General features: G+C 43.6%; 11 protein-coding genes across 24 annotated transcripts; 5 read left to right on the top strand and 6 right to left on the bottom strand.

Moving 5' to 3' along the window:
* Positions 1-41,588: 41,588 nt before the first annotated feature.
* On the top strand, positions 41,589-42,488 carry SPRY4 (sprouty RTK signaling antagonist 4; the record flags this gene model as incomplete). The annotated part of the gene is made up of 1 exon (XM_082324213.1): positions 41,589-42,488. The coding sequence occupies one exon, from the start codon at positions 41,589-41,591 to the stop codon at positions 42,486-42,488; it is 900 nt and encodes a 299-aa protein (XP_082180339.1).
* Positions 42,489-73,101: 30,613 nt separating this feature from the next.
* On the bottom strand, positions 73,102-92,695 carry NDFIP1 (Nedd4 family interacting protein 1). Its single transcript, XM_082323939.1, has 8 exons — positions 92,541-92,695; positions 81,696-81,783; positions 80,370-80,500; positions 79,301-79,388; positions 78,993-79,117; positions 77,048-77,114; positions 76,338-76,443; positions 73,102-74,067 (listed from the first exon to the last, which is right to left on the bottom strand). Exons 1-7 carry the CDS (start codon positions 92,583-92,585, stop codon positions 76,340-76,342), a joined length of 648 nt encoding a protein of 215 aa, XP_082180065.1. The 5' UTR covers positions 92,586-92,695; the 3' UTR covers positions 73,102-74,067; positions 76,338-76,339.
* Positions 92,696-99,709: 7,014 nt separating this feature from the next.
* On the top strand, positions 99,710-104,909 carry GNPDA1 (glucosamine-6-phosphate deaminase 1). The gene is made up of 6 exons (XM_082324361.1): positions 99,710-99,962; positions 100,031-100,132; positions 101,228-101,410; positions 102,046-102,230; positions 102,914-103,088; positions 103,376-104,909. The coding sequence occupies exons 1-6, from the start codon at positions 99,839-99,841 to the stop codon at positions 103,471-103,473; spliced, it is 867 nt and encodes a 288-aa protein (XP_082180487.1). The 5' UTR covers positions 99,710-99,838; the 3' UTR covers positions 103,474-104,909.
* Positions 104,910-106,194: 1,285 nt separating this feature from the next.
* Positions 106,195-114,588, bottom strand: RNF14 (ring finger protein 14). Of its 4 annotated transcripts, none has more exons than XM_082324360.1 (9): positions 114,505-114,588; positions 113,525-113,728; positions 112,840-113,021; positions 112,165-112,316; positions 111,302-111,829; positions 110,649-110,877; positions 109,780-109,952; positions 109,065-109,195; positions 106,195-107,821 (listed from the first exon to the last, which is right to left on the bottom strand). In XM_082324360.1, exons 3-9 carry the CDS (start codon positions 112,991-112,993, stop codon positions 107,764-107,766), a joined length of 1,425 nt encoding a protein of 474 aa, XP_082180486.1. In that variant the 5' UTR covers positions 112,994-113,021; positions 113,525-113,728; positions 114,505-114,588; the 3' UTR covers positions 106,195-107,763. The 4 variants fall into 4 exon arrangements, with proteins under 4 accessions (XP_082180486.1, XP_082180483.1, XP_082180485.1 ...); XM_082324357.1 differs by having other exon boundaries at positions 112,840-113,002; XM_082324359.1 differs by having other exon boundaries at positions 112,840-113,002; positions 114,498-114,525.
* Positions 114,589-116,091: 1,503 nt separating this feature from the next.
* Positions 116,092-134,247, bottom strand: HSPA4 (heat shock protein family A (Hsp70) member 4). Of its 3 annotated transcripts, none has more exons than XM_082324392.1 (19): positions 133,994-134,247; positions 129,721-129,778; positions 127,901-128,041; positions 127,066-127,188; positions 126,498-126,597; positions 125,949-126,082; positions 123,766-124,010; positions 123,232-123,308; positions 122,778-122,929; positions 121,635-121,741; positions 121,169-121,302; positions 120,512-120,693; positions 120,023-120,112; positions 119,354-119,506; positions 118,737-118,862; positions 117,618-117,725; positions 117,182-117,301; positions 116,615-116,776; positions 116,092-116,352 (listed from the first exon to the last, which is right to left on the bottom strand). In XM_082324392.1, the coding sequence occupies exons 1-19, from the start codon at positions 134,098-134,100 to the stop codon at positions 116,146-116,148; spliced, it is 2,526 nt and encodes an 841-aa protein (XP_082180518.1). In that variant the 5' UTR covers positions 134,101-134,247; the 3' UTR covers positions 116,092-116,145. The 3 variants fall into 3 exon arrangements, with proteins under 3 accessions (XP_082180518.1, XP_082180519.1, XP_082180520.1); XM_082324393.1 differs by lacking the exon at positions 133,994-134,247 and adding an exon at positions 128,845-129,066; XM_082324394.1 differs by lacking the exon at positions 133,994-134,247 and adding an exon at positions 128,845-129,023.
* A 14,055-nt stretch (positions 134,248-148,302) lies between these two features.
* Positions 148,303-161,156, top strand: ZCCHC10 (zinc finger CCHC-type containing 10). Of its 3 annotated transcripts, XM_082324536.1 has the most exons (4): positions 148,604-148,663; positions 151,850-152,011; positions 155,676-155,717; positions 159,259-161,156. In XM_082324536.1, the coding sequence occupies exons 1-4, from the start codon at positions 148,623-148,625 to the stop codon at positions 159,524-159,526; spliced, it is 513 nt and encodes a 170-aa protein (XP_082180662.1). In that variant the 5' UTR covers positions 148,604-148,622; the 3' UTR covers positions 159,527-161,156. The 3 variants fall into 3 exon arrangements, with proteins under 3 accessions (XP_082180661.1, XP_082180660.1, XP_082180662.1); XM_082324535.1 differs by lacking the exon at positions 151,850-152,011 and having other exon boundaries at positions 148,303-148,663; XM_082324534.1 differs by lacking the exon at positions 155,676-155,717 and having other exon boundaries at positions 148,303-148,663.
* A 3,642-nt stretch (positions 161,157-164,798) lies between these two features.
* AFF4 (ALF transcription elongation factor 4) lies at positions 164,799-218,834 on the top strand. 7 transcript variants are annotated; one of them, XM_082323825.1, is made up of 23 exons: positions 164,991-165,170; positions 180,432-180,586; positions 183,609-183,735; positions 185,915-186,706; positions 188,068-188,112; positions 189,095-189,181; positions 194,399-194,435; positions 195,994-196,042; positions 197,395-197,415; positions 197,976-198,030; positions 199,054-199,091; positions 199,460-199,622; positions 200,159-201,076; positions 203,383-203,471; positions 205,068-205,305; positions 207,457-207,554; positions 208,445-208,508; positions 208,659-208,795; positions 209,205-209,276; positions 210,008-210,101; positions 211,254-211,297; positions 212,153-212,376; positions 212,964-217,695. In XM_082323825.1, exons 3-23 carry the CDS (start codon positions 183,613-183,615, stop codon positions 213,080-213,082), a joined length of 3,507 nt encoding a protein of 1,168 aa, XP_082179951.1. In that variant the 5' UTR covers positions 164,991-165,170; positions 180,432-180,586; positions 183,609-183,612; the 3' UTR covers positions 213,083-217,695. The 7 variants fall into 7 exon arrangements, with proteins under 7 accessions (XP_082179953.1, XP_082179948.1, XP_082179949.1 ...); XM_082323827.1 differs by lacking the exons at positions 164,991-165,170; positions 180,432-180,586; positions 212,964-217,695 and adding exons at positions 164,799-164,973; positions 218,703-218,834; XM_082323822.1 differs by lacking the exons at positions 164,991-165,170; positions 180,432-180,586 and adding an exon at positions 164,799-164,973.
* Positions 218,835-218,969: 135 nt separating this feature from the next.
* On the bottom strand, positions 218,970-220,936 carry LEAP2 (liver enriched antimicrobial peptide 2). Its single transcript, XM_082324366.1, has 3 exons — positions 220,817-220,936; positions 220,254-220,393; positions 218,970-219,255 (listed from the first exon to the last, which is right to left on the bottom strand). Exons 1-3 carry the CDS (start codon positions 220,871-220,873, stop codon positions 219,219-219,221), a joined length of 234 nt encoding a protein of 77 aa, XP_082180492.1. The 5' UTR covers positions 220,874-220,936; the 3' UTR covers positions 218,970-219,218.
* Positions 220,937-225,057: 4,121 nt separating this feature from the next.
* Positions 225,058-225,684, bottom strand: UQCRQ (ubiquinol-cytochrome c reductase complex III subunit VII). The gene is made up of 2 exons (XM_082324365.1): positions 225,478-225,684; positions 225,058-225,280 (listed from the first exon to the last, which is right to left on the bottom strand). Exons 1-2 carry the CDS (start codon positions 225,629-225,631, stop codon positions 225,186-225,188), a joined length of 249 nt encoding a protein of 82 aa, XP_082180491.1. The 5' UTR covers positions 225,632-225,684; the 3' UTR covers positions 225,058-225,185.
* Positions 225,685-228,004: 2,320 nt separating this feature from the next.
* GDF9 (growth differentiation factor 9) lies at positions 228,005-231,354 on the bottom strand (the record flags this gene model as incomplete). The annotated part of the gene is given in 2 exon segments (XM_082323684.1): positions 228,005-228,955; positions 230,926-231,354. Coding segments are annotated over 2 exon segments (1,380 nt in total).
* A 34,438-nt stretch (positions 231,355-265,792) lies between these two features.
* Positions 265,793-278,081, top strand: SHROOM1 (shroom family member 1). The gene is made up of 7 exons (XM_082323869.1): positions 265,793-268,641; positions 269,810-269,880; positions 273,408-273,989; positions 274,374-274,528; positions 275,505-275,554; positions 275,763-276,035; positions 277,749-278,081. Exons 1-7 carry the CDS (start codon positions 265,864-265,866, stop codon positions 278,001-278,003), a joined length of 4,164 nt encoding a protein of 1,387 aa, XP_082179995.1. The 5' UTR covers positions 265,793-265,863; the 3' UTR covers positions 278,004-278,081.
* The last annotated feature ends 6,593 nt before the right edge of the window (positions 278,082-284,674 follow it).

Here is a 284,674-nt window from a genome sequence, read left to right as displayed (position 1 = left end):
AACCTGCTCCTCCGAGGGGACTGCGGGCCGGCAAACCCCAAGGGGGGAAGCGATGGGGATGAAGGAGAGGAGCAGCTGGCTGGGAAGTCCTTAATCCCAAAGGCCATCCCCATCTCCCACGTATTCCCAAGACCTGAGATTTAGGAATAAAATGCCAGAAGACGCAGCCTACCCTGGGGAAGAAGAAGGGATGAGCAGCCCTTGCCCAGGTCCTGTCCCTCCTGACTACCTGCCTCCGATCTGTGCGTTTTAATTTAGCCTCTCGGCATCCAAAACCACAACACAGCCAGTTTGTCTGCATTGGTCAAAGACAACTGCCCGGCCCAAATCAGTCCTGTTGCAAGAACTGGTCTTTGGCAGATAACGCAATTATCCTACAGAGGACACATGGCTATTTTGAAGAAATCGCCAGATGCAAGGTTTACTGTATTAACTCTATTCACTGGTTCTTCTGTTTCAAGTCTGCATCACTTGCATTTAAATAAATCCTGGTACGCTCTTTCATAATTTTATTTTGAATCTCAGGAGATGGAGATGTTCTTAAAGTACCAAAAGCTGGGATCCTATGGTATGGGCAAAATCTTAATTTAAGTTTTAAAAAGGTTTCTAACCGCAATGGTTAGGGCAGAATGACTGGAAATAAACAAGCCCAAAAAACCAAAAACAATTAAAAAATAATAATAATGAATTAATGCAAGTAAATAGAAACATATTGCAAATTTAAGTACTATGAACTCTAACCCAACCCTCTGATATGGAGATATGTCCCAACTCACAGTATTTGGGCATTTTGACACTGAAATGCCACCACAAGCTGCACTGGAAGCCCATGCCAGTCCCTCCCCGCTCTCAAAGCACCGAGCTGAGCCCCAACGGTCCCCACCATGGGGTTTCTCTTACAGAAAACCGAGTCCCCAGCCACCAGCAGCCAGGCAGGACAGGGCCAGGCAGGCTTTTCTCATGAAACCCCCACTCCAACATGCAAGGAAGAGACTTTTTCTTCCGAAGTGGGATGGTTCAAACATGATGCCGTTTGCCACAATAGGTAGCATCTGTGCCACGTGCTTTGGGATTGCCACTGGATGTTATTGGATCTGCCTGTCAGAGAAAGATAGAAAGACCAAAGAAAGGATTACATACAACCATATAATTCTGTTTTTACAGCTACTTAAATATTGAATCAGCGCTACAGTATTATATACATTTGATATTTCCTGGATCAAGCAGACTGTGTAATCCACCGTGATCAAAGTTACAAGGAGGGTTTTTTTCTTTAAAAAAAAACCCAACAAACTCCACCTTCAAAACATCTCTGCCAGCAAGCAGGTTTCTTTTCACCAAATCACACTCACTTTACCTCTCCCAGCATCAAGCAGTCTCCCTTCATGACTTAGAAGCCAAAGTCACGGTCTCACCACCCACCATTACTATCAACACTCAATGCGCCCATCCAAAGGGCTGTTTCTGTGCAGCACATGGGACGCGCAGGTTCAGACCCCAGGCGTGAATGGGAAAGCAGAGTAACCCCAGCTGTACCATCTGCTAACACATCCCTGCCCGGGTCCTGTCAGAGGCAGCTCCTCTCACAGGGCTAATTCACACTCCAGTGGAAAGCAAAATTTAAACAGGAGATCATGGCACTTGTCACTGAAGCCGAAGGCAGCAGAGCTGGGATCTGCCTGCAATAAGAGCCCTGCCTGCTGCTCACCAAGACCTGGCAGGCGCTGGGGAGTGGAAACAGGGCACTGGCTTAATAAATGGGAGGAACACCACAAAAGCAGGAGAGGTTAAAAGCTGGTTCGCGACTCCCTCAAAAGACAGGGGAAAGGTAGGACAATGCTGTCACAGGTGCCCTCCTGCCTTGCTGTTTCTTCAAGGACAGGAGAGGCCCCATCATCTCCGAATGCTGTTGGACGCACGACGGTTTCTGCACCACGCCTCGGCACATCCCGTGCTGCAGCGCACGGCAGAGCAGAGCCAGCCCGGCCCCTGCGCCCCTGCCGCTGGGCTGCCCCGACCCTGCTCCCAGCACGGCGCTTGTCCTGGCAGCACCCAGCGCGATTTCAGCCCATGTCGTGGCAATAACATCACAGACTCTGGGGAGCTACGACACCAAACAATTGCAGCTTTCTAGCCAAAAAACTGAATTGCCAGAGCTCCCCTGCTTGCTGGAATAGATAAGGCACTACAGGCACATGCCATCACAGGATCACAAGGCAATACAGGGGTTTTGTTTGTCCGTATCAGGACTCTACCTTTATGCAAGATCATCACATGCTGCAAATTACCATGAGCTTGCATCTAAGTGCATCACAGTGGTGTTGCCCTGTGACATGGAGACTGAGAAACGGGAGAGGGGACACAAGGAATAAGAAACAGGGAGGAGCTGAAAAGACACATATCACCTTAATTTATGCAACATTTTGTAGCAGAACTATAAGTTTCTGATCAGAACTAATCTTAAGGAAAGGGTCTTCACTCAAGCTCCCCACATACAGCGGTCCTGCACCACCACAAGGTTACAGACGTACGACATTCCCTCACATGCATGTGTGGTATCCCCGTGGGGAACAGCACTGTCTCTGTCACACTGAGCATCTCTGCCACCCAACACCCACGGATCAGCCCATCAGCTCCAGGACTCAGTGGTCATGGGATCACCCCACATCCTTTCCCAGCTCCGGCTGATCCAGTCATAAAAGGCCCTGCTGTCAAACATGCAAAACAGTATTAAATACTCAAAACGGTATTAAATAATCCTGTGCACACATACTACACATTCACCAAAAATGGGTAGCCAGCTTCCAAGTCCAACCTGCAGGAAGATGATGAAGCTGCCAGCAGCAGAAGGAAGCGGATGCAGAGCTCACCACCAGCACCAGCTCTTCAGACCCAGGAGAAGTGCATGGTTCAAAGCACCCTTTCTATACTGGAATATCTTCCCCTCAAACTAGAAAGCTCAGAGCTGCAGCCTAGGCTTAGGCTAGGTGACTTTTTTCCCCCTCCTGAGTTTCTTTCTGAATTAGAATTGGACATTTCCACAGCAAAGCTGTTTTTGCAACACGGGCCCCCGTGGCACAATGCCACCGGTCGGAGCCTCTCAACTTTATTTAACCTTTGCGTAGGGAATTGCATTAACTCATCGCAAGAGAACCTCTCAGCAAGGGAGAAACAGATGTTCAGGCATTAGATAAGCTACAAGCAAGTCTGCGGTGTTTATCAGCAGGGATGTGGGGCTGGTTTTAGTTTTGTTATTTTTAAAGGCTGAGCAGTGGCAGAAGTTATTCGGAAATAAGTGAAAATTATCCTGAAAACTGCTTGAGGGGCTTTTGAAAGAATGTCCTCAGTTTCTCCTTTTTACCTGCAATACCAATTTGTTTCTTTCTTTCTTTCTTTCTATTAAATTACAGCCAAGTATCTGCTCCTGAGACTGAATGCAGATGCAGCTGGAACAGGAAATTTTAACTTGCTTCCAACCTGGGAATTTTGCACTTTAAACTTGAGATAAGGAGAGAACTTCATTTTAAAGACACATGTCCCTTAACAAAAGACAAATATCTTTCCAGAGGGGCCACCCCACAGTGCTCCTGAGAAACCAGTACTGCAGAAAATAGCAAAATCTAAAGAGCTATTATGATTCTAGTGGGCATTTATTAAATTATCCCCATTTAATATACTCCTCCCTGCTTGCTCTTTAAAAAAAACACTAAAATATCCACGTTAAAATTATTTCTCTTGATTTTGTCTGCTTTGTCAGGCATCTGTTGGTTACGTGAGGAGCTCAAACTCTCTGCTCTGCAGTTTAAGCCAAAGCAGGTCTCTGGAGGTAAAATCTGGCCATCACTTCTTCATTAACTGTGTACAAGCAGACACAGACACACTTGCACCCAGGCAAAACCTTGCATTTGAGTTTTTCAAAGTGCTTCATGTGTGGCAATTAATTTCACTACAGGCCAGCCTGCACTGCTCAAAGACGTGTTTTTAAGCCAACTTACTTAAACTCTGCATAAACCACTGCAAAACTGTTTGCATTTATATAAATAACTGGCCAACTTTCTACGTAGCTGAAAACTGAACTACTGCCTTATATTGCATTGACTCCAGCCATTGACAGGTGAGTTCTGGTGAATCTTCACACAGCATTTTAGAAGTTACTGTCCCAACCAACATTAGTGGGACCAAATTTTCAATCCACAGAGAGAAATAACTTGTCCAAAGCCATGCAGCCACACAACTTCACAGATTTCATGAGAAGTCTTGGATAAAGAAATTGTAATTGCGACTCAGCAACACAGTTAAGCTTCAATTTAAATATATAGAGAATCATAGAATCATCAAGGTCGGAAAAGACCCTTAAGATCATCGAGTCCAACCATTAACCCAGCACTGCCAAGTCCACCACTATACTATGTCCTCAAGCACCATGTCTATCTGTCCTTTGAATACCTGCAGGGATGGAGACTCAACCACTGCCCTGGGCAGCCTGTGCCAGGGCCTGACAGCCCTTTTGGTGAAGAAGTTTTTCCTAATATCCAACCTAAACCTCCCCTGGCGCAGCTTGAGGCCATTTCCTCTCGTCCTATCGCTTGTTACTTGGGAGAAGAGACTGACCCTCACCTCGCTACAGCCTCCTTTCAGGCAGTTGTAGAGAGCAATGAGCTCTCCCCTCAGCCTCCTCTTCTCCAGACTGAACACCCCCAGCTCCCTCAGCCGCTCCTCATAAGACTTGTGCTCTAAATATATATATACACACACAAACACACACTCTCAAAGGAGAATGAGATTTGGGGGGTGACAGCCCCTCTATGCTTAGGACTGTCCTCTTGAAGCGTTCAAAAGAAAGGCCAGGCCCTTTGTGGTGCCATGCATTATCAACACCCAAGCAAAGCAATAGCTATCCTGCCCAGAAGACCTTACAGAGGATGAGCGGGATCTGGCAAAGTGGCTGTGGCTCTTCTTGGTGCAACCAAGTAATCTTGGGAAGCACCAAGGCAGCCTGGTTCCTCCCGCAGCAGTTACCTTCACATAAGCAGGCTTAAGGAAAGCGACCAAAGAGAAAAATTTTAGGCAGTAAATGAAAAATTGAGTATTTTGTGAAGAGCGTTTTGTGTTACTAACCTACAGCAGATTTTTAAGACATGTTCAAATCTGCAAATATAAAAGCTGGCACTACTGAGAACCCTGGTGCCCAGCCTGCCTGCATCTTAGCTACCCAAAGATCATCCAAAACTCAAGCCCTGAGGTTTTCATCCTCCTTAAGCCCTGCTCTCCCATTTGCATGGGGCATCTCCCCTGTGTTGTCCCCAGGGCTTCCTGAGGACCTTCATCAGGAGGACGGCAGGGGAGGAGAGAGCTTGGCGGCCACCCTGCCACTGCCAAACCCACTCTTCAGCAAACTAGGTCAAATTCAAATGCTTTGGTCTCAGCTGAAGGTCACTACTGTCTCCCCAGCCTGCGCTGGGCAAGCTAAAATGTATTTACATTGAGAAGATGCAGAGAGGTTTTGGAGCTGGAAGTGGTTAGAGGAAAAACAGGCTGCTAAAGGAAGCATGTGCATGAGCGTGCATCTAAAACGGTGAATGCAGAGGGAGGAAAGAATTAAAAAAAACAAACCATCAGACATTTCCCTCAAAGGGCAAGAGCACTAGCCCTGCCTTCCCTGCTCCTGGTCAATGGCTTGTAGGTGTTCCTGGTGCAAACTACAGCATTGACTAGAGGTAAAGGTCTTGGATAACATTCGCAGAATACTTTGACACAGAAAGTCCAAATTCCCCTTTACGGAGGCAAAGTCTGACAAAAGCATAATGGAAATAGGCTTCTGACGGACAAAAAAGTGACTCCCTGGCACACACGCAAGCCCACGCAAAATTTCCGGCCTGCCCTCCAAGTGTGAGCACTGGTGTTTCCATTAAGCGCCTGAAAGCTCAGAAAGCATCCGGAGAAAAAGTAAACTCATGATTAGACCGAGCATGATTTTTTGCTTGATTTTCTACAGGGATTACACTGCTAGATTTGAGAGTGTCTCTTCCGACTGCCATACAGATCGGAATACACATTTAGCCCTCAGAGTATTTGTCTGAAATTATTGTTGGGAAGATGTGTCAGAGGAAACTTCATACAGAGGTAGGTTGGAAACACCCCTAGATCTGGAGCCACACCAAACTTGGGGAAAGCCCGGATCTGGACCAGGCTGCTTCCCCTGCCGCTGTCCTCATCTCCCCAGCGTGATCCCACCACCGAAGTGGGCTCCTGGGAGCCTCAGGAAGGGGACGCATCTTGACATGGAGATTGCACCATGGCCATCATTCATGCATTGTACAGACCATCTCTTCTCTGTCCCGATGGCACGGCTGCGAAAGCTATACCATTGCCTGCACGGGAAAGTTATGTTAGAAGACTAATTAATGTATTTTGGCTGTCTTCTAATGAAACTCAGCAGCTGGAAGCAGGCACGGAGCCAGCACCACGTGACTGCTCCGTTCTCCCTTGGACACATTTCAGGAATCTTTTTGCTGAAGTATCCAGTTGTCCTGCACGACTTTTTTTTCCCCAAAACTGAACTAATCAATGTCTGGCTGCTAGTTATCATGGAGGGAGGGCGAGAAACGTGCACGGAAAAGCTGTTGTACATCAACTGCTGTATTCTAAATATGCTAGCGATACAGCTATAGACAGTATTTTACTCCACCATTTATCTTCACACAAGCAGAAAGGCTGTAAGCAGATGAGTGTCTGCCATGGAGAGCAGTTTTAAGTGAGGTTATTGCATTCTTGACTTAAGCCCATTTTTCTGGTTTCCATGCAAACGTCAATGAATTTAAAAAGGGAGCATTCAGTTCGGACCTTCCAATTCAGACAAAATACAGTATCTCTCTATATGGGGATTATAGTCTTGCTTGGCAGAGGAATAAATCCAATGGATTTCTTCTGCCTCTCACAGTTACAACCCCTGACTGTCTCAAAGCACACATCCCCGTTACCTCCATCGGTTGCTGCAGCCATTCTCACAAGCGCTGGGCAGAAACGCATATTCTAAATGCACAGGAATATGTATGCTTGCACCTCATACATGTACATACACACACATACAGGTGTGTGTCCAGGACCAAAGACAACAGGAATGTAAATATGTTTTACCCCTAATTATGGAAAGTGCTTTGGCAGGAGGCGGCCAGCGGCACAAAGAGCTACTATTGAGATTCCTCAAGCCATGGCCTCCGTTCAGTACACAATCGACAATATTTAGACAGTATGGGCTAGTTCCTTCCTTCGCAAGGTAACTTCCTCCGCCTGGCAGCCCTCAGGCAGGCTATAAAATGACCTTACGTTTAAGGACAGTGTCGAGTAAAATAAGCAGTCAAAGGAAAACTGTGCCTGCTCGCTCTCTCTTCATCTCCACTGTTGTTTTACACCTCTCTTCTGCTTTGTCTTCAGGGTACAGGCAGCTTCTCCGGTTGAGCTGAGCTGAAAAGCTCCTGAAGCGGATGCCCCCGCGCTGCCCGGCAGGCAGCAGGCAGGCAGCAGCCTGGGTGCGCTGGGCGATCCCGCTGGGCTGCGTGGCACACACTGACAGCAGCACCGAGCAGGCTGGCAGGCATGCACCACGTGTCGGGAAGAAAAGTGAAAAAAATGACGGCGTGCGAATTAAGACTTACTTATTAACCCCAAAGGAATTTCGGTTTGGGTTCTGCCTCTCCCATCTCTCCCCCTCCCATTTCTCCTATGAGATGCCCAAATGTTTTCTTGCCTTTCTGCCATAGAAGCTTCGCTAGCGAACCCTTTCTTACCGTGCAGTGCCCCGTTCCGATCCACTACCCGTAACGTTTGGTTCCAGACCACAAGGCGCATTGGCTTCTGAAAGTCTGGCTCTAAAACCAAATAAAAAGCTTTTCATTGACACTCAAATGTACGTGCAGCAAGTCAAAAGCCTTATTTTCATGTTTTACAGTGCTCCCACCTGAATAAATTCATTTTAAGTGCCACTTTTCCATTTGTGGATTATGAAAAGTTGGGAGGTCTGGATGCCACAGCCAGGTACCAGAAGGCAATATATTACCTGCTGCAGGAGTCTGTCGGTGCTGCTCTAACCCGCAGCCGTCATCCCTGTAAAGCTTTGCAGAGCACTGACCCATGCAGCCTCCAAGCGCTGCCTCAGACCCGCAGCCACGGACAGACGGACAGCAGCAGGTCCACAGCCTGCAGGGAAGGACGGGCGGGTAGCCTGGTAAGCCGTAAAGCAATGGCGGGACTTGAATGTGACATGGCCCAGTGGAAAAAAATTACTAATATAAAATTTTTCCTAATCCACCCACCTTCCTGCTCCCCCTTTGGAGCAGAACAGCTCCATTATACCGCAGGGTTTGCTCAAGCCAGAACCTGTGCGGGGAAAGGAGGGCTTCCACCGGCCCTCACTACGAACACACACACACACAGCTCCAATTGGACTGGGTTTCTTGCAGCCACCCAGTTTAGATACAGATGTGATTCTGGCCATTTTCAGCTATAAAGCATCAGCTTATATTACATGTGTATCTGTGGGTGTAAATGCAAGTGCATGCAATAGATGTAGGCACACTCACCTTACACATTAATATCTACAGTAGAAATCTGGAGAAATAAAGTGGCATGGGATTGTTGGTTCTGCCTATATTTAATTTTCCAGACATTTTTAATCACATTGAATAATAGCTTAGGTGTGTCAGAGCATCACAGCTAAAAGATCTGAAGCTCTGTCCACAGTGGGAACATGTATCAGCCTATCAAATGCATAAAATATCAGCAAGTTTAGCATCTTTCATAAAGAAGCATTTGCCAGGTTTAAAATCCAGACCACAATTACTCCAAGAGGTACTATATAAGCCTGCTTCTTCCCATTCAGTATACAAAAGGTTTGCCACAGCCCTTGGTAGCTCTCTAGCAAAACACAGAAGGTTCAAGTTTATTCCACTCGTGCAAGGAACCTTCTCTGACAAATCAAACACACATTTGGCTGGGAAGGCTGCAGCATATGATTCCTTACTCCTTGCACATACCAACCTTTCACAGTAATGCAGGGACAGAAGCACTAGGTGGCAAAAAAAGCCAACAGGTCCTTATTAGTTACACTCTGGAAATGAGCATTAATGTATCTATAAAATTTCAGGTAGTTTAATAACAACCATGGTGGGTACCAGCCCATATACTCATCAGCATGCTTTATTGTTCCCAATGAAAGAATGGAAGTGAGGACTCACAATTATAGAAAGAAAAGGGGGAGAAAGGGGTTAAACCCCAAACTGTCGCTGAGTACATGTTACCAAAGTACAAATAGCATCTTGCTGGATGTCTGTGCACCGTTTCCTTCCTGGTAATGGCAGTGTAATAAAGCATCAAAATAAACAGTAATCCAAAAAAAATGGCTAGAATTGGTCTGTATTCCAGATGAGAAACATCTGCAGGGGTAGATCAGCAGATCTTTTCTCTTTTTCCTGGGCAATTAGTTGGACAATGCCGCACTCTTCCAAGTAAAATTATTCTCCCAGCCTCTTCTATCACCTCATAAATGAAAACAGTATTTTTTGGAAAGGAAGGAAAAATCAATAAATACCTCTAGATAAATAAGAGCAAAAGACTCCCTTAGATGTAGTTTAGATGCCTGCCTTGGTGAACATTTCCTGTACAGCCCCTCTCATTTCTAGCTGCGTTTTCTCAGATGGATGGGGGAAGAAAACAACCCTCAAATGCTTTAAAATTTAAAAATAAAACTACATTTTTTTCTATACTAAAATAAATATAAGAGAAGGGTAGGATTAGACCAATGTATTAACTGTCTGACTTGTTACCAGACAATAAACAAGGACAGTCTCATTAATTTTGGAACCACTACTGCCAATTATGAAAGCATTGTGTTTGCCATACACATTGATTAGAAAAGCTGTTTATTTGAACTAATAAAGCAGCAAATGAGCTGAAATTGTCTTTTCTTTATTTTTAATATGATAAATGGAATAAACTATGAGTACATCTGTTCCAAGCCTCTTTTCCACAACATGTTATGTCTGAAAAGCCTGAAAAATGTTCTTTTCTATTCCAACATTTCAAAGTAATGATTTTCTGCAAAGCATCACCTACAAAACATCCATCAGTGCTTACACAGTTTACTCCTCATTCTGCATTTAGTTAACTTTCTGAACTAAACCACATTACACAGGGAGGAGAAAACAGGCATTAGCCTACAAATACATCGTGGGCATCATAGCCCATCGACTTTGCAAACATTCCTGGGTATGTTGGCAGGGCTCAGACATCTGTGATCACGCTCTTATCAGCCAAGGCCTTGGTTGAGGCACCCTCCCACAAAGGCAGGGAAGGCTGGCCAGGTCCTCGGCTGGGCTGGCAATGGCCTGCAGAGCTCGGACCAAAGCCTGACCTGGCTCACCAGCCCAGGGTGCAGCTCTGCAAGATGCCATCTGCAAGATGCCAAGAGAGCGAGAACATTTGGCCTCACGCCCAACATATGGATTTGGGGGGTATCAGATGTAGGGCTTTGTTTCAAGCTGCTCTCTCTAGTGAAAGCCCTGGGAATCCATCGGCACAAGCAGACCCTTCCTCAGTCAATACCACATCTCGCCTGCAAACAGCAAGAAACGGGCTTCACAACAAACTCCATCTACAGCCGAGGTGCAGCGGGAGGAGCTCATCCACCGCCCGCGGAGGGACCACGGCCACACGCCCCCCTCCCACGCCCCCTCCCTGCAGCACCTCCGCTCCAAATTTCCAGGTTGACCAGTCCTGACTGATTGCTTTCAGAAATGTCTGCGAGATAGCAATAGGAAGAAGCCAGAGGGCCAGACATGGCGCTCTATTTTAACCACAAAACTATTTTTCCTCTCCCATTATTAGTATTTTTTTTTTTTAAACCTTGCTGCTTAGGTCTATGAGCCTCCCTCCGGCAGGATAAGCCGCTGGTCATCTTAAACAGGGGTATGCACGCAAACTGCTCTTATTTTAAAAAATTTCCACCAAATAGCAAAAGAAAGTCCATACACAAATCCATGCAATACTGCAGCAGTCCTTTTTCTAGTGAGACACCACACTACTGTATTTTTCAATGGATTAAATGCTGAATCTCATTTTTTGCCCAGGAGCTGCGATGACAGAGCACGTGAAGGCAAATACATGGTCCAGTTTCGGGATCTCCCAGGATCAGTTCAGCTGGAGCTGGGAATGCAGACCTGCTCCCTGCACCACCTCTGAATGGCAGCTCAATAAAGCAGCAAATGGAGAAAAAAATGTCAGGAGATAATGAACACCTTATTTCAGGCTGTTGTCAAGTAATTTGCTTTTCTGAGAAGGGAATTTTTTTTTATTGTATTTAGTGGTTTTTTTAGGGCAGCCATGGTGAAGTTTCTACATAAAGGAAAAGCAAACAGCTAGAGTCTTCCTTGGGCTTTGATCCTCCCTGTGGAGAGTAAACCATGAAGTGTTTGTTAAAATCCTAATCCGATTCAAAACTGCTTTTGAATGTGTTAGGGGAGGAAGTGCTGGCTCTTGCTGTCCCATCCAGCCCAGGTTTTTAAAGCCATGTTACTCTGCTTGTGAAAAACCAGTATCCCCTCCCAAGCAGCTGTTGCTTTGGCCAAAAGCTCACACCCAGAGATAACGTTTATTCAAAATGGACAGTTAATACATCCCTTTATGTGGGTACCCTTTTGCTCCCTGAAGAAAGACTCGTTTTCTCAGCAGAGGTAACAGCACACCTCGCTGGGGTGCAATGGCAAGAGGAGGGGTCCCCTCGCCGGCCCCGCCAGCCGGGCTGGACTCTGCCCGGCTCCCCGAATCGCTCGCTGCATTCCACATCTCCAAAGTCAAGTAGGAAAGGCAATCCCTGTGAGTGTCCTCCCCAACTGGGATACACCGCTTTTGCCACCTCCACCTCCTTTCTAACACAGGATTAGACGGTGGTGGAAGTGGTGTCAGCACAGCCCCATGCCGCGGGGCTAATTGCAATCACTGTCAGGCAGTCCAGAAACTCCTGACTCCTCGAAAGAGAACAGAATACTTGTATTGGCAATATCGCAGAACTGACTGATTTCTACTGATTGCTAATTAATGAGTTGCTGGAGCTCTGTGCAGCTCCCCAGTAACTAAGCTCTCAACTGCATAAAGCAGGGGAACACAGTTTAAGCAACAGCAAGAAGCCTGCTCGGTGCTGGCCGTCACTAACAAAGATTTGAAAACACTGTGGAGTTGGATAGTTGCTTAACACGTGGTTGTTCCACTGACACACAAGGAAGCCTGAGCACTGCATGGACACCCAGTGAGTGAACGCACATCTCAGGTCATGGAATACCCAAATACATGAATGAGACCCAAATAACATGCCGTAGCAGGTACCAGAACCACCAAACAAGTGCTTACCCTGGGCAAAGGCCTGGACCTCGCCTGGGCAGGCCTGGCTTTGCTGCAACGAACCCCCCTGATAACACGACCCTGCTTACAGCCACCCCAACAGCAACAAGCAGCTCTCACACCAACTCTGCTAAAAAGCATTTCTGTGATGTGGATCTGGATGAGTATTTTTCTTAACATATGTTGAACTTAGCACATAAAACGATTTCTACTTTTTTCTTTCAAAAAATACCATTTCAAAGGGAATCAGTATTGACCAATCTGCAAAAATCTAATACAACTATTGCTGGCCAGACTTCGGCTGCTACACCTTTCCCTTGTTGACAAAGGCAGGCAACCTGTTCTTGGGAAAACGCGATACCACAACCCACCCGCCCTCCCGGCACCTCTGCGGGGGCTCCACCATTCCCACCCTGATCCTCAGCAGGTGCTTGGGTACCAGCAGTCCCATCCACAAAGCTTTACTGACTAGCTTTGAGACAAACTGCTGGCAAGATATTTTGAGACTTATGAAAATACATAGGCACAAGGAGAAGGGAGCGATCAGAGACACTCGTTTCACTGCAGGTCTGAGCTCAGGGCAGGCTTTTAACATAAAGGGAGTGCACTGCAAAGCCTAATAAGTGAAGTTGTTTTGAGAGCACAAAGTGTCCTTATTCTTCACAAAATGGAAAATTTGTAAGATGTCTGCAGGCAAGCCAAGGAAAACACAAACTGAGTGCTTGCTGTGGCACAGGGGCACAAACGCTGTTATTGTTAATGTGACAGAGTTGCACATCTAGTTACACAAATTACCAGAATAAAGAATTCCTGAGTTGAAAGAAGAAAAGCAAAAGTAGTGTCAAAATGAACCACACTTGGGGCCAGGGCAAGCTTGACTGCATTCCTTCAAATGGTACGGTGCTTCCTTTCTTTTGGGAAAGGAGAGGGAGGAAATGGGATCCCACTTACTCTGTATCAAACAGTATCTATAATTTAAATGTACAACAAAAAACCCACAAATGTCTGAAATAGGCTCCAACTGCCCTGGATAACCCATTCCTCCCTCCAGGCATCCAAAGGCCCAGCCAAAAGCCACTGGCATCCGGAGCTGCCACTTGCCACCGACCCCTCACAGATGCAGCACCACGGTGGAGCACCCTCTGCCATCTCCACATCCAACTGCATGGAGAGGGTCCAGAGCACATCAAGATCTGAGGCTAAAGATTATTTATCTAAAAAGAGACATATTTCTACAAAGTTTTACCACTCAGGGCAGAGTTAATGAAGTTTAAAGCACACATAGCCTGCCCAGAAGCACTGGCCTTGCTCTATGTTAGCAGGTAGAGTTGGGCTGTGTCTATGAACGCTCATTTACATACCCCAGCTGTGCATTGCAGCAGTATTTTGACAGTGGAGCCCTTTCAGGATTAAAGGTGTCCAACTTGAGAATGCCCGCATTCATTTGTATTTAAGACCAGGAGGACAGAGACACAGCAGGAACGCTGGCTGGAGAGCGTGCTGCCTGGGTGCGGAGAGCGGAGGAGGTTACCTGCAGGTCTCTCATGGCACGTCAGCAGATGGGCTTTTATGCTACTCATTGTTTATTCCAATACCTTATTATTCTCTGGACCCCTCTGTTTTGCTGTTAATAAAAAGATTATCTAGAAATGCAACTTGGCATAGGTATGCCTGTAGCCCAATGACTCCGTTATTACAGAGCCACAGAGGTGTAGGACCCTGCTACACCAGGAGCTGCGCAGCCAGAACGACAACCCTGGCTTCAAAGAGTTTATGAAGGAGAAAAACAGGAACATTGAAGATTTAGGATCCTCACATCTGGATTCTGTCATTGTAGCAGGATAAAACAAAGCTGTGATCCAGCCTTCTTTGGTCAAGTGTGGATCAGAAGATGAACGTACACATCTCAGCTTGGCGTGTCATTATTTTCTATATGTACAGTCCACTAAGAGATTGTCAGAAGCAGAGATTTCAACATGAAAACTAAGGCCCCAGGACACCAGGATCAGAAATGTGCTGGTAACTGGCAAGATGTCAGAACAGTTTCCTTGGCTGAAGCCAAAAAGCAGCGATTTTGCCTTGGAACTGTTTATAAACCCTGGCTCCAGAAAAGCTTAAGAGACTCAATGTGATCATTCACACAGTAAAACGAGTCTGCGTATTTGCAGGACGCAGGTGTCGGTTCCGGGGAGATCGAATAGCATGGTTCTTCGGGGGGGAAAATGCTCTTCCATGTGCCAATGCACATTTAGTCACGACTGCAGCTCTCATGTTACTGGATCCCAGCTTGAACATGGTCTAAGAGCTGCTTCAGCCCAACAATTAATTACTTAATGTTTTTCAGAAAATTTCAAATGGTAGGAACAGGAGAAAGACAACATGAGGAGCCTCCTCTCCCTTCCAAGAGCAACTTTTAAAGAGCAAAATGACCTTTACTTCAGAAGAATGTGTTTATGTAGCAAGAATGTTATATTTTTTTAAATGATCTCTTTTCAAACAATTAAAATACACACCCACACCATATGCAAGTACACAAGTCAAAAATCTCTGCTTTACATCACGCACAGCACTTCTAAATGACATCTCCTTTTTCCGGGGTGGAAAATCACAGTCAGCATTTGTATATAAATATTATTACACAGCTTGAATGTACAAGCCAGGAAACAGAGAGTGCTGCATGACAACGTGCTAAAAATTCCTTGCTGCATTTTTTTTCATGTCAAGAAACCAGCACTGTTTGTACAGTAATCCCATTGTCACACACAGCGTTGTGCTTACAGTGACTGGCAGTTCACACAGCTACAGAACCAACACTTCGTCCTAAAACCGAAGTACAACAGCACGTAGGAAATCATCTCCTCATCTTGTGATACTGATGCACAGCTCTCCTGAAAATTACAGATTAATTTGACCTGTACATACGTTAAATCCCAGGCTATTGTCCTGCGCTGACTGCACGTAGGCCTATGAACAGTAACAGTTTAATCAGGAGTGGGAGCATGTCCTCCGAAAAGAAACATATGGAGAGACCATGTTGGCATGCGTCCTCTTTAAAGTCATAATAATATTACTTGTCTTGATAATATTACTTTATTTTAATAATAAAAGTAGTTTTTGTTGGACAGATTTTCAATCACAACAATCCTCTTTCATAGCCTACAAGTGACTAAAAGGGGCAAAGACTAGGACTTGACTTTGTTTTGGGCTAAGATCAAGCTTAGGATCAGCTTACCATGCAATAGCTTGAGCCTGTCTTGACTTGCTATTCCAGGGCTTGAATAGCTTGAGCCTGATTTTGACTTGCTATTCCAGGGCTAGAGAGACAGTAGTTTAATAGTCCAGGGCTTTTCCATCTCCAAGCAACAAATGACAAAACCTGAAATTGAAGTCTCCAGCCTTCAGTTCACCAAATCCTAATCCCCCCATATCAAATGGTGAACTCTCTACTGCTAAAAATACACCAAACTGGCCTACGCTAGCTGTTTAAGCATCCATAAATAGTGGTTTGTTTTTTGAAAGCCACACACTTCCATGTGTCCACAATGTGCTGTTTGACTTTGAAAACAAAAACACTTCCACTGGAGATACACACTGTTCCATTAAAAAAGTCTATCCAATCCCTAAGGCATGAAAACCTTAAATGGGGATAAACCACATCCAGAACACGCCTATCACAAATACCCTACTGACAAAACATTAAGCTCTTTTTGGGATACAGCAGCATTCACGTTAAATAATTTCTGTTTGTAAGCACTAAGATCATCAAATACAGAGTAATAAAAGAAACGCCATTACTAACACAGACACACCGTAGGAATTAGCAGAGCGTGCAAGTGCAAGACAGGCCCTAGTTAGGGTTGTCCTTAAACAATCTCACTAGGTTCCTGCTGGACAAAGCAAAAGTAACTTTAGCATTTTGACAAGTCATTTCTGCCTTAATAAGAGAGCCTGGGGCAAAAAAGGGACACGTGACATCCCCCTAAAGTATATTTTTTTAGAAAAAGATGTGGCTGAGCGGTAAGATCCTGCTTGGGATGCAGAAAACAGGAAAAGTGAAATAAGGTGGCAGCTTACACTCAACCTCTGGCTTCACTACACTACAAATTTCACTATAAATTGCTGAAGAGCAACAGCAAAACCTTCCCCGCACCCTTTGGAGCTTCTGATATCGGAGCCCTTCAGCCGAGTCCACAGCAGCTGGACAAGGGCTTCCTGTCTAAAATACCTCAGGGATCTTACCAGTAGGACAAATCTACATCATTTTATTAATCATATCACTGAATTTGTCTAGATATGAGAAAAAATTATGAGGGGTCCCTGCCCCTTCAGCTGCCAAGCCCCTGTCAGAGATATCAATTAGCAGATCATCTACCAGACTTCAACATTCCTGACAATTCTGGGGGCCAAAATTTGATTATGAAAATTCAGGGTCATTTCCAGACTGTGACCATTGCATTTCTAATGACTTTGATAATTAAGACAAGTTTTGAGGTGAAATCTCAAGTCTCTTTCAACATGTACTTTACCGAAAAGGAATTCACAAAACCAATGAATAAGCAGGTCAAAATCTCTACAAATAACTTTTCCCTTCTAACATTAATCCTTTCAAAGAATATTGGACATAACTCAATAGTCTTGGAAAGCGTTAGCATACATTAGATGGACAGGAAACTTCACTCTTAAATTGAAAAAGTAGGGTTTTAGATTGGACTGAAATATAAATCTCATCATTCCTATAACTCTGGGCCAATAAGCCCCTACATGTTTTTACATCAGTTTCTCTTCTCTCATTTTCCATTTCCCAAACATTTTCCATTTGTCCCACAGATAAGAAAAGCCCCTACACTGTGCCGTGCACCAAAACGTTTGTGAAGACGTGCACAAGGACTTCAGAGTATTTTCCCTCAGAGGAACTTGACCGTCACGTCCCATTACATTTGAAGTTCGGGCTATTTTTGCCCATGTGCATCATTCAGTGCTTGTCCTCATGGGCTCTCGCCTGCCAGGACGATGACTAACTTTCTCCCTTCGCTTCTTCCCTCCACCCCTGAGAACATTCACATCCATCTGGAGTTTCTCACAACAAAATATTTTTAAGCTAACCAAAACACCGTAAAATAGGATCAGCAAACTCCACTCGCTCATCCCCGCGTCCTCCCAAGTCTCGGCACACGACAGCACCGGCATCACAGCGCCAGGCTGGAGCCGGGGCCCCTGACCTGGGGCTGGGGGCTCCCACTGATGCCAACGCAGCTCTGCAGGGTGCCCTGGGTGAGAAACCCTCTCTGAATCGGGGTCTGTACAGGTCTTTTCTTAATCAATTAGATCTCGTTCATTGTCTACTATTTAATTTAACTTCCCATTTTAAAAGAAACGAAAGAGATGCCCACCTTTCCTCATGCTCCAAACTCTACAGCCTCACTTCAACTCCCCATCCCAGCAGGAAAATGAGGCTCAGGAGGACGCTTTACGCAAAGTACCCATACTGTACCCAAAGAATAGAACGCTAAGGAGGGACAGAAACAAAAGGATGCTATCAACTGAACGTGAATTAATTACATCAATTAGCAAGTGGGAACTGAACAAGATGTAACAGCATTAAGCTGCAGCAGAGGACAGATTTTGAGGTGCAGGAAAATCCTGATAACTAAGAACGGTGCGGCAGTGAGACCAGGGAGAAGGCAGGCCAGCCACCGTCAGGAATGCCCAAAGCTGGCCTGGAAATGCAGCTGCTGGGAAGGGCTGAGAAGTAACTGCAGCCTGCGGAGAGGTGATGCGGGGCCAGCAGCTCCAAAGCCCAGGAAGCCCCGAGCTGCCAGCACCTCTCACCGCAGTCCCATGTTTTCGCCTTTCTGCACATCCTCCTCTGAACATTAACGTCAATATCGCATGCAAATATTTAACAGTTTTCTTTGGCAAGGAGGTACAAAGCTGACCACTTCCTACCCCCAAATGGTACCAGCTTGCAGAAGGGCTTCACATACGTCCCCCTCTGTTGTATTCAGGTTTCTCCGAACACAGCCGGGGTCCGGAGCTGTAATCCTGCCGTCTGCCCAGAACCAATGCAGTGCTTCCCCGCCTCCCTTCCGCGAGGTCAGAAAAACAGGTATTGTAAAAGCAAACTCTTATTAATTTCAAATATTATCTGCTTTTGTTCATCAGTAGCTGGGGCTAATTACTACGCTGAGGAAATATGTCGCCGGGAATTTGTTGCCCAGACTGGTCGTCTTTAGGCTGCAAGTCTCTGACACCAGTAGGATCAGCGACTCGCAGGATGAAAAACTCTGAAGAGAACCAGGAGCAGCAGAAAGGAAGAACATTAAGAAGCCCAAAAAAGATCTCACAAGTAACAAAGCAAGGAAAAAAAAAAAGCTTTTTGAGATTCATTAAAGGCAAATCATTTAACATTTACTTTTCTTTCTGTTTTAAGTTTCCACATTACTGCACCATTAATTAGGCAAAACTACAGGAACTGATGGGTATTTTGACAGAGCATAGGCTGCTGGACTCAGCCCAGCAGAACTGTCATAACATTCTGATATACAACATTAGGGGTGCCGTGGGTTTGTGGGTCTTTTTTAAAGAAAAAAAAAAAAAAGAGAACACTGAACCCCAGTAATTCTGTGAAAGGTAACAGGTTAAGGCCACAAAGAAGAGTGGTTTTTAAGTGTTAAAAAAAATTCATTTGAAATCACATGTTTTCCAGTCTATAACTTTTTAATGGATATAATCTGGGTATTTTCAAAGCAGGGACAGGAGGAAATTAGTCAGGAAAATATTTAAGTGTTAGAATATGGTAATTATATACAAGTATGTGACTCGGTAATACCCAGCAATACTTCAAAGAGGGAAGGGCTGAGTTAATTTTATTCTACTGCCGAACCCTGTGGAAGAGTAAACACATGCGGGATGGAGAAATAGGGGGATCAGAGCTGAGCCTGCAGGGAGAGACGGGACACCCCCCTTACCTACGCGGGTCCGGGGCCAGGCACAAGCCCCCCGCCCCGCAGCCTCCATCAGGGCTGGGGGCTGCCCGCTGCACCAGCCCTTCCGGAGAAGGGAGCAGAGCCGCCAGGTGAAAACAAAATGCCTGGATTGCTTTAGGTGGATTTCTTGTTTGTAAATTCACTTTACAAGTTAAATCAGGACCTACACCGACGCGGCTCACCCCAGCTGAAGGTTGTCGGAGGTTGGATGCTGCGCTAGGAAAACTGTCCTAAAGACAGTAGCGTGCTGCAGGGCTTCGTTTTATAAAGCTACTGTGTGCTAAAGCAAGCTTGGCTGGGAGAGGTAAGATAAATTATTAGACCAACAGATACAGCTGGAAAAGCTTTGCAGAAGGCAGTGCCTTCAGCAGGCAAGCAAGAAGCCGGATGGGTGCAGGCATCCCTCTCCCGCTCCATTTCCCACTCCGGCCATTCGCCCAGGATGGGGAGGGAGAATCAGGACATTCGCTTGGCATCTCTTTGTAAGGAGGTATTTTGATTTTTGCATTGTCCAAGGCTTTCCTTCAGCAGGGTGCAATAGCAAAGCTGCCCATTATCCAGCCAGGGCGATCCAGAGGGGAACAAACACTGATCAACCTGCTTCAAAGTTCACACTAAATGTTAATTGGGAACAAACTCACACCAATTGCTTAAGCAATGTTAATTTCCTGAAAGAACTTTAACTTGGAGGAATATTTTAGCTTGCAACTTACTTCAGAATTATAAATCATTAATGAAATGTCATCCTTTTCTATTGTAATATGTGTGATATATACACATCACATCAAAATCCAAACCAGTTAAAAATTACTGCATGGGGATGGAAATAGGAGCCACATCAAACCACATGAGTGTTACAGGGCACAAAGGAGCTATGGTTAAAATATGCAGTTAATCACCACCAAACCTGGAAAAATAGCAAAGAGCTACAATACAGAATGGTTTTACAGTATACAAAGAAAAAAAAAATTGTTTTCCATCAGCACAGCCACCTAGCTAGCCACAGCATACAGACACCATCACCAGTGAAGTTTCTGCATTTTAAACCTTAACCTCAGAAATCACAGAAATTAGTTAACAGAAATGCTGTTAACTACTGCAGTAGCTGAGTTGGAATTCAATATGTTCCTTTCTGCTACAAGTTGCATAAACTGAAGTCCAGAAATGCAACAGGAAAGAAACATTTGCAGTGCCTTGGCAATCAAACAGTTGTGAGCTCAACTGATTTATACATTTGCGTTGTAGGAATTTTGCTCTTTTTAAAGAAACAGCCCCAACATCTTACCCAACAAATCAAAACTAATTGCCCACAAAAAAATATTTTAAAGCTGAAAAGAGATTATTTGACTGAAGAGACGTGGGAGATCATTTTGCTGTAGTCTTTTTTCAGGGAAATCTCAATTCTACAGATGGGGGAAAAAGAAGGTAACAGTAACTTATTTGAGTTGTTATGCTGATACAATTAATTCAGTATGGCTATTAGAAATCAGTATCCCTGTCTATATCAGGTGGAAGGTATAGATCTTATTCCTGCCAAAATAAAGATAGATTTGCTGTCTGCTTTTGATCACTTCATTATAATATATGTGCAAAAAAAAAGGTTGATATTTAAGTGTTTGCTTTGCTGTTCATTAATTACACCATTTATAAATGGAGCTTTGCAGTGAAAAGTTATGTGGCTTTCAGGAAACAGTTAGAGCTTTTTTTATTCAGAATGTAGCTGGGTATTAGCGAGGGTTTCAGGGAAAGATGCAGCATTCTTTCAGACTGCTGTCAATAATTTGTAGCTCTCTTTATGGACTGGTGCCGGAGAAGTGAGAACAATCCCAATACTCAGATTTTTCAGGATCAAACTGGTCTGCTACAGCAATACAAACACCAAAAGGCCCTTAAAGCACTGCTTTATAGTCACTATGACTTTTAATGTCAGTACTTTTCCACAATGTTGCTTGCTTTGCCAGGGAACACAATTTCCTCCACATGAAAATTCATTTTCTTAGTCACAAGTAAACCAATAGGGGTTTGAGAAAGGTGTGCCAGCAGGTAACAGGCTGGTAGCATCAGTTCTTCCTTTGCATTTAAAGGAATATATACATAGCAACTATCAGAAGCCTATAAATCCATTAGGAAAGACAATCCCCGCCTGTTCCAGATCCGATGGAGACAAGGAGCTGTGCCGTGCCAGGGGACCACCACCTTCCTCCGTCAGCGGCATCAGCCACATCTGGCAGCAGCTGGGCAGATTTGCCCAAAGGGGCAGTGACAAAAGGGACAAGAGCAAAGCCTCGGGCAGGCCCAGGGAGGGTTTACATGATTTGAGGTACTTCAGGAGAAGATTCGTTAAAACTTTCTGGGCTGAAATACCACCATTGCAGCCTGGGCTGCTGGAAGAGCGGAGCTGGGCTGCCCCCATGGTCCCCTGTGCTCCTGCATCCCCATGCAGCAGGCACATAAAGCTCCACATGTCCAGTGGGGACATGGGACAGAGAAAGCTTCATGTTGGCATCATGAAGTTGCAGGAGGGCCAACGTCCCTGTGCCTGCCCTGCGCAGACCAGCCATTTGATTGCAATCCCCCCCTAGACACGGGATGCTCTGCAGAAGGGATCTCCCTCCTTGTCGTGTTTCAGGAGATCTGGGGCCAGGGCTCCCAGGCACTCAGAGAGAATGCGAATAGCAACACTTCCACTGCCCTGAAAATATGTTTGCATTTGTTCACTTAGTTGCTAAAAATGCTCGAGTCACATGGGAACGCCTGGGAATGCAGCCCAGGAATTTCATTTGTAAGCAGAATTGTGTTTCTGGAGATTATTGACCTGAACCGTAAATAAATATTCAGGAAAAAATAGAAAGATTCACAATTTATGGTCCTTGAGATGATCTATTCAATCAGAAACAGCTGGAAATATTTCCCATAGGGCCCTCACCGTTCTACTATCAAGTGGCTGAATCCTGTAGATTGGAAAATCTACACGGCCCTTCCGCGGAGCCAGAGTGGATCCAGTTTCAGACCTGGAGCCTATGATAGGAAAATCCATCTCTCAGATTTACAGAGCCTCTGCCTGATAACAAGCACTGTTATTCTGCCAGCTGGACAGCAGGAACGATCACAGCAGCTTCAGAATCCTGTTTATTCATTACAACCAGGCCATATCTGCTCTCTACCCCAAGGATTTCTACCTGTGCAAACAGCAGTTACGCAGAACCGTCAGTCTAAAATCTTTATTCTGGTAAGGTACCAACCTCAGAATTTGCATTTACCTCAATGGAATTTTTCATCCCAGTGAATGGCAAATTGCTCTGATATACCGAGTTCAGATTGTGAGACTAAGACAGCCAGCACGCAGCAAACCTTAATCAGCTTGATATCCTTTAAAGGAAGGAAACACATCAGAAAACATCTTCAAAGTGGTGAAATTTTGAAAAGCAAGTGCAAAAGACAGTACACTCAGGTGGAATTAAAGTTGCCAGACCAGTCAGATATAATTGCAAAAAATAAAGAAGTATAACACCCGATCCTTCAAAAAAAACCTTATATACAAACCTACAACCCAATAATCCAAATAATTCCCAACAGGGAATTTTATTGCATCAGTGCCAGTTAACTGCAGGTGTCCAGAGATTTAAATGTGCCAGCATCATCCCGTCACTTTAATACTGAGCAGTTAGATATTCTTTGGGATTAAAGGTAAAATAACGTGGTTCTGCTCAGTTCTATGGTAGACACCTAACATATGCTGAAGTATAAGGTAAACATTATATAGAGATTTAAGTGCATAAGCAAAAATAGTAAAATAACTTTTACCATTGAGTGGTGATATCAGTCAAACTTAACCACAGCTTATGAAAATCCCTTTACAAGGGAAGTTGCTTAGCAAGAGCTTGTTACTCTGTCAAGCAACACATCTGAGTGAAGAAGAGAGGTCAGTTCTGATCTTGATTTTTGACTTGATAGCTATAAGAATTACATTTTATTTCCTGCTTCTACCGAATCTGAGTGAAAGTGAAGGAAGAAACAGGCCAGCAAGAGGCAAAGGAAAGGGAGCTCCTGTTGGCCTCCTCAGGAGAGGGCAAATCACGAGTGACTGGATGGGATGTGGAAGGACAGGCACAGTTTTTGCCCTGGATGCTCTTCACTCCTTCAGGATCTCTTCCCCGCCCCCCACCTCCCTTGAAGAATCCCATTTTTGCACCTTCCTCACATAGACCATCTTTCCAAACTCCTCACTACCTTTCATTTTACATTTTATGCGCTTTTATCCTACCTCACTGAGTTCACAGTTTAGTTAATGGTGTAGGTTCAGTTACTACGATTGTTCGTAAACACCAAATTACTCATGTAAAATCAGGTCAATAGTTATTAAAAGCTGAAGTGAATTACCAAAAGTGAATCATGAATTACTGCAGCAAGGAAAAGTGCTGGCATTATGGTTCCCACCTCAAACCCTGCATGTACCGGCTGCTGCCAGGAGCCAGGTGTCAGCGCTAGAAACCACCTGAAAATAACTGACAGTGACACACGCTTTGGAAAACAGTTCCCCTTGGTACCGCCTCGGAGCGTGTCGCACGGCTCTCCATCGCCCTGGGGTGCACCCAGCTCGGTCCTCTGAGGCTCAAGCTGACGGAGATGGAGGACTTGCCATTTTCTGAGCACAACTTTCCAACTGCAGCAAGCGATTGCTGTACAGGCTTTTCTTTAGGTTTGCTTCATTTGTTTTAAACCACTCATAAGGGACTGGTACAGAATTTCACACCACAGACCACGGCCACAGCACCAGTTCAAGACTAAAGAGCATCCCTTATACCAGACTAAAACATTCCCATCTTTCATGAGCCGATGCCCCCGAAGCCAAAGCTGATTTCCACTCCTTGTGTTAAAACTCAAAAATAACACTGAATGTTTCCATAGCCAGGTAAGGCCACAGAGCAAAACGGCGAGGGAAGGAAGGAAATGAAGCACAGTTGGTGTTAATTATGCAAAACAAGATGTGACTTAAAGGATGTGAGTAACGTCTGGGTACAAGCAACAGGTGCCTGATAAGAGAGGAGGAAACCCAGACCTTTCATCTGCGCCGCAGAAGCGGACAACTGTGATAGCTTCATTTATAACAGAGATAACGACACTTAGTCACCTCCAGGGTGGATTACAAAGCTTATGAAGTAATTTCATAACAAGAAGAGGGGATGCACTGCCCCCGTGTCAGGGAGCCTGGCTGCCGGGGAGAGGCCCCCCCTACGTGCTGTGGCATTTCAAGGCAGCAAGATAAAGCTCAGGAACACTTTCATGATATATCGCTGCATCATGATACACCACCGGCACTCCCCTTTACCCACCAGAAATACAGGGTCTGCTTCGACACCCATCCATCCCTTTCTGGGTTATGACAACGGCAGGCTTCTCTCTTACTTCCCACGGAGGCTGGGGGGTTTGTGATCCAAAAGGAAGCTCCCAAGGAGTGGTATCTCCTGGGGGAGCAACAGGCTCAATCATTTCCAGTCCTCCCAGATTCTTAAAATTTCACAAACACATCCCTGCAAGAGCTGCACCCAAGCCTAATATCTCTGCATCTAAGCAGGCACTTCTGCTTTCTGTTTGGCATCTGTTTTGTAGCACCTGATTTCTGTTTGGCATCTCGACACAGACCTGGTTCAGGCTGTGGCTGATAGCCCGCAATACCACTGCCAGTGTAGCAGTCACCATTTTGCCAATATTTTTGTCATTCCACACCTACCCCCTCTTAACTTATTTCCAGGCACAATAGACTAGCACAGTAACTGCTGTTAGCAATGCACAAGGGGAGGAGAATTCCTATAGCAACATCCAAACAACTTATCTGACATATGTATGACAAATATTTGGCACAATACATCAGTAAATTTATCAGTAGGTCCAATTTTTCTTACCTTGCCCATGGCTAGAAGCACCACAAACACCAAACGCATCAGAAACATATGATGCTGCCCTAGACAGATTTTGCAGCAATGCGTTTCCATGCAAGGGGTCTATCACCTCAGTGGGTTAAAACACAAAGATCCAGTTATCCAGGTTTTATGAACTATTTCTAAGAGTTAAGTGATAAAAAACTGAAATTCCCTTTTCTCATTTTTACTAGGAAATTTTAATCTACAGTTTCCATCCTTATAATGTACACAGAAATGGTTAAGTAAATAGTAAGAAGGAAAAGGTTTCCTCCTTGGATCACCAACATATGGCAAAACCACCCATAAGGGCATCCTTTGGTTTCAAGAGGCAAGGCCAAGTTTAAAAACCACTTCTTCTGTGATACCTTGAACCCACTGCCAGCAAATTAGAAAATTCCGCATGCAATATCAGTTTAGAGAGGGAATTAGCTACTTCTTCACGCAGGAGTGCTGCTTGCACCCTGACTTACCGTAAGCCTACAAACACCAGCCAGAAAGGATTTGGAGGTACAGGAAAACCTCAGCAGATAAAGTCTACACATGTGCTCTTGATCCAGCTTCAAGACAGTAAAATGCCAAGCGACCAAAGATTTAAGACAGAACATGGCTACACATTCAAAACATCTCAGAAGCACAAGTTACGCATTCCCCAGGGGGTTGCACTTTCACTTTACTAAATTGCCTGCATATTTGCTTTTTTCTGATGGTAGATTAGGAACCATGCATTTCCTTAAACCGCCAGCTTTTGGCCAAGACACACACCCCCTCCTGGAGACCTGCCAGCCCACACTCGCAGAAGAGGCAGATCTGGAGAACCACGTTCCAACGCGAGCTGCTCCAAGGCGAGCCCAGGAGCCGGCTGCCGGCGACTGCCAGGCACTCACCACAGACCCAGCTCTCTCGGGCCGGGCAGGCAGGAGAGCAGTTAAAAAGAAGAAAGCTTGGCTGAGTCGCTCGACCCCTCTGAACAAGCCCCAGGATTCAGCCTATGGCGTTTTGTTAAATTTTTATACAATAATTTTGTGACTGTGAAAAAGTGCAAATTTGAAAGCTCGGTGGAAGAAGCACATGTTCCATTTAACATGCCTGAGTGTAAGGGGAACTCTTTTATTTTTTTTTAAGGTAAGGAAAAGGGAATATAACCTTAAAAACATGGGTAGTAACACACATTCCTCTAAGGCAGACCCAGCTTCTGAGCCTTGAAACCCCTGCGTGCTTTTGGAGGCAGGTTACATGTGTGCTGCACAGAGCAGGCTATATAGCCTCAGTGTGAAAGCCCCTTAGATATTCTGTATGGCTACCTGGTCAGTGCTGACCTACACACACGGCTTCTTCACGGAACATCATCTCCTGCTGCTGGCAGTCGGGAAGAAAACTGCGCTCCAGCTGTCCCCAGGTGCGAGACGCTGACAAACCCCATCCGACACAGTGGCCCCGTTCCCCTCTTCCAGGCACGCACAGACAACTGGGATATTTGACCTGCGTTGTGCACGGTTTGGTGGGTGGATTATGCCCTTGTGAGGCGCATCGTGTTTAAGGGACGTGACCAGATGGGCATCTGACATCTGGACACACTCGTGCAGCTGGCACGAGCGATGAGCAGAAGCAAACGTGCCTGCTCAGCACCGCCCGGGCGATGCCAAGATGGGCTGTCGGAAGAGGTGCCTTTATCATGCACGGTTGTTTTAGCAGGGTGGTGGCTGGTAAGTACCTAAGACTCTCAGGGCTTTACAAACAGTAACTAATAACGTGCACTTTCTGGATTCAGCAGTGGTTAGCAGAGTGGGGCACAAAATGTCCATTTCAGATGTCACCTTACTGTAGTCTCTTCCTAGAATCATAACTCTTCTGCTAACTGCAGGACATCTAAAAGTTGACTGCAAAGTGTTTGGCTAGATGAGGATGATGAGTATTTTCTGTCCTCATTGGGAAGGGAAAAAAAAGACAAGCAGATATTGGAGGCTCCAGGAACAGGCAGTATTAGCTGGACAAATATTTTGCTGCTCCATAGAGTTTCAGTAAAACAAATAATATGGCCTGAACCTGATAGTCAAAGTAACACAAAGCCCTACAGAAGGTACGAATTAGCCTCTATCACAAAGCACAGGCAACTTTTCAGCTTTTCTAAGGATATGCAAGAACAAAATCAAAGAACTTTAGAGGCAATGCAATTGTGGCAGTGCCACAGTTCATCCCACTGAAGAAATCACTTTCAAAAATCTACAGCCATTTCAGGGTTTAAATGTGCATGAAATGAATAAGCAATTAATTTCCTGCATAAGAAAGGAATGCAGAGTTCTGTATCGCTGCCACTGCCAACACGTATAAACATATTACACGTCCCAGGATAAGTGGTATTTCTCTTAAAGCCTCAGCTTCCAGAATCACACAATGATAACGGGACGCTCCTCCCTGGCACTCTTTATCAACCCCACAGAGCCCTCACTACAAGGACAGTCTCGTCCTCATAGGCGGTAGCACAATCTTCTTTTTACAGGAGGAGATTTTAGCAGCAGAGTAGAGCACCAGGCGGGCGGCAGAGGTGGGGAGAGACGCCAGCCCTCCCGCGCACAGCCCACCCCATGCCTCGCATGCACCTTCTGGCTTTGCAACACTGACGGCAGCGCGTGCATCTTCAGCTCCTCCTGTTTGCAGAGGAAAGGCAAAAGAGCCAGGAGGCTCCAGAGTGCAGATCATCAACGCACCGCCCTCGTGCTGGGGTTGTGCTTCAGTGACCCGCAGCTCAGCTTCTGAGTCCTGACCCAAACCAGAGCCCGCTGGTACAAACAGGAACAGCAGCTTGGAGCAATCCACACGCAGCTCCAGTCCAAAGCAGCCTTCCATGCCCGAGTACAGCAAACATGATAAGTTCTAGCAAGAAACACCTCTGTCCGTAGGGAAGAATTGTTCAAATATGTTTGAAATACGTGTTCGGGGTAGAGGCAGAAGGAAGAAGAGGTGAATTAACCCAAAGATTTACCATTTCAGAACTCTATGCTTAAAAAGGTTTCATACAATTTGCAGTGATACTAGCAATATTCTGAGTTTTCTCACTCCAAGTTTTCTCTCCCTAGAACCATACGGCCAGACCCCATTTCCTCCTCACCCCTCCACACACACACACACACGAATAGTAACTCTTATTTCCTCTTTTTGCTTTTATTGCTAGGGCTTTTGTCAAGAGTGTATGATCTAGCCGGGCTTTGCCTGTAACTGCTGTATAATTACAGTGTCAGCCTTCTTTGCCGCTACATAGCAGTTTGCAGTTGCCACACAGGCGGCCAGGATCTTGTGGGGAGATGCCTACTGTACTGCAACAAAGGGCTCCCCCTCCGCGTACTGTGCGTGTGGCCCTGAAATACAGAACTCAGCCTTCATATATAAAAGCCTTTAATTCCGAGATGCTTGACTCTCATGCTACTGCCATATCACAGCACACTTGCAAAACTCAAATCAAGGCTCAGAATTTATACACATGCTGGTGTTGAAAAATGATGGGATCAGAGCAGATTTTTTTGCTCAGGCATTTGAGTCTCTCAGCTCTGAGCTGGTTTCCAGCACTAAATACAGTGAGATGTTATATTTTTTTTATTTTTTCCTCTATATAAGCTTTTTTAAAATTGTATTTTCTTCCATTATCCATTTATTCGCCAATTTTCAAAATCATAGACATAGAATTCCTATGCTTGCCTGTCCTTCAAGCAGTATTATATTGCAAAGAACACAGCCAATAACAAAGCAACATTTTTAACAACCATATTCTATTTATTCTCAAAAGCAAGCACCAGCCTTGTATATTTGAAGTCTAGCAGCATTTTATGTACCACTCAGATAAGCTGTTCTTTAGAGTCTCCTTCTTCTGTCCTTTCCTTGTTAAATTGCATTTGCCCATGACCCATGAACACTGCTCCCACTTGGAAAGGTCTCTGCCCTCCGAGGCAAACACAGACGTAACTAAGCAATCAGTCTTAGAGCACCCGCTCTTGGAGAGAGAAATCTTTTCTGTGGGGCGTATCTGCAATACCATACAATGTTCATATTAGCACCAAATAAATAAATAACATTGACATTTTTTCAGTGGTGTGCAAGCTTTTAGATATATGAGCCATAAATATGGCAGGAAACCAGAAGGGGCTCGGTTTGTACTCTGAAGATGACTCTTCACACATATTAAAAATACATCGTTATTCTTAATGCGTTTTCGGTGTAAAGCAACCTGCCTCCGAGGCTCCTGGAGCACCGTGCGCACAGAGACCCAGCCTGTAGCTGCTTTGCACCAGCTGAGAACTGAGATTCTCCATTTGCTGAATGGGAACTGAAGCACATAAGGACATGTCAGAGCTCTCAGCATGCCGGCAGGGCAAGGGGAGCTCACCACCGAACAGCAGAAGAGTGGTTGTTTGCTAAAGATCATTTGAAAATCTGGCCCTGAGGGCCTGCCTCGGATTGCCTGCAGAGCGCTCGGGATGAGATCCAACAGGACTTAGAAAAAGCTAAACATGGAAAAAATGGCAAAGCTGAGAACAGCACATAAATCGCCTCACTTCCACGAAGCAGGACCATCGCCTTGCTCTCTGTGGTTTTGTGTAACCTGCGCAGCTCTACCCTACCTCCTCTACCTTCTCAAGAGAGAGGGGCCATAAAATAAATCTACCTGCTGCAGATATGACATGCAAACACAGCTATGGCTTTTGCTCGCGTTTTCATATAGATATTGCCAGCAAAACGCACAGGCTGTAACGCGTAGTGGAAGGACGTGTGTGTGTGACGGTACTGCAGCGAAAGGAACGAACCGCAGGTCTAAGCGCAGGGGAACGAAGCCGAACGCTACGGGAAAGCCATGAATATCTTCTCACTTCACGGTCGCACGCCCCAAAAATGGGGATCGCCAAAGCCCCCCGCCTACCGCGCCCCCGTCCCCCCCGCCGCCCAAAGCCGTACCCGCCCAGGGCAGCGCGGCTCCAGACCCCGCCGGCTCCCGGTGCCAAGCCCTGCCCGAGCTGCCGCCCTTCGCCCCGCTCCACGGCGGGAGGCGGCCGCCCGGGGCCACGGCGGGGGGGGCGGCTCTGGCTGCTGGGGGGCAGCGGCTCTGGCTGCTGGGGGGCAGCGGCTCTGCCGAGGGGCTGGGGGCATCCTCACGGCTGCTCCCCGCTACGGGCCGCGCTCGGAGGGGCCGGGGAGAGGGGCGGCCGGGGCAGGGGGAGCCCGCAGGGGAGAAGGGGGCTCGGCGGTGCCCCCCCGGCGGCCGGGAGCGCGGTGCCCCCCGCCCCCGCTTCCCCCGCGGCGGCGGCTGCCGTTACCTCCAGCCCCGGGCGGGGGGCGCGGTGCATGCGCAGCTGCCGCCTGCCCTCCATTCATAAAATAAAAAAAGGAGGAAAAAAAAAAAAAAAAAGGAAAAAAAAAAAAAAAAGCGCGAGCCGTATCCGTCCTCCGCAACTCCCAGTAAGTTCCTCTCCAGCCCCCCATTCATAAAAGGCAGCCGAGCATGCGCGGTGGCGCCCCGGTGCCCACCCATTCATAGAGTCGGGAGGCCGCGCATGCGCAGAAGGAGGCGCTGCCCTCCCATTCATAAAATAGCCATTTTCCCAGGCAGCGGCGGTTGCACCATCGCGGCCGCCGCTGACAGCGCCGCGCTCGCAGGTCCCTTCCCGCAGCTCCAGCCGCTTCTGCCAGGATTTTCCCAGGTCCGGCCCCCCTCGTCCGCCTCGGATTTAGGATTAACTCGCCTATGGAGAGATGGTCTTAGCTGAATTATTTAAAGTAAGTACGAGATCTGTGTTCGCGAGCAAATGTTAAATATTTTTAAGTAGAAAAAATAAAGCCTGCTCCCCGAGGGAAAATCTTGCGCTCTTTCTAGATGTATTCATCTAGTCCCTTAAAGATCACTGATCATAAGCGTATTTCTGACTATGACTTTTCTAACAGCAGTTATCTCTAATTATATATAGTGGATAGCTGCCTGGTGCTTCACAACCTAAAGGAGACTTTGCATTCTGAAGAAATATCCTGTTTCTTGCAGAATCTGCATTTGTCTTCCTGCGTGTCTTATTTATACCTCTTTTCTGTGTTCTTTCATCAACATCTGCATTTGGTGTACGTATATGGCAGGCAGGTTTCACCATACTTGCGTCGGGTTTATTTGCAGGGCTTTTACAGCAGAATAAGGCTCCTCTTTCTGTTGATGGGATGTCCTCTCCTTCATCCCTTCTTCCTTCCCAAAAAAGCAGCATAAATATGTGGTCACCTGGGCTGACAAACAAGAATTAGATTTTTCTTTCTTTGGAATATGAAAACTGATTATACGCATTTCCTCTTTTTTCCAAAGCTCTATGTCTTGTCAGTGTCAAGTAGTTCTGAGCTGTCTCCATAATAGGACACTTCAGAGATCAGCCACTGGTGTGTCAGATCTTTCCTGCATGACCTTTGCTCTTTAGCATTTTATTTCATACAACTGTCTTTTTTTTTTTTTTTTGGCCTCAGTGCCTTATTCCATCACTGTTCTGTTCCCTGTCTTGCTGTACACTCACTTGAGTTTTAAATCTGGGTGGATTATATATTTTAAAGGTTAGATAACTAATAAAAATGTGTATCTAGAATCATTTCATAGAGGTATACAAAATATATTATATATGGAGGAAAAACCTGCCTTGGCTGCTCTTCTCTACCAACTGCGTAGCAAAGAAAAGCCAGGATTTTATTTTCTGGTACCAGTCCTGGCGTCACAGGAGAAAGACAAGCCTAGAGACGACATGTTCTGAAAATTCATTATCAGAAGGGGAATGGAAAAAACAGAAAGGGGCATATAAAAGGCACAAAGGTCTTAGAGGAAAGCAGGACTGGAAATGCAGACCTTGGAAATGGCAGTGCAAATGAATATCAGCATTAATCACAGGAGGAAAACGCTTCACTCTTTTTCTTCAAGTGACCAAGGGTCTGATTTCTTGATTTAAATCTTTTATAGCCCCAAATTTTTCTTTAAAGGGTGAAGGAGAGAAAGAAAGAGAAAAGGAAAAGCATCCCTGAATTATCCAGAGTAGAAAAGGCACGTTCTAGATTCTTTAAAACTTCTTCAGCTGCTATCTTTCTTCCATGCCATGCTAAGGGTACAGTATGTCAAAAATCAGCTCTGGAATTGCTGTTTAATTAGGCAAAGAGAAACCCAGCTTTCCCAACATCAAGGCTTCCCCCCCACCCCTCTTTATTTTGGGTTAAAGAATAAAGCTACAATTTGTGCACTGAATCACAATGATCCTGATGACTAGCTTCCCCCTTCTCCATATAAAAATGAATGATAGCAGGAGGAGGGGTTGTTCTCAGTTATTGGAACCCCACTGGGGATGTCTCATTGATAAATGTGCCTTTTTCCATGGGCTACTGTGTTTTCTGTTGCTAGAAGGGACTCTATATTGGTATTATAAAATTAAAAGGACTATTTCTGAATACTGCAGTCCTTTTGAACTCCTCCATGAGGTATGTGCAGGGGAGAAATTATTTGTTCTCCTCCTGAAACAGCAAAACAAAAGCTGTTTTCATGGAATCATGACTAATTCCCAAATCATACTGGGAAATGCAACATCTCAAAAAGCAATTCCCCCCTCCCCCCAAAAAATCCTGTTATCAGACTTCAGTGAAATAAAATTCACAGCCCTTGCAACACTACAGCAATAATTAATTCAGTTTTCCAAATATTAACCATAAAAGCAAAAAATTCATTGATCGTATTGCTATACAATTTTCCAAATTCAGCCCAGTACTTAAGACTGCCTTTTTATAGGCAAACAGTTGCACAAGTATTGTTTGTTTTTATTCTTTTTAAATGCAATACAATGTATTTCCTTAAGAAAATACAAAATCCTTCTAATACAGTTATCATTTAGTACCATTAGCTTAATAGATCATATCTGAGCTTAGTTTTCTGGCCTTAAAATAAATGTTCTTATCCAATAAAAAGCCTTGACTAAGAAATTTGAGTCCCTAGAGATCTGAACGTTAGTGATCCAAAATGTGCTTTATTCACTCGCATCATAGGAACAGACTTTAGCTGGACAGAGACAGCTTCTTGGAAGTCTACAGGTCTCATTTCCCAGCTTCTGAATTTCCACGCTCTGGCAAGAATTTAGTGTCTCGTTTTAAAAATGGCAGGTTTCCCTAATAAGCCTTCTATTTTTTTTTTTTTTCCCCTTCTTACTTGTAGAGAAAATTCTAGCTGTTCTTAGATAGATAAGGGTGCTAAGGAGGGGAACAAAAAGAATTCATACCAATATTTTGTTAATATTAATACACACTTTATGGAAAAGAGCTTTTTTTTTTTTTCTTTTTTAAAGCATTTACAGCTTGACTCAAAATTCAGACAGCCTAACTCAGTCCTAATGAACTCCAACATTATATGTTATTCTTAATCACACATTAAAAACATGTGCTTATTGAAAGGTCTCCTTTAACTTCAAGTGTAGTCTTCCCTCATTAAAAGCTTTTATTGAACCTATTGATTTCCGTCAGTAGCAGCGCGTCCCTTGTCACTGCTGGGAGGTCTGGACAAGAGGATGTCCTTAATTCCAAACAAAGGCAATGGCAGAATTTGTTGCCTTATCATCAGCTCCTCCTCCACTGGGACTCAGGGAAGCGAGTCCTTTATTGATCCCTCTCGTTTGCTCCGGTGGAAGCGAGCCCCAGCCAGCAGCACCCTGCCTGGTCCCCGGTTCCTCCCCAGGTCCCTGCTCCACTGTGCCTGCCCCAGCTGCCCCACTTGGTGCATATGCTCTGTGAAGCCCTATGGATCTTCCCTTTGCAAGTACTTTTTGATAGCAAGGATAGCTCTTATACTAGATACCCTGGCTTCGTTTTCAATGCTGTCCTGGGTATTTTCCTCTTTTCCAAATGGCTGTAGGGAGGAGCTGTGAATTGCTGGTGAGCCCTGGCCTCCAGCGCCATGCTGGAGCCAGCAAGGCAGGGTTTGGGCACGTCCCCAAAGCACGGGATGCAGCAGTGGTCAACGCTTTCTAGATAAGGTTTTCTAGACTGTGTAACCAAACCACCAGAGGAGAGAGAATAGTCATGATTGTTCTAAAGGCATTGATAAATCAGAGGAATTTTGCACTGGTTACCATCAATTCTGAATGGTGTTGACTTGCACAGGCCTTGGAATATATAGTCTCCCTTAACATTGTATTACTTCAAAGTATATTGTTTTCAATTATGATAATTTCTTTGTATTCAGATTTATCTGTAAAGATGCTATTGCTTTTTTCTTTTCTTCCTGTTGCCTTATTGTCTCAGAAATTCATGTGTCCCATATAGCAAAGAAAATAAATAGGCAAATTTCTGCAGTATATTTACTGCAACTATTACTACAAATATGTTAATCTTAATGAGGTGATTGTCACATCTCTTTCAGAGACTGTAATTCAGCTTTTGCATGGATAATAACGGGTCTAGTATCATGGTAACCAAGAGGAGGTGTGATCCAGCTGTTAGGTGACAAGATTCAGCAGTCCCTGCCCTGTCCCCTCACCATCACTGACCCACAGCAGAACTCAGGCGAGTAGTTCAGGCCTTACCGCAGCCCCATTGCACGGCTCCCGTGGGCATCAGTCAGGACTTGGCCTTTCATCTCTCTGTGGTCATTTTTTCTAGCCCTTCTTCACAAAAGCTTGTGATGCTTCAATATTTGGAAAGTTCTTGGAAACCTGTGATCAAAAATTCTTATTGAAAACCTGAGTTTGTTTTACTCTGCTAGAAATGCTTCTCTAGCTTATGGTAAGAAGGCAGAAGGCAGCTCTTTCCATACCATTACTCTCCATCCCACCTAGTACCATTATAACCATTATAGGTGTCTTGGAGCTGGCCACCACCGCCACAGCGATGGGCAGTACTGCACCGACTGCGTGTTCAGCAGCTCCCTGGCATTACGGGGCGCAGGTCCAGGTTCGAGGGGGGGGGCACCAGCGACATTACAGAATGCACACAGGACAATCCAGTGCCTGCAATCCCAGGAGAAGGTTTGGTTTGCTGAGGCAAACAGCTCTTCCCTGACACTGGTGCTGTACGGACACAACGGAAGGCACAGGCTGCTCATGAGGTGTAATTAAGGCATAATTCATTAGAAGGAGGTAAAGTGACCCCTGATCTCGTACATGCAGCTTACAAAGGCTAGAAAAAGTCAACGGTGACTACCTTACCTCTCTGATCATACTGGTGGTCTCTCTATTAGCAAACACACTCCAGGCACCATGTTTGGGGCTTTTCTTTCCTACGACATTTAAGACTGAGTTCAGAGGTTTGCACATCAGCATCTGCGTGCTGAAATTTTCTGCATCTTTCAGGAATGGGTTGGGCAAAGCTGTGGTACCTTGTACCTGGCGCTGGGTGGACAGGAGGTGAGTCATGGGAGCATATTTTCCCATTTTCCTGTTGACTTCGCCAGGACTGTGGGCACTGGGGATGTGTCAGAGTCACACCAGCGCTTCCCAGGGCTGAGATTTGCAGGATTGCTTCCACGCAGGACCCGATTCTGGACCCTAAGTCCCTTATTCTCATTATTCTTTTGTTACTGCATACATCTAGAACGTTGTTAAACATGTGAGAAAGAACTTACTAAAATAAAAAACTAATAGGTAACTGAGACAGTTATAAGCAACATATATGTCTGCACTTATTGGATATTTAAGTCAAGATCCATTTTGTTTTTCAGTAACTGGAAGACAAGTTATCCAACTCCACTTTGAAAATAAAGATACTAGAACCTTATTGCTTCAAAAATTGTTCTGAAGACGTTAATGAGAATGAGCTTTTCTGGGGGTTTATATGACTTTCTCACAGAATTGCCTACAAGGATGTAGCTTTTGATAAAATTATGTAGGCTAGTCCAAAATCCTATTAAAACATAAGATCACTTCTGTTCTAATTTCATACGACTAAAGAATCTTACAAAAGTTTCAAGTCTGAAGTAATACCAAAACACTTTGAAATAACAGTTGGTTTCCTACAACTTTAGGACTTATAATTATCTAGTGCAATAGTAATTTTAAATTGGCAATATCTTGATGAAGAGATGAAACAAGCACTGCAGCACATTTATGAACTTGACTTTTGAATCCAATTTTGCTCCTCTGGAAGGAAGTATATTTTGACTTGAAAATTGTATGTGGTGAGCAACCATACAGTTCCTGGATGTCATGGGGGAAGAGAAATTTTCTCTACATGGGAGTTTGTTGACATTTCTCCTTGAAAAACTTCAGTGTTTCGCTTACCTCTAAAGAATTAATAAATCCCAATGTAAGAACATACTCATGAATTTTTCTTCCTGTTGTCTGCTTTCAGAAAATTGCCTGTACAATTGCAACCTGTGAATTTGTGCCTATGTTAATGCTATAATATGTCTGTAATTACTGATGATCAAAGATTAACTAATTTTGTTTACAAGTATTCTGTATGGCATTTTTACTCAATTAAAATGCAATTTACAGTCAGGATGGATTAGTGCAGTGGACAACAAAGGCACTACATAAAGTTTTGTAGGTTTTGCAAAGTTATGGTGCCTAAGTATCATAAAACTCCTATTCTACTTTATTATTATCTCTTCTTCTATTTTTTAATCTACAATTTTCTTTAAATGACACATCTTTTTATATTAAATCTGTTCAATCTGAGCAATTAATTCAATATCTGCAAGCAGTACCCAACTGCCATTGCCAGAAAGAGATTTGTTCACACCACCAGCATTGCAAACTTCAGTCCTTTCTTACCACAGCAGATGAGCCCTATGAGCAGAAATGTTCTTTCTCAGGGGGGTTGACACTTGCAGCTCATCTCTAGTAACCATCCCCTTCTTGTTAAAAGCTCAGCCTATTCTTTCTTGCCTTCCTTCCCAACCAAAGTTGCTCACATTTGTCAGCACTTCTACCCAGGGCTGCTTCAGACACATAGTGGCCAGTTCCATGTGCCGTATGCTGAATTAGGTCACTTCAACATCTGAGCCAATGCCAGCAACTACAAGACACAGTTGACTACATTGAACCCCACCCTGCTCACCTGCACAGGCCTTCGGAGCCAATGTAAGAGCCCCAAGGTTACACCCCTTCAGCTCTTGTCCTTTTTCAAGGTTTTAAGTTCTGCCAGGTCACCCCAAACACAAGTTTTGATGGGAGATGTGGCTGGAACAGAAGCTGCAGTTTCTAAGATGCCAACGTTGCTGCTCAAAGCAACGTCGTCCTTGCTGACAAGCACCCCGTGTGCATGATGGGTTCCTGGTGGGGAGGCAAAAGGGGAGGTGAGGAAGGGCATGGTGTCCTGCTTCTGCATTGGGAATGAGCTTTCCTGCTGCTGAGCGGACATCTTACCTCGTGATTGTTTACAGGAGTATCTGGTATCCTTATATCTGCCTGCAAACTGACTGCGTTTCAAAGGATGGCTTGCTTGTATTGTTCCCGTCATCCTGGAACAGTTTCAGACTGGTTGCAGCTGCATATCTCCCTCTGGGGAACACACCAACCAAAAACGGTCAAGTTCTGATGCCTCTGGGGGTCTTCCAGGGAAGTCACCAGGATCCATCCCAGTCAGGCACACCTCAGCTTGCAAGACTTCATGGGAGCAGTCTGGATTCTTGACTTGCTTCTGATCCAGCACAAGTCCTTAACCTGAGAACTTCCCTGGATTCCTCTTCTCTACCATGAGAGATGGAATACTGTGTAGGTACACATGGGATGGAGACATAAAGAGAAACAGCTCAGGGAAAGATGTGCTCAAGGCACATGCCAGTGGAAGCACACAGACACAAAAACTGAGGCAACCACACCATAAAATATTGTCATTGTTGTCACCTGGGCAGATCCCAATGGAGAAGAACCTCCTTGCAGAACAAACACCACCCAGCTCACTCTCTAGTTCAGCACTCGAGATGTTTGACCTGGATCTGTCACCAGCAATCTTACCTCACTGCTGAAACTTCTGGTGACAAGACCATCAGCTGCAATGTAGTCACGGTCCTTGGAAAATTCCATAAATATCAGAAATCTATGTCGCTTAAATGTAGCTCAAAAGGTGAGAGCAGTTAACTGTAGAATCAACTCAGGAGTGAGAAGGCAGGGCAGAAGTTAAAGGACCACGTGCAGCACTAGCACCAAAAACTGGTGGGGTATGTATCTACAGTGTTTTAATGGTGATCTTCAGCAAGAGAGACGTTGTGTCCAGACCAAGGATCTGGGAATTAGGAGAGCTGGGTCTTATTTGGCTGTCTTCACTCCAGAGGTTTTATCCAAGTAGATCTTGTGCCCAAATATCTGCAGGGTCTTTGACTTCGCCATGCCAGGGCTTCCATTCCCCTTGCTCTGCAGTAGTGTGCCTTTTAGACAGTTTGAGACAGTATTATGATGAAAATAATAGATGATGAATAATTTTCAAAATTAACTCTCTCAAAGCGTGGTGTTCAGTCCAGGGTTCATCTCCTTTCTGTGATAATTAACTCTGAAATCATGATTAGCATTATCTTAGTTAAGGCACCTTCTAATGTCTGCCTGCATATGGCCATGTATGTTTTTACCAGGGGTTTGGGTGTTTTAAGAGCACCTGTGGCTAGAATCCTTCTCCAAATTAATCTGATGACATAACTGCCGTGTGATGTCATCACTAGTTCTGGACCATTGCAGACCGTGCAACTACAGAGTTAACACAAAGCCTAAATGCCAACTCCTGTGTGCTGCTGCTGTCCCCGGGGTGCTGCCCTCCCGCTTGCCGCGCTGCCGTGCCGGGGCGAGGGGCTCCCCGTGCGGTGCCGCCGGCGATGCAGAACACCCTCGATGCGCCAGCCTGGCTCAGAGCTGCCGTGTCAGGGAAAACCAGCATCAGATCAGCCTCGCTGCATTGACAGAGGTGGTGGATGCTGCCTAAGGGCTAAACAGCTCTCCTCAACACGTGAGGCACACATGCACCTTAAAATAAGTAACGATCCACAGATCTAGTCTAAACCTACTGTGAACAGACCAAACTCCAGAGACTTGATAACGAGTGGGACTGAGTTCAGGCCAGAACACAGAGCCCCGTGCTAGAGCTTATTTAAAAATTACGGTGAGGCAATGAAGGCAGCACTGCCAGCGATATGAAGGAACAGACAGATAGGCTTGTAATATCGCTCAGCGTGCCACCATTTCCTCCAGCTACCTTCCATCTAATATCAGCTCTGCTGCACTTACTCTTGCCAGCCAAAACAGCTGCATATCTCTCCTTAAAAAAAACAAAAAGACTGTGAAATCAAAGTCTTCTTGCAAACACAACACCTAGCCGATACAGAACTGACTATTTTACTAAACTCTGGCTTGCAGCAAGTACTTTTTATGTCATGACACTGGATTCTGATGTACAAAAGAAAATCAAATTTTTTTCCTTCTGCATGCCCCATAGTTGTCAGAACCATTGCTTCTTTTTATTTTTTCAATACAGTAAATAGGAATAGATGCTTTTAAAACTCTCTTGTTTCTCGAGTCAGGATGTCGATGAGCTATGAATAATGAAAAAAAAATTTTGCATGAATGGCTAAGACCCAGCAGAGAATTTTAACTAGTGAAGAGTAACAGCATAAGGACTGCATTACAATAATCATCATTCCTGCTAGATAAAGCACTTCTTCCTGCTCGTCTTGTGCAGCGGACAAAGAGCCCGGCAGGCAGGACGCGGTGCCAGCGTACAGAGGCGGCATGTGCCGTACTGACCACGCGTTGCTGCGCTGGCCTCCGTCCGGCATCAGCCTTCCCTCCTATTGATCTCAGGAGAACTGGCAGATTCTCAACCCCTCAAATGCCAAGAGATCTATCAAAGCAACGATTTACAAATATAAGAGTGGACTTTAGTAACATTTTTCAGTGGGTGAAAATGCACTTCCCTTTCTCCTTCCAAAAATGCATAATTAGTTCATGCTCCAATTTTTGTAGCATTGTGTTAAATTTAGGGGGGGATATGCTCTTGCAGGAGAAGTGCATACGTTTACTCTCACACACACACCTCTCGTGTGACTTGGTTGTCGTTGGATGCAGTTTTTTCCTGACTTTTTTTCAGACTGCTGTAATACTAAAATCTTTCATGCTGTTGGAAAAGGTTAATTTGTTTGTCTGAACACAAACAACTGGCAATGCCTTAAGCTGTTCACTGTTTCCTTTTTCTTGATACCAGAAGCTTTTTCCTCCCTGCAACTTGCTCTGAAGCTTTACCCCCTGCTTCTTTAAACTGATCTCCAACATTATATTATTTATGAATAAAGGTCACCCCATGAGGAAATGGCACATCTACTAGAAAACAATGTGCACTTTCTAAATTTGAACCAAGTCGTTTCCGTTCTTTGATTTAAGTTTAGTTACTTCCTGTGGTTTCTTGTCCTACGCCGCTGCTGAATCTTTGGATCGCCTCCAGGATAAATTGCACTCTTTCAATGAAATTAGAAACTGCGGCAATAGACGGCTTAGCTAGTTTAGCTAGTAAACAGCACTTAAACTAAATATTAGTCCACTTAGTGTTTTGCAGAGGAGTGCCTAATTACCTGTGCGAGGTGACATAGCAGGTCTGACCCGTGTGTGTGCTCTCCCCGTGAGCTGTACCCGTCCGCTCTCACGCTGGTTTGCAACCAGACAAGCTGCTGAGCAAGAACTTCCACCTCCCGCAGCAGGGCTGAAAGCAGCCTTTGAAACCAGCAGCTCCCGATGGAGACGGGACACTTCCTCGCCGAAGCCAAGCCACCCTCCCACAGGCAGATTCTGGGTTAGCAAGGACAAGTGCTCAGCCCTGCACCCCGAAGCATCCTTGTACCAGGCCAATGCTCCTGCGAGCCACAATTTTGCATCAGGTTTTTTAGGGATCGGGGTCGACTGGGGAAAATGCCCAAACCTTAGATAAGTCATTTCAGGCAGTTTGCTGACAAAAATACATGTGAATGTGCACCAGTAACCCAAAGGTGTGCTTTCCCTCAGTAAAAATGATGAATGGACACTTCAGGAGCCTGCAGTAACGGTACCCCTCCCAGGACCAGAAGACCTATATATGGCCAAGGTTAGGGAGAGGAAAACAGTAGCAAAGGAAGATTGATGCACTTTATACCTGGGCAAGTGCTCTGACTCCCTCAGACACAAATTTGCCTTGTAAGACCTTCTGCATAATCACCAGCTTCAGCAAAAACGCCTGTTTGGGCTAGGGTTGCAACATAACTCAATAACGATGCACTCTCTCTCTCCCCTGCCCCTTTTCTTTCTCCTTTCCTTCCCCCAGGATACTTAAGAGCAGATTTTTCACCAGTAATCAGGCTGCTTTATCAATGGAGCCCCGGATTCCCCACAATATCACCGTTGTCCCCAACTCTGTGATGGTCCAGCCCTTGCTGGACAGTCGGATCCCCTATGGGCGGCTGCAGCATCCGCTCACCATCCTGCCGATTGACCAGATGAAGACAACTCACATAGAGAATGATTACACCGACAACCCCACCGCTTCCCAGCTGGCAGCCCAGAAGCGTCCCCGAGGCCCCCATGAACTGGTCTTGACCAACCAGCACCTGCAGCGCTGTGAGCAGGATGTCACCCACCCCTGGATTTCCTTCAGCGGGCGCCCCAGCTCCATCAGCAGCAGCAGCAGCACATCTTCAGACCAAAGGCTCTTGGACCACATGGCCCCGGTGCCCGTGGCGGAGCAGTCCTCCCCCAGAGCAGTTCGCATTCAGCCCAAGGTGATTAACTGCAAACCCCTGGACCTGAAGGGACCTGTGTCTCAGGAACTGGACAAGCACTTTCTACTGTGCGAAGCCTGTGGGAAATGCAAGTGTAAGGAGTGCGCGCTACCCCGGACTCTGCCTTCGTGCTGGGTGTGCAACCAAGAGTGCCTCTGCTCGGCACAGAACCTGGTCAACTACTCCACCTGCATGTGTCTCGTCAAGGGCATCTTCTACCACTGCACCAACGAGGATGACGAGGGCACGTGCGCCGACCACCCCTGCTCCTGCTCCCACTCAAACTGCTGTGCTCGCTGGTCCTTCATGAGCGCTCTCTCCCTGGTGCTCCCTTGCTTGCTCTGCTACCTGCCAGCCACCGGCTGCGTCAAGCTGTCCCAGAGATGCTACGACCAAGTGAGCCGGCCCGGATGCAGATGCAAAAACACAAACAGTGTCATTTGCAAGGCATTGCCGGAGAGCAAAGGAAGCAGGCCAGAAAAGCCCTTTTGATAGTTTGGGAGGATGGGGAGTGGGAGGACGCTCCACGGAGGGGGGTGGCGTTGGCTCTTTTTAATAACCTGTGTTCTGAGGGTAACGTTAGCCTTTTGCCTTTGGAGAAAGCAGAAGCAACTATTTCCACAAACTGAAGCACTTTGGGTTATTCAGGGTTTTGGAACTGGTCAGAATTTAAATAGATGGGGCCAAAGGAGGAATCTTAATAATGTAGAGTGAAGGCGGAAACCTATGTATATCATGAAGTACAGCTGCTTAAAAACTCCTGGTTCGGACGGACAGACGGCTGCTCACCATGCCTGCATACCACAAGAACCATTAACTGCTCGCTTGGCAGGCATGGCTGCACAAGCAATACCCATTCCCAGCTGCAGAAAGCTGCATTGGATTCATCGTATTCAGGGTGGGCTTCTTGTTTTCGCTTTCCTTCCAAACTCGATTTGCTACCAGCAGCTTGTTGAAGGTGATGGGTTAACTCCCTCCTTCCCCACCTGCACACCGTTAGAAGGGCCAGTTGCACATAAAGTACATGTTTTTCAAAAGCTTTCTGTGTCCCTCAAAAGATTTTGAGCCAGAAGTAAAGATGCAGTTCATTTGTTTAAGGGTCTCTTAGCATTCAGGTGTGTTGCTTTCTTTGAACCCACCTGGCCACATTGATTTGGACCCTCTTTTTAAAAGCAAGATGGTAGCAGGGCCGCTCCCTCCCCGGGAAGAATAGCGGCAGGATGTGTTCAGGCACTTGTATAAACATCGTGTCCTTCTGCCTGTAAGCTGATCTGTAGCATCAGGTTTCATTCAGTGGAATATTAATTTTATATCAACAGTACAAACCCGCTCCAGAAGGATGTTGGCTGAATCCTGTTTCCCCAACGCGCGAGCTTGCTCCCCCAGTGCTGGAGCAAAGGGGATCTTAACTCACACCACAAAGCTAAGACGTTCAGTGTTTGGTTCTTTAAACCTCTTAAGCTCTGTTAAGAAGTCACAAAAATGTAAGTGTAGCATACACATAGGTGTATTTTTATAGGGATATCAATCCAGTACCTCCTCTCCTGGAACAAGCTCTTCTTTGCTCATTAAATACTAAGATTTTAAATTTTTTTTGTCTTGGGGACGAATGGCATTTGCTTGAAGTACAGCCCATTCCCCCATCTCTATTGCTGCTGTTCGACTTTTGCCTCCTCTGTACAGAAGTGTGTCTTTTTAAATGTAAAGAATGCTTTTAATGTTTATTTTAGTGTTAACAAATGCTAGGGAAAGCCAGGGGAGGGAAGAGAGCATATTTAAGAAATTTGCCCATGGTTTACAGTGAGTATCATCGGCTTTGTCCATGCACTCATCCTAGGGCCAGTTCTGCATTCCCTTAGGTTGCAGTAACCCCTTTCTCTTGACAACTACAAGGTGCTAAATAAAAATCTTTGTCCAAACATGCAACACTGTAATAAGTAGGTAGGTACTTGTTGCATGCAGAAAACTGATCTAATCTCTCTCTTCTTTTTTTTTTTTTTAATTAGAGGAAATTTCCTCAGTAAATGCACAGCAGTGACAGTGAAATGTCATCTCTAATTAGATAAGCAATAGGCAGAGCTCATGTAGCATTTCCAGGAATCCCATTTGCTTGGTTGCAATACAGTTGCTGCGTAGGGGTTGGCAGGAGCGTACTGATGGGAGTTCTGGTGTCTTTTCTTTTAAGAATTCATTTAACCTGGATGACTTGGGTTTTAGTTAAGCTTAATTGTAGATATTTATTGAATGAGGAATTTTAAAAAAAACTTTCTATATTTATAACATTTGCTAGCTTGTATATGATAAATCATAGGGAAAGGGATACTACGTCTGTCACCAGATACCAATTCCTATAGTTTATCCTCATGTTGACCATATGGGGACACCAGAAAGAAGGAAGCAGGTGGGGAGCCAGAGCTGTACATATTATCTTGCACAAATGAGAGGGGAAAGGGTAAAAGGAAAACCAACCCCAAACTAGCTGAACTGTTGGTTGAATGTATAAGGTATTGTATTTAATAAGAGAAATAATTTTTCTAAGATACAAACAGGCTAGAAAACGCAGCAGGAGAGGTATTTACCTGCTGCCCTCCTCTACCGGGACCATACTTATCCAAATGGCCTCCACCTATGGTTGTTTTGCCTTTTCAACCCTCTGTTCTTGGCTGTTCCTGAGGGATCTGTGCTGAAAATCTGCAATAGCAAAGCCCGTGGTTTAGATGCATGGTCCTTGCAAGCAAATACAACGCTGCAGTGGTCGCCACTGTGCCAATCTACACTCATGTATATACACCCAGCAATCCCATATGGATTTCCTTTCATTGTACATAGTTGTAAACTATTTCTCTGTTGGTTTCTTTTAATATATAAATCCTGCTATGGTGTAAGCCGATCCCATGCTGGAAGACTGTAAAGTGTTAGTGGATGTTGTTAGAGCAGTGGTAAATGTAGCAGAGCGACCCTCCCTCTTCTCCTTGGCCTCCCGGCACAGCGGTTGGACTCTGCTCCATCAGCTCCTGGCCCAAGGCACGGCAAGAAAGCGCTGAGCTCTTTGCAGAGCGCTTGGAAAGGCTCGGGCCCAGCCGAAGCAGGGGCTCTGCTGGCGGCTCTGCGCCACGGGGCTGGCGGAGGGTACGTCTCCGGTCAATAATGTCTTTATTCCCCTCTCTTCCCCCATCCCAACGCCTCCATTCCCCTATCCCCTTTTAAGGTACTTGGGTCTCCTGCCACCCCTGAGATGTACCACGGGCACAGGCATGGTGCCACGTAACCTCAGGCCCGGCGAGGGCACGGAGGTGGCAGCTCTGGCCATTCTCCCTGCGGGTCGTGTCCCCCTTGCAAACTGACGAACGGCTGCTAATTAGCACAAACCTCGGCCGCGACATGTGCTCTCCAGCCATGTCGGCGCAGTGGGGTGGGACCACGAAGGCAAGAGGGGAGGTGAGGGCAGGATCCCCCGGGACCGGTGTTGTGCCACCGCAGAGCGGCTCTGGAGGAGGAGGAGGATGGCAGGGCACTTCGGCATCACGACCCTGAACTGCTAACTGCTGTAGCAGGTTCATTGCTGAGTTTTGTCCTCTGCCCACACACAGAAGCAAAGGCCCAGAGAGCAAGAAGGGGTGACTTTACGGCACGCAGGCCATGCCACACCGTGTCCGTGGCTGGAGCTCACTGTCAGCAGAGTGGCTTCAACAGCCGAGCAAACCGTCACCACACCCTTTGTCCCAGCGCCCGCCAGGTACAAGGAGTAGCTACTAAATCCACGCCATCGCTCCCTGGGCACCAGCTTTCTCACCTGGACGAGCCCTTACCCTTGCGCAGCACTGGGTATTTCTCCTCCCCTCCCACGCTCGGACACGCTGATAAAGGTTTCCCCCTTCTCCTGTTGCTACCCCACCACATACACACCCTGAAAAGTTACCACAGAAGGTTTCCTTTGTATAGAATATTTATTTTGAAGCTCTATTTTAATAGTATTTATTTTAGAAAGTCTACTATTGTAAGAGTTCTTCTGTTTGTGAAGAAAAACAAGTACTGATGAATGTACTGATCTAGAAATTATATATATATATAAAAATATATATTGTTAAATATATAAGTGGCTGCTGTGGTTTTTAAAAATATCCCAAAGAATGTTTATAGCAATTATTCTAAACATACAAGCGGAGAGTAGCCCAAAATCGGTTATTTGATACTATGCACACCAGGAGCAATCAAGGGAGTCGAGAGCCCGGGTGGGATAACTCATAACACAGACGACATGCTGGCCCCGGGGACACCAGCACATGGGTGCAGAGACCCCTCACCCAAACAGGAATCACAGACCCCGATACACACCATTGACACCATGCGGCTGCCACCTCATCCACCAGCTCCATGCGGGAAAGCCGTGGCCAGGGCAGCGCTTCCCAGGGGAAGGGGCACCCCCGAGCCCCCAGCACGGCGGGGAGCTCCTGCACCCACAACCAGAGCCGCAGCGGGGGGAGCCCTGCTGTCACCGGGAGCCCCAAGAGCATGCGGCCCCTCACCGGGATGCTCTCCGGCCCCCTTTTATTCTGGCTGAGGAACTCGGCGCGATGCTGGGGTTGCTCTGCCCTACAGCCTGGCTCATCAGGGTGCACATCATTTAAATATCTCACCATTTACCTGCAGTGGGGAAGAGCTAGCTCCTCTGTGAAGAGAATACCCTACTCTGTCCACTTGTAGGAGCAATTCTCTCCTTCCCTCTGCCTCTAAAACATGCCAGGGAGACTTGCATTGAAGTCAGGCTGCTGCTTGCACAGTGCTAGAGCTCAACTTGTAGTATGAAAATTTAGCTGGAGATTAAAAAAAAAAAAAAAAAAAAAGTCAGTGGTACCCGCCACGTAGAGGGATTTTGCTGGCAGGTACGTCCTGCAGAGCCTCCCTCGACATTTTAGACCCACTCCCTGCTGTTGTGTTTCTCATTTCTAGGACAAGAGCTTTTTGTACACTGAGCAGTTAGAGTGGGGGCTGCTCGAATGGCGCAGCCACACCAGCGGGGTGAGCACAGACGGACCAGGTGGGCCAGGGATGCAGGTCAGAGGAAAAGGCCAGGAGGGCTCTCCCCTCCCATCGCCTCCTCTTGCTCTCATCCAAACGTTAATAAAACAATAAGTACATGGCCTCAGGCAGGTGTAATTTTCATAATTTATCAGTCTCTGGGCCAGGAAGGGAGCTCCAGGCTTTATGGCTTTATTTCAGCTGCCTGCGCAGTGCTCTGCGGGGCTCCGCATCCCCCATTGCCCACCCACACCTGCCACCCCCGGGCACCCATGGTCAGGGGCACTTCTGCACGCAGGGGGCAGGAGGGGACTGAATCCCCCTCATTTCCCCAAGTCATTACAAATCTCTTCCCGCGTTGACACCGATATTAGCTCTCCGCAGCCACAGCCGTGACCCAGACTCCTCCCGAGGGAGGGCAACACGGGGCAGGGTGCAAACCCCAGCCCCGTTCACCAGCAGCGCACGGGGTGGGAAGCAGCAGCCAGCACCGAGCACACAGCACGCCAAGGACAACACCGAGGCGCGCACGTGTGAACACAAGTGGCCACTTGCTTACAGCCGCCTCGCCAAAGAGCAGGGCATTGTTTCCTTCGCAGTTATTTATTTTTAGAGACAAAACGTCGGAGCTGCGCCTACGGCATGATTTACCCAGGCGAGGCTGTGCTGCCAACACCGGCAATGGGCACTGCTGGGGCCCTGGCTGGATTCGGAGCATCCACAGCTCCCATCCACTGGCACACGCTGCCCTGCCTCCCCCCGGCTTCGGCTGCTGCCTCCTGTGTCACCAGCATCACATTAGACTGCTAAAAATAAATTATCCAGGTTATTTTTCACCATTCCTGTTATTTATTTGCACGCACTATGGAGCTATGACTCATTAAAAGACATGCCATGTTCTGTGTCATCCGCAAAGGCAACTCAAGTGCTTTACCTGGCCTGAAATAATATTATTGAAACAATAATGTTGAGTTAGTCACTGGATCAGATAAAGAGACAATAACTAGACTGTACAGACCATGACATCTGATGCCAAAAAATATGCAATAAGGAAAAGATGCTGAATTTGTTATGCTGGTTGAGTTGGTTTTTTTTTTTTTTTTAAACAAACAGACTGAGCCAGGATGTATAAATTTAAATCAGAGTTTGGCAACACTGACTGATGTCTTGCACATAAAGCTTTAAAAATATCAACTCGGCGTTCACGTCTCTCTGCTGGAAGCAAACCAGAGCACTCTTGTTGATTTGGCTAGTAGATGTTAAAGTAATTTTTTTTTAATCAGAATTATCACCTTTTTTAAAATAATTTTTTACACCATTTTCAATAATTGACCATTGAAGGAAACCAATTCCAACACCACGAGCACAGGTTATAAGGTGGCAAAAAGAGAGATACAGAGCTAAAAAAATAACAGACTTCCCAGTTCACTGTCAGGTCCAAAGAGCAACCACAGCTCTTGGAGGTCAAACAAGAAAGGGAATTTCTAGTGAATCAAAGCATCCAAAATACCCATTTAGCAATGCATTAATTCTGAGTGAATGGCCTGAAACTTATAGAAATGAGATAAAAAGCTAATTTTGAAATTTCCTTTAAAACTGTTTTCTAAAATATGTACTTAATGAACATGTTGAGATTTTTCCAAAGGTTTAAAAAACACCCTTGATGAGATGTGAGATTTGTCAGCGTTGCCAGCAGTGGGAGGAGGGGACGGGAAGAGCAAACAAGCGACGTTGGGCAAAAGTTGCATCCATCCTCGAAGACAAACACGATGATAATATGGCTTCACACCGAAAACTAAATAAAGCCCTGAAGATGAGGCTTTTTATTCACTGGCAGCTCTGAGGTGTTTTTTTTTTTTTGGCTGGGGAGTATGTTGCATTCTTCCATGGTGAGACGCTTCTGCAAGAGCGAGGGGAACAATAGACACGACGTGATCCAGGAAAAGGCAACAACTGCAGCAGGCATCGGCTGCCCAATTCGAAAGCTAGGGCTCAGGCGGTGTAGGGCTTGCTCAGCACCCTGCCATGGTGGACCCAGCAGGATCCGGCCCTCCCAGGCCGCACACACAGCACCGCTCGCTCTCAGCCCCGGGACCACGGCAGAACCCATCCCCCCCGTGCGGCTCATCAGGGGCTGTAACACCAGCCTCCCCAAAGCTCTCCAGTAAAGGATTTTTTTTTAATTCTTTGCAATCATACAAATGTTTTCCCACCGTGTGTACACACACCTGCAGGTGCACAAATACGCACGCACGCACAGAGCCAGAGTGGGATTATTTGGTGCCGTTCCCCTTAGTGAGCACCTCTGCTCTGTTTACATGGAAACTAGATAAGGGATTCAAGGTCTGGTCTGCCTTTTAAAAAAAAAAAGTTATTAGAAGTCAGCAGATCCACATCCATGATCACACTGCTGATACAGGAGCTTTTCTTTCATTTTTTGAATTTCCAGGTGTGATGCTGGGGCAAGCGTGGCAAGCAGGAGCCCGGCTGTGGCACGGGAGGGCTGTGCCGCTCCCACACGGGTACCACCTCCCACAGCACTTCTTTCCCAGTAATAAATAATTTCTATTGCAGGGATTAGACACCAGTGGTGTGTGAATGGGCACGATGGTGGCTGTGCCAGGAGGGAGAGCCCCGTGCCCCAGCAAGAGGAGGAGGTGGCTCCTCGCAGGGGATCCACAGACTGGCACATGTCACCCACGGAAGGAGTTTGGCCTTTTGTGAGCGACAGACAAATGGCTGGGATAGATAAATTGCCTTCACATTTTGTTTTACTTCCTAGTGACAATAACCTCCTGTGTGAGACAGTGAATCACGAGGCTGCTCGCTCTGACCCCCGCCAAGCACCGTAAAACTTTAGGGATCTCCTCAAAGAGCCGAGAACAACCACAACCCTTCAGAGGGCACCTGCGCTCCCACGCAAAGCGAGTGCTTCCTTTGCAGGGAAATAACGAGATGGCTGTAAAGGTCAAGGCAAAGCCTTTCAGCAGGGAGACACAGGTCTCACCCCTCCTCTTGCACCCCATGCTAGCTCGGGGCTCAGCCTCGACAGGCTTTGGGGTGGAGGGACACGGAGCCACCCGTGCCCTGGACAGACCCTGGGGACCCAAGCTGGACACTGGGTGCTGGGTTTTGAGGTAGAGGGGGGTGAAGGGGGTTCACAGAAGCTGCTGGTCATGCCCGGGCCACTGGATCCCATCATGGCCCCAGGGAAAGCAGCCCTGGGCACCCAACCCCGGCACACCAAGGCTTCTGCTCCTTCCTCGGGGGTTGTTATCACAGGTAAAAAAATAACCAGCAAGCTGAGAAACATCAGTCAAAGGCATGACTGAAGGAGATATTCTTCATAAGATTTTTTTTTTTAAATAAATAAATTTTTAAAAACCCACCAGGGCCTCCCTGGTGTCAAGACAGCCGCGGCTATTTCACACAGGCTCAACAGCCACCCAGCAGCAGCTTGGTCTGAATGACAGCTCAGGACTCAGAGCTCACTCCACCCAGCAATTCCTACCGCCTATTAAACCCAGAAAATAGTAATGGAGATTGTGGAGAGTTTCTGAACGAACCAGCCAGGATTTCAAGTCTCAAAGGTTTCTGTTCAATTCTGCCAGACCATCGCCCCACCAAGCTACGCAGGCAGTGGGGCAGCATCCCCAGGGTGCAGCTCCAGCGAGGGACCGGGCAGGGCGGGCGTCCCCCCAGCATCTCCTGCTCCCTTCCCAGCCTGGCTGGGCTCTGCAAACCCAAGTGGGGTTTGTGATCCCAAGCACAAAGGTCCAGGAATTTCTCAATAAAAAGCCTGAAAAAATTTACTTTTCAGTATACCTGAACAGAGGGAAGATTGAAACGTGTGCTACCCATTTGCTCCATAGCACTGCAGCTTTCATTGACATTTTTCTCCCCTTACAACAGAGAATAAATAGAAGTTTATGCATGAAGAAATTCTTATGAATAAATCATAAAACCAAGTTCCACTCGATGCCAGGTATGTTTGTGACTATGTGATGCAGTTACGTAACTGGGTTTTTCTAATCAGAAACATGATATTCTCAGAGCATGGAACCGGGACGTTCTGCACCACGTCCCTTCGCTCCAATTACCGCACTGGAGCGTCCGACCACATGCGGAGCAGCAAAATTCTCCACTAAGAAATGTCCTGCTCTGAGCTGGGAAGGAAACGGTCCACGTTGCCTCTTCAGCGGGGCCGTCTTATCCAAACAGATGCTACAGCATGAATGTATGAGTAAAAAATCCATTCTTGTTGATAGAGTATTTAATTGCTTTTCAGGAAGAGGGTGAGCTATTAGCACAGATTCTCCACTTTAGTCCCTACAGGGGTCTATGGTCTAAAGTGCCTAGGGCCCCACCAAAACCAAATTTTTATCATCTCTCACGTTCGAGGATGAGGAGTTATGATTCTGTTTTCGCCAGCTGCCCCTTCCCTCCGCAGCAGCATCACCACGCTGCTGTACTATTGCAAACAGCTTCAAGGCTGGCATGAACCAGCTCTCCTGATATTCCTGTAGATAATCCTTATAAAGACAACTACCAAATTTATTTTTTCCTTTACATGGATGTCTGTATCCACTGCTAAGAAACCTCCAGCTGTATTTCAGAGCAACAGAAGTGCAGCAAAGGACTCGCGCCTAGCCAACTGGGATTCGGTGAACTATGGACAGGACAAATCCCAGCTCACCAGCACAGACCTGCCGAAAACTCTGACAAAAGCAATGGCACCTGCACAGCCACGGTGCTGCCAGCAAAGTCCCTGCCACTCACGGCACCCCTCCTCACCGGAGCCAGGGGAGCATCGGGAAGCGGCACCCACCCGCTCTCAGCCAGGAGAGAGAGTTTTGGCCGCACGGTTTCTGAGTGAATAGGAGGTGGGGGAGTAAAATAAGGCCAGAGAGTGCTCACTAAGGTCCAGAGATGAAAAAAAATTAATTGGAAAGACCCCATGCTGCTGGGAAGCGATGGGCTTTTCTGCCAGTCCCAAAGAAATCAGTGGAAAATGGGGGTTAGGACTCCAGTGAAGCAGCAATATATCTTAACGATCCCTCGGCCGGCTCCTTTTCAGGGTTAGCCTGGCTAAACGTTGTAAACTGCAAAGGAAACCCAGAATGACAAACAATTGTAGGAACCTGAAAAACCAAGTTCCTCTGGATTTCATGGGAAGTGCGATTTTAAATACTCCGACCTGTCTGTCTGAGGGGAAGTGGGCAATAAATAGCAGCCTGGTTGTTATCAAGAGGATGTGAGCTATTTATAAAAAATTCTTGGGCTTTTTGAACTCTGTTTAAAGAGGCAATATCCTTCACTTGGGTAATTGGGGGACTAAAATGCTAAAGCAAACAAGATTACTCAGCCACCTTGGGAAAGTTTAGTGCTTACTTGTGTGTTTCTGAAATTTCGAGCATATTTAAACAGCTGTGCTGTTATTGTCCCCAAATCCAGAGGAGAGCATGAAAAGGTCTTTCAGACCATTGCGTACGCAGGGTCACACCAGCAGCCGAGAGCTGCTCCTAACATGCTGGGATTTGACCATTGCAGTTCAGTGATCCCAACAGCTGACAGCTATGTCGCTTAATATCTTACATCAATGAAATGCCTCATCTGAAAAGGGGCTTCTACATGCCTTATAACACGCTGCTTCCCAGCAGGATTAAACTATCTCCAGCTCTGAGACAAAGTGCGGGTATCAACACATGCACGTTGCAATAGCAGAAGAGGGGGAGATTTTGGTGGGAGGGCAAAGGGAAAAGGAAAACGGGCGCCCTGTGTAAGGCAGGATGCACCCAACAACACAAAGCAATAAAGACCTCCTTGCTCAGGGGAAATTCATTCCATCCCCCTGACGAATAATTGTTTTAAAATAAATTAGGAAACTCTGCCAGCTTTGCTGGGACAACCACCTCCCCATCCAGCGTTTGGCAGCCCAGGGAGATGCACCCAACCTTCAGGTGCTTTCAGAGAAACCGGGGCTGACAGCCCACAGCGCAGCACCGAGCGCCGTGGTAGGGCACAGCCATCCTAGGAGGGATGGTTAAATGCCCAGGTCATGTTGGCCACGGTGCCCTTACCCTCCCAGCACCACGTGAATGACCGAGGAGTGAGGGATTCGGGGTTGTTCAACTGGGGACCTTTGAGTGCAAGCCCCTGAGCTGCTCCCATTCACAAGGTCCTGACCCCCTGGGGGCAAAGCAACGGCTGACACACACCAGGGAAACATCCCTCCTGCTCCTTCTCACTGTCCCATGATCCACATGTCAGGATGTGGCACCAAACGGAGCCCTCAAGGGTTTCCACTGGCTGCTTTTTTTTATTTTTCTGAGTGCAGCCATCAGGCAGACAACATTGCTCCTGTGTGGGAACCACACACAAAGTGTCCTGACAAAATGATGGCATCGTCTAAAATATACAAACATGCTCAAAAGAAGGAAAACCATGAAATTAAGGATAACAAACAACAAAGAGAAACTCATACACAGAATCTGTTAGTGTTTATGAGTCACTAAGGCCTTCCTGTCTCCTCTTATAAATTGTGGGAATCCACTGTGGTCCATCCTCTCCTTAAAAACCACTGAGGTGCTATTTTCCTCACAGCCCCAGCGCCCGGGGTGGGGGGAGCCCACTGCACAAATGAAAGATTTTTTTTTTCCCCTTCAAAGTAGGAACTAAATCTGAGGAGCAAATGCTGTGAGGCGCGTAAACAGAGGCGACTGCAGAAGCCTTCGCGATGAGATCACCGAGCGCCTTGGCCTGGCGCTGTTTTCCAACGGCGGAGGGCTTAACAATGGAATGGATGGGAAATGCCAGGAAAAGTTAAAGAGCTTTGGACACAAGGGCTTTGTAAAAGCTCATTCTTTATTATTAACAAACAACTTCTCCCCATTCTCCTTCCTTTCTCCCTTCAGCAAGTGAGGATTTTCTTTCTTGAATATATATATATATATATATATTTTTTTTTTTTTAGCATTTTTAACCTGTCCCAATGTGTTGTTCTGCTCTGACCAGGGTGCCCCGCCATGCCAGGACGTTGGGAAGCCAACCACTGCCTCACACCTCCACGCACCACCACCGTCACCGCGAGTCGTGCTCTGCCTTCAGAGCCAAGGTTTCCCCTCCAGGTTGCTGGTGGCTCTGCAGGATGGCGCAGTCCCTCCCCTCCGGCAGGACAGACGCTGCTCGAGCACCCAGCTACTGCCAGGAGCAAAGACCATCACCCCCTTGGTCAGGCAGAGCCTGTGCAAATGCCATCTTTAACCCCAGGGAAGGGTGCTCAGCCCGTGCTTCCTGCCTGGAACTGGAATACACAAACTAGAACCAGGAACAGCAAGGGTTTTTTTGATTTTTATGTGAAAGCCTCACACAACAGCGGATCTCAGATGGCTTCAAGAGAAGCCACCCAGACTCACTCAAACCAGGGCCAGCCTTGAACAGCTCTTCCAAGCTGCAAATAAAACTCTGGCTAAACATTTGCACATTTAGGGACTTTCAGTAGCAACTTTGTGCGTAGAGATAAAAATACAAATAAGGATTGTAAGATGCTCTAAAATGGCATATGACAGCAAAACGCAATCCCCAGCCTTTGGGAGAACAGCACGTAACCCTACGCAGCACCTCAACGTGAAGGTGTCGAGCACTGCTGAAAGCTCAAGGGAGATGAAATCTTGTGTGTTTACTGTCAAAATTCTCTCATTGCCTTTTTCCTGGGGAAAAAACACTGGCCACTGACCAGTTACCTAATTTCTAGAGCTTTAATGGAAGGACGGACCGGAGCAGGAGCTGAGCTCCTTCCTCAGCCTGGAGCAGGTCCCGTGAGTCGGGAACTCTCAGCAGCACACCTCCACTGAAATTTCTGTTCAGTTCACACAATTCGTTCCGGCAGTTCACAAAACAGTTTTCCTGCTCCCTCTGGATTTCTTGGTTTCCATGCCACAAGCACTGGAAATAAAATGATTATAATAATGATTATGCTACAACAAAAAGGCTACCCCCAAAATTACATACTTTGGAAGAAACAAGGGAGTTAAAAACCCTGAAATGTCAACCATAAGTGTTATAATTTTACGTTTGCGCTAACTGGAGGACATGCTTCAGCAGCCCCTTTCATCACCAATAACATCTCCCTCGCCTCCCTGCCGGAGGAGCCCTGTGCCCAGGGTGGCGGGTGGGGGGGAAGAGGCAGGGACCCCGCTGCCAACGAGGCTAAAAGCACCGACAAAAAAAAGATTTCAGTACTAACAGTGTGAGATATGGAGTGGAACCAAACCAGGATTTTTACAGCTATTTGTACCAGTACAAATGGCCGCAGAAGGAGCAGAGCATCTCAAGGGCACCAAAACCTCTGTACCCAAAGCGAGGATGGTGCCTCCATGAGACGGGTGCCTGGAGACGAATTTTTTGTTCAGATTGAATCATTCAGAAAGTTGTACCCTTTATGTCAAGAAAGTCTCTTTCACTCATATGTGCACTGTAAAAATCTGTACCATCGCTCGAGAGCTCCGAGGTGGGTACAATTTACTGCAAAACCAGCCTTAGCATCCAGCCTGGTGCCCAAATAAAGTGAGCAGTGACGGAGCTGCAGACGCATGTTCAGCAAAGAGTCAGCAGCGCTGCTTGAAACTTTCAGCTTTATATAAACTGTCAGTTATTGGGAAATGTTACAAAAACCTCTCCATTCCCTGAGGAATAGTAAAGAGATATTTAAAATGAAATCAAAGTAATGTAAATTTTTTCAGCATCCACACAAGTTGCAATTTCTGGGGTGCTGTAATGGGCATGTTCTTTCAGTATTAGGTTCTTCAATGTATGATCACTTGTATGACAATTGAGAATAGAACCAGGGAGCCCGACTCCGTAACCCTCCCCACCACCCGAACTGCCACCAAAGTGTTCAGCGCAACCCACGTCTGCGGGGGCCGCCACGCTCCCGAGCCCCATGTCTGCCCGCGAGCAGCGGACGCGGGCACGGCAGTGGGCAGGGGCTCTCCTGCCCGGCACCGAGCATCAGCCTCACCAGCAGCTCCTGCCACCTCCACCTGCTTGTGTGGGAACACAGTTATTCCCTTTTCCACCTCTCAGCCTCAGCCAGAGGCAGGAGAGCAGAAGCACTACTCATACACAAAGCAACCCTCCTCCTCTTTTTCTAGTTTTAATTTGTTTTTTTCCCCTATTTCCTACAAAGCTGATCCCATGTTAGTCCCACAGCAAAAGGGCCGGGAAACTCGCCCACCCAAAAACGCATCTCCTGCTTCCTCGGCAAGCAAGAGGACGGCATCGCCCACACGACGCAGGTACGAGGTTGACATTGCTGGAGACCCTCGCCCAAGGTGTCGAGCTTGTGCCGCTTGCCCTGTCCCTGGGCCAGTATGAAATCAAAGCCAGGGCCGTGCCCACGCTGGTCCTGCCAAACTGGCTCCTAAGTCCCAGGTTTATATGTAATCCAGTGGAAAAAAAACCTGGTGTGGGTCCCCTGGGATCTGCTCATGGCTCAAAGCCCCTCTCAGACACGGCATCAGACACATCCCAGCTTCAGTACCTCAGTAATGCAGAGCATGTGGCAGGCACTGGGAAAGGCAGGGCTGACAGAGATCATGAATAAAACAATAGGTACCACTCATCGCCCTGAGGGCTTCCCCATACCGGGACTTAATTTCCCTGAAAAACAAAGAACAATTCCCTGCATCATGTATTGATGGGTCTTGGGTTTGGACCCCAGTATGAACACACACACACAATTTTTTCTTCTACGTTTTTGCATGATGACTTGCATGACAAGCCTAATAAAAGCCTAGACAAATAACCCAAAACACACAAAAATGTAATACTGTTTCATATTAACTTCCAAAGCACTTCACTGGCTGTAGGAAGAAGCTGTATTAAAACATCAGAACAAAAAAATCAACCATGTATGGAAAAAATATATACGTAAAAATGCTCACTTAAAAAACAGCCGCTGTTACAGAGCTGACAACAAGCAAACGTATCATCGTGGGCAGAGCTGCTCTTGGCGCACCTTTGTGCAGGGGTGGCTTCGATCTGGAAACACAGACTCAAGCAGCTGCAACACTGCCGCCCTCCAGCAGAGCCCATGGGCACAAGATGTTTAGGAAAAAAAAAAGAAAAAAATCCCACTTGCACATCCATCAAGAGCTCTGCTGCACCCAGGGCCCTTATTTGGACAGAGGGTTCGTGCTCTTGGGCCACTTCTGCTTGGCTCGGCTGCAGGCGGTGGCTAGAAGGTCGGGCTGCGGAGCCAGGGCAGGTCCCGGGGCGGGAGATGTTCTGGGGAGCACACAGGGACGGAGGAGCCCTCGCGGGTCTTGGCACAGCGACACAGCCACGCTGACACCCTGCCTGGTCAGGGGAAGCCTCCTCCAGAGCCCGTGCAGGGGTTAGGTGGGAAACACGTTCAGCCCCGACGCAGGACGCAGAGTCTGCGTGCGGGGAAGGATAACGTGGTGCTGGCCAGGGCTGCTCTGTGCGGGCAGCTGCCGGATGCCACAGCTTTGGCCCCAGCTGGCTCAGTAGATCCAAGATCTGCCCCAGCCTTTGAAGCCACCGCGACAGGACCCGGGAAAGGCACTGGGTCCCCACGATGGGGCCGGGGGCCATCTCTCCCCATCCCAGGGTGCCCATGAGGTACTCGGCACCAAGGGGAGCGATGCTGAGATGGGCCCTTCCACCACAGCCCTGCACATCCCAGTGCCACCCTCTGTGGCTCATCTTCTCCTGCCCCACAGCTGGGGCCATCATCCCCTCCTGCCCCACAGCCAGTCGCTGTGCCCCATTTAGGGAGATCACTTTTTGGGAGCTGCTCCCCAGGGCTTCACCCCACTAATTGCCAGCAGCAAGAGGCAACAGCTATAACCCCTCCCCACCCAGTGCAGAGCAGCAGCGTGGCCCTGGGGGCCAGGAGCCATCCCCGTCCCTGACCTGGGGACAGCCCTCGCGGGAAAATAACACCGATCCCACCAGGGAGAGCGGGGCCACGGCGGAGTGAAAATCATCCGGTCTCAGCAGAGTGGAGAGGATGTTCTGGAGAGGTTTTTCTTGGCAGGAGCCGATGGGGCTCTCGCTTCCTGCCCGGCGGGGGGGACATTCCCCCCCAGGGGACCTCCAGGCCCCGGGGATGGCGCATCCCATTTCATGTCCTGCCTCCTGGCCTTGCTCAGCTCCAGCCTGGCCGGCAGAGAACAGGCTCTAGCTGCCAGCTGCATGAGCATGCTGTCCAAAAAAACAAAAACCCAAAAAAACTACCAAAAAACGCCAAGAAAACATCTATACTGTATCAGGGAAAATAAACAGCATGCGTGCTTTAAACCAGGATCTCTCTTCCCCCCACCAATATATTTATAATCTACCTGGGGGTCTTGTAGGCTTTTTTGTTCTCTAATGACTCCAATGTCTTTGGGAAACAGGCAGTAAAAATTTAAAAATGTGATCTATATCTACATGAACAGCTTCATATAGAAATGGGAAAAGTTCTTCGAGAAGCCGATAGTGGACTGAAAACAACCTTTTCCAACTCTGATTGTGCCAAGCAGCTGCAAGAAAGAAATACCAGCAGGAATGGAAAAATGTTTCCACTTATTTTCCTAGGCCTCCTGCCATCACAGAGCCCCTGGAGTGGGGCGGGGGGCACGGCGAGACCCCCCCAGGTGTTTGCACAATTGCCTCGGTCAGGAGGTAAATGTTTACGGCGTCTTGCTGCAAAGCAGCAGGCAGCCGCTCGCAGCCTTGCCAGCCAAGCCAGGGGCAACCTGAGTTGAGTAAGTGGAAACCGGCCCCCGCTTTGCAATGCAGAAACCAGTAGCTAAACTTTAAACCACTTCCTCTACCTCCTAACAATGCACAGAGGAATTTCCACAAATCCCAAGGCTGCCCTGACTTCCATTTCTAAACTTGGAAAAAGAAATACCAGGACATTCCTTTGTTGTTCCAGCTCACTCACTGTTTGATCTGGGGTTTTTTCTCCAGCTGAGCCAATTAAAGAATCCCAGTTTCCCCGGGAAAAAAAAGCATAAACTGGTAACAAATAATGTGCTTGCTTCTTTGATTTTTAACTAATTGTTTTCAAGTTGAATCAAAACCTGCCACCTCATTCTGGTTGGTGTGGTTTAATGCTTAAATAGTATTTTGGCCAGAGAGGAGAGAGTGATAGAGGCATTTATAACTGCATTCCTGCCCTCTGGAAGGAAACAGTCTAGTGCTGCATTTATTGAACAGCAGCTATTCTGGATCACATAAGCAGTTTGAAATATACCCCGACACCCACAGCCAGCCCACAGCCGGTGCCCAGCGCAGTCCTACAGTCCCGCACCGGCTGTCAGGACAGAAACTCCTTGACGCTTACACACCCTCCTGGGAAACATTTCCATTCTTTGCTTTTATTTTCAGGGGTTTCATCCTTTTGTCTCCCCGTTCCACCTGCTGTGCCGCCCGCTCTGATCCCTCACATCCCCGGGCACGTTCTCTGCCCATCCATCCCCCGGTACGATCCCCTTCCCCACTGTCCAACAGCTCCTCTCCCCGCTGCCTGTGGGCAGCATCCCAGCTGTCCCCTGCCCCGCAGCCAGACATCCAGCCGCAGGGACAGCCTCCTCCGCTGGTGACTGTGATCATCTGCTGTGGAAGCTCTGGGCACCAGCAGATGGAATTGGGAAGGAAAGCGGTGCCACCCAGCAAGGCAGCGGTCCCTGCTCACCCCACGGGGACATGGGAGCTCCCAGGCAACGTGCTCATCCGTGGTCAGGTCCCGCGTGGCCCCAGCGTTTGCGTCCTCCACTGCCCACAGTGGTGTTTGGATGGGAAAACGCCATTCCCTTGAACTTACAAGGAATCTGTCCATATAAATCACTGCGCTGAAAAACAAGATACACACTCAGATGTGAAGCGCTAGCCTTCAGTTTACTCCAGTAGTTTTTAACAATCATTAGAGAAAGTCAAGGGAGCTTTAGAAGCACTGAGGATCAGATCTGGGTGCCTAAGCTGAGCAGAGATGAACACCTTGACTTGCAGTGAGTATAACTGCTAATCAGAAACCCTACAACCAAAAATAATCCAAGTAGCCACCTAACCACAATAGCAAAGCTAGTAGGGTGACTCTTGCCTCAAGTGTAAGGAAGCATCTATTCTTCTGCCAGGAAGAAAGAGAGACGCGAACCTTGAACTTGAGGAGGAAGGACCGGGTTCCTGTTGTTCAGCTGGAGTAATTAATTGCATATGTATCGAGAGAGGCCGAAAGGGGAAACACGTGCCGTTCGTGGAAAGCCAGCATGGAGCCAGTGCCACCGGCTGGCATCGGCAGGACGGCCTTGGGGAAGATGCGACTCCTCCATCATCTCAGCTGTAGCTCTGCCACGAGGCTCCGAGGGCCCTGGCCCAGCAGAGCTGGTGGCTGAAGACCATTGCCATGGCCGGAATCCAGCTGTGGGCCCTGCGCGGCCGGAGCGAGCCCCCAGGCACGGCTGCAGCGCAGACAACAAGCAGTCGTGTCCTCAGCCGGCTGGAGCCTGAGCAGACTGTAAGAGAGGTCTGCTGCAGCGCAGCATCAAAGCGTTGTTGGGTATCATTAGTGAAATTTTCTTCTCATGATATGACAGAGCTGAAGCTCAGACCTCTGTCTTTTTCTTTTTTTTTTTTTGGTGGTATCTTATCAACCAAGAGCTCATTAGCCAGGAATTCCTCATGCTGTTTATTTTCCATTTGTCCATATGTTCCCCACAAACTCAGCCTAGTCTCTGTTTTAAGTTTATACTTAGAAGCAGTAATTGGAAGGGATGAACAAAGGCACGAAGGAAGGCAACACAAGCACAAACAAACTTACCAGATGTTTTGGATTCCTGCATTTCCCCAAGAAGCAGGATACTTAATGTTTTGATCATGTCATCACAGTACAGAGCTGTTGCAGTCCAGAATACAACTGGCTCCTCTCTTCTGACTACTGGCCACAGAAACAGTAATTCACCACGAGCAACTCAAATCTGCTCTTACCGCAAGCAACAGCAAAACCCTGGGACGTGCTTATTCGACATCAATGCCTACAGCGGGATTGTCCCAGGGATGGATTTGGCTTTAGACTTTGAAACCACAAGACAAAACTGAACTCCTCAATTCACAAACCTGCTTGTAAGGTGGACCAAGAGCACACATGCACTGTGCCAAGCCGAGAGTCAGAGGAAAGCCACAAAGCCAGCGCTGGCCGCAGAAGTGACCCCAGCCCAGCAAACCCCCCTGCCCCTTTTCCAAATTCTCCTACCACTGAAGAGTGTAAATGCTCCAGGAAGAGCTGTTTGCAGGACAGACGGCTGACTGCCTGCTGGGTACCAGATTGGCACGTGGCCACGTCCCTCCGCCAGCAGCCATATCCGCATCCCCTGTGGTTTTGGAGATGCTGTCATGCGCACCCGTCAGCCCCCCAGCACTATTACTTGCACTGATGCTGCCAAGAGACACAGCTCCTGCCTCGGGGGCGAGGTGTCCCCCCCCGTGCCAACCCGGGGAGCAGAGCTGCTGGGGCAGCCGAGGGCTCGGGCGGGCTCCACGGCGTTTGGGCAGGCTGAGCCCTGCCCACGGTGTAGGCACGACCCAAACCGCCCTGCTCATTTACTGTTTTAAACACACTTTATTGTTGGTTTATTTGCTGCTGGTGCAAACCCCTGGAACCACGCTGATCTCTCAGTGTCCCACCGCCCGGGCTGGAGAACCGCAGGCTGGGGCACCGTCCCCTCCACGGCTTTGTCTCGCTGCTCCCCCAGAGACAGTTCACCCAGCCAAGTCCATCTGTGTCGGGGATTTGCATCCTCAGAGACCGACACCGCTTTATCTTAAGAAGCAAAAGCAACTGGTTTAGTCGTGTAGGTGTGAAGTCTTTTGTGCATTTTCTTATTTCAGTTCAACAGTGTTTTTTTCCTTTAAGTTTTATTCCAGTTCGAAAATAACCAAAATAAAACAGTATTAATCTGAAACGGGGTTTTGCACTAGTTAATTTAAAATGGTATATGTTTGCTTGGAGATAAGGCCTTGTTTTTCAACACAGCTATTGCAAAACCCTTGGAACAACATTGAGATACTCTACAGAACAGAAAAAAATTAAAAAAAAAAAAAAAAAAAAAAAAGGGATATTGGCAATTGTGCACGGCCCGAGGAGCAGCAGACGAGAGCTGCTGGACTGGGGAGATGGCATTTACATTATGGTTAGCAGTCTTCTCTCCCATTCAGAGTGCAGCAGTGAAAAACAGGCCATAAGATTAATGAGAGGAAAAACTGTGACCACAGCAAATAGAATGACTCATGCCTACTTGATGGTCTTAATTTCTAATCTGGAATAGTAATTTTCTGCTGGACCAGATTAAAAATATTTCTCCTCCTGCTGAGCCCATAGCCCATAGGGATCCAGCAGCCCACACTCAGAGCACCGGCCGCTGCTTGGGTTTAATGGCTGAACGAAGCCAGTCTCGAAATTATCCAAGCTCTACCACAGCGATGCACCAGGGAAACACAGGCTGGGGGACAGAAAAAGAAACGCAAGACAAAGAAATCCCTCCTGTCTCCTTTCTGTTCTAAAAAGCAACAGAGCCCTTCAAACATCACCACTGCAGGCTCGCAGAAATCGACTGAATACACAAAATTAATTAAAGGGAGAACACTAAAAGCAGACTAAATACTGGAAATCATGTACTAAAGCACAACGCGCATCATGATCGGAAGGGGAACTTCCCAGTTTGATTGCAGAAAGCAATTTACTTCAATTAGCAGGGACATAAACAGTGCGCTTGCTTAATAGAAGTATTGCATCTCCAAAAAAGCAAGCTCCCTTAATTGCATCTCTCCTCTTGGCACTTGCTGAACTTTCAAAGCCTGTTTTATGAGAGACGGGTTGAAATAACCTTTTGGTTGTCAGCCAGTCCTGCCTGCTGCGCAAACGCACCTTCAGCAGAGCAACACGAGCACGTTCCTGTTGGGGGATTTAAGCCGTGTCCCAATAAGGAGGCCACACGTCGGGCCAAAGAGGAGATTGCTGAGGGGAAAGGCAGCAGGCAGAGCCTTCCTCTGCCTCCTCCTCCTCCCGGCAAAGCCCTGCACTGCTCTCGCCTGCTGTCAGCTGGCTCAGGCTCCGCTTAACGTGTGGGTGAGGTCATTCCCCGCAGCTCCGGGAAGTTCGGGCCTGTAAAGTGCTTCTTCCTCCCTGCTTCCAGCTGGGAAGTTTGGAGTAATAGCCCTGGATTGTCTGATAAAAGCCTTTCTATAAAACCAGCAATGAGGTAGGACCAAAGGCCAGGGGGCTGCTGGTACCCGATACACTGGCTCTCCACTTCACTGCCCTGCGCCAGAACCCGGCACCGGATTTATCCCAAATGCTTTGGAGCCACTTTGTCCTTTGAGCTGCAGATTGAGAGTGCAGTAAAATTCCTCCAAGAATTTAGGAGCTTTTGCTCCAAACAAACTAAAACCAGCAAGAGATGAGGACACCGATCTGAACACCTGTGCAAACTGTAGGAGTTAAGCACAAGCAGCTCATCCTCAAGTCTGGGTACAGGGCTCTCCATCCCACACCACAGGAAAACCATTCCCTAGGAACCGTTTAAAATTGAAACTCCCATCCATGCCGAGCAGCAGCCCCTTTCAGACAGGCGATGGGGACTGTCCCTGCCTCACCGTGCCAGCACCTCTGCTTGTGCCTCAGCTTCTCATCCTGGGAACGGTGATGATCGAATTTACCTGAATGTGCTTCTCAGTTCCCTGATCAAAGCGCTCGGCTATAATGGACAAAATCACTTTACCTAATCAGGAATATTTAGGTCCGAACTCGTGCTGCCCAGCCACAATGGAGCAGAGAAATGGATTTTCACAAAGGACCCAAAGGGCAGCTCAGAGCCGCAGACACCGGGTCACGCACCCGGCTAGAAATCACGGATCCATCACTGCGCCTAAGCAGCCGGCTCTCGCTCACCCCAGGCACTCACAAAGCGCTGCAGCATCTGCAGCTCTGCTTTTCTCAAACCTTAGTCCTAAAGCCAAGCTTAATTTGCCTGGATGTAGGCGTTAGCAGAGACAGCTGCTTGTATGAACCAGACATTTAGGTCCCTCCGCATCGGTGTTGTGCTCACCTCCACCAGCTCAGCAGGATTTGGCAGAGCCAGGCAGGTCTGCAGCCTCCACCGCAGGGACCTGGCCCATCCGCTCACAGAGAGCTGCGGAGACACCTGAAAATGAAGAATTAGTGAAATTGTTGGTAGCATCCTTCAGCAACCTCACTGGGAGGAGCAAGAGGAGGCTGTCAGGAGCCGCAGCTCTGCACTGGTAGCCCAAACCAAGCACTGGCCAAGATCCCACTCCTCATCTCTCTCCTCTGGCAACTGGAAGAGAATTCGCCCTTCCAGGCTCCTCGGTCCCCCTGTGCCCAGCCCCTGGCCTGATCCTCAAACCAAGGGCTAGTCTGAGGACAGACCAGTCCCAGCTACAACCCAGGGTGCTGGCACAAAGAGCTCCCAGCCAAACTCCGGAGAACCAGCGCATGTCTACATCAGCTAATTATCCCAAATTGAACCCCAGTTCCATCACCATTGCTGCAGTCACTGTCCTGTACTTTGTATCTATCTTAACCTACAGCTGTTTCAGTAGTTTGAATTTACTTTTCTTTTGGGAGTTTTAAAACATCATCTTGTCAAAGCCAAGCTCTGTGTTATTCTTTGCATTACTGATTGCACCTGCAGACTTCAACCAATCTTTAGATTTGCTGGGTATCGGTGGCTTGGGTTTTTTGGGGTTTTGGTTTTTTTTGCAAAGTCAGCGTTAGGGCTTTGGTTAGAGTTAAGTTAACATATTTCTGCTGCCCCTCTCCCGAGCTGCAGCGAGCTGCCACCCGTCGCTCCCCCCAGCAGTAACCCAGCCCCACCAATAGCTTCCCCACCCAACCCAGCTCCCATGCGGAGCAACAAATCCTAACAATGCCCCACTTACCTCTATGCGACTTGGAGACATAAAGCAGCAACTCAAGCACATCCTTGCACAAATAAGGAGCACACCCCACGGCAAAGGATGGTGCTGCTGCAGGTTATAGCCCATTTGGGAGCCCCAGAGCCAGACCGGGGTGTAGAGGAGCTGGCTTTCCCCCAGGCAGGGCTCCTCATCACCTGCTGCAGGCACAGAAGCCCCAGAGCAAATCACACCCAGGTGCAGCCTGGGCTTTTGGGCACTGCCCTGGTCACAGCTGTGGGAGGGAGTCGGCAGCGATCACAGCTGCGTCGCAGCCTCCCATGGGGCCCGGGCGGCTCCGGCCAGAGCTGCTGCCCGGGGAGCGCTGTGGGCTCAGCCGGGGCGGCTGCCACTGCTGCCTTCCAGCCACGGCACTGCACGGGCTCATACAGCATCCTCCAGCACGGCATGGCCCTGCACAGCATCCTGCAGCACTGTACGGTCTCCCATGGCACTGCACGGCATGGCACTGCATGGCCATACGGCAGCACCACTCTCACGCTGTTTCCATTTTTTGGCTGCTCCGTGCAGCTGTCAGAAGCGGTAAAGCCAGTGGCAGGAGTCACGTCTGCAGTCGCAGCGCTGCCTGCCAGCCCCAGCCCTGGCACCGCAGCACACCATGCTCCTTTCGGTACCAGAGCCTCTCGCAAAGTGGCACCAAGAGGGCGACCTCAGCTTCTCCATCCCCTGACACCCACAGCGGGAACACTGGTTTTGGGGCAGGATGATGCTGCACGGGGGAGCCACGTGCCACAACGCCGATGGAGCAGCTGGGGCAGCCACCACCTTGCTCCCAGCCCAGGACCTTGTGTTTCCATCCCATGCAGGAGTGTGTTTGGTAAACAGCCGCTGCGGCAAGCTCAAGGCAGCTCCGGCTTTCAGCCGGCCACAGTGCAGGGGCTGTCTTCACATGGAAAGTAAACCCTCCAAATTAAACCCAGGGCATAGTGCAGTAACTCACCACCAGATCCCTTTAATTGAGCCAGTGCAATGTGTGTGAGTGGGCTGGCAGAGAGGGGAGCAGCGACAAAGAGCCCAAAAACGTTAAAACAATGCAATCTGTAAACAAAAGTTACTGGAGGCATCTCAGCGAGGACGGGCAGACCTGCAGCAGGGAGGGATGGCCCCGTGCACACCCAGCTGCATCCCGGCCCCACGGTGCTTGGCTATTGCACATCTGCAACCCCTTTTCTTTTTTTCTTTTCTTTTTTTCCTCTCCTCTCAGATCACTTTAAAGGTCCAGATTAGGGCATAATTAGAAAAGCAGTTAAAGTGGCGACCTGGCGAGGGCAGTGACCTTCGGCAGTGGCAGGAAGCAGCAGCAGTGGGTGGGCTGGGGGTGCAGCCCCGCACCCACTCTGCGCACAACACCCGCCGGGCGCCCAGGAATTAGCACTCGGTTGCAAATGCTCCTTCTCCACCCCACCCCCCCAGCCTCAGTTTCTTCATCTGCTCAAAGAAAAACAGATATTTTGGTGAAACGGCTGTGCTGAGCGATGCTGAGCGTCCCACACGCCATCCCATGCGCTGCACTGGCACCGCTTGCTCAGGCACAAGATGCCCCATCCTCTCTCCATCTCGCAGCCCGGCAGCACCAGGTCCAACCCATCGCACGTGGCCAGGGACTGCCCCACCGTCACTCGTCCCCCAGCACCGACACATGGCCGTCGAACCATCCCTGTCCACTCCGAGCGGGGCCGGGCGCTGCGCCCCTCGGCGCTCGGCTGTCGGACCCACCGGGGCGGGTGTTTCCATGCCGGGCTGTTTGCAGCCACTGCGCTCCCTTATCGCCACCGCGACCTTTGCTGGTTGCAGATTAGTGGCTGGAGCCAGTTGGATTTGTTTGATTTCTGTTGATGGTTATTAGGCAGAGGAAGTGCCAGAAGGGATTTTGACCTCGAGTTTAAACCTATTCCAATTAGAGCCACTAAGCCTTTAATTACTGTGCTCCAGCCACTTCGGTTAAAGCAACAACAAAAACAAACACAAAATCTGGTCGAAGATGGGCTTTTCTCTCATCAGCTCTTCAGTCTGCTGCCTGCTTTGTCCATGTGCTGCGTGACCGCGGCTGTGGGGCATTTTGGCCCACGAAGCCCCTCGTGCTGCCGCCGCACCCAGCAGTGCCGCAGGCGACAGCGCTGCGGGGCGATGCCCGTGGGCAGGAGGCACGCCGCCCTCGCCCACCGCCCCGGCACAGCCCCCACCGCTGCCCCAGGGGTGCTCCAAGGACCATCTCCTGGTGCCCAGATGGCTCCGGCTGACAAACACCCGAGGTTACGCTTGAGGGGCCCATTAGAGCTCCCCGAGAGATGGTGGATATTTTGGAAACAGTGTTTTCTTACTTAGCATAACTTCTATTGAGTAATTCAATTTTTAAAAAAAGCAGTCCAGAGCACTCTTGTACTTTGCTCCACTTGGCCCTGGGACACGGAGGGTGTTTTACTTGCCCCTGGGGACTACAGCACCTTTTGGCTCCTGGCACAGACCCCTTCTGATGCTCCAGACCCTAGGCAGTTCCCCACCTTGTGCTTTATTTCTTTTATCCATCGTTATTAGGTTTTATTAAAATATTTTAAGCTTAGCAAAATAAGGCTTGTGTCCGTGTAGATCCTATGATTTAAAAATAGTTTCCAGGATACATTCTGCGATTGATTTTTTACGTTAAACAGTGACTAATCCCTGATATTTTCCTTCCCTGAGTGGCTTTTGTCCATTCCCCAAAAATGTCAGAAAAAAAAAGCAAACTGGAAATCCTCATCCTGAGCATTGCAGCGGCGCAGGCGCAAGCAGCTGAAGTGGGGTGGCAGCCTGGCTGAGCGTGGGGGTCCCGTGGGGGTCCCATGGGGGCTGCTCCCCTGCCCACCACTCCTGGGACCAGCTCGTCCTTGCAGGGTCGGAGCGGCCACGGCCCCGTGGGGCCCCTCGCCGGCAGCACCGGTGCCACGGTGCTTCTCTGGAAACCTCTGTCGTGTTTCCCAAAGGTGCTTTCTTTTACCCCAGCATCTCCCTCGCCTGGGGGTGCCCAAAAGCACCTTGACCCAACCCCCTGCAGCCCTTCCCTGTTCCCTGGGAGTTTCAATTCAGCGAGGTGGAGAAAAACCCAAAGCACAGACAAAAACATGGGCCTTATTTTGTATTTAAACGCCTGGAGAAATTTGCCACCAGCTGGGTATGGCGCTCTCACCATAGTCCGAGTCCCAGTTACCAGGAGACTGGGTTATTTAGATGCTTATTGATTAAGTCTATGTTTTGGCACCTCATTTCCCCTCCCCAGCTGCTCTCGCAGGAACTTTATTGCCGAGGCGGAGCTGGGAAGGGGAGTCGCATCGCGGGAGAGGCTCCGTGCCCCCACCCGTGGTTGTGGGATGGGGTGTAATCAAACCACGGGCTGAGGCAGGACTACTCCAACTACAGCTGCATCGTGCAATGCTTTTATAAGCCTTACATTTTACTGTAAACCTCAGCAAAATCTGCCCATTTTGATCACCTGGATTGTCTCTAATTGCCTCCGGTAGCCACAGGATGGGAACGCTGTCACATGGGGAAGCCTCCAAGTGATCATTTCCTGCATCTCTTTTCCATTACCCAAACTCTGTAAGCCTAATGCAATGTCTGGAGCCACATCTTCCCAGCCAGCTGACTGTAATTTTTGCACTGGGCAAAGCCCAGGCGCCGATGTGCGGTGGTTATGGCACGCACACGCTCACAGGCACAACTCTGCGAGGCGACCGAGGCGTTGCAGGAGGAAGTCGTACCAGCCAAGAGCTGCTTCTCCTGGGGATGCAGGGATTGACTGGAAGTCACTCTGCCTTCCCCATGGGAACACTGATGGACAGGTCCATGCCAGAGCTCAACGCCTCCCCAGAAGCCCAGGACCTCATGTGAATGGGAACTCGCTACAGAGATCCAACATTAATGAAAAAAGAGAAAAACATGAACTTTCCTGTTAATTTCTCTTGCATTTTCATACATTTATGAGACTCATGAAGGTAAAGCAAGCCTAGGATGTTAACTAAAGTTTCTCCATAGAGCACAGGGGCCAGTGGGCACTCGGGCATGAGGCTGAGACGCTTGCACGCAGCCAGCACGCTCTGCCGCAGGGAGGAAGCTGAGGTACAATCCTCGCTCCAGAGGAGCTCCACAGCTCTGCAGCAAACATACCCAACTGGGTAAACTGCAAAAATAACACACCCAGCTGATACTTTAAGCATGACTTTTGTTGGTTTGAATTAAAAAAAAAAAACCAAAACAAATGTCAAAAAAGTTTATTGGTGTTTACATGCAAGAGATTATCCAAAAAACGATATACAATTATTTTGCAAGGAAACCAGCTAAGAACTCTTTGCCGGAGAGAGAAACTCCTCATTGTCCAAGGTCACGGCAACTCTCACCCTAGTATTTTCTCAGCAATACACATGATAAGAATGAATCCTAATACAACCCTTTGGACAAAGGAGATACCTAAAATGAAAATATGTGCAACTTTACTGACCTACTGTTGAGAAAGAGATGCTGAATTGATGTAAACGGACTAGTTGGAGCAGTAACGGGCTCCGGCATTAATAGGACCGGGCTGGGTAAGCGCAACAACCCTGCCAGTACCCGCACTGTGAAATGTTTTTATATGATGAGTAGTAAGTATCAGCACTAAAACGGCCTTGTAAATATTCTGCATTCAAGGAGTTTTTAAAATGGTTCATTAATCCAACTGCTACCAGGTTTGGTTAATCATATGTATTTTTACAACATATTTGTTTCTCTTTCCTTCCAGTTAAAGCTATGCCATCTTTTAAACACGAGGCAATGAAAACAACAGTAGGTGCTATGAAAACTTACTTTGTCGTGTAAAAAGACAGCAGCAAGCCCCACAGCCCCTCCAGACACAGTCTGGGTACACTGAGGCCTTGTGCTGGCGTGGGCTGGGCTGGAGCTCTCGACTGAATTACGTTTTCTGGCCCTTCCAGGTGCTTCCTACCACCCTCTGCTTCAGCAGCTCCGGGCCATCCCCTCTGCCAGCACAAGTGTCCTACAAGAGGAGCGTGCAGCAGCCCGGAGAAGGGGTCGGGGTAATCCAGGCCGTGAATCATTTCCACTAACGAAGCCACCGAAAATGAGTCAGTCCTTGGCTTTGTGTGGCCAAAACACAAAGCGATGAAATTGCAGCATTTTTCCTGTGAGAAAGGACTTCTGCAGTAAAGCAAAAAGGTTTCTAGAAATCATTCCTAAATCTAGCAATATTTATCAACTTCTTGGAAATATAATTGTGTATTAGCTAGAGCAAGAGGAGAGGGGAAAAAAATCTTTTTTAAGTAACTGGGAGGTCTCTCATTTAGTGGTTTTATTCCTCAGCTTAATCCTCTATTTCACATGGATGCCATGGACAATTAGCACCAATCTTTTCACTGGAGGCTGAGCTCCCACCGGAGCAGGCGGAAGAGCACGGACAATGGACAGATCCCATTCGTTTCCTCCGCGGCGGTCCTGCCTTCTCCGTAGGCAGATTTGATTTCCTCCGGCACATGCTGTTCTCCCTTTATCTGATCCTTCTCCCCTCGGGTTGCTTTTCCTTCTTTCATGGGAACTGGAAATAAGATCTCAAGATGTGCTTCCTACAGTACCTGGAAAAATAACCTTAGAGCAATTTTCAAATGATTGCAAAATATTTTTAAAAAATCAATTGTGCAAACAATTCTGGTGTTTGGACAAAAAAAGCGACTCCTCTGTAACACAGCTGAGCTTTTCGGCATCAGACTGTTACCGATACAAAATCGTTTAAGCATTTTGAGACTTACCGTGGAATAACCTGTGCCAGCAGCCACGACGTCCCGGCCGGCAGCTCCCCTTCCTCGCACACGCCGACCTCTGCCTTCGTCAGGAACAACCAGCACCTTGGCAGAGGAGTCTGCTCACCCAGCGCAAGGATGGCTGCAAAGACCCCACCACGCAGGAGAGCCCTGGCAGCCCCCAAAGCACCTCAGCACTGGCTTCGGACAGGAACAGCGAGTGCGGGGCCGGGGCCAAGCGCAAGCCCTAGCGCAGGCAGCAGGAGCAACGTCTGCGTCTGTCGCAGCTCCCTTCCCACCAAGGCACAGCCGCTCTGCAGCCCCTCCGTGCTCTCAACAGCACCAAAAGCCTCCCTCCCTCTTCCAGGCACAGTTAGCCAAAAGGAATACTAGAGAGCTTGATGCTTTTGGAGCACAAGTCTTATGAGGAGCGGCTGAGGGAGCTGGGGGTGTTCAGCCTGGAGAAGAGGAGGCTGAGGGGAGACCTTATTGCTCTCTACAACTGCCTGAAAGGAGGCTGTAGCCAGGCGGGGGTCGGTCTCTTCTCCCAAGTAACAAGTGATAGGATGAGAGGAAACGGCCTCAAGCTGCACCAGGGGAGGTTTAGGTTGGATATTAGGAAAAACTTCTTCACGGAAAGGGCAGTCAAGCACTGGAACAGGCTGCCCAGGGCAGGGGTTGAGTCCCCATCCCTGGAGGTATTTAAAGAACGGATAGATACGGTGCTTGAAGACATGGTATAGATGGACTTGGCAGTGTTAGGTTAACGGTTGGACTCGATGATCTTAAGGGTCTTTTCCAACCTTGACGATTCTATGATTCTATGCTTCTCACATAGAAATGGTGAGATTATTAAATTGAGAGTGACGTGCTACAGCATCTCAATCTCTGGTAGCATTTTGTGCTATCCCTTCCAAGGCCAATGGCCAAAGGAGAGGTGCTGCGTTTGTAGGGATCGCTCCCGCACTCAGGGGCCACATCCCAGCGTTTCAACGTACTGATCACAGCCTGACCCGAGTAAGACTCAAATAGACGGTCACAATGCAAGAAATCCCGGGGCTATCAAAACGTAAGCAAATCTAAAATGGGGGGTGAGGGGGAGCAGCGGGGTGATGCTGAAGTTTCAGAGATGCCATTTCAGCCGTGTGCTGTACAAAAGATGCGATGCAAACCCTGCCACCCAAGCAAGCTTCAGGAAAATCGTGTTGATGCGTCTTCTGCAAAGGTCACCACGTGAGGTAGCACATTTTAAAACCTCCATGGAAATCACAAGTATTGCCCGTGGTAAGGGCCGAGCCAACACGGCCATCTCCCCTCTCTGGAGAAGGACGGAGCATGCTGTTTTCCCCAGTCAAGAGATGAAACTCCTTTCTAGGAGATTAAGCCTGAATCCTGTCTGAACCTGCTCAGAGGTTTACGATGCTGGAAGGAGAAAACAACCCAGCTGACAAGACGCAGGCAGAAAGGCCAAAGGTATTTATTTGGTCCCTGCAGATGGCCACAGACCGGCCACTTACGTGGTGTAAAGTGGCTGAGCTGTCACAGACCCACAATAATTATTTGAGCTCGGAGTCGGTGTTAACCCACGGCGAACACAAAGGTGGGTTCCTCCAGACCCCATCACCCACCCGCTTTCGGCAGCACATCCCTCGCCTGCGCTCCCAGAACCGCGGTCTGCAGAGGAATGATTGAGCTCTAGGTGTCTGCAGCTTCAGGCCACCGAACGAAGAGAAAGAGGAATGCCAAATATTCCAGTTCTCTGAATATACAAGACCAAATAAGGCCCAGATGCCAAGAGAGTAAACACAAGGCTGATCTACCAAGTTTGGGCAAATGGGATTCAGAGTTCCTTAATGCTGCAGATTTTGCCTTGCAGGATAAACTTAATAATTCTCTCTGTGTACCCTTATTCTTGTTTAAAAAGGAAGTCTCTGTGTAACCTCCATCTGTCTCTGTCAGCCCCAACTGCTTGTTTGTGAGGACTATACATGCGAGAAGCTCAGCCATCAACCAAAACCACGAACAAACCCTTTCACGAGGCGGAGAAGTTGCGTGTGTCAGACTAAGAAAAACCCAACACACCCCCAAAAACGTATGGCATCGCCGTCTCCTGAGCTGCCAGGCTGGCATCGAAGACTGCCTCAGGGTCTGAAAACCTGGTTACAGAAAGGAAGGCAGACCCCTCGAAGTGGAGATTTGTGTTACACCTTCTGTGGACAAGTAATGAAATTTCCACAGATAATCTGCATTTGTAATCAATAACTGGGTGCAATAAAGCATAGAAACTAAATTAAACACCGTTCTACAGCAAAAAATTGCTACATAAGTGACATTTATTAATGTTCTGCTATATTTACAGTTTGAACATAGTAAAACTCCAAAGTGAATTACCACTTGGCAGAAAGCACAAAAGTGCACATTAAATCTACATTTATAACGCATCATAGTCTCTGCTAACACAAATTATAAAAGCAAGAATTACAGGTATGTTAGGAATTGTCTCAAAAGTCCCAAGCCAAAGAAAAAAAAAAAGGCCTTTGTTTTGCAAGGTAATTTTTTATACAAAGTTGCAACGTGATCTTTCATTTTTACACTACCAATGTGTACCGTGAAAATCCCTATGTAGTCCAAAAAGTAGGTAGTATGAAAGTAAAGTATACTACAACATTGAGAATATAGACTATTAAAAAAATTAATACTTGTGCCACCTTCAAAATAATACTCTCTCCCAACTACACCTCAAGAATCCGTACCGCACAGACCCCTTTTTCCTTTCGGCCCCAGACAGCACGGGTGCTGTTGGATTTAACCATAGCAATGCCATCCCTTCAGCTTTTGGGATCATCCCTTCGGCCGTCAGCATTCCGCCCGCGGTCCAGGACAGACCAGAGTCCAAACCCGCTCCCAGGATGGAGGAGGAAATAAAGCAAGCCTGTCCCCTGCTGGCTCCGGGGGCAGGCTCATGCTACCGAAATCACTACAGAAACTATCTATGTAAGGCTTTATTAGCACGTCACAGACTCGACTGCAATAGCTTTTTCAAACATTAGCCACTAATGATTCAATGATTACAGAATTCTGCCTTAATTATTAAAATTTTACACCTAGAAACAAATAGAAAGAAATGCTTCTCCTCTTTCTTTTTCCAACAGTACTTTTATTTATTTATTTTAAAGCAGGTGATTATTTTTTCTTCTGCTCCAGAGTCTTGATTCACTTCCTGCAGGTGTCCTGTTGCTTCTTGAGGGAGAATTCACTAACGCAGGAAGACATTTGCCAGAAAACATCTGTCGGATATCGAATATGGAAACTATAGTTAGATTGTTATTTTGGATTACAGAAGGATGTAGTTCACAAAGAGTGCAGGATGTCTGAAGGCTTATAAAATATCTCAGTACACAATGATGTGACTCCAGCAAAACGCTCAGTAGTTTTGTGCATATTTTACAGTTCTGAAGAGTTAAAATTCCTTAGGGGAAAACAGACACCAAATCAGACAATAACACTGGCATAAAAACATACAGGTGTATGAAATCACACTGCATTTGCACTATGAGAACAAAATTTGACTTGGTCTTTAGTTGCTGCACCCACCCAGGTTGATTATGACTTTTGTATCTTTATATGAAGTGTCCTGGTACGACAGGGACAGCGGCTCTCAAATTGTCTATTCCAGCCGTGCTGGCCAGAGCCATTTACACCTGAGATCCAACAGATCTCTGCCGAGATACTGCCAAGGATGATGTCCATTACTAGCACACACGGACTGAACAGTAAACACCAAGCTCTCGATTAGATTCATTTTCACCAGTTATTATTTTCTGGTTTGCACTAATTATTCCTCTCCTCCTCCCCTCCTAATTTTCTAAAAATTACCCCTGCTCTGAAATGAAAATGATCATTCACCATGCCCTTTTCATCATGCCCTACAGAGAAAATCTAATCTTAAGAACAATAATACACTGAAAATCCAAGTCTATCGTGGTTTCCCTGCTCAGAATTCAGGATTAAAGATTTATTTTCAGGGGAAGTGTCAAAGTTGTAATATTTAGAAATTATTCTGGACATTTATCTCAATATATCTAAAAGAGAGAGTGCTGTCTGAAAGCTCTAGAATGACCAAAAAATAAACAAATAAATAAAAATTAAAAAAACCTCTACACCGCCATCCTCACAAGCAAGGAGTCAAGCAAGGTTTCTAAAATTCTAATTTCAAATTCTAAACATAGGAAAAGCCTGTGCAACAAGAAACCACACAGTTCCTTTAATAAATGAAAAATTAAGTTTCAGTAAAGAAGCAAATAAAAAAAATGGTTTGGTGAGAACAAACTACAGATGATAAAGCTGATGCTTAAACGCTCACACTACATGACCATACAACTGGGGGAAATAAACCCTCTGGTGACTCAGCAGGAATTTGAGAGGATATTACAAATCCTGGAGGAGGTCATAAACCGTAACTTTGTTAAACAGAACTGAAACACTTAATTGACTGAACTATTTTTACACACTATCACCAGTGGAAAACTCAAGCTGGAAAACACTGCACAACGCTCGTTTTGTGTAGCATGTTCTCATTACAGACTAGAAACAAAGCAGAATCTTAGGCAATTTGCAGTTTCTAATAAAAGGAAAGTGCATTTGGAAAAAATCAAGCCTCGGTTTTAAAATCTGAACAATTTAATGACCCCCAATGTAAAGCTGGGGTTTGTTTGGTTTCTGTATACCGCTGTCCCAGCTGCAATTGCTTCAACCCTGTCCTGGGGAAATCTAGTGTTATGATGATATTTCTAAAGGGAGCATCATGTTGCTCTCACCATCTGGGAAGCAACCTATTACAGGATTTCCGTCCCCTCAGGGAGGGACAGTTAATGCAAGGCCATTATCTGCTGTACGCAGGAAATTATGCTACAAGGGTTCAACTACTTAAGCCTCCTTCTTTAAAGTCCCATTCAGAAGGCAGCAACGTTAAGGCAAAAGACTTTTAGGCATTAAGGTTTTTGAAATATGTTCAGGCAGGACAGTATCCTCAAGTATGTGGGAGGGGTTTTTAAAGAGCAAAGGTGTGCAAGAGTTTAATTTCTTCAGGAACTTGGCAGAAAATTCAAACAGCACGCAAAATTCAGACAAATTGTTCTTTCTGGGACATAAGCCAAAGACACTGGCACAATCTTCTAAAAACCTTTTGTGACCATTACTCATGTTTAGGACATACCATGTGTTTCAGGCATGCTAATTATTCTGAAAGACACACCTGCCAAATACAGTGCAATACCAAGGGGCAGAGATTTTGTTCTTACAATTCAAGTTATGCAATCTCATGAATATACAATTTCAAAGCAGAAACTCAGGAAGAAATGTCAAGTATTCCTCTGCTCCCCACCAAGTCAGTCTGCACTCTGCAGAAACAGGAGCGGTATATAGGATACCAAGAAGCAACTGTTTTCTGCTGCCTTGTGTTCCAAAAATATTCAGGCAAAGAAAAGTCTAGCCTAAAAGAGTCACTAAATAGAGTTAAAAACAAAACAGAGCAAATTCAGGAAAACAGAAAGTTTACCTTTAGTAAATAAAGAGAACTCTGGTTCTGGGGAGAGTGGAAAAAGTATCTGGCATCTTCCTAACCTTTGCATAATTAATAAATCCTCTGAGAAACAGCAGAAAACCTAGATGGAAGAAACACATTTGTCCAGTTAACACAGGCGTTGCTTCTTCAATTAGAGAGGGAGCAGTTCAACTCACCGTTACTAGTATGGAGGGAACTAAGTTGCTGGGATGCACAATAGCTGATTTAATACAAGAATTTTTTTGGTATCAGTGACATCTGATCTTTCAATTTCAGGCAATCTCAGAACCAAACTTTCCTTAGCCAAACACAAAAGTTTTGACTCCAAATGAGATCCAGTCACTTCCAAAGGAGGGGAAAAAAGGAAAAAAGGAACGACCACAACCCACTCTGCCATTTAAGATCTAAGAACAGATACAACATCAGTTACTATGAAGACAAGCATTGCTCTCTTCTTTACTCCTTCTGGATGATAAATCGGATGCTGCCACCAAGAAATGACAACAGAAGGACAGTGTTCATGTGTACCTTTAAAATGTAGAAGGCATTCAGTAAGAGGAGGAGTACTCCGAGGGTTACATTTCAGTTTTACATCTATACGCACATATTTTAATAGCCAGTAAAGCTATGCTCACAAAAGCCCTAATTGCAGTTCACAGATTTTTAAGCGTGCATTCCCTCTTCCCCCCAGAACAAACACTCACCTAGTACAAGGAAGACCCACCAAAGCCAATATTGGCCATCAAAGTAACCAGGAAAATAGGTGGAGAACTGGAGGTGGGGGGGAAGAAACAAAACAAGTTAGAGCGTACGGCAGTTTCTGAACCCAAATCTAGTCTCACCAATTTCAGCAATAACCAGATCAAGCCCGCTGCATACAAGAGAGCTTGTAGAATGCCACATTTCATCAACTGCACAGACTGCAGGGAACAAGCTACCTCCATGAACTTTCATTTAAGGTTTTTCTACACACATCAGACCAACTGTAACCAAGGGGAATGGAACAGGTTCAAACCCCAGCCACAAACTCTTGCAATCAGTGGAGCAGAAAGACACTACTGAGCAAATACGCCTATTTTCCCTGACATCTTTGACGCTTATAAACCACAGCTGCAGTTTCCAAAAGCGAAGACCGGGTTTGCAGCAGTGCATCACGCTAATTAGACTGTAAGGTTGGATAACATAGCAAACAAAAGTACAGTTGACAAAGAAATCCCAGACCCATGGAACCCTCTGACAAGATTTTCTATTGGGAAAATTACCGCCTATTGAATGAAAGGCACCGACACTATTTGAGCATTGAAGTTCACTCTGTCAGTGGTAAATACAGTATAATTTTTTTGTTTTCATTCTATTCACGTTTAAAAACCTAACAAAAGGTAAGCTTGTTATCAAAGTTTAAGTCAAATCCACAGTCAAGGTCACTTGTTTCTGTCACACATCTTAATCCAGCAAATAGTTCTTAACACCACTGTTACAAGATCACCCCAAAAAATCTTAACTTTCTATAGAAAAAGTTAACAGATGCTGTATTTACAAATTACAATTTCTAGCCCAAAGAGATTAGGTATGAAGTGACAGCCCTAATACTAATGCTTTCTACTTTACTTAAGCACAGCTAATAAGATTTTTTGCTTGAAATTCAAAATTTGGCCTGGGATGTCTGCATGCCATTTTCACAGACACCTTCTTTTCATGGGCTCCAAATAAAGCTTCTCTGATATTTTCTCCCAGTCACTCCAAAAAATAGTTTGTCCTTTTTTTTTTTTTTTAACATTCCTTCCAGCATCAGCACATCTATATCCTTTTTGGTTTTTCCAGAAAGGTTTGTCTTTCTCCCCCTCCGAGTGTTAAAAATACTACGTCAGCCTTACTGTAGGCAGAGGTCTGTGCTCAGCAGGGGGCATCCAGGCTCCCATAATACAAACCAGTTCTGATCAGTCACCCCCTTCCTCTCCCTGTGTGATCTGGTGGAGGGGAGCCCAGTGGATGTTTTAACAGCCTGGGTATGCCCAGAGTTTATATGGAAATAAAACAAAACAGAAGAGTGTGCTTCCTCCTGATCCCCTGCTGCTTGTGCCGCAGGCACATCACACCAGAGGGCACCAGCGGGCTTCTCCCATCCATGTGACAAAGCGGTGGCTGCCTCTTCTTCCTCCAGCGAAAAGCAAACCTCACACTGCCTAATTTTCCAGTCCCTGTTTCCCCCTCATCATCAGGCATGCTCACGGCTATCCCACATTTTAGAGACTTTTTTTTTTTTTCAGAGGAGCACCTAAGGAACATCATACTGCAGAGAAGCATCCCTATGCTGACGGCAGGGCTTGCTTTATCTGGATAAACGTTTTACAAAGATCAGATCATTGTTACTGCGCAACACACAAACATTTTGATGCAATACAGTGGCTCTGCTGAAGAACGCCACACTTGGGTGTGCAATCTTTATTCTCTTTTATTACAATAATAATTCCAGCATATAAGCAGGACAGAAAGATGAAAAAGCTCTGTTGTCAGTGAATAAGGGGCTCAAAATCTATTTCATTATAAAAAGCTAAATTTATAACTAACTTCAGCATAAGTAAGAGAAAAACAAGCTAGGGAAAAAGAGTACCAGCGTCTGTGTACATGTTTTTGCACTACACAACTTACCCTGACAATAAGGATCCACTTAATAAGAGACAGACCAAACCCAGAAATGGCCCCATATCGTCCTGCAGCTGAAGTAGTCAGACAGAAAGACAGGAAAAATCCAATCCAGTTGAAGAGGAATGCCACTGAGAAAGCAGGAGAAAAGCAGCAGGTCAAGACCTCTTTATATTCCAAGGAAAAATAAAAAAAAAAAACATAAAACTCTTGCACATAGGTTTTTCCTGGTGCTACATAAACATAAGTGTGAAAATAACTCTAGCTATTTTGGGTTGCTGCCTGAAAAAAAGTAAGCTCCATCATGTACTTACTGAAGAAAGTCAGCATGAAAATGCCATCATTTCCTATCCTCAGCTGATCGGTGTCGTCAAAGTCATCCCGTGTCACAAAGTCGTCATCCTGTAAATCAAAGGGAGACAAGACGTGGGTGGATTTAAGTCATTCCAGTCCATACAACAATCCCAGTTCTGCATGTGGCTCTTCAAGAAAGGGCCAGCAAATTGTATAGCCCTCAAAAAGCAGTGTACAATGGAGGGATACAAAATGCTTCGTTTACTTTTAAGGAAAGCCCCCCGTGGGGCGGTGGGTGGAATCCTAAATCTCAAAAGGCTACAAATGCAAGCAGGAAAAATTCCTGCTTCTCATCCTGAGATGATGCAGGGCATGAAATATTAAGTCATTGGCAGTATTGTTTTTTTTAGATAGTCAAGATCCATCACGTTCTTGTTCTCACTGTAAAGAATTCCCTTACTCATAAAAAAAAAATTAAACTTATCATCTCAGCGATGAATTTAGCTTCTGTGAAGAAGTATAATGAGCAGTGGACATCTAATGCTAGCAGGGGTGGAGGAAGAGGCCGAACAAGCGATAATGTTGAAAAAAACAAAAAGAAATAAAAAATGAAAAAATGATTGTTCTGACAGAATGGCTTTATCATCCTTGTATCAGCCACACTGACCTCTGGAAAAGTCAACCAAATAAGCAGCAAGAGTATCAAGGGTAGATATGCTAGATGGCTGAACAATTAATCCTAAATCTTTTAAAAAAAAAAAAAAGAAAAACAAAAACCAAAAAAACAGTGACAGTGAACACAGATACAGTACAGTTCCTCTGTCAGCTTGCCAAACTAATCTGGATAGCACATGCTGGCATTACTGAGATGTCTTACATCATCATAGCCACCCAGAGGAAAATAAAAAAAATTAAAAAAAAAAAAAAAAAAAAACTTAGCCACAGAACTCTTGGGAGTGTGTAATATCACCATCCCAGAAAGCTTTTAAAAAAAAAAAAAAAAAAGTTATGACTCTTGATCAGCAGGAGTTAAGCCAGAAATTCTACAGATGAAATGTGAAGGGGACACAGCCAGCCAAGCGTACTCACCCTTCCAGGAACCAAGGGAATTGTGGCTTCAGCCTTGGTTCTCTCTGCCTCATCATAACTAGGCAGTGTTGTGGCCACGTTGTAAGATGGAGGCTTAGGAAATCCTGACTCATCCTTGTAATCAAAATAAGCTGCAAAAGAAAAAGAAGTCATATAGAAGGTAATTTGTCAGTTCCTTAAGAACACCGTGTTGGGAATGAGAAGCATTTCAGATGACTTCGAAAGACCCCAATATCCCAGACCGTTGAAGCCTGCCCCTCCTGTCCCTTCCCCACCCTTCTAGCCTCTTGCCATCCCAAAACAGAAAGTGAAAAACACAGGAGCACCTTATCTAATATAAAGTAATATGCAGAGCACTAACACGCCTGGCTGTACTTATTTTTAAAACAATGATGCATGCTGTGTCACTCCTGACTTTCAATAAACAGAAGCAGTCATATTTTCAAGTCCAAGTGGTTTGAGTGAGTCAAAGAAGGATCACTGCAAGCCTCAGGCCACTGGTGACCAATTTTTCCACAGAGACTCCAAATTGTTTTCTGATGGAGGGGAAAGGGATTGGAACAAAAATCAAACATAGCATTTCTCAGCCCCAGTCGCTGAGACACACTAAGGAACCAGAACTAATGGGAGATCTTTATGGTCAGTGTGTCAAGGCAGGACACTCGATAGGCAGCGTGAGAAACACAATATTCAAACCTCTATCCAAAGCTGGCCAGCTGTTCGAGAGACTGACAGTATGTAGCATTTGATTCACAAATCTTATTTGAACAATTGACTGTGAAAGTTCTAGAGGGAAAAAAAATGAGATGATTTACCTAAGCCAACGTACTCTGATATATAACCAACACAAAACAAGCTGTTTTGCTAAAAGCTATTAGCGAGGTACATGACAGTATGATGATTCAGAAGAAGTGTAACCCTTATGACCAAGTCCTTAGTTACTGAAAACTGCAGAAAGAGTGAATTCTTTAATCCCTTTTAAGTAACAAGTCCTTTTTGGAAGGAGGACAGCATCATCCAAATGCCAAATAATGAGAGGGGAACCACAAATCCTCACAGCACTTTGATTTTAACTGTCTTCAATCTACTAAGAACACTGTGAAATGTAACTTGAACACCACTTGATGGGATGACATCAGATGAATGTAGCCTGTAGCCAAAATGCATCTTCTAAACCACAAGTAACAATAGTCTCTTTGGATCAATTCTGATCCTTTGCAGCCTTAGTAAGGACGCTGCAATGCCATCCATCAATAAGGAGAACAATTAAGGAGGTAAGACAGAGCAACAGAAGAAACCTAGCTATTTCATTTCGGTTAAATTTACCTGTATTCTCCGCAGAAATGCTGCTGTAAGGCGGAGGGGCATCATTCACCACTGATGCGGTCTCACCTGGCTCCTCTTCATTCTGCAGCTGAACAGACCCACACACAAGAGAGGTTAACGGGGTTTCTCAAGGTCTGTGAAATTACCCCTGTAGTTTTAATTGCACACAACAGACTCTTCTGGAAGAACACTGCTCTACGGCACCACGGGACGTTCGAGCAGCTGCTCAGCTTCCCTCCGAAGCACTCCCACTTGAAACAATCAATATGCCATCTCACTTTTAATGTGTTTTTAAATCGCATCCTCACACACCTGGACTTCGACAAAGCACAGCATACATCTTTCCAGTACCTTTCCATTTCCCTGGCACTTCCTCAGCTCCCACTGCTTAGGAGCTGCAGTTGCATCTGTTTTAGTTGAGGAAATAGCAGGAGACACCCAACAAAAGGCTCCATTGCTGCCTGCGGCTTTGCTAAGGAAGGGGTTTTTTTCATGGATACATTACATAATGATGCATATAAGTATGAATCTTGCCATTTCCCTTCAACCTTTCACACCGTATGACTGAAAAGGCAAGAGTTTATTTTGTGCACTGTGCTTCCCACAGGCTCTGTATAAATAACCATACAGCTTATCAAATATACAGTGTCACTTACATGAAGCTGGTATGCAAACGCAGGCTTTGATCAGAGAAGCTGACAATACCAGGTCAGAAACATTCAAAGCAGAACGCACCAGAAAGGAATTTATAAATCAGCTGCCATCTAATTTTTTTTCTTCTTTCCATTTCTTATAATCTCATCAACAAAGAAACTGAGGTTTTACGCAGAAAGACAACTCATTTCAAAAAAGCACCTTGGGACTGAACTACGTGCCTGAACAGAGAGGTACTACCCTCTTCTGTAATCACCACTAAACAACAGCAACCCTGCAACTTCTTCCTTAACATGTTCTTGAATTATCCCTTCTGCACACCTCTGCTAATGCTCTTGATGCCATCCATGACATTTTTCTTTCTTTTCTTTGGAGAGACATGTTGCCATTCAAGTCCTTCCCAAGCATTTAATGCAGGGGGGGTAGGGATATGTTCTTATTTTACTTGTGTGTCTTATCAGGAAAGGGAAAAAAAAAAAAAAATCAGCTCACACTTCTAGATGAAGGTCTTGTTTTATACGTAACTGTTCTGCGTCTTGGGTTTTTATTCCTTTTGCTGCCTAAGATCAAAGATCAGACTGCATCCACGTCCTCTATGGAAGTCAAAGCCAAAACTTTTTCAGATGTTTTAAGTGCAATTCATTGGACATTTGACCCAAACCACAGCTGCATGTCTGAGCTGTGAGACATCCGAGTCCTACAAGCTCACTGAGAAGAGCGTGGATTGTTTTATCTTCTCTGCCATTAACCAGACAGCTGCACACCTCTATCAGCTGCAGAACCGTGAGCATGCACACAACGAGTAGAATCATAGAATCATTAAGGTTGGAAAAGACCCTTAAGATCATCGAGTCCAACCATTAACCCAGCAGTGCCAAGCCCACCACTAAACCATGTCCCTAAGCACCACATCTACATGTATTCTAAATACCTCCAGGGATGGAGACTCAACCCCTGCCCTGGGCAGCCTGTTCCAATGCTTGACTGCCCTTTCAGTGAAGAAATTTTTCCTAATATCCAACCTAAGCCTGCCCTGGCGCAACATGAGGCCGTTTCTTCTTGTCCTATCGCTTGTTACTGGGGAGAAGAGACCGACCCCCACCTCACTACAGCCTCCTTTCAGGCAGTTGTAGAGAGCAATAAGGGCTCCCCTCAGCCTCCTCTTCTCCAGGCTGAACACCCCCAGCTCCCCCAGCCGCTCCTCCTAAGACTTGTGCTCCAGACCCATCACCAGCCTCACTGCCCTTCTCTGGCCACGCTCCAGCACCTCCATGTCCTTCTTGTAGTGAGGGGCCCAACACTGAACACAGCACTCGAGGTGCGGCCTCACCAGTGCTGAGTACAGGGGCACCATCACCTCCCTGGTCCTGCTGGCCACACTATTCCTGATACAAGCCAGGATGCCATTGGCCCTCTTGGCCACCTGACTGCAAGTCAGTCATTCACTGCACTGAGGCCAGTCACAATGTCTCTGCCGGCTTTCCACCTCCTTGGCGCAGAGGCTGCCGTCCCCCCGACCCTGCCAGCATAGCTGATGTGTCGTAGCTCCCCGACACCAGTTACGTCAAAAAGATTTTAAACACATGTGCTGTTAAAGGAGTTTAGCCTAGTAAGGTTTAAATTACTTGGGTTTAGCAGGCGATGACACGAGCAGTTCTGCTGGCAGGTCCAAGGGGTCGGCAGACGGGGAAATGGAAAGAAATGGCACTGGGAAACACTAGGAAAAATTCAGCAGCACTGTCACCCAGACCAGCTGTACCAAAACAAAAGACCAGCACAGAAACAGGACTCTTTCACCATCAGATGAAGATCACCTTGTACACGAGCCTCCATCCTCTCCCCATTCACATTTTCTAGACAGGAGAGGTAGAAATAAAGAGGGAGCTGGTCAGCCCCAAGCTTTCTGGGTAAGAACTCCACACGTGGCACAAAGCTGAACCACTTCCCTGAAGAAGGAGAAATTAAGTGATCCAGATGAAAACGTAATCCGTATTACACCAAGAACACCTCCTGGCACCGACGCTGTGGCTGTCAGCAGGAGACATCCAAAATGCTGGCCCCTGGCCAGATGTGAACCCACACCAAATCAATCCCTCTCCGCGCCCCGGGAGCGAGGCCACGGGGCACACGGGGCGGAGGTGGCAGGTACCTGCCTCCATGGCTGCAGCTTTAATTAGCCTCAGGGTGCCAAGCAATTAACACGATAAGCTGCAGCAGCTCCTACCACAGCAATGCATCTTCATCTTTTTCAAACCAGCTAACTCAGCATGAGCCCTTACCAAGAAACAAAAACACCTTATTTTATAAACCCCATGGAGTTCAGTCATTAGAAGAAAATGCAAACTAACTTGTGAGGTAATTGCCTATTAAAATAAGCTTTAAAAAAAAAAAACTTAAAAAAGCGAGCACTGCTGCAGAAATTCAAGAGCAGCCCGCACACAGCATGAGAGGGGCAAGTAAGGGATAATCCAGTAAAATGCAAACTAGTTGATTCAGTCTCTTCCAGCTCTGTAGTCTATGAATTTTCAGAAAATGCTCCACCATGCTTGTTTTCAGTCTATCCGTGAAAATTCAATACTTCTACATGTTTTTTTTCTTCTGCCTATACAAGACCTAGTCTATCAGAAGGAGGAAAGGCTCCGACACACGAGGGACGCTCTGGATACTGCACGCCCTGCATTACCTGCTCTCCTTAGTGAGGGGGTGGCAGAAATTAAAACCCTGATGTTTCTAAGAAAGAAGACACATACAACCTGAAAGTACAATCACCAAGGAAGGGGGGAAGGAAAGCACTAGATGTGACAACAACACAAGAGATCAAACAAAAGAGGACATATACAGTTGAGTATAATGTTAATTCCTACCACTCAAATTCTTACCATGTTCTTCTTTCAACAGTAAAAAGAAATATATACTCTTACAACTACCGCGGGTGGGAGAAAGCAAGCTGAACTGCTAGCTTCAAACCATTACAACCCAGGTCATGACACAAAAAACGTAGTTACTTTTTGAAGTTGAGCAGGTCATGACACAAAAAACGTAGTTACTTTTTAAAGTTGAGCTACAGGCTGTAGGAGGTATACAGTTATAGAAAACAGATTTTTCTTCTAATGGACAAGGTACACAAATGCCTTCCAGCCTTTTTAATGATTCCAGGCATCTAAAATTCAACCAAGTGCTTATTAGCAAAGCAGCAAGGGTTCATGTGACAGGAAGAATGAGTCATCAGGTCTGCATGGCCCCGCACTGCTGCACCCTGGCTCGCCCTGCGCCTTCTGCTGCCTTGTGCAGCGCCGGGCACGCGTCGGGAGGAAGGCCGCGCTACCGGGGTCTGCGGGCAATTCCGCCCTTGGGCCGCCGCTGAGAGTCTTCAGAACCCGGAGAACCTGATGAAAGCAGTGTTTGGCTGAAGTCTATTTTGCTGAGGCTGTGGGGTATTCTTTCTGCGAGTCACTGATGGATTTTAGCTTTTAAAGCATGACTCTTGTATTTGTGGCATTAAAAAACAATCTTTACAGCCATGCATACAGTTATTAAAACAAAAGTTTGGCTGTGAATTCTTCACCGGTTTGCTGAAACAACAGAAAGTTGCCTGACAGAACGGGATAAGACCCAGGGACATTTATTTCCCAAAAAAACACCATCAGAAGCTTTGCTCTGAGCAAGACATTGCCTCTGCCTGCCACTTCCCCCTGCCTGAGACGTACCACGTGTAAGCACACACAGCACAGTAGCACTGAAGTTCGAAACTTAAAAAACGTTTTGAAATATTTCCACATAAACTTTGAAGAAAGCTTTTCCAATAAATATACTTGTTAATTCTTCCAAATTTTCTAAACTGAGCACACAGGCTGCTGACACAGTTTTGGATCTTTTTTTTAACCTGCCCTTGCCCCAAGTCCTTAGGCTACGTGCAAATATTCTTTATAACTAAATCAGGATTACTACAAGCTTCACCTTAGCAATATATCATCAGTAATATATTAACTCAGCAGTATATTATGAATGTTTACTGCATTTCAGTTCTTATGTTCTGGCACACAAGGTAGAACTGCACAGAAATCCCAGAGGAATCCTAGAATGAAGATAACCCTAATCAGATCTCATTTTTGTTGTTACTATGGTTTCGGTAGATTTCAAAAAGGCAGATATTTAGGCTAATGACAGAAAGAGAATCAATATTTTTTAAAAAGGTGACAGGATTGATTTTTTCAGAGCAATGAAATCATAACCTTTGCAAGCCAAACGTTTAAAAAAAAAAAAAAAAAAAGTGTATCACTACTAAATTTGAGAGTACTCCAGCAAGGCAACAGCCTGCCCACAAAAAGGTTACACTTCACTCCCGTTGCAACACCCCTTACTTTTCTCCTTATATATCTTTGGCCTTTTGGAAGCAAATGAAAGTTTCTGCCAACTCTGAAGGAGAACAGACTTATTTTTATTGACTTACGCTTCACTTTAAAAGTACCCTGATTTGAAATCCTGACTTCTGCCCAATGCTGTTGCAGATTCCTGTAACTTAATATCAGCTTATTAATCAGCAGGAATAATGATAAGCTATTAGACAAATCAACCCACGTGCATCAGCCCTCTCCTTGATGAGCAAATAACTGTTTTCTCCCGTAGGCACTTCCAGTTCATTTAACCGAGGGAGACTGACAGCCCTGAACAGCGTGTCTACCCCAGCTACCTGTGCTCGGCACGGCACGGCGCGTGCTGTGCCGCTCGTGGGCGACGCGCTTGGCAGTCGCGCTGTCTAAGCAAACCCTCCCTCCGGCTTCTCCCTGCACCGGGAGGTGCTGATGCTCCTGCCCAAGCCTCACGCCAGGGAACCGATTCTCCCCAGGGCCCTGAGCACAGCCCAGCTCTGGGGAGCGACCTCCGGGGGTCTCTGCCAACCTGAGCTACTCCTTCGCTTTAATAAAGGACTGAAAACCATGCCTCCACTCCCCCTCCCCAAAAATGCTTTTCCTTCTCCAGCCAGACCAGCTCCCTGCCACGCAGCGAGCACACAGCTGCACCCACGCAGCGGGGTGCACAGGGCACGGACCAGAAACCAGCGGGAACAGCCGCCTGAAGGGTACGTTTGCAACCACCCTCCCAGCTACCAAGGTAAAAACACAAATCAAAACGTCTTTTACGTCCACCAAAACACAACCCGAGCTCACGAGGATGTTGTTCCTCACTGACTCACTGCAGTTAATGGCTTGACAACATGGAAATACACCTCGGTCCTGTGAAACATGCTGATCTAATTCCCCTGCCTGTGTTCAAAGAGGGAATTATACTGGTCTGGCTAGACTGTAAACAAGCACTTGGGCCAGCACAAACCTGTGCCTACAGACTGTCCTTAGATTTAAGTGTTCAAGGTCTTAATTCAGAAGAAGTAGGTTTTAATCTTAGATAGCCGTAATTAAATTTCAAACACTTAACAAAGCCTAAGGCCCTACCGTAATATTTAGGATCACATCAACCTTTTTTCTGGTCATTAAGACATCACAGAAGGAATTCCAGATCTTTTAAGCATTTGAAAATATCACATTTCTTTTATTGCCATATGAAGAATGTTAATTATCTTCAAGGAAAAAAAAAAATCCCATTGTGCTACCATATATCAAATTTGGATATCTCACAAGAGGCAGAAACAGATTGCATGGATACATCTTAATATTGAATTTTTCTTATTAGTACCAATGACAAAGAACTAGAATTCACACAAACGCAAAATTTTTGCTACTTGCTTTGGGCATGGCTCCTTTTAAAATGCGATGCCAAGCCCACATAAAGAGGTACCACATCTCCTGTGAGCCACTGAACAAGCCGAAGACCTGAGGGACTGTTCCTACATCTGCTTCCCAGATGGGATTACTGAGCCCCCCTGACTTTCAGTGATGAGAAAAGTCACCAAAGAAGGCCATGTAAGAGTCCAACACAATCCCGATACCTGAGATAATATTTTTTTTAAAAGTTTGCATGCAAGGCTATTTTCTGCTGTTACACAAGCTACGTGATGATAGACTACTACTGTTTCACAGCATCTCCCAAGTCCTTTGAGTTTCAGAGATGAACCTATTTTCATTCTATAATTACTTTTTCACGCAGAATCACTAAAACCTTGCCAACTCACCTGACAGGTACTGTTACCTACAGAAGCGGGTGTTTCAGAACAAACCAGTGAGACTTAGTCACCTGAACACAGACTGGGCTGGACATCGGGCAGCTTCAAACAAAGCGCGTGGCTCCCATCAGCTGCAGCAGAACGTTAAGAGTGGCCGCTGTGCAACAGACATGACTTTACTCTGCAACTTTTTTTAAAATCTTTACCGTTATGTCAATGGACACCCCCTATTCTACTTATACAAAGAAGAAAAAAGAAAAAAATGTGAAAACAACCTAACCTGGAAATTTCCTTACCGTTCTTATCAGTTGCATGTATCTTTAGCAAGCACGTCTTCTGTACGCTACCAGTACCTCACCAAGGAAACGAATAGACAATGACACCACTAATTCTAACTGCTGACATTAAAAAAATATGGTGTTTTCTCATCTTTTAGTTTCAATCTGCATGCCCATTTCAACTGAAAAATTAAACACAAGCTGAAGGTAAGCACAAGGTGACAACTGACATCTGCCTCCCTATTTCACTCCAGACTTCCCAGATATTAAGTAAGCACTGTGGTCCTTCATGGATTTAAACTGTATTCACATTATATCTTCAGCAATATATTTCTTCTAAATTTCACTGAAAGAAACCAAACAAATGGAAAAATCTTTCTTCCTCATGTTTCCCATAGACATCTCCCCTTACAAAGTGATTCATGATCCCTGTAAGCCTTCAACAAGTGGAACAGGAAGAAATACCACTTAAAAAGGAATATGTCTTCATTATTTAACACACTCACCGTTTTCTAGGTGGGTTTACATTACTCATATACATCACATATATTTTCAAATGCCTCAAGTAAAAAGCATGCCTCAGTTAACATACAGTGTGAATAAACCTATTAAAAGCCTGGCTATTTTTTCCAGAATAGAGGCTAGTTTCTATTCTAAGGATGAAATACAGTTCTGCCACTGAACTCACAATCCCGGAGCTATACTCAAAAGGCCTTAAGCCACCTAATCCTAACAACATCCCCGTATAACTTCCCCAAAGGCGAGTCTAAATGACAACAGCCTCCCAGTGTCCCTTTTTGGGACACAGCACCACCCAGAAAAACAACACCAGGGTGTGCTGCAACCTTCCTTCCTCCCAAACATCTCCCATTCCCACTTCCAACAAGCACAGCCCTGTCACCCGGCCTGCAGAGGAGAAACCAAAACCAGCCGTCTACCCCCGTCACCCTGCCCGGCTCCCACCCGCCGCCCCAGCCCGTGCACCCGATAGAAACAGGCTGGGGGAAGCCGACATCCTTTTTCTGGAGTTTTAGCTTTATTCTTCATCGAGCTGCACTTCCTCAGTATATTAGATCAGACTGCCACATCATCCAAAGGCGTCATCGCAGGCTATTTTTTATCAGATTATCTAATGCCTGAACAAAGCACAAGGGCTAGAAAGTTAGCTTTAGAAAATAAATCGTATGCCATTGCACATCCCTGTAACGCTGCAGGTATCAGCGAATGGACACAGGCTGTGAGTCTGCAGCGAAGGAGGCTGCTGGGGGTGCACGGCCCACCACCCCGCATCTGCAGGGCAGCACGGGCTGAGGAACAGGGCGGAAGAAGAAACACACAGGCTTCCAACTCAGTTATCAATTTCTGTTGTCCTCAGATTATCCTCATTAACTATCACCTTTTTTTCATGAAAATACACACACTCAGGGAATCCTACAAATATTTAATGCGTTCAGACAGCGCCCACACCTCAACAGCGCTGCTCCCACACACAGGTCGATACACCAGAACACTTTCAGGAGCAGGGGTTACGCGACCCCGGCACGCTTGGACAGCGTATCACAGTTAGCTGTACAGGAACCATCTAGTTACGTGGCAAACTCCACTAATGCATCAACCCTCTCCCCACCCAAAAAAAAAAAATTATCAATTTTAAAAATTCTCAGTTCTCTTCCACTGCCTCATAATCAGTAACTTAAAGATTAAACGAGCTTGTTCTGAATTTCTACAGGCTACCTCTACTTACTGGATCCCGTATTCAGCTCTAGCCCTTACGGTTATCAATTCACTACAAGTCTTTCTTCGTCAGCACATGGTATCTTCGTTAATTGTACATTCATACACACAATAAGTTTCAATGTGTGGAAAAAAAAAATCGACACATTCAATGCTAGAGAGACTCTCCCACCTTCTCATCTCCTCTTCATCTAAATACCAACTCTGCATCTTTAGTTCCACAGCTTGCAGGGTTTCCTGGAGCAACACAAGCATTAGGAGCCACTTCAGCAATAACACACTTTACAACAATGCGAACACCAGGGTTCTGGCAGAGGGCAAGGGAAAAAAAGCAATTTCTAAGCAGCTACACAAAAGTAGATATATTTATATGTGAGTTTCTGATTCTGCACGCCAGTTACACCAGTTGTTTCACTGGGTCTCCATTATCTGTTTGTCTTTAGCAGTATAAATCCTTTGGGGCACTGCCTGCCTCCCTAATCTCTGCAGCACCAGGCAGTTACGCTCTACAGCAACAGCGGTGTCTGCTCTGTGTCTGTCGGATGTGTTAGCAGGATCTGGCGAAACGACAGCTTTACACATTTCTCTTTAAGGAAACCAGGACTGTGCTTATCGGTCAGGTACAGAGTCACTGAAGAGCAATGCAACAGCGTCCTTCAGCAGATTTTGTCACCTATCTCCACGGGCTCAAGGTGATGGGACACGAAGCTAGATCCCTTCGTAAAAGACATTTGTGAAGAGGTCTGTCAGGGTCAGCGCCAACGGCAGGACTCTGATGGGAAAGGCGATTAGTGAAGAGACCTGGTTATCTGTACCTGCCGTTTCCGAGAACAGTAGAGAGATTTGTCTTCAGAAGTGAACACATCTGTTTTGCACTGAATGAACAAAAAAAGCCTAAGTTCTACTTAACTTTTACGTTTCTAGTGTGTAAAAAACAGAGATTTCCAGCTGTCACGGTGAGACTAACATCCCATCCCAATGGGAAGGTGCATCTCGTATTCTGAAGAGCACGAGCCCACCCACGCTGAAAACGCTACCAAGGCAAAGTCATAACACAGTGATTTCTTGTAAGAAGCTCAGTTAAGCAGGAGAGTATTGTGTACCACCTTGAGGGATTTCTCTCCCTTAAGTAATGAAGTCTCCACATCTGCACGTAAGAAACGCGCGTGAGCAGGAGTCGGGTCACAGAGCGGGGCCCAGCTGACCCCAAACCCTTTCTGTGAGGCCGATACTCCTGACAAAACACATCCTCTCCTTCAGGAGGTAGGGAAGGAAGAAAAACCCCAAATTTACGAGGGAGATCTTTAAGGACAGTCTCTGGCCTATGGGGATTTCAATCTGAGCCAGAGGAGACAACGCGTAAAAGACGGAATAAAATCAACGCTGATCTCAAGGCAGCGCGGAACAAGTTCGCTCCTGGGAGGAGCCCACGCGAAGTTCGCTGACCCGCGGGCTGGAACCGAGAGGCCGCGGAGCCTCCCCGCAGCATCGCCGGGGGCCAGAGGGGAGCGCGACCGGCGGGGACGCGCCCTCCGCACAAGGTCGCTCCGGCCGCTCCGCCGGGCGCCCCACGCCGAGGCCGGGCCCGGGCGCGGGCAGAGGCGCGGCCGCGGGGGGAGGCCTGGGGCAGCGCGGCCCCGCAGCAGGCGGGGAACCGCACCGCAGCCCGAGCCCGGCCCGGCCGCCGGCGGGGCCCGCCGCGCCTCAGCGGGCAGCCGAGGCCTCCGCCCCGGGCGCTGCTGCCGCCGGAGGCCGCGGGCCCGGTCACCGCCCCGCTCTCCCCCTTTCTCCGCAGCGGGACAGCGGCGCCCGCAGGCCCGACCCGGGCCCAGGCCGGCCGCCGCCCCGGGAGACGCCCGGCCTCGGGGCAGGGCTGAGGCGCCGCCCGCCGCCCCGGGCCCCCGGGGCACGGCCGTGGGGGGAGGCGGCGGCGGCGGCGCCCCCGGCCCCACAGCGCGGGGGGGGGGCGGCGGCTCCCCGCCCGGCCCCCGGCCCCCGGCCCCGTCCTCCCCGGCGCGGCCTACGGAGCCGCGGCGCTCGCGTACCCGCTGCCCTCCTCACCTGCTGGTACCGGCCGCTGCTGGGCTCGGCGGCCGCGGCCGCCATGGCGCTCGGCGGGGCGAGGGCGAGCGGGCGGCGGGGCGGGGTGGGGCGGGGGGCGCTCGGCGGCGGCGCTGCCCGGCCGCCTCCCAACGGGCGCTGCGGAGGCGGAGGCGGCGGCAGCCGGGTCGCTCCTCGCTGCGGGCTCCGCTCCCGCCCTCCGCCCGTCACGCTCGGTCGCGCCCGCCTCCCGCCCCGCCCGCCCGCGGGGACGGGCCAGGGCCCGCGTCCCGCCGGCAGCGCCGGCCGCCCCGGGCCCAGGGCAGCGCTCGGCGGTGGGGTCGCCGCGGGCCGGCTCCGCTGGTACCCGGAGGGCGACCAAAGCCAGACCGGAGGCAGCGGCGAGGACCGAGAGGCGGGGGGGGGGGCCGCAGCTCTGCTCACGGCGGGGGATGTGGGCCGGCAGCACCTTCCCTGGCGTCTTGTGGGAGCCGAAAAAGTAACCCCGCAAGCTACTACGTGTATATTGTGAAACTTCACCTGTAATTATTGAGTGAAAGCTTCCATAGAAAGCGTTAAAGAGACCCAGGGAGTCGGAACATTGATGTAAACCCATATTGAAAACCACCGCCGCCTCAGCGAGGACCCACCAGGGCCAGCGCTCGCGGAAACCAGCGCCGTCCCCAGCCACGTTAACCAAGCCGTGGTCACGCTGGTCACGTACACCCACCACCTATCCCCGTCACCAACACCGCATCGTCGTGCCAGCCCGTGCCCGCACCGCCGTTCCCAGCGGCGTACCCGCGCCGGCAGAGAAGAGGCCTGCGACATGCTGCACTGCAGCTGAAGCAAACACGAGATGTTGGCCAACTCCTCCAAAAGCACCGTCAGATCCTTAATATCCACATAAAGCAGATGGTGTCGCAGATTTGAAATCTCATTCCAAAAGAAGCACGCGTAGGAAACCACACGGAGATAGAAGCGTGTTTATTCGGAGAGTTTTTGCGTTGAATGTTACATTGGTTAAGAAACTTTCCAGGTTGCGTAACCTTTATTTTCTACCTGCACAGTTCAGCTATAGTCAGGCTTGCACAAAGCTACCCACATCAATCCCTGAGGTTGATGAGACTTAAATAGATCAGCTTTAGGATGAGGAAGGCTGAATCAGCCCCACTGGGATTAAAAGCTGCAAATTCAGAGTTGCAAATGTTTCAACCTGAGGGCAGGGTTTTGAAGTGCATACTCAGTCATAAATACATGCTTTAATGCTCATTATTCAGTACCATAATCAGGTTGGAATTTTTTTTTCTGTATTCTGTTTTTGCAGGAGCAGATGGTTCACCCATGTCTCAGTGAGATGAATGGACATCACAGTTCTCACGTTGAAGGAGGGGCAGGAATCGTAAAGGATTTTAGCCAGGAATAACCTCAAAGTGACTCCTGAGAAATGCTGGAGACACGAGGAGAATGCAGGTTTCTTGCAACACAGATACCTTTGAAGGAGCCGGAATGAGAGCTGCAGGCACTGACAGACTCTCTGGTTTCACCTCTCCACAAGCCTCGCAATTTGCACTAAGAATCTCTCCTGCAGTAAGAAGCTGGCTGATGACACGCACGGATTTACTTGCCATTGAGGTGGGATTATATCCCTAAGTAAGGCTATAGCCACGGTGATAATTAGCTGTACACTGATTGACTTGGATGTCGTAGAGACTAAAATAAGAAGCAACCTGCACATGTCCTCAGAAAAGATGCTGCAAAGTATCCTGAAGAAATGGTGAAACAGTTTGTGTCACAGCCATTTTGGGGCCAGCTGGAGGCAAATCACCACCTAATTAGGCCATCTAGGCTGAGCAAAACTAATTCAGGAGGGGTAATGGCAATTTCTTCCAGCTGCTTTCTGTGTACTTCTTTTATTTTATTAGGTGGGGAAGCTCTGTAGAAAGATGATGCTGTGGTTACAGTGCATGACTGGTTCTGCATTCATTTCCCACAGGGTTTTAGGCAAATCACTTCCTGCCTCTGTGGTTTTTGATTTGTCCTCCAGTGCAAAATCTCTTTTCTCCCAAGAGACGTTCCGAAGCTTGAAGTCATTGCTTTTTAGTGACTTCTGCACGGGATGTGCTGTGAAAGTATTTGAAAGTAACTGAAAGTATTACAGAATTGCAGTACAGCAAGTCTTCTGAAATCCTAGCGCTGTACAAGTCTTCCTTTAATTATTGTGTATGACTGAGCAATGAAGGGAACACTTTTAATCTACACTTTGTAATAAATATTGAACTCTAAAAGCTAAGTAATAAACCTCAAAGGCAGGGCATTTTAAAGCTAGACTAATAAGAAATAAGCAGGACATTTAAACTAGATCTTTCTTCTAGTCTGTTACTGCTAAATGACCCAATTAAGAAAAAAGCAAAGACAAAACATTCACAGAAGCTAGTGGGTCAAATTGTACCTGTGAAGCTCTCCCGTTTAATAGCTTAATCGTATGCAAGCAGGCTGCAACTGGCAGGTTAAGAAAAAGTACAAGTGACAGTGAAGTGTTGTTCACGAAAAGGCTGGATTACCCACCCATTCGCAATGCTGGGCTCAAGGAAGACGGAAACTTTATTACGAGTCTGATCCAAAGACTGCTGGTATCAACAGAAACTTCACCGTGCTGCCCACGCACAGAACCTCGACAGGGTGCTGGGAGCCGGGCTGGGAGCTGAGCTGTTGCTATCTGCGTGGTTCCTTCCGTCCCAGTACCTGTTTGGAGTGTTCACTGGTTGCCTGTACATTTACACTCCTACTAAAAAAACAACTTTTTTGTCATCAACTATAAATAATAAAGTGAGTAGTGTTCCTGTGCCCCCAGAGGCATACATACTTAATATGCAAGGAGTGGAATCATAGGGCTTGGATATACATGTATGCTGTGTCTTGTTTTCACACTGTGGAATAACATCCTGAATCATAGTTTTATATCCTGCATTATTGTATATCCTGCATTATAGTTGTATAATTAGGCTGAAGAGATTTGTTAAGGATTAATAAATGTTGTCTAACAGATGTTCCTCCCCAAAACATCACGCAAGATTTCTGCAACGGTGAAAATGTAAAGGAAGGAGAAGCAGCAGGAGATGGGTCTCTCATATGTATTTAACTTTGATACAGCTGTCAATTATGTCTAGGAATTTACTGATATGAAATTAGTTTTACTTTGAGACACGACTATATACCTTGATGCTCTTCAGTTTCTTACTATTTTTTACTTGGTACCATTTTGTATTTGAATCTTCTTTTAGCTTTTTGCTGGTTCAAAGCTTTATTGCCACAGTAGAGTGGTATTCCCATCTCAGTTTGGTTTAAAACCATGTTACTGATGTATCTACAGTAGGTCAGGGCCTCACTCGGTCTTTCTGGTCTTGCTGCCTCTTCAGAGAAACAGAATCGGCGATGACCACAGTCTGTGCAAGCACGAACCCCAGCCGTTTCACAGGCAGCATGCCTTTGCACCTCTGGATGTGCCTGCCTTTATGCCACCCGGTCAAACGTGCTCCGACACGGCCTCTAAAAGCCCATGGGGGCCCTGGTGCGAAGCCCCACGACAGCCCCTGGCCAAGGAAGCTGCACCCCACCTCGCCCAACCTCGGCAGCCGGCAGGTTCCCCGGCACGGCAGATGCAGGCGTGGATCTCTGTAGGCAGCTTTGAACACACACACGCATACACACAGCTGTAATTTTCTGTGACTGTTTGTTGTAACAACAAAAGCTGCTCGGTCACGTCGGGTCTGCTGTAAGGAGGAGTACCTACACAGCGAGCACAACCGCCGTGCTCTGACAGCCCAGGCAGAGCTACTCGTAAGCAGTGCCTTGTTTACTGGTGCGCAAAATTATGCCCCAATAAGCCACGAGTATTGCAAGAAAGGGAAATAAAGATAGCAGCAGCAGCAAGATGGAAGACTTCCCCAACGAGACTTCTCCTTTCCTGAGATTCAGCAGCAGAACTGAGGTTCAGACTATCGAGTGATGAAGACGAGTTTGTGCTGACTGTGGACAGGGCACGGCAGACGGCTGAGCTCCGCATTGCCTTCATCTAGCACAGCTAACTCCCTTAGAGCTGGGTTTTTGGAGCCCTCACTCACTGATTTCACCAGTGATCTTTGTCACTCCCATTATTTCTTCAGCCTACTGGAGAAATCACAATTAACCAATGGATAATTTAATCTTGCTGTCCAGATTAAGTCCCTTACTGCATAGCCTAGCAGTTTTTAACCTGGTGAGGACTGAAGCTCTGCCAGTTTTCCCATAGGAGCCTCGTCTGCAAAAACGCGAAGGGACTGGCATGTGTGCTCTCCGGAGCTGCCTGCTCGTGCACCACCCTAGCGCATCGGCTTGCTGTGACCCCCCAACATACTCCCAGCGGGGATTTGGGTGCTGCTGGGAGAGCTAAGCAGTGAGCAGCGCTTACAGAAAAGAGCAGCTCCCCTCCAGATCTATCCAATGTGGAATCTCGTTTCTCCTTTTCTTATAAATAGGGGTGAGAAGGTAAGTGGAACATGCTGGAGCAGGAAGAGGTGACAGATGGTGGATATTAAAAAGACTCTTTAATTACAGGACTTGGAGAGAGTGTCCTTTATGGAGATAATTTTTTAATTGTTGCTTTTTTTAGGAAAAAAATCCCAGTGCTCCCAAGCAGTTCCTGGTAGCAAAAGTCCTGGTCTCTGAGCGCTGTTGACTCTAATCATTTCAACACAGAGAAAAAGAAAATGCTGTGCTTGTTAGAACTCCTTAGTTAAACTTCAACTTCTTCTGCAGAGAAGTGTTTGTTTCCTTCCATCTGCTGCCTTTGCAAGGAAGGAAAATCAGCCTGTTCAGATACCAGGAAGTTCTTCAACATTTGAACAGCTAGCTGTAAACGCAGAAACAATAACAAGCATAAATTATCATACCTAAAAATACCCTGCATGCTAGTCACACATATAACCCAGCCCTGGAGCAATTCCTAAGTAACATAAGACTGCATGAAGTATGCAGATACACGGGATGTGGGCAGAGCAGGGCAGCTGTGGCGGCAGATGCACGTGCCTGGCTCTCTTGCACCGTTGTAGTTTTTTCCTCTCATCAAAACATGTTTTGCTTTTACTGGGAGCTGCCGGCCACCTCCTACGTCTTTGTGCACCAAAGGCACTTGCACAGGAGATTAAAGTGAGAGCCAGACCCTTTGCAATCGACAGAGACCCATAGCATTTGAATTTAAATGAAATCCATCCTGACATTTGGGCTGTGTGAGCAGCGTGGTAGGATGCTGTAAGGCTGATCCTCAAATGCAGCAGCTCTCCGTACCTCCGAGGGGGCAAAGTGCAGTAAAGAAGGCAAGGCAGGCGGCAGGGGAGGGGGTGCTGGCTGTCCACAGGCCACCCTGATGGCAGACAAACCCTGCAGGCCACCCCAGGCAGGGACATGGTTGTTGCCCTACAGCTCACTGCTGTGGGAAGTCCACGGTGTCTCTTGCAATCAATTCCAATGCAGTCGGTGCCTCCAGTATTTGCTTTTCAGACATCTCCGAGCCCTCGCTGTGTTGCCATGGTAACGCTGAGTGATCCAATGTGGGTTATTTGCAGAATCGAGGTGCTGGTGCATTCTGCCTTCCGAGCCTTGCAGCAGTTTTTGCTTTGCACACCAGAAGCTGCAGGTGTGCTGCAGTAACGGTGATGTGTCCTTCACCACAGCTCCCACGCCGGCATGCAGGTCAGGAGGTCCGCTCACCAGATTCCCTTCGTGCCGGCAGTACCTGCCGAATGGACCAGAGCGGCCCCAGGATGGGAAGTGTTCAGGCCTCAGCCAGGTCCCTGCTACCCCTCCATCCCAGTGGAGGCACAGCCCCCCGTTCAGTCGGCACCTCTGTCCCGTGCCGATGAATCCACAGGCGCTGTAATTCCTGCCAGTGTCCACGGGACTGATGGGTCTAACACAGCAGTACAACCCCGATGGGAAAAGTGGAAAAGCTGTCTCACACAGAGCCAAAGCCCAGGCTGCCCTGCACTGCAGGAGAGCAGAGGAGGATGCTGCTGTCAGCTCTTCACCCAGCACTACAGCCACCAAAATACTTTCCTGCCTGCTGGCTAACCGCTGCTGATGGAAACACACGGCGCTTTCAATTTATTTTGTCTCTGTGGCCTAAAACTCTTCCCGTGTCCAACCACAGCCGTCTGGCTATGGCCCATCACACTCATCATTCCCCATCCAACTGCAAACCAAGCCAGGACTTCTCAGCATCCAGGATAAGACAGTATCAGGAGCACTCAGTCTAGCCAGGTTGTTTAAATTATTAAAATAAGAAGGAAAAGCACAGGCTGGTTCCTAGCAAAGCAATTTGTATATTATTCTTTCTTCTAATGAAAGTAAAAAGCTGTCTAACTGAAGTAAGAGCTTTGCATCTCAACAATGAACCAAGACTTTGCAAGGAGAGGTCGGGCACGTTTCCATCACAGCTTGAGGGCAGCTGGAGGAAGAGCAGAAACATCTTTTTGGGATACCACTGCTGTCAGGAGCAGCAGAAACATCCGCAGGTGGAGGGGCTCTGCCCCTGCAGCCGAAGCCCCTGAAGCACCCCGACGTGCCCTGACGCGGGTCCCTACAAAATGCTTGGAGTGCGAGAGCTGCTTGTTCCCGCCCGGGACACGGCTCACGGCCTCGCGTCAGGGATGGCGGGTGGCTGCCAGGCACCCGGAGCGGCTGAAGGGCCGAGTCGGGTGGATCCCTGCAGCGATGGGGACACCGCCGGAGAAGCAAGAAGGAATAAGGGCATTTAAAGGTCTAATTGCCTTTTTAACACATCTGGGGAAAACGCGGGTTCCCAAAAGCTTTGTCCAGGCATAAAGCACATTTCCAGTGTTCATAACTTCGGTTCATTTGCACAGATGACGAGCAGCCCAAGCACTGGGTGTATTTAACCACTTCTCTGAATTCTAACCCTAAATTCTGACCCTGCGGTCCCCCCGGCCGCGGGGGCCGGGCACGGCGGGGCCCGCTCCTCCCGCCCCGCGGGGCTGCGGCGCCCGGAGCCGCCCGCGGGGCTCCTGCGGCGAGCGGCCGCCGTGAGGGGCCGGGCCCGGCGCTCGGCGCTCACCGCCCACCGGCGGGGCGGGCGCGGAGGGCGGCCCGGGCGGTGCTGCTGCCTCGGCCCCGCCTGCCGAGGGGATCCCGGGGCGGCGGCGGCGGCGGCAGGCAGGCAGGCAGGCAGGCAGGTAGGTGAGCGGGGCGGCGGCGGTAAGATGGCGGCGTAGCGGCGCTCCTCAGCTCGGCTCCCGCCCTGCCAGGCGGCGCCCGGCCCCGCCATGAAGCTCGTTATCCTGGAGACGTACGCGCAGGCCAGCGAGTGGGCCGCCAAGTACATCCGCAACCGCATCGTCCAGTTCGGACCCGGACCCGGGCGCTTCTTCACGCTGGGGCTGCCCACAGGTGGGTGTCGGGGCCGGGGCCCCCTCCCCGGGGCCCCTCCCGGGGCTGAGGCGGCGGCTTCCCCGCAGGCAGCACGCCGCTGGGCTGCTACAGGAAGCTGGTGGAGTACTGCCGGAACGGGGACCTCTCCTTCCAGTACGTGAAAACCTTCAACATGGACGAGTACGTGGGTGAGTGCCCGCACACACGAAGCGTCTGGCTTTCGTTGTCCGCTCTGCTGCATATCGCAGTCTCTGTCGGGACGGCGGGGATGTCCGGTTCCCGAGGCGGGGCCGCCGGCGGGGCTGATGGGCCCGGCGCCCCGTGCCGCGGCCCGAGGGTCCTGTCAGGCCTGGGGGTGCAGGCAGCCCCCCTGCAGAAGAGTCAAGGTGCGAAGGATAAAGTCTGCGTTAGCCGAGGGAGTTAACAGGGACAATTTTAAAACCCGTGTAGGAAATATTAAAGAGTATCAGGCGTTGCCTGGTATTACACGCACTAGACACTGCTCGTGTTTTACCTGAAGTTAGCTATTGATCAGCTAAGGATCCATCTTACCATTGCAGTCTGAGATAGCGTGCAATATTAACTACCACCTTTGCTCTGGGATTATAAAGGTCACTTTAGCTCCAGGTCTCTTATAAAGACCGACGTGTTACCTGTCCGAGTGCCCTTCCACAACCGACATGCACTGCTGTTAAGATAGCAGAGCACCGTTTAGTTTATGAAGCTGTGATGAAATAGCCTCTTCAGAAGAAAAAGTACAAAGAGATTAATGGGCAAGCCTAAAGCTCCAAAGGTGAAAAGCATACAGGCTAAATATTTGCTAATGCTAATTTTACTTTGGCCAAGAAGTTTTTCTGTGAACAACCCTAATCCAGCAGCATTAGGGAATAGGCAGTGCAGTGTGGTTTATAGCATTCAAGGGGAAAAAAAAAATGCAGTAAGTTATTTCCCAGGCTTCTGCACAGTTTTTTAATTGTTCTTGCTAATACAAATGGGTAAGAATGCTAAAAAGGTAGTAACAGATGAGGCACAGTGCATGCCTGCTTGTCTGGAGCATCCATGGCATGTTAGTATGAGCATCTGTCTTATAGGAGCTATTGTGATTGATTTAATTTTGCTATTTAGGGAAATAAAAACAACTTATGAAAGTTGAGGGAGTGACAAGTGACAGACACAGAAAGCAGTGCTCTATGACCAAGGGCACCACAAGGGCGTATAGGTGGTTTATGTTACGTGTGATATTCTTTCCGTTGGTCTTAGTCCCGTGCATGCTCTGTTACCAGGTCTCCCAAGGGATCACCCGGAAAGTTACCATTCCTTCATGTGGAATAACTTCTTTAAGCATATTGACATCTCGGCAGAAAACGTTCACATTTTGGATGGAAATGCACCTGATCTACAGGCAGAGTGTGACGCATTTGAGGATAAAATCAAAGCAGCTGGAGGAATTGAACTCTTTGTTGGAGGTGAAAACCTGAAGGACTGGCGGTCTCTAAACACTGGCAGGAAGCACTGCCTTTCCTCCACCAGCTATCTCAGTTATTATCAGGAGAGTTCATTTTCAGTGCAGTTCAGTGGATTTGCAGTGAAAGCCAGCCCGTACACCATCGCCCTGGGCGCTCGTGTGCTGGCAGCCTTGTCTTCCAATGTACTGCTCCCCCAGGTTTAAGTATTTCAATCCAGTAAGTGAATTGTTCAGGGAACGATTACCAGGAGAAACAGGCAGGGCTAGAATTGTACCGAATACAAAATGTATTACAATTGCCAGTGCTAACAGGAAACTGCTAGGGTGTCCTCTGAGCCGACGGGAGCCCAACGCAAGCTTTTCCCATCAGTTTGCCTTGAGATTCTGCCATCTCCTTGTTGTCTTGTTGTCCCAGCACAATTAGGGAAGAGTCTTTGTTGGCTTCAGAGGGAGCTTTTGCCATCATTCCTACCAGAAGCAAATTTGAGCTTGAGCAGAAAAATTGCAAGTGTTTTTCTTAGATCTGTGTCTATTCCTGAAGCACTGAATGTCCTTTTAATAGGAGTGCTGCTGGCTCTGCTGCCTACAGTAACCGTTACAGCCACTGACCTACTTCTCAAACTGTCTCTGTCACAGGTATTGGCCCAGACGGTCACATTGCCTTCAATGAGCCTGGATCAAGTTTGGTATCCAGGACGCGAGTGAAGACCTTGGCTATGGACACAATATTGGCTAACGCCAGGTTCTTTGATGGTGACCTCTCCAAAGTCCCCACAATGGCTTTGACGGTCGGAGTAGGCACTGTCATGGATGCCAGAGAGGTTAGGAGAAAAGCAGTGACTTCATGCCGTAGCTCTTGAGCGGGGCTTCCTGGAGCAGCTAAAGATTACGCAGTCTTGGAGCAGCAATGCACCCTGCTGGCATAGGCCAGCTTATGCTCTTCCTGCCACAGACAGCTGAATACCTGATCCTCCTGTTCTCTTGCATCCTGCAACACTATGGAAAGGCTCTTGCTCTGGCTTCCACTTTTGCTCTGCTAACACTTACGTTTGTGTAACCCTGCAGTACAGTTGTGATCCCCAGGGAGCTAGAAAGGTTTGGAAGGATGTCTTTGGTTAAGAGTCTCATCTAGGGAAATAACTGCACAAATCACCGGTTGACTTGATGTTAGACCAGCAGATGATTAAAACTGTATGGGATAGCTTTTAATTGAGTCTGTACCTTGATGTATACTTGTTAAGTCTCAGCATATAGGTGCCTAACAGGGAAGCGCAAAGGATCCAAATCATTAAAATGACCCATCAGGCTATGATTTAATTGACAAATAAAATGCAGCCAGAGCAAACAGAATTGCGATACAGTGAAGTGCCTCTGCGGAGGACGACAGAGAGATCCCCCTGTCAGGGACTGGGGCAGCGCTCTCTTAGTTCAGCAGGGTGTGGGTGCGCTCTCTCTCAACGCGTCTTCTAGAGCCTAACTGCCACCTCTGTGTCTCGGAGTCCAGGTGATGATCCTCATCACAGGAGCCCACAAAGCCTTTGCTTTGTACAAAGCCATCGAGGAAGGTGTCAACCACATGTGGACAGTATCTGCCTTCCAGCAACACCCCAACACTGTGTTTGTGTGCGATGAGGATGCCACACTGGAGCTTAAAGTTAAGACGGTGAAATACTTTAAAGGTGAGTGTTTGACCAGACCCAGCAGCTGTTGTACTTCGTTTTTAGGTGGCAAAAGCCACGCTTTGCATTGTATGTTTCTGCTTCATCAACTCCCAAAGGAGTACCTTCCTGAAGTATAACAGCTGAGGTGTACAGCCATAATAAAACCGTAAAGGTAATGCTTAACTGCGTGGGCATGGCAGCAAAGGAACAAGGACTCTGGTAATGCCTAATTTCATTAGCATCCAATGAATGAGAAGTTTGCTTTATTATGTCTACTTAAGTCATCTTTTTACTTGCTACATTAGGTTTAATGCTGGTTCACAACAAGCTCGTGGAGCCCTTATACAGCATGAAGGAGACGGGAGCAGAAAGAAGCCAGTCTAAGAAGCCATACAGCGATTAATCTCTCGCTGTTCAGAGTAATGCTGAACCAGCTTTTCTGTTGAAAACCAGCTGTGAAGAAAGGGAATTGCTGCAGAAATTTATCTCATATTTGTTCTTAAATTAGCAAAATGATTATGTGCTTGCTTCTCTCCATTAAAAAGACAGATGCAACACCTGCCTTAATTAACCAAATGAGGAAGGGATCCAGTATACTGTGTTCCAAACTTCCGCCACTAGCTTATTCTCTGAAAGTCAATGGAGAATGAGTTGTTTAATCTATAAAGCAACTGTAATCGTGGACCGAAGGCCCCAAGACTTAAATGTGAAGATACATCAAAGTACAATGTTGCAGAAACCAAACGGGTAATCGCGTTGGGATGTATTCCTTGCAATTATGACAAGTACCTTTTTGTGTCACTCCCCCTCCGCAATACGCTCTTACATTATAGACATTTAAAATGGGAACTGAGCTTGTTCAGCCTGGAGAAGGGAAAGCTTCAGCATGACCTAGCAGCAGCACGCTTCAGGGCTACGAGGAGGTCATCAGGAAGATGGAGCCAGGCTCGCCTGGGCAGTGTGTGGGGGGAAGATGAGAAGAGACAACGGGGCTTGAGTTGAGACAAGATGGCCAGTCAGGCAGTGGGGCGGGTTCCCCACAGAGGCTGTGCTGTCTCTGTCCTTAAGAAGTTTTCAAGACCTGAGTGGATAAAGCCCTGGCTGAACCCCGCTTGGAGCCAGATGTTGGACTTGAGACCACCTCGGCAAAAGGGAGGCTACAGACAGCATTCATCAGTGCAGTATTAATAATGCAGTACCATTAATGCAGTTAATGGTTAGTTTACGCATCTATATGATTTTATTTGTTGTCACACAAGAAGCCTTACGTGTTCAATTGCAGGATATCATTTTCTACGCCCTGGTGCTTTATGATGTACTACAGGAGGGTAGCTTTGTTCAGATTAAGCATAAATGACTTCTCTCTGTTCGGCTCAGCACTCTGTTATTGTGTCAGCGCAGAGCCTGAAGCAGTAAGTTCTCTCTCCCTCCTTCCCGTGCTTTACATTGCCACAAGGAAATGCCAAATAAGTCTCAAGGGAAACACTCCGTTCCTTCTGGCCGCAGCCTGTGTCTAATTACAGAAGCCCTGCACAGGTGGACAACAGCCTGTACTGGCAAGACCCCACCAATTCTGAAACTTGATTCCTGGGTTTCCTATCAAGTGCTAGCAAGCGAGGGGCAAGACAAACTGGGGAGCATTTATTTTCTTTATGCCGAAATTTTTGTAAGAAAAATGCAGAAATTTATGCAGAAATTTTGTAAGCTGTTGATCTGTAATGTAACTTTCTACAGTAAATGTCTTAATTTTTTCTAAATGGTCACAGTGACTGTATCTGCTGCTCAGTCTCACTGCGCTAGTGAAACATGGAACAGTTTACGTGGCTGGACAGGCCTCGTAACACCATCTTTGAACAGCAACCCCACAACCTTCAAAGCATGAGAAAGACCTGTTATTTTGCACAAAATTTCTCTAGCACCTAGAAGCAAAGCTGTATTGAAAGCAGTTTGGTAGAAACAGCTACTGCTGCTCCCTACTTCAAAGGCTCCCTGCCTCGTCCAGTGTTTGCTGGCAGGTCTGCACCAAACACCCGCCATGGTTCTGTCCTGCCAGGCAGCAGCCATTTCATTTAAAAAGTGGGGATATTTAAAGGAGAAAAGAGGAGGTCACAGCTCTCTACCTGTTACCACAAAATGTCTGCAAATAATCTAATACTCATTCTGTGCATGCACAGAAACGGAGAAAGCGAGGTCTGCAAGAGGGAAAAGTACACGCTGAAGAAGAAACTCTGCGCCCTGTCAGCAGAGTTGCCTGCCTTGCTCTCTCAGGTCCTGGTTTTAGCTCTCCCACCTTTGCAACACCAGCTGCTTGTCCTCTCCTCAGAGGGTCTGTCCTCCTCTGCCTCACTGCAGAATACGGGACAGCCCAGGGGTCCCCGAGTACCCAGAATTCATAGGCACGGGGGGGATATATCACTGTTTCTCCTCTCTCCGCACACAATTCTTGAAAGCAAAATAGTTCATTGCAACACCTTCAAATAGCACTTGAGCTGTGGTAGCTCTGGCAGACGTCCCCAGCCACGGCTTTCCATCCCGACGTACGCTTTGGCCCCCAGGTCCTGCCCTCAGCCCACCTCCGTCCCTGCAGAAGGGCCCTGCCCAGCCTCTGCAGGTTTAAGAGATCAACACCATCTCCTCCATCCGGGCCGGAGAACAGGGTTTAAGCGCATGCGTCTTGTCACAAATACTCCCCATCTGCCCACGTGTGCAGCTTAGTGGGAAGAAAGCCCCTCCAAAAGCAGGCAGCTGTTGGACTCGGCCTGTAGAGTTAAAAATTGTGACCAGAGTGGAAGCTACCGTGGGGACTGCAGCTCAAAGCGGGCTCCATCCAGCGCAGCGTGCCCACAGTAGTGTCACGACAGCCACTGTCTATCAGTTAGGGGCTTGCATCTCCCAGGGAAAACCAGGGCTTTTTGGGCGTGAGGGCACGTTACATACGTAAACCTCCAAACTTCTATCAGCAGAACACGTCCTGCGCCAGCTTCACCCGAGAGCTTTGCACGAGCCCAGGTCCGGTCTCTCTCATTCTGCAGACGACCACGGGAGCGAGCGCCTCGGCCCCGTGGCACGCGGGCACTAGAGGCGATCGCCACCCAGCCGCAGAGCTCTGTCCCGCACGCTGACCTGTGCTGCCATATACGTGCCGTAATGAAGACAAACAGGGAGACAACTATGTTTACTGTCTTAAAGTGAGTTTAGTGCATGTGAAAGGTGCAGGAAATACAATTTAAACCATACACAACGTAAACTTTCCCTACACACTGTCCTGTAGCCTAAACCAAGACAAGAAATCTGCTCTTACCATCTCATCTTTTTAATCACTGCCAATTCTCATAGTACAGACTTTCATCCTCTGCGAAAGGAACTAAATCGGCACTCATTTTGCCCAGATATCCGAGTATAAATGTATTTACTGTCAGTCAAAACTGAGTGAGAGGTGTTCACCTTGAGTTTCTGAAGAGTCTTCCAGCTCCTGAGCTATCCATCTGGACCCTGCTATTTCTTTTGAACACAGCACATGCAGTTTTAATTTCAAAATAAATTTTTAGACCATTCTGCAAGTGGAAGAACTTCCACTAAAAAATTAGTGGTTCACTCCAGTAATTACTTTCATGCTCACAAAACTACTTACTGAGCTTTCAGGGGAAACAATTTGGGTTTTGAAATAATTTGAAGTGCAAGAACAGTGGAAATAAGGGATCTAGTCCAGAAGCAAAACTATCAACTAATCAAATTTCTTATACAAAGAGTTAGTAAAAAATAAATTACTTCATCTGAGAAGGCAAGGTAATTTTCAATATCTTGAAGAATTCAAGTTAATCTCAACTACGTATCCATAAAAATGTGTTTCAATATCTGACTGATACTTTTCACCCTCTCACTGGCCACATACTCAGTTCATTGCCTTAGCACTCATCACTGTCAAAATCAGGAGAGGCGATGGGAGTGAATACAACAGCAACGCTGAGATGAGTCATCAAACTGATTCAAATTTCTGGAAATGGTTGTTGGGTCATTTTCTGCCAAAGCATTCAGGAATGCAAAGACCCAGGCATTACAGCCAGTAAGAAGGGGGTTAGGGATAATGGACTTTAACATCGTTAGAAAGTATCAGTGACAGAGCAATGAGCTGCTTTTCAGAGAAACGGGTCAGGAAATGCTATAGAAACAACAGGCTCAGTTGCTGAACACAGAAGACATTTTCTGTATTGTATCAGAAAACTTCCCCTGTCCAAGCAGCATCACTTAACAGCTCCAGAAAGAACACTACAGCTATAAGAAACTGCCCTAAAACCCACAATGGATACGAGCCAAGACCCTCGAAAGGTCAGTCTCCCTAAAGGAAACCCCCAAATATTTCTATGATTTGAGGCTTCAGTTTTGATTGTTTGCTTTTGAAAAAGGGGCACCTCTTAGTATGTATTTTTCCAGTAATTTTCCAACTTCTGACTGGCTGTATTTGTCTTTAACAAGCGATATGATTACTAGGGCCTTCAATGGTGATCCTGACCACAGGATGGGTAAAATGGTCTCCTTTGGTTTCGGCAACAGCCTCTGAAGTGTGAGTATCCTGCAGTGCAAGGTAGTTATGATTCTTCTATCACGTCATGGAAGTGAAAAGCAAACAAACTTGACACAAAAATTGAAAGTATCTGTCTCTGGTTTGTTCAGCTTTTGTGGCTAGAGAAAGCTACTAGTCTTCATCTTCAGCTTCCCAGAACTCACCATCAATATGCATGGCTTGAAACAATCTGCAAGACAGCCAATAATTTACATCAGGATGTAAAAAACGTAAAATATGTACAAAAAAAGAATCAATCTCAGTGTGACCAAAAATACAAAAGCAGCAAGTTTCACAATTTTTGTCAGTATCATAAAACACTCACACTGCGATCATCAAAGTCAAGTAAAATAAGCTACTCCGTGCTTCTACAGCACATTATACCAGAAGGTTGTACGGCACCTTACAAACACGATGTCTCAAGAAATCCCTGAAAATATTAGTAATCCAAACCATATTAATAGTTACTTAGCATGCTGCTATTCCTAGCTGGTCTTTAGGCAGTATATAATCAGCAGCCGAGCCTGCCTGCTCCAAACAGCTTACAATCTAATCAGACAATACACACCTGGGCAAACAACTATAACATGTAAGTGGGGGGGGGGAACAAAAGGGAAGAAAATGTTTGGGTTTGGTTTTGTTTTTTTTTTTATAAAACAGATAGGCTTAGTCAAGATAGGTAGAGGTTAAGCTGAACTGAAAGAAAAAAGAAAACCAGAAGAAAAACAGAAAGGAAAACAGGGTAGGGAGTGAAAATATCACTGTTGGGAGAAGAAGGATTGCTGAAAAAGAAGGGCTAAGAACAAGGAAAAAAAAATCCTGTCAGCCACATCTATTACAGCAGAATAGATGGTGGAGGATTGAGTAAACTATTGGTATTTTGACTTTTGTATCCAGGCTCTATATATCACAGCGATGGGCACATCACCCAGTGGAATACACACAAGCTTAGAGGCTGCCATTATTACACCTCTCTGACCTGCCTGCCCTTTCATTTGTCCAGATAGCAGCGGCATCCTTTGTCTCTTGATAAATCCTTAACAGTGATGATGTAAGCCAAGTTTGCAGCTTTTTAGAAGCAGCTTTTTCCCCCAAAACCTTGTGTTGTGCTATCATATACCCGAGCATCTGCAAGGAAACATTTCACTAAAGGCTGTCTCTCAGTCAGAGGCAGCAAGTAAAGCATCAGGAATAGGCCCAGAAGACGACTTCAGAATTTTAGAACAAAAGTTCTTAAAAAGCAAAACCATATCCTGAATCACTCCTTATTTTTTTATTGTTAGGTCCTTGTAAGTGTAAATATTTGAGAGAAGAAACCGTGTCTTAAACTGTATACCTACAAATTTCAAGGGAAGAATAATCTGGGAGAGACTGTAAGAAAAAGTATAAAAATGAGTGGTACAGCACTAGAAAAAATACACATAAATACATACCTATTAAAGCATGGGGAAGATGGATCATTGAAGTGCCTGTAGGGGTTCACCCTTGACAGAGACCCCATACAAAGCCAGCAGAAATACTGCATGCAGCCAGTACACGTCATTTTGTTACAGCCATCTAGTTTCTGAGGGGAAGAAAACAAGAAACAGCAATAACAAAATCTGACCACGTCAGTCTTCAGGCCTGTCTCTATATGATAACAGTCCTCAAAAACGCATCAACTAATGAATACATGCTACCCCAACTCTATCGTAACACTGGTATTTTTTCACCGTTCAAAAGAACTAGGAGCTAGAATCACAGAATTGTAAATTGGCTATAATACTAAAAATACTGGAAATTAATATTTTTCTGAAGCTAGTTTTATTTCCTGGCTGTAGTCTGAAACAGCAGTAGCCTGAAACAGATGGAAAACAAAGGGATTCATACGGATCCATAGTCAGCCTGGATCTTTTTAGTACTGGAGTCTGAACAATAGCAGTTGCTGTATTTACCCAAGTCCCTGAGCTCCAGAAACATCACTTCCTTTTCTATATAACAGACAGAAATGGAAAGTTCTTTTACCACTTCATAGAAATTTACCTTCCCGGGTGAACTGGGAGGCTACAAATAAATCTCTGTTCCAGGCTAAATACAGAACTGACTGAATTTATGTTAGTTTCTGTTAAGAGTTACTATGATGCTTCAGCCTTTCCCCTCCATGCGTACCTCTATGTGAGTACCGCAGCAAGGACAAGACTTTGAGTTCTTTTCTAGCCATTCTTTACTCTCCATCTCCTCAAGGGCTTTCTGAATCACTCGTTTGCCATAGCGCTGTTCCAAAAATTTTTTAGTTGCCTCATCTGCTTCTAAATATTCGTTTCGCAAATCCATTAATTTCTCTGAGGAATAAAACAAAACAAAAAAACAACCAACCAAATAAAACAAAACAGCTTTTGTAATATATTATATAAAGAAGTCCAGGTAATAACAGCATAAAGTATTCTCAAAGGAAAATAACATCATTAATTAAAAAGCAAGTAAAACATCAGAATACGTAAGAAAAAGATGAGAACAATAAAACCCCTCTACCTCAAAATTCAACGGTTTTGCACTGCTTCATTATAAAAGAGACCAGTCAATGGAATCAGAAAAAGTCTACAATGTAAAATAAACTGAAAAATGGAAATATTTTTTCTGAACATAAATTTAATGAAACTTTTTCACAGGATTTTGAGGCCAAACAGACAGAGAAGCACCCACCTGATTCCAGTATCAATTCTGACAACAGAAAGTAGTGGATTCACAGGAAAGGGTAAAAAAAAAAAAAAAAAAAAAAAAAGGCACATATAAAATTATTCTTTCCCTGCTATGGCCTCTCAGCATTTGGCAATCAACAGTTTAGGGACCTCCTGAGCTGTGGAGTGTCATCAAAGGAATAATTCTTAATTGCCAGCAACAGACCTACTCCAAATGAAACCGTCTAATCTTTTAGAAAGCTCAAGTAGTAATGAGTTTCCTTGCTTAACTTCTGACTTTGTCTTTTTCACACAAGACTTAATTGTTTCTTGATCCGTTTCTGAAATACGGTGACTCACCCGCAGTAACTTTACACGGAGAGACCCCATGATAAGTCATTTTACAGAGAGTACAAAAAGCATAGTTGCAACGGGAACATATGCCCATGGTGCAACCTGGTTCTTGCATGACTGGTGTCTGACAGCCCGGGCGAGGGCAATACACTACATCCGCCATCAGGTCCAAGCTAGACTGCAGAAGCAGGCGGTCATAACGTGCAAACAGCTGCTCTCCAACCAACTCTTTAACCTAAACAAAGATCGAAGAGAGATTACATGCATCTGAAATTCTGAGCCTGCTAGCTTCAGCAAAAAGCAGTAAAGTCAATGAAAAAGCACCTACAGCTGGGATGAATCCACTTTGTATTCTCCAACAGGTCATGAAAATACTCCTAGAAATGCTATTTTAATAATAATTAATCAAATGAAAAGCATGCAATGTCAAATGCAATGGGACATTAATTCAGGCCTCTGACCAATGCCAGTCCTAACAGAGCGGGCACGATATGTGCCGTGTGATCCAGTTATAACTCTGATGACTCTGTTCGGCTCGGAGTATAAGAAAATTTCCCCAGATATATTCACAATGCTCACCATGAAAAGCCACACCTTGTCTTCTGTAATTATGGGTAACTTACAGAACTCTACCATCACTGCTTGCACACTTCTATTACCTGGCCAGGAGTAGCAACAGAAGAACACTTCGGTTCTGGGCAGTTGAGACAGTGGACCTGACCATCCCTGATCTGTATTTCAAAGTAGTCCTTCAGGCATGCTTTGCAGTATACATGGCTGCACTCGGTGAAGTACATACAGTCACTGCCCAGCTTCTCACAGAAGCAGATATTGCACAAGTACATCTTACTGTTAAAGCACTTCCTCCTCTGAGCCTGATCAAAGTCCAAGATTTCCCTAATCAGACTCGATAAGGATTCCACATCCTGCACAGCTCTTGCATCGATGATTTCTTCTTCAGCTGCTGCAGAGCCTGCTGCACCACCATAATCCTTCTCAGCGTCGAGAGGGACCAAAGGTGTCCTACTCTGCCCATTCCCTTGACGGCACATTTTTAGCTCATATGGGGAAGAAATATTCAGGTAGCTCAGAGTTTCTTCCTTCAGAAACTGCATCCAGGCAAATAAGACCACACAGCCTCGATTCTCTTCCCATACGTTGTCTAAGTGTTTGCAAAGAGCACTGAGCTAAAAAAGAAAAAACAATTCCAGATTTCAGTAAGTTCTGACAACTCGTTACTGTCTTCCTCTCCCACGGTCCCCCTTAGTGCATATTTAGATTTCAGATTCTGGAGTTTTTAATATATACCTAAGATATACATAAAAATAATGCTCATAGATGCAAGTTTTCGTTCCTCAGAATGGTGACCAAATAAAACCACAAGAAGAGCCAACTGAAAGAGCAATGTAACCGTTTATGTCTTAATTTTACTTTCATCTACTACATTAACATCCCCCAGAGCACTGTTAACTCACTCATGATCATAAAAGCTCCGTTAAAATGTTAAAACTGTTTTGCAAACCTGGGCTTGGGAGAGCCATTTTCCACTGAGGGTAAACACCGGTGGGGAGGTTGATGGGTAGTCTGGTGGGAGTTCAAAATTCAGCACGAGGGGAGGCAGAAAGCAAACGGTGTATTCAAACCCGTTGTTCTGGAGGCTTTCTGTGGAATTGCCTGAATCCAAGAGAATTGAGACAGTTTGAGAAATAACAAGAGAATGAAAGCTAATGAACTGTAATGGTTTATGACAGATATCTCTCCTCATTTGATAAACTTCTGGGTTTAAAATGATTTATTCAACCCTAAATAACTAAACTTCGCAGTGCAGTAAAATTTCATGGGGTTGTGTGCAGATGGTTAAATCAGTGAACACCAATACTGTGAACTGTCAGATCCTGCACAAACCAAGAACCTGGAAAGGTTCTTTCCTCAAGGAAAAAAAAAAAAAAAATTATTCCAGAGAAATACTATTACTTATCTCTAACTTGGAAGTTCACTAAAGAGGTTACATGCATGAGGATGAAATCAGCCACACAGCTACAAACCCCAACAATACCACAAGCGCAGCACAGGGTCAGTCGTGGCTTTCCCTGGTCAGTGCTCCTACAGGTCGCTGAGCAGCAGCCATCTAAGCACGTACCAGAAAATCAGCTTGGTAAGAACTAATTTCGGGATAAAATAAAACATCTCAACTCACCACTCACAAAAATTTTGAAGTTTTGGGGCAACTCCAGACAAATTCTTGTTTCTCCTCCTTGGGCAGAGTCAGCTCTCTTAAACTCATCTTCGTCATAAATGCTAGCCAAAGCCAGCAGCTCATCCTCCTGAGCTTCTTTGTCTTCTGAAGACATCTAAATTTTCTGTGGAGTTAACACCACTCTACAAGATCAATTGAGTTAACGCCTCCTATTCAAATTATTAATTTAGGGTATCTATTTTATGCTACTATAAGAAGATTTAGAAACCCAAGTAACTGATATAAAAGAATATAAAATATAATTAAGCTTTTTTACAGGTTGAGAAAATATTGGTAGCTATATAAAACAAAACAACAGCTTAACACAGCACTGAAAAGTCAAAAAGCAAAGTGTTAGTGGCTAAAGACAGCTGTAAGGGGGAAAATAGTGAAATACACTGATGGCAAGTGACAGAGAGACAGTTCATTAATGTTTGAAGGGGAGAAGAGACCAAAAAACAAGAAAAAGGCATTAGTATCTCTCATCCACGGTTCTAAAATAAACAAACAAAAAGCCCCATTTATGATTTAAGTTATTGAAGATATCAAGAAGAAGCTTCCAATCCTACAGAGGCATCTTGCAGACGCATTGCTATACCATTTCAGTTCTAGGTTTGGGGAAACAAAGCGAAGTGTAATGGCTTACCTTTTTATTCACAACTGCACACTGGCAAAGTTGTAGGTACTGGTTACTGAGCAAGGAGAGCCACGTTAGCAGGGCCAGAGCAGGGCCCCTGATCATTCCTCTGGGAGAACGGGAGGTGATAAACTTTTTCTCACATAAGGCATGAAAAATGTCGACTTTGTCGTCAAAGTGCATATGGTTATGGCACCGGTACTTCTGCGCTGCCTGTAGCCAAGCAAACAAACAAGCGCTCAGAGGGATTAAAGGCCCCTCCGTGCTTTTATCACGAATGCTAACAAACACTTCATTTGAGCAGACACGCTCAGTAATTCAGAACAATCTTTTTACAGCTCTAATAGCAGTAACTCATTTATACGTATGAGCTGCGATTGCTGCAATTCCGACTGTGACCTGGACTAACTCAGGAGCCCGGTGAGGGCCCCACTGAAGTCACCAGAGATCCCACCCTGCTGCTTCCCCCCACGCCATGCAGGGAGATTATTCGCTGCTAGACAGCAAAGAAGAGGCAGCCCTTCCAAACAAGCAGCGTGGGGAAGAAAAACATAACCAAAAAACATACGAGGAGCAGTGGAAAGAACTAAAAAAAAAAGCCGAATTTTCAGGTCAAGCTCCCCCACGCGAGCAGCTGTACAACTGGTATTTCAGTTCCAACCGTTCCCATCGAACGCACCGCCCAACGCCTGCCGGCAGCTCTGGGCACGCCACGGGGAGCTCCAGCAGCCGCCCCCGCCGCAGCCCGACCCCGGGGCCCTCAGCCCGACCCCGGGGCCCTCAGCCCAACCCCGGGGCCCTCGGCCCGCCCGGGGCGAGGCCGCGCGGGGCAGAGGGAGGCCCAGGCCGCACCGGGCGCTCCGCAGCCCACACGCCCAGCGCTGCCGGCCGCCGCCCCGCGTCCCTGCGGCACCGCGCGGCCTGCTCCTCCGCCCGGCCCGGCCCGGCCCCCCGCTGCCAGGCGCGGCCCGCCCCGCCTCACCCGTTACCTCAGCCGCGGCCGCAGGCGTGCAGGCCCGGGGACGGCGAGGCGGGGCGCGGCCGGGCGCAGCCCAGCCCCTCACGGCACGGCCCGGCCGGCGCCGCGGCTGAGCAGGCGCGGGGAGGAGCGAGGAGGGGAAGGGCCGCCCCCGGTAGCACCCGCCGCCCCGCGCCGCCGCAGCGCCCCCGGCGGCCGGGAGGGACGGCAGCGCCCGGCCGGGGGCCGGGGCCGCGGCCCGGGGAGCGCCGCGCAGCCCGGCCGAGGCGCGGGTTCCCGGGGAAGGGCCGAGCGCTGCCGCCCGAGGAGCCGCCCCGGCCGCGGAGCTCAGGGAACGCCGCCGAGGCCAGGCTGCCGCTCGCCGCCCCGCCTGGTGCCCTCAGCGGGTGCAGAGCCCCCGGGCAGCCTTTGGCTCGCTTCGCTAAGCGGGGTTTGCATCGACATCCGTACAGCACAGCTTCACCCTCCTCAGCGAGAACGGCGCTAACGCCGCTGTGCAGCGCCTCGAGTCACGGAGGAGGAGACCCTTCCGTCGACCCCGACACCGCTTTCTCTTCATTGCAATCAACAGCTGGAGAAGGTGATCCAGTAGAATCCAGTGCATTTATTTCTTGTAATATCTGAACGGGTGTTTCAGCTTTGGATTTTAACACATACAAATTAATGTTTGCAAGTTTAATGACAATCAGTACTAGAAGCAAATCATTGTATAAAGCTCATAGAAAAAAAATGCCGAATGAGTCAGGTCTTCCTTTTCCTGGGAAAAAAAAAAAAAAAAAACAAAAAAGCCAAAAGCCCAAGCATTCCAAATGAAGGCCTCATGGAAGCAAGCATACCTCCTTCAGAAAAAGTTATGAACAAGTCAGAATCGGCCGTCAGCGTAGGCAGCTGAAATACAAGTATTCATTCTTTCTACAAGCAGCTAATTTAACTAGAGACAAAAAGTTTACATGGCCTAATTAGCTGGGGAGTTCGCCAGGAATACATTTTCATAGCTAAGAGCACATTCATAGTCTGATCTGCAAGAGCGCGCAGTTGCTACTCTACCTATCAGGTAAGTGAATCAGTCATCCATGACGTGAGGGCACCAGCTACGGAATAAATGTATGATACTACCACCCACTGCTTTGCAAACCTCATGGAGCTATGAACTGTTCAAGTGCAAGTCAAAATAAATCCAGAGCAGCGCATTACCACTAAAACAAGGGCTAGATTAAGATGAGCAAATGAAAGACTGGTTCAGGCTCTCCCCCCTTATCTTTTGCAGTCCTAGCGTTCATGGGCACTTCATGTGAACGCCATTGCTGTCACCCACAGGGGAAGTAAACAAACAACAGCGTGCCAAGTTAGACTTCTCACTACTTTAAAATAAGATGGACTCACCCCGGACATTAAAAATGGAGAATACAGTTCCTGTAGGTCTAGTAAGAATACCAAAACTTCTAAATACAATCATAATGGCAAGAAATACTGCTTATTTGACTGAGGCGTTAGCTACCTAAGTGTTCTGACTTGATGCATTGACCAAACCTCTCCAAAAATTCCTAGGAGTGCTGTGGTATTCACTTGCTTCAATCTGTATCCAGAACATACAAAGTTGACAACTTAAAGCTTTATTGTAGTTTGCAATAATATAAACAAGTGCTGAAGTTCAGTCAATGTCCATTTCGGGAAGCTTCTTCTCCGTGGCTGTGGGGGCAGCGGCAGCAGCGCTCTGCTCGGCAGCCTGGGACCCGCTGCTGGCTTCTCCCTGCCCTTCTACTGGTCCATTCGGTTCGGCTGGTTTCTGCTCCTCCTTTGGGAGTTCAACTTTGGGTTTTGGTTTTGTGACTATAGGATTGCAAATACTTGTCAATTCCTAGAAAACACAGGCATAAACCACTGTTAGAAATGTTTTTGTCTACCAACAGGTGTACTTTAACCTCTTGCTCAAATTAACTTTTACCACCGCCAGACGGATATTCAAGTTGACAGCTGATGTCCCCCAATACGTGTTTCACAGATTAATACCCGATCGCTGCCCTTCTCTTATAGATTTCCCACCTTAGAGTTCTCCTCTGAGCACAAACAAGAAACAGAACAATTCATAGAAATTCAGTGAATTACTTAGAAAGACTTACTTTAGTTTTAGCTTGTATGTCTTTAGCTTTTATAACTGGGTCTAAAGTAAGACTTCTCTTGTTTTGAAGATTAAGTTTATTGTTCATCCACTCCATAGCTTCATTTGCACTCTTCTCCACTTTCGCTACATCTGCTTCATCTAGATGGTCATACTGTTCATCCTGAAACAGCCAAATTAGTAGTAGCTGTGCAAATATTTGTTTTTAACATCTAAATTGCATACTTATTTCTTCAAAGTTTTAGCTTCAGAATTCTAGAAAGACCATTTAGCAAGAAGGCTGTTCTAGTCAGCAGAGCAATTAAGCTGATCACCCACAGCTCTGTAACCAGAGAACTGAAGTTCTACTGCTGCTGGCATTTTCCCTCCATGAGGAAATCAACACCTGATTAAGAAAAGACTGCCAGATTTTCAAGCCAACATCCACTTCTGAAAATATGGTAAATATCCAGAGCTCAGAAGCTAGCCAGAGGTTGCACCAGCTTTTTGTTCAAAGGAGCTTACTTGCAGATTCAGAAAAGGTCTGTACTGCTTCCTTGCATTTGCTGGAAATTAATTATGGAAATACCTTTGCTTTGAATGCATGAACAGTTTTCATGTACTGTTGAATTTGCTTCCCTAAGTCCTCAAATGCTTTTGGTCTTTCCTCCGACTCTTGAAATCTTGCCTGAATAGGTTGCCCCAGAGTCTGAAACAAAGCACAACAGATATTAAAAACCATGCAGCATCACAACGTGATCCTGCAAGATTTGACAGGGCACATCAACATTTCCGAACTCCTATGGAACTTTTACTCTTCCCTCCACTTACAGGAAGGACTGAGTCTCCCTCAACCCTGTCTCGTTACAGGTCTACTGGAGATCTGCTCCCCATATACTTAATAAGCAAGCTAATAGTTTGTTACCAGGGCCGATCTCTGCATCGGTAGACCTAAGACAGCTCCCTGCTCGAACAAAAGTTCTCTAGATTCAGTAAATTCCAATGGGAATGCAAGAACCACTTACCTTCAATTCTGCCAATTTATCAATGTAAATTTGTTTGGGTTGGTCTTCACCATCTTCATAAAGCCAGTTTTCTGTATCTTCCAGCTTCAGTGTGAAACTATTTCGATCCTGAAGCAATCCATACAAAACAGGTGAGATAATTCTATTAGATGGCAGATGGTATTAAATGACAGTTGGAACCTTTCTGGAAGGGTTACATTTTTAGAATGTAAATAACTGTCTGAAACTCTTTATCTTATTTTAGTGAAAAATAAGAAATAAAATATTCTTCAGTATGGCTTCGTGGTGGAGACCAGGCCTAAGGAAGAACTATGACACCCATGGTTTAGATCAATACTGTCACATAAAAGCTTATTTTTTCCTTCTCCCCCCACCCCCTCTTCATCACTACTATATGAGCAAGTCTGAGAACAGAGTGAAACTTATCTTTAGCAAAGGCACCATGAATCTCACTTGACTTGTCCCAGTTTTAGCTCTGATGTAGGTATCTAGGCTCTGCCGACACCTTGCTGGCAAGGCTCCCATTATAATCAGTGGAGATCTAGTCAAGAGTTTGGAGTGGTTCATCTGACTAGTGTAGTCATCTAACTTAGAATTGTATTAATTACCCACCAAGCTCCTTTAGTACACCAGGGAAAGCTAATTAATAATACCACGAGATTTTTAGGCAACCTGTTCAGATACAGGTGCCCACATTTAGTCAGACTAATCCCACCTACTGTGCTCCTAGGTAGGGTTGTTCTTGGATTTTTTTTTTTTAATCTTAAACTATTCCTAAATACTGACAAAGAGCCAAAATAGAATAGGTTGCCTTAAAATGACTGTGCAAGTGCTCCTAGGCTGTTTCAGTCTGAAAACACATGCTCCGATAATATGTTAATTGCTGCAACTGTTTTGGAAAAGAACACACAATATATCCTGGGTACCATCTGCTTGTACTTGGGCCACATTTAGAAGGTTATCTTCATAGCCAGAAAGGTTAAAGCTATTTCTCCAAATGTAAAGTCTGAAAATGTAGTCTAAGTAAACATAGTATCCGATATAGGTCAAAGGTTAGTGAAATACAACTGTTCATTGCAACAAACTGTATTAGAAGACAATCAAGCTAGCAATACTTACATCTTCACTAACGAATTTCTCATAAATACCGCAGAGTTTGTCTCTCATATCATACACATATTCTTCCACTGCATTCTTGGCATCATTCCTCTCTTTCTCTAGCTTATCCTGCATTATCATTTTACCCTGTGAACAAGTTGTCAAATTAGTTGGCTAAAAAGCCAGGATACCTTGTTAGCAAAGGCTTAAGTTTGACTAAAGACTTGGAAATACTGTGGTTTACAGAACTGTTCTAAAACACAAGCACATGAATAAAAACTAATTTTGGTGGGATATCCAATACAGTACAGAACAATCTTGCTCTAGCTGAGGAACCTTCACCCTGATGGTAGCAGCCATCAAGCACCCTGTAATCACAGCTGATTTTGGAACTAAATCACCTTGTGAACTTGCTTTCCTGCAGAACACCTCCTCAGTAAAAGTTACAGCATTTGATTAACAAGAATAATGTATTTTGGCTCCATGAGGCACTGTTGTTCACCTTGGAAAAAAAATGCATTTTTTTAAATCTTTTCCTCTTTCCTTGATCACCTTTGAACATTAACCATGTTTAATGAACAGCAGAATTTCTGGAGATCAACTAGTGAAATTTTTAGCTTGGGCAAGTAAGAGTTTACCTCGTTCTCAATGAATAAGTTCAACATATCCTTCCCTATCTGCCACACCAACTGATTCTCAATGGGAAGGTCCACTGTAGTAGTCTTTACTTTAGCCTTCTTGGCTTGAGGCGGTTGATCCACTTTCTTGTCTTTTGAGTCAGCCTGAGAAGTCTGCATTAAAGAAATGTATTCAAAGTAAAAACAGCATCACTGGTCAGTTCAAGCTGAGCATTCAAGACTTATAATAGAAAAAGTATTATTGAATTAGTGCACCTCAACATCAGAACTACATACTATCTGTCATTCTGACACTTCAGCTGCTGAAGTCAGACATAATTAATGCAACTACTGACCTTTTCTGGGCACACTGACTACATTCATGAGGGTGATAGTGCTTAGAACACTTTTCTAGTATTTAAGTTATTGAAAACTAAATGATTATTTGTTCCATGACCAGGAGAGTTCACCCATTTTATCAGTACTAGGTCACTTGACAGGCCTGCAGTTATCCATGCCATTTAGGTACTTGTAAAGCTCTAATCACAATAGAGACTACCAATATATTCAAATAAAAGTTCAGCTTCCAGAGCTATGACAAACCAGCAGATAGGCTCACACACTACATATTCTTATGAATCTTCCAGAAGTATCCTCTAAGAAAACAGACGTCTCAGATGTTCATGTTACCTCCATTTCTTCAGACTCTGCCTTATTTTCAGGTTGAGCCTGCTGTTGTTCTTCAGTCTTTTGTTGCTCTTCCTGGTCTACTTGCATCTTCTGAAAATCATAAAGAGATCCAATTTGGCATATTAAACAAGGCATATGCAGATCATTGCTTCAGTTCTTACACTGATCACTTAACTTAAATCTAATGCTCTTTAGGCAAAAGAAACAGAATGAAAACTGAAGTGGAGTCTCAAGGCATAAATTATAAGCTTCTAGTCTTTGCTTAGGCAAGTAACAGCTCACTGCTAGCATGATTAAGAATTTCATCTATACCTCACAGTCCTGGTATCACTGGCGTGACACACTTCAATTAGCACTTAATGACATCTTCATATTTTAGTTGCTGGACACATCTACTAAATCCTTACACAAGTCTTAGAACCTTCCCAGAACTTGGCTAATTGTGCTTCATCAGTTTTCTAAGTAGCTAAGAGCAATGAAGTCTATTACCTCTTCCTCTTTTGCATGCTGATCTGTTTCCATAGGTTCTTCATTCTCATCAGATTTATGAACCTCCACTAAAGATGCACTTGAAACACTGAAGATACCATGGATATTTACTCTAACTTTGACTTTCACTTTTGAACTGGATCCATCTGTTTGAGGAGTGACCTTTTGAACCAAGAAGTGAGCTAAACAATCCCAGAGAGAAAAAGACATACCATTTGATTAACTTAATCACTAATGTAAAGTAAAACCTGACTGCTACTGACAAACAGATCACTGCGATGTGCTCACAGGATATGAAATCCTACCCAAGTCAAAAATCCAATTTTTTACTCAGCAATGCCAGGATACATGGCTATTAGAAATTCTCTACAGTATACTGTAAAAGCTGGTGTTACTTGTATCATAGTAGAAGACTACACAATTCTAAGTATGCCCCCTTCAGGTTTCCCCGAACATTAGGATGCTCTTTATTTAGCCTATTTGTCCATAAACTTCATGTTACTCCATTCATTTTACTGTAGATCCATGACTTTGGAAACCTGTCCCTACAGCACATGTAGTAGGTTACACTTTCTAGACTATATAATTAGACAGAAAGAAGCCCTGAAACATGTACAAGACTATTAATAAAGCTTAAAGCTACAGAATGGTCTTAACCTATAGCAGGATCTGGGTAAGGCAACTCCTTGGGACAACTGTAGTATGCCTCAAGAGTAAAAGGTTCCTTTCTGTAGAAGGTGAGGACCTTAGAAAATGGAGCAGCATGGTTCTTGGGAAAGACCTCGCAGTCACTGTAAGAGAAAACAGAGCACTTGTTCAGTATGCGGGATGATGCACCTGACAAAGTTAACACAACTTTTCCAGATACTCTTATACTTTAATGAAAAGCTTCTTTAAGAAGCAACAAAAGTGCCTCCTACCCTTTTAGGTTAAAATAAGGCCAATAGCCATGTAGGAAGCACTCAACTGCCACCCATCCTTATTTTTGTTTTCTGCTGTCATTAACTTCAGAAAAAGTATCAAAGCTTGAATTGTTAAAGGAGCATTGTTCTAAAAGTGTTACTTACTCAAGTTGTCATTAGTTAGTTTTAAGCTGTATGTAATCATGCAAGAAGGTTTTTACCTTAACCCTTCCTCTGCTGGTGAATTCCATCGTAAAGAAATAGGATATGGTATCAAATCCGTGATAGAAAATTCTCTCACTTTGAAAGCCGGGGATAAAATGGCACACTGAAAGAGCACAAGAGCCATATTACAAACATTCAGTCTTCAGGTGAATAATAATTTAATTCAGCAAGTAGCTATTTATGCTGCTTAACACGTAGATTTACTCTAGGTTAAGGGACACTAACACTGATGGACTTGGGACCTGCAGCATAAGCACTGGAAGCTCCTATGTACTCTTCCTTTTCAGGAAGCTGTCACAATCTGTTCACTCTGAAAAGCAAAATACGCATGTTTTAATTTAGAGCCATCATGTTTGGCTTGCTATGGTTAGGCTACTGAATTGGTTTTAGTGCCAACATAAGAAACCAGAGAACTTTAATTGAAGTTACTTTTCAGAGTGACATAGTACCACGCTTTTTGCATACCATAACATAAAATTGTCTTTTTAAGCAGATTCCAATAGTGAGCTCATACCACTGAGAGAACAGAGCTGTAAGCACATATTAAACATTTGAAGAGAGAAGTGGGGTGATCAGAGCAAAATTAATGTGCATTCGAGAGAGCAGCACTAGTAACTATAGAGTATTTACTACTGCTTAAGCCATTCGGTGACTGATTCCAGCTCAGGACACAGCTTCCATTAGCAAGAACCTAATCTTTCATTTCCATCCATGTTATTAAGCAATTGCCATGTCAAAAGTTTGGGTTTTTTTTGTTCATTTTTGTTTGATTTTTTTTTTTTTTTTTACAGCACTACCAATAAACTTGTCCCCTGTTTAACCTAGGCCCCCAAAGGAGCCTGGAGGAGAAAACATAATCATATGAGCTCTATCAGACTCCCACTTTCCAGCCACAGCAGAAGCAGAGTACATGTTTCACTTCAACAAGCTACACTGATCCACTGTTTGGATTAGACAAACAGCACAAAGGAATCATTTAAAGCAGCTACTCTCATTCTTCCAACTGCTTTCCTGAAGCTTATTCAAATCCGTTCCATGACACCCACGAAGTATCTTTTGCGTTACCTGTGGACTCTGGCTCAAGTATTTAAAGATTTCAATAAACACACTCACAGCTCAAAACAAACAGCACTTTTTACCTGCAGCGCACAACCTCGTGCAACAGCCTCATCTGCATTCAAAGTTGTACTGACTTCTTTGCCAAAAAATTTACTGATCTTCTCTTTTAAAGCAGGGATTCTTGTGGTACCACCAACTATCTCTACTGCATAAATATCCTCCTTCTTTAACTCTAGAAAGGAGTCAGACATTAGATTTTATAGATTAAATGTTTCTGTTTTACATGAATATGCTGACATTGTAAACTAGAAGTTTTATTAGACCAACCATTATTTTAAGCTTGTTCTCTAAGCTTCTAAGCAATAAGAATTTCAGATCTTAGCTTGTGTGAAAAAGTTTCAAAGCTTGTAACTGCTAAGCAAGAAGTTGTTAGCTGTGCTAAATCCATCTGTCCAAGTTCTGTCAACATGCAAAGGAAGTTTGCATTATGGATCTCTTTTCTGTATGCAGAATACAGAACGTGCACACACTTACTGGCTTGCTCCAGCACACTGCGAAGGGGTGGTTCTACTCTTGCAAGGAGTCCATCACACATCTCTAAAAATTTGCTTCTGTTGGAAGAAGCCATAAATAAAAGCTATAGCATTCCATAAGCAAGTTAATACTGCAAATACAATAGGATGCCAAAACTGAAAGAATCCCATTTTAACTATGCAGGGTTTTCTCTCTCCCCAATCCTAGTTTTATACTTATTTAGTATACTCACATTTTACTTATTTACTTCATTACATTTTACTTACTTATATACTCATATTCTACCTATTCTCCCAAACTTAGTTCTAGTAATCTAGGCACACTTGCAACATTCAAAGCCCTTCCTCCTAACTCAAGGCCACTAACCAGTCTCTAAACGTTATCATTTTGAGCAGCACCCCTGCACATGTTCTTGCATTTCCCACCTCCCTCCGGTCCTAAGAACTGGTACTTCATACTACGTTTCTTTTCTGACTGAAGCAACTCGAATGAAGGGCACGCTAAAGCTTGCCTTTTTAGAGGTATAAACGTTACCTGTTCATTGTTCCAGAGACATCTATGTCATTCATGAAGCATTCTATGTTCATCGGGAGATCAGAGGCATTAGCACTCATCAATTTTTTCAGTTTTTCACATTCCTGGTATAGCCTCAACAACGCACGAATCTTTGACTTTATGTCTAGTTTATATTTCTTTCCAAATTCTTCACAAAAGTATTCAACTAACATCTCATCAAACTTCCTGCCTCCAAGCGTTGTATCAAATGATGTAGCAAGAACCTTAAAAAAAATTGAACTTTTCAGTAATAGCACAATTTGTCACTACTTCAGTGAAACCAATTAGCAGTTAATGTCAAAACATTTCTTTGTTTCAAATATAGTCCAACTTTAAATCAAAGCAAGTATCACAACATTACTACAGAGGAAGAATTATACTGGTGCAGCCACAACAGAAAAAAATCCAGTACAGTTCACTTTTATTCTGCCCTTGCTGCCATCACCAGTGAGGAGTTTCTTTTGATAAGCCTCGTTGAGAAGTCTAACCTATCCCAAACAATAAAGCTATGTCCCATACTCATCCTTCAGATTTCATGGACACTGCTGGCAACAATTAAGCTATTCTTTTATGTTTCAGGGCAATCTAAGCAGCAATTGCATCACTAACATCTGATAGTTTATGTGGATTGCAACTGCAGTAATAGTCATACACATCCTAAGAAATGCTTTTTTTTTTAAAGCCTACCAAGTCTAAACCATTATTATCCTATGCCTTTTGTAGCTGATATTACATATAATATGTTCAAAATACTGTTGGAGAAAAAACCACCATTACCATGGACAAATTCTGGCAGCTACACAAGTCTTACACCTCCTTGTGAACAGTAATTCTCACAAAAATTGCAGTGCTTACACACAGCAGTTACAAGCTCCAAGAGAAAAAAAAAAAAAAAAAAACACACACACACATCTGCTATCTCAAATGCTAAAAAGCAGCCTTGGGCACCCAGCCTTCCTGTAATGAGGTGACAACTTTTAAAAGAAATTTAGGAAGACAGGGCAAGGCTTAGCAGCACAATCTGTTCAGTACTTGTACTGTAAGCAGACCATCAGAACTTCCAAACTCTGCTTAGCCACTGTCAGTTTGAATCATATCCCAGTTTAATATTTGATGCCTCATAAGGGTGGAACATGCTTACACCAATCTAAAAATAAAACATGAAGAGAATAAATGTTATTAACTCTTGCAAATAGGTGCCTATTTTTGACAAGGGAATTATCTGCAAAGAACATCTGTAGCCCATCCACCTCAGCTGATTCTACTCTTTAAACATATTATGAACTTAATTTTTTTGGGAACAGAAATCAGGTATCACATTATTCTCAGTATTCTTTCAGACTGGGTTTGGTCTCTACACTGTTTTAACTGCCTTGCTGTCCAGCTCTCCATTCTATACTCAAAAGCATCCCTTCAATACTTCTATGGTTTCTAAGTTTTAAAGACAAATCTGAGAGAAACACAAAGTAGGTTATGTTTCCTCACAAGAGGAAACTGAACTACAACAAAACTAATGTTTTCAGAACTCGTCTTCTCTTAATTTCACTACCCCATCCTTTACAATTTGTGTTTGTTTCTCTAGCCAATTAAGAGAAAGTTATTGGAACTGCAAAAATCCAGATTGTAATTGTATGAGAGCCAACTAAAAAGTGCTAGAATTTGCTGGAAAAGAGTAATGCTTTGGCAACTTACACTTAGAAGTACAATGTAACTTGCTTAGCTTCCATTTGCAGCTTAAAGTAATTAAGAATGTTTTTACTCTTTTACATGAGCACCACAGTGAGTGTTAAAAAAAATTTGTCATTTAGACCATTCTAGGAATTTCTGTTTTAATGTTAGATCTCATGACTGAACTAGAGTATTTTTTGAAAGCGGCATCCAGTCAGATATGATGATTTCTGAATAAATAATTTAATCCAGGTTTTTCATTCTTTGCCAAAGTCTGCTGATTAAGGCATGTTTGCTTCCTCCACAGATCGCTCAAAAGCTCTCTAGCTCCCTGCCCTACTTTTAACTCCAGACAAAGTACAATTTTAAGAATATGAATTGAGCTGTCTGGACGTGCTTATGTAAAGACAGGCGAGCTTGCCTGTCACAGTCCATGTATGTACTGATGAATATTTCTACTGGTGATTAAAATGGATGCATAACAGATTGTTTACTTTCAGTTTTCCTTTGTTGAATGCACAAACAGAAACTTGGTATGCAGAATGCCCCATATCTACAAAAACAACATTCCGCGGCTTCTCTTCCAAGGCAGGCAGGTCTTGCTTATAGATTCCGTATGCAAGGGCAACTACACAGAAAGAAGAGTCAGAGAGTACAGTTAGGTCATTCAGTTTTGTAATTCCTTAAGAAATAAATGGTACATCAGTAAATAGCATTAGCATTTCATCTTGCTTTTCAAGCTACAGAAATTGGTATCTTGTTAAACAAAGTTCCCAATACTAAAGGAACATGGCATAACATTAAACAGCATTAGCCCCTCCTAGTAGTTGCATTAAAATGGATATCCAAGAAATATCTTTATGCCTCTGTAAAGCAATGAAAAAAAAAACAGACCACAACTTCAGAAACTTTATGATCAACTAATCTATTTTAAGTTTACAAAACCAGCAGTAATTCCAGAGGGCACAGATCAGCGACAGACTAAAAGCCCTTTTATTTAATAAACTACAACATTAAGTGAGGGAGAGAAAATAAGGTATTACCTGCCGTTGTTTCATTTATTAGTCTCAGACAGTTGAGACCAGCAATCTGTGTAGCATCCATCACAGATCTCCTTTCTGCATCTGTGTAGAAACAAGGAACCTGCAAGATCAGATAGCTAGTATTAACGTTTAGAAGAGCCATCTTTAGCAAATAGTTACAAAAAGCATGTATAGGGATTTGGTGTAGAGAACAGTCACAGTATCCTTCAAATTTAATGTTAATTTCAGTTGCAATAGACAAAAAGCAAAGAAAACATTACATGAAGACAAAGTTACTTTTTGTGAACCTTCTTCCATTCCCTCCCACAGGCCACTCACTTTAGGAGCAAAGAACCAGAAACAGGTATCAAATATTATTTATGCTGCTAATTAGCAGCAGTTTAAGACATTTCACCATTAATGAAGCACGTCTAGTTTTAGAGAAGAGATGGGGGTAAGATTCAGTTTTAAATAGAAAATATAAAGACCTGAATATTCAAGTTTAATGGGCAATTTAATGCTATTACCACCAATCTCTTCAGTTTATGATACTAAGCAAGTATTTACTTATTTACTGTCACATACTTACAGAAACAACGCAGTCAACTACAGGCTTCTTAAGCGCATTCTCAGCAGTCTCTTTTAATTTGGTAAGAAGCATTCCTGTCACCTGTTCAATAGTAAAGTTTCTTTCTTCTTCCATATACATGGCCTTCAAATAAAAATTGTGTACACACATATTACACTACAGTAAAAACCACGCACTACAAACATAAGGAACATACACAAGAAACAGTATTTACTAAAAGCAAGCTTAAGAAGTAATGCAGCTCTATGCAGCCTTCTCTCTGATAGCCTAGCTTGTGCACAGCAAGTGCAAGAAGATAATACATAAGCACTGGAATGCACATTTAAGAATTCACATACACAAAGCTGCTCTGGACACTTTTTTTTTTAATCCTGATTGCTAGACAAGGCCTAGGATGCCTTCCTCCCTACCGTTTTGGAGTAGGTTAATTAGTTATTGCTAAAATCCAAATCAAAAGTTCAGACGTTGTTGAAAAAGATGAATTTTTACCATTTCACCTGAAGCACTAAGCTGACATCTTACACCCTTGCAGTATCTGGACAGCAGCTAAATAAGTAGCTTGTCTTCCAAATTCACCATGGAGTGAAGGAAAAAAAGCACTGCCAAAACAGTTTGTGTGGGACTGGCTTTGTAAAGCAGAGAAGTTGTATAACTGTAAAATCAGTCTCACCTAACACCTGGAGAGACTATCTGCACTATTAGTCTTTTATTCCCCATTTAAGACTTTCCATTCACAAGAGAACAGAGACTACAGCAAGCAGATTCAAAATAAAGAGATAAAAGGAAATTTTATCAGTTTCCTCCTCTGGCTCTCTTTCAAATATGCCAGACTCACCTTGATGCCAGTTGAGCCTGTTGGCAGCTGGACAAGTTCATACGCAAGGCTTGCTTTTTCAGCTTGAACAAAGGGATCTGAGAATGCACGACCATGAAATCTTTTAAAACTTTGTACTGTATTCTTTGCATTTGAAATAACCTAGAGGAAAAGAAATCTTTAATACAACGTGTCAGGGGAACATCTGAATTTCAAACAGAAGATAGAATTTTGTTCTCATGCTTCCCTCAACAGAATATTTTTGTCATCTTTATCTTAATACTATCAGGGCAGTTGCTAGAAGGCAACTACCCTCTGATCACTCAGGTAACCTACAGGAATTTGAGATTTAAAATAAAATGCATGCTAGAAAACTGAGCCAAGATTCTATCAAAAATTGATTAAAATAGCACTCAATTGTCATAGTGTATGTGTAGGACAATTTTAAAATGTTAGCCAAGTGTCTTTCCCATTTACCTGTTTCCTACCACCCTACCTTTGTATTGCATTGCAGCCAGTAATTTAGCAAACGTAACAAGCATATTGATGTAAACTCCAGTTCACGTTCATCACATGCACGTGACAGTCAACACACAGATACTCTCACAAAACAGCTCAAGGACCTTGTCGTGAAGCTTTAAAAAAAAAGTCAGGAGGGCCCCAAGATGATACTGTCAACTTGATTTAACTGACAAAAGGTAGATTGTTCTCTATTAATAGCAGAGATCAGTGCAAATGGAGAAGTGAAAAATCATTATAGCTTGTTTTCATGTAGTACAAGTAAACTTGCTTAATTCTTTCATTTATATTAGAGCAAGACACATACTGAAAAAAGCACAGTAATTGACAAAGCAGACGAGCACTGTACCATACAACATTTACCTGTGATTCAGTTTCAGTCAAGTGTCTATTTCCTAAGTAACCTGGTTTTGATTTTCTGTAAGTTTAGTTTCTGCAGGACATACCTCATCTCTACTGGATCTCTGTATCAACGCATTTCTTTAAGCTAAGCAGACACTCAATTCCAGAAAAAACATCTGTATTTAGTTCTAGTACAGTTCTTCTGTTCTTGAATAATATGGTTGTGTCCAGTCATTTTTGTATTCTAGATAATGAATCTTCACACATCTCTAGGTATTTTAGGCTAAGAAAAACCAAGTGTTTGAATAGTCACTTCCTGTAGAGGACTTCAAAAAAAAAATCATGTTTTATAGGGGTTTCACAGCAACACAAGATACGATACAGCAGGACCCAAATGTCACGAGCAGGACAAATCAGCTTAACTTCTTCTCAGTCATATTTACCTACCTATACCAACAGAAACTCAAATTATGAGCAAGAACGCCTAAGACAGATATTTAGATTGTAATTCAACCACAGAGTCAAGAAAGCAATATATTTACACTCAAGTATGTCCCCTTTCTGCCAAAATTATGTGCTTAATGGAATTCTATAGAACGTAGCCACATAATTAAAAGCTATCATAATGCACACAAATTGGAACAAGCCAAGGTAGGATGAAGCACTATTGCTTAGCTTTAGAATTCACATTTGTGACCTAAAAAGAAAAATTAGTATTTATCAGAATTTCTTAAGAGGCAAAGATTTTTTTTTTCCTTTACGTTTCATTATGTGCAACTATCAACGCTTTGATTTCTATCCAAGATGACAAAGCAGCATTACATGCTGAACAGCTGAATTAAGCTCAGCTGTTCATTACAGTTATGGAAACACTAGGACACCAGCTCAGAGATATTTGTAGTCTTCAATAATAAAAAAATACATTCTGCTAATCTGATCTTTGACTACTAAAGGTGCTTTTACCCAAACTATACACTCACCTGGCTTTTAGCTGCAGCACCAATCGAGCGGTTCTTGGGTCCAAAGGCTATACATGATCTAAAATGAGAAGAAAGGTTTCCAGTTAGTAAGTGACTGGTAGAACTGCACTTTTTTTTGTTAAAAAGTATTGATAACATTAATTAGACTAGAGATATTTTAAACAGTATTTGGTCCATTAAGAAAGTTGGTCACTCACTGCAATATATGCATGGTACGTTCTGTGAATTCTGGAAATAAATAGGCACTCTAAGTTAAAACAGTAATGCTCCTCACTGCAGAACAGCACTAAATGCTAACTTATTCATGCTACTTCAAGTTTTACATCTAAGTAATAATGGGTAGACACCCTTTATCTCAATAACTACCCATATATCAAGCCACTCAAAGGTAAGCTGTTCGCTGATAATGCAGGAAACATCCAACTGTTCAGAAGAACTACATGAGGTAAATCAGATATCAAAGAAAATCATTCCTACGTGTCTGCGCCAAATGCTAACTAAGTTTTTCGGTTTTAAAGCAAATCCTTCAAGAGCAGGAAGAAAAAACCTGCAGAGAAAGACTGGTATTTATGAGTTTCATCTGTACTCACTGAAATAACATAGGTTACAGAAATAAAAATCATACTTTATTCCAAACTACTTTGTGACAGCTTGCAGTTCTGAAAAAAACAGAATAAAAATAATACTCCTTTTTGGAGAAATTCCTAGACCTATTAAGCCTCTTGCTTTACATATTTAACAAACTGTAGACGCCCTAACAAAATTAAATCCATCTCTCTAATCCAATATCCTCATACCATTGAGGTAAACTTACTGGGGAAAAAAATACTATTAGTCAAGCAGATTTTTACTATTCACACAACATACTAACAGCATAATTAAGCTGCTCTCTATGCAGCAGGTCAAGCAACTGCTTAACAGCAGGGTTATGCCATAGGGCTGCCACAAGAAACAAATTCCAGCTCAGCCTGAGGTTTAGAACAGGTCTTCTAAACAGAAATGGTCAAAAACAGAATTGAAGAGTAGAGTGATATAATTGCATTGGTTTTATATCTTCCTCCAATTTATTAATTAACAAACAAAACAAGGCCCACCCTAAAGCATACGTTGCAACAGAATTAACATTCCTGATTTGATCTGTTATTATTTGAAAAAACTATTGAAGGGATTAGTTAACCAAAAGTGAGGAAATTCTCTGCTATGCAGACCCCAAGGCCCATACTAAGGGAAAAGGAGCTGCAGAGCATACAGCTAAAAATCTAACAGGCCCGAGCAGGAAGCTAGTTATTAATTTACTCTGGTCTCCAGAAAGGAATTAAGACATGAACACAAATTGTTGCTTTTCTCCGGGGGTGGGGGGGTGGAATCCAGCTATTTCACAGCTAAATTCACAAACCATCAGCCCCAATCACCACAAATCCACTAATTTAGATTATAGAACCCTTTAAACCTGCCAGACTAAAACCTCAAGGTGGAAGTCTGTCTCAACAGAAGGATATAACACAGTAATTAAAAATATAGGCTTCCATATCATAGGCTGGGGATAAAACCCTTAAGTGCATACATTCTTCTTAAACATCCTTGCCTCCTGCTTGGCTTTATAAACGAGCAAGCTTCTCCTAGGAGCTGCAGCTGGACAGACAGGATGGTTCCACTCGGCTCCACTCCTTCCCTTTCTGCCCATCCCACCCCTTCTCCCAAGTTAACCCTGGCTCCCAACTGAGCCTTGGGAAGCCACACAAGGGACCCAACACAGAAGTAAGCTCAACTGTGAGGAGGGAGGGAAGAATCTTCAGCCAGTCTCATTCCCCAGATCAGTTCACCACAGGAACCAGGGTTAACTCATTAAATACAAACGATATTATTACACAATTCACTGGAACTGGAATAACTAACCATAGCATTTTAAGTAGAAACATACAATCACAGTGAAGGTCACCAGAGGTCTCATGAAGCAACTTAATCAGAGCTCTGAACTTCCTTACCACACCTGCAGGCACCACTTCACCCTCACCCTCCCATCCCGCTTTCACTTCCTTGGAAGACATCCCCTGTCGGCACACTTCCCCTATGCTGACCAACAGCAATAGCTTTGTAAGACCGGTTACAACTATTTCACTTAATTCAAGTCTCATCATCCTTATGGAGATAATGAAACTACCTTACATTTTTTCCCCTCTCATTTTTTACTAGCTTTCTCTACCACTTTTCCATTTTAAGAATACCATATTCAAAGACAAATGTGTTTTGCACTGCTTTTGGATATACAAGTTCAAATTTCACAGGATTCTGGAAGAATCCAAACACAGAGCTGAAAGCCGATTCGGCGAGAATGTCATCTGTGCCACTGAACTAAGTACAATGTGTTCAGTAGCGTTTGCTTTACTAATACAAACGATTACAATAATACGTATCTGCTAATCCTTCCCAAAACTTGGAAGTCATCATAGAAAACATAAAATAGTGTTTAACCCTGACCGTGAGCTGACTCCTGAGGAAACCTCTCATGATACCTTGCATGACTTCCCCCAGAGCTCACCATAAAGAAATGCTAAGCACTGACTTTTTGAATCAGGCTTTCCCTTTCCAAGACGGACACTTAAAAGTCACTAAGAATTTCTTTTACTAGACGTGTTTGCTTACAGAGCAGTTTTCTGCATTCCCTCAGAACAGTACTTGGAGATTAAGTCCTATTAAAAACTCTGTCATTTTCATTGTACCAATTTTTTTTCCAATTTCACTTCAGCCTTTCATAACTGAATTATCTCCTGAAAGATGCATTGTGTCTGATATTTTATATAGCTCATCTCCTTCAATGAGCGAGTTTTGTATTCATATTTCAAATATCTATAAGCAGAACCTCAACTCCCTGAGGGCCAGATGCCTAGAGCTATTAGAAGATTGCTCTAGAATTCTTTACATTAAGTATTTTCCTAGTACATCTAACCTTTAAACTTCTATATTATTGAGAATACTTAAGAGACTAGTCCTTACTCTAGCACATGTACCAAACTAAAAATTTCCCTCTCTATTTATTAATTGCTTAGAGATAGTAACAGGCAAACAGAGTTGAGGTATTGTCTAACGAGAAGCAAGGTCATTTTATGTTTCTGGTCTTTTTAAACAGATACTAGGCATCTAGAAGGGAAAAAAAAAAAAAACAAAAACCAACAACCACCCAACACAATGCATTTATTTTAATATCTGTTTAAAATAAAGCTATACTACAACATATAGTAAGCTGTAGAAACATTTTTAAGTCAGGTTTCCAAACAGTTCTCCTCCAGGTTTGTTGAACTCAAGCTCCTTTTCCACCATGGTTTTGCAATTCATTCTTAGAAGAGTTTTATCCCAGTTCTCCCTCTCCTTCTTAGCAAGTTTCTAATTAAAGATAAACAACACACATTCTTCTTGAGAAAGATGTTGCGAAGCCTATTTATAAGTAGAGTTGGAATGTGCTATAAACACTGTAAATTGTAACGTCCTTCAAGACCAAGTTCATCAGAAGATTGCACTTAGTCCCCTTCCCAGGAAAGCAGATGCCTGACGCTGCACTGTCTGTTCCCATTCCACCTCCCCACCCCAATAACTTGTCAATCTGCTGGCTAGTTTCAAGTGAGAGTTTAAAAGACCCAATACCCAAAACAAGTGCAAATTTTTTGAGAATCCTTGCTGAACAAAGAAATACGTGGACTGAAGGGAAGGCTGCTAAGAAGCTTTTCTAAGCTTTGACCCAACGGCAGGCCAACGAGCTCACACAGAGCCAAGCATTCGCCTCCATGGGGGGAACAGGGCTTGAACTGCAGGAGAACAAGCAGGTATGCTATCAGGTATGTCAAAACACAGCACATACATTTATAGGAAATTAAGCTTTGTTACTTCCAGCAGCCAAAGATACGGTTGCTTTTTCTTTTATTCACAGACCTTGTCCTTTTAATCGTAACAACACAGCCCTGCCTCAGGGAGGACAAACTGGTCATACTACACAAAAAGGGAAGGCGCGCAGAGGGTCAGCCGGAACATCTCTCCATGTTTGCCGCACGATACCTCTTCTTTCTTTAAGCACTTATTAAAACAAGTCCACTTCTCCCGACCCGCCGTGGCGGGAAGCGCAGCGCACCCCCCGACCCGGGCTCGCTTCCCTCCCCGGCAGGGCCCCGCCGCGGCAGGACCGGGCCCAGCGGGCCCCCTCCCCTCCGCGGGAGGCCGCCGCCTCAGCCCCGCTCCTCAGCCCGGCGGGAAGGCGGCGCGGCCCGCCCCGAGCCCCACTCACGGCGTGCTGCGGTCGCTGTACTCATTAGCGATGGTCTCGATGCCGCCGGCGCGGGCCACGGCCACATAGCAGCTCTGGAAACCCAAATCGATGCCCACCACCGACATCGCTGCGACGGGAGAAGGAGGCTGAGGCGCCTGCGGGGCAGCGGCTCGGCCCGTTTAAATGCGCGGCGGCGGGCGCTGCCTCCTCGGGGCGGGGGGACTTCTCGAAAGATCCCGTCGGGCCGCCGCCGAGCCGAGCGCTGAGAGGAAAAGGGGGGGGAAATCTCGCGAGATTACCGCCGGGCGCTACCGCGCAGGCGCGGGAAGCGCGCCCCGGGGGGGCGGGGGCTAGCGGTGGCCACGCCCCCGCGGAAGGCTGCGCGGGAGGGGGGGCGGGGGGGGCTCCGCGGTGGCCACCGCGGAGCCCCCCCCCGCCCCCCCCCCCCCCCCCGCGCAGCCCCCCCGCCTTTTTCCTTTGCAAAAAGTCGTTTTTCTTGCATAATCTTGTACAAATTGGCGAAAAATGCAATAAAGCCTTGGCAGCGCTGTGAAGGGCTGGGTGTTATCATTTCCCTTTGGGTTCCAGGCTTTAAGGCGGCGTCCATGGCTTTCAGCGCAAATCAAAAGGCCACTTCCTTTATTTTTTTTTTCCCTGCGATGTAATCACCTGATTATAACAGATGGGGCTTGAAGGAAAACAGCATGCCATGAGATTTAAAAAACAACATAAATCACAATTTCTGGAAACACAGGTTTTGCAGAAAAGGACCTAACCGCCTCCTGATCCCGTTATCTTTTGCCGATAGCATATTGCCGTTTTGTGTCCTATCAATTCAAGAGGACCACACTGGTGATCCTACCTTGACCCTCCCAAAATGACAACGAAATCTCTTTCACCTTCTTCTATTTTAACAACCTCGAGTACTAAAAAAAGTAATGGAAGCCTTGTTGACGATGTTTCGTAGCTAGCTACAGGGCATATCGATAGCATCTGCATGTCACGTCTTTTACACATCTGCCAACTCGTACAGCAATAAGGAGGTAAACTGTCCTTTGCTGTTTTCACCTGGACCTCCTCTGCAACATCAAACAGAAGGTGCAGGGATAAAAACACCACATCTAAGCCATACACATGCACACACAGAAGTATTTAGTACTCATTAAACCTTTCTCCATGTGGGAATTCTCAGGTAAAACGTGGGAGACCTCCACGGTTCAAACATGACTGGGGTGAGCGGCCCAACCCGTGTTCTGATTGTTTCTGAATTACAGAAGAAAATCCAAGGCTGGGTTCACAGTTTCATAGTTTGAGAATGTGGTTAAAAGACAGTCTGTTTCTAATTATGCTACCAGGAAAAATTAGCATATGATTGCTTTATATCCAGCAGGATTTGCAGTACAGTCACTCTCTAATCAACACGTAAAATGTTAATATTAGTATATTTGTCTTCAGGGCTTGGGCAACTATCACTGCATTATGTATTTTTATAGCTACATCCTGTTTTCAAGGGCAGCGTCTGGCCACCAAGTGCTTTGTGAGCGTGCTGGAGAAAAGTCCTTTCTAAAGCTAAAAAAAAAAACCAAACCAAAACTAAAATTAAGAAAAAAAAAATCCCTAAAAGCTCCAGCACGTTCCATAGTCCCAGCGGTGGTGGGAGTGGGTTGAGGGTGGACCGACCGCTCTGCTGGGGCACCCCAACAACGGCGCTGCTCCTCCCGCAGGGCGGAGGTCAGGGAGAGTCCTGCCGAGGGGAGCGTTTTGGGAAGAAAGCACAAGGGATTGGCTGATTCGTCCTAACACAAGCATAATTCTGATACTTATCTCACATTCATGGACTTTGTGGAACTTAATGTTTGGGAATGCTTTTAATTCTGAGATAAAACGTGCCTAAAATACACCAATGTAATGTGTTATAAACAGTACGTTTCCAAGTTCCCAGCCCTATATTTACATCACTGCTCCTTGTTTTAATGATACAGAAAACACATGGCAGAGAAATTCAATATTTAAAGCAGGAAGGACTCTTGCCCCAAAGGCTGTTGAGTAGCCTCAGTCCCGCGTGTTTGCCATTCCTGGCAGCGTGCTGAGTGACGCCGCTCTGGCAGCTGTCGGTGGGCTGGGAATTGCATCACGGTGCTAATGACAGAATAATAATGAAGTGTTTCACCTCGGATGTCCTTGAGCGTAGAGTGAGGTGCCAAGGAACGAAACCAGCCCGCTGCTCCGCACGGAGAATATCGTACAACACACACCCGTGGCACAATGAACAGCGAGAAAGAACATCGCTCAGTTTCCTCTTTTTTTTTCTTTTTCACTTTCATTTTCAAAAGGAGAGACCCTGCCAGCGGAGGGGCCGGGGAGCAGAGAGCCTGGCGTCAGAGGGGATCTGCCTCCGAGTGCCTGGAGCCCTGACGCGTGTGACTGCTGACCCTGGGCTAGGACGTGGTCCTGGGACCTCACCAGGGATGCTGCCCCTGGGGACCGGAGGGAGGTGGGAAAGAGGGGCCCCGCCAATTCAAACAGAGTGGTCTGATCAGCACATGCAACCCCCCCGCTGGGGGAAAAATAAATAAATCAACGCAAAACCTGAGTAGACAACTACTTCAACACGTAGTTGTCTGAAGTGGAACAGATTCCATGATTCTCCCCACTCTCCTCTATTTTTTGAATGTTTTTCTTGTAAAAAGTGAGACTTCCAGTGTACAAAACGTGAAAAGACTGTAATAAATATGTCTAGGAAATAATGAGGATTTTATGACAGCTGAAAGACACATAGCTTATCCTGAACTCTTGTAATATATATCCTTTAATAAGGCCTTATTATTTCTTCCCTGGTGAAGACTGATTTGCAGTAGAGAGAGCGACTGTAAAATGAAAGAGCAAAGTACCCGCTGGGGTAACTCAACGTACTGGATTTTACCTATGAGTTTGACAGCACTTGACTTTTGAAAGCATGATAAGTAGCTGATTCTATATATGCTTTTTTTTATTCTATATATGCTTTTTTGATAGTTTTTCCTCCTCCTATAACTTCTGATGAATCATGTTTGAATCCACACTGACTGTTCCTTTTGCCACAGGTTTTTCACTTTCAACATGTTATAAAAACATAGTCATTCCTATGGGCACTGAGAATCCTACAGAAGACTCTGCATGTCACCCAGTACCAAGGCATTTATACTTAATTTGGTGAGTGTCCTCTTTTTGGAGTGTCAGTACGGTGAAGCAGCTTCGCACCCTGAGCTTGAAAGAAGCCGTGTGGGTTGATGGCTTTGGGAATGGTGCTGGGAGCCAGCTCACCAACGGTCCGGGTGCCTTTCTCAGCTCCGTGCCTTGCAGCCCGGGGAGCACTGCGGGCAACGTTCGCTCTTCTGCTCCCATATGGTTCACCTTCCCCATGGGGGATCAAGGTTGTGTGTTCAACCAGCTATGCATAGTTGACAAGCTTTGCATTTGGAAAGGAATTGGAATAACAGAAGCATCTTTGTCTTATCTGAATCCAATTTCCAATATAGACATGCCCACTGAGATCAGACCTTGGTCAATATTTCTAGCCTTCAGTGTGGCAATGATATTTCCAGATCGGAGTTCAGAATAAACCAATGTCTGCTAAATTTGTAACAGCCTGAAACAATTGCTATTAGAGAGTGACAATTACCCTCAGAGGAGTAATCTAAAGACAAATGATACTCAAAAGGTAGGTCTTAATTTCTTTATTGCTTATGTTAGCATGGAAAGTAAACTGGGAAATGAAGCCAATGTGGTGAGTAAAATGCATAGAGAAGGAAGCAGAAGATGCAAAAAGTGAGAGGAAAAAAAAGGAGAAACAAAGAGTGGGAAGAAAAAATGTCTGGAATAATGGGCAGCCTGATCTGAAAGGACATTCTTCGACTGCATTTCTGTCCATTCCCCAGCACAACAGTAAGGTGCTAAAGAAAGAATAGACACAAGTTTAGTTACCTTTTATATCCTCTCTGGTGTGGGTTTAATACCCTCCACCCACAGTACTGTAGTGTTCGGTCAGGGTACGTTTGACCTGATCCCTGGGAGGACAGGGATGCCCCTGCCTGTCCTGCTCTAGCCCCGTCAAATGCCCCATTGCCTCTGCTGCTCCACCTTCCCTCGCCTGGCAAACAAATACAAACCCTTAGATCCAATACAGAGGCAGAAAACTTTGCTGTGATTCTCTGTGGACGGTTAGGAAGCATGCCTAGAGCATGCAGATTTGTTTCAATTAACTTCAAAGCTGGGGTTTTTTTCGTGGTGTCCCATAGGTATGTCCTCTGCTCGGGTGTGCACTGAAGTCATCATATTGTTTAAGCCTTTCTGTGTTAAACTGCCCGTTAGCTTTTGACATTGAGTTACTACTCATCTGGAATTGTCAAGAACTCATGAATTTTAAGTTCAGTGGTTTTCAGCTTTTAATTAATAGAAGTATTTATTATATTATATTTTTAGAACTCTGTCACAGGATCTAATTATTCCAGAAGACCTGGACCATGAAAATCAAGAATAAATAAACCTGACATGCTGGAAATTATGGGGAGAAATCTGCATGTTTATCATTGCTTTCACGAGCTTTCTAGCACATTTTCAAATTGGGTTTACAGCACTGATACATTTGCTTTTAACAGAGATGTATGACTAGAAGAAACGTCTCAGTACATTAAGAGATATCAAGGCAAAATTTAACTACAAGGTAGCATAGCACCTTGCCACATTAATTTAAGGGAGTAATTTCATTTCTTACATCAAGGTAGACTTTGTCTTCTTCTGAGCAAGGAGCTTGTCTTTTTCTTATGCACTTAAATACATAATCTGTGAATCCCTGTCAGACATAAATATTCCTTATTTGAACATATTGTGTTTGTCATTTGGAATGTATTGCGTATGTTGCCACTTAGTTGCTTATATCAGTAAAGTGATAAATAGCTGAATACTTTTTGTTCTCTTTTGTTATCACAATAATCAGTAGTTTTATTCTAAACTAAGGAGAAAAACCCAGAAGAAGAATCATCAAAAAAGGGCTGTTGAAGATGCAGCTTGTCTCTTTTAAAATAGATGGCAAATATTCTAAGAAGAAAATGTCTCAGAAATTCTTAGACCTTTGAAGATAATGTAAACAAAATAGCAAAAGCATTGAAGTTTCATAATCGCATCATACGCTCAAGACTTTCAGAATTCAGTTATATATTTGATCAACTACTGCTATATATAAGAAGACATGAGTCAGAGAATGTATTCAAAATGTAATGATAACATGGCCTAAAACTCACGGCTATTTTTTAAAGAAGGAATAATTTGCTGTTGATATACTTGATACCATTTCACGGCTCTGAGCTGCAAACGGGTCTTCTGTAGCGTGGCAGGCATTACAAATATCTAATCCTCAAAAACCATGGGTATAAAAATGAATGAGAAAAAGACTGATGCATCGCTGTTAATTTGTATGCTGTGGGTGATTTTGTCTGCTCTTCAAAGTATCCTCATTGAGCTTTCATTCAGTGGTTTACTTGATCTGTGCCTTAGTCAGTCCTGATCTTAGTCTGCAGCCTCCAGACTTTCCCAAAACTTACTCCTCTGGGGAGCTTCACAAATAAATCCTTGCCTGGCGGATTAAGCATCCTCCTTTTTCTATGATCTGTATGCGAAATAGATGTATGATTTCAGTGGAAGTGCTTACATACTGCAAATCTGCCACTACGGTATATCTCGGTGTATGCCCAGTATCTTCAGACTCTGTTTACAGTAGCATGTCTTGCAATTCATTAATGCCGGCCAAACACGAAAATGAATATCGACTTAAAATAAGTCCTAGCTGATATCTGTCACAGGCTATTCTTTGGGCTGCTGTAAATAGTCATTGCATATCATCTAATGTATGATTCATAGTGCTATTCTGGGATATTCAAATAGAAATGGGCTTTGCAGTCTCCTCAGCTGAGGGTATCTGGAGTATCGTGTTGCCCCGAACTCTGATATGAATCATACCCCATATAACACAGTTCTCAGAAAATCCCACCTCTCTGTGATACGGAAGGTTACTCAGGAGCCGTTTTCACCAGTGCAGTTATCTCAAGAATTTGCCGTGAAATAAATGTTGAAAAGATAAATTTCCCTCTTATTCTGGTCTCCATAGTTTTCCACTAAGCTTGAAAGATAATTAGATTTCATGTGTTTACAAATTAAGCCATCACAGCTACTGAAATATCAGAGCTGGATAACTGCCCACCAAAGAAAACCCAAAACAACCAACTGAAAATTTCCCAAAGAAGCATAACGAAAGCAAAGAGAAAAAAGGAGGAAAAATGGATACAAGAAAAACAATATTGGAAAGTGATGGGCACAATAGCAACAAATGTGTAAGTCTAAAGAATATACAAATGTTTCCTGAAACAATTATTTGCTCCTGGATATTGTGTATCACGCAGGCATCATAATTGTATAATTAAGGGTAGTTCATAGTTTTGCATATACTTCCTAACACTGGAAATTAGTGCCTTGGGGCAGCCTGCCCGCATCAATGGATTTTAAACACGTAAGGTACTTCTCAGCGTGTTCGTCCATGAAACGTGGCAGCAAAATGCAAGAAGCTTTATTCAGACAGGTTGTAATTATGGTGTCGGCCTCCCCACCAAATTTTGGAGGCACTGAACTGAGCTGCAAGTCCAGCAGACAGAATTTTTAAGATATTGATAAAGTAAGGATGGTGTCATATGATTTCAAAATATGAAACAGTGGCTATGTTAAAGAAAAAAATATGATCAGTGCTACATGTAAGTGTACATCCCTTCAGAGAATGCAAGGCTTTAGGAGAGAAATTTTTAAATTGTGATTAAGTTTTTTGCTGTGACATAAAATTAGGAGGCATTATCAATGAAAAACGGCACGATCCCGATGACTGGAGTAGTAGGACTGGCATGAAATTCAATAGTACAAAGATTAAGGTCATGCACACATGAACTAAGAGCAAAAAAATCTGGTAGAAACTGGAAGCTCATCACTAGGAAATAATGGCAGAGGACTTGCATGTAACCTGGCTGGTCAGAGGATGGCTGTAGGTGGAAAGTGTCGTGCAAACATGTGTCTTAAGATGCATGAGGTATCTCCAGCTGAGACAGGAAAGTGTTAGTGCTGTTTGTATGTGGAATAATACTATGCTTAATTCTTGTCACGCACATTCAAAAGCACTGAGGAGACCCCCAGAAGGGACACTGTGATGGCCAGGGCAATGGACAGTCGGTATTATGGATGGAGATTGCCCTCATATGAGTGAAATGAATACAAGAAGGGATACAATCACTGCCTGGAAACACATTGGGGATGGGAATAAGTACTTGAACAAAAGAACAGCTGACATGAACAAATGGTTAAACTGATCCCTAATAAATTAATTCAGAAATTAGAGGGATCCCAGAGCAATTGGAGCAGTTGAGCTTTGGAAAGCCTGCTAAAGAGAGCTGGGGGGAAGAAAACAGACAGCTTTAAAGATGAATCAGCATAAGTGTATAGATGGGATTCAGTGAATTGGTTCCCACGATAACTGGAAGTGGCAGCAGTACCCAGTGGGTAACTTTGAACTCTAATCCCAAATCATACAAGTCCTAAAAGACTGAGGATTGAGGCTACAGTCACTCCTTGTCATGACCTTCCCCACGGTGCCTGTTCTCGTACTGTTTATGGAGCCAGGAGTTCAGCCCCACGAGCCCACCTCGGAAGGGCAAAGGGCTGTGGCTGGGTAGTGGATGGAAGCTCAGCCCTGTTTTCTCCATCCAGACTATCCGCAAACCTAAAAGTTCCAGCAGTTTGTGTGACGTGCACACACGGTTGGTGTGGGTGACAGCCTTCCCTTCTCATCCCATTTGGGTTCGGACTACCAGCCAGGCATCGCGGCTGCACCGTCCCGCAGCCGGCTGTCAGCCCCAAGCCCCTCCGCCTGCGGCTGAGGCTCCTCTGTACGCTACGGTCTGCTGGCTAGCTGCCCAGGAAAGAAAAACATCTGAATTTGTTCTACATCGATTTAATACATTCCAGTGACATATTTAATGATGTAAGCTTCCACAAACTGCATACGCAAATGACGTCCCCGCTACGTCGACGTGCTTTACGCTCCATCGGGAGACATTCGGGATCTGTTGACACACAGAGATACTTAGCGTTTGCTGAAATGTGAGCTGAGGATCTAAAAATAGGGCAGAGTTTTCTAGGCTGGAGTGGGAAACAGTCACCCAGCAGGCACTCGCCAAGGGTACAGTCAGAATAACAACACCACAGTCCCATAGCAACGCCACACCAATGCTCCCCCCTCTAGAAAAGGGGTGTTCGTGTCAGCTTCACAGATCATAAATTAAGTTCATTTAAATGCATTTTAATAACAAAGCCTATTTTTTACTTCACTGGGAACTGTGGTTGGGCATCCATATAGATTACAGATTTTTGGGGTGCGTTATCCCTTTCAATGTATTTTTACAACAGCTGACCTAATGAAGATTAATCTGATTTGAGGCTCGAGAAGCTTCCTTCATGTGAATGGCAAGTAATGGTTCAAACTGGCATTTCTATCTTTTTTCTTTCAGCTTTCTGTACTATCCTCTAATTGTCTGTTTATATGGTGGATACCAAAGGAGTCTGATATTACGCAAGCCTGGAATTTTAATACATAGAGCCAGGGCCTGCTCTTAGTTACTGATATAAATATTGAGTATCTGCATCGATTTTACTAGAACAGATCTACATCCATACTGGTATTAAGTTTATATATATTCCAAATACTTTTATTTTGCCAGATCTTTCATTGCCTGTTAAAGTAGTTGAAACAAATACTTTTTGTGAATGCTAGAAGAGGAGACTCTTTTCACCATGCAAATATCATAACACATTCAGCAGTTTATACTGCAAGGAAAATACAGAAGAGGGAATGAGGGAATTCATCTTGCTTGGGAAGTTATGAGACAGAGAAAGATAACTGAGAGATTTTGAGTTTTGCTTTATTTTATGCCCATATTTCTGCTTCTCACATGCAAGTCATCTGAAATATCAGGACAGATGGAATCTCACCTGGAGTTCCCTACCCCGATGTGCTACACCATGCTGTGATGAGGCCAGTTCACTGAAATCCACCAGTCTGCACAATGCAAGAAAATCATCATATCAATGCAGTGTACAGGCAACACTCTGGTGGGAAACAGGAATTTTGCTCTTTATACCACTTGGAAGGGACCAGCAGGGTACCATGTTCGTGCTCGGGGTCCACTGCAGCAAGTCCTCATTTCACTTGGCTGTTCTGGGTTTGCTTTTGTGATGAAGAGAAACATTGGGATTTTATTCATTTTAGGTTGGCTGGTTTTTTAAGGAAGGCTCTGTAGGTACAGACAGTATCTTCCATTAGGCCAACCAGTGTTTGGAAAAGGTAGAAAAGCTTTGAGAAAACCCTCCTTTGCATTTTTAGAATATTTGATTCAGTAACCCCAGGTGGATTCAGACACAGCACCGATCCAGACTTTCCAGTAAACCACTTTCTATCAGGTCCTGATTTAAAGCTCTGCTGCCCCAGACACCCTGCCCCCTTCTTGGATTTCAGTCTGCAGCTGTACTACAGGTGTGGCCTTGTTCCTTGGGAAGAATTAGGTGATTGTTTGGAAATTCAAACTCCAGATGCCCTGGCAAAAGAATCACACCAGGAAAAGCTTTAATTAGGGAAATAAAACATGTGTTGGTAAGATCGCTTCATATCTTTCAGACGTTTCATTTCATAGGCAGTGTCAAAGTTTTTACTTTTTGTTCTGAATCAGGAAATGCAGAAAACAGAAGAAAAGACTTTCCAGTATCTCGGGTTGTGTCTACATTGTGACTGTAGTGCTATTTAGAAATACCTGAGCCAAAATTAAAAGAATTAGTTTGTGTACCCAGAAGTAGTAATATGAAGTTTCATGTGAGCTTGTTTCCTCTGCAGAGAAGCAAAGCAACCTGGCCAACTCTAATGTGCTACCTTAATGTACTACCGTGTGTAAACTTGCAGTTACTGAAGGTACAACTGAGTGGAGGCAGGAAATCTGAGACAGGGCGTGATTCAAATCTATTGACCGTATTCCTTATCACTGAGATTTTTTTCCAGCCTACAGTTTTGCCTGAATAAGGACTTTCTGTGTTTCTGCCTCTCACTTTTATTTTTCTGATACTGAAAATGCTAACAGCTCTACATACAGGAATTTGGTAGCCAGTGTGGGTTTTTTGTTTTGGTTGTGGTTTTTTGGGGGTATTATTATTATTATTATTTCTATGTCCAATTTGAATTGTGTTTTAATTTGTATTTTTTTTCAGTGCAGAATATATGATTGTGACTGATTTCTCTTTAGATATGTTCTGCAAGAAAGCTAGGGGAAAAAAGTAAAATGCACATTTAAAAAATGCCAGGTGACACCATCTCTAGCGCTCCCAGTTTATCATTATTATTGTCCAGCATTAACAGTCAGCTACTTAATTGCTTGCCATTTTGGAAGACTGATCAGAGTTTTGAGTAACTGGCACTAGTAGCCAGCAGTCTTGGCAATGAAGTTTTAATCATTTATTCATGGACTCAGTTCTTCCTATGCCATGGAAAGAAAGCTCTGACAATATTGTTCCAGTTTCACACAGAAACCCTTAACAAACAGTGTGACGCCTTCATTTCGTAAGCAATGTTTGCACAGAAAAGTGCTGGGGGGTGGGAGCACAGTGAGAAAGGTCTCTGAGGAGGTGCCACAAGGCAGCTCAGTGTTGGTGCCACTGAACCTTCAGTACTTCCCCCATTTTCTTCTCCTGTGTTGCCTGCATACCTCCCCCTTTCCTGCCTAGAGAGGGGCACATTTTGGAAAGTAATTTCCCTGCCCAGCATATTTAGAAATAGGTTAATGACACTGCAACTTTAAATAGCAACCTAATGTGCAAAGGCAGGATTTATGGGCACAGTCAGTTCATTGAGCAGCAGCAGCTCCCTGGAAGCGTCCCCCCGAGAGCGAAGCCAGCGCTGTGCAATGACTCTGCACATTCAGTCTGGAGAGTCTCGGAGTCGCCTCCTCCGGTGCGCTCATCAGCCCCGTGGCGAATTACCCCTGAATGAAAGAATGGCTGCGGAACGGAGATTTCAGGCTGTAGGAACCTGCGGACTTGAACTCACAAGAAACTCACTTTCAAAGTCCTCAGGTAGAAGGATTTTAAGTGGATCGTTCTAATAAAAGGTACATCTTTAAAGCCTCTGTGTAAGGAAAAGCCCGTACGCTCCATGGAGTAATCTGGCATATATCAGAAAACTTGCTATATTGGCCAATTTAGGAAACTGTCCTTCTGCTGCATTAACATTAGGAGAGTTGCAGAGGTGCTAGAAGCACCAAGTGTTGTTAAGTAGAGCGCAGATATTGCTATCAGTGTGTAATTTGCTCCCAGATTTTAAGTGACACTTAGGTAAAAAAAAGGATCAGGAGACAGGAATTCATTACAAAGCATGGATTATTATAAATAGCTGTTCTAAGCTATTTTGTATTTTTAAGAAAATTTCTTAGTCAATCCTAAAATAGGAAATTCTTCTGTCTAACTTTCTGCATTAAAAGTGAGATGCCAGACATCAAAATTCAAATATTGAGGCCAAACTTTGCTGCGTTTGTAACATACCAGGCATCACACATCAGAATTTAGCTCAGGTGCCAGATATGATTAATCACAGGTTATCGCGGAGCATCATCCAAAACAGGACAATGATTAGATACTGCAAGAAGTGCCAGATATAGAAGAAAACATGACACATACAGGAACAGCCACTAGCCTTAGATGTTACAATCACAGAGTTTGGAGACAGGAACTACCAGAATATCCAACAATTAGTCACATGGTAATTAATGCTAATGAGCTGGAGTTGTTTATGTCTAACAGAAACCCTTGCTATCTTACCGTCCCAGTGTGATATTTAATTGGTGCCATTGTAACCAGCAGATGTTACCACCCCTGTTGTTATAACTATGATGTGACACACGGCAGGAGGTTCTGGCTCTGATATCTCCTGGCTGTGACTTGATCATGCACCATCACAGGTGAAACACCTCTAGGCCACACGCCTGCTAATTCAAGACCTGGGATACTCATCGCCTGAAAGCATCAGGTTTTTATTGATGCATTATATGTGACATATAAATATATTTTATTTTTATACATCTATGAGTTGCTTAAAATATAAACTTGTATAGCCATCTGTTCTCCCTACTGTAACGTTCCTGTTTTTTCTCCCCACAAATTCTGTTGTACCGTGTTCCCACCTTGCATCTTGTCTTGAGGCAAATGTGAGCTTTGCTCAGCAAGGGCTGCCTTTTACCCTGTTTCTACAGTTCCTCACACAGTAATGATCCAACTGGTACTGCTGGATTCTACTGAACTTAAGAAAATACAATATGTATTTTTATTTTATATAATGAGTGAATACTACCAACTCACGAGAAGGACATTTTAAAGAGCTACATAGCTGATACTAAACTACTACAAATCGGTAACAGTTTATCTGTTTCACTAAATGTAAATCTCCAGTGGAATGCCCATTTACTGCCTATCAGTTGTCCCTATGACAGGATCAGGATAGTTCTGAATTAATACTGAAAATGGTTGGATACAAAGTACTTCCAGGATACTAATAGCAGGAGTAATCACAATTCAGCATTAAAAGATGTTTTCTTGAGGATTTTTGTCACAAAATTTATTATTTTAAAACTGATCCCATGAGATAAGAATGAGTTTTGATAAAGCCAATATATGAAGCCACATTCCTTGCTTCCCTGAATCCAGGATATTGGCTGCTCTACTTGTGCCAGCTGGCAAAGATTCCCAAGGGGCTGCCTGCCAGGTATGTGCCGTCAGAAACCTCCAGCCATTGCTGCTCTTCTTTTCTGCGCCTAGACCTCTCCTCCCGTGCCAGAGACTACAAGGAGATGATGCGGGAGCCAAAAATACTAGCTGCTGTTGGCATAGCTGGGGGACTACAGTCTTGGGCTGAATGGAGTGGAAGAAAGAATTTGCCTTATGATTGCTAGATATATCCGAACTGTATTTCCTTACAATCAAGTATAGAACATATTGGGTCAACACGAGCATGACTTATCAGTATCCTCAGGCCCTGAGATTGTTCAATGGATTATTGAGCCATGGTTATGCACCCATACCAGTAGCAGAATTAATCATCTTCTCAATTATACTGAGATTTCTTTTTCTGTCAGTGTGGGGTATAAAACCTGCTAAAAAATAACGTGTTAGCAAATGCTTGCAACTTTTTAGGAGTGATAATGAGTTAAATTATTCCTTTCTGAAATCTAGCTCTTTCTAACTTTTTTTTGGAGCCTTCATGTTATGACCAGAGCGCTATTATGCTTTCCAACTTGTCACATAGCTAAAAGCTCTTGAGAAGCTGTAGCACGCAACCTGCAGCTATGTTGAATTATTCATGCGGACCAAAGGTGGTGAAACGATGCCAACGTCACCCTGTGGTCAGGCCTGCTCGCTGCCTGAAGCAGCTCGGAGGTGGTGCCCTGTGGCAGGAGAGACCTGGATCAATAACCTTCCTCACCTCTCCCGCTCCCTTCTGCTGGCTGACATCAGCCATAAAGCCTTCAACAGTCGGCTCCCCCCGGCCACACACATGGTCAGAGAGGGGTTGTCTCAGTTACAGTCTGTTCTGCTGCTGGTTTCAGGTATTTAAAACATAGAATTCAGGTATTTAAATCATCAAATTGTTTAGGTTGGAGAAGACCTTTAAGATCATCGAGTCCAACCGTTAACCCAGCACTGCCAAGTCCACCACTAAACCATGTCCCTAAGCACTGCATCTACACATCTTTTAAATACCCCCAGGGATAGGGACTCAACCACTGCCCTGGGCAGCCTGTTCCAGTGCCCGACTGCCGTGAAGAAGTTTTTCCTAATATCCAACCTAAACCTCCCCTGGCGCAGCTTGAGGCCGTTTCCTCTCATCCTATCGCTTGTTACTTGGGAGAAGAGACCGACCCCCGCCTGGCTACAGCCTCCTTTCAGGCAGTTGTCGAGAGCGACAAGGTCTCCCCTCAGCCTTCTAAGCAAAATGACAGGTTTTTAAGTGAGAGGCAGGTTCTTGTAAGACTTTGACTGAAGGGAGAGAGCAGCAGCGGCTAGGCACTGACAGGGCGGGAGCCCGCGGCTGACCGAGGAGAAGAGGCTGAGGCGGGGGACCGGGCCCGGCGGAGGGCTGCTAGGGGCCGGGCCGCCGCAGGCCGATCGCCCTGAGGAGACGCTGGGCGCCGCGCCATGGCGACCGAGCGCGGCGGGGCTAGCGGGCGGGCCAGCGGGGACCTCGCTGGACGAGGTAGAAAGCGCAGGGACAACGAGGCGGCAAGGACGACGAGGCGGCAAGGACCGCGGGCCGCCCGGCCGGGGCCGTCAAAGACCCGTCAGCGCGACCCCGCACCCTCCCGCCCCGCCGGTGCCATGACAACGCGGGAGGAGGCGGAAAGCACGGTCCTCCCGCGGCGGCCGCTCTGGCCGCAGGAGGATTTACTCTCTGTGGCGGCCGCCCCTTCCCCCAATGGGAGGAGGCGGCGGACGGCATGGCCCGGCATGCAGCGCGGCCCGCGCCTCACTTCCCGGCCTGGCCGCTAAGATGGCGACTCCCATGCACCGCCTCATCGCTCGGAGACAGGCGTGAGTGCGGCGGGCGGCCGGGGCGGGGCAGGGCGGGAGAGGCGCCGCGGCGGAGCGGGGGCTTGCCATAGGCGAGCCGGAGCGAGGGGAGGCCGGCCGGGCAGCGCCCTGAGGCAGCCGGTTGCGGGGAGGGGGTTGCGGAGCCGGCTGCGGGCCCCGGAGGAGCGGGGCCGGGGCAGGGCCAGCGGCGTCCCCCGCCAGTGGGGGCGGTGGGTCCGCAGCGCTTTTTGGGGGGCACGGAGCCCCCTCCTCGCAGGTGCTCCGCATCCGCGGCAGGGCGCTGCTGGTCTGTAAGGAAGCCGCCCCGAAAGACGGCGGGGTGGCCCGGTTCGTGACAGCGCTGCGGTGAAGTGACGAGAATGTGGAAAAGGAGAGGACATCGTCAGCCGTTCGCTTTTGGTGTTAACGCTAGTTAGCAGCGTTTTGGGAAAAGGCTACCTTACAGGTGTCGGCAGGCCATAGTTTTCAAGTGTGTAAGATCTTGTGAGGCAGGTATTCACTGATCTTCATCATAGACTTTCAACAGTCAGATTAAGAAAAAATAAGTTCTAGGTTCATGTTGTGATATGTTTACAGAAGTGTAAAAGAGAGGCAAAAAAAAAAAAGGCAGTCAAACGACCTTTGCTCAGCTATGAATATTGCATTCAAGTACCTCAGTACCAAAGGGATCTGATTACCAAACACGGAAATGAGGAAGAGCCAACATTTTTGCTTGTTTATGTTAAGTACAGCAAATGCCTGTGTTCCACTCTCACGTATTACTTGTGTTGGCTTTTAATTTGTTTGTTGGTTTGGATTTTTGTTTCTTCCTGAGAATAATTTATTTTTTGTGTTTCAGTTTTTAGAGTGTGTTTTGCTTTTTGTCTGATCGTAAGAGTTGGATAAAATATGGATGACTTCTGCATTCTCTTTCCTTTTTCAGTATAATTTCAGTATAATTTTTTTTTTCTATTTTCCAATGAAAAGTAACTTGGAATTTCAAAGTACTCATGGAATACTTATTCTTTTAAGTTGCTGTTTTATTATGAGTCAAGGAATGATTTCTTACATTTCTTCTTATGTCTCTGTGTGCTTGATGGGTATATGCTGAATTGTACGTCTGCCAGCCCCTGCTTCTAGGTTGTGGTCATTGATCCCTGTTAAAAGTTTACTTCGGTCTCATGCTTTTCATTACTGTTAAAATGTATTAGTGTTGATATTGTATTTATAGATCTGTAGTTGTTGACCTATTTTGGTCTGTTTTCCTGGTAACTACTTATATTGCTTTTAGGGCTTGATCTTATCATTTTAGCTTGCATAGAATTGTCTGCCCTGGTCACGTGAGTAGTACTAAAACCCTGGAAATACTGAGTTATATTATTGTTGCTTTAAACTTCCATTCTGTTCCTGTGGAGACAGGTCTGGGCTAGTTTGAGATAGAAAAACATTAACTTTTTTGGGTTTGTACGTCCAAGGCAAGACAAAGCAAACCATTCAAACATGTTGGGTTTTTTTTGTTTATTACTAGACATACTGCTTCCTGTTCAAGTCTGAGTTAATTGTCCAGTGTAGGTTGCAAGTTTAGTTAGTGTTCTAGTGCTGATTTAGATTAGTATTTCTAAGGCTAGATTATGAAGCTAGATACTCTTTGCATTGAAAAAGTGATGGATTTTCAGAACAAGATTCCCTTCAAGATACAGTAGAACTGTCACAAAAGGTGATGGCTAGTGTTGAAAGAGAAGCAATTCACACCTTGCCTTGAAAAGCAATACTCCTTTTGAGAGAAAAATGCTCACTACTGGTCTGTCACTTTATGCTCTCTAAATACTAAATGTATAGTCTAGGAGCTGCCTCCTAGTTAAGCCAGGGCTGTTAATTTCAGATAGTTTAGATGGGCTGGCCTTGAAAAATTAGTATTTTGGTGTTTGGAAAAAATGATAGAAGGTGGAAATAAGTTAAAGCAGTTGCACCGAGCTGTACAGGAGCTACAAAGGCCTTATTTCAGTCCTGGCTCTAAAACTAATTTGTGATTCTGACCTTGAGTGAGTCACTTGACCGCTGTATGAGTTTCCTTTTCTTGTAAAGGAGGAGGGTGTCTGTGAGAAGATAGCAAAACAGCTTTTGCAAAGCTTCAGAATAGTGGAGTAAGAGCTAGAATACGAAAATATGTGTTTTCTCCCTTAACTGGCTTCTAAAAATGATCAAAGGATTTTACCACAGTGTGAAAACTGAAATGTGGATGGAAAATGCTCACTAAATACTTCAGGTATTTGGATGGTACAGAGCAGTAAGTGAAGTCTTGCTTGATTTACATTGCACAAAGTGAGCAAGAATCTGATTGGTCTTAGGATAAACCTTCTGCCAGCCTTTAATGATCCTTAGTAAATTCAAATAAGCTACAACTAAGATCATCTCTGTTCTACTTGCTCAGAATCCTAGGCTGTCCGTGAGAATTTGGCAGTTTGGTACTTGCGTTAAATTCTAGGATTTGGAGATGAAGCTGCCTGCTTTTTTCTAACAGTGTTCCAAAACTTAATTTCAATTACTTATCTGAAGCAAGCTAGAACCATGCACAATTATTGGATAGTAACAAATTGTATATGGTGTAATCATTCCCAATAACTGTTGCACAATTATATCCTATAATGCTAAAAGCTGTGCCAATTGGGTTGATGAAAATGTGGTTTTGGTGATAGGATTAATCTTTGTTCACTGACAGAGAATGGTCCTAAGTAGCATTTTTCAAAATGTTTGTTTACAGTATCTGAAGGGGGTGGGAAATTATGGAATCTTCAGAGTGGGGGAAGACTGCAAGGTAGGCTAACCAGCAGCTAGTATGAAACTAAAAGTGAAATTCAGGTGCAGTTGATGAGTGTGTTGACAGTTGATGTCAGTAGTTCAGCATTTGCTACTTCAGCAGAAGGAGACTTAAGCTGAAGCTCTGGGATAGAGCAAAGGTCTCTTTGTTCTCTTTCACAAATAGTTGATATGAGAATGTTTTATTAAATGGAAATGTATTTGCCTAAATTCTGTTATTGTTCTTGTCCTGACTTAAGATATATAATTGCTAAAGCACCCCTGAGTGTCAGTCTGGTTTAATCATAGCTGCATATGCTGTTAAGAATCTGTCTGATTAAAAAAAAATATTTTTTCAATCGGTAGAACACACTTGGAATCAGTCACTTAAGCAATTCTGCATTTTTATAGGGAGGCAAACAAGCAGCATGTAAGATGTCAAAAATGTTTAGAGTTTGGACATTGGACGTATGAATGTACAGGGAAGAGAAAATACCTGCATAGACCTTCGAGGACAGCTCAATTAGCGAAAATTCTTAAAGAAAAAGAAAAACAACTATTACTGCAACAAAGGTAAGATTGGCAGAATGAAAATGCCTAGTTTATTAATGAAAAGGTGACTTTGTATGTGGGTGGGAAAGATGGTGTCCTAGACCATTTGCTGTCATCTTTTCTTCCAGACTCTGTGATGCTTGCTTAATATTAAAGCCATTTTGTATGTTAGGTGGAATATGTGCACTTAGGTCCCACAAAATTAAAATGTTGATCGTTAACACCTGCTCATCTGAAATACACTTAAAACTTTTTTGGCTTGTCTGAAACAAAAAAGTGCATTAAGCTAAAGTTAAAATAGTTGGAGACTTTTTTGTAATGGAATACTGTTCCCGAATTCCTTGGTTACTTGGTTTCATATGTTTATGTGCTAGTACAAGGAGGTTGGTGTGAAGGCTGTAAACGTATTTATAACAATGAAGCAATCCTTTCACTTCTGTATAGGTTTGCTGTTAGACTGTGCAGTTAAAACCTGGTCTTCTGGATATGACCTGACAGTGGATCTGTGCCAGCACAGCTCTTGTATGCTGCTCATTATGAGCTGTAATGGTTAAACAGGTGAATGAAAGTTGGATTATCAGGTGTTTTTAACTCTCAAGTGTAAAGTAAAACCATCTCACTAAATTGCATAATTATTTCCCTTTTTGACATTGCAGAAAGTGAAAGATACCTGCAGCTAAACAGAAAAATCTAAGCAAAATTCTGCATTTGTGTAATGTGATTTCCTTTCCACTTTGCTCTGTGAGTACGCTTTAATGCTTCCCCCAAGTTTAATAATTGTTTTAGCAAGCAACTCCAGAGGACAAAGAGAAAAATAATGTAGCAAATGAGTTTTCCATTAAATTCTGTTCTGCCATTGCAACTCAGATTTAGTTATGGTAGCTGAAGAGTTGTTGTCTCTCTCCTGCTGAGGGAGAGTATCATTTACAGCAGCTAAAATTGTTGAGGACTTGGAAACATACCCTCTGTTGCTGCCACTTGCAGCTCAGTAGGTCATTCCAGCTGCCAGGATGTGAGTTATGGAAGAGTGCTCACACCTTTTGCTCTGTTATCTTAATGGGGAAAGAAAATGGATGGTAACCTCTGGCTGAGAGGTCTGATTTGACTTCATCAGCTGTTCAACTGAGGCAGCAATATGAATCAGAGTGCTGAAATACTGACTTAAGTGGAAGCCCATTAGCTTGTGTTGAGTGACATAAAATGTTTGATTTTTGAAATTAATTTTGATCCCATGAGTAATTCTGAAGCAATTGTAATCATAAGAAATCAGGAGCGCTTAGGCTATAGAACTTGTTCCATTCAGAGCAGAGTTTGGAAGAGTTCTTCAGGGACTCAAGATTTTAAAGACAAAGATTGAATTTAAGACTCGGATTATTTCCTTGTTCCTTTTCTGCCCTATTTCTGTTGAATTCTGCAGGTTAACATTGGAGGATAGTGAATTGAGGGTGAAATTGCTTGTTGCCTGGCCATTGTGCTTGAGTCCATGTATGGGATAATTTTATATAGGAGTTACAGGACTGTCCAGTGTCTGTCATGAATGGAGTTTTTTGAGCTGTAAGACTTAACAGTCCACAGTGCAAGAGGTAGGTGGCGTGAAAAGTCATCTCATAAAAGGAAGACTAAGTAATCCTTCGATGGGAACAGTTTTTAATCCTGGTTAAACTGGGCTGGATTCATAGTGGTTACATAAGCATAAGCTCTCTGAAGCTCCTTAACTGTGCCATGAGGTATCCAGTTCCTCAGGTGCCAATGTTACACTTTCAAGGATGAAGCTTATTCTTCATAGAAAGAACGACTTCCTAGGTCACACTTTTACTTTTTGTATAGCTTGCTTTCGAAGGTTATTTCTTGTCTGCAGAGAAGTTGGGTCTCCTACAGGTCTGCTTCACAGTATTTGTATCATCATCTTTAAAGACCTAATAATGAATCATTAACCAGAAGGCAAACATAGTCTAATAAGGTTAATATTTACTTTTTGACAACTGCACACAAGATTTTTCAGCATTAACTCATTTCAGCAGTTGTTCCAGGATCCTTCTGTTTGGGCAGTGTTGACCCCACGATTCTGATGGACATTATGGAGGTTTTGCTTACTGGCATCAGTAAAGCCCACTGCTTGCCTGTCCTAGAGTAGGAGTTGGGAGGGGAGGAAAGGTGAAAAAATGCTTATTCCTTAGCGATATTACTGCATTGAACCAAAACCAGGATGCCTGAGTCTTATTTATGGCTCTGAAGACAGTGTGGTGCCACAGGGAAAGCGACCAAGTGTCACGAAGCAGATCTGTTTGACCTACAGGGGACTGACCCCTCTCAGTTGCGTAGTTCCATAGAGTAGGGAACTCCTATACTTATCCGTACGTTAAACGCTAGAGGGAGGCATAGAACTGTGCCAGGGCAGCCCGGGTTATTCACACGCTGAATTAGGTCCCGTCTTCTAAAAGGTGCTTTGGGATCTAATTCTGTTTACTCACAGTGACTTCTCTTACCTGTGAAACACCTGGTTACCTATGGTAAGGTTATAAGACCTACAGGAGGGATTATAATTTGGTTCGAAATTTAAAGATCAATGGATCTTCCTCTTGCCCACAGGAGATAGTGGGGAGTGTGGAAAACTCTTCTGTGTAATTATAATATTTTCATACCATATGTATGAAAATAAAAGAAATTGAAAAATCTCATTTTTGTGGCATACAAATGGCATTGAGTACTTTAATTGAAATACAGTATAGTTTACACTTAACGCTTTCTTCTTTTTACCCTTTTTCTGGAGCCTTTATCAACACATACTGCTGTCTAATTTCTAAATGAAATATATTTACAGTTTTTACTTTTATTTCTGTGTATTTAAGATGGCTTCCAATAGTAGGTTTCAGTTGAGGAAAAAGTATCGTGGTTCATGAAAGAACGTACAACTTCCTCATACATCAGTGTCATGTTAAGCATGTTGTAAGTATATGATGAGGGACTACTGTTATCACATGTATGTTCCAGGTTGAATTAATGTGCTATATATCTGCAATGCATTGAGAAGAGTATGTGACTGGTGCGTTTGACTGAAAGAATTTTATTCTCTTAAAAAAAATCCAGAAGTGAAGACTGTTTAAAAAAGAAAATCCACTAGTGTCTTGTTAAAAGAAACTTTCTTTTGTGTCATTTACCACTAAAACTTTCTGTGAGTGTATGAATACATGGGAATCTGAAAGACAAATAGCTGGAAAGCATCAATATAAATAGATTGTTCTGTGTCTTTTTGTACGTGAAAGAAATACCTGGTGAAAGCTATAGACTAATACAGTATTTTACCCTTTATTTCAATCAATTCAGTTATTGCTAAATATAGGTACACAGAACTTTTTTCTTGTATCCTTCTCTCCTCTGCTTTTCCCATCCCAAAATGTTGTATTCCATATAATATGAAGAAAAGAGTAAAGAAGAGTAAAGCATACGTAACACAGGAAATTAGAGGTGAATTGCTGCTTTTTTTTTTTCCCTGATTTGTAGGTATTGTTGTTTTTCTGGTTTGAATAGTGATTGAAAATAGATGCCAAATGAACTTTGGGCGGTGCGGCGCTCTGCCAGTGGGATACCAGTTTTCTAATATTAACCTCAGCTCCACTGTGCTGCTATTTATTTAGTTTTCCTACTGCATTAATCAAAGCCATTGTTTTTCCCCCCCCTTAATTAGCACTGGAGAAAGTACTGCAGAAAGGAAGACCAAGAAAAAAAGGTATGTGGGGAACGATGACAAACTGTGCAGCTGTTTCAGTGTGTGGTCTTGCACTGAGTATTGCAGCAGGCAATTTGGAAGGGCTGTGTGGGGAAAGTCAACATTGCAAAGACAGTTTTGATTTTACTGCTTTTAGCCTGTTACAGGCATTTGTATGACAGACATTTGGAGAATTTCTACTCCCCCCTGTCCAAAACATCTAAATTCTCTGTCCTTGGCTCTTCTCCCTGCTGATTGTCCTATCTCTATGTGATCTTGTTTTAATAATAAAAATCTTCCTATTTCTGCCTCAGAGTTCATCAAGTGTATTTTAAACAACTGTGCAAGAATGGCATGCTGTTTTCTACTCTGTAATCACTCCACCTACCCATCCTGCTCTTCCTTTTGTTGTTTTCATTCCCTTCTCATGGCAGCTGTCTCTCTCTGAAGCTTTGTCTAGAGAATGAAATAAAGCATCTAAAAAAAAAAAAACAAACCCAACCCCAAAACCAAACAACCCCCTCGAATCCCAGACCAAAACAAAATCCAGGAACTAAACCTCCCTTGCCCCAAGTACTAATTGGAGCCAAGAACTCTTTCTCTTTTGACATTATTTCTACTTCACTTTGCAGTAACGTTTGCTTGGGAATCCACAATCCGCTTCTGCCTTTATTAGCAAAACCCTTTCAGGAACAGCTAGAGCCCTGGCTGTAATACTCCCGCTAATCATGTTATGAGTTTTACTTAAGGGGCATGTCTGTACAGGAACACCCTCATTATCTCTTTGCATTTAGTTGACTGTCCTCTGTCTCTAAATCTGATCTCTTAAAAACAGTTTTCAGAAGATTTTTAAAGACAAGGCCTTTTGTTTTGTGTGGCAGTCATTAAATAAGCCACAGCAGTTTTTTCAAACATGTCTTCATTTTAGGCTATCATGTGGAATGCGTCTTTATTGGAATACTCTTGGTGAGTGTCCTAGTTCTACTATCAGAATATGTTTTATCAAAGGCTCCTTTATCAGTAGTGTCCATTTATTGTTGGAGTTACTTAGGACTAGTGAGCTCATAAATTAACTGATTTCTAACCAATGTAGTTCAGACCTCTTCCTCCCTCAGCTTTCTCATAAGCTGCAGTTTTCTACTTGGCATAATGATTTTCAGAGTATTTGAGCTCTGAACCAATGCAAAAATGAAGAGCAAAAGGATTTATGGGGGAGGGAGTGGTTTGGTCACTTTTTCCTTAAAATTTTAAAACTCCTCCAGGCTTGAATTGTTATCCTGTTTTTATGCAAGCACCGAATCCATCAATATAAATTCCTTTCCAGATTGTTTGCTATGTATATTTTTGTTATGATACAGGAAGAATTAAATGCAGAAAATTCAGTGAAGCATTATCATTGAATATATAAGTTCCAGATTTAAAAAAAGAAAAGCAAAAGTTAGGGTTCTGGCAGTAGTGAGCACTAACCTTTTACATAGTTTATGTTTGTTTTGATATAAACATTAATAAGTAAGCTACAGGCTTAACCAGAAAAACAGGAACAGGCAAAATGGGTGTTGTACAATCTTGTGACCTCAGGTGACACAGAGCTGTCTTCTGGGTGCACGTTGGCTTCAGTGTTCCCAGACGGCATACTTTGGTTATTAACTGAAAGCCCACCTTATGCTTGGATCACATATAAATCTACCTGTCTGAAGGGTAAAATCATCTCTTAATTCACTTGTTTCTTCAGGCACCCAGCTGTGATTGTGCCCAAAATTGTAGATTTGATTTAAGTAGCAAGTTTAAAATCCCCTGGGGTTGTTAGATGATTGCAATAGAATTAGAAGGGACAAAAAGTCTGAGAGGCGTGATAGTATGTGTTAGAAAACGCAGCAGTTGTTCCACGACGGGTGCATGGAATCATAGAAGATATTAATGTTTGTGAGCTTGTTTTGAGGAGAATGAATGCTTGTCTCCTGGAGAAATTTTGTACTTTTACAGTGGTGTAGTAGATCCAAAGATCTTAGATCTACCAATCTATAGCATCTGGCTTGTCACATTACCTAATTAGGACAAGGGGAAGTAAATGAATTTTACTTTCTGCCATCTCCATCCTCCTGTAACTACCAACAGGCCATGTCTTGCATCACCTGAAAACAATTATCTGCTTGTTTCTTCTCTTGTAGATCTAGCTATTGCTTTCCTCTAGGAGAAGCAGTATTAATTGTTATATTCTGATGTTTCTGTGAGTGGGTTTCAGATTATAACCTGAATAGTGGAGGTCCATAGACTGCTTCTGTGGATTCTGTAAAAGGTGATTAGGAAAAGAAAGTTCAAAGTTATCATTCAGATCCTCTGACTGATTCTTGTCCATACAACTGTTTAAACTACTAGTCCCATTTTTTTTTTGTTTTCCTTGTTTTAAGACTAGTTTTTTGCCAACACTAAGTCTGTACTTAACCAGCCCTTATGGATTTATCTTTAATAAATAACCATTGTGTCTGCATGCGCAGAGATAACAGATTACAGATGTACTACAAAAACTTCAGTGGTTCATAGCTTAATACATGCATCTAGATTTGTCAGCTGACATGACCATGGCTGATACAATGAAAAAACATTACTCTTTCTCTAATAGCCTTAACATAGGCATTTCCTGAGTTGTATTTAACCAAACCCTCTGATTAAAACCTACTACATTAATTTTCCAATGAAAAGAAGATTCTGCGTTGTTATATCTAGTGTTTTTGCATGCTCTTTGGTTGACTTGGCAGGAAGCAGGGTGAATTAGTACTTTTGCACTTTGTTTGGAGAAAGATCTATGGGAGAGTTTAATTGTACTTTCTTGGAATTCATATTGCCTAATCGGAGACCTTGATCTTGAGAAAAATGGCCTCAGTAAGGGCTAAAAATGAAAAAAAAAAAAAAAAAATGCAGAGGATACAAAAATCCACTTTGCTGTGTTCATAATTTTGTCTTTATCTTGGACTGTTTCCACCCCTTCTCTTCCACCCTGAAAACATAAGCATCCTGTAGTGGCAGGTAATTTGGGTTCTTTTGCCAGGAGTAATCTAAGAACAGTTTCCGTTGAGTACAATTCTGACATTTGTGAAATCACTGATGAAACTTCCACCAACTTTCACATTGCCAAAATTTCATTCCTTATTACAGCGTTGTGCTAGGGAACTGATCTTGGTTAATTTTTCCCTGAGGCTTTAGTAGTGCAGGACATTCATACTTCTCCTGCAGCCTTGTTCTTCTATTTAGCCAAGTCAGTAACAACACTCGTCATTACTATGCACAAGATCCTTGCCAGCTTTCAAACTTAACCTTTGTCTGTAGTCCTGTTTTGGCTTACTTCACGTACGTGTGTTACTCTGCCCTTGCTTAAATGGCCAAAATACATTCATTCAGAATCAGGGGGGGCGGGCAAGCATGGGAATTTGTCTTTGATTGTTGGGCCTGGAAATTTTCAGACCAAATAATTGATCTTTGGATTACAATACAGTATAAAGAACACTGTGTAGTGAATGCTGTCTCTAGCAGGCCTGTTCTCATCTGTGTATTTGCTTTCTTTCAGATCTAAAAGTGTGACCAGTTCCAGCAGCAGTAGCAGCGCCAGTTCGGCTAGTGATTCCTCATCTGACAGTGAAGATTCTTCTACCTCCTCTTCTTCTGATGACAGTGACAGTGATGAGAGCTCCTCTACTTCCTCATCCTCCCCATCCTCGAGTAGTACTTCCTCTTCTTCAGAGTTCGAATCGGATTCTAGTTCCTCCAGCAGTAGCAGCAGCAGCACAGACAGTAGTTCTGATGATGAGCCACCAAAGAAAAAGAAGAAGAAATAGTGTGGTTCAGTCTAGAACTGTTGTTTGGTGGATGATAACACTCTTCAAAGATGTTTTGAGCACATGGTTGCCAAACAGTTTAAGTGGTCAACATTTCTACTGCTAAAACTTTCTAAATGTTTTGCATAGTTGTTCATAGGACACGAAAGGTATTAAATGGCATGTGAGACTTACTGAAAGAGTATTTTTGTGGCTTATCCTTTGATGGAAAATTTTACTTTTTTAGTTCAGAAATCTATCATCAGATTTGTTTATATGAGCTAAGGTCCAGTAACCTGGATGTTTACATGCTGGAAAGCAAAAGCTTTTTATTGCAGATCATGCTGTGCATCATATGCTACTACTCTGTTTATGACAGCTTCACTTACATTTAGAAAATCCTCTGAACTGTTAGAAGCAAAAGTTTTACACTGCTGGCTGTAGAGCACTGTCATTGCTGAAATTGAATGCACAATGTTGCACACAGAGGGCCTTCCATCTCACTGTTAACAAATGTATTATATGCTGCTGAGCTTTTTTTCTGACGGCTTTTCCTGATGCTTCCAGGTCGAGTCTTAACTGCAACATAAAACTTTAAATACTGTTCATTTGTTAATGATCAATATACTACTTGTACTGTACAGAGGCTTTAGTCTTTTCAACTCGCCTGTTTCCTTAGCTCATGTATTTGTAGTATTTTCTGAGACACGGAGTGTCTCTTGCAGCAATGTCTGTGTAAGAAAGAGGAGCAGTGCACAGTGGAAGAATTATGACTGATGCTGCTTAGGAGTTTCATCTTTGTGCCTTTTTTTGTAAATTAAATGTATCCTAGTGAGAGAAGGGCTTGAGTGGGTGTTTTTCAGAACTCCATTAGCTTTCCATACAGAATATGGTCAGTAAAACCAGAGAAATAGTAGCAACAAACAAAAATGGGCACTATTTTCAAGGAGATAAGAAAAAGGCCATTTTCACTGGATGCTCAGTAAGAAAAGGAGTCGCCTCTACATAGAGGTCCCAAAGGAAAGTGTTTCCCTTTTGATATTTTTGCAAAAAATTGTTGTTTAATGCAAGATTACCAATCTGTGTTGTTGGGCACATGGTGACTGGCATTATAGTCTGCGGTATAATCAGTCCATTATTTTTATGTAATAGTGTGTACGTGTCTGTGAAAATTTGGCATGGGAGAAGCAAGTTAGTGGGGGGGGGGGGAAGCAAAATCCAGACATACTGCAGAACAAGTATTGCTGGTTGCAAATTGAAAGTTATTTGTTCTTTTGGTGGATTGAAGCAGTTGGCATTAGTATCTTAATTTGTGATGCAGTCTCCTAAATTTCTTATTGTTGGAGTGCCCTTTTTTGGGGAGGGGGCATCACATGTGGAAGAATTCTTAAATATCTTCGTTTAGGTAAAATATAGTAACTAAACTATTTTTTATATTTTTATGGAAAAAGTAGTGTGTAGAATTACTTTTGAATAAACTGTGCTTATTTAAATGTTTGAAAATATGTATGTTGTGTGTGTTAGTCTGTAATCATTACTGTGTTTTACAGAACACTCTGCAGACTGTAAATAAAATTACCAGAAAATTGTTTAAGTCTTCTTGAGTGAATGTACCATTTAATGGGAAAAGTTAATAAATTATTAAACACTAGTTGCTAAGTTCATGCTTACTGCAAATCCAAACATAAGTGATGTAGTAGTAAAGCGTGTGTGTGGAAGCCTTTTGGAGTATAGGACTTCTTACAGCGCAGGGTTTAGGGCCATCTCAGCAGTTCCAGCCGGCCACAGGTGGCGATTGAAGCGGGCGTGGTGGTAAGCTTGCTGTCCGCGATCCCTTAGTTGTATGGGGACTGCTGGAAGAGGGGTGCGGAGCCTGTCTGGGTGGAGGTCCCATGCTAGGAAGAATATAGGTTTAGCTCAGTTGGTGGTGAGCTGGCCAGCAGCAGTGTGGATGTGCAGGGGGATTGTGATGAGGAACAGGCGGTCGTTCAGAAGGGAGAGGATGATGGATGAAGGCTCATCCTGTTAAGACCACGTTGTACATTCATTTCTTTAATGCTGCTGGCGTTTGTGTGTAGATGGTTTTGTCAGAAGTGCACTGCTTCACACAAGTGTATTACTTCTCCCCGTTAAGTTGTCTCTGCCAAGAAAAGACAAGTTTAAGATTGTTAGACAACTACTAAGTACTAAAGCTAGTCATTAAATTCAGAGGGTTGGTCTCTTCATACATCTGTTTTGTTTGGTGTCTACTGTCAGACAAACTGGGTCCATTCACAAGACAAAAGGAAATGCGTGTGTATGCTAGGTTCTGTCAGCAGCAGCTAGGATAAGGTAACGTAATTACAGATGATACTAAGGAGACCTTAATTCAACTTCTGGTCTGCTGTTGGCTGATGAGTGGAGATTCAGAGAGATGGCTTACTGCTTTTACTGCATATCTGATACTGCCAACTGCTGATTAAGTCTGAGACCAACCATAAGTCCCTCTGTACTCAGATTTTTTTTTTAAATGTTTAATTTCAAAGACAATATTTTTGTTGGTTTTTTAATTGCCCTTTCTGTTTAATTTGTCTCTACATATTCTTATTTTACAGAGTAAAACCTATCAGCCTGTCAAGAGCCTTGCCATCTTTCACTAGATCACATCCTGATTTCTTACTGGATGCTTTGATTCAACCTTTTTTCAACGGGAAAGGTGTTTCTTTAAATACTGTCTTCCAAAGCTCTAGGTTAAGTACAAAAGATCATGAATTCTTTTTAAAAACCCCACTAACTAGAAATTATTATACTTACTAAGCAGTTACATGAGACCTGTATAGCTGTGAACAGCCTCAATTTTAATCCTTCCAATTACAAGTAAAGCTGCCATTGCTAATTGAAGGGAAGCAATTGATGCAGTCTGGTAGAAAAACAGCCTCAGGAAAAGGCATCACATTTCAAGGAGAAACACTGGGAACTGATGGGAGAGCAGAAGAAGGGAGAGACAACCTGATCTTCTAGTCCAGGCCTTTATTAAATCAAACATCTGTCAGTCAGGAACAGGTTTTTGGGTGCCCTCAATGAAATCGCGTTATACAGTCTATTGTGGATTGATGGGTTTATTTACTTTTTGAGGGAGGAGTCCTTAATAAATAGGGCTTTTGCTATCAAATGGATTTGCTTTATAAAGAAACAATTCAACATACCTTAACCCCATGGGTTTAATTTGCTTTATGAAATTATATTTATCCAAGCTCTGCCTTTAACCAGACGCTGAGACATCAGTTGTGTCTGAGGCAGACCTTCACAGCCTAATTTTGTTAATCAAGATGTGTAAGGTGGAGGGGTAATACAAAACATTATACCAGAATACGCTTGACTTTTGAGATTTGGTATACCAAAAATGTCACTGGCAGAACGTAATTTTAGAAACATCATCGAAACCTGATAGGAACAGGGTATTTTTATTATTTTCTGTTCCTTTCCGTTATTTACAGTACAGTGTTACTTTCTCAGAGAGGCTGCCTGTGCCTTCCCTGCCCCTGTAAAGGAGGGAAGTTAGAGGTGCATTTAATTTTCAGGCAGGTCGAGGTTCCACCCCAATTTGATCCTGTTTTGTGTCGTAGTGTTGGTCATGTTTCGGTGTCATAACAAACTTCAGATTTCACTGCCAGTTAAAATAGTTCTGAACTGTTTGAGATTGGCTGTAGACTTAAAACTATTATTGTGCCTTTTTACAGCATTTTTCTATGAAGGGTCTCTGCAATTGTAGTATCAGGGACTGTATTTTTAAAAGAAGATTTAGATTCTGGAGTTTGTTATTAAAAAAGGGTTTTTTTTGCACCATTCTGCTGCATTTTACTCACATATTTGAAACAAATAATAAAGTTTTACTTTTTAAAATATGAACCCAAAGTAGAACTATGTTCTAGTACATTTTAAAATCAGTTTATGTGGAAGGAGTAGTTTTTGTTTAAATTAAAAATGTTTATGTAGTATAGTTGTAAGTTTTTAAAAAACAGGCTTTTTGGGACATTATTTTTAAAGCCAATTTTGGAAGTTTTGTAACATTGCCAGGTAATGGGCTTGGCTGCAGGGAATCCCCTGTGAAGCCACTTGTGTTTCTATGGGTCAATCCCAGTTCTGAATGCAGTGCTCAGATCTGCTGCTTTAGGTCAAAAACCGGCAACACAATGCTTGGCTGAGATGAAAAACTGAATTATAAACCAAAGCAGTGAGTTGCACAAAAGAGTAAGAGTGGTTTGAGAACAAATCATATGAACAAGGCTGGTGGGGAGCGGCTGAGGGAGCTGGGGGTGTTCAGCCTGGAGAAGAGGAGGCTGAGGGGAGACCTTATTGCTCTCTACAACTGCCTGAAAGGAGGCTGTAGCCAGGTGGGGGTCGGTCTCTTCTCCCAAGTAACAAGCGATAGGATGAGAGGAAACGGCCTCAAGCTGCACCAGGGGAGCTTTAGGTTGGATATTAGGAAAAACTTCTTCACGGAAAGGGCTGTCAGGCCCTGGCACAGGCTGCCCAGGGCAGGGGTTGAGTCCCCATCCCTGGAGGTATTTAAAAGACGGGTAGACGTGGTGCTCAGGGACATGGTTTAGTGGTGGGCTTGGCCGTGCTGGGTTGACGGTTGGACTCTATGATCTTAAGGGTCTTTTCCAACCTTAATGATTCTGTGAGTCTGTTCTATGAAATCTGCCATGTACGATGGCAGCGAGATGGGAGGGCTGGTGCTGGGGGCGGCCGGGGCTCCGGGGGGGCTTTTAGGAACGAGGAGAGACCCTGAAATAATTCTTCAGAAAAATTGAGTTCGGTTTCCGCGCATCTGGGCACGCTGTGGAGAGCGCTGGGCTTGGAGCTGTTTGTGGATCGCTGCTGACGGTTACTTTATGTCCTGTCTTGCACGACTTCGTGTTCAAGTTGTCAAGTAACCCCTGGGAACGCGGCGGGAGGGCGGGCGGGCAGAACGAGGCGGCCCCGCTCCGCCGCGGTGCCCGGCTCACGGCGCGCAGGGGGCGGTTTAACGGGATGGGGCCGACCCCGACCCCGCCCGCCGCCGCCAGGGGGCGGAGCGCGCGGCCCGCGCCCTCCCCGCCCCCTGCCACGTGACGCCCGCCGCGGGGGAAGGCGGTGGGGAGGGGCGGGGCGGGGCGGGGCGGGGGGGGGGAGCGCGCGCGGCCCGCCTCCCCGCTCCGCGGGGTCACGTGCTCGCGGAGTCCCCCGCCGGCGGGTCACGTGAGCGGCGGCGGGGCTGCGGCGGCGCGGGGGCTGCCGGGAAGCGCGAGTGCCCGGCTGCGGGAGGAGCCGCGGCCCGGCAGGACGGGCGGAGGGAGGGAGGGAGGCCGGAGCCGGGCCAGGGGCCGAGGGCCGCCGAGGCCGACGTCGCCGGCCCTCCCCGACCTCGCCTCGCCGCCAGCCCGGCCCCGTCCCGCGATGGAGCCGCGGGACCCCTGGGGAGCCGCCGTCGCCGCCTCCCGCCTGTGAGCCGCTCCCCCTTCCCCCGGGCCTCGTCCCCCCGCCGGGGGCCGGGCCTGCCCCTGCGCTCCCCGGGCGGTCGGTGACTCGGCGGCGGCGCCCCCGCTCCCTCGGGCCTCTTCGCCCGTCCCCCCCCCCCCGCCCGGCGGGCCGGTGGCGGCAGCCAGGAAATGGTCCGGGCCTAGCGGAGCGGCGAACGGAGGTGAGACGCGGCCGGGGGTGGGGACGCGCCGGGGCCGGCCGCGGGGCAGGGGGGCCCGCAGGGGGGCCCGCCGCGACCGGCGTCCCCGCTGCGGTCCCCGCCGGCGGGGGGAAGGGCAGGATCCCGGTAGCGGCCGCCGTCGGAGCCCGCTCTGCTCCCCCCTCACCCCCCCCGCTCACTTCTCGGGGAGCTTTCCCGGCCCGCCCTCCCAGGCCCGGAGCCGTCCCTTCCCCGGCCGCGGCCCGGCTCTCGGAGCCAGCGGTGCCTGCGCCGGCCCCGTCCCCCCACCCCCGCCCCGCCGGGCTGCGGTTGCGGGCGGTTGGGGTCGCCCCTTCCATGGCGCATCTCTCCCGCTTCAGACCGCGGTGTTTCCCCGCAGAGGAGTGCCGCGCCGAGAGGAGGCACGCAGCCGGTGGGAGCGGGGGTGGGCGGCTCTGCCTGTCCCGGCCTGTCCCTCTCCCTGGAGAGCAAAACCCGGGTGGCCCCCGGTACAGCAGACATCTGGGATGGTTCGTGGTGCTGATGGGGCCGGCGCATTCCCCTCGCTTAGCTGCTGGGTTTAATCCTTTTCCAGTAAGCGACGTCAGGGCTTTGTTCCTTCCCCTTTGCTCTCTGCCTTTTAGGCCCCGAGCCGCCCTGGGGATGGAGCGGGAGGGCCGGGTGCTGCCGTGGCCTAGGAAATGGCTTCGTGTGGGTGCTGCGGGAGGAGGGAGGCTCTCGGGGTCACTGACAGGCAGTAGCATCCTCCTTGCGAGTGACTAGATAGTTGTTACGTAAAGCATCATCCCTGCTGAGGATTGTGTTATACTTTGTAATCAAAAGAGCGATCGCTTAACGTTTCTGGAACCTGGGCTGACAAGTGCTTTTTTTTTTTTTTTCCTTCATTTTTTCTTTTTTTCCAATGAACAAAACAAAGCAAGAAAGTGATGAGACGTGTAATACAGATATCGGTGCTTTCAGTTGCTGTGTCTTTCATTCTCTTCTTGAAATGAGAAAGCGGTTAACTTCATTTAGGGGGAAAACTGAGAGTGCTTATACCCCTATCCTAAATACGGCCTGAAAAGCTGATGTTCTAAAGAAAAGGGAGCTCTGCTTAGCAGGTGTGGGCCCCTCTATTTCACAAGCCCGTCTCCTCGGCTTATTACGGTCTTCTTTGATTGTTTACTTATGAAGGCTCTGACGGTTTTAAATGTTCACATGTTTCCACTGATGTCAGTCAGGCCTCCCACTTGCCTCTGTGTGAGCTGAACAGGCACTTACTCAGCATCAGTAGTCTTTGAAATTAACTTGTTCTGCTCAAGTCTGTATTTTATTTGTCACCTTATTGCCAGCTCCCTTCTAGCTACTGCACTTGTCATGGGTATATTTCTAGTTCCTTACCTTTCCTTAAAACTTCTGAATACTTCTCTCAAGTCACTGTAACACAGTGCTTTGCACCCCGGGGGTGTTATTGCGAAATACGGTCTAGGCAAGTGCTTTGGAGGAGTGGTTGTAGACTTGATTTGTCATTTTGTTATCTTCTCTAATGAGAGAAACATTATTAAACTCACAGCGCTACTGTTGTGTCGTCTGCCTCAGCAGGGTGTGATATATACAGTCTTAGTCATGTACGTACTGCATATGGGTATTATACTGGAGTTGTACAATGGCTCGTAATGGTAATTGTGCAGTTCTTGTTGGTCAATAACAAGAAAGAAAATTTTACCCTTTGGCATTATTAATATCTTGGCTTTATTAATGTATCAATATTAGTTTTTAAGATTCCCTAACTACTATACAATGCATTTACAGCTTTGCACAAGAGCAAGCTCTCCTCTGTTGAACAGTTTTAACAATCATGAAAGAAAACAGTAAATTTCAATTCTAGTCTCAAAAACGGTTTCAGGTTCCTTTAAACGTCTCTGTGCTTCTCGTTTTATGACTTTTCTCCTATGTCTCAAACATTGAGAGAGCGAGGCTGAGCTCCTGGGGTAGGTTTTTGTGCAAGAAGGTACACAGCAACAACAACAACAAAGTAGTTCATATCGGTTTATTTTGCGTTCTTCCCAGTTATAATGATCTGAACTTGATAAAGCATGATAAAACTTCAGTGAAATATTACTTGGATTTCTAGATTGTCTTTTTAGTAAGCTGGAATGTACAAATGCTTTTGCATGGTTATGACCCAACCATTTAATGAGAAGATGCCACATATTTTTATCTGCAAACGCCATGCACTTTGTGTTGTTCAGGTTTTGTAGATAAATAGTTGCAGCAGAAATCTGTCCTGACGTTACAGTTGGTAGATAACAAGTTGGCACGTACACGGTAGTTCCTTCTTCCTTTTCTAGCTCAAAGCTGCTGGCAAGGATGTTCTGCTGCACTTCTGTTTTCCACCGTGGTTGCTCCTGGATGTCGGATGTGACTAAAGACATATATGACTTGTGCGGTGCTGTCTGAGAGAGCAGTTCACAGCATCTTTTGAAGCAGACAGGGGACTCTGTGACCAAGTGACGGTGAAACTGCTGTCACCCCCGCCACATATTTTCAGTGCTTATGAGAGCTGCCGTAACTGCTCCTATCTCCTTCCGATGCCTCCCTTCCTCTCCTTCCTGATCACCCCCTCTTGTTTTGTGAGGTTTTTTAATCATTACTACTCTTACTCTTTGCTCCAGATCAACAGAAATCTACAATGTTGAGGGTAGAAATATTAACCAGTGATATCTGCGTCTGGGGCTGAATCTTGAGAGTTGAGACATGAAGTCAGCACCTATCCTATAGGCAGATTTTGTCCTTGTTGGGCATAGGGAAAGAGTACGAGCATCTTTCAAGAGGCCGCCTCTACCAGCGGCAATGTGTACGTAGAGCTGGGAGGAAAGTTAGTCGCACAGTGTTGTATTTGGGGTCTACCTGTCTGAGGATGTAAGAACAGTCTTGAGATTGTAGTGAGTCTGAGGTTTCTTTTCTGCTGCAGTAATTGTTCTCGGCCACATAATTTCGGATTGTTACTCACATGTGGTTTGTTCTACAGGCGTGTTTCCTTTCATGTTACTATAGTCTCACCTCCAACAGAAGCTAAGAAATAACTGCACTTGAGTCCACCTGTCTTGTGATTCAATTTTAACATCTGGCTTGGAGTTTGTATCAAGAAAGAAGCGATGTTGATGTCGTCTTTGCTAGGCAGTGAGAAAAGAATGCCCCAAACTGTGGGGAGATGGAGAGACCGTGGGATGAAGAGGGACTGTCTGGAAATGAGTCAGGAAACTTTAACAGATTACATTTAGATAGAGGAGGGTTAGATGTATGTAAAATATATTGCTAACTGTGTTAAAATAAGAAATCGAGTTCATAGAATTGCAAAACTAAAGATGAAAGAACTTATCTGGCAATTATTCTCTTGCAGGATTGTTCCTTCTCTGCAGTTACTAATGACTAACAAGATGCTCTCCACCTTGTGAAATGATAGGGGTTCTGTCACTGCTTAGGAAGTATAACTGCACAGGCTCATGCTCCTTCCTGTCATAAAGCTTTTCTCATAAGTTTAGTCAGCCTGAATTTTTAAAGTAGTACCGTTCTCTTACTGTGTATTTTTCTCTTGTGGGAATCCAGATATATTCTCTTTTTAGATACTTAAACTACATGTACATATTCCTGTTGAATTAAGGTTTCCCATTTTGAATAATTGTATCGGTGCTCTCTGAAATGAAAATGTGATGTTGTCTATGACTTTTGTAGAGGTGCCTAGCACAGCACATAGCTGCAGCGTAGCACGGCTTGCTTCCTTGCCTGGTTCTGTGCCAGCTTCGTACGTGCTGTCCAAAATTCCACTTTCCCCGTAGCTGTGATATTGTTTGCCTCATGCACTCGTGTCTAATTTGGTGTCTGCCATCTCCCCAGGCCCTCAAATTCTTACTACTTTCCAAGTTTCTTTCTCCAACTTTGTTTCAAACCTCTTTCCCTAATGTAGTGAACTATATTTTCTCCCCAAGTGCATTAGCTTGTAGTTCTTCAAGTTGTCATGTCTCTTGTTCTTACTTGATTCATTAATTCTTGCTGATGAATGTAAAACCTGGTTTATTAACTGGCAATAGTGCCAGGTACCAACAGGAAAAAAAAAAAAAAAGAAAAAAAAATATCTCCTTGTGCTCGGCACTGTACAAACATTGAATAAGAGAAGTTCTTGCCCTGAAGTCTTGAACTAATTTTCTTCTGTTAACAGCTCATTAAGAAAAGTTTTCCTGCACTACTTTCTGTTGAGCTATGGTACCCAGTCCCAACAATACCTCACTAGGCAGCTCATAGCCCCCTTTTATTGAGCTCTCTTTATTACAGTTCATCTTAGTTTTTATTCTTGTCATAACATTTATTGATAATTTACTCGAGCGTGTTGCTTTCCGTGTTTTATAATTAAACAAATATAGAGTGTACTTTTACTAATACTGTAATCCTGTAATGATCATGTTTTTCAGGACAGACCGTTTTATCATTCCAAATCTCTCCCTGTGGATAGGTGTTGTAGCCTGCAGCCTCACAGCAGTCTCTTGCTATTTATTCCCAGTACTACATTGGGGGCATAAAGCCTCGACATAACAGACAACAGGCCAGAATAATGGTGCGGTTCTCTTTAGTGTTAGCACTGTGTTCATTCTCCTGCAAAGGACTGATGTTTCCCCCATTATCTGCAGCTTTCAAGAGTAGCTTTAAAAGATGCATGTCTTCTGGACTGGACTCAAAACTCCTCAGCTTTTAAGTTTAGTGGCTTATTCGTGGCAGGGCAGAAGGGAGCCCTGAAAATGCATGTGCCCCTCCTGAAGCTCCTGGGCGTAGCTCTCCTGGGATTGGGAACAGTATGGGAGAATGTGTCAAACCAAAGTGGGTCCCTGAACTTAGTGCTTTTAAAACTCTGTAACTTTTACTGTATATGGTGTTAAAATGAGAAGGCATCCAGGTTTTGGTATGCTGTAACTTTATAATCTCCTGGAAAGGGAGGTGAGTACTTGGTATCTCACTATAGTTGGATCATAGATTATTTTATTTACATACATTTTCCAATTTTAAGGAAATAATAATAGTATGTTTAATTTTTAGAACCAAGTATTGGGAAAATAGTGTTTCTATCCCATGACCAGTTAAAAAGTACTCTTCAGACAGGAAAAATTGTTTAAACTTGTCCTTAGCTCAGATTCTAAGATTTCACCAAGGTAAAATGTTCCTTATTAGATGTTTTCCTCAACAGTTTTGGTTCCTGCTGAAATTTCCCACCATGGAACAGTTTCTCTTGCCTACTTTTTTATTGAAGTGTAGCAGGTACATGTGAATCTTTGCTTTGAGAGTTGAACTGTGATCTGTGATTGGGCAGTGATGTAAGAAATGAAAGTGTGTTTCAAATATAGAAACCAAATAAATATGAGGGGAACAGAGCAGATGTTTTGTTGCTCTTCTAGCTGCATGTAGTGTGTAGATACCGAGGTAGTAGGCACCTACCCATAGATAGACACGTACTCATAGATAAATGTACAACCACCCTGAAGCCATTTAAGGCAATGTTAGTATAACTGGTCCTCCAGCATCAGAAAATCTGGAAACAACTTGTGATAGCTTTATTTACCCTAGCAGGCAGTTATATTCGGTGCTTTTTTCCTCTTGTGCTTTAGGGATGTGGAGAACAGTCAGAAACGTAGAATGCACTTTCCTTAGCATTAGTGCGATCCTGTTGAAAATGCCTGTTTTTAAATGAATATTTAATATTTATATTGGTTGTCTGCAATATTTTTATATAAATTATGCTTCAAAATACTAAATGTGTACTTCTGTCTATGTCACAGTCTATGCTAACATTACTGTAAAAGCTCAATAGCTGATGATAATTGTGTACCTCTGTACATTCACATGTATTTTTTTTTTGTTTCTGCATTTAATTTAATTTTCAAAAGACGTTAAAGAGATTTCAGTGATGGAAGTGCTTAAATGGTTTTAATTAGGCTTTGATGTGCACAAATCATTAAAGCGAGTAGGATGAGGAGATAAGAGTCCACAATTCTCTTTGTATAGTTTGGCTGCAGAGCAACTAAAGGAGTATTTTTCCTATAGGGGAGGGCGAAATCAAACCAAAAAAAGCCACATCAAAATGGGAATTTAGTTTTTGTGTGATGTTTATATATTTTGTGGGCAGAGGAGTAACCAGAGTTTCTGGAAAAAAAAAATCAGAAATGTGCCAGTCTCATTTTCTAGTGTTCCATTACTATTAGCATAAGCATTTCCTTATTTAAAGATAATTAAAAAATTGTTCGGTCAAAGTCCAAATCTGAAAAATTGAGCCATTAAGATGAAAATTTCAGAAAAAGTGAATGGAGAAACGGATTAAAGGACTTAATGGAGGAACACATAAATTTAATTTAGCAAGTTGTACTGTGTTTTGGTATAAATAAGGACAGTAACCTAATGGAAGTTGCTGTGAAAAATGCTTGATTTTTACAAAGATGTCTTAATATTATTTTATTCTTGTAACTTCAAGGGCCTTGAAGTATGAGGATTGGCCAAGATGAGATAAAATGGACTGATATTTTTCCTCTCTCATGTCTTTTTTTGATGTACTGGGTGGTCCTGTATGGAAAAGAGCTTACTGATAGTTTTGTTTGTGTGTTTTGAGTAGGTTTTTGTCTATTGGGGTGGGGTGGGGGGCTGCTGCTGGTGGTGTTTTCTGTTTGTTTGTTTGAGATTTATCATTAAACCTTCCAGTTTGAATGTGGTTTGTATGTCAGTGACTCATGCTGCTATGTAGCTACTGCGATCCACGCTGGCTGTAGGTGGAAAGCAGTATGGCCACTGTACCTGCTTGATATATTCTTTTAAATTGACTGGTGAAGTTTTGGAACCACTATATTTAATTTTGTCCTTATGATGCTGATAGGATAAATTAGCATCATATTAAAACGTTGATCTAACATTGTGAAAACTATGGTGTAGATAGCCTTTAGAAGACAAAGGGCAAAAAGATTTTTTTTCTGGAGCAATGATGTCTTCTACTGAAATATCTGCACCAATTATATTTAATGAGGAAAAAATACAAGAAAGAAGTTTGTACTGTGTCACCTTCTTAGCCAATAATTACTAGAAATATGTTTTACTAAGAGTTTTAATTAGTAATCTTCAGCTTAAATTTGTTAATCAGTAATAACCTCCTAAAAAAGATATTTTTTTTTCATTTTTTCTCTAATTTCCTCTTTTTTAAGAAAAAAGTTGCATTCTTTTATGGCCACAAGAAGCAAGATCTGTGCCAAATTGACATTTAAAGATGTTTTCATAGTGTCCTCTTCACGTACGTAGTAGGCCCAAATAGCTTGTGTTGGGTTTTTTTTTGTTTGTTCGGGGTTTTTTTGGTAAATCCAATTGCCATGTGCTCTGCCGATGCAGAGAAGCAACGCAGCGTGCGTGGGGGAGCACCGGTGACTGCAGGGACTTGCGTGCGCTGCGTGGCACTCCTCCCGCTCTCTGTACGCGGGACGCGCCAGCATGTATTTATTCAGAGGAATGTTGAAATCCATTCAGTCATGATTTACTGACAGACTCAAAAACTAAAGATGGTCAAAACCAGGTGTGGTTTAATCTTGGTTTCTGTTTAAAAGAAGATGAGTGCAAAATTTGAATCTCATTGGCTGGTATAATGGGGTGATTTCTTGCTAGCAGGAGTGTACTTTGCATTTATACAATTTATTTTAATCCATTATACAACTTAATATTTTTTAAATTATGATGTGTAAGTAAATAGTGAATCATACCTTAAAAAATTAATCTTAGCTTGTACTTAAGAGAATTCAGTTAATTCAGCCAACAATGAGGAGTTGCTGTCTGTGCCAGGTGCCTAAGAAAGGCAACAAAACTGTTTAATTGAAGCTAGTTTGTCCACCATATCCCTGGAAGCTTTAGCAATGAGAAACATTTCTTGCCATGTAATTTCTGTAGCACTTGAAAGCAGTTTTATCTGTTAACAGAGACGTTATCAGGTTTAAGCTTTGTAACAAACTGACACACTGAAAGTCTTTGTATGAACTGAACTGGCCTATTGCATTAAGTGTTTTGAAACTCAACTGAATTTTGACGAGACTTTTGCAAGGTTGCTTGTGTTTTGCTTTAACTTCATAGGAGAAAAAGCTTGACTTCTTCCTCTAGTGGCAAGATTCATTGAGTCTCACTGACTTTAGATTATATATGTTGTTATGATTCTATGTTTTGCATTTTCATGTCTGTCAAGTCTTTTAGCTTATAGTTAAAAATACGTTAGGAACAGCAGTTCAAAACGAGCTTGCACAACACCTTTACTAGTTTATCAAATGCAGAAGTTAAGTTTTGGGTTTACATATCTTCTGCGGAAGATGCTTCATAATTATTATAGTTTGTAATTATCACATCTCTGGTATAACTGCGCGGTCCTCGGGTGACAGCGGGTTGCAGACAAGCGGTGCTGGTGCTCTGTGGGGATGACCACGAAGGCACCGTTTGATTCCTGGCTGCCGTGCCTGGGACCTGGGATCCCTGGGAACAGGGAGCGGCGCAAGGCATGTTCTGTCTGGGGTGTCTTTGGTGGCTCAGTCTCTTTTTGGTGCTTTAATCCGATAGACCTGTGAACAGCATGACTTTTTTGTTTTAAGGCCACATCCAGAAAAGTGAGGAAAAGCTGTAAGAACTCTTGGGGGGGGGAACAAAACAACTTAATGTCATTGGGGCAAAAAAAGGCAACATCATTTTATTAGAAGGGTTTGTATAGCTAAATCAATGTTTATCAACTGTTTTCCTGAAGTAATTGATACTATACTAAATGTCTTGATACTCAGTGACTGCTGAAATTTTTATTTTTTTTCTCAATCTGCTTACAGGGATTATAAAATACAGGTGGCATTTAATAGGTAGATGAAAGGTTAAAACCTTCTGACTTTTTTAACTAGCATTTGTTTGGAAGCATTGCATATCAAAGCTGTGGCTTTCCTGCTGAATTTCAGCTTACCTCTGTAGATAGTTCTGGTCCCTTCCTCTCGCTTCAAATTTCTTTTGCTTTGCTTGCAAATCTTAAATACTCCTCTAGTGGGTTTTTCCAAAGTTTAACTAATATACGCTCTCATCATCTTGGAGTACTTCAATTTAAAAAGAAAGTTTTAAGTTATTGGAAAGTATCCCAGGTCTCAGAGCCATCACGTCATTCACGTATTAATAGCCATTTTTAGACAGGTAGCAAATGGTGATGAATTTGGTAAACGTTTTGCGTACAAGTTAGGGTTGAAAATTGGGAATTGGAGTTAAAATTCTTATTCTCCCTTTTCTGGTACTCAAAATTGTGGATTTTAAGAAGGCTATGGACCCTTCCAGTTTTCAAAATACAAAGCAATCCTGGAAATACCATAACTGCTAATGGAGACCATTGGTGCTATGTGAGTTCAAGCCGTCACTTTTGAAAAGATATTTGCATGCTGACACGTGTGAACTCAGTTGACTTTTTGATGCTTCCCCTCCACTCACTTTGGTTGTTCTAGTAACAGTCTGGAAACATAATTCACTTTCTTGTACTACTCAGTCTTTCTGTAGCATACCTTGAGTGTTTTCCCATGTTTCTGAAGAGAGTTAAATCACAAAATGGTGACGTTCCTTAACACTGGCTAGTCTGCCGACATGCTCTCCAGCATCTTCTGCTCTTGTTTCGTCAGTCATAACCATGCTGCTTGTCAGCGGTTGCAGACAAAGTCCACCTGTGACACTGCAATGCAAAAAACATAGTAATTTAATGAGACTTTTGTTGATTTTGGTTTTTTTGTTTGTTTCTTAGTTTTTTTATTTTTGTTTTAAACAGGTTGCTTATTCCTGCTCTTTAATGCTGATATGACTGTTTTCGGGGCCATGGAGTGTTCAAACTTATCTGTATTTAAAAATAACCCTGCCCCCAAACTACCTATTTTGAACCTGCACAGATTTTCCTAATTCAGCTTAACCAGCTCCAATAAATGGCTGTGTCAGCACACCCAGGAGAGCGGTGCAGGGCAGGAGCGCGACACGGGCTGGGAGCTGCTGTGGGCGTCTGCCCCGGACCAGGGACTTGGAACCACACCCATGCTATACTCTCAGATTTTAAAAATTGCCTTTTGCTTTAAGTACCAAACAGAGCCGGGCACAGGATATATTAATAGCCCCAAAATATTTTATTACTGATACTTGTGTTGTGAAGATGCATGAAGTAAAGGTTGTGTTTAGGAAATAAGCTGTGCTTGAAGGAGCAAGGGGAAGAGGCAGAGATGCTATCGGTATTTATACAGCGTTGTCATGTGGAAGAGACCTTACTTCTGCGAGCAGTTACAAAAGACCTAAGTGGTTTACACAGTGGCAGAATTTATTATCTCAAACCCTGGTGTTCATTTTAGTATGTTATGCAGCAGAATGCGTGAACCTTGGTTGCGATAGGGAGTCCAAGATAAACGTCTTGTGAGACAGTGCAGACAGATGATCTTTCAGTAAGGCTGGAGGAAATGGCAGTTAAACCTGGGTAACGTACGTGATAAACTTTCTCTCTCCTTGCCTCTTCTGTAGTTCTGTTAAGATGGGAGAAGGGTGTGAACCTTGAAATGAATGTGACTTTTCCCTTTTGCCTTTTCACTCTTTTAATTTAGATGGCACCTCATTAAAATATTGTCTACTGTTCCAAATCTTATACAGAGCATGTTTATCAGAGAATTTCTGTGAAGTGAATCCTTTCTTAATCCTAATGCCATAGACTTCATAACACTCAAATGTAATGATGCCTTTTATGAAAGTAAATTAATGTGAGGAAGTCAGAACTATAATAGTAAGATTAATGTTGGATGTCTGAATAACTATTGCTTAATAAAATTTGAACACCAATTGTCTTGGCTTCAAAGTTTAAACAGAAGAACATGTAGACACAGGAATTCAGTTATTAAGTTTCTGCCCAATTAAACTGCAGAATATTGTTGGGAAACAGTATTAGAATATGCTTTGGTTAGCCTGTGTGGACATGAAAAGATTGCATGTAAAAATTTTGTGTTCATGATGCTCCATCTTTGCACTGTACAAATTATAGAATCTGCAGGCGATGGAGAATTGAAAGGATGAGGAGAATGGCGTTGTTCGAGTGTGAGATTGAACTGGGTTGAAGTTTCCTGACTTGAGATTTGCGTGAGAAATAAATTTGTGTTCCCAGTGGATGGCAGAGCTCTGTTGAGTTCGGTCTGCACTGTAGTGCTTTTGGTTTTGTTACCTTCTGAACTATAGGATGTCAGGGCTCGAGCTTCAGATGGTGTTAAAAATTTGAGTATCACTGCCTTGGTTAAGAAAGCCTCGTATCCCTGAACGTAGTTTTGGTATTGCAAGATGAAGCAAATAGAAATGCAAAAACTTGGGAAGGCAACGTTGAAATTGTGCTTTGCTTAACAGCAGAAATGAGCTTTACTTCCCTCTTCTGGCTGAGGCTCGGTTATTGATAACGAGTACGCTGAGGCTTCTCTGTCTTACCTGACTTGGCGTTGTGGTAGGTGCAGAAAATAACAATTTTAGTAGATTATGGCTTTGTTGTATCACAGCGTTCAATCTCGGAGATACTCTCTTCCTTTGAGAGTCAGTACCGCCGCTGTTGGGTCGTTCCTCTGTGGGGTCTCTGCCATCCGCGTGTGCCTTTGCTTTGTGGCAGACAGAGGGACAGTTGATGGAGGAATGAACCTTCCTCTGCTGTTTGCGTCCGCCGAGAGAGGAGGAGAGAGCCAAGGAGCTGTGCTGTCACTTCCTAGACTTCCCTGTTTCTCTACCGTTTCTGAAGAGACAGGACAAAAAGGAGGGACTGAAGTTGATGTCCTGGGAGCAGCTCTGCTCTCTACAAAGAAAAAGAGCTGGGAACTTTGTTTCTGAGAGCCAGGCAGTTGTTGCTTCTTCCTGTCCATAAATGGGATAGAAAAAAGAAAAATAGGTAGAGCCAATAGCCTCAGGTCTGCTTATTTTCAGAGGAGATAGGGACTGTTTCTTTGGAACAGCTCTTTGGGTGGGAGCTACCAGCCTTGCAGGAGTCTGGGGGGTGCAGGGTGGTCCCTTCATGGTTTTCTGTGCCGAACCAAGAATGATCTTGCCATCACGGCTGTATCGTTAGAGCTTGTCCTTGAGAGTGACACAAAATAAAACTGGCGCCTGTGGAAGGTTAGTCAGGGAGAAGGGGGACCAGACATTTTCACTACCCTGTAATACTCTTGCACAAAAATACGGTATTTTAAAGAACGGGTAGTTTTGGATCTCTTGAGATCCCTTGAATAAATTACATCAAACCAATCTCGCAAATTCGTCCTGGATGTAAACAATTTTAAGCTATTTTAGTAGTATGTTTTAGAAATGGACTTTGAACTTGGTTTTAAATGAGCTGGATTGCAGCTGAAGCTAGAAGTGTCCTCCTTAATTTGGCTTCTAAAATCCATTTGCTGGGTGTTAACTTCTGCCTTAGTCAAAATGCAGTCCTTGCTTCTGTGTGCTGAATCTTGTGTATGTTGAATAATATACCCATTTCTCATTAAACAAGTTCAGGTGAGATGTTACACTTACAGAGCCTCTTTAGTTCTAAAGAATCCCCAAGCCCTTTTTCAGTAGTTAGTGTTGAGTTACAAATCATCGCTATAATCCTTAAATCCATCATTGTGGTCTGATGGCTTCTCAAGTAGAAGATGCTGGCTGTCTGATACTTGGGTAACCCGATAAAGCTTTGGGGAGTGAAGGGGGGAATCTGGCAGATAAAACTGAAGAGCAGGATGCAATTATTTGCATCGTCACTTGACTGAGACACTGGAATTAACAACGTGCCCTTACAAAAACTACTGTGAAATTTTTCTCGACTAACGGTGGTGAAGGATTTGTGCTCATTTGTCTAAGAAGCAGCGGCAAGTCCAGGCATATAGTGCTTTCTTGGGGATTTCTGCGGTGTTTCGGAGCTGAGTAGGAAGGAGAAGTGCCTATAGCAATATGCGAGCTCTGCCCTCCCCGGTAGTTTTTATCAAACATTAACCTGACCTAGGCCGACTTGGTTTTTTTATTATTTATTTTTTTTGAGCTCTCCCACCCTCACAATACGTACAAAGGTGATCACATCCAGCTCTTACGGTACGTTCAACAATGATCGCGTTGTTGAGTGTGCAGAAGGAATCCCTGACATGAAGGGTGGGATAGAAACATTTATGTTTATGTTAATGGTGAATCACTGGTTTGTATTTGTAAAAAAGTTATTTTGTAAGAAAGTGGAATACTTTGTTCCTTTGAAACGTTGTTTTTTCCTGTTTCTTGACACATATGACTTATTTGAATTCTCTGTAAATTCTTGTTCTTAGTTTTGTTCCTTATTTCAGTGTTATAAAACTCTATGAAGACAGCTTTGATGATTGTAGTGCTTCTGTTTGTGACATTGTGATTGTCCTTTAAACTGCATCTGGAGAAGCATACTATTTTGTGCAAAACTGTCATTTTAGTAGGAAATGTTTTATTTTTTCCCTGCAGGTTTTTTTTCTTTACCAGAACGTAGAAAGCTAAAAGTTAAGACTATGCACTCACTTTTATGTCATAAGTATTAAATAGTTCTTGGTGACACCCAAGCATGTTCCTGTTTTGTGTGTTGGTGGGGTTTTGTTCATTTTGTTGTTGCGAGGCAGTTATTTTTTAATTTCTTCCTTTTTTAACAGCTCTTATGTGAGTGCATTTGTATTAAAAGCTGACAGAGTAGCCTTTTAGGATTGCATACGTGATTTTAGTGACAGGATTAGTAGCGATGCCATACTCAACACACAAGTTGGGAGAAGCATACCATGCCAACTCCTTAGATGCTCCTTGCTATTCATGGTACAAATAAGAAAAATATTTGAAATAAGTAACAGGCATCTTTGGGAGGGAGTTGAATGCAGCATTAAGGCAGTTTCTGGTATTTTTAAATGCCTTCTGAAAACATCATTTCTTATTAGAAGCAGGATTTCCAGCTTTTTTTTTTTTTTCCTCCTTTTTAAAACAAACAAACAAACAAAACCCAAATGTTTGAGTTGTGTGTGCTTTGCACAGCTGGGTGTTCCCTGCACGAAGTGCTGGATACTGTATGTTCTCTCTGAAGACTGTTTATCGTTCATGGCCAAATGTTGTCAAACAAAATTTGTGTTTCATCACAGCCAGTTAACCGGCACTGGATAAGTGAACTGTTTGATTTCTCTTGCTTATGAAGCCGATTCAGATAGAAAAAAGCCCTTGGGTTAAATAAGGATGTCTTGAAGGAAGTCAAGGTGTTGTAAACATGCTTTGAAGATCCACTAATGCCTGATTGAAAAGTGGTGGTTTTGGATCGCTTTTTGATGGGCTGTGCGTGGAGGGTTCCTCGGGCGGATCTTCACCTTTGATGGTTTTGCCTTACGGTGTCTGGGAAGATGGAGCGATGCTGCTGCTGGTGAGGGTGCTGGTGAACTTGTGCAAGGACAGGCTCTTGGATGCCTGATGTGGTTCAAGAGGGGTGAGAAATAGGCTGTTAGTCCCACGCCTGTACCCAGGGATTGGCCAAGGTCCTCTTTAACAGCGTTGCCAGTAAAACTTTGGCAAAGTGGGTGTGTTGGTTTGTTGGTTTTTTTTGTTTTTTTTTCTTTTTAAACTGAAAGTGTGGTCCAGAAGTCCCATGCCTGGGGTCTGTCCCCCTGCCTCAGAGCTGAGGGAGCGGGAGGTGGGAAGCAGGAGAAGGCTGCAGCAGGCGGGCAGGGCAGCGGCAACGCTGCCATTTCATAACGCGAGTTATAAAGTCCAAGATGATGATGATTGCTTGAGTGAACTCTAGCCAAAGCCATGCCCTTTTTGGATTAAGGATGAACAGAAATACCAAATAGGATTTAGTAAGGTGTTGGAACGAGAAATGAAAATTGTGTTTCTGCTATGGATGATTTGAGTGACGCTCAACTAATTTATTTGCTCACTACATCTAGATCAGCAGTTGACAGTGGTTGAAGAATACGCACAAATGAATTTTGTGTCAGAAGTTTCTGTGAACTTCCTGCTGAATTCCCATCTTTCTTTCAACTCTTGGTATTGAGCTGGAGAAGAGGCATGAGATTTGAGCAGTCAGTTGTCTAGCTAAGTCACGTACTAAACGGGCTGCGTGGAGTACAGCGTGGCTAACTGCAAAAATAATGACTCAAACCATATTGAATTAGACTTTCTAAAAATGGAAATACTATGCTGTGCTTTAGGCCTGTTCTCTAATTTCTTTTAATTTTTGAACTTTTCTTTCCCCAGATGTGGAAATTAAGGTGACTTTGGTCCTTGCTGCGGGAGCATTAGTTTTGTCTCCCTTAGCCTGGCTCTGCTCCTCGTAGGAGTTCACACTTTCGCTCAGGCCTCCCAGGAAGAGGGAAAGGGAAATTATAGCAGGATCCTCTTGATAGCAGCAGGTACAAGTCAACAAGTTCTTCATCTTCCACTTCCAGGCCTGGTGTGCAGGGAGGGAGGAGCAGAGATGCTGTCCTCTTGCCCAGAGGGTGGGGTAGGGGTGGCAGGAGCTTGGCTGCACCAAGCTGCTCTGGGCTCTTTTATCTTGTGGGAAAAGGTTTAAATCTGGGGGGCGGGTGTGGATGTGGGAGAGGGAGAAGCAGTTCTGCCTCCGTGCAGCTCTGACTGCGTCTGCAGCGGTGGTGGGAGCAGCGACGGGGCAGAGCTCCTTCCCACCAGTCAGTGTTGAAACTGGGAGAGAACGGAGCTGCTCATGCCAGCGTGAGATGGGACTGGTGTCTGCTCTGACTTGGGGCGAAAAAACGTGAAGACCAGCAAATAGTACATAACTTTGATCACAGTAATAGCATTTTGGATAGTAGATTTTAAAAGTTCGTTATAATTACAAGTGGTCTGAAAACTTAGTTTTGCAATTTCCGTTATGCTGAAGTTAATTGCTAACAATGTTGATTTAGTAGGCATGCCTTAATCTGCTTTTCAGTAGTACATCTGCTGCTTACTTTTCCTGAACACAGGCAAATTTATCTTCTGTTACATTTCGTGGCTGTGGAAGATAGGAATTTGACTGGGAAGTTCTCTGAAGTACAGAGTTAGGAAAGCCCCGCTAACTTCATTTATTTACACATTTAATGCTAGTGTGATTTTAATAGCTTAGTACACATTGTAGGCACTTAAAATATCTCTGTAGAGATTTAGAAGATTAGATAGAAACAAGTCTAACTTGGATTGCATTCAAATTATTAGCTCTAATAAAAAGTTAAAAAAACCTAAACCCAATCCCCATACAGTCAAAATGACTACACATGAAGATAGTTATCATTTACTATACTTCAAAAGACTGGGAAGGAGTGGTAAAAAGTGTGATTAACTGCTGTATTTCTGATGACTAATTTTGCATTGACCTGGCAGGTATAACCAGATCAACTCTGGTTTTGCTTCAGCTCTGATCTTAAGTGGATCTTTGCTATAATGTTCCTTTCATGTGGCAGTGTGGGTACAAATGTTGGGTTTTTTTCCTCAGTCCCAAGAGTTATAGTAAATGTTGATACAATTTTGAAAGATTATGCTTGTCTCTGTAAAAAATAAAGGTTTTTGTTAATATTTAACCCTCTATTTGTAAAATGTAGATTTAAAATTCTCAGTTGAGATTATAATCTTCTAAATGTACAGCTGTATATAATTCACAATCTTAGTGCATTAATGTGAATGAACTACTCAAAGATTCCTATTCCTTGCCTCACATTTTGCCTTTAATAGTAAAATGGCATAGATTCAAACTGTTCCAGTTGGCTTTAACCGATCAGTATCTATAATTAAATCTGATATTTGTCTCTGTTTAAATCCTACATGTATAAGAAATTGGGCTGCAGTCTGAAGAGTAAGCTTTTTAAGCCTCAAACTTTTAAAACAAGTTTGCCCTTAATGTCAAAATGATCCAGGTAGTTTGCCACACGCCAGCGTACAGGTCCCTCCCGCAGTAGGCAGCCTTGATGTTCACTTGCAGTTACAGGAGTTCAGCTGATTACGGGATAACTGGAGAAAAAAAGTGATTTTTCACATATAACTTAAAAGTTATTGTATTCATAGGCTTGATATCAGCATCGAGTTGGATTATGCTAATGCTTTTACCTTGTTTACAGTGAAAATGTTTACAATCCAGAGAAATAAAGCAAACCCATCACCCTAAAAAGTGTCAAAGATTTAAACTTACACTGTGGGTTTATTCTGGTTTTGGCATCCTCTTAGGTTTCACTATATTCGGAGTAGTAGACAAAATGAAGCCAAATGAGTAAGAAGTAAGAGGCTAAAATGTTATTAAGGTGAAAAGACTAATATTTTAAAAACTGAGTGATAGGTTGAAGTTGTCTCGTTTAGAATGGAATAGCTGGTTTTGCATAGCTTTCAAAGTAATGCTGTAGTGAATATATATATATTTTTTTTTGAATAATCAGGCAGCTGTCTAAAAACATGAAATAAAGATTTTTCTAAGCAGACAACATTTTCATTTTAGACTGCAAATTGCATGGAAGAACATCTGTTTCTTTCGTGGAAGCACCTACCATACTTTTTGCAGATCAGTAAGGCACATTTATAAATCTCTTGATATGAAGTATAGCACATGTTAAAAGAGTTAGTACCACCTTATTTATCATATTTTATTTACTCCTTCAAGTTCCAATGCTTTTTCAAGCTCAAAGGGGATCTTTTGCAATTTTTTTTTTTTGTGTTGCAACAATTTGATGTATTTCTGTTAACGCAAGCAGCAAGACCAAACTGCAAAGTAAAATTTATAAGAGGGGAGATTGGCAGTTTTTTAATCTGCATTTTTGCAGTAGGAGAACACTGTATGGTCTAAGGCAAAAGGTGCAATATTGCCAAACTTCACTGAAATCACTGCTTTGAGTAGAAATGTCTTTTGGGAGTTAGGGAGAAAGGGAGACCTGGAAACAACATCAAAGCTTGAGGTTAGAATATGTTGGAGAATGGGTGCCAATAAAGGTATGGCAGCAGCAGAAATAAAACCAAATCTACAGTAGAAGTCAGGCACTGAATGGGTCAGGGGATAAGAGTAAAATTGCAGAACATTTGGGGGATGTGGAGGAGAAAAACTATTTTAGAAATGAATGGGAGATGTACAGCGTGGGTTGAAATAGCTAAATGATTCAAGCAGGTGAAATGGGTTGAAATAGTTACTGAAGAGTTTGTGGATTTTTTCTTTTTTTTTTTTTTTTATTATAGCATAAACTTTCCCTCTTAAAAGCTAGCTGTAGATTGTGGGTTATAGCTCTTCTAAGTGCAAGGTGTCTTAAATTGGACAAACATCTTTTCAGTTTTGAGGAGTTACAGTCAGCAGGGCGTTCTTAACTGAGATCATTCTTTCAGCAAAACAGGTACAGGGGCTAACTGTGTGAGCTTGCATCCCTTCTCGTTTCCTTCTGTGATCAGAATATTTTTTTTTTGTAGCAACATGAACCGTGAAGACCGGAATGTGCTGCGTATGAAAGAAAGGGAAAGGCGAAATCAAGAAATTCAACAGGGTGAAGAAGCCTTTCCACCTAACTCTCCTCTCTTTGCTGAACCATACAAAGTTGTGAGTTTATACAGTTCTTGCAAATGCATTTTTTATAGCAGAAGTTGTATGCAAATTTGTATTTTAAATTTATTTTTATCTGCATTCTTTTTAGATCCACAGCTCTTATGTCAACCAAGTATTTAAGCAGGGCTTGAAAGTAAGGGTGGACAGTTACTAACTAGCTCTACTGGCAGATTTATAATAATGCTTACAAGGGAGGGGCTGCTTTCTAGGGAGGGAGAAAAGGGTTGATAAAACCATAAGATTTTTTTGGCTTTCTTCTGCTTTTGCTACAGTGACTCAAAACAATTAAACTGTCCGTTGTGTCATGCCAGATTGCTTTTTTTGGGTGCTTTAGCCTGTTGCTAAATTTTCTAACCTTTAATCAACGTAATCCAGACCTGGTTAAGTTCAGAAAGAGAATGTTTAAATAGGAGGTTAATTTTAAATGCTGAAAAGCCTGATATGGTAGAATTATCAGCTTTAACTAGTATGCCAATTGTTTGTATCTGATTTTTTAGTTTGTTTTGATGGAGTTGACTCTGTTTATGATCTCCTACAGCTTTAAACCTGTGCTAGGTTTCCTTCTGGGTTTGATTTGCTGAGCAGAACTGGGAAAAATAACCTAATTCTGAGATAGCTAAAAAAGTACCATTTAAGATTTTCATCATGCAGCTCAAAACTCACTTTGAAAGCAAACCCATGTGAAAGAGATAAAGCCCTGAGCTGTAGCTGGGCCAGGAATTCCTCTAGTTTCAATCTGTTCTCTGAAAACACACAAAGGAGCGGAGCAACTCCTTTATCAAGGAACAAAGAAAGTTGTGGGTACAAGGAGTCTCCTGCATACCTTGTCTATCGCATGTAATTTGACTACAAGCCAACCACTTTATCCTATAAATATGACAGCCTAAGTGAGTCTTTTTGGAGCTCTCCCTGCTAGGCAGCGTGGCTGCATGGCGGTGATCTCCCCTTGAGCTGGGACACCTCTCAAGGTTCCTCCTCGAGGCAGAGACGCTTTTTACCAACAACAGATCTTTGGTAAGCGACCGATATCACGCATAACCTTTTGTCTTGGTAACTTTGATTGCATGCTGAATTGATGCTAATGAAACATTCTATGAACTTTGCGTATATAATCCTTTAGACATAAAACATTGACCAAGCGTGGGACTCGGATTGGGTCCAGCCGCACCCAGACTCCTCTCTGAGGAAGCGGTTTAGAAAGCAGGGAGTCCTTTCTGAACCCCGTGACTCGGCAGGAGGGTCCTCCTTACTGTTTGCCTCTCCGGTCTCTCTGTGAATCATTCTAACTCAAGTGTAACTCAATTTTCCTTTGTATAATTCTTCCATGCAGTAGTTCATAGAGTGAACCTTGTCATCGAACTTTGTTAAGTTGCACTTTTACAACATCATATTTAAACCACTTTTGCTAATATGACTGTCAGTGATTCCTTAGGCATTCTAAATCACCGATTCGCAACACCATGCCCTTACCAGAATTTCAGCTGGTTTGTAAGAAGTAAAACATTGCAGCTGAAGACTGTCTTCCTGCAGGAGGAAAGTTGAGAAATGTTGTTGGTTTTGTTTTTGTTTTTTTTTTTTTTGATTCCTGTTCTCCCCCCGTCACTTTACTGTGCTTGATAACCAAATCCCACATGTATGAAGTTAACTAAAGGTGGTTGGGATATATGGGTAATGATACAGTATACCTGATTTGGAAAACAAACTGGTTATATAAGAAAGAACCCTTATAACTGTTGGCAACGAGTTACGCCAGTATAAATACCAATTAAAAATTACATACAGTGGTGAGGTTAAGCTGATTTTATTTTCCCATTACTTAAAACTTTGTGGGACTAATGCATTCTGTATTAGAGAAATAGTCGTTAAGGTGACAGTAGGCATCTACAATTTTTAAACTTGCATTCACCTCAGCAATGCATTATTTGAAGCGTTGATTAGTGCTGTTTCAACTGTTCCTGCTGCTGAAATACATCTTTTCCTTATGCTTTAGGGGGTTAAATTACTGATTTAAGAACTAAAATTGGGAATTGGAAACAATGGCAAAAAAAGACATGGATGCTAGTCATGATCTTAGCCCTGAAGTTTAGATTAACTGCAGTAGTTGTCAAGTCAATTAACTGGAAGTGAAGTTGTGATTTTTTTAAAGCATCATTTTTAAAAATTGTTTTCACAGACCAGCAAAGAAGACAAGTTGTCTAGTCGTATTCAGAGCATGCTTGGTAATTATGATGAAATGGAGGATCTTATAGGAGATAGATCGCTACAAAAGCCTGTTGGAATTCCCAAACCAACCGTACCATCAACAGCAGATGAAAAATCAAACCAAAGTTTCTTTGGTGATCAGAGACATAATACTAGCTCACATCAGAGCAGCAAATGGACTCCTGTAGGACCAGCACCTAGCACTTCCTCACAATCTCAGAAACGGTCCTCGGGTTTACAGAGCGGACATAGTAGTCAGCGTGGCAGTGGCAATAACACTAGCAGTAGTGGCCAGAGGCATGACCGTGACTCATACAGTAGCAGCAGCATCCGCAAAAAAAGCCAGCATGGGTCCGAACACTCCAAACCCCGTTCTTCCAGCCCTGGAAAACCATCTGCTGTTTCTTCGTTGAGCTCCAGCCATTCGAGATCTCATGGAAATGATCACCACAGCAAAGAACATCAACGTTCAAAATCTCCCCGGGATCCTGATGCCAACTGGGACTCTCCCTCCCGTGTACCCTCATTTTCAAGTGGACAACACTCTAATCAGTCTTTTCCACCTTCACTAATGTCCAAGTCCAGTTCAATGTTACAGAAACCCACTGCATATGTAAGGCCAATGGATGGACAGGAATCCATGGAACCAAAGTTATCCTCCGAACACTACAGTAGTCAGACTCACAGCAGCAGCGTGAATGAGCTGAAGCCTAGCAGCAAAGCACATCTAACCAAGCTGAAAATACCTTCTCAACCACTAGATGTAAGTTGCTCTCTGATTCCTGGCTTCTTAAATGTAAGTCCCTTGGGCTGGGATTTTCCAGCTTCTTTAAAATCCCAATCTACAGAACCAAAATTTAGTTTTTAGTAAACATTGAGGTTCTTTTGTTATGCAAAGCATCTTAAACTCACGCAGTGAAGACCTGTATTTTAAATGGGAAATGTACAAAAGTAAGTAGTTTTTCCTTCTGCTTCTGGTACTGTGATTTTTATGAAATAAAGGCTATGAGACATTCAGAAAGGTTAACTTAACTCAGAGAGGCTAATTTTCATAGAGTATTTCTGTAGTCAGAAGTTAGTGAAATAGTAGGATATTCACAAATATTTTGAACAAGCTAGATACATATATTGTCATTACTGGGAGCCATGTTGTCTTAGACTAGTGATACTATCTGCATATATCAGATTTTCTTTTGAAGTGTGTAGCAATTACTAGACATGATTATTATCCCTTCACCTAGGGAAAATAAGCTAACCCTAAAGCACACCAAATTGAACAGGGTTCAGTGCTTCTATCAGGTACGCTGGATACAAAATACTATTGGATTAAGAACTTTTGGTAGTTTGGTAATTCCTGAATTAAGGCACAGACTCTGACTACAGCTCACTTAACAGGGAGAGTGCTTTTCTTAATAATAAAATGTCATTGCATCTCCTATTTAACTGCTTGAATTGTGGTAGCTAGAGAAAAGCATTTGTTTCTGGGATTTCAACAAATAGCAAAATAAGATCCAGGACACAGGTAAGGAAATTTGAAAATAAATTATTTTCTTATTCACAAAGACTTGACATTCTAATGCTGATGCAGTGAATCATGTAGTGGCTTTGCTTTCTTTCTGCTTGTAGCAGTCAGGGATGCAGAAGATTCATAGTTTCATAATTATTGCTGTTTATAGATTCCTGCTGTAATGTATGTTTTACTTCATAATGCAGTTTGTCGTTATTGTATATTCACAGTTGTGCATTTGAATTCAGATGTTATCCAGTGGCTTTTTCCAGGAAATGTTTGAAAGCTACAATTCTTTCTCTCTAGAAGTTTTTAATATCACTGACTGCCTATGATCACTTTAACTGTCAAGTGAAAAGTAAGAGATTATTGTGGCAGTTTTATAGATCTCATGTATTTGCTTTTCATAACTGGATGTGACTCATACCATAAAGATATGGATCTATGATATTAAAATTAATGTTGCTGAAAAGAATTAGCAAGCTCTGTTTGTATCTATATAGACTCCATATGAATCACGATAAGGATTGAAGTTTATTTTTAACTGTTTCTAGCCCCTGGGAACTTCTAAGGAAAAATTGCTTTAGGAGACATTAATCTTGAGTTTTGATTTGTAGGCATCAGCATCTGGTGATGTGAGCTGTGTGGATGAAATTCTGAAAGTAAGTTCTCTGTGCTTTTGTTCATAACTTATTAAAAATACAACCATTACTAAGGAGGTGGAAAGTACTCTGCAGTTGATTAGTGCCTTTTAAATTGACTTGGCTGCAAGTCGTTACAGGAGGGCTCTTCAATTACTCCTCTAGCGCAGGTAGACTAGGGAAGACTGGGGAAGACTGGAAGCAGAGCTGTGTGCAAGCTGGGTACTGGGCATTGCTGGGTGTGCACATCACCTGCTGGATATCCTCACTGCATTCCTGTTCTTCTGGGCCACCTCCCTGTTAACCTAACCAGAATTACCCATTTCTTCCACCAAAATACAGTCCTTACATTCTGATATGTTTTTAGATTATAGTAATTTTTTTGCTACCCCATGGCAGAACTTTCCCTTCTCTTCTACCTAGGTTATTTTCTCAAGTGTGTTTACCCCTCGTGATCCCCTGATCGTATGTCTACTATCACAAAAGAACCATCAGATTCCCCTTGAGCATTTCCATCTCTTACCATTTGCTCTGACCTTCAGTACTCCATGGTCCTTGGAGATGCTCTGAGAGAATACAAGGCACTTTCTTTCCAGCTTCAGGCATTTGATTCTCCCTTTTTTCCTCAAACTTTATAGGCTTCCCTTTCCTAGCATTCTTCTTTCTACCCCTGTATCCTACATGTGCTCTTCACAGTCTGAAATGATCAGAGACTCACTGCTACTGCAGTTTACGTTCAGGCCAACCAATTTTATTGATTTATGCCTTTCTGCTTATTATCATGTCTTAACTATCTGTTCTCATGGGTAACAATTTAAGATTTAGGTTTATGTGTAAAATCTTTGTTACACATTTGGGAAATTAAGATTTGAATATCAAGCTTAGTGAAGTGTGGACAATGAACTGAAAATTGAGAGACAGGGCTACCATTTGAATTAAGACTGTAATTTGAACTCTTTGCTTTAACTTTGTTTATAGCTTTTCTTTTTTGTTCTGGTTATAGGAGATGACCCATTCTTGGCCTCCTCCACTGACTGCTATTCATACACCATGCAAAACTGAACCATCAAAATTTCCTTTTCCAACAAAGGTCAGTCCTGTAGTCAAATACTGGATGCTGTTGAAAGAGTAACTCCTGTTAAAGATCAGGATTTTGGAACTCTTTTAAATTCAGTTCTGTATAGTTCAGGGTTTGTTTCAGTGCTTTGTATCTCTTTTATCTTGCTTCACAACAACATTTGTCAGCAGTAGCCTTATGAAGAACGTCATCATTTTTCCTCTGGTTTACACACATAGAGCAGTCTGCAAAGATGTCTGTAATATAGCTTTCCTTTTACTTTTTAATGTTTGTTTCATAAATTCAAACCTTCTTCAGGATACTTCTGAAGCCTGAAAATGCCATTGAGCCTTTTTCCCTATTAGGGAAACGCTTTGCACCATTTCGTGTAGAAGCAAGCGTTGTGTTTACCTCCATCTAGCAAAGCAACGGAGACTGACTGGTAAATGCTAAGAAATTTAAATGTAGTTTTCTGCGTAAACTGAATTTTCCTCATAATTTTGAAGTCCATTAATAGTTCTATTAGATCATATATTTTCAATTACAAAAAAACTAAAACAGTTTTAAAATCGGATGTTTTGCTTAAGAAATTTTCAGATCGCTTGTGTCAAAAGATCTCTTCCTAACCTCCCATATACTTAATAACTACTGAAGTGTTTAAGCTATTAATTCTAAAGAGAAATCAGTCACTCTTTGCTGCTGTTGACAGCACCCGGCACGTTTCCAGGAGACCTGCTTGAGCTGACACCTCTGAGGAAGGAGTTCTCTTGCTCTCAGCTGCTTGCTCTCTCCCCTGAGGCTGGATCTGGCAGCCCCAGCTGCAGGGTTTCAAGGCAAACTGGCACTGGTGATTGTTTGCCTTGAAATACAGCTCTGCAATCTGCCGTATCGTGGAAGCTGATGGGTAGGCAGGGTAGATAGCTGTGGGTAGCAACTTTAGCAAGTACAGTTCAGCTTGTGATAGCTGACTCATTCAAGAATTCATGTTTTGTTTCCTGTATGTACTGATCACCAGTAAAAAATTTGACTCGACAATATAATTTTTCTCCAGACTCAACATATCTCTGAAATGGATCGGGGTACCCAACCCCTAATTTGGCATAACTTCAGAGTGAAGAAATTAGGCTGTTAGGCTTCTAAAAATTACCTTCATAACAATTAAGACCACAGTTTTTCTGACCAGTGTGCTGTTCTGGAGCACCACTTGCTGCTGTCAGTTTTCTGTTTGATCCAAATTGCTCTCCAAAACAGAACAGTTCAGTGAAGTATTTTAAGGTTTTCTCACTGAGGCCTCTAATGTAATCTGTTTAAACCAATTGTCTTATGTGAATGCTTTGACCTTCTTTTGGCCAAAGGTTGCAGGTCCCGTGTTGTAAGTGCACATCCACAAAAGTCCCGCAGACTCGTGCAAAGTTAAGCGGTTCAGGTTCTTGTACTGACTAAATAGCCCAGAGCTATGGGCCGTCCTGTGTCATCGCCCTCTGCGTTGCATGTTGCTGTCTCGCTGCGTCTTGCTTGCTTCTCTCCAGCGAGCTGAAAATGCAGAACATACCAGACAGTTCTCAGCTTTACTTTTGAAGGCCTATCTAGAAATAAACCTTGTCGTCTATTTTCTTAACATTAGATCAATATTAATCTCGCGTGTATTGCTTTTAGTCAGGGTTTATTTGCTGTGTTATATAAAACTGTGAACTTGGAAATAATTCTTACCTCTTATTGTAAAGAAAGAAATTCCACACCTTTCCTCATTAACAGAGGTACTTTATTCTACTGCTTTGAATACTTATTCCTGAACCTCTGGGGAGATGTTTTCCCTTCACACACTTTTGGGCACACTTGATTGTGGGGTTGCTAGAACTGCTTATTTCTGCATTTCTCTGGTATTTGACTCAGTTTGGGAAGAAAGGTGTGCAGAGATATGTGTGTCTTTGTGACACAGAGAGAAACTATGTAAGATTGCACGGTCTTGTTGATATTTGAACAAAAAAGGTAGGTTGTGTTTTTTTGAACCTATCAACCCTGGAATGTGTTTCTTCACCCAGTTTGCAAAAAATTCCATTTATGGCTGCTCAGAGTATTTTGACTTTTTGCCAGCTTTTTTATTTTGTGGCTGCACATCTTAGCCATGGAACTTTGTCAAATTCTCTCTCCACATCCGAAGCCTATAATTTCCTCTGCCTTCTCCTCTCTGTCATTCTTGGCAGCAGGAGCCTTGCAGAATTCCAGCGAGTTAGCGAGCCATAGGCTTGTGCAGCCTGGACCCAGAGCAGAATTCAGAAAACAAAACAAAACAGTGGTTTACTTTTATCAAGCAGTACTGTTCGAGGAAAGCTCTTTCTCTTTAATACTGCGCTCAATTTATTTACTAATAATATGCTGCAGTGTTTCACAGCATTCCTCTTGTGTGCAGAAGTTTGGTACGTTTGCCTGTGCACATAAAATTAAGCTCCCTTTGGTGGACCAGTCGATTTTATTTGTAGGACTGTTGGGATAAGATGATTTTCCCTATATGTAGATAGTGAGTAGCTTGAAGGGACGCAAACTCCTGACTGGGGCCTCTCTGCATTACTATAAATATATCTAATAATTATCAGGAAGTCTTTGAATTAGAATGATAAAACTTCATGAAAATAGGTCAGGGAAAGTTTTATGAATGCTATGAAAAAAATGTAGATTCCTGAGTCTTGATAAAAAATGTTATCCAATGACCTAACACTCTATAATTTTATCCTATATAACTTTTTCTAAGCCATGGGCTTGCAGTCAAAAGCTCCAAAAACACTGGCATGTTTGTAAAATATATTAAAAACCCCAGCTGTTTCTTAGAGGGTGGAAGTTTTTCGTTTCAAAGCAACGTGAGAGCATTGGCAGTGTTGGTACCTGCATACCTGCGCAGTGACCTCGAGGCATCTCTGAAGAGGTAGATTCTGTCTCCAGGTTTGTTCAGCGCCTGCCCTGTGCCGGAGTTACGGAGAAAGCCAGCGGTCAGGTCCCTTGATCCGCTGTAATACAGAAACTTTCTTCTGAGAAATTAAAATGAGATCTGACCTGAGATTTCAGACGTTAAATGGAAATGGGTCCCATTCACCGCAACCGGGACTACAGCCGAGCTGGTAACCTACAAATGAGAAATCGGTACCTGACTGCCGTTCTACCCAGCTGGCGAGTGTTTTTCTCTTCACGGTTTTTGTGTTTAAGTACAAGCTGCGATTTTGTTTCCTGCTTAAGTGTCTTCACTATCTAACCTCAGCAGTCTATTATACTTTGGTTAAAAGGGTTTCCTTCCTTTAAGTTGTTTTTAATTTCTTCTCTCTGAAGTAGACCTTGAGAAGATACTGCTATAAATAACTTCAGAGTTGAAAGTATAGCTTTTTTAAAAAAAAAATCTGTGAGTTTCTTAAAGAAATACGTGTTCAAAGACAAAATAGATGGCAAGATATTTGGAAAAAGTTGCACATTTAAACATAACACCTCATTAAAGGGCACTTAACTGAAAGACTGCACTATGCCTTAGAAATAGGAAGTTGCCTAAAATGAGCAATTAGGCAGGTGCTTTCTGCAGAATTTGTGAGGTGTTCGTTGGTAAGAACGAGTACCAGTTCCTCATCTTGTGTTCACCCCGATGCAGTTGCTCTGTAGATGTGGTGTTTGATTACTGTTCGTCGACTTGTGTAAGCTGACAGTGGAAAAAGGCAATCGGAGAATCACACTTGCACTCCTCGTACCTATGTAAAAGATAAAAATAAGTTTTTATTTTGAAGGAAGTGTAGCTGTTGTTTTTTGTTGAAGTCACAAGGCTTCTCTCAACTTCATCTTCACTTTCCATTTAAACATAGGCTAATTTTATCTTTATTGTCCCTTCCTTTCTTTCAATTACTAAAGATTAGAGGCATTTGAAACACAAGGCAAGTTCCTCATCAACAAAACACTCGTTCAATGCATTATTGTGACTGCTTTCACTTTTGAAATAAAAATTTAAGGGACATTAGAAATATCTAAGTGTGCTTTGCTATGTAAAGCTTTTGTGAGTTTAAAAAGCTAAATTTTCTAAATTGCATATATAACCGCTGCATGTCACTGACGTGGCTGTTTGGGAAGACTGGTTCACAGGTATACCAAAAAAACTGGAATTCATTATTGAATTGTAATTCTGGTTTACCATTGCCAGAGCATTTAAGTAAAATGTGTGTATATAACTTTATGAATTGAGTAAAATATTTTCAATTTTTATTTATGGGGCCAGTTTTTGTCCTCATTTTAAAATGAGGTCAGGAAGGTCCTATTTGAAAATGGCACTCTAGCGTAGAAGTAGGTTTTCAGTAATTCAGTAGGCTCTGCATATTTGTTTGTTAAAACAATATTTTAGGGTTTAAAAAAATTTATAATTACTATGTCTTGGGAGTCAGAACTGTTTTTTCTGGAATGGGAATATTAAAGATCGTACAAGTGCTAAAATTTGCAAGGCTTCATCTTTCACAGTTAGATTTATAGGTAACAGATTCATTATATATCAAAGGAAGTTATAGACCATTGTTCTTTGGCTTTTGTACAAGTGATTTGTCCGATGACACGAAGGTCTGGCCTTTGGGGGCAGGAATGATGTGTTGGCCGGCTGTGCCTGGTTGCGTTTGCCAGGGACTCGCCTGGAGCCGCTGCGAGAAAGGGTTTTTGGGCAGAGTGGGCAGAGCTGTTCAGGTTTTAAGTTTCATTGTCTCTTGGGCTCCTTTGTAGCTGAGATACTATTTTGTTGATAGGTTGTTACTGTACTCATTGCTCATCCGCTGTGATGCTGTATGTGTTTGAAAAAGGAAAACGCAGAGAAAAGGGTTTGAATGAAAATATGTAAAACTAGCAGCAAAACTTTTCCGTGTATAAGGATGATAAAGAAAAACATACTGAACGGTTCCTCTCCATGCTAAACATACACGAAGATGGGATTTGTAGAAGTTACGTAGGGATTTTGGAGTTTCAGCTTCACGTAGTACAACTGCACATGGCCCTTCTTAAAACCAAGCAAGTGGGAGAGCTGAGCTAAGGAAGAGGAGCGGGAAGCACTCCTTCCCTGTGCTGGCTGGTGAGAGGAGCTGGGGCCCAGATAAAAAGTCGCTTTCTGTTTTGTTGTTAGTTTTTTTCCTTTTATAGAGGTTAGGTGCCATCCTTTAAGTAGAAAGGAGATCTTGCTTACAGCATGGTTTTTGATATGTTAAAATTTCCAGTGAAAAAAACACTTGTGATCTTTTATTCCCTTAGGAGTCTCAGCAGTCCAGTTTTGGCACTGGAGAACAGAGTAAGTATATTAAACTTCCTGTAATATGGTTAATGTTTTTGTTGTGATTCAGTATGCTTAGTATCTGTTAAGATGTCATGCTTTTTAGAGAATGAGATTTTCCAGACTGGTCATAGGATGGAGTCTAAGTTAAGATTTTCTGTACTTTGTCAAGTTTTAACTTACAAAACAATTGCTTGATTTTCTTTTGCATTTCTTGTTGAGATCTAGAAAGTTATGACTAAGTTACAAGGTTGTTACTGCCTTCTAGGAAAAAAAAAAATGTATTTTTAATTTGTCACATTTTCTAATTCTTGAAAAAATGCCTCTGTGGTTGATCTAGTTGAAAATAGCTGAGTACTAAAACAAAACACCCTTTAAAAAACCCAGCTCCGGGCTTGGGGACATACTAGAAGACAAAATAATGCTTATGCTTATATTTCAATAGAAAAAGCACACTGCAGTTTCACTGTTCGTTTTCACTCAGTCGTTTTAAAATCAAGAGAGAGAACTAGTCAAGAACTTGCATAGTGATATGCTTAGTAATATCCTTTAATTTCTTGTCCCAGAATGCATTTTCAGATTTTAGACAAAAGCAGCTTTTATTTCTCTCAATTGTATCGTTGTTTTGAATATTACCAAAATTAATAGTTTAACATCAGTAACATACCAGGTAAAATTGAATTAGATTTGTGCTGTTGCCTTCCAAGTCTTTCCACTCCCTCTTGAAGTGATTAAACAGATTAAATAGTAAAAGAAGAATGGTTTATTCTTAGATATTCACAAGCAGCTTAATCTAAACACCTGGTACAGTGGGGAATTAAGGAAACAAATTAAAACTTAATTCCATAATGCTAAACCATAGAGTTACATTTTAGGAGCAACTGATCTTTAGGTGTGTAAATGAAGAGGCAAGGTTAGTCAGAGCACAGAACCAGTTTTCAGCTCCTGTTTGAATTTTCTGGGAAGCTTTTAACAGCCTCAGTTCTTGTTTCTGTTGAACTACACAGTTTGCCAGAACTAAAGAAAAGGGAAGGACCCCACCCACCCACCCACCCACCTGAAAAGCAGATTATATCAGTATGTATTCCTATTGTAAGAATTGGTTTCTGAGTTTGATTTCTGGATCTAAAGATTACTCATCTGCTAAAAAGCTATGTAGGGATGCTGAAACAAGTCAGAGCTTGACAGGCTGATCTATGTCCCGTATGTAGAAGGCAATAGATTAATCTTGATTATATCCTGCATGTAGAAGGCAATAGATTAATCTTGATAGAAGCAAAACAGTTTTTCACACCATTAATAACAAATTAAGTGTGTATTGGTTTAGACAGCAATGATTTAAATAACTTTCTAGATTTTATTGATTAAAATATTTGCTGTATTTAGTATTTTGTCTCTGCATCCACTCACTTCTTCAGTCTGTGGGAGATTGTACGTGGCATCAGCTAGTTATTACTTTGTCCTGTCTACTCAGCCGTTCTTGGTTTATCTAAGGCTGTGTCCTTCTGGCAGCTTGGGAGCAACTTGTTTTGCTGGCTGAGTTTTCAACTGTGCATTTCTCTTTTTCTTCTTCTAGAACGATATAATCCTTCATCAAAAACATCCAACGGTCATCAATCCAAATCGTAAGTGGCTATTGAGAAAACGTTTCTCAAACAACAGTCAAATTTTAAGAGACTTGGAAAATAGCTGTTTCTTCTACTAGAATGTGTCAGTTCTTGCGTAGACTCTTTAGCATACTTCTCCTTGACTGGCAGAAAAAGGGGATCATTTTTAAGCAGCCATTTTCTGGGACAGTAGACCAAATACGGCACATTGGAGTGAGTAACAAATACACTGTGCCGCCCTTCCATTCCCCTGCTTTCTTGTCAGTTGTCAGGATAGGTGTGCAAGAGTTCGGACCTTGGAATTGGCTTGCGAACCAGAAAGGTATCAGCATATAAGAATGGGCAGGATAGGATGGGACTTACCAAACGTGTGCGTTGCAGAGCTGTCAGCTGGAAGCAGCTTGTAGCAGTTGCACAAATAGACAGGATAGGGAACTGTTTTGTATTGGAGGAGATGGCAAACTATGTTTGGGATCTAGTTAAGTTTATTCTACTCGGTCTCTTAACTGACTGGCAAACATTTCTATTAGTTATGCACATGGACCCAACATTTTACTTTGTCAATCATGCAACTGGGAGAAAAAATAAAAAGCAACTGGAATATTGTAGATGGCTGTAGTCCACCTTTCTCATACCTGAAAATCAGTTATATGCTGTTAAAAGATTGTTTCCAAACAAATATGTCCATGAAAATAAAGGTTTACCAGCTGCTTGTATGTTTAATGAAAGTGGCCCTAGATTCTGAAAACTTTTTATTCTAAGTTAACATTTGTTGTGATGCAATCACAAAAAGAAGTCTAGTTCGTCTGCTTGTCTGTGCACATGTTACAGTCTTAGCAAGATTAAAAAGCACATGACCTATGGGAAGGGAATAGAACAAAAAGAAAACCCCCTCAATTATTATAGACTTACAGTCAGTTTCCCAAAAACATGTAGTTTAAGAAGATGCTCATATGCAGCCAGATCAACAAGTGGTAGAAATAGAAGTTCACCATTTGGCTTTGCTTTTGTCATAGCGGTATAGACCGCTAAGAAGGATCTGTGCTATTTCCAAAGCTGGGGAACGTGAGAACATCTAAGAACAAGAGGTAGCATTGGACATGTGTTGAACTGGAATGCACAGGAAGAAAGTTGAGGAGGTGTTTACTGTGACAATAGAGTTTTAAATAATTTTAAAAAAGTGATTGTGGTCTGGTTAAGAAACATAAAAAAGGAGATAAATGCATCTTTTGTCACAGGAGAGCAATGAAAAATATTTCAGGAACTAGATCCTAGAGGCTTGTGTTTCTTTTCACATCATCAGTAGAACAGCTATGCTGTGAAACTCGGAAGTATTAAACTTTTAATCCTTTCTCATTTTCTTTCTCCAGATGTGAATCGAACCAGACAGAGTAAGATGTTTTATTTTTGTAATCGAAGGTGTTTTTCAATAACCCCAAAGGCCCTGTACCCTGCTATATGTTTTCAGTGTGTTCACATATTTTCAGTATTGTGAAAGAGTGTGTGTATGTATGACTACCATAAATAATTATGGCTTTGAATAATATTAAAATAATTATGGCTTAGAACAGTTGCACTGTTGCCACGAGACAGGAAACAGCCACTAGCGTTAGCTGTCTTGATTCTATTTAAAACACTATTCTTGGCCATTGTGTTTAAGAAGTTGAATATACACAAGTTAGCTCCTCCCGCATTAGTAAATTGCATCAAATTTCCTTTCTAAATTTAACAGAATGGACCAAGGAGTCAAAGTACTAGAACCCTTATTCTTCTCTGATCAATGGCTTAACTCACCATTCTTAAACATTAAATGTTAGAATGGTATCTTGTGGATTTCACCCACGCAGCCTACTTTGTAGTATAAACAATAGTGTGTTGAAATATTGAAGAATGCTTTGAAAGTAATTAAAGTACGTGGAAAAACTTGTCTCACTTTCTCTCTTTTACTTAGTATGTTGAAAGATGACTTAAAACTTAGCAGTAGTGAAGACAGCGATGGAGAGCAGGTATGTTCATTAAATCAGAGTTTCAGAAAAACACAGCGAATGCGCTCACGGTTCAGTACTTCAGCAGTGTTCAATATTTTGACAGCAAAGTGAGAAGTTTAAGAGGAGATTTATGATTAAGAAAGAAAAATCAAATGGCATGTTTTTAGGCAAACCTCAGGGATTCCTAATTGTAAATTTGGGGAAAATTATCCGTTTTGTTGAAACAGTATGCTTTTATCTAGAAAATCTTATTTTACTGATTTCAAATGGGCTTTATCTGAACATAAAATGGCAATAGTGTACTTTAAAACATGTAATGGCCCGCCATTTAAAGATAGAACCCTTCATGTTCTGCCACTCTGGCTAAAGAGTACACGATATGAACGTCTCTGCGCATTAGTAGCTTGGGACTGTGTTTGCGATGATAAGGGATGCTGTGCATATAACTGGGAGTATCACAGCACCTTTATTTTTATCAAAAAGTCTCTTTTTTCCTCTTTGTCAATATTAACTTTGTACAGCTTCTGCCAGAAATGGCATCTGGCATGCTAAATTAAAAATACTTGTAGGGTCTGTGCTACCCAACAGTAATCCACACTCCTCTTTTGTTTCTTTTCTTCCTGTTCCCAGTTCTAGTACTTGATTTTCTCCACGTGGAAAACGTTGAGATAGTACATTTAGTTGGTTAACTCCTAGTACTCTGGGCATCTCGGGAATAGCATTGTAAAATGTTGAGTCATCCAATTCAAAAAGATGGAAACATGGTATTAGTGAGTGGTGGCAATAGGAACTCTTAGAACAGAATATATAAGACTCTGGGATAATAGATTTGTGGTGAAAACTTGGAGAAAATAACTCTGTTTTTCTTTCTGCATAAGGAAAATGCAGACATTTAAACTGCTGCAAGTACTGAATTAGGATGCTATTCAGGCTAAATAATTTAAAACATTTAAAGGCTCTAAATTGATGCTTTGCAACTTAATTGTATATACAGTCCTAAAGTAACTTCCAGAAGCTTCATGCTCTTTTTCTTAATTGCAGGACTGCGATAAGACAGTGCCAAGGAGCACACCTGGAAGGTAGGCATTCCTGGTGGATTGCGGCATAGAAAGTAGAGTGGTGATATTCAGCCCAGTCAGCACTCTTGACTTCATCTCATTTCTAAAATTCATGTTTGTCTTTTGTCTTGTGTTAAAGCAAAAGGTGATTAGAATTTAATCAGTGACTAAATAGCGTATATCCTGCAAATTATACTAACCACTTTGGGAAGGGGGGGAAAAAACAAAGGCTGTTGTTTGTTTCCAGGGTGAACTGTGTTCAGTTATGTTGAATTTTCTAGTAAATGTTAATTAAAATATTACATTTTATTCTTTCTAATGAAAGGACTTCTAGGATATATTTGTGCCTTGGGTAGCGTTTGTTTATTTTTCCTCATTTTTGTTTTCAGTAATTCTGAACCTTCACAGCATAACAGTGAAGGAGCAGATAATTCAAGGGATGACTCGAGCAGCCATAGTGGATCTGAAAGCAGTTCAGGATCTGACTCTGAAAGTGAAAGCAGTTCCAGTGATAGCGAAGCTAATGAACCATCACAGAGTGCATCCCCTGAGGTAGTATTTGACATATATTTGGGCTGTCTTCATTAGCTTGGCATTAATCCTGAGTTTTAAAAGCAGAAAAAAATTAATAAATTCTCAAACAGTTTAAAAAAAAAAAAAAACACCTTACAAACGTGGGATCACTTTCAAGATGGAATATTCTTTTGCTGAAGTACTTGTAATGGGATATGGTAACAATTCTTTATATAAGCACATATTTGATGTTTGACTTTGAGGTGATTTTTACCACCAGTTACCCATTGGAGTGCAGAAATTAGATATAGTAACAGTAGCTTAAAAAACTGTGGGCTTTTATTCTAGAAAGCTATGGCAGCACATACTGCCTGTTGATAGCAGCTGCTCCAGAAGGAGCAAGAATGAGAGCTGTTATTTATTACCTGTATTCATCAAGCTATATTTCATTTATTTATCTCAGGTTTTTTGGTGCACTTCTTGCTTTGGCATGCAGCATAGTACAGCTGTCCTGTGGAAAAGATGGAAGAAATGTGAAATATTTTATCTAACGCTGTTTTTTAATTTGTTTTTAGCCAGAGCCACCACCAACAAACAAGTGGCAACTGGATAACTGGTTGAACAAAGTTAATTCACATAAAGTGTCACCAGCTTCTTCCGTGGACAGCAATATCCCATCCTCCCAAGGCTACAAAAAAGAGGGACGGGATCAGGGGACAGGGAGCGGGTACACTGATCAAAGTGGATCCAAAGATTCAATTTCTTCTACACCGGGGCGAGATTCCAAACCCACCCAAAAGGGCTCAGAGAGCAGTCGCGGCAGGCAGAAATCACCTGCCCAGAGTGACAGCTCAACACAGAGGAGGACTGTAGGTAAAAAGCAGCCCAAGAAAGCAGAAAAGACATCTGTTGAAGAGCCTAGAGGAGGTCTTAAAATAGAAAGTGAAACCCCAGTAGACATGGCAACAAATATACCTTCGAACAGGCATAAGGCAGCCACAAAAGGCTCCAGAAAACCCAATATAAAGAAAGAGCCCAAATCTTCCCCTCGGCCTACCACAGAGAAAAAGAAATACAAGGCTTCAAGCAAATCTGCCCAGAAATCCAGGGAATTCATAGAAACAGATACCTCATCCTCTGATTCAGATGAAAATGAGAGCCTGCCTCCTTCGTCACAAACACCCAAATACTCTGAGAGCAATAGGACTCCTGTTAAATCTTCCATGGAGGAGGATGACAGCTTTTTTCGGCAAAGAATGTTCTCTCCTATGGAAGAGAAAGAGCTTCTTTCACCACTCAGTGATCCTGATGAAAGGTACCCACTTATTGTGAAGATTGACCTGAGCCTCTTATCAAGAATACCAGGGAAGCCTTACAAGGATGCTGATGCACCCAAAGTGGAAAAGAAAAACGTGCCAGAGAAGCATGCGAGAGAATCCCAGAAGCAGCCGTCTGACAAAAGTTCTGCGAAAGGCAAAAGGAAACATAAGCAGGTGATAATTTTGTAGACAGATTTACCTGTTATCTCAGCCCCTTAGTGGATTGCTGCTGGTGTCAAGCGTGTAGCCCAGCAACCCAGATCATACCTCAATGTAGTGACACTGAGCAATTTAGGAAATTACTTTGGCTAACTGTTTTGTGTAGAATACATTGATCATCCCTGTGCTGCTATAGCAGAGACTATCGTGATTTTCTTCTGGAGTGAAGAGGGGAAGGGAGAAGGCTGCACCTGTAGGAGTGCTGGCGCTGTAGCTAGAGCTCATGGAGGCAGCCCAGCTTCTGTACCTCTGAGCACTGCATCCTGCCCTCTCATGCCTCCACTTGATCTGGCACCAGCCCCTGTTGCACTGCAGGCCAGCTCAGGCAGCTGATCCAATGGAAAATTCATCTGGCAAAAAAAAAAAAAAAAGGCAGTTTTCAGCTGGATCAGCTCCTTGAACGAGTGAATCATGCGATTGCATATTGCCAGGACGAGGGATGGGGCAGAAATGGGCGTGGGGCATGGCAGCAGCAGAAACCATAATCTCAGGGGTGCTGCTTAACTGGGAGCAGAGGTATCTCTCCATAATGATATTTAATCTTTTTAGAAAAAAACATTTCGTCTTTGCAACTATAAATAAAAAGCAGGAATGCCTGGGGGCAGTAAAATGGACAGGAATCAATGGGGGAACTGAATAGAAGTAATACTCTTGGAGGGGGAAATGGTAAGAAGTAGTTGGTGGTGTAATTCTAAACTTCTTTTAGAAACCTCAGAACATAGACAGTCTGTATAAAGAGCAAACCTGTGACTGTCAGATGGACTCAGTGATCCAATCAGTTTTTATAAATTTCTGGTTTCCATGAAGTTAGGACTGTGAAGCCCTGGTTCAGGGATTAAAAAATTGCCATGCTACTCTGGATTTCATTCTGAAAATTTCGTTTTGACAGGGATTTGGCAGTGGTTATAAGACTTCATTGACATGTGGAATCAAAGGATTATATGCTATCATTCAGAAAGTCATTTGACTCTCCAGAGGAGATAGATAGTTTCAGTTAAACCAGTTTTCCTACAGAGCAACTTAAGTAAACTCGGTCACTTACTGAAATGAGTGTTGTCTAGGAGACTTGACACATAACTGCAAACAGAGGTTTCTCCTGTAGTGTTCCTAACTAAGATTCCTGTTTTCTCTGGATAAGGAAATGACGTGAGAAAGTATGAGCTTTTTTTTGTAAAATGGGAATAACTCTGACCAGTACAGTGATTAATTATTTTTTGCAAGTGTTCCTGTATAATTCCTAATGTTCCTGGGAATGCACTCACATGCTCCAGTGGCTCTGAATACATGGACTTCTATTTCTTTGACCAGTTATGCCTTTCAGCACACATTTGGAGTTACAGCATTAAAGATCTGTGCTCTTACATCTAAACCAGAAAGCTTTGGTAAAACCAATTAAATTTAGGCTTTATCCCAGCAAATAGTCTGGTTGTTAATTGTTTTGAATCCTCGGATTATTCTGATGCTTACTGGTGCATACCAGAGAAGGTGCAAGCCTGTTTGAGGCAACTAAGGAAAAAACCCACCCTTTCCCCACACCCCTCCAGTTTTTAGGTTTGTGAGTGCTCTGCACGCAACTTGATTTGTACACGTTATTTGCTCATGTGTTTCCTTGATCTTAAGGCTCAGGGTTGCAGCATTGGTGTAACAAAAATGAAACCTTTTGGGTTTGAATCTGGGTTATGTTACCAGGTGACTTATTCTGTGAGGCCCTATTTTCCATTTTATTCACTGTATTGATGCTTCTAGTGCTTGCTGAAGACAGCTTAGAAATTTACATTGAAGACCCTTTGACTTTAGAATTAAATTTATATAAAAATCTATTCTTCCACATCTCTGAGCTTACTTTAATAGACTGCAAGATTTTTACCTTTTTCTGGCATTCATAAGACACCTCTGTTAGGCTCCACAACATAAAATCTATCTCCTGATATCTTATTGAAGCCTTTGACAGATTTTTCTGGTATTTCATGGTGATAATATGTTTGTGCTAAAATGAACAACTTAGCTGCTACTTCTTTTGTGCAGGTTGGTAATTTAGAAGCCAGGCTTTGTTCTTCATTATGTTCCAGTATCAGGGTCTGGTCAAATATTTGAAACAGACTAGATGCTGTAGGACATGTTTTTGTGGTCTGTACATACCTTGCTCTGTACACTGCAAAATGCCTGCTAAATTAAGTCTTCTAATGTGAAACATTGCTGCTATCAGTGAAGCTGTAAATGTGGACGTTTGCCTGGATGTATTTCTTGTTTGCTTTATTCAGAATGAGGATGAAAACAGAGCCAGTGAGAGCAAGAAAACGAAACTGGAAGAAAAAGCTCCATCAGGACACAAGACTTCTAGCAGTAGGGAGTGAGTATCTTGGCTATGTTTTCAACATTGAAGGCTCAGGGTGATCAAGGAGAAGATGGGTGCCCATCTTCGCCCCTCTTCTCCTCCTCCCCTTTTCCCCCAACAAGTGTCTCCTCATTATTATTAATCAGTGGGTAAAATTTCATTGCTTCTTACCCTGCAGAGTTTCTACTAGTACTTGGTGGAAATTAATTTCCATATCCAAAAACATTGGCCAAGGACAATTGTTTTACATAACAGAAGTAAGGTAACCCCTCATGTGAAGGGCTGGTGTATTATGGAATATATGCTTCCTGGTTTTTCTGTAATATACAGTGGGGTTTTGTTTTGTTTGAGAAATCAGCTGTGCATCTAGCTTTTTGATCTTGCAAAATCTGTGCTTTTAAATTAACCCAATCTGGTAGTTGTCCATTTAGTAAGTTTGTAAACTGAGAATAAATTACTTAACTGGCATTGTCTGGGAAGCTCATGGCATTGAGAATTGGATCCATGGATTTAGCCTCACATTTGCTTGATAGATTAGCTGAAGAAAAGTGTGAGTGACACAAACGCAAAGTAATACAGAATTAGCAAGTCAATAACATTGTTTAATACTCTTTTACTTGTATGTTATTTCTGTAATTTTCCGTGCTGTTTGTAATAGCTACTATGCTTTCGTTTGATTGATTTCTTGGTCAATGTTAATCCACAGGAACGAGTAAGGTTTTTTTTCCACTGCCCTTTAAAACTCCTATTTCAGATCAAGCAACTGAAAACTGGTGTAATTATGTCATGGAAAATATTTCCGTATAGTGAGTAATTGCCAAATTACAAATATGTGAGAAGCTGCAGCACATCAGATGCTAGAAATCTTGTTTGCCCATTCTGAATTAAACAGTGTCTTACTATTTGTTAGGAAACAGATGTAGAACAAACGGATGCATTTCTACCTTGATTATGCTTTTTTACCTATTATTTCTGATATTTGCTGGATTGCCAGTGCAGTTATCTGAAGGACATTAATTAAAATGAAATGATATGATTTTATAAAAATAATATGTAGGAATTATTATTATGGGAAGCCAAGAATAGTCAACAGTAGCCCTCAGCAGCCAAGGTAAGAGTGTACTGAAAGGCTATGCTGAGAAAGCTTTCCAGTTTCCTGGGTTCCAGAGATCATTTATCTGGACCATCTTTTTTCTGAGCTGTTAGGTTGACTAGTCTGCAACAGACAGGCTGGCGCTAATGTTGGCATTAATGTCTTACATTGTAAGTGTTTGGGGTGTTTTTTTAAGAACAGTTGTAGGGATGTGGTTTTATGGTTAGAACTTGTCTACTGTGTTTTCAGGTCAGAACAAATGAAATGGTGAAAACAAGTTCAATCTGGCTTCATAGAAACCTAGTTACTGAGATGACTATTCTCTTTCTTTTCCTCCGTATCTGTTTTGCTAGGTCTAACAACAAAAATCTTGTTTGTTTTAAAAAAAAAAAAGTCACCTTTTAATTTAAAATTTTTAAAAAAGTAGTTTTGTGATGTTGGTTTTGGGGGGTTTTTTGTTTGTTTTTGCTTTTTAAGGAAAAAAAAAAAAACAACCTGAATTCATTCATTTTGTCCAGGTCTTCAAAGGCAAGTGCTGTTAAAGAGAAGGATTTACTGCCGTCTCCTGCTGCCCCAGTCCTGCAGAAGGACTCCAAGCAAGAACATGGGTCTCGGAAGAGGACGGTCAGTCAGTCGTCATCCTTAAAGTCCAGCAGCAACCTTAGCAAGGAGAGTAGCAGCGGCAGTAAAAGCAGCTCATCTTCTAAACAAAAGAAGACAGAGGGGAAGGGTTCTAGCAGTGCTAAAGAAACCAAGGTAAAGGGCTTATTCTGTAAATGCCTTAAGCCCGTTTCTTTGCTTTGCAGTTTGACATGCTCAGTGTGATCTAAACAATAATTTGAAGTTCAAGTTAAAATGTAATTAGTTTTAGATATGCATTGTTTCATGTCATAGTACTTAAGTACCTTGGAAGTCTATAAATTAGAAAATAACTTGGGAGAGATCATGGAATACTAATGCTTATTCCTACCAAATTCTTATGTTAATTAGTGAAATGTGTTTAGTCATCTTCTGATTACTGATGTTGCTTATTTATTGTTTAATTTGTTAATAAGAAGTAGCACTAGAAAGCTGTTTACACAACAGTAAACGGAACATTGAAGTTACTCTTGTCTCGTCGGAGCAGATACAGATCTTGCCCTGATTTTTTAAGGAGAGCAGGAGCTTGGTCCATGCTCACTGCTAGGATGTGAAGCTATAGCTCTCATTTTATGACATTGTGGGACCCCAGAAAGACTATTGTAACTCCAGCTCAGGAATGTACAGCGCTCTCCATGGTTGGAGCGGAGAAAACATGGTTATACGGACGGTGCCGAAAATGTTGTTTTTAAGAGATTTAGGTTAGGAAGATATTTAGAAGGTGGAATTTAAAAATATACAAGATGATGATACTCTTAGCAGTATATAAATATGTATTACTGGACAAAAATTAGCCTGTGAGAACATCTGAGAGTGTATTGGTGAATGCCTGTGATGAGCAGTTTCTATCGTATAGCCAGTTGTTGAGCATAGTATGCTTAACTGGGAGGGATTTCACCTTTGTCTTTGCGATTCCAGCGTGTGCTGCAGGTGCTGGTGCGGCTGTCTCCAGGCGCTCTGGAGCAAAGCCCCGGAGCCTCTGGCAGGAAACTCCAGTAGTTTAAGCAACTGCTAAATGTCAGTAGTTGGATTTGCAGTTTCTGAAAAGCTTAGAAGTAAAATCTAAAAATGTTCAGGAAGAATAATTGATTTGAGGAGGAGTAAAGCAGCAAATAGACATTTGCAGTGGCAGAAAGTAACTTAGTCATCAGGGTGGAGTTAATGAATATCTGAACTGGGAGACATGCTGTATTACTTCAGATGCCAATACCATGAAATTTTAGAAGCTTGGCAGGATTGTGTATATTGGCAGCTGTGTAAGACACTTCCAGGAACTGTAGATGGTGCATTTACCTTACAGGCTGAGGCTTTGCCCTTTCTTTATTCGTCAGCGTAGAAATGTCCCTAAGCCAGTTGTTAATTTGTGAGATGCTTACCCTTTTATACTTCAGATATGCTTAGTCATGCCTTTCTTAAAGTACTATGTACTCTTCCTGCATTGCACTGCATGTTTTGTTATTGTTTCTGCATTACAGTGGTAGATAGTACATTGCTGTGCAAATCTGGTGCCTTGCAACTCCAGGATCCTTCTGGTTAGCAACAGCCTGATAAATGTAGGTTATGAAATGCATCTATATAGATGGCCTTTGGTCATGATAAATCAAGAGGGCAGAAAACACATATGAAGCTGGGGAGTTGCTTTATACTGTTTAGCTACCAAAAATGGATTCACTTATGATTCACAGTGTGTTTCTAGTGTCCGGTCTTTAGCCTGAAGTGTCATGTTGAGCCATGTATAATTTAGGAGAGCAAGGACAGCGTGTTGTGAAGACAGCTGACTTTTCTCCCTGAAGATGATGCTTGTTCTTCAGAAATACATTTTTTTTTTTTCAAGGCAAAGATATTCAGCAGAGTTTATTGTTGATAGAAATGAGAAATCATAAAAATATTCATCATGTCTTTGTCAGAGTGGAAAAACAGGACTTAGAAACGGTGACACAGGAGATTCAGGGAGGGATTGCCTGGACCCAGGTGTGTCTAGAAAGCCTTGGCTGCATTCTTTCCTCTAATGGAGATCTCCTGGAGCATTAGAGTGAGGAGCTTGATAATAGCTTCTGCGTCTACCTCTGTGCCAGCATTAGGTGAAAGCCTCATGGAAGCTGTGTTACTGTCCCTGGCAAATGGTGGCTAAAGCAGCTGCAAAACTGACTTTATTTCATATGATGCATGAAGTTATGGGAGAAATTTATACAATAAATGCTTTTCTTGAAGGCAGAGAAGACTCAACTGTTCTTTAAATTTATTATTCGGCAACAATTTTCCTTTCAGGAAAAGATTCTGAACAATTCATCAAACTGCCCTCCTGCGTCTGCTCAGTCTACGGAAAGTTCAAAGTCAAGAAGAGCAAAACTTGTTTTTGATGATAGGTAAGAACAGCAAAAGGTGCCTTTCTCTTTGTGGGGATGTGAATCTCTGAGCATAGGCGGCTCCCCGTGGAGAAGAGGCCTCCTTTTGCTTCACAAAAGATGTTAAGTCAAGCTCAGACTCTGGAGAGCTGCACATTGTTCCTGCAGCGGTGTGCTTGTCTGACTGCTCCCTGTGCCATTTACTTGGCAGACAACGCAGTCCTTGAGAAGGAACCGTGGCCTGCCCTGTACATTCCTACCGAGCATAAAAGGACCATGCAGTAGACTTAAATAGCTCAGGGTTGTTCTGTTTTTAAATGCTGATGGGCCCTTTTCACCTTAGCAGGACACTGCTGCTACCCGTCTGCCTGTTCTCTTCGCAACAGAGCCCGCTTCTTCTGAGTCAGGAGTTGTGGTCATTGATAGTAGAGAGAAGCCTTCGTTTTTGAAATTCCAGATCCACAAGAGTGGGGATTGGGATTTAATCCTGTGGGGTCATAGCAAATATCTTGAAAAGAAAATGAAACAAATATTTTACTGTCTTGTGCAGACTTTAGGTTTGACTTGTACCAACTCAAATCTCAGCACAATGCTTGCTCTTAAAGCATTTCTCTTTGTTGTTCTTTAAATTCACTTTACAGATCATGTGTGCTTATCAACTTGCTTGAAATACTGTTCTGAATTACCTGAAACTGGAGAACTAAGTTTAAACTACAACAATTTTATCATACTGTAACTAATCATACTCCTTAACTATTTTAACAACTGTTACATTTTTATCATAGTGTAGCTCCTGTAACTTGAGTTAGACAGAAAAAATATTAAATTTGGCAATGTTAAGAAACTCCAGTCATAAAAGGAAATGCAATATGGGTGCGGCTGAGTCCATAAATTTGTGTCCTCTGTTGCAGGACTTACTCAGCTGATCATTATTTACAAGAAGCAAAGAAATTAAAACATAATGCAGATGCATTGGTAAGTAAATCTCCAATACTTATCCAATCTTTGCACATTATACTGGGGTTTGTTTACTGCTTTTGCCATTGTGCTCCCCTTCTGTACTGGAGCTTTCTTGTACTTCCTCTCTGGTTTTTGTCCTTAAAAGTTTTTTTCCAATCTCCTCAGTCTGACAGGTTTGAGAAGGCTGTGTACTACCTAGATGCTGTAGTGTCATTCATTGAGTGTGGGAATGCATTGGAGAAAAATGCTCAGGAATCCAAGTCCCCGTTCCCTATGTATTCAGAAACTGTGGAATTAATCAAGTAAGCATTGCAAAGCATATACAAAAGTCAAGTGGGTGGGAAAGAGGTCTGGAAATCAGAGCTTCTACATTTACTGAAGTTTTGCTGCCAGCTTTTGAGATCTGTTATCATTCTCCAATAAAACTGGATCACTTACCATTTTGTTCCAGTTGCTGAGGCTTAAAGTGTTTTCGTGAAGGTTGAGATGCTTTTTGCTAAGGCTCTTGAAGTCTCTCTGCAACGCATAACACATGAGAAGCAAAATTATTCCAATTACTACCTAGTCAGCATTTTGTTTAGGATCTGAGAGAGGTTCCTGAAATCATGAAGACAGTTGAAACTAGAAATTCATAAGAATGTTGGTGTTTTGTGATTGATAAATGATACTGTAATCTTTATTTTGTTGTTTACTTGATGTCTTTGTTTGTAGATACACTATGAAGCTGAAGAATTACTTGGCACCGGATGCTACAGCTGCAGATAAAAGACTAGCAGTGCTTTGGTATGTGTATTCTGAACTTAATACAATGCACTGATTAACTTCAAATGTTTTATCTGCATGAAATACTGTATTACACTGAGTTGTCAGGTGTTTCTGAACCAAATACGTGAGTGTTTTCCATTTGGCTGTATGTAAAGATTAATGCTGTATATCTGATTACTGTAAATTGGGGCAGAGGGGATGTTGACAACGAGGGCCAAGACTTTGAAATATTAAGGAAATTACTAGATTTGTACAGAGTAACAGCAGAAAGGATAAGGGTCCTTCCTATGTACTCATCCAGTGATAAGTCCAAATTTGGACTGGCTGTAAAGAATTGTCACTATCCTCTAGATCAACGCAGCAGGTGTAGAGGACCAGAACCAGTTGGTGTCAGGTGGAAAAGAAAGGGGAGGCCATGGCAGAGCGCATTAGACTTAGTATGTCCTGACACAAGCGACAAATAAATGAAACCCTTGTCTAGGAAGTGACTTAGTGTTGTCTTCTAAGATGAGAACTGGAAACTGATTATATCAGCAAGATGACTGAAAATTACAGTTTCAGCTTAAGGCGCACAGAGCTGTTTTCATTCCCTTGAGAATTTGAAGTGCTTATGGATTGTTTGGTAGACCTACAGCTTGTGGGTTGGCAGGGGAAGCTTTAAAAACACAGGTACTAGATTTTTGAACTTCACTCAGTTGAGATAAACTTGACTTTAACTGTAAATGTTTTGTTATTCTGTCTTTGGTCAGTCTTCGGTGTCAATCTCTACTATACCTAAGGCTTTTCAAACTGAAAAAGGAAAGTGCATTGAAATATTCTAAAACTCTGACTGAACATCTGAAGGTAATTGCATATGTATTTTCTTAAAATATTAAAACCTAACCAAATTAAAGCTCTACATCACTTAAAATTCCTGAATCCAATTTTCAGACTGCTACATGTGAACTTGGAATATACCCTATTTAGAACTGGACCTTGAAAGTACATTAAAGTTGAGTAGTTCAAAGCTGGGAAGAGACAGCATGGCTGTCATAACCCTACTGGTCCTAGCATGATAGCTCTCTATTAGTAATTTGATCTAGCTTTTGTCTTTTTAATAAATTCAGTAGGCTTCAAGGAGTATTTAAAAACATTTTTCTTGCTGCAGATATAACAAGCTGAAACTTCACTTTCATATTTAAGCTTAAGGGAATTCAGGATCTATGGGTGCATTACATGGGCTGCAGCTCTTCAGCCCTCGTAAAAGCCGGCACTAGAGCCAGCTTCTAATTCAAAACCAAATTGGTCTGAGTTTTTGTTGTTTGCAGTGGGATAGTTGTTATTTCCCTCCCACCCCGTGAATTTATCTAAATTCCTCTGCAACTGGTTTAATAGTGCTGTCAGGGAAAGGGGACCAAGAGAGACATCCTTTGAATTAATTTATTTGAATCAAGATGTTGCAGATGAGAGAACCAGTTCTGATACTTCTGTAATGTTACTCAGTGCTTAATCTAGACTGAGATTTTCAAAGGAATGCTTGAGAATAGGTAACTAATGTCATTGGGTTTCTCTGGAACTTCCAGCTGTCGATACTGAGAGGAAACAGGCTTGCCACGTGCCTGACTTCTCAGAGGTTTTGAGACACCTTTAATTGTTCAGTGCTAGTAATAATAGGGATTTCTTCCTATTGATGGGCTGAAAAACAAAATGTTATCGTAAGAGGCAATGGGATCTAATGATTAGAACAAATGACTACTCCAATCCTATATATATTTAGTGGCCTCCTTTGTGTTGCTAAGTTAAGCCTTTAATTTGTGTCTTAGTCATCAGTAAAAAAGGATATTTTTCCCAAATTTTAATTTACTTTGATATTATTCAGAATGTTGGTTATTGCTTAAAAGAAAAAAATAAAAAAATTAATTTGGTCAAAAAATAACCAATTAAATAACCAGGTAAAGTGTAACTAGTTAAAGTATAAATATAAATCAGGTGACAAATTTATTTTTCCTCAAACAGAATTCCTATAATAATTCTCAAGCACCGTCACCTGGTATGGGAAGGTAAGTAGTAAAAGCTGTTACCTGTATTTCTCAACTTCTAGCTACTTTTCTACATAAACTGTGTGCCTGGGGTGCTCAAAGAGTAGCTTTTCAGTCTTTGAAGTGTTGGGTTGGTTGTTCTAAGGGCATAGATTTTGATTCAGTTGTTTGCGTAATTATTCTGATAAAAGGTTTGGAAGGCTGCTGCTTGTGGTAGTGCTCTGCAGAGAGTTTGTTGGGCAACTCCTTGTTGCAAAAAAAAGGGTCAGTGTGTCACTAACACACAAGTCACTTATCTCGGTGAGTTTTGTTGTTTTATTTAATACTTTTTCCCTCAAAACAATAGCTCTATTAATGCTGCAAGCCCAGATGGCTGCAAGTACTTTCAGGGTTGTCTGTTCCATAGTATGGCAATTTACTTCTATTCTTCAAAACCTAACAATGGACCTTTGATAGATTATTCTGTGAGTTTAGGGAGGGCCTTTCAGGTTTGCATCGTGTTATCTGAAAGTGTAATATGGCAGTATAGTTACCATATAGTTGTAATGTTTTCATTATTATTCTTTAAGGTTCAATTTATTTAAACAATGAATTTAAGATTTTATTGAATTAAAAGGTGATGAGGTTTGGTGATTAGGTTTTGGCTGTGAAGCTAAAACATAAAAGTTGGAGGATCCTTAGCAGTTGTTACCAGCTCATGCATTTAATTTGTTGTAGGGCAAATCCTGACTTCTTAATGTGTAAAGTGGGAGCGCTTTAGCATCTCGCATCCTGAGATGTGGGAAGAAAGGTCTTACAGAGTATTAATCTTAGAGCATGATATGACTGAAGTACATATATTTGCATTTTACAATTTAATATTTTTCTTTGGATAAGCAGCAAGCCTGTCGGTATGCCGTCTCCAGTCTCTCCAAAGCTGTCTCCAGGGAATTCAGGAAATTACTCTTCCGGAGCAGCCAACCCTTCAGGGAGCGGGTCTTCGGTGACGATCCCCCAGAGGATCCATCAGATGGCAGCCAGCTACGTCCAAGTTACGTCCAACTTCCTCTATGCCACTGAAATTTGGGACCAAGCCGAACAGCTGTCTAAAGAACAGAAAGGTAAGGGCTGACACAGGTGAATTATAACATCAGATGTACCAGAGTGCGCTGAAACGCTCAGAGGCTTTGAATTTTGGAGTTGCAGTTAATGGTGCACAGGATGCTCAACCAGGTCCTCTGCAAAGTAAGATGGAAAGTTAGACCTTTGATAACAGTGATGTCCCGGGCTGGTTGTCAAGGTGGTGTTGGAGATGTAATGTTTCCTACTAGCTATGCGTTTAAAAAAAAATAAAAATCTTTGTTGCATTTCCTGTAAAATGTTAGGTGTAGGAAGAGGAACTTGGTACATTTCCATTTCTGAAATTCTTAAGTGAAATACAGATTTGAGGGGGGAAGGCCAAGGAAGTTTTACAGTAGTTTAACCCTACTCTAATTATACTTATCAACCAGTCTTCTGCAAGAGAGTGAAAAAATTGATTAGAAAGGACCTTTTTCCTTTGCTTTTATTCTTCCGTCATTCGGCCATCTTTATGTTCTTCTATCTATCTTACTCTAAAAGATTCATGCTGAAAAGATGAGGAGTTTGGGTGTAATATTTCCCATATAAAAATACGTGCATAGTTTAACTTGTGTTTCTGTTGTTTTAGAGTTCTTTGCTGAACTGGATAAAGTTATGGGCCCTCTGATTTTTAATTCAAGCATCATGACAGACCTAGTGCGTTACACCCGTCAGGGATTACATTGGTTGCGCCTGGATGCCAAGTGATATTTTGAACTGAAGGAATGGAAAATCGAACACATTTTTCTCGCTGCCTCTGATTTATCTCCACAACACTGTGTCATGTCAATAAGGAAGACTGCCATAACACATTGCTTAGTTGACACTAAGAGCAAGGAATGCTTTCACATGTCTCCCATCCTCATTTGTGTTTTGTGTTTTAACCCCAAATAATCTGGTTAATGGACTTCTTCAGTATTCCCATTTTAAGTTATTTAAATATTTTAAAATTTGCTACATATAAAGGTGTAGTTTTGCTGATCTATCATGGATAGATCATTGGAATTCCAGTCATAATACATAAATAGTCAGTTTAAATCCTATTTATTTTAATTTTTTTAATTTTAATTTTGAAAAGCCCAGTTTTGGGCAGTTTTTAGCTATTTCTTCCCTAAATTTACCCTTTTGAGTACTTAGCAGAAATTAAACATAGACACTTTATTTAAGTACTTTGTGAACTTTGTTACTCTGTAATGTCTTGTGGTGGTAGAGCCTGTAAAAGGAACTAGGGTTGATAGGTTCTAACGTGTAGGGACACCATACTTTTCATGCCTAATGCCTATGAGTCAACTAATAAATGTCAACTACAGATTTATTATTGCAGAATTTGTACTAAATAGAAAAGTTCCAGATATTCTTCTACGTATTAAGATACTTCATTTAAATGAATTATAAAGAAATTTATATGGAAAAGTATTTAGCTGGATCTGACTTGGATTGTTTCCAAGGCAGTTTCAAAACATCGATTAACACTATAACAATCACAAAACATTACAGTAATTTGCATTTAATGTTATATCGAAGTAATGGTGTAGGAATGAACTTCAATCTGATAGGTGCGATGCATACAGGAAGGGTTTCTGAAATGGACAATCTTGTGCTTTTTTGTATCTCTTCATTTAAAATACATTTTGTTTCCTTGCTTGTCATTTTTTGACACTTACAAAATCAGTGAACTTTGTGGTTAAAAAAAAAAAAAACAACAATAGTTAAATTCCTACCAGAACTGTCATTTGCATCTTTTCCATTGACTGAGAAACCAGGAATCTTAAGTAGAAATCGAGGTCCATTTTTTTTTTTTCCTTTTAGGGTCTGATAGGTAATGGACACTACAGGATGACAGTGCAACAGCCATCGTGGGGTGGGAGCACACCTGCTATTACAGGGAAATTATCTGACTGTTTTGATGCAGAATGGATTTAAAACTTGTATTTACCCCGTGTTAATGAAGGTCCCGTTAATGTTTGATGGAGCATAATATTCACTTGCAAGGGAGCAACTTGGTGCAACAGAAATGGTTCATGGAGTTGCATTTGACTGCTCTCAAAAAGTGTAAACCAAAGTACCTTTCCACATAAGGTGCTTGTCTGAGTAAAAGGTTTAAAATGCTACTGCTTTCAGTATTGCTTAGTGCCCCTAACATGTCTGGTGTGCCTTATGCCTTACTTTTAGATGAAGATTTTATGAACTGTTTACAAGATGTTTTACAGCAGGACCAGGTATACTGTATGCAGTGGTCTTCTGCAGTACTTTGGTAAAATTCCATTTCCTTTTTAAAAGTACTAGCGTCTGTCACACAAACTGACTTCTCATTGCGGTGGTCTCCTTTTGAAGAGTCAAACTCTGAATCCTTTGGAGTGAGATTGTGGAATGCTGCTTTGTTTTCTCTCCCATTTAGCCCTTTATTCTGTACCAGATATGAACGTGCATGTTCAGGAAAATTATTGCACTAAATTTTTTGTGTAGTTGTAGTTAAGTGCCAAAATCACGGCAACCTCGAGAGAAGGAATAGAATTCTACGCTACTTAGTACTGCAGTATGTCCTATGGGCTTTAAGAGTTTAGAAGTTTTGCAAATTAGTAACCTACTAAAAGGTAGCTGCATATTCGTAGAGCTTCCTTTGCGTTCCAGTGTGTTTTGTACTTCCAGAAAAGCTTTGCTACGTACGAATTAATACATGGTTAACAGACCTGTGACTTTTTCCATGATAGCTGAATTTACTCTTCAGGTCTGTTGGAGCATCCTTTTTCTTGAATCACTGTGCAAGGTCACGTTTCTGTTCATGTTTGCTGTTTGAGACAGAACTCTGTACCCTCAAACTCCGCATCTTGGTTAATGGGACACTGTCAACTATTTTTCCTTTAATACTCTAAAGTGCCTAGCACACTTTTGACGCTATATAAAAAACACCTTCGTAGAAGTTGCATTCATAGTTTATTTTTCGTGTAGTGCTGCACTAGCCAGCATGGCTGTTTTTTGGCTTGCTCCTTTGTGCACAGTTACCATTACTGTTAGCAGGAATGGTCTCATCTCTGGGAATTTTTTTTCCTTAACTAGAGTCCCACAAATACCTTTTGGTGTCACACTAAATTGGTCTCTTGAAAATGTATCGCTTATCCCTAGATCAGTGGATCTTAAAAAATCGTCTTCAAATGACCAGAAGACTTTTTTACATTGTGTCAAAATGTGGACCTGAACTGGTTGAAAGTGTCCCACCTAAACAGTACACTTTGTAGTGAAATATCCCAGGTCTTCTGTCTGTACGGGAGATACGCAGTGGTCTTGTTAACTGAAAAGAAATGCCTTACGCATCTGTGGCTATTTCAAACGGATAAATTTAAACTTCGCAATTCCAAAAGCATATCTTAATTTGGGACTTACCCTTGTTTCCGAGAGAAAAGTTATGTACTTTGTCAGATTTCATAGCTAAAAAAAAGACGAGTACGTAATAGGCTTCCATCCCTCTGTCAAAGTGCAGGCGAACGGTCTAAACCTGTCCTTTCGTACCTCTACCCAACAGCAGTGGAAATGCATGTCACTTCAGTAGTAATGCAAGTCGCACTAGTGACTAACGATGAGGGAATCCCTAACTCCTGGCTTCCTAAATGATTCCCTAGACAATTGTATATTAAATACATATCAACGCTGTAATTTTAATTCCCTCACTGAACGCGGTCCCAGTTGGTGAATCTTAAAAATGGCTTAATCAGACTAGGCTTGCTCAGATATCAATGCTATTTGAATTTGCTGTCAAACTTGCAGGTTCCTAGGTGATAAGGTGCAACCATTTATAATGATAAAGAAATCTTCAGGACACCAGAGCAAAACAGCCCGAGACTTTTATTTTGATTTGAAACTATTAGCCATAAAGCAGAGCATATGGATGGCTCTTCTTGGCTTTCGATGGCAGTATGCAATTTGTATTGTATGTGTCTTTTAATATATATGTATATATATATGAACTCAGTCTGTCCAAAGTATATGTTATACTTGTTTTTAGATTATGGTGCAACTGACTATATTGATATATTATTTATTGAGTGCTGAATCACCATCTTATTGGTGATAAATCTTGCATATTATACAGGAGTGCAATGTATATTCCTTTAGATTGCTGAGGCTTGATTGCTGTGATAACAAAAAAATGCCCTGAAATGTATTTATGAATGGCCCCAACATACAGAGAGTCAGTACTTTATGGAAATAATGTAGCGCTTGCCTGGGGCAAGTAAAATAAAGCCGTAGGCAGATAATTATGTGGTTTGCCAAAATGGCAAACTACTGGAAAGAGAGACTACCTTTGCTGTATTTAATATTTCATTTACCTAACAGATATTTGCTGTCACTGCAGTGTTTATATTAAGGCAGATACAAAAGGGCCTGAGCAAGTCAAGTTTGAATTACCCATTGGGGAGTAAACAACTTCCAAATTCTTAGATTTCTGACAAATACTTTGGTCAGGGTTTAAATTACTCCATCTGAAGAATCAGTGTTACGGAAACCCCTGTGTTTCCAAGCAACAAAGTTAATGCTAGACATCTTAAGTCTAAAGAGTAGCCAAAGCTTTTGCTAGCCAACTCAGACAAATCCAGACCTATTCCAGGAGACAAATTTGCCAAGTAGGAAAGTTATGTAAACTCAATCAATCAGGGAATCGTGGTGTACGTCCAGCTCCATTACTTACCGAGGAATTGGTCTCTGCTGCCGTGATGCTGTTTGAAAAGGGCAGCGGCGGGGAGGGAAGGGTCAGCTGTACGGTCGGTAAATTCTCCTCTCAGCGTGAGCGTGGCAGAGCAGCAGCTCGGGGCTGTGCTGGGTCAGCCTTTCGGGCAGCCTTAGCTCTCTGCTCTCTGCCCATACTCAGCTGAGTTTCTCCCGAATACACTATACGGAGCAATTTGAAATGCTGTGGTACAGCATAGAGTTTATGTAGGCTATCTTTATGTAAATGCTTCACCTGTTTTAATTTAATCTGGAAACCTAATGTATCCATTCCTGTCGTAACTCTCCGCACGTGCTAACGGAGCCGATACAGGCAAATTGGAATGCAGTGTTCCCTGTCTTCAGTTTTTATATGCAACCCTGATAGTTGATGTAGTTGGGTGCACAGTACTTCTGCAGCATTTGTTTTTGGCTGCATTGGCATTATACATCTGAAAACTCAACTCTAAGGACCAGGCATGACTTTTGCAAGCACAGTTCCTGACATTTGTATCTGGTCCCCCTTTTAAATTGTTTTAAGAAATTTTGTATATGGAGGATAAAGTGCTTATATATTTATTAAAAATCCTTTATCTTATTTGAAATTATTATTTGGTGAAGAAGGGTTTTTCTTTTGGGGGAGGGCTTGTGGGTGGGGGAAGGTAACTTTTAACCTGTCACTTATAAATGAAGCCCTTATTAATCATACAGAAAGGTACTGTTAGTAACTAATGGGATGTCTCTGTTTTATGCTTTGTACATGACAAGTCCATGTGTTACATTTTGTTTATATCAAAATATTTAGGCATCTGTCTTCAACCAAAACCTAAAAAAAAACAAACTGTGATTTTTATTTGTTGCAATACATTTGAAATTTCAAAGGGTACTTTGGGGCTCAAAATTAGGATTTCTAAGTCAGTATGTGCATTTCACGTAATAAAGCTGTTAATGGTGAGCAAAGTATTATATACTAACTAGATTTTTTTCCACATCTGTATAGTATATTCTATGTATTTTGTGGTATTGAGATTATAGAAAGTTTAGTGTCTGAAACATGCGTTTAATGTGTATTTTTAAACAAATTTATGGCAATTAAAATATTTGGAGAAAAGGGTATCACATTTCAATTTGTAAAGATCTTTTTAACTACTGTGTCATTAAAATGCTTTGTACAATGCAAAACTGTAACTGGAGAAACTAAGTTTAATAAATATCAAATAGATTTTCTGTATTAAACTTCAAAAACACTGTGCTCGTATCTGTTGCATGGGCTTTCTCCTCCCTGGTATTGCATTTGTAAGCAGAGTTTTCTTTTTTGATCCTAGTGCTCTATGTATAACAAAAAGAAAATAGCATTCAGTGTTTGTGTCCTAGACTTGTTGATATTTGTCTAATCAAAAGTGGCTTTGTTTGTCTCAGCCCTCGGAGTTAACGTGCATCTGGTCAAAATTGGATTTTGGTCAATTTATTTTAAAATAGTGGCAAAAGTCAGTCTGGGACATTTATTTCAGTAAATCTGATTAGTAATTACAAGTAAATACTTTTCCTTTCAGTTATCACTGGATATATTTGGGATATTGAAAATGCTATCAGTATTATCAGTTTGTTTGCTCCCTCTTTCTAACAGGCCTTTATCTGAAGTACCGATAAGAGTTCAGCTGTTGAGACTGAAATGAGATGGAAGCGTGATCTACTTTATGCACTTGCCAGGTTGAAGGATAAATGTCTAAAGTCTAGTCTGAAGTAAGCACTCCTACTTGAAATGTCTGATGTGCACTCGCCATACACTTTTCTCACCAGATACAAGGAAAACCAAGGTGATTTGCTGAGTATAAATTTTTAATTCACACCTTAAAAAAAAAAAATTGAACCATTACAAAAAAAACAAAACGAACGTGAGATGCAGAGTCCTTTTATTGAGCTTGGCCAGAGAGTCATCCTGAAGTGTGTGCTGCAGAGGTACAGCCTTGGTTAGGAAAGCTCTCAAGCTCTGTTGAAGTCCTTTTATCAGTTCATATGACAGAAATGTCAAATCTACTTATTGCTCGATTCACTGTCCTGGTTTTGGAACAGTCAATAAATATTTCACAAGTAGAGTGGAGCACTGTTAGCAGTAACAGTGATGGGTGTTCATCGTGATAGGTCACTCCGAGGCTGTTCTAAGGAAACAGCGGTTCTTCCTGGAAAACAAAACATCATCGGGCACTGACAGCTCGGACTGCCAGCTGTCTAGGGCTCAGACATACATCCTCGGATACATCCTTAGCAGTGCTCCGCTCACCCAGCTGTTACAACCGTGCTCGTATTCAGCTCATGTAGCCGTGCACATTGTATTCACCTCTTTAACTCTCTTCAGTTCGTCTTGATTCATTTTATGTTCTTTGCTTTGCATAACAGCTCCAAAATGCATGTTACCCAGGGCTATACGCTCAGGCTGCGGTGTAGAAATTACACACAATAGAAATCCCTTTCTGTCTGTATCTTCCTGGAGCTGCTGTTACCGTTCACCTGTGTTAATCAGTAGAACGAAATGATGCATTTCAAGTGCATGCAAAATAGCAGCCCAACTACCATGTCCTGTTATATTTATGTATAGTAGAAAATGGATATATTCTGCCCTGTCTCTGTTTTCTGGTATGTGTACAGTAGATGCCACACAAAATCAGCTTTCAGTCACTAAGTAGTAATTTTAACTAATCAATTTAACAATATGTAGTTGGACAATTTGCTCATGTCTAGTGTTCATGAGAACTAAATGACTTTTGATATCTTAGTTGTCTTGAACTATGAGCTTAAAGTGATTAATTTAGAGTAAGATACTGCTTTTAATTAATATATGCTTTAAAGTGAACAGTATTGGCTTTAAAAAGGATTAATTTTAAGGTGTCTAAGTGATTACATAAAAGCTGTCTAGAATCCTATGTTCTTTTTGGAAAAGACAGGTTATTTGGGGTTGCAACGAAAGGACTAAGGCATGTCATCAAGGGCACTTGGACTCTGCTCTGTTTGCGTTGCTTACAAAAGAGGTCTAAATCTATTGCCCCATCCCTATTCCTGGTATCTTTTTTATGCACAGAATTAACTCCATACCCCGTGTGGGTGAGAATAAGTGATAACTTCCTCTACATAACATAATATCAAGCATCGCTGAGCCTGAACATTGATCAGGATGAGTTACCTGCACAGCATTGTAATGCATTCACTGTTATCCCTGCAGGAGGCTCCAATGGGTCTCAGTGAGACTCCTCTCCAGAAAGGTGTCATCCGCCTCTGTCTTGTTAGCCGAGGCTGTCGCTGGTGCAAGGAAGCACCGTGTGTCTGAAACAGAGTTGTAGTGCGACCGTCAGGCACGCGCAGCAACTGTAGGCGCTTGGTCGCTCTGATGCTGAGGTCAGCAGTCTTAAGTGAGGAACTTGAAATCTTTCTCATTTTCAGATCATAGCATGCTCTGTTAAAGTACAATTGCTTGCATCCTAACCCCAAAGAAGTAAAAAGTATAAAAATTAACTGTTTTTTAATCATCTTGAGAGGAAAGGCAGAATTACCTGCTAAGTTACATCTCAGAGTAACCCAGTATTCACTAGGCAGTTACTCTACTTTTTTAATGATGTTGAATCCTCTAAAAGAGCTCTACTGTCACCTCTAACTCCTGCCGGTTATTCTTATTCATGCAAATCCCATCAGTTTTTATTAACTACCTGACCATTTGAATTAGCACTTTAAATAGTTATTTCTGTTTACCTGGCTGAGCAGCAGTGAGCAGAGCAAAAAGACCGCCATCATTTTCCAACAGTGCATCTTCACAGTATGAGCTGTCACTTCGACCGCAGGACCAGCCTTCGTGGGAGGAAGTAGGAAGAGCCCCAAATAGAACTTCCCAAGCTTCGGCTAGATTTTTATAGACTTCATTCTCTTATCATTGCATCAGCTGTCAGTCATTACAGGAACAAAGTTCGTTTCGGAGCAAGGCGGAATTACTAAGTTAGCATCTGCTGAAGTGATCTGGTTCAAGGCCTGTCTATCTAGGTAATGATTTACTCTCCTTCCACTTGTACTTTGTCTGGTCAGCTTACCAGTTGTGCCAACTGTTCCTTTTTTTAAAACCTACCTAACGTGTTACCAGAACTCCATGGTGTATTTGTGAGCAAAAGGGTGGCTGGCCCGAAGTGGTATGGTAAAGATCAAAAGCCATAACCTTATTTAACTTCTCTGACATTCACAGTGTGTGCAGCTTTGAGTTTGTCAGCTGGGGGTAAGTATTGTCTTACCAAGCTTATTTGGAGCAGAGAATCGTGCGTTTGATTCTGCTTCTCATTCTTGGTACATGAAAGAATCATGAGGAAGTTACTTAACCTTCCTTTCCATGCACACAGTACTCAAAAAGCAGATGTAATTCTTTTCAGATGTAGAATGTAGAAAGTATGTTATGCACAATAAATAATAGACCTCCTCTTCCAAGGATCCTAAGTTAAAGATAATGATCAGTTAAAGGTAATAATCTTTAGCTAGCTAATCCCAAAAGTAGAAGAGACTGCTGCAGGGGTTTTCCGGAGCCGAGTTGCTCCATGTGGCAAGACTATGGTTTCTTTAGATGAGCCGTCTCTGCTATAGTCTGCCTCTGTACCTCACAGTGTAACTCAGATTAGTATTCTAAAAGGTGCCAACAACTCCCATGGATGTGGATGAGCAGTTTGTAATTAAGAGGAATCTTAACTTCTTCCATTGTGAAATGAGATTGCAACAGCCTAGAGAAAAGAATGTTTAAGAAGAGCTATCTGTTACCTCTCATCTTCTCTATGATCCTCTCAGCTTACAAACATTGGGACAAGCAGGAGAAGTGTATGTCTAAGATTACCAGTTGTATATGGACCTTGCTGGTACTCGCTCCTCCTCCTCATCCGTGAGATCTTGTGCATCTGGCTCCCACATCTGTCCCATGTACGCCGTATCTGTCAGGTACAAGACTTTTGAGACTGCAGAGTAACAAAGAGAATACCAACTTATTCGTGTCAAGTATGCGTAGGTTTTGGAGCACACTATGGTTTAAGTTACTTCAAATAGGAAGATATTGTAGTAAACTGTGTTTTAGCTAAATTGTAAATACAAATCTGGATGTAATAGGCTACATTTTCTGTGATTGCTTAATATGGAGGCATAAGTGCCAACGTGGAAGGCAAGTTACTTAGGTTAAGATAATGCCATGTTGTCAGGTTCCTGTCTACAGATGATTACCCCTTAGCCCAAACTTCACGGGGATTAAATAAAACCCCTTCCCAGCATATTGTCTGCAACCACTATTGGAAAATTTGTTCCTTTCCTAGGGTCCTTCTTTCCTCTGCCCTGCTTGTTGTGCTTCCCCGGGAGGAGGAATCAAAACCCTTCGTTATTTCACCTTCCTGGGTCTTACGAAGGGAAGGAAATAGGATGGTAAATCATGGCACATTAAATAGCTGAACTTAATAGTTTCTTTTACATTTGGCTGTGAATTTCTCGATGGTTTTTCCCATGACGTCCTTTCTTTACATGCATCCGAGTTCTAATTTCTGCTATTTCCACTAGGCACTAGTATAGAACAGAGAAAGGAAAAAAAGAGGCAGCAACAGCAGTCTTGACTTCATCTGTGGAGCACAGGATTTGAAATGACAGCTCTGAGAGCAGTGCCCTCTGTAAGTCATCGTTTCTCGGCTTTTGGCTAGGTAAGACTAGTACTTTGTGCTGATATGTCAAAATTGGTGTGTGTCCTTCTGCGTTACTAATAGCGTCAGCATATCCCTTTCAGGCAGCAATCCATTTACTCTGTGCAAGAAACTAAGGAAAAGAAAAAAAAATTGAAACAATTGTTTCCATGTGTGCAAGTCCAGCACACCAGTAAAATGCCACAGCAAAGGTGCAGCTTATAACAAAAAAAAAAAAGCCACAAAACATTGCTAGTTGTAACATTGAGCAAAGGGAGAACAGAAATTAACTAGAAGACTGAGAAATTTTCAAACACCTTGTTCAGATGCTGAGACGCCCACCGCCCGAACTCCTGAATGCCGCAGGTCCAGCAGGAGCCATCCCTGCCGGTAACGGGTTCTGCACCCGGCAGGCTGGGCCCTGCGGGCGCTCTGGGTGAGCGCCAGAGGCGGCGGAGGGCTCGGCAGGGTTGTGGCAGGCCGGTGGAGCAAAGGGTGAGGAGGCCCAGCTGCCTGCTGACTCGCTGCTGACATTGCAGCAGGGCTGAGCCGCTGCCGGAGCACTCGCTGGGCTGAGGGGAAGGTGCCACGCTGTTTATCGTAGTCTGTCAGCTGGTTCAGACACAGCTCAGCTGCCTGTGAACAGGGGCAGAGACCTTGTGAGAGAGACCGGGATGAGCTGCTCACCTTCAGCAGAGTTGCTAAGACAAAATGCAGTGAAAACCAAGGGTTCACTGAAGCTACCAACAAAAAAGTTCACACGTGCTATCATTTAGGCTACCCATCAGCTGCTGCGGGTGCTCTCAGGGGCTAAATAAGCAGGATGCAAGTTTCGAATAAAGTCTGCTTCTAGGTATCTTTGCCAGCTCTTGCAGTCATGGTAGCCAGGTTGTTGCTCCCTGCTTGCTTAAGCTGCCTAGAAAATAGCAACGAACTGAAACGCAGAGTTAAATTTAAGTTCAGAATATTTTTGGCGCAACTTGCAGTACTGGATGACTTGTATTACTCCTGTTTATGCCAACCTCAGACTGTATTTGGAGTAAACACAAGAGCAGCAAGGACAGCCCTAAGACTGAGCTTAGTCTCACGTGCTTTTTAAATGTATGTTAAGAGCCCCAAAGGAATAAAGCATTCAGCTATAAAAATTGCATACCCCCAACTTCCTGAAGCGAGAGACGGAGCATCTTTGTCTTCCAGACAGCCCAGCCCTGAGCACACCGAGAAGCTAACACAGGGAAACGTCACTCCCGCCCTGCGGATAAGATAAACTCGGTACCAGCTACAGGACCAGCATGACAGGGAGATAAACGAGTTGCTTTGCATGGGGCCTGAGCTTGAGACAGTCAGCTGAGGACTGAAAGGAAGGAAAAAAGGATAAAGGAACCAGCCAGATGTTCTGGACTTGGAACAGTGAAGCTTGTTTATATACTTAGGGCCTCAGTGTGAATTTCCTTGTCACATACTTAAGTAACTCCACTACTAGCATTTGTTTTTAAATCATCTTCAGGTATTAAACAGTCTTGTTTCTCCTGGTAGTTTCCAGGAAGCTTCAAATCCAGCCTATTAACACTAATGAGAGATCAGAATTGCAGTTAATCATTCTGTTAACATTAATTAACATAACTAGGTAATTAGAATCACAGAATCATAGAGCAGCCCAGGTTGGAAGGGACCTCGAAAGATTGTCTGGTCCAGCCTTTCATGGGAAAGGAGCCCAGGTGAGATCATCCAGCACCCTGTCCAGTAGCACCTCGAAAACCTGCAGCAATGGGGGCTCCACCACCTCCCTCGGGAGGTTGTTCCAGCGAGGGCTTGTTCTCACTGTGAAAAATTCCTTTCTTACATCAAGATGAAACCCCTCCCAGCACAGCTTGTACCCGTTACCCATCATCATCTGCACCGGGCTCCTTGTGAAGGGAGAGCCTCTGTACAGAGGTCAAGGTCCACGTTCAGTCCTGAGCCATCAGCCAGCTCATGCAGTTTTGGTCAATACCAAATCAGGTGGCCTATTTGTTTTTCACAGATATCAAGGATAAAGGAAAAAAAGAAGTGGCCAGTGATGAAAAGATAAAGGGAGCAATGAGCCGTTATTTCAAATCATCTCTAGCTGGAGGCAGCCCTCGCTACACTGGTTATACTGAGAAACGTTTCAAAGAAAAAGGAGTCCAAAAAAGCTGGAAATGCTCTAACATAAAAACATCTGAGCATACAGAACTTCAGCCTGATTATCTCTCTGTACAGAGTGAGCCAGACAGAGATTTGAGGCTGCTCACCTTAAACATCTCAAGACAGAGATTTCACACAAAGTCATGGGGCAAAGTTAAAGTTTATTAGACAAGACTTATCTCCCTCTTAATACCCCTCTAGTCATGTGAGCAAGCTTAGCAACACAGCGTTGATAATACAGTGAGGTAACAATCTCCTTATTAACTCGGTTACTGGTCGTTTTCATAGTCAGCAGGGTTCTTCCTCTTCAGTCTCTCAAACTCTTGTGTTCCCCAGGAGTAAAGGAGATAGGCTCCCAGAAAGGCTGGAAAGGAAAGGGGACACTCACAACTCGCACTGCAATAAGCACAGAACAGAGTGGCCTGAACCACTTTTGTGACAAGAGACAGCGTTACACAAGGCCGCCGTTACACAGACGCCTGCCCCGGCTTCCCCCATCCCCAAAATACCGATGCTGAGGGAGGGGGGGGAAAAAAGCGAGGCATCTCCCGCCGTACTCACGGGGCACCACCTTGAAGACCTGGGACCTGAAACGCCTCCAGACGTTGGGCAACCCGTGCGAGAAGACGTTGGGGAAGGCGCGTTGCTCGAAGGGCGAAAGGCTGTAGGTGATGACATGGCGAACCCGCGCCAGGTTACCGAAGTGAAGGCCCATGGCGTCGCGGTGTCACCTTCTTCACCGAGGCCGCTGCCGCCGCCCGCCCCGGAAGCGGAAGCGGCATCTCCGATGCCGCTTCCGCTTCCGGGGCGGGCGGCGGCCGTTCCCTCAGTCGCTCCCTCACAATTTACAGAGCTGCCGCCGGCTGGTGTCCCTCTAAAATCACACTTTATGTACTGCAATTATAATAATTTAATCCCGGCGAGAGTTCCCCTGAGTGCGGGGGTGGGGTTTCAAAGGCGAGTCAGTACCGCTTTTGGAGGGGGACGCCTCACGGGAGCGCTTAAAAATCCCCTCTATTAATACCAAATATAAGCTTATCGTCCTAGAAGAGGCCACCTTTTTGTGGCCTCTACAGCAAGAGGTCTTGAATATTAGCATTATTATTAGAATAAGTATCACTGCAGACTGAAAATAGTGTAGCAGCATAAATCCACCCAGCGTAACCTTTAACCCATTACTGAGGTTACATATTTCTGACGCAGCTTGTAGCTGACCCAAAAATGCAGTTTCTTTAGCTTGACTTAAGCACTTTATAATAAATAGGCTTTTCCATTCGTGCCAAAGAAAGACACAACTTTATTTTCCTCCTTGGCGGCTCGGTGAAGCAGAATTCCCACTGTTTGCAAGGGATTGGCGGGAGTGGCGTTGTATTAAGTAATTTGAATTAAACCAATCAAAGGTAGTGTTGACTGTGGGCTGGGATTTTTGTTTTGTTTTGGTTTTTTTGTTTGACATTGAGATATTTGCCTTGAGCTTTTGGTATTTATTTCAAACGTAGCTCAATTACAGCCAAAGGGAGCACTATCTTTAGTTGAACGGTTCCAGACTAATGCAATCTTCGGCTGGGGACTTCATTTTGATAGAAGTTATGTGACCGTCAGCCAGGTGGTACTGCACCTCCACAGAGTGCTTCAAACTCAGAGAAGCATTGTAGCAACATCGACGGGTTCACAGTGACGAGGGGAACCACTGTCACAGTAATACCCAGTCAGACACCGTCCCCTCAGGTTCAGCCCTTTCCCTGCCGGGCTGAACCCCCAGCCCCAGTCCAAGCCCCGTGGAATTGCACAGGTCAGGATCTAAGGTTAGGGTCTGGTTAGGTGGCTTATTGTAGAAAGTTAAGGCATTTATGTATCAATGCATTAGCAAGCCATCATTTTAAAAGGCTATTCTTAACAAATTTTAAATGACAGTGCTGCTCCACATCCTCCTCTTTAAAAAAAAAAAAAAAAAATCCTTACCAAAGCTCTTCTGCTGTGTGCGAGCCACATCTAAAGCCCCCTTAGCTTGCGTCCCCAGCCCAAAACCAGCATTTTTGACAGAATTCTTAAAACTAGAAAAGTCTAGGAGAAAATAAATCAATTACAGTAAAAATTTGGTTTGAAAGCATATAGAATTAAGGCACAGTTAACTACAATTTTATTGTGAGAGGAAATGAGGCTGTGGCCCTACATTTTCAGACTACTAAACCAATTTAACAGAAGCCTATTTAATTAATTTAACTACTAAAAGCTTTTTTTTTTTTTTAAGCTGACAGCATTGAATATTTCGTTGTAATTCTGAAGCAGTGTAATTCAGAAGCTTTGTAATTCAGTGGCAGTGTAGTTCCACACATAGAATTCAGTGCCCTCACCCCACAAACAGCTTGTGATTTGTTCTTGAACTAGATCAAGCATGTCTGTTTTTAACAGCTCACCAGTAAGCTGGCGCTGGTTCTTACTCAAATAGTTCGGTGATTTAAGTTTTCATAAGTTACAGTTACAGCTGTCCTTAAATTCTTACCACCCATGGCTGAGAAAGCCCAGAGAGCGCAACAGAAGAAAAGCAAGGAACAACTAACTTTTTACAGAACTGTGAGGAAGAGTTGTCTTCTTGCTTGAGGGAACTGGAAATGTGGCAGGGAAAAAGAATGAAAAAACTGAGAAAGTAATTTTAACATTAAAGACTTTCCTCTCTTCCTAGACACTTGCTGGAGATGTCACACAAAAGATTTCTTTATCTAGAGGAAGACTAGCAGGCATTGAATGTAAGTGGTATGCATGATAGGCATTTATTTCTTTTTTTAAGTCTATAACAAAACAGCTTAAAATAGACATCTGGTAGTTGAAACCTTTTCCACATTTTAAATGCAAAATTATCCCACTAAAAAGATATTATTTACATTTAATTTCACATTATAGAAAGGCTGAGTGGCTACAAAAATAAGTGCTATGATGTAAACACCTTCTACTAACTCCATGCTAAATCCTAACCGGTTTTATAGAGCTATTAGAATTACACAAATGCTATTCAGCTGATTACAGCTACAGATACTCTGAGAATGCAAAAATACCCAAACCCGGAGTAAAACCAATCAGGGTTCACCCACTACCGACAAGTGCACTTGGTAGCTATCATGTCTTCATACTCTTTGTAGACTATGGAGCCGTCGGGCTCTATGGTTAGGACGCTCAGCGGGCTGTATTCGGCAGGAACACAGGAGGGCTTTGGAACAGTTGAGTCCAGTTTCTCGTATATTATGTTCTGTACCATTGTGTGTACGGGAGAGCCGTAACGATGCCCGACGACCCTTGGGCAGTCGCCTTTGCAATACTGAGGGCTGTACCTGTGTGGTGCTATTATCCATTTGTCCCATTTTAGTTGGCTAAAACTTAGACGGAAGTTGTGAAGCTCACACTCGTTTTGAGGGAACAGAAATTGTTTGAAATATTCACTCAAATTATAAGGTGGAGTTGCTGGCGCTTCTTTCAGATTCTCCTCTCTTCGCCGTCGAGAGGCCCTTTTACCCTGTGAATTCTCTTTTCCTTTGTCACCCGTAGGATTAATAAGCAGACTGTTCCTTTGCCTGGGCCGCACTGGGTTTTTCCTTCTGTGTTTAAGCGAGTTCCACCTGTGGTAAGCTTGCTCACTGGTATCATTCAGATAAAGAAGAAGAGAAGGGGGAACCAGTGCCATATTAATGGGATTTTCCAGGTTAGTGTTCTGTTGTGGATCACCCATCAGACAAGTGAAGTTCACAGCCATATGAATATTCCTCCTCTTAGTAGCAATTAGAGGCTGGAGAAAAGAAGTCACATCAATCTCAACCCACTTGCGTTTTCTAACTTCAAAGTGCAGGCTAAAAGCTATAGTGTGTGAAACACGGGGACATACTTGGCTAGAAAAATCATGCTCCTTAACAGATAAATGGCACATGCACGTAATGGAAGAAGAAATGGGAACTGATGTGTCAAAGGAATAGAGCAAGACAGACTTGAGTAAGTGCTCTAGAGCAGTAACACGATCCAGGTTGAAGAGTAAATCCACCGAGTGAATGTCTCCTGAGAAGGGAAACAAAATCTTGAAGAGTTAGTGCATCTTAATTTTCCACCTAGACATAAGTACTATCATGTAGTGGATAAGGAGAAATAATTCGGCAACAGAAGAAACCAATTCAGATGCCCTCCCTTACTTCTATTATATGGAATGTCTACTTTGGTCAGGGACATAAGATTTAAAAGTTAAGAAATGACAACAAAACCAAGAAACTCCACACTTAAGAGGTATTAGGATTCATTTCATTTAAAAAAAAACAGTACAGGACAAAGTTAGCAGTTGTCTTTTCAGTGTCAATATGGGGAAGCAGGAACTACACACTCCAGGTTATACAAGCCATGAAATGAAATAGCTAAAATTTTATAGCGTGAATCCTTTCAGAGCTTTTTAGCATTAACTCTAGTTATTCTTCCTACTCATATATTTTCTCCTATTTAAATCTCTTGACCAGCAGCTGCAAGCAAGTCCGAGTAATAGCAAGGCAGAAACCTTTTTATTAGCACTACTTAAAAAAAAAAAATTATCATTCTTTCATGAGTGTCACTTTGCTTTTCTTTTATGAAACGGAACCAGAGCTTCCAAGTTATTCTGAATGCACATTTCTGTCTCATTCACCCCTACTGTAAGATACACTACTCTTATCTTTTCCCCTGATGTTAAGAATTTTTCTGGCATTCTTTGAATTTGCTCCAATTTCCATCTTATTTTGAACCCTTTTCCTGGCCTGTTTTCCAGATGTGGACATAGCATATGTTTAATATATTGTGGTTTTTACGACTCAGCACTGTATTTTTTTCTGTAAATTAGAAATTGTTCATTTTTGACCACACAAATGCATTAAGTGATCTCTTCAAACTTACATAGGCCAAATAATAAGAAATCAGATGAGGGCTCTGTAGATAAATTGATAAAATTATATTTCCTATATTAATGAATTTTTCTACAATCATGAATTTTAATAGCCTCAAGAATTGTATGAAGTTGGTTCAGATTTGGGCTGCTGCTTTAATTATTACTACATTTAGGACATATAATCATGACATTAACTGTTAATTGTGAGTATATTTCTGAATCAGTAGATTATACTATGCCAGGAAATTTTAGTCATAAACCTTTTTTTTAAATTTTATTTTTCCATAGTGAATACTTCTTAACTGAACCTCCATCTCAAAGTGCTGTTAGTGTGCACAAGTATGATGTTTGTGTTATCCATCTTTCTAAGTGAAAAAAATCCAAGTCAGGAGAACTCAGACCAGCCACATAAGTAGAAAGGAAGAAATAAGAAATACTAATGTCACATAATAAGAAAGGAGGAATAAGAAAGAAGGCCAAGGATTTCTAACTACTGTTGCTGTGACCAGACCACATTTGAGAACACCATGAAAGCATGGTAAGTTACAAAGTGCCCAGCCATCCTAGTTTCTCAGTCCCAAGCCTGATTTACAAGTAGTTCTACTCTTCCATTCTGAATATTCACACAATTGGGTCGTGATTCTTCCCTAGCAAACGTACAAGGCAAGGAGAAAAGTCATCTTGCAGTGGGATTCTGGAAGTTTGTTACAAGTCTCATTACAGTGCTATGTTTTTATGGCCTTGAAAAAAGCAAAACTGAGACGGGCAGTAGAAGGAAACACAATGCCATTATGCCTAACCATTTTTTCCACTTTTCTTACTTTACTTAGAACCGATTGTAGAGTTTTCTCGTGACTCATAATAAGATGAGTCAGCCTGAAACATCAGTATCATCTTGAACATAGTACCATTTGTGTGGCAGTTCCCAAGCTGTGGGGAAGTCTATGTCTAATGCCATTCAGGGAGAAGTAGGTTATAAAAAACTCCTACACTTTAAGAGAAGAGCCATCAGGATTAAAATAGCAACAACTCTAAAGGAATCAGGTATTTTTGTATTATGCTGCAGGCACTGAACACGTGGAAAACCCCCATTTAACCTTTGCAACTCAGGTCACCCCACACCTACCTTTCATTAGGTGGTGGTGCTTGCATTCAGAACATGGAGTGAAAAGTCGAACAGTGTTATAAAGGTGGCTTTTGTTAGCCTTTGGGATTCCCTCCTTGGTAGCAGACATCTTATATAGCCTCTTCATGTACCAAAGGGCTCTGGAGTCTGGCTGTAGCCTGGGAGCCTCGCTTTCCCAGTTCTGGTGTTCCCGGTCAGACAGCACCTTGAGAAGGGGAGGCAGGAGGGCATATCCACGTCTCACACCTTTTGGCAGCCGTAACAACGGATTTAGCTCACTGGCATTGTCCTCAGGAGCTACCAGTAACCCAGAGATCTTCTCAGAGACTACATGACCCCTGGAGTGGGGGGAACACTGGATGCTAGAAGACAGCCACTGAAGACAGCAATAGAAACAAACACAAATTCTCCAAGTATTCTCCATGCTCTTTAGGGTTGCAGCCAAAAAAATGCCTCCCCTAAAACATTCAAGGAAAAAAAGAGTACCTGGGCCTGATCCCTTATATACGTTGCAGCTGTGGAATGGGAGGGAGGTTTCTTTCTGATTAGAAACCAAAGAGAAAGATCTGCAGCTGGCTACTGAAACCACATGCTTGTTTGCATTTAGGCTAGAGCTTTTGCCCATGAAAGCATATTATGAACAAAATCCTTATTCTGAGAGCTAACCTTTTTCACGTGGTAAATTACAAACCAAGAATGAGTGCCAGCCTCCAGAGGGAGCTGGGGAGACAAATTAGTATTGGCTAGTCTATCTAAATCCATGTTTCTTTGCAGAAATAGATATAAAGCTAAATATTATTGCTCTTAGCAATAATAAGCTAAGAAAAAAAAAACAACTGTTTTTCATTTTCTGTTAACATATTTCTCACATTTCACTTCTCCGTAGACAATAACATCCCTCTGAGAGAGAGGTAACTGCGACTACAGTACCGTCAGATTTGTTGTCATTCCAGCACGCAGCACATACTTACCTCCAGTCTGAGGTGAGGTAAGGCACCCAAAAAGCAGAGTGCTTTTTCAGTCAGCATCAGCCATCTGCGGAGTGTGCTCCAAAAGACTCCAAATGGAGTAATATTGATTGCATCAGAAATATTCAGAAACTCTTGTAGCTGAGCATAACTAAGGGGATGGGGTTTAGTTTTATTTAATTAGGAAAATACAGGGGAAAAAAATCTGTTTTCATGACATTTGTTTTTAATTAGAGCTATGTTATCAATAATCTAGGGAAATGTCAGCCATAATCTAACTTTCACTTCTTAAGGCTTCTGAGTAAGGATTGCTTGTTCAGAGAGTGTTTAATTAACTTACAAAAATGTCAGTCTGGCATTCTTTGATTTGGAGTGGAGGGTTAATTCAGATAACAATCTATAATATGAAGCAATATAACCTTTTCTGCTAGATTCTTTAAAGCTGATTTAATTTTGATAATAGGGGGATATTGTCACTTCTAAGGTCAGCTATATTTAAACTGTTTTGAATAAGGTGATCTGTACTTTGATTCATTTTAAAAATATATCCTTCAGTCAGGCATGCTTGCACCAGACAAGTTCATCTGCTCCCTCCCTTGCGGGTTTGAATTAGTCCCACTTTACATTAGTTTCAAAAAAACGTAACTACAGTTTCTGCTGTTCCATGACAACTTAAGCTGCCCTTTAACCCTACCCTCTTCCACAAACCAAATGTGCATTCCTGCTCGTTCCTTTGCACTGATTTTTGATGTTATCAGATCTTGTGATGGGTCCAGTCAGGGAGCTGAAATGGTAAGAAGATAATCCAACAAAAAGTGAATATTTGCTTTACCTTGCTGAAACCACTGAACAAGCTGAGAACAATTAAGCCTATCTTGAATAATTCAGGGCTCAAGAGGACATGAGTGGTACTTCTGGATGCTAAAGGCAGATCAAATCCTTAACTATTATTCTGTATGGTGAGTGCCAAAATAATCTTACATATTTTTATATATACACTGCACTGAAGAGGGTATTCTTAAACATGTAGGTTTTGAAGATTTTACTTAAGAAGACTGAAATGATCATGAAACAGGTGAAAGGACATGGAGATTTGTAACTGTAGGTTTAAACCTATCCCTGACCAGAGATATTCAGCTCTTTTGCATAGTCTAGTGGCCTGATCGTAAAACTTATCCACATTTAGTAGCTGTCTTGTTGGAAATCTAAGCAGAGAAGTCAAAGTCCAAATATATCCAGCTTGAACCAATATATCAGGCACCTTCACTGACTGTAATAACAGGGAGAAACCTAATGCAAACTGCCTTGTGCTCTGTTGGCCAAGGCTGGGAGCTGCTGTAGTGGTGGCTGGAGGGCCATCAACGCAACTGCTTCTCACCTCGTGCTCAAGCATAATGCTGATTAGCATCCTGTGATGCTTTGGGGTAGAAGAAGGTTAGATCTTCTTTATTTTCCTTCATCCTGGTGTCTGACTGGGTGGACTTGGCAGTGTTAGGTTTATGGTTGGACTTGATGATCTTAAATTCTTTCCCAACCTAAATGATGCTATGATGCTATGATTCTAGATGCTGTGGAGGCTTTCAAAGGATCTTAGGGCTAAGTTTTCACATTTTTTGTAATGGGTTGGTCTAGACCTGTGGAAATATTTAACAGGTCAGTTGTTTAATATGGCGGGTTGACTACTAGACCCTTTAGAAAATGTGATCATTTTCAGTGCATAAAGAGGAGCTGAAATGCTCTCAGAGTGGCTATAGGAATGCAGGTATTCTTAACATTACTGAAGCCTTAGAGTCTTCCCATGAATGTATTTATAACTTGAGGCAGTTCTTGAGCAGCTTCTAATAAACTGGACTGCCTTTGCTCTGCAGTAGCCTATAATAAAGAAGGAGAAAACGGGAGTTTATGTTGTCATTGATTTTTTCCTCTGAAACCCAGATCCCCTGAACATATTACTGAGCCAGCACAGTCACAACAATCCCTACGTGCAGAACTGAAGCCTAGTGACTTGCAGGGGAGTCAGGAGGTGGGGGAGGGAATGAAGGAGAAAAGAGAGAGCCCTGTAAGCCATGCTCGCTGCCAAAGCCTGTTTATCATCCAAACTGTGAGTTTTTACTGGACTTCAGGTTTCTCAATGCTTGGGCACATTTGCTGAAAAGTTAAAAATTGCAGTTATATTTGAGTGAAGATTCTGGCATACCTACACTTGTAGGTAGTTGCAAATACATGTGCACAAACATTTAAGATATTAAAGACTTGTTTAGTAAAACACAACATCCAAGGAGATTAGTTTCATCATATCTTTTTAAAATCCAGACCATTATTAGATTGTTTGATAGTCTCATGTTTTATATATCGTAAATATTTATTTTCTCTATTATCAATCATTAGATCGTTGCAGCAGAAACTGCATTTTCCTTTTTTCCCCTGGGAAACACAGAGTGAGTACCTAGTCTGTACTACCACAAACTAATAATAATTTTTAAATTCCTATAAAACAGAGCTGAAGAATGTGTAGCTTTGCCCTGTAGCTAGATAGTGACATTTGTTTGTTTCCACAAGGGAGCAAAAGCATTAATCACAGGTATAGCTGTTATGCCCCGATAAACAAAAGTGTTTTCATCTTGGCTCACTGAGCTGATTCAGTGGACTTTGAACTACAAGAAGTATCAGGTGCTCTCTGCAGGGTCCATTAATAATGTTGCAGAAACTTAGCTAACTGCCCATGCAGAGCAACAGCTGAGTTACGTGTCTGCTGTACAGATGTGAGCTGTAGCAATTTCTAAAAATTTAAAAAGAAGAAATGTTTACTGTTACTTCTAATAGCTTCTTCCTGCCATAAACCAAAAAGATCAAACAAATCATTTTAAAGAACCAGTGCATATATACATATGTTATTGTTTGACAAGACAGAATCAGAGCTAAAAAACTATGTACCACTGATTTTATGATTACAGTGTAAAACAGTTTTTTGTTGTTTTTTTTTTTTTTTTTTTATCACTGATGATAGCAGCCTGTGCTCAAGTCAGCCCATTTTTATCTCCTTGACAATAGCATCAGCAGTTCCTTGAACTGATGACAGCCAGAAGACTGGGCTCCATTTGCTTCTCTGTTCCTACCTGCCTTCTTATACCAGATTGTTGCAGCAGTCTCCATAGTCTATGTAGTCATACCTGCCATTTGAGCTGTTTTTCACAGACCAGTGGATGAGATTTTTCGCATTTATCATATTGTAATTGTCCCATGGAAGACTTATTTTCCTGGCTGAAAGGTCAACCTTCTTGAAGAGCTTGGAAAAGAACTGAAATGTCCTAGACAGAGACATAAGCTGTGGCAATGGTGGATAGTTTATGAATTCCTTTTTTCTTGCAGACTACTTCTCCTACTACCTGTGCAGCTTTGCATGTATCATTTGTTTTCTTTATGTTTTGATTTACCATCGCTTTATTATCATTGTTTATAGAACCTAGAAATTTCCCTAATGGACTGTGAGCCCATTTTCCTGTGTGCTGCATAAACAGGGACTGAACTGCTCAGGGAGTTTGTAATCTAAATACAGGACAAGAGAAGGGACTTAGCATACGAACAGTTATCCTGTATTCATTGGCATCATAGAAGAGTAGAGTTTTAGGTATTTGAAGAAGATTATAAGAGACCATTGCTGTTGTTTGCATCAGGGGCAGCATGAAGATTTGTTTGAAAATATAATGGGTGATCAATGGAAGCTGGCCCCATGAGAGGGTGTGGGCAGAGTACACTGGTATGTCCCTTACCTTATAGGGGTGCTCTGAGGATGAATATATTAAACATTATGAACCATTCAAGCACTAGGATAATGATAGTTTTGTAAGGACCTGAAATGGATATACGCAGCTAGGCACACAGCCACGATCGTGACTGCATCTCACGTATTGTTTGGTGTCTGCAGGATATTGCTGTAATAGGCAGGTAAGAAGCCAGCAGCAGTGATGATGTACTTTAGAGCGATGGTGAAACACTGTGTTTTTTCCACAGTAATCAGGTTTTAGAACCTAAAATAATGCAAAACTTACAAGGTATAATTGTCTCAGTTCCTCAGGCAAGGAAAAAACCTGCATGAGGAGGATATGCCCAAGAGGGCCTCTTGCTTTGTTTACATGTCCACCGAGGTCCCCAAAGCATCGGGATGAGGAAAGATCATTCCCTGGTGGTTGACTCCAGTGAGAAAGGTGAGAAGGGGAAGGAGATGAGCTTTGAGGGGTACCTGGCAGCAAGGAAGAGAAATACCCCTCCTCCGGGGGTGTCTCCCCCTTTCTCCATACCTGAAGACAACTGGGCTCTGAACTGCACCCTGTGTAGTCGTGTTGGCTGCTGCAAAGGCAGTGGCTGGCTGGCTCAGGGGGCTGGGGCAAGACGGGTCACCCACCCCTTTGTTTTCATGATTGCCATCTGTGGCCTCTTTCTGCCTTAGCTGAAAAAGGCTGCCTTCTACTATGTCCTTGTAGAGCTAAGGGGACCAGGCATATGCTGTGGAGTCAGCCAGTGGCAAAATGGTATTAGGTTTTATTCTCCTGCCAAGGGCACAGCAGTGAGTCAACCAAAAAGAAAAAAACCATTGCCTCTGCCTCTGCCTGCTTCACTAAGGCATCCAGGTATAAAGTGCTGGATTCCCACTTTACAAAAATTATAATGGTGCCTAAAGTTAATGTATGTCATAGCTACACTTCCATTGTTCACAATAGGTATCTGTTCTTTGTTGCTAAAAGATCTAGCTACAGATGATCCACTAGTCAATTTAGTTCTTCTACATTGAGTTTCTAGATCTATGAAAATAAATTCTAGATTTATGGAAGCATCATTTTAATAAATATTTTAATATCTCATGTATTCTATATTGGATTAGGATATTCTGTCCAAAAATGAAACTCATCTCTGGTTTATTGTACTATTTATATGTCAATAAAAATAAGTAACTCTTTCAAGTGTTACAAAATATTAGCTGATAGATGAAACAGCTTGGTCTGTGTATGGAGTTTGCTGTACGAGGATACAGCGATAAAGATGAACATAATGGCTTCTTAGCGGATGCAGAGGAAGGCAGTGCCAAGCTGGAATCGTGGTGCATTTCAGAGCTCCTGCTGCCGTTCCTCTGGGCATGTTACCTTCCCGTTATCTCGCGTGGCGTTGCTGTAAACTGGCCGTGTAACAACGCTGAGGAGAAGTGACCTTGCGGACACTTTGTACAACTAGAATTGATAAATGTTCTTGACAGGGTAATCAGTTAGTTGGTTCATTTAGTACATGAGTTTAGTGGCTTAATAGGCAGCAGCGTGAGAAAAGTTTTACTTCATCCTGTTGTGGAAACAAATGATGAGCAAAGAGCAACCTGACAGCCTCACTCAGCCACTGAAAATGAGCCCCGTTTTTCCTTTGCTGCTAGACTGCTGGTGGCCATTTGGATATTGGTGTGGTATCTTTGTCAAACCTCTTCAGTTTTACCGATGTGAGGGTACACGCTTCTGGAGTGCTTTTCTTAGAGCTCTTTTGTATCAAGAGTTTAGTTTACAACTCATTCAACAACTCATTCACACATTACTTTTCATCATGCATGTGATGATTGGGGAAGAATGTAGATATTCAGTGCTGAAGTATGGCACAATTTTACCTGCTAAGCAAATAGCACATGGAAAACTAGTAGGTTGCTCCTTGTTGTAATCAGATATTCTTTTAAAAAATAGAGAGAGCTCATTCTCGGGAAAGAAACAACAGCTGCAGAAATCAGCGACCGTAGGCAGCAGAGCAAGGTTCCTGGTGGGGCCCTTCAATAGAGGGACGCCTCTATTTACGTTATTTCTAGGCTGCATGGCATCTACTAGGCGTACAGCAAAAGTATAAAAGGTAAGGTTTTGGTACGTGCTATCTGCGAAGAGTGAAATCTGTGACATTGACTTAATTCACATAGGTCTTTGAAAAGCCATTATAGGGAAAGTTTTGTGCACACTTACAAATATGACTGCCCACGCGGAACCTGGATGAGATAGACTTTTAATATAGTTAAATTTTTATTGAAATAAAACTTCTGAAGTTATGAACAAACTTTCATTTGTTTGCATGTGCTGTCTCTGCTACAGGGAGGTGCTATACACCTATCCATAAAATGTGGCTTTCACGTTTCAGAACACATTTAATCCAGTTTGAGGGCTACTGCTGTCAGGGGTGGGTTGTGCCTTTTCCTCCTTGCCGTTTGGCCTTTTCCCGTGTGCGGGTGGAATAGTTTTCACCTGGTCTGTGAGCTGAATGACTCATTGCCCAGCTGCACGCTCAATATAAAGTTGTGGGGCAGCCCAGGGTGTGCTCTTTGTTAAGGGAGAAGGTTGGGGGTAGTGACTTGTTGCTTTTGAGAGCATCTTATAGTTAGCTTAATTCACGTATAATGTGAAGTTATACAATACTATAGTCAGGTATATTTTAAATGCTATAGATATCTAAAAAGATTCAATGAAAAAATGTAAATGAGTAGGTAGAACTTAGTTGGGTTTTTTTGTTTGTGGGGTTTCCTCCCCTTCATAAATATGCAGCTCTCTCCCTTCCCTTTTTTCAGAAGGGAGAAAGAAAATATTTGGAACAAACTATTTTAAAAATTAGGAAACTGGGGTGTTATATTGGGTATTCTTTCTCTTGCCTTGGTGTGCTGGTGTGGAAAGCTGAGTTTGCTAAGCTTATTATCATGTTCAGCTTTCCTGGTGTGTTTTCCTGCCTGGCAAGCTCTTGTTTACAAGCTGGAGAGTGAAGAAAGCCCTGAAGAATAAAAATTGTGAAAAATGGAGAGGTTGCTGCTGCTACCTCAGACTTTGCCTGAGACAGCGTACAGGGCAGGTACATCACTGTATACCAGATGTAGGGGTTCCCCCCCCCTCCGAAATTTTTTTATTGCTCCTGAATAAAATAACAGTTCTAGCCGTTCTCGCAGCATCTCTGCCCTAGGCTTCAGTTGTGGCTATAAGGTAGGAGTTGATAAACTGTTTTTTTCATTTTGTTGGGGTCTTGCTTATTTTACACTACTATCAGATATGGTTAAGATGCAAGTCCTTATGTGACCCTTAGTGAGAAAAAACCTAAATCATAATTTAGCTTCTTAAAGTTGCAGGAAAATAAATACCAGATTGATACTCTCTTCCAGCCTCTCCATTCTCACGCTTCATACGCGGATGTGCTCCTGTATGCAGCTATGTGTTAGGTTTCGGTTGGACTCGATGATCCTCAGGGTCTTTTCCAACCTGAATGATTCTGCGGGCCGTTCCTGTGCCTGGCAGTGACATCCCGGCCGTGGCTGTGATTTGCGGGGAGGTGACTTGTCCTTCGTTTTTGCCCGGTGTCTGCGGGGTTTTTCCCCCCTTTGCCTAAGGAGATGGGGCTCAGAGAAAGGCTTCTCCCCCGACGCCGGAGTTTCAGGTTCATTATCCTGACCCCACCTCCGTGCCTCCCCCTGGGCAGGGCCCTGCTCGCCACCCCCCCGGGCTACAAGTAGCTCCGGCAGCCGCGGGGGCCGGCCGAGTTTTGCCCGTGTCCGAGCGGGGGAGGGATGCCCTGCCCGCCCTGCCCGCCCTGCCTGCTGCTGCGGGGCGCGGGCAGCGCTGCCTGCCGTGGCGGGGTCCAGGTGAGCCTGTGCCGGGGGGGGGATGCTCGGGGCCGGCTGTGTCCCTGCGGACCTGGCAGAGGAAGCTGCAGCCTGATGGGGGGGGGCACCGGCGGTGGTCCACGTTCTGCGAATTACACTGATGGGTTCTAACGACTGAAACGGCGTGCAGCCATCTGGAAATGATTCGCTTTGGGAAGGTGGAGGGGGTTTAGGAGGTAGAGGGGTTTAGGAATGTCGGAGGGGGAGGAGGGGAGCGAGCGCTGCTGCAGCAAAGCCATTGAAAGTTCAATGAGCCCTTAAGATGTTTGGAAACCCCACAAAGCGGCGTTTGCACGAACCTGTGATGCGAATTACCGGGAGAAACCCCGGCCGCCGCCGCCGTGCAGCCCCCTCCCCTGTTTTAGACGGTCACGGATGAGAGTGCGGGGGTTTTGGTTGTGGTTCTTTGGTATGCTGCTTCTGATCGTCGGGACGGTGTGAAAGGCACACTGCCAGATAACGTCCTATTGCCTGCTAAGAACGGGAGAGTTTTTAAAAATTATTTTATCTAACCTGATATTATATCAGTGGTAAAAAGCATTCTTTCATATGTGGAACTGCAGTACTAAACCAGTTTTGATCTGTAACAATGTGGCTTATTTATGCTGTCTTCAGCAGGAGGGTTTTTAATCTTTTTATTAATTGAAAGACCTGAGCTACATAATTATTTCCTGCAAAAATCACAGGGGCAGTAATTGCCTGGACCCTTCTTTTCCTGTTGGGCAGAGACCTGTTAATAGGATTCTTCTCTCAGAAAGAAAGGTCTCCTTAGCAGCATTTAATGTCAAGAATGAAGCGGTGTCAGGTAGAAACTGAATGTATTTCAATGAAGAAGTGTGTTGTAAAGAATTCCAGACTTAACTCTAGAGTGGTCAGTGTTTTGCAAAACATTCGTGAAGTGATGTATTTAAAAAGTAGAAACATCTCCAAATGGTATGCACTGAAGTGTGAAAACTAATGAGAAAATACTGAAGTTAAAACTTGAAAAACAATTTGAGTGTGCATTTAGAAAACAGAAATCCAGGTTGAATAACTAGGGGAGGTGAGGGAAGGAAAAGTATTTTCAAGTGTGTGGGGCAGGGAATCACATAAGATTTTTCCAGCCATTAACAAATGAGAGAGAGAGAGAGAGAGAGAGAATATGCAAATGTATTTATTTATGAATTTGCCCAAGAGGGTTTTTGTACGCTCTGATACTGTCTCTTGCTTGGCCTTATGTAGTGCTAAGGTGCAAGTCCAAACACGCAACGGGCCAGACTGATACTAAAGGGCTACGCAAGCCTGCCAGGGGTCCCGCTGGCTGCGTACGCGGTGCAGGGCCAACTATGGAAACTGGAAACCCCATCCAAGCATCCAGTGAAAGAAACTTAGCTTGTGGGCTGAGCGGGGCTGGGGCATGGGCTGCTGAGCTCCCTGCCTGGGGGGGCCCTGCAAGCGCACCTGCCTCGGCCCAGACGCAGCCTCTCCGGCTTCAGCTCTGGCGCAAAGCTGAAGGATAAGTGAGTAGCTTTACGTGCTGCCAGGTGTTTGGTACTCTCAATTGTAACACGCGCATTTCCTCATTCTGACTTTGCCAAGTGTTTTTCATCTGACAATTTGCATTCTGGTTGTTTGCTTTGCCTGGAATTTGGGGGAAATGTGGACAAAATGAATCCTATATTTCTAAGAACAAGCTTAGGGGAAAAATGATGTCTTGCCTATTTTCAATACTTCTGACCTGTCACTGAACAGCTTTGTTTCCCACGCTTTGGAGAAGGGAACTAAATTTTGTTTTGCATTAATTTGCATCAGGGATGTGCTTTTTGTTGTTCTGTCTGAAAATCTTCCCAAGTCTGGCCAGTTAATAAGTCTCTGAAAAATGCACATGCTTTGATTTTTTTTTTTTTTTTTTTTTTTTCCCCTCCCCAGTAACTTGAATGTCTGAGGATTCTGTCCTCAACATACTGGAATCTCCAAGAGCTTCCAGTTGTGGCTGGGCTGACTCTGTGCCAGTCCCAAAGCATAAATGAAGATGCTGCCTTTGACTTGTGGCTTCAGATGATGAACCAGATTGTCACCATCGTGGCTGGTTCCAGTCGGCCTCAGCCAACCAGTTTGGAGCTAAGAGCTGGCCCTGGCTGAGCCCGCTGTGGTGACTTGACAGGAGACCTGCTGGCATAAAACAGTGAAAATGGATTTGTAAAATAATTGAAGGGTGGGGCAGGCACAGAAGTGAAATAGGAGTTCTGTGAGTGTTCTTTTAACATCATTTTACATGAGTAGAATTTTAATACAGAGTGAACAAAAAGCAAAGGGGAGACGGGAGAAAGAACTAATATAGTTCCTATTTGTTTATAATGTTTTCCTAATCTTTGTTATTAAAATGAAGGTTTAATTTCTTTAGAAGTTATTTGCAAAGGAAAAAACTGTGTTAGAAGTATCATTGATGTAAAATTTGAATGTATCTCAAACGTTATTCTTTGAAAAATTCCCTTTAATTTCTATTACCTGGGTTTTCATCTTTTTCATATTGTGGTATCAGCTGACTGTTTCTGCAGGTGTCTTGCAGAATATTCTGGAGAGCCAGATTTCCACTGCTTGTGCTGGAAGTGTTGGCCAAATGCATGGCACTACTGATTTCAGTGCCTAGGGCTGATTCCAGTAGCAGTGTGCTCCCCAACTACAGCACTCTGCCTTCCCTGGCTGCGCTTCAGCAGAGCTTTTTGCTCTTTTTTCTTTTTTTCAGCGTACCATTTGCACACTCAAACAAGAAAAGGCAAATGTAAACTTTCGTTAAAGGAAGGATGTATTTTATCTCAAGTGTATGCAAAAGATTAATTGCTTTGGATATTTCCTGCCCATTTCTTTGGGTCTGATTCAAAACAGTAAAATCAATATAAAGGTGCCACTTACTTCAGTCTGCCTTGAAAAAACTTTTTAAAGGATAGCAATAGAACTTAATGTTGTTGTGTCAAATTATGTATTTTTTAAAGTGAATAAATTCATTTAAATATTCCATAAGTAATCTGGTGACCTGGAAGATCCATCACTATCAGGAGGATGATGATTTTACGGCTCTAAGTGGTTTTAGTTTTTGGCATTGAATAATGCTGGGTGCTAAGGTGTGAGAATGAACATCTGACAGTATGACCTGGAAGTGAAATCGGTTATGCCAATACTGAGAATGATGCTCCTGCTGATTCAGGGGTTTTCTGTTCCTATGGCTGTACAATGTACATCAAGCCAGAATGGGGACCAGACGTTTAGAAATTATGCCCAAATGCAGTCCTGTGCATCATCACAAGTGACACAGAATTTACATTTTTTTTGCTCTGTGTACATGCATGGGTGTAGACTGCATGTCTCAGAATGAGATTTATCATTTTTTCATATGCAGATTAACAGAGTGCCTGTACTTGCTCTCATAGATATGCATCATTCTATAAATACAAGCGTGGCCCGCCTTCCCCTCAGAGCAGCAGTTAGCTCAGGGAGGTGCTGGGTGCAGGGTAAAAGACGTGCTTCTTGTGCCTGAGCGACCTGCATGCTGGCTGGGCAGGCCTGGGGATCTGCCATGAGCCTTTTGCTAGCCCCAGAGACTACTGGCCTCCGACACCGAAAGTGCTGGCAGAACAATGCGGAATGGCAGAAGCTGGTCCAAGAATGAATACTTTCAAACTACGGTATAGGAATATGTAAAGCGTTTGAGCTTGCAAAAATCTTTGTGCAATGAATGAAGTGCAGAAAATGGGCAAAGTGAATGAATGTAAATAATCAAATGAACTGATCGTAAGCAACTCTAAGTTAACAGCCTATTTCAAACATGGACTTAACAATGACAAAGTCAAATCAAAGTTAAGCCAACCAGATGCTTTCTTTCTCCTTCCTCTCTATTCCTTCCAGCTCACCCTCTTCTGACAGGCGTTTTATTTGCCTTTTTTTCCTGTCTTCTGTGATGTGACCAGCTGCCATCAGCCCTCAGAGACAAACACAAACAGTCCTGAGGCTGCTTTAACCAGGCCTTTGAGCGTCCTGGAGCGAAGTCTGTCAGACTCGGACAATCCGAGGACCTGTAATTTATCCCGCGTTCTAAGCTGTACTTTCCCTGTTCCAGGGTGAGTTCTTACGCTGTGGTGGTAGTTTTTAGTAATGCCCAGAATGACCAGCTTGTTTTTGGCCTTTTGAACAAAAACTCCAGCCTACTCAGCAAGAATGCTCTTCCTTCTTACGGAGTCAAGCATACTTAATACTTCCCTTGTTTTTATTAATTTAATTATTTTGTATCTTGGGCTTTCAGATTTTGTCCATTTGTCTTTTTGCCTGACGAGCCCCTGTTCTGCTGGCTCTTACTGCATCTGCCTGCCTATGCTGCAGCTCTTTCTTGCCACTCTCTTACTGCCAAGCTCCAATCTCTTTGGCAAACCAAGTCCTGACTCCCCTAATTTCCCATCTGATCTTTGTCTTCCTCTTCATTCTCCCCCAAATGAGCATTTCTGCTTTTTGATGCCCCTCCATTTACTTTACTGGCTCCTATTTCAAGCCTCCTTGCTAGGACAACCTCATCCATCGTTTCCCCTCTGGCCTACCAGTCCAGCTTCAACACACTTTTGCTCTACTATATTCCACCTGATTCCACTCTTCTCTGAATTTAGTGATTCCTTTGCTCCACCTGATTGTGATCCAAGGAGCACAGAAATGAGGGCACAGCTGAGAGCTGCTCTGGTTTCACTAGCTGTGGAGGATGCTGTGCTTCCAAAAGAAATTCCAATAATAGCCTTGTAAGCTGTGGATTGACTGCATGGAAACTTAAATTCAGTAGAGAGTTGATGTATTAATGGTAAGTGATTGTTCAGGGATTTAAATTCAGTCCCAAATTTGGATTGCCTAGATTTCACAGATAAATCAAAACCAAGTACTTGGTGCAATAGCTGTTCTTTGCCAGATTTTTAGTCTGAACTTTAAAGGACAAGGGCTACTGTTTCATAAAGGATTGTCAGAATTTTTTTTTTAACCTTGAGAAGGCAGTGTATTATCCTGAGACTTGTTCTTAAACAGCTGGAACACTTCATCTGATGATTTAAAAAAAACAACCCCCAAATGCCATGAACATATCTCCAGCTGGGATATTCCAGTCAAATGGATAAACATTTGTCATAATAAGTACCTGTAGCAGGAAGCGTGAAGCAATGCTGATACACGTAGGACCTTTCTAGAATATACAAACCTATTTTTCATCCCGAATATGAAATGACATCTCTCCTCTTTGGGAGTTTATTCTTGGTGCAGCATTCCACGCATGGAACTATATGAGATTATTTCTTGGATCATGGACTTTTCTGCACCTGTCCCTGTTGCTACACAGGCTCCTAGCTTCAAGACAGGGAAGAAGTGTGATCAGAATTTGAAAATAACTTCTTTTTGCTACTTATCTGTCCAGGAGTAATTATGCATTGGGCTGTCCACTTAACCTGTATCTAATAAAATTGCAGTCCTGGTTTGAAGCAAATGTTTCTTGTTAATTATTTTTTATTATAATAAACATAAATCAGCAAATTTTTTTGTTTTCTGAAAAAAGCTACTAATATAAAATTACAAATAAGTTTTTTTTTTTTTAAATTGTCAACAAACTTTGTATGAGTTGTAACACAAATGGTTTAGATCGTAAACAGACTCTCTGAGTTTTATGATAATCTCAGAGCCTGCAAAATGTAAAGGTTTGACCCAAGGATTTGTTGTACTTCTATGACTAATCACCGTAAAGCTCATCTCTGGGTTTTTACTGTTCTGTCTTTGAAATGGTCACATCAGGTTGCGTATTTATTGCTAAAGTTGAGGTTTCTGGTACCTAAAGTATCACAAGCCATTTTTACAGGACCATTTGTAGAAGACTCAAGAGTGACTTGGCTTCTTGTCATATATTGCAGAAATGCAAACATTAGCAATGTAACGCTGCTTGTGTATTACTGATGCTGTCAAAACTGTCTGTAGAAATGATCAGTGTCTCAGTTCTCCAAACTGCCCTGTTCAGCTCTTCACCTAATCAAACCTTTTAAGGGAACAATATTCCCGGTACCATAAAGTCTGATTTAGGAGATTTATACATGTCTTAGAATGTGGTGCCCACCCTGCTTCGGCATGCTCGAACCAGCAGCGATGGGATGCCCCAGGATCTCGGAGAGCTGAAATTCTCTGCTCCCTCGAATGCCGGCTGCGAATCTCGAGCAGTTGCAGCTTGGCTTGTGTCAGGAATGTTTGCTCCGTCATCTGTGCTGATTCCCCACGACGGCCATACGCACATATTCCACATTGCTGAGGGATTTATACATTCGAGGGTCCTTCCAGCTTAAGATCAGATGAGCTCATACGATTTGTATTTTTGTCTAATCCAGGCATAGTGTGGTCTTTCTGCTTGTGGCAAGTGTGTGGTTTGCACCTGTCCCTGCCTCCCTCCTTTTATTCCTTCACCTGTCCCTGCTGCTGAAGACCATTTGTAGAAGAAGCTCTAAGACAATTTAATTGTAAGATTGTAGGGGTAAGAGTGCTGTCCTCGCGGTGTCCACTGCTTTAACCACCTCTGGTACTGCTAGGAGACCTCAGTGGGAGTAACTACGCAAGAAAGTGTCCTGCTTTCAGGTGCATTTTGCAGCCTTGCCAGGTTACATGCTGTTCAGTTACGCTGCTGACCATATCTACAGTTTGGTGGTTCTTTGATGGTTTTGCATGTCCTGAATGCCTTGAAATAAAATGTTTAATTTTGGGTGGAATTGGAATGTTTTATTTGGTGCAAAACAAAAGCTTGTACTTTTAAGGTTTTTATAGACAAGCTGAAAAAGTGATTTTGATATGAACTGAAGCAATTCTTACTTAACTGATTTGGTTGTCAAACTGGAAATATCTACGATGGGACAATGCCAGAAAGCTGTTCCTGGCAGATCTCGGCTGGCAAGGTTCATGTCTCTGACGCTTCTACCGGTGTGAAATTTTGAGTTTCTGGTCCCAGTCTCATGAGAATTCCCTGCAAACCCTTGACTGAAATAAGTTGTTTAACTGGTGAATATGACGGCCTCTGTATGCAGCATCTGTTCCTTGGGAAGCTCAGCTACTGTTTCTGCCACGTGGCGTTTTCCAGCGAGGGCTGAGAAGCCCCACGTATCAGACATGCAGAACCATAACCAAGCTTAGAATTACACGGGTGAGAGCGACTCTGGGATGTGTTGGTCCCTCCCTGCCCTTCCTCTCACACCAGCTGCTCTCCTTTTCCCTGTGGCAGATCTCATGCACTGATGTAGAGGAGACACTTAAGTCCTATCAAGGCCCATGGTAAGCAGCATGGTTTGTAGAATTGCTTCTGTGGTATTTCAAAGGGTGTCTTGGGTGGCGTTTCAGAAGTCAGTAGAACCTCTAACATACTAATGGAATATGAGCTTGCATGCCTACCCTTGGGTCTCTTGGGCTTAAGGATCTGAGACTATGTCTGAAAATGCACTCACAAAGCTTGCCTGTTGCATGATTATTTAACACAGAACTCTGGTCTAGTCAATAGAGCAGGGAATCGGACAGTAGACTCGTTCGCTTTCCACTTTTGCCGTTAGCTCATTGCATCAATGTGGCTGAATCGCTGTGTAGCCCCAAATCTGTCCATTCAATAGCTTCCATCAGCTCTATGTGTGAGAATTGTTGAGTTCAAAGCACCTTTATAAATATTTATATATATATCACAAGTAATTTTGCCTAAATTATATGAAGCAGACTGGTACAACAAGAAGGATTTGCTCATATTAAATAAAAAAGAAACCCTTTCGAGGTTAGTGGGTTTTGTTAGGGAATTATCAGTCATTAGATGAAACTAATCGAATTTAATGTTGTGTACCTAGGAAAATTACTTCTTTTAATATATAAAATCAGATTAAAAAAGCAGAGATCAGTTGGAGCGTCTTGTATATCCACTTATAGGAATTTCCAGAACAGACACCTTCTGTTCTTCCTGTTTTCTGTTAATAACGTCTTACAAATTTAGCACATGAAAAACATCCTGAAACTTGTTCCTGAGTTTTTTCCATAGAGAAAACTCTCACAAAAGCTGTTGTGAAATTTCCATTGTGCATAGCTTGCAGAATAAGGTCCTTGTTAGCAGAAAAGATTCATAGAAAAGAAAATGTATGCCTTCTAAAATATTAATCTAAAATGTAAAATGGCTTTGTATATTATTCTATCATCCCAATGCCTTCTGAAGTTCAGGGAGACTCCAGAATTTAAGTTATTAACTGGCATTTCCAGACTGCTGGCCAAACGAACGCTTACCGAATGTTATGTGATTAATGAGCCAGGTTTGCTTGGAGACCTCTGAAACTCTTTTTAGCGTTTTATTATTAGAATAATATTGCTTTTACTTGTGAAAATATGTGTGCTCAAGTTGCGTTGTGAGACAGACTGATTTTTTCAAAAGCTACATTCGAGAGACGTTAGTTCAGATCCTGCTGGTTTTATACGTTTATAAGCTCCACTGCAGTAAACAAAAGCCTATGAGATAGAAATATCTGTTATCAGTCATTATTCTGAACTGAACTCTACTTAATGCCCAGACCTTCACGCTCTGTATCTCTGTTGACCCTGTGGAATTTTTGCCTTTATAAAACACACGCTGCTGGACAAAGCTGCTGGCAGGGTCCGCGGCTTCCTTCGCTCTACATTGGTTTATCGGGGAGCGTGGCAGAGCTGCCCCACTCTGTATCTGGAACTTAATCGTGTAATGCTCCTTTTCTTTATGACATCTAATGGCTACATTATTTATTTAGCCTCCTCGTAACAAAGACACCATTGTACTTGAGCGTTGTGAGAGAAAGCAGAGCGCCTGCCGCTGCCTTTGCTGTGTAACTGGATCGACGTAGCACCAGAAGCCCTTGTTATTTATTTATTTTTCTAAGTGCAGAAAGAGAGGAGCACATACCTGATGACAAAAGCAGGCGGCAGCTGGGGCATTTCTGCTCTTCAGCCGGACCCTTGTCCCAGGGGAGCCGTAATGTCCCTCTCTTCTTACTTCTCTCACCTTTTACAACGCTTAAAAGATAAACAAATAGATCACCGTTTCCTTGGGAGTTGTTTATTAGCATCCTGCACTACTCTTTAATACTTAGATACGAGTGTGACTCCTGAACAGATTTTTTAAATGTAGTGACAAGTCCCATTTAAATTCTAGTTTTAGAGTTATCTGTGAAAAAAGAAAGCGTACAACTTCTGACAAGTGACACGTTGCTGAAACAGAATGCCCTATTTCTTTTTTGAATGCCCTTTCATTTAGGCAACATAAAGAAAGAGTTTTGCCATTGATTTGAGTGGAATCAATAATTAGGCTCCAAGTGGGTTTCTGGTAAGCCCCTGTTTGCTGGCTGAGTGCTGGGTACACATTCGTAACTCGGGTACCGAGGGTCCACCCTCTGCCATTAGCTGAGGTGGTCACAGATTGGAGGGGCAAGCCCTAACGCTTTTTTGTTTTGCACCCAGACTCCGTTTTATATCGAAGGAAGCTTGGCACAGCACTAACATGGTGAGCATGAGGGGACTGGGGATGAATTTCTGTTCCAGCATGAGCCGCTGGGGTGGCTCGCTGCTGCTGAACGCGTCTCTCCTGCCCGGCCGCGTGCTCCTCTCCTCTCCCCTGGCGTTCACTCAACGTTCACCCAATTCCTCCGTGAACTCTTTCAGCTCAATAAACCAGCAGAAAACTAAATTAAAACCCTGAACAGCTTCTGCCAGATTAGCAAACTGAATCAACTCAGCAGAGTCCAGCAAGCACCAGAGCTGCAGCAAGGCCAGTGTCGGGGATAGGAAAGAAAGAAACGGGAAGAGAAGGGGCGAAGGCAATCTCTCCCCTTTCAGCAGCAACATTGACTCAGCTGCATTTCCATTTAAATGGTTTGAGCAGATTCTGTTCTGAGGCCCAGGGATCACTAGTAATCTATGACCCATACAAAATGAAGTTCAGCTGGTTTGAGAAACAATATTAAACGGTAAAATTAAAACCACTTATCCAGGCTGGCACAGCGCCTTGATTCAGAAACTAAAATGTCCCAGTGTTCTGTGATAGTTGTTCTCTAAAGATTTTTCTGTGGGTTCAAAGGGCTCAGACGCTGTTGGTATAGCATTTAAATGTCCTTACGACGTGGTTTCAACTGGAAACGTTCAGCTAAATATTGTTTTACTTTTCTAATGAGGCTTTCAAAGACGATTTGATTGTTCTCACCTGAAGATCTACCATTATATATTTTACCAGGGACAAATCCTGTAACCTTACTCGGTCAAAACTCCCAGTGAAGATTTACATGACTACAAGTGTGGCTGTGCTTTTTGGCAGCAATACCAATTTAAGGTAATTCTTGGCGACTGTGCTTTCCCCAGCGCCCAGCTGCTTGCTTCTGCTCCATGCTGCAGCAGAAATCCCTACTCCTTGCAACTGCTTATATTGCTGGGGATTGGGAAACCAGCCTGAAAAGGAGCATGAGCAAAGGAAACTTCTGTAAGTTGCTTTGACTGCAGAACGTTTTGTATCAAATCAGGGACTGAAGGAACACGAGGACCTGTCTTTGATCCACGGGACATCTGTATGATTTAGAACAATGGTAGTGGCTTTGTGTTACCTTTCTTCTATAAACTATTACCGAACAATTAACTAAATAATAGCAAATGCTAAAAAAATTGATTGTGTTTGCTGTAGCGTCATGCAGAAGGATTAACTCCTGTAGGAATTACTGGATTCTAGTGAAAAAATGATGAATGTGTGTCTGTAATAACACTGTCCGAGTCCTCTGCCCTGCTAACTAGTTTAGTTACTGGGTAGGGCAGCTACATCTGTGAAGTCTGGGATTGATGAGATCTCTCAGGGATATTATTTTGTCTATTAGGCTGCTGTTATTTGGATGGTTTTGGCGGGTAAAACCCAGGATTTTTATTTTACTTTATATCTGTGCCACCATTGACCTAGTTTTTGAAGCCAGTTGCTCCGAGCAGCCATCTGTATCCCAGCTGATGCCAAGTAATGAAAATAACATTGAAAGGTAATAGCCCACTGGGTGATTGGAGGTTTTTATGGGTAGCATTTGCTGTTTGTGTTGCTTCCCCCTTTGGATTTCACTTTCCAACACCTAGTAAAGCAGGCTGGGAAGGCAGATGCGCAGGGAGCAGCACTGCGGGGCGCGGGGGGCTCCGCTCAGCCCTGCCCGCAGCTCTTTACCCGCGTGAGACGGCCAAGGCGGCCCCGAGGCAGCTGTGGTCTTATCCTGCTGCCTTCAGGGGCTCACCGTAGTAACTAGTGACCGATTTGGTGTATTTGGGGCTGTATGAAAGATGACTGTCACAGCCATGAGAAGTTATTTTAATGTGATGTTTATGTGCTATCCCTACGGTCTGTAAATGTTTTTGTGATGTTGGTACTGCACAGCTAGTACTGAAAGGGCAGCGGCAGAATGTGAGATGAGCAGACATCTCCCTTGGCGGTTGTTGGTCGCTGATGTTTTCTGCATTTTTTCCAGTGTTATAGGTCCTTGCCTTCAGAAGCTGCCCACAAGTGTAGAACACATCCTAGCGATGTGCAGATTAAGCAGAAGATCTGTAAAGTAGCATTAAAAGGCAATTTTTTGCCCGTAATCCTAATTAGTGCTTTTCTGCTTCCAAGCAATTTTGTGCAGTGACTGTGTCAATGTTCAGAATAGAAGGCATACTGATGGCAACCACTGACATCTTTATCATGGGTTTTATGAGATTTTATGCATCTCTGAAAGCATTAGCTGTAAAAATTCAAGGATTCCCTGAAAGTCTTCGCTCTCAATTAAGAAATCCACCGTGTATATTGGTATTTCTGGTTGTGAAGAAGAGTTTGAAAACATAATGTAAATGCACTCTAAACATTTAGGAACCCAAGGACGGATAAAATGAACCTCAGCTCTGTTGTTTTTACAAAATCCTTTGATTGCTTTTACTCTTGGCCCTGTTTATTATTGTTACCGTGTAAGTTTGTGGATTACAAACCTAAGCATGCTTTGTCATGACTTGTAGATCTCCCGAGAATACTTTAGTTACTTCCTAGTGGTGAGGAATGAGTGGCTGGTGCGCTCGTGTCTGACACGAGAGTAAGGTTTCTGCCTTGGTTCTACCACGTTCTCTGATTCTAGTGTATTACAGTGGTTTTAATTGCCAAGAGCGGCTGTAAAGTCTCTCTTCTGGGATCTCTCCACATTTCATTCAATCATTATTAGTCATTAAACATATTATCACATTTACGTCGGGGCCGGGCCGTGGTTAACCCCCATCTCTCAGGAGTGCGCTCTCCTTGCTGTCCCTCCCGCGCAGCTGTGCTGTTCTGTGATTGAATCTGAGGATAGAGCAAAGGGCAATTATTCAGCCCAAATCTACAGCACTTCATGCAAAGGCAGTAGGAAGGTTTAATTGTTAATACTTGTAAAACACGGATTTACTGTGACAGTTGGGGCCCTAAAGGAGCTCCAGCCCTGTTAGCTCTGCCTGGCGTTCCGCATGCTTGCGGCTGCACAGTCCTTCCCGATCGTAACGCAGCTGAATCCAGCCTCAGAACAATTTGCCATTGTGAGATACAAATCATTAGAGCTGTGGACCATATATAATATTTAATAACTTCTTTACAAGGCAACTGGTTTGTAATTTAGGAGGAGCATTTGGAGGCATGTGATTTATAGTGAATGCGATTATTGTATGCATAGTACTGTGTATTACTGCAAGTTACTAGTAAAACTTCTGCTGGTTTAGAGCTCCAGGTTACGTGATACTGTGCTGACAGGGCCATTTTCCTGAGGCTTTGCACCATTTTGCGAAGTTTGAAGGGATTTGCTCCGAGCTGTTGCTGACGCTCTCCACCCTGCAGAGGCTGTCAGCACCCGCAGGTTAGGAGGGAACTTGCGTTTGTTTCTGAGAGTCTCACAGTTTTTAATGGATTTATCCTGGCAACACTAAGGCAAGAAAAGTGTTGTTTATCCCCAGTTTACACACAAGAGACACTTCATTTAAGGGCCCTTGAACTTCGATGTCTGTACAGTTCTTGTCCAGGGCGGTCAGGAGGCAGAAGTTGGGCACTGTGCTGTCTCTGGAAAAGTCTGGATACTATCTCAATTTTGATGTGTTCAAATGTCTTAAAAAAAAATCTCATCCTAATATAAGCGCCAAACCTTACAAAGATCTGTGGCAAATCCCGGAGCTAACCCAAACTCTCCACAGGTAATAGCCTGCCTGCTGAATTCAGCTGTCCCCGCTGGGCCCGGGAGAGGCAGGAGTTAGTGCATTAACCCTCTGAGGCGCAGGGTGGAAAAATGAGGACTTTGGCTTTCTGTATTTTCTCATGTGCTATGTTTGAACCTTTACTATTCGTGTAGGACTAAGGTCAGACTTCTGTCTGCAGCGCTTCAACAAATCAGTCATCTCGACATACCCACACAAAACTTACTGTTACAAAAGAAAGGCGCAAAACCTGCGCAGAGCAGGCATGACCAGCATCGCCAGCTGTGTCCCCAAACAAGAGCTTTGCTCCTGACCTGGCAGGAGGAGTTGCTCAGGTTTGCCTTTTTCCTTCCAAGCTGGCATCGTGCAGCGCAATATTTTTTTCTTCTCATTTCTCGGACCATTGGAAACGGTCTCCTCACCTCCTGTTGCAGAACACTTGACTCGATCAGATACCAAGGCACTGCTTTGTGAAAACAGTATTTAATGCAATGGCTAAACACCAAGTTAGTTACTGAGTAACTTCCCGGGAGCCCTTCTCTATACTCTGGGAGTTACTAGTTTTTCACCATTATGTGCTGGTGAAAAAAAAAAAATTAGGCTTAGGGATGGCCTATTTGTGTAGAGGATTTTGAAGAGGAGCCTGGATGGTTGCTCGCAGAAAAACCTCAAACGTGGGTTAAATGAATCATCAGTGAGCTGTATTCCAGAGGCTCCTGCGTCCTCCTCATGCACAGGAGATGTGGAGTTGAGATTTTCCCAACAGAACAATCCCCGTCCCCTCCTGCTTCTGCTGTTCAGTAAACCAGGGATGGATTCTGAACCCCCTGTGGTGGCTCCGGCACCACCCGGCTGGAGAGTGCGGTGAAGCCAGGCAAAAGCCAAAAGCTGAGTCTGCGTCCCACTGGAGAACAGTTTGTCCCTCGCCACCATGTGAAAACTGAACGTAGCCACAAGCGAGTGGGTTATTTTTGTAGGAAACATGGAAGAGATCCCCAGTTTTCCCTTGAGAGACGGCACATAACAGATCAGAGAGCTGTTGCCTGCATGGCATTATCCAGCTGGCAGCTTAGTTTGAGGAAAAAAATAGTGGCATAAAATCGGCTTATTTTTTTAAGCCTGGCTGGAAACTAGCAGGAATTCATCTCACCAGATAAGGATGTTATAAAATGTTAGTATCAGACTCCATCACACATATTTGGAGGCAGGAAAGAATTTATTGCAGAAGCTTGAGTTGATTCAGAGTCACACGAAATAGATGAAATCCTCAATCTGTGTGCCTTCTGTGCTGTTTTATGAACAAAACACTTAAAAAAAACCAAACCAAACCAAAACAAAGAAAACCCACACCAAAAAACCTGCAGCATATAAAACATAGCTTCAGTGTTTCCCTGAACTGTATTAACTTTTATTGTACAACTCTTTTTCTTGCCTCCTCTGAAAGCAGTATGTGATTTTTTAAGAAAATCAAATCTATTTTGTTGGATTAAATCTAACTATTTTTAATTGGATTTAATTAGCTTTTGTCTAGTAGTGCTTCTCAGTTGCCCCAGAGCAAGGGCTCTTGGCCAGTGCGATACAACCCCAGGCTGGGGACAGCAAAGGAGAAGGTGTGGCAGAGGGAAGGATGCTCTTCTGGTGATGCCGTCCCGGTGGGATGCACGGGAGGGGAGTGCGTTGGGTCCCGGTGGGATGCACGGGAGGGGAGTGCGTTGGGTCCCGGTGGGGCGAGGGCCTCGCCTGCTCTCTCCGCCGTGGCCTTGGCAGCATCTTCATGGAATTTTTCAGTTGTGCCCACGTGGGAGTCGTGGCTGCTGCCCAACGGCTGGGCAGAAAAAGCACCATCGTTAATAATTGACTGGTGAGATAATGAAATAGCCGAGCCCGCTGTTTGCTTTTCTTCCTTTTCCACTGCCGCTGTAACGCTACGCACGGCGGAATGTAATAAACCAAAGGGCAGTTTCCACCGGCGAGGCAGAGGGTTTCCATGTGAAAGTCACTGGTGCAGCTTTGATGCCCGTGCTGTGCGTGGAGCCGCCCGCCGCCTCCGAGATGTCGCGGTCGCGTGGCGGGGCCAGGTGAGAGATTGGGGAAATCGCCTCCGGCAGCGTGTGCGTTGCATTGAAAACACTTCAGATTCTGATGTTTACAATTTCTTTCCCGCTGACTTTCAGATCTTTTCTGTGGACATGGCTGGAATGCGGACCCGAAGCATTACCTTTTATTTTCTGAAGAGAAAATTGGAGGTAAAAAGTTTGCACTAGTTAACACTTACTGTGAATGTTCATTCACATGTCTAGAGGTAACTAAGCCAAACATCATTTCGGGGTGTGTGTGTATATTTTAGATGACTGTATCTGGTATGTATTGTCTCTCTGTAATTCAACAGTTGCTGTGATGCCTACCTGTATATTTGCTTTATGCAAGCAAAGGATGAAAATAACATTCTGGTTACTCTGTGTTGCTCGTATCTTGTTTGCTGTAAATCTGGTAGGAAGGGCTCCAGGCGTGAGCTAGTGGAGGTGGCAGGAGAAGAAAGAGTGACGTTGGAAAACGCGGTGTCGAGGTGTTGTGTTTTCTATTGATCTTTCTCCCACCAAGGACTAACTTGGTGCTCGGGTTTCTTCCAGAGCATCTGCTGCCAAAGTCCATCTGCTCCCATCCAGAGGCACCCTTCTGTAACAGTCAGCAGGAAAACAGATGAAGGAGCAGGATATATCTTGGAAAATATTAAAACCACATTTTGAAATGTTTAACCTAGGGTTGCAAGCAGCCTTAGGCACATGCGGTTACACAAGGCAGCCTGAGCTTCAGGGCTTATCCTCTGTATCTCTGCATGCGCAAGATGACATTTTTCATAGGGAAATGCGTGAATATAACCAAATAAGTGAACAAGGGCAGAACTTAATTTATACCAGAAAATTTATCTTGAAAATGCTAAAATTATCAGTGTGTTATAATGTGTAAGGGACCAGTCTCACACCTGTTGTGGACATGGGCAGTCTAGCGTGTCACCTCTGGTATGACCATCAGTCTAGTACAAGCACAGGAGCTCTGCTCTATCCTTGGGCGTGCAGATTATGTATTTTTTTTTCAGAATAAATAAAATCTAGGTCCATGTTAAATAGAGGAGGTAAGAGGTCTGGCAGTCAGACTTTTTTACACAGAAAATAGTTACCTTGGCACGTAATGATCCTCCAGCATAGGCAGTGTTTAAGTGGGAAGGCTGATGATGAAATGCAGGTTATGGATGACCGATTTGGGAACTTGACGGGAAAGTTTCCGTAGAACAGATTAAAGGTAGAAAGCCATATCTGCAAATAAACCTCACACCTTTCTGTTTGGATAGGGGCGAATTGGTATGAAGTGTTACAGACAGGGAATCGTGTGGTCTCTCGTTTAGATGCTAACCAGGCGAGCCTCTAAATGAAACTTCCACTTCTCTCTGAATTACTTGCCTGGTGTCAGAGGTTGAGTGCCTGTCCTGGCATTAGCTGCTTGTAAGTCTCTCTCACTATTGCACTAAACCCTGCCTTTTCCCAGAATGAAATAAATTTACGCTTTCCCCAGTCTTCTTCCTCCAACATCCATCAGTTTTGCAGCATGCCTGAATACTGTTTGCAGACCAGGTGTTTTATTTCTGCCCGTGATTCCCAGTAACTTGCGCCCCGCCATTAAACCTGTCCTAATACAACTAACAGATATTTCCAGATGAGTTTTAACTACTAATACAGTTTCTCATTGTTCGTTATGGAAACCAGTGATAATCCTGTTCAGTGAGAGTACGAATAAAGGCTTGTGAATTCTGTCCAGATGAAAGATATGGGAAAATACTTGAATGCAATACATGCCAAAGGAATGGGCCAGTCTAGTATATTATATTTCTTGTATACATTTGGTGTTTTTCTTTTATTCCAGTGGAATGTTCTATAGTAACTGAATATTACGTTACTGTCTCCCTCAGCCCAAAGGCAGGCGCAATTATGTTTAACGTCTGGATGAATTAGACTGAAAACAGACATCCTCTGGAAAGGAATAACTTCTGTTTCTTCTGTCAAAATAAGAAAGTTAGAAAGATAGTGGCTTTCAAAATACCAAATTAACTAATACTAATTCATAATCCTTAATTTGTATATAAGAAAATGGAAGTGCTAATATTGTTTGCTACTTACATTTTAGACTGGCAATAAGCTATGAAAGAATGGAAAAGTTACATGCTTTGTTGAGGGTAGTAAGTTATCAAAAAAATTAATTTGTAGTTAGGAGGAGTGCTGAGGAAGCAAGGGTGCTGGGTTCTGTTCCCATTGTAGGACTCTCAAACGATTTTATGGTAAGGCAAACAGTCCTATTAGTAGTGGCACTATACGATTAAAGTTTGTAAGATATACCCTGAGGTACAAGGAGATTGTTTTGTTCGATGAAGCTCCACTGCCACATCTCTGCTTTCTTTCTCTCTTTTTCTGTTTTTCTCACGTGCTCAGTCTCCTCCTCACCTATGTTCACTGTTACGAAGTTTTCCAATTAGCACAAGCTGATTACTGTGCTCTCCTGTTGTCTGGGAGAATCTGGGTGAGCCAGCTTGGCCATGCCATCCCTCTGGGAAGATCTGGTAGGATTCTCTGTCCAACATTTTACACGTAGGCAGTCCTTAGATGGGAATGACTTTGGGAATATAGTGAAGGGAGTGTGAGTGTTTCGGTATCGTTCATGAAGTTCATGGTACACAGTCTAAAGCTCGCCAAGTTCAGCAGAAATCATTTCATTACATTGAAGGAGCAGAGAATGAATTGTTTAATTCATCCTTATTATATCTAAAGGCCATAATCTAAATATATATACACATATATTTATATACATAAATAATATATGTAATCCCACTTTATTAAGTGTGAACTGGACACTGCCCCTTACCCAGCCCGGTGCCTCTGGATCGATCTGGTCTGAAGCTGGAGCAGCAGCAGTAATGTTTGTTCTCATGGCAGTTTTGTCTGTGGAAAACATAATTACAGCACAGAGAAACTGGAGTCTACAGTCTTTTTCTGTCTGGGCCTCTTGGACTATAATGACAGATCCATCCGTTAAACTTCTGAGAATAGTTTTATATCAGAAGAAAGCATATATAGCTGCCAGAAAACCACTGTTCTTCAAAAGATAAGATGACTTTATGGCATTTCCCAGCCACCCAGCTCTCACTCATAAGTCTGAGCAAGAGTTAGGTCTCCCAGAGCAATAGTAAAAGCCCAGGAAAGGCGAATTCTGATCCATATAATGCTGTGAATACATTTGGCTTGGGATGTGTGGCAGTTGCTGGAGCTGCCTATTATAAGCACTTGGATTTTTCTAATTACAGGCTGTTAATAATGGCTGTATTTTAAAACTGTCTTGCACAGAGTGTTACCCAGCTCTTACTGTTAGTTATTCTGGAGTCAAACCACAAGTTTGTGGAAGGAGATGTTGAAGTAGCAGCCCAGATTTCACCTATTTAGAGGCCAGTTTCTTCTCTTGTGGGCTTGACTTGATGCCTAAGCTGTGGGAAGCTCAGTGCAGTCAGTAGTAGGTCACGAGGACTATGAGAATTTTATTTTCCCTGATGTTTCTTGGACAGCCTTGCTGGCAAGCAGTCAACAAGGTAGAAATGAGAAAACCTCTTCTGAGACTGCTCTTACCACTGATCTGTGAGGATGTGCTCGTGTCGCAGCTTACCCTGTTCCTGGAAATCAAATCTCTTTTTCCTTGCTGTCTGTTAAAATATGATGGCTTATCCATCAGGGAGAAAGGAGTCCTCTGAATGTGTCCTGATCTGTTTGAGATTTCTTGCCTCTCTGTTTGTACTGAGTCAAGTAGGGGGGGCATAAAGCAGTTTTCTGCCCTTGAAGAACAGCCTTCTTCCTAAACTTTTTGGGAGAGGAAGAAGACTAATGAAGGCTTTTTACTTCGAATTTTCTTCTGTGTTCTCTAGGATACCGGATAATATGTACTAATTCTAAAGGCTTATGTCTACAACTCAACAGTATCATTAGGTTTTTTCTCTTTCTGAAATTTTGAGTTCTTTAGAGTCTGTAATTCTTTAATGCTCTTGAATATTTTTGAGTCTGTTCTTGTAGCCTGTAAAAGCAGTATGGATGGTAAATTTATGGCATCAAATGAACTTGATTAGATTTAAAGAAAGAAAAAAAGCAAAAAGGAAAATTTTGAAGACGTAAGAAGGGATGAAATGGAAACGATTGGAAAGAAATGCATACACTTGGGATGAAGCTGTGATTTCTGGCAAAAGCATTTTTTTGTGAAGTGCTTTCAGAGGTAGAAACAAAAATAAGTGTTTGGTGTTTAGTAGATTAGGGAGTAATGATGATGGAAGGCAAGAGAAATTTTTGAGGCTGAATAAGGAAAGTCAGGGAATTCAACAATAATGGAGAAGTATGCGGCAGGTGACTGCTCTAATTAAAAGGTCAGACTCTGTTGGGTGCTCAGAAAAGGTCTCTCACAGGGCTGTGAAGAATTGCCAAACCTGATCTTCCTCATTAAATCCTTGGCCAGAGATCCGGACCATGGTTCTCGGGTCCAAAAGCATTTTATTTGGGCCACAGCTTTGCAGCAGCCAAGTATGCATGTTATTGAAATGCCAAACGTTCGTGTCCAGCAGTGAGATGTCATCACTGTATGGGAAATGACTCCAGGGAAGGTGTCCGATGGACCTGTTCTGGCATTGTGGCTCAAGCAAAGCTCCCACGCTAGTCAGCAGGAATCTCCTCCTTCTCTAGAGAGCTATGCATAGCTAGGTAAGGAAGTTTTGGAAGATTTCTACCCCCCCACCCCCCCAAAAAGGGATATTGAGATGCATTATTAGTTTCATTCTCCTCTAAATTACCTAAGACATTTTCACAGCTCCAGAAAGACTTAAGTCCGTATCTATGTTTTTTAGTGGAAATGTTTACATTCCTCAAACTATGGTGAAATTTATTTCTGTGCACACAAGGCATAAACCTCATCTAAATCCCATTTAGGCTCTGTTTTGAGAATGTCTGACACTTTGACTTTCCCTGGCTCTCAGCAGCAGGGTAAGTTTCCCACTGGGCCTGCGTAAGCCAAACTTGAAAGTTTGTCCTTGGGTTTTGATGTATGATATCCTTGGCAACCGTTAGCTACCTGCATGATAATTCTGGAAATTGCACTAAATGAGAAATCTGTTTTTTAGGGTCTTCAGAAATCTTTGCAAGAAAAATACAGGTTAGCAGAATGTGTGTTTTCCAGTCATCTAAAGGGGGAGTCATCTGATATGTTCTCTTACGTTGCCTTCCTGTTTGAAACCTAAAACGAGAGGTGCTAGGGGATAAAATTGTTGATTATAGATTAGAAAATAATAATAATTTAAAAAAAAAAAAAAGCTAAGAGAGAACCAGTGGCTTTCAGAGATGCTGGGCACAAAGATGATCATACAGCCGCACATTCCTGGATGCAATATCCTTCCCCTTCTCTTGCCCTTTCAACAATCATGTGAAAGTGATGGAATTTGAAGACTTCAGACATTAGTCTGGAATTTCTGGATATTTCACAGTCTGGTCAAAGGAGCAGCTCTTACTGAGATGTGAGATGTCTAGAAATGAGCTACAGTCACTGAGAATACATCCGTGTCGTGCATGTACGTGGATTTCTGTCCGCAAAGACCTGGACGGAGATCTGGGAACCTGTGCTAGATCAGCAACTGATGACTACCAGAGGTGTCTGTGATACCAGAGGCTCTGTGCTTGCCTTCCCCAGGATTTCAGACTCTCCAGGCTTCCCTGGGACAGCTGGTAAGATTGCCTGCTAAAGCAAGAGTCTCACAGATGATATTTTGGTAGCAATTAGATCTCATGGTCTGTGAAACAGATGGGTCAGGTGCTGCAGGCTGTGCAACTGATTGGAATCTGAAGAATTTCAGCTAGTATTTACATCAGGTGTTTACTCTTTGATAAGAAACAGGTCATTCACAAACAGGTACATGACATAATATTGGTAGGTTGGTCACGGTGTTTGCTTTGCATTTCACACACTTGTTTCTTGGAGAACAGTTGCATATTGTAGTTTGATACGGATTAATAGCTGTGTTTTCCCCCTTTATTTCCATGGAGCCATTTGTTTAAAAAGGGTAGTTTTACAGAAATACTATGAAGTTTTCCGCATACCAACAGGTTGGCAGAGTGTCGCCTTTGTCTCCAGAGTGTTTTGGAGGAGAAATCCTGTTTGGTTTTCCAAAGTTACAATTCCTCACCCATAAACACCAGTCTCAAAAGAAGGTTTGAACTCTGCTTGTGTTTGTTAAGGAAAATGCTCATTCTCGCTTCTCTGATGGAAAGATTGTGTGGGTAAGCTCTAAGGGAACTGCGCAAGCATGCAAGCGTACTGCGTGGCTGTGTTCAGTGCTAAGGGCTGTTTTTCCTGGGCTGTTGAGGATAAATCAGAGGCTTGATAAAGCAAATACCTGTGTCTCAGATAGGTGACACTTTGGGCAAGCATTGTATGTAACTGCAGGTGAGTTATGGATTAATTAGCAGCACCTAGTACAATCTAAATGAGGTCAAACAAGAACAAACTGTAAGTAGAAGAAAGCTTGCCCTGAAAAGTTGGGTAACTTGTTAATTGACTGCAGTTTGGAGTCACTGATATTTCTCTGTACAGAGTTAATTTTCCAGAGACATGAGGCTTTGACCTACTAAGTTGGTTGCAAGGGATTCAAGATTGTGCAATACAAACCACCGTTCCCTAGAATTAAGAGGTTGAGGGTGGTGCCTGGTACTTTAACAGCGGTCTGTGAGGGACTGGAGACTCCAGCAGGACTCCAGCCTGCACTGAATGCTCAGGGACTGGGTTTGATAAATGTTTGGTGAAGAAGTTTTAATGCAAACACTGGTACGTGAGCTAAGAAAAGGTACAGCATGGGCTGTAACAACGTGAATTTCCTGGCACTGCCTTGCCACTACTATTTTTTTTTTTTCTATTATGGTGGAAACTTGGAACAAATCTTGTTTTGAAACATAAGACATCATTATCTTAGCCCAGAGGCAGCCCAGTCTAGTGTACACAACGTCCTGTGTCATCTGGGTTTTGTTCTTCCTCAGCCATCAGCCTGGTGTGAAGCATTAGGCAAGTCCCATTCCCTACGGAGACCCTGCTTCCCTTCCATGCTTCTGTTCATCTCATCTCTCTAGTTCGTCAGATCTATAGAGCAAAGAGTGCATGTTTTATATTTGCAAACTGCTTTGCATAGAGGGCTGTGCCCTGTGTAGGGCTTCTTGTGTAGTACTGGAGTAAATATAATAAATAAGTGGATGGAATTCAAGTTAGCCTTTTAAAAAAACAAAACAAACCCCCCCAAAACAACAAAACTTTGGATCTTAATAGGTTGTTAGTGGCTTTGTTTCTTCCTTGGGCATGGAGTGACACGTTGTTAATATGCTTCCCTTGATCTTCCGGTGTTCTTGGTTCTGATATACTTCTAATCTAATGTTTTTCTTTTTGCTTACAGAGGTTTACAATAAAAATATTGCGAGCCTGTCTGGAATGTGCACATTGTATCACAGCCTTGCCAGGGCATTTCTAAGACCCAGAGACAGTGTAGTCCATGAGGGTGCTCTACCACCTACCAGCCGAGGAGAACAGTAACATCATTGTTAATGTCATTGAGTTTTAAGTACATGAATGTTTTTCTTTTCCATGTGAAAAAGAAGGCAGCTTTCACATAGTTCTTTAAACATGTTCAGATCAACGATTCTGCTTCCAGTGTTTAGGAAACATCTTCCCCAAAAGAAATATTGACAGATTTTCCCTAAGATGTGTTTCAGTATTGTATTATTTAAATTTTGGCAGAGACTTCTGGAGAACAGTGTATTACTTCAGTTCTCATAATTTTTCAGTCATTTCAAGGATGTGAAATTGCAGACTTGGTCTTAAGCGAAACAGATATGCAAAATGTGAGCCATGGCAAGAGTGGGACCAGAGGGCACCCAGTGCAGGGGGAAGTCTTCTTGCTTATCTGGCACTTCTCCATGGAGCAGAAGGAAAGGCTGTGGGTAGCTTCAGACAGGCAACGGGAGAGACTGCAGGAGGAGCAGACAGAGGAGGGAATGTGCTATGAGCTGCAGTGTCGTCCTGCACTTGGTGCAAACAGGGACTCGGTGCTTGCTGCTGCTGTTTGCAAGTCAGATGTTCTTACCTTGGTCTTCTAAGATATTGAAATGGTATTTCCTATTATTTCTGGTAGCATCATAAAAACCTGAGACAAAAATTCTTCACTGTGTTGCCGACCTCACTGTAAATCACAAACGGGTAGCTTGAAATAATGGGGAAAAAGAGATCTTGGGAAACACTGGTATAGGAAACCAAGAGAGTACTTTCATTGATATACATAAACCAAAGCACAACTGTTATTTAAATTCTACACATAGCTGTGAAAAGTTAGAGCCAAATTCTCGTTGTAAATCAGGGTAGCTCTATTAACTTCAGTGGAACAGTGCCAGCACATCCCAGACAAAGACTTGGCTCGGTCTATTAATAGCAACAGTCGAGTAATGGAGCTGCTTGGAGAAGTTCCACTGGAACAAAATTTTGATTAAAAAAACAGAGATAAGAATGACAGAGGAATCTGCCTTCTGGTTCTCTTGTGGAATGTGGCTCCCGCAGGGTTTGATCCTGTGCACCTCCCAGCACCCCCAGATACCACCGAGCTTGCACAGCTCAGCGAGACCCAGCAGCCACCGCAGTGGTCCAGGTTTTTGGGTGCGATCTGTTTAGTTAGATAATGTGACAGCAGTGTGGTAGCAACTGTGGTACGATCTGATTCTGCGTTTATTGTCAGTGCAACCATTCTCTCAGCTGCTTTTCTTTCTCTGGAGCTTCAGAAAACCCAAGGTTTTCCTTTCACCAGATATCTACGGGTTTTATTTCTTTAAATTCTTCAATACACCATGGTGAAAAGGATGGGGAATGTCGTCATCAGCCATTGATGCTTTGTGTTTCCTATGTGACCCTGTTATTCAGGGATAGACAATTAAATTTCCCAGCTGCATTTTAAATCATCTCTAAAGAGAGAGAGATCTTCTCCAGGTGTCCTTGAGTCGGTTTCTTACTGAAATTTCAAAAAAAGCCCAGCAGAAATTCCCACTGTGTGGTGTTATACTGTTTTAATTTCCCAGAAACTAGTTTATTTACTGTACCCCACCAGTCCCAGTTCCCCTTATAGATTAACTTGTGTATTTTGGCTCCTGTCCATCTCTTCCTTTGGCTCAAAATGAATGATACAAGGACTGTCTTTGAAACAAGGCAGGAATGGGAAGTTTTTTGATTAAACAGCAACATCGGCCCTGAAACCTCTCTCTCTGCCAGCTTCAGGAGGCCCTGCTGCATGGGAGTAGGGTATTGGGAATGGCAATTAAAGGTCTGCCGCGTTCAACCTTTTTGAAGAAAACAGACATGTAATATTCTGGTAGGATTTGGAAACAGTTTGCATCTCCTCAGAAGATGTGTCACATGGAGCAGCTTGTCACCAAAGGTTTTCAAGGCTTTAGTTTGCTTTCTCTTAATAACTAATCAGTCTTTAGAACTGATTTAAATGAGAATTACTGTAAAAGGTCACTGGCTACTACCTGTCTGCTTGTGAGGTTGTCTTTTATTAGGGATTGGTATTACCTGTGGGCATGTCAGAGGGGTTTGAAGCTGGTAGAGGCGGTTGAGGGGGTCACACTGGTAGAGGCTGACCACCTCCTGTGTGTCTTCTCTTGGCCTATTAAGCAGGCTGCTTGTAGAGACCTCATTTGTTAAACTAAACCTGCGTGCATCTATGTGTAACAAGCAGAGAGTACATGTCAAGCACTGCTAATAAACACAGGCTGTTTTCTAGACTCTGCAAAAATTGTGTATTTGTTGTACATGAACTCTAAGCTGGTGCTTTTTTCTAGTACGTTTGCTGTGTTTGCAGGGGAGTTCTTAGTATCAGTCATAAAAATATTTGGCTGTCTTTTAAAATCTACGATTTGTTACTGACAGCAGAATCTGTCATCGAGATACTCTATCAGTCTCTCATCAAGCCACTTTCTATAGGCCTCTGGGAAAGGCTTTCCAAGATGTGTATTTTTGAGCATGGATGGAAATGGCATGGAAGCTCACTTAAATGACAAACCATTTTCATCATGTTCATGAAATAAAGTGGATTTGGTTCTTGCTTCTCTGAGAAGCAATGGAAGCCTTTAAGGAGGGGGGAGAAGGCTGATAAGACTGATTTTAACAATGATTTCTTCCTTTTTGATCATTATTCTGGATTAATCTGTGCACTGCTTGTTTGGTACAGTTGTCCATGGGGCACTGACATGTCCAACTAACTGTCCATGTGTTCATATTTCTGTGTCAAATTTTCTGAAAGGAAACATGGAGACACTGGTGGGGTTTGGGGCACGCTTTGTGTAATGCCATTGCAGTCACGTAGTTGCAAACCCCCATGCTGTTTAGATCAGGGCTGCATCCATCTGAATGAGAGCTAGGCACCGATCCACAGTTGTGAGCGTTTTCGGAAGCACACCTCTAAGTCACTTTGAAACCAGCCAGCCAGGTGCGTGTTGTATTTAAACACCTCCAGGATTAGGCAGCACCTGAGCTGGGATTTTCAACCTCCCAGGTTTATTTCTAGTCAGATTCCGAAACCAGTTTTGATTCTGGCCCTTGATATTTTGCAATCATAATGAGAGGGCATCTTCTAATTGTATGTGTAGTCTTTTAGATTTAATGAAGATCTAGAGAACTCCTGTTATTAAAGACTTAGTTGCTCTGTTTGTGATAGAGGAAATGATCATTCCAAGATCCTGGTAATTACTGAAGCCAGAAATTTACTTCTAGCTACTCTAAATACTATTTTCAAGTTCTCACCTTGAGCATGTGTGCGACGCTCACTGCCTGATCTCCCCAGCTGCAATCAGAATCCTCCCACTGACTCTTTTTCACATTTCTCTTTCTTTTTGGGATCCTGTAGATATTATTGGAATGTGACTACAGAGAAAAATGTGCTTTTCCTAACAACTTGGTTGCGGACGTTTAATCAGACTTTGATTTCTGGAAATGCCACAACATGGCTTCATCTGGGAATGAGATAGAAAGATGGACTCACAGGCAAGGTGGCAGAATTGGAGAGCTGGTAGAGCCCGTGGCCTCTCCTGAAAATGGGAATCGTCTTTCACCAGTGAAGTCGATCGGCAGTGTAGATCATCTCTTGCACCTCCCTGGAAGAGTAGACTCTGCTTACAGCTCTTTCTCAGGGGGATCAAATGTTCCAGAGTATCCCACCCCATCGTGCTATGGTGAAAACTGCTCTTTGCCTCCAGAGCAGGTACCGTATATGGACTCAGAATATGTAAGAGGTATTTATAATCTCAGTGCAGCAAACTCTGACCTCAGATGCCTGCATCCATACAAGGCACCAGACCTGAGCATCCATAATAACTCTCACAGCACCAGCCTCGCTGAAAGCTGTGGAAGCACTCCTACCCGAGGGACTTTAAATCAGGGACCGCTGGCTCTGGCTGCACCTCCACCTTCTCCTCCCGCGCGACTCGATAGCTATAAAGTCACTAGACACCTTGAAAACTCAAGAGGGAGACGCAACTCTGGAAGTCGCAGTGACGGTAGTGTGCAGCCAGCTCCTTGCGTGCAGGACAATCACCTAGCAGACAGGGATGTACCATGGAGTCACCACAGGGATGAAATTACTGAGCAAGATATAGTGGCTGGTAGGAGAAAGACTCTGGAAAACAAGGGCCTTTCTTCTTCTGATTCTACAAATGAGGTATCTATATCAAAAATTCAGGGGTTAAAGACAGAGGAAAATGGAGAGTGGAGCCCGTCCCAACAACCTATAAAGAGAAGCAATCCACACATTTTCAGCAGACCTTCTTCATTCATTTTTCAAGAATATTTAAAGACTGGCTCTGTGGCTAATGTCCCTAAAATACTTTCTGCTTATAATTCAGTTCATGCTTATAAAATTCCTGAAGAAATGAACTCCAGGTCCTATCACCCAGTGCATACCGATCCTAGCACTGTTAATGATACACAAGAAGACAAACAGTATCCCGGCAGTGTACGTAAGCCAACTTTCAGAGAAGCAGATCTGCAAAGCACAGTGCCAGAACCCAGCCAACAGTGCCTGCTCAGTGCTGCGTTGCATTCAGACTTGGATCAAGATGTGTTTGAAGACAGTTGTGATTTAAAATATATGGAGAATGCTCTTCTAATTAAAAATGCTTCCAGGAAGCTGAATGGTTGTACAGATGAAAATCAGTGCTATGACTCTGAAGGAAAAATTGGGAGTGATATTAGGGAACCACTCCTGAATCAGCAAGCCAAAATGCAGAGATCATCCCTGTCTTGCAGCTACAATACTGTAGAAGTGGAGCACCCTCACTGTGAGGAGTTGGATCAGGGAAATAAGCAATGCCATGATAATACTAACCAAATGTCTTTTTTCAGACCAAAGGAAGATTCCACATCTCAGTTTTCACGTGAAGTCAAGAAAGAAAAACAGACTAATAACAGCAATCCTGACCCTAGTACACACCTAGAAGAAGAGGAACCTCCTGTTCAGAAATATCAACCTGAATTTCAAAAACAGCTCTTAAGACAGCTTCGGGATGATCTTGCTGGTGAACAAATAACCAGGCAGACGACTCCCATGCTTTACTATCTTTCTGGGGGGAAAACCACCGACATCCTGCACCACACCAAGCTCGCCCAGTGTCAGGAGGGCTCAAGGAGCTCACCGAAGGAATTTCCAGCAAGCAGCTACTCTGCCTCAGTGCGGTGTCTAGAGACACAAAGGGAAAGCAATCAGCTTCAGAGGACCAACCACCACCATCAGTGCAGTGCTGATGATCTCCTGCTCGAGACTGAAGATCTCATTTTCGGGAGTCCTGCTTCATCTACAGATGAGAGTTTCAAGAACGACTATAGAGAGAAACTTAAAGTGGCTCAGAAAAAGGTTCTGAGAGAAACCTCCTTTAAAAGAAAAGACTTACAGATGAGTTTGCCCATTAGACTCAGACAAAAACCCCCTAAAAGGCCTTCAATTGAACACCTTAGGTCTTTGTCATTATCCAGTGCAAGCGAGGATGCCAAACCTGTTCCTTGTTCCCCTTCTCATCTAGAATCCTTGGAGAGTTTCAATAGAGATGAAGAAATTAAGAGGCCACAAACAGGTCGAATAGCGGGAAGGAAAAGGGTAACAAAGGAGCAAAAGAAACTGTGTTATTCTGAACCTGAGAAGCTTGATCAGCTGGCAGATAAGGAAGTAGCATGGAGTCAAGTCAGGGATGAAATCACTGAGCAAGATATAGTGGCAGCTAGGAGAAAGACTCTGGAGAACAGAGGGAGGGCACTTTCCAGTTCAAGTATCTCCAGGACAGAGCTGAAACAAATCCAGCATACTGCACTTATCGAATACATGGAACGAAAGATTAATCAAAGACCAGGTAGTTCACAACACCTCCCGCTGCATAAGCCGCCCCTGCAGAAGATGCTGTCGCATCCCAGATGGCCTCCTGGCAAAGCTTCCAATCCAAATGGGAGCAGAAAGGTGCAAAACAATGAGGTTTTCTGCCAAATTTTCTCTAAAGAAAAAACGCCAGATGTTTTTCCTCCTTTGGCTTTTGTTCCCCCGCTGAACGTGACCAGCAGGTGCGATCCCAGCTCTGATGCTGCTGGTACAGCAACCTTGAAGCACGACCCCGCTCCCAACAACGCGGATGAGAGCTGCACCAGCAAGTGTGTGTCAGCTGAAAGCCTCCCGCAGGCAGATGCTCCTGCATCTGGGAGAGCTCGTGAAAGATCAAAATCGACTCCTCCTTCCACGCAGGTAAGAAAGATATTAAGATAGTAATTATTGTTTGAGTCCAACTTGTGACTATCTACCTGTTTCAGAGAACTGTGGGACTATTCACATGAAAAACTGCTGAACATCACAAATGAGGAATTAAGACTTGATTTTTTTTTTTTTTTTTTTAGCATGCAATAGAGAGATGATAGATGTGGAGGAGACGCCACGTTTGCTTAATTCATAGGAAATGCTGTGTAGCCGTTTGAAAGCAAAATGCATGCTCTGGTTTGCAGTGTACAGGAGAAATAATTTGGGGGGATTTGGGGAGAAATGCTACCGTTAAATATTTATGATTAATGATAACAATTCAGTATTCTCAAAAGTATTTTGTAAGAAGGTGTTGCAGACAAACAAGGTGCATAACAGCTGACTGAAATGCATACTTGGTCTGGGCAGAGTCATTTGTTATCTTTCAGCCAGTGGGCAGATAAAGGCAGGGAGGAAGAGGAGTGCCCGCTTCAAGGGATGCGCTGCACGACTGCCATAGGCTCTGCTCTGCTCGAGGGCTGGGCAACGCCGGGCGTGTGAGGGTCCCTTCCAGAGCTGCGGAGGGGTGTGCGTGGGGCCTGGCACTCGGAAGAGGCGTTTGCAGGGAACACGTGCTGTACGCAGGATGACGCTGTTTGTGTTTCGGCAGTCACTGTTGTCAACTACAGCAACTTCCATAGAGTACTGTCCCAGAAAAGGTTATTACAGGGACATCTTTATAAGTGACCAACCTTTTAGCTCCTGAATCTGAAGGACAGTAGCTGTCAATATTGTTGTCAAGGAGAATAAAGAAGATAAAAGGGTCAGAAAAACAAATAATCTAATAAATTACTAAAATTACCCAACCGAAGAGGCTGACAAACTTCCACCAATGCTGCCTGCTTTCTGAATTGTTGTGAGAGTCAATGAGAGTATATATTTTGTTGCTAGCTGTTCTTTGGTTTTCTAGGAAAAAGAGACGGATGCTACCTAGGAAGAGCATAATAGCAATTTCATTAATAAAAGGAGATAGGCAAAGTCAAAAAGAAAAACCTTGGTGAGCCTACTCAGAGATCTACCGTTGGCTTCTGTTTCTGAGGATAACAAAAACGGGAGTAAAATTAAACAGCTGCCTAGTCTGAAAATGCTGGTTGTCCCAGTGTGCTGTTTTCATTTCCAGGACACTTACAGATGTGCTGGTTCTGCAGCGGCACCGTCTCGGCGATGCGAGAGCTGTCTCGGCACCCCCAGGTAAGGCTGCGAAGGCTATGCCTTGGTAGAGCCTGTGTCCAAGATGCGTGAACTCCAATGGCAGCCGTGGTTGTCTGCTGCTGTCCTTGTGTCTTGGGATCCTTCGTTGTCCATATGGGAATATTCATCCGCTACACTATTTGTTTCATTTTGGGGAAGGCTTTAAAATAATTTCTTCTGTGTGGAGCTGCTCTCCCTGTGGCAGCCACTCTTCTTCAGATATCTGAGATCACAGCTCCCTCATCTGAGCTCCGGCGAAAACAGCACCTGCAGCAGCTTGGATACACCCAGTGTTGAAAAGTATGTGTAATCACAGAGTGGTGTAATAGGGGCTTTTGGTGTGCTTTTTCAAAGGAAAAAAATATTGTGCCATTTACACATAGCTAACTGGAAAGTTTGTACGTTAACTCTCGATATTTGTTTTGCTTGTTTGAGGAGAAACAAGGGTGAGAAAAAGATCTGAACTTTGTCTCAACAAGGCAGTGATGCTGACACTTGTGCAGTAATAGAATTTACACTGTTTCAGTCATTCAGAAAGATCCAAAGGGTTCCTGGAGGCTTGATTATCTTAGAAGAAAAATTGTATTCTTAGTAAGATTTTGAATTTTTTCTTAGATTTCCTAGTTTATCTAAGAGGCTTAGCAGGTCAGCATGAATGGCACTGGGACGTCTGGACAGAACAGTAACATCAGACACATATGTGATCATAGCTCGGTGATATGTACTAAGTAATGAAAAGATGAGAAATCCAGAACTGGTTTCCTTAGTAATTCATTTAGATGATCATCTTTGGGAAATAGCTGTAAGTAGAGTTTTCATTCTGTTATAGCTGTATCTCATTTTTACTCTTTGTTTTCCTCCACAAGAAAGTGCTGTTGAGCTGTGGTAGAAAATCCAGACTACACTGGGCATGTCTGCGGTATTAATTACTCAAATAAAAGTTCCAGCTGGGACCAGCAGGAAGAGCAAGCTATGATCATTACCCACACCAATAGTGTCTGTAGGTTGGTGGAAAAAAGCTCGAGAACATTATTAAGCATATTTTGCATTCATTCAATTACGCAATGTAATTTTGAGGCAGTTTTCACTGATATCATCCATTTTCTGTGATAACTGCTGCGGATAGTTTGTTTAGCCTACAAGCTGGTCCTACCCCTGCCATTGCAATGAGGCCTGAGAATGAGTAAGAATAAGGCCCGGCAATGTTTGCAGTGATTTTCTTAGGTGTCTCCGTATCTCTTCTTTTTATCATCTATCACTCCGTAAACATTTGTCAATCCATGATCACAATATTGCATCATCATCCCATTAATTTAGGTATCACAGTACAGCATCGCATTGCATCGCATTGCTGTGGTGTTTTGCAGAGGGTATTTCTAGCACCTTTTTGATGGAAAGGCTTTACCAGCATTAAAGGCATCACTAAATCACCAGAACCAGGTGTTCAAGTCAAGGTCAAATGAGTTTTTTATTTTTAATTGCAATGAAAAGGTGCACATAGTAGATAAGATGTCTCTAAGTGACATTGTTAGTCATTATCTAGTACGAACTACGATTAAATTTCCCTTTGCTGAGCTGACTTCATTTTTTTGATGGAAAGCTAAAATGCCTGCGTTAAAGCTGCAAAGTAGAGCTGGAAGAAGGGGAAACTATGGGAGAAGATGGAATTTCAGAAATAGCAAGACTTTCATTGCTGAGCCACGGCACAGCTCAGTTTGGCCCCATGAAAAGCTTTGTGTCTCACCAGCGCCTGCTTGAGCTGGGTAAGCCCAGCTCAGCTGCAAACCAGCCGTGCTCTCCACAGAGCCCCACATCTGTGTCGGGAAACCTGCCCAGACAAGCAACGGCTGGAGATAGCATGGGGCTCATGCGATTAAATGTAATAGTCGAAGGATGTGGAAGCTTTCCTAGCACAACACAGTCTGCTGGTATTTTCTTAAATCTAGAAACTATTCTGTGTGTGTGTATCTCCCCTGGGGGTACTGCAGTCTCTGCTGTTAGACGTTAACGCTCTTCATCGCTCTGCGCTGCCCTGGTCTCTTTCAGGAAAAGAAAATGCCTACCTTCGGATCGCCACATATGGCTTAGGAAAGACTCACACCATGCACAGAGACAGGGTTGACTTGGACCTTTCGGGGAGGGAAGGACCAACCGCTGCATTGCTTTTATAGGTGGCCTTAGAGAAAGAGCTAAATGAAGGTGGACAAAAGCTGCCTGTTTTGAGGGAGAAAATTTTTGCTTTGTGCCTACAACTTTGAAGCTCATATGTCAGGTTAACATAGTTACATTGGGGCTTATAAATCTTCCTTCCGTCTAATCCCTCTAGCTTTCCTCTCTACTGTCTCCTCATAATCCTGTTAGGTTATGAAAAATTTTGCTAGAGGAAAAAAATAGGATTGTTTATTCAGTCATGATTAATACAATAGTATTTATATATACAGATGCACCGACTGTTTTCACAAGCAGTTACATGGGTGTATACGTGAACATTAGTGACTGCAGGAGATGGTCTACGCATACTCCAATCACCTGTTTAACAGTGCCCCTATATTCTTGCAAGTTCTGATCCAAAGTGTATTTTTAAATTACATAGATCTACTTATTCTGTCATCATGAATATAATTATTTATGCCCTGCAGACAGTAGCTTCTTCCATCAGTGTTTCTTCTGAAGTGTGGCATCAGAAAACTGGGTCAGACATGTGTTGGCCAACTCAAAAGTAGAAGTTTGATCTCAAAATGGTTAACTGAAAAGATTTAATGAAACTTAAGTCTAATGGCCATTTTGAAACAGAAGCCTCAGATGAACAGTGTTTCTTCTGTGTTGGTATTCAGTTCACCTAAAGATAAGGCAGCACTAGATGCCTTCTCTAAGAAGGACTGAGAAGCGATGCACTGGAAACAGTGATGGCGTAAACTGGTTCTCACTCTTGGGCTGAATCATTCTCGCTGTAGAAATAAGAAGGTGTAAGGAACAAGACAGTAAAGAAAGATTTGCCCTCTTGCAATACAGTCACTTTGTTACAAGAGAGCTGGTGGAGGAAAATGCAAAATGCAAATTATCCTCCTGTTACTGCCAGGTGGTGCCCAGCCGTGGCCTGAGAAGGTAAAGGTCTCAGCAAGCCCCGGTTCCCGCAAGTGTCTCGTCCTGTCGGCAGCGTGCTCACCAAGGCAGGTGGGATGGCTGCGTGCTCTTCACCCATTTGTCAAACAGCATCAGTGTGACGTCTTAGGGCACTTTTTACCATGGGTTTATTTCAGAAAACATGTATGTTGGTCATAATTAGACAATGAGAAATGTAATGGGGATTCCAACAATGTGGAGTAGTGCAGCTAGAGATTTTACATACTCCCTTTTTTTCCCAAGCAAAATTAATAGGTATTATGGAATCTGAATTTAAAAAACTTTAATAAAAAGAGAAAGCTGGAAAGATAGTGACAATTACCTGTAGCCGCTTAAACAGTCTGCAAAAATATCTATTGTAGAGGAAGTGTCTGAAACAAAAGGAAGTGTCTTCTTTCTTATAGTTTCCGTGATCCTGAGAAAGATGGATGTAAGAATCATGAATATAAAGACAATGACATAATTGGACACGCATGTTGTCAGGATGCTAAGGAGCTGACTCCTGAAACCTCTATTCCTATCCCAAGAAGTGGAAGCAAGGAAGATGCTGAGGTGGAAGAGGAATGCAGGACTAAATCTCCAAATGGCAATGCTTTAATAAAGTGTCCAGAGCAGCAGCCTGCAGCTTCTCCAGAGCAAGTGATGTACTGCCACACAGCATTAGCTCAGCCTCATGAAGGAGACAAAAATACAGCCAAAGGTTTAACTGCAAAGGAAACATGCGTGCACAATAGCCAAGATGATATTCTCCCTGGGAGAGAGACAAATCTGCCCAAAAGGAGACTACAGTCTCCCGAAGACCAGCGATACGAAGAACTTGCTATGGAGATCATTGCCAAAGACAATTCTCTGGTTGATATTCTAATGCCTCATCCTGTTAGAAAAACTGCTCTAGACCTGATGGAAGGTCTTTTTCCTGTTAACATTTCCATGCTGGATAAATCACACAGAAAAAAGGGAGACGTACAGCATGCACAGGAGAATGAGTAAGTAGACAAAGCCAATTATCTAGTATTTTATGCTCTTTTAGTGAATGAATATCATTTCTATACTAGTAATAAGATGACTTGAGCACTTTTAAAATTTTTGTTTATTAGTAAAATATTTTAGCTTTCTGGTTTACTTATAGAGAAATACCTGAGGCTATGGGTATACGATGGAAGATGTGGTTCAATGATACCTTATTAAAAGGGGCTGTGACAAATTTGGGCTGCAAATTTTTTGCTCTGTATCTTTTAAAAACTGAGAAAAATTGCTGCTGTGAGAAGAGAGGAGAGTGCTTATGAAGTCAAGATGGATAAAACCACAAACACAATGTTTGTGAATAAAACTCTGTGTTTGCCACAGGTATTTATTTTCTGTTCCAATAGCAGGAAAAGTAGTAAAGATGCAACAGAAGAATGTCCTGTATCCGAACACGATGCCAAGGAAAGGAGCGAAGATCCTACCTCTAAGGGAAACCAAATCCTGAATAGGAGCAGAGACAGCACAAACGACCTAGATGACATCACATCTAAGAAAGTATGTAGATGATCATCAGAGGAACTGCTGTTTCTTCATCACGACAAAGAAGTTATTATTAATGTCGTATATTTTACTGTGGATATTTTTATTCATTACTTTTACCCCAATAATAATGTTTCGCAGATAACTTTGGATCCATTTTGGTAGTAGGTGAAGGCCTGGCAAATTGGCATGGTAATCATAAATGGTGATATTTAAATCCTGCCTGGTTTGATTTAGATCTCCTCCCACATACTTCTCTTCAGCAGGTTATCGGGGATGGGCTGTATCTGGAACAAGCACGCAGGGTTGGTTATACATTTCCACGCAAGGCCAGCTCCTCTGCAGCAGCTGACTCACAATTTTAACACTCAAATGTGGTCTCAAAATCTGTAAAATTCATTACAACTTGCAGCCTAAATAAGAAATATTTTTTACTCTGAGAGAGCTGGCAGCAGTGTCTGTACACTACAGTGCCCTGTTAGTTTCCATACGTGCAGGGAATAGAGGTAGCTTGGACACGGCTGCACTACAGTGGAAATACGGCAGCTTGGAAGGGCAATATGTAGCTTTGAAGAATTAGACAAATTTTTTTTTCCCTGTAGAAACCTGGCCATGCTCCATCCCAGGTAATGGCAATCTGCCTTCCTGAAACTCCTCCTGCTGTGCACGTGATGGTATTTTTCATTGCCCCCTGCCTAACTGCTGCTCCTGTTCACAGTGGCGTTGGCTGATTGCCAAAAAAGCTGACAGGGTTCTTCTGCTCCGGTCTCGAGGCCTTTTCCCATATTAACATTTCTGTATCAAACAGCCGCCTCTGCTTGCTTCGCTACCCAGGCGCTGTGGCTTGCTTGAATCACCCATGGAACTGACTTTTTCTGTGCATATTATAAATGAAATTCCAGTCAGTTTTTGTAAAGCTTGGAAATAGAGCTGTGACTTCATGCTCGTGTCTTAGAGCATAACCGGGTGTAATCAAGTTGTAATCTTTATTGCAGTTCACTCTGATTGGAAGCTCTCTGAGCTAGGGATTATATCACCAGTTAAGGCGATTACCAGTAATTTGCTTTTCAGAGTTTGAAAATTAGTACAGCTTAGAAAATCTTTCTTCTTTTTTCTTTTTCTTTCCCAGACCGTAAAATTATTTTAAAAGTCAAAAATTTGGCAAAGACAATGTGAGGAAAATCCATTCTCTAGAAATGATATGGATTCTCTTTGGCAATAACAGCTTTCTATGATTTTTTTTCCCCTTGCAGCTGGAACTCATCTCCAGCCTCCGGTCAAAGCTGCAGACCCTGTGGGAGGAAAGGGAGCTCGTCCTCTCTGAAGCCAGGGAGTGTGCCGAGCGAGGCGAGGAGCTGGAGGCAATGGTGCAGGACGTCTGCAAGCCCAATGAGTTTGAGCGCTACATGATGTTCATCGGTGACCTGGAGAAGGTTGTGAGCCTCTTGCTCTGCTTGTCCAGCCGCCTTGCCCGAGTCCAAAATGCCATGAGGAGGATTGATGGCAATACAGATGCTGAGGAGAAGGTGAGTGACAAGCGAGCAGGGTATTTAATTTGTTTTGTTAACTTCTTTCCAGGTGGGGCTGTGCTCGCCTCATTTGTCTGACAGCTCTAAACCAAAGTTGTAAATTATACATGAATGGCAACCAGCCGTTGCCCAGGCGGTGTTTAGTGCCACACAACGGGCTGTGTCTCCACGGCCGAAGCACAGCGGACCTCTGGTGCGGACCAGAGGTTCAGTGCTGGGGAGCAGAAGTGCAGCGTGAGCTCTGCAGCTGGGTGCTGGGCTGGCAGCAGCAGCAGAACCTGAGAGGGTCCGAGCCAGAGGGGTGGATTTGAACCCTCAGGCTGCTCCCTGTGGAGTAGCTCCAAACCTGTGCTTCAGAGGGCTTTTTGTTGGTTTGTTGTTTGGGTTTTTTTGGTTGTTTTTTTTTTTTTTTTTTTTCCCCCCACTGGTAATTTCAATGCCTTTGTATTTCTCTTAACGGGCTTGTCTCAACTATAGCGAGCAGGAAGAAGATGCGGTCGTAACTTGAGATAAAATTCCCCGTAGTTTAATTCAACTAGCCAGTTTTGCTGGAAAATTAGGAATTGTCTCATGTCACCAGGAAAGCTTTTCAAGTCTGAAAAGTCTCTTTTTTGCTAGAGGAGACAAGCCAAATTTATCCCAGGAATGGCGCTTTCCTGCTGTCCTTATTGCTTTTAGACATGTTCTTATCAACACAATACCTCCTGTTATCCCCCATTTGGAAATTAGAAAAGCACAGAGTTAGAAAAGCTGGGATTTCCTGGAGCTGTGCTGCTGCCGCCCTGTAGCTCTAGAGGTTTATTGTAGTTCACACGGAAAAGGGCTCTAAAATGTCAGTCGTGTTAGCATTAATAACTTTGAGCAGTATTTCACACTGACTTTGGCCAACAGACTTTGTGGTTGGCGGGAGGGCTGCTGTTTCTTTAATGTTATGTTTATGCTCTTCATAGTAAATATTCAAGAATTTGAATAACATGCTCAATAAAGGCTTGGTTGCATGCCAGCATTTTTACAACCATCTTCCAGTCACTGCTATTGCCCCGATGTTAGCAAAACCAGCAGTCTCAATCTTTGACTCCATTTTTAGGGTGTCGATGGTGACTGTTGCTCTGTAGTATATTTATGGACATGGTCCTGAAACTGGGCATTTTCCAGCAGTGCTATCCCTGTGAAAATCATTACAGCTGAAAGAGAATTGGTGGAAACGTGAAAGGTATTAAATTCCTGTAGAACAGGCAAGGCTTGATTCTCATGGGTTTGTTAAAAAGAAACTTTCGATGAACAGTTACTGGCTGCATCAAAGTTACTTCAGCGCATGTACCTTTTAATAGAAGTCACACTACCTTTTTAATTTGACATTGGCACTCTGGCCACGCGCAACTCACAAAATACAAAGATGTGTGCCTTAAAGAGCTTCTAATTGAATGAAGACGGATACAGGATACTTTAAAATTACCAGAATGTTAAGTATATTGATTTTTTTCCTGAGGGCAGCATAGAAGAAGCGAGCCTTGATGGGGTTTCCTGGGTGTCTTTACCTTACAAGCCACAAGAATGAGTAATTCAGTCGAGAAAAAACTCATGTGGAACACAAAGCCCACAAGAGGAACTAATTAAACTAAATCGACTGTGGCTTCCAAATGAAGATCTAGAGTCTGCCAGGAATGATGAGTTTTCATAGCGTGCTGCTTTGTTTTTTCATCCTATTAGCAATCGCTGAACGAACGGCACAAGCTCTTGTCTAGACAGCGGGAAGATGCGAAAGACCTGAAAGAGAATCTAGATCGTAGGGAAAGAGTGGTCTCTGGTATCCTCGCCAAATACCTGACTGATCAGCAGCTCCAGGACTACCGACGCTTTGTTCAAGTCAAGACCTCCTTGCTGATTGAACAGAAGGACCTCGAAGAGCAGATTAAATTTTTCAAAGAACAAATAGAAAATCTTGAGAAAAGCATCCCCCTCTAATACCCACCAGCAGACCATCCGTTTTTACACATCGTAATTTGTGACATTTCCCTGGAAATCCACAGGCGCTCGCTGCACTGGGCTCGGTTTGACGAGTTCTCGCAATCCTGTTAGTGCCACAGTATTGACAAGTGCTTAGATGCTCTGGGGATGCTCTGGGCACGCGCTGGACCTGCCTTTCCCTTTGGACGGGCCAAGTGACAGCATCTTACAGTATGTAGCAGGCTGCATTTTGGAAATGACTGATAGGATGTGTTGCTCCTATTAACTTGGCGTGTATTTCCCCTTCTTGTTGTCTGTCCATCTGTTTCCAGATTGACATAATCTCAATAAAAGAACGATCCGAATCTTTTCCTCTTGTGGGTGGGCTGAGTGTTTGAAATGAAAAATGATGTGGGTGTTCAAATTTGAATTGGAGATTGCACAAAGCCATAGGAAATGTTATGGACCATTTCAGTGAAACTCCTCATTTCTACTGTTTATATGTATGACACAGTAAAAACACACGGTAATGGAAGACAACAATTATTTCCTTTCTTGGCAGTTGCCATCCATGAGTCTTTCCTGGCTCTGCGTAATCCTGGTAGCCTGTTCAGCAGTCGGTCTTAGGAGGTCAGAAAAAAGGGTAGTCCTCATTGACATCAAAAAAGAGCCGATCAGCGATGAAGCCAGCTTAAATGAACGCTTTTGGGAATGATAAACTCTGAGCTGATTCCCGCACAGTCATTTGCAAAGTCCTCGCTGTGCTTTCGAAGCATTTATTTTTCAAGCAGCACCTTCAGGGGGTTGTTTTTAGGTGGTTTTCCATTGTTAGCCTGCACAAGAAGTGCTGAATGTGGGGGGAAGGCTCTGCTGCAGTGCGCGGTAGGTGGGACAAGTGGAGGAAATTGTTCAGTTTCAATGAGGCTTTATATAAATCCCTTGGCAAAAATCTTTTAAACTAATGTTGTGTATTGAGTTAAACCAGTGATGTTGCTATATTTAAAATTTGAGTGTGTTTTGTTTGTTTTTAAGTATTCAGTGAGAGGAATATTCTATCTGAGCTACATACCTAGACCATGAATAAAGCGGCTACTAATCGAACTGAGGTTTCTTCCACAGGCAAAGTAGGTGTTCATTGTTCCATGATGTTAGGCTTTACCAAGAAATGTTTAACGAGTGGCGTGTGTCCTGACTACAGTAAGTATCATCACCACTGAGAGAAGCTGTCCCGTTCGTGCGGCATCTTCCCCTTTGGGATTGTGTGAGCTCTCAATAAACACAACCACCCAGGATGGGGAATTGATGTCGGTTTAGATTGATGGTTTGGGTTTGCCTTACCTCAGATCACATTCTTTACCTGAGTTTACCCGCTGGGCAACATGAATGAACTGATCAAGAAATGACAGCGTACGAAAAGGAGACCAGTGTAGGCATTCTGCACGAGCGATGTTTGTTAAGGATAACTTGCCGACGCTCCTGCCTAGTGAGAGGGCACCAGAGAGGGTGCAGCGTGCTGCACTTGCCCAGGAGCAAATTGAGAAGTGGCCTGGGAGTTACACGACAGTGCAATAAAGCACAAACAGCCCGCCGGACTCAGGTTGTCAGCTGCTCCATGTTTGTCTTCAGAATAAACGAGTGTATCATCAGGTGCTGTGCAGACTCCAACAAAGCAGCGTTGTTCTGTTGAAAGTTTGCCTGTTTATGCAGAAGTACTCGTATCCATAGCCCTGCTCACGTTTCAAGAGAAACAACACAGTACCCTGAGTAAGGCTGCGAAGACTTGGCATCAGAGGTCAGTTTTATGATGTGTGCCAAGTATCAGTAAATAGATTTGCAATAAAGGGTGCAAGTGGATGGTATATAGCAAAGAATAGTTTTGTGAATATCAACATTTTGTTCCACTGTGCTGAAGCAAAACAGATTGTGCTGAATGCTGAGAACAGTTTCACTGGGCACAAGTAACTCCAGGAGTGCAGAGACCAAGCTGCTGCGTGGACTGTGGTTATTGCCTTCATACGTGGGGAAAAACGGCCAGCCACTGTAGATCCTGTGAGTAGATCTGCTCAGTGGTTCTCAAAAGGCCATGAATACAGGCTTTTTATTTGTAAATCTGAAAGCTGCCTTTTGAAAATGGTCTTTAAAATAACAGAAGTGATGCTAATGGAATCAATGGAGAATTTAGAAAATATGAGCTATGTTAAATGAGGTGTTTGCGTTATTTGAGAAGCCTGACTTGAAGGTGCACTCTATTATTATTATTCCTAGTTGAGGAAAATCCACCTGATTGGAAATAAATGTTTGATAATTGAAGCTAATGCTTACCTTTAAGGGAAAGAATGGGTCTGCCCTGTTTAGTTTCTCTTATCTTTTTGGTCTTTTGTGTCATGGGGAGGATGATTGCTGCTCCTACCACACTGGCATTCACAGGTATGCTTCAAAGAGCAACAATTAGAAATAAATTTTAGTCTGTTTTCCAGAAAGTCACATATCTGTGCTCCTTGTTACTTTGTTAGAACTGTGAATTTCAGGCAAAGTGAAAAATGGATACAGCGATGACATCGAAACCTCTTTGCTGGCAAGCAGAAACCCCCTTTCCAAAGCGCCAGCAGGTCTGCATTGTCAGGTGGGTCTGCATTTTGGTACTGATCATTTGTAGTCGATTTATTGCCAGGGGCCAAGCCCAAGGTAATGGTAGTGGTTCACACTGGACCTAAGTCATGTGCAGCGTTCCTGGCACACCGACATACTAAGATGTGGGCTTTTAAAATCACAGGCTGGTGTGCAAATGCAAATAATCTGGTCCCGTCTTAAGCGCTTCGCAGAGGGTCCTTTTTAATAGCTGGGAGCAGCCCTGTGTATCTCTGAGACTGGTGAAAAGCTCTTCGGTTTCTCAAAATGGCAGCCATTACGTGCAGGAGAAAGGGATGCTCTCTGTTCTTGGAGATGGGCTTGCATCTCCTTTTGGCAGCGTGGAGTGGCACTGAGGTGGCCTGTGCTGGCCAAGAACTCCCTCTAGAGAGGCCAGTGCTCCTTCCTTCTTAGCTGCTGGGAGAGAGGACCGCAGAAGGCAGGTGGTGTCCATGTCCTCCGGGTGATCTTCTTGTCTTCACATCAGTTTGAATTATTCATTTAAAACTCTTTCTCTGAAGTAGAGCTTGCAGACTGAGCTTGTTTGTGGGGCTTGCAGGACGCTGTCCCAGTGAGTGAGACCGCGAACCATCCTGCAGCTCGGCCAGTTTTACATACGGTAAGCGTCCCTCTCTGCTCCGGTCAGCTGTAGTCTTTAGAAGTACAGACTGAAGTCAAGAAATGGTTTAAGTATCTGCTTTTGAATCCTATTTGGTGAAAAAAGAGGGCTTGCCTTTTTCTTAAGGTTTAGTATTTAAAGCACTAATTACATCCCCATACCAATGACCATTGCTTATGTGGCAGCTTTTTCCCAACTTCAAGTCATGCAGTTTAGTTGATATTCCCTTAACTTTATTCTGGGGAATAGCATGAGAAGACTTCATATTCCAGCCTAAGCTGCCTGAAGCGCTCTATAAACAGACAGATTTCCTACAGCCTTCTCAGGCTCTCCCTTCTCCGGCCGTGGTGCCTCCTTCCACAGGTTCCTGCAGTGACGGTGAGAACAAAACCCCAAGTACCTACACACATCTGCCGTCGCTGCAGCACAGAGGCAGCCGGCCCCGACCCCGGCCGGCCCCGCTGCTGCTGAGTTCACGCAGCTCCCCGTTTCTTCTGCCTTCCTTCCTTTCCCGCCTCTTGGAGCGCAGAAGCCAAGATGGCCAGGAATACAGAGCACCTTCTTTTTACAACACTGTGATCCCACACTGCTCCAGACAGTTATTTCTCACCCTGTGCAGGCAGAAGACAAATTTAACACCTGAGCTGTAAATAGCAGTAACTGGTGGTCTTCTTAGAGAAGCAAATCTTGCAAATGTAAGGATTATGGAAATGAAACCCAGTGCAGTGCTTGTACATTATTACTATGAACACACTGCTCACTAGCCTTCCGTTTGTGACTTCTCCGGCAATGATACTGAGTTGCCTCTGCCCAGACGCATCAGACCAGGGAAACCTTCGTGCTCTGCTCTTCTTCCCAACTGCTGCCCAGAGCTCTGCAAAGCTGTTGGCTTCCAGGGGCTTCAGGGCCTTGGCAATTCACCAGCGCTGAGACCTGCTGAGCTACTTCTTACGCCAACAAAGTCAGGTGTGTGGGTGCTGGGGGAATGTAAGGAATGAAGGAGCTCCCTGCTACCGGACCCTCGGGGAGAGCAGGCAGGAAATCCCCGCCGCTGCCCAGCCGCAGGCAGCGGAAGGCTTGGGAGCCTCCTGTTGCAGCCTGTGAGCCTCATTCTTTCTGAACATCCCAGGTAGAAGGTAATGTGACCCCACCACCATGAGAGGACTGCTATCGGAGACCTGCCGTGAGCCGTCTGTATGAATTAATTATGGCTACATCCAGAAGAACGCAAAATAATAGTGCTGAGGAGAAGGCGAAATAGGCAAAATGCAAGAGCCCAGATCTCCCCCGTGGGGTGCCGGCTGCGAGGAGGCTGGTGGGATTCCAGGAACGATCTCTGTAACTCATTTGGCCATCCACGCACAAGCAGTGTGGGGGAAGAAACTGCAGTAGCTTATGTTCTGCTAAGCAAAAGCAGGTGGGCCTGATTTCAGGATAAAAAGATACCTTTTATTGCCTAGAGCCAGAGAGATGAGCAAGCGTTACAGGTGTGGGGTAGAGCAAGTGGTCAGTGGAAGCAGGCAGGGTATCGTGCCCATCTGACAGTGTCTTGGCAGCAATTGCAGGGATTTTGGCCATAGCGGCTCCTTTAGAATTTGACTGAACACCCACTGCAATGTGTGGGAGTCACTGCTGGATCAGGAGCTGCTGTTTCAGCCTCGCAGGCACTAAATTGAAGGATTTAAAATTTTTTTTTTTTTTAAACCCTGGCCTCGCTTTCTTCACTGGGGCGTTACGCTGTGGGACTTCTGCATGTGGAGCTAATTAAGGAATGGAGGGGTGCAGGGGTTAATGTAAATGTACTCCGCAAAAGATCTGTTTGGTGCTTGCGAGAGCTGCGTTTAATAAGTACAAGGATGTTCTCTCTGCTTTGGGAATTCATGGCAACCATCTGAATAAAATTTTAAAAATAAACTGAGAGCAGCATCGCAAAGCTAATCTTCTGTGCCTGAAGGGAGCCCACGTATACATTAAAGAATAATCAGGCTGTAGGAATCACGTAACCTCTGGGTTTCATAAAATGCACTCAAGAAGCAGCACATGAATTTCACTGCTAAACAAAGAGAGGCATTAAAGGTTATCAGAGAGACTCTAAAATGTCACATGAGCCTTGAAGCTGAGTCATCTCATAGATAAATCCACAGAGAGAAAATATGGGCTGAACTGATAGTCTGGATTTAGAGAGTAAGAGACACTTCTAAAAATGCGCACAAACAGGCAGGTGTTTTTCTGCTGGCCTTCAGCCCATGATGTAAGAACATCCCAAACCACCTCAAGAAGGAACCACTTCTGAAACAGTCCCTCCCGAGATGCCTGCCCTGTGACAGCTCCCGATGGGATGGCTGGTGGCCCCAGCACCCCTTTCTGGGCTCCAGCTGCTCCCTCCTGAGCATGAGGTCAGCGTCACCCAATGTCACAGTGGGAAGCACGAGCTGGCGGTAGGAGAAAAAGAGGTCTGAGTGATTCTCACCGATGGGCAAAAGTCTGTAACAGCGAGCAGAGGTGCACAGACAGACGCCTGCTTGGAGAGGAGCGAGCTGGTCCGGCCCTGAGCTGACCCCAGCCCAGAGCGGAGCTGTTGTGCTTTGCTGCAAAGGGGGAAACTGCCGCAGGAGAGTGGTGGAAGAAAATACAACACAAAAAACACGGTGAGAAAGTCTGTTTGTACCACTGCAGTTTGTCGTTGTGACCGCATTGGTGAATCTTAGTGGTGTGGCTGTGCTGAGACCCTCTGCTGCACACAGGACACAGATGGGCCAGCGGTGCTGCCCGTTACAGCGAGAACGACAGCACGCCGCGCGGTGCACGGGTGACACGTTACCACCACCACGCTGTGTCTGAGCCCCGCAGGAGCCTCAGCATCTCGGTATTTCTATGCCATCGAGTGCGTTTTCCATGTGCTCCCCTCCATATCTGTGCACTCTTTAAAAAAAATGCTATTTGTGGGGCAAAAGCTCACGGACTGCGGTCTCTGCAGGAGCATTTCTGGCAGTCAGGGATGCAGAAGCCCCCCGTCCCCTGGAGCACCCCGGTGTCAGGATGCTTTCGGCAGTGGGTGAGGACAACCGCGGTGCCTGGAGGCACGCTGGGGAGGGCCTGGCACCCCGATACCGCGACCTTCTGCCACGGGCTTGCGCATTTGGGCCTTGTGTTTTATTCAGTGAAAATGAAGGTTATTTGGTTTGCGTCAGCAGCGAGCCCGCAGTGCCTGCTGCATTTCTCAGCTGGGGTCTCTTACCTCGTCTGGAGGCTCTCAAGGCGATGGGGATGGAGGTGGAGGAAGGGAACAGGATGAAAGGAATTCCTCCTGGGAAATGGTGGTTTGGCTTTGGCTGGAAACTTGTGCTCTCAGATGAAGAAAAAGAATAATGCTCTAGCTAGGGTGAACACAGAGCAGAAGTCCTACCTAGGAAGGGAAAGCTGAACAGCTGAACATCATTTT

Source organism: Platalea leucorodia, assembly GCF_965183815.1.
Source record: "Platalea leucorodia genome assembly, chromosome: 11".
Taxonomy (NCBI): Eukaryota; Metazoa; Chordata; class Aves; order Pelecaniformes; family Threskiornithidae; genus Platalea; species Platalea leucorodia.
This window is presented reverse-complemented; position numbering and strand designations above follow the sequence as displayed.

What these genes read in the sequence shown, in the direction of transcription:
- AFF4 (XM_082323822.1), top strand. Translation starts at nt 164,927, where the DNA reads ATGGAGCCGCGGGACCCCTGGGGAGCCGCCGTCGCCGCCTCCCGCCT. An exon ending in TACCTTCTCAACCACTAGAT is followed by an intron (nt 186,707 to 188,067) that starts GTAAGTTGCTCT and finishes TTTGATTTGTAG; the next exon opens with GCATCAGCATCTGGTGATGT. An exon ending in GTGTGGATGAAATTCTGAAA is followed by an intron (nt 188,113 to 189,094) that starts GTAAGTTCTCTG and finishes TTCTGGTTATAG; the next exon opens with GAGATGACCCATTCTTGGCC.
- HSPA4 (XM_082324392.1), bottom strand. Translation starts at nt 134,100, where the DNA reads ATGTCGGTGGTGGGCATCGATTTGGGTTTCCAGAGCTGCTATGTGGCC. An exon ending in CAGTGTGCTGGAGCAAGCCA is followed by an intron (nt 122,930 to 123,231) that starts GTAAGTGTGTGC and finishes ACTCCTTTCTAG; the next exon opens with AGTTAAAGAAGGAGGATATT. An exon ending in AGCATGCAAAAGAGGAAGAG is followed by an intron (nt 120,113 to 120,511) that starts GTAATAGACTTC and finishes TATGATTTTCAG; the next exon opens with AAGATGCAAGTAGACCAGGA.
- GNPDA1 (XM_082324361.1), top strand. Translation starts at nt 99,839, where the DNA reads ATGAAGCTCGTTATCCTGGAGACGTACGCGCAGGCCAGCGAGTGGGCC. An exon ending in AATTGAACTCTTTGTTGGAG is followed by an intron (nt 101,411 to 102,045) that starts GTGAAAACCTGA and finishes TCTCTGTCACAG; the next exon opens with GTATTGGCCCAGACGGTCAC. An exon ending in CTGTCATGGATGCCAGAGAG is followed by an intron (nt 102,231 to 102,913) that starts GTTAGGAGAAAA and finishes CTCGGAGTCCAG; the next exon opens with GTGATGATCCTCATCACAGG.
- NDFIP1 (XM_082323939.1), bottom strand. Translation starts at nt 92,585, where the DNA reads ATGGCGGCCGCGGCCGCCGAGCCCAGCAGCGGCCGGTACCAGCAG. An exon ending in AGTGGATCCTTATTGTCAGG is followed by an intron (nt 77,115 to 78,992) that starts GTAAGTTGTGTA and finishes CCCCACCTCCAG; the next exon opens with TTCTCCACCTATTTTCCTGG. An exon ending in GTGGGTCTTCCTTGTACTAG is followed by an intron (nt 76,444 to 77,047) that starts GTGAGTGTTTGT and finishes TCTTCCATCTAG; the next exon opens with GTTTTCTGCTGTTTCTCAGA.
- LEAP2 (XM_082324366.1), bottom strand. Translation starts at nt 220,873, where the DNA reads ATGCACTGTTGGAAAATGATGGCGGTCTTTTTGCTCTGCTCACTGCTG. An exon ending in GCTCACTGCTGCTCAGCCAG is followed by an intron (nt 220,394 to 220,816) that starts GTAAACAGAAAT and finishes ACTCTGTTTCAG; the next exon opens with ACACACGGTGCTTCCTTGCA. An exon ending in TGCATTACAATGCTGTGCAG is followed by an intron (nt 219,256 to 220,253) that starts GTAACTCATCCT and finishes TTTGTTTTCCAG; the next exon opens with GAAGAACCGCTGTTTCCTTA.
- RNF14 (XM_082324360.1), bottom strand. Translation starts at nt 112,993, where the DNA reads ATGTCTTCAGAAGACAAAGAAGCTCAGGAGGATGAGCTGCTGGCTTTG. An exon ending in AATGGCTCTCCCAAGCCCAG is followed by an intron (nt 111,830 to 112,164) that starts GTTTGCAAAACA and finishes TTTCTTTTTTAG; the next exon opens with CTCAGTGCTCTTTGCAAACA. An exon ending in CTGTTGCTACTCCTGGCCAG is followed by an intron (nt 110,878 to 111,301) that starts GTAATAGAAGTG and finishes ATCTTTGTTTAG; the next exon opens with GTTAAAGAGTTGGTTGGAGA.
- SHROOM1 (XM_082323869.1), top strand. Translation starts at nt 265,864, where the DNA reads ATGGCTTCATCTGGGAATGAGATAGAAAGATGGACTCACAGGCAAGGT. An exon ending in AGCTGTCTCGGCACCCCCAG is followed by an intron (nt 269,881 to 273,407) that starts GTAAGGCTGCGA and finishes TCTTTCTTATAG; the next exon opens with TTTCCGTGATCCTGAGAAAG. An exon ending in CATCACATCTAAGAAAGTAT is followed by an intron (nt 274,529 to 275,504) that starts GTAGATGATCAT and finishes TCTTTATTGCAG; the next exon opens with TTCACTCTGATTGGAAGCTC.
- ZCCHC10 (XM_082324534.1), top strand. Translation starts at nt 148,548, where the DNA reads ATGGGAGGAGGCGGCGGACGGCATGGCCCGGCATGCAGCGCGGCCCGC. An exon ending in CTCATCGCTCGGAGACAGGC is followed by an intron (nt 148,664 to 151,849) that starts GTGAGTGCGGCG and finishes GCATTTTTATAG; the next exon opens with GGAGGCAAACAAGCAGCATG. An exon ending in CAACTATTACTGCAACAAAG is followed by an intron (nt 152,012 to 159,258) that starts GTAAGATTGGCA and finishes GCTTTCTTTCAG; the next exon opens with ATCTAAAAGTGTGACCAGTT.
- UQCRQ (XM_082324365.1), bottom strand. Translation starts at nt 225,631, where the DNA reads ATGGGCCTTCACTTCGGTAACCTGGCGCGGGTTCGCCATGTCATCACC. An exon ending in GGTCTTCAAGGTGGTGCCCC is followed by an intron (nt 225,281 to 225,477) that starts GTGAGTACGGCG and finishes TTTCCTTTCCAG; the next exon opens with CCTTTCTGGGAGCCTATCTC.